General features: G+C 37.6%; 1 protein-coding gene across 1 annotated transcript; it reads right to left on the reverse strand.

Moving 5' to 3' along the window:
* Positions 1-77,665: 77,665 nt before the first annotated feature.
* suclg2 (succinate-CoA ligase GDP-forming subunit beta) lies at positions 77,666-235,103 on the reverse strand. Its single transcript, XM_039673341.2, has 11 exons — positions 234,963-235,103; positions 201,927-202,068; positions 173,093-173,192; positions 170,315-170,405; positions 164,820-164,972; positions 163,307-163,396; positions 159,764-159,860; positions 157,051-157,212; positions 153,476-153,618; positions 86,721-86,841; positions 77,666-78,535 (listed from the first exon to the last, which is right to left on the reverse strand). The coding sequence occupies exons 1-11, from the start codon at positions 235,047-235,049 to the stop codon at positions 78,420-78,422; spliced, it is 1,302 nt and encodes a 433-aa protein (XP_039529275.2). The 5' UTR covers positions 235,050-235,103; the 3' UTR covers positions 77,666-78,419.
* Positions 235,104-282,009: the final 46,906 nt, after the last annotated feature.

The raw sequence follows: 282,009 nt of genomic DNA on the forward strand, positions 1-282,009 counted from the left end.
CCGTCCCCGAAGTTACAGAGTGCCAGTAAAAGCGATACAGACACCGTCGGGCTACGGCAGGCCGTCATTCAACCTACTGTAAGTCGATGTACCATATCAAGGGTTTTGGAAAAACATTATATATAAAGGTTATATATATAATTTTTATTTATAACTTTATATATAAAGGTTAAAAAACTACATAGTCCTGCTTTAACATAGAGCACAAGTCAGCGTCCAAATCCTTAACTTGAAAATGATCAGTTCTTAAAGACACCCAGAGAGCAACAAAGTGTCGGCCCAGGGGTGCGTTTCCCGAAAGCATCGTTAGCCAACTATGGTCGCAAGTTAGTCGCAATTTCCATTGAACTCTATTGGAAAATGACGGAACTTGCGACCATAGTTGGCTAACGATCCTTTCGGGAAACGCACCCCAGATCAGGCCCACATCTGGTACGTTTGGAATCCACATGTACCAGATGTGGGCTGACACTATATTGCTCTCTGGGTGCTCTCTGGGATGATAGCAAATGACAAATATTACATACAGTATATAATACACCCTGACAAGGTTTCTAAGTGTCTATTAGCAGAAGCACACAGGAAGAATATATAAAATAGAGAGAGAGAGAGAGAGAGAGAGAGGGGGGGGGGGGGGGGGGAAATGAGTACGAGACCCAGCGGTCCCATGTGTAATAGCAAAGGCAGAGGGCTTCATCATACTGCCCTTGGCTTCACTTTCCCCAATGTCACCCTATAATGCAGTGGAAGAAAGACAGCAGGAATACATCAGACACGCTTCCATTGCTTCTCTTCCACACACACAAAACAAATGCTCCCAGCTGGAGCTCCATCATAAGCTCACCTGAGCAGCTTTGACTTTGGCAGTCGGGCTATTGAAAATGTAATGGAAGAGAGACCTCCGATACCAGAGGAAACCCCACTTCCCTGAATCGAGGTACATGCAAAGCTGTTATTTCTTTTGTTTAGAAATGGACAAAATCCATTATGATGGAGTCTATCAGAAAGCAAGGACAGCCTGAATGCCTCCAGATCACGTGAAATGAAAGAATTTTTCTATGCTTTCATTTTCATCCGTGTTTTTTTTTTTCTTTCTTCGAGCCGTAAGGATTCCTGTCTGGTGTTTATTCATGAGGATGTGAGGCATCCTACGTAATTTATAGCCAAACCCAATCACAGACGCTTTTCAAGGTTGTAAGCATTCGCAATGAAGGATAATCGCACCGTTGTCAGCTGGTAACTGTAATCTTTGAAAATGATCCATGTCTCATAAACATGTAATCTTCCATGTGTTTATGAGAGATGCTGAATTATGAGAGGCTGCACATTTTGTAAGCCTGGAAAGACGAGCGTGTAGTAATCACCTTTGTGTGGAAGCTTCTTTTGATTGATGTTTTCTATTGTTCCTTCACTGTGACATCGTAAGGTGGATGAAATATGATTGATATTCTGTCTCGGGTGAAACAAGAATTCAGAAATGTTTTGATTACTGAGTCATTCAAGAAAAAAGAAAGATGAAAAGTGTACAATAAATGTGTTTGTGTTTTCCAATTCATTTCCAAACCTGCCCTCACAAAGCTTTGAAAGGATCAGTCAAATGAATTATTGTTGATACGAGTTAGTATTAACTTTTGTTTAGCAACTTTTTCTTAGAAGACATCCTGCAACTGAAAAGGCCTGAGGTGACCTTAATATAGAGACTTACAGGGAAAAGGGCTGTAAGTATAATATTATTAATTAATAATGCCCAAAACATAATATATTAATTCTACCATCATCTAATCTTTATATTCATTGTATCAATTAGTATATGTTTAATGTATAATACCTGGTTGGACCCCTTTTGCCTCCAGAACGGCCTTTATTCTTCATGGCATTCGACAAGGTGCTGAAACATTTCTTAGAGATTTGTCCATAGTGACTTTTTGTCAGCTGCACATCCATGATGCGAATCTCCCGTTCCACCACATCCTAAAGTTGCTCTAGTCTATTGGGTAGAGGCGAACAGAGAACACAGCTTTATTACTTGAGTAAAAGTACAGATACCCTTTGCTAAATTTTACTCAAGTACAAGTACTACAGTCAGATGTCTACTTAAGTAAAAGTACTGAAGTACTTGTTTTTAAAAGTACTTGAGTATCAAGAGTACAAGACTACATTTTCTAAATATCGCATTACTACTGCCACAGTGCTTCCATTTAAGTACAGAAACATCCTACATGGAGTTATGAAAAATGTTAATGTAAAGAAAATTTCAGAAAATTCAGAAACTTGAAAATAGTTTGGCGAGGTGGGCCCGGGATGGACCAGCTACATCTCCATCCATTGTTTCGTGCATGGTTTGGTCTCTTATCTAAATCTGACCATGGAGTTGACTTTGGCGGAAAGCTGAAGGTGATTGCTGATAGGCTGTCCCAATCAGTGGCGACTGCAGAATCCAATCACGTTGAGAGGAAAACAACAAATTGAAGGTTTCCGAGATTTTTGTGTGTGTTTTTTTAGAAGTAGTAACGGGTTCTCACTAGCCTGGATGCCAGCCCGAACTCCCCCCACAACATTTTTTTTGGTCGGGAAGTTCGGTCTGGACTTGATCCATTGAGGAGTAATTATGATCAGGCAAAAAATGTTTGCGCTTTATACGATGATGGACAGATGACCTTCAGGGACGTAATCATCTTGTATCAAAAGGCGCTTAACAGTGGCTCTGGTTTCCCTCAAAGATGACTGCAGCTGGAGAATTGAGATGTATAGATTCCGCTGTCACGTCTGTTTTTAAAATGAATCGACAGTGAATTAAGTTTAATAGACAAAAAGAAAACTGCAATCAAGGCATTTGTCGATCGGAAAGATATCTTTGCCGTCCTTCCTACATGATTCGGCAAAAGTGTAACTTATCAGCTGGCTCTGACGGTCGCTAAGAAGATGGGACGTAATGAAAAGCCTTTGGTCGTTGTGGTCTCTCCTTTGGTCACACTCGTTATTTTACTTCTAAAATAAGTAAGTTCTGTTGACAACTGTGGAATGCAAAGTAGTTGCCTTACTGCGTTGCTCTGATTGGTTGTAGGTCTACCGACTATCCAATTGAGACCCTTCAAACCCCAATGAAGCAGTTTCAGACTCATATTCTCACTAGAATATGAGTATGACGAAGTCAGGCTCTCACGGTTATGGATAGAAATGTAGTGGAGTAAAGAGTACAAAATTTCCCTCTCAAATGTACTTGAGTAAAGTCATGAGTACTCCCCAAAAATAATACTCGAGTAAAGTACAGATCCCTCAAAATTGTACTTAAGTACTGTACTCAAGTAAATGTACTCATCTCGCAAGTTATTTTGGTGAAAACGACGTAACCAAATTCAAGGTTATTTTGGCTAGAAGTGGGTTAAAGGGATACTACACTTTTTTTGGAAAAAGGCTAATTTTACAACTCCCTCGTTTTTGAATCCATTCAGCCGATTTTTCGATTTTCAGAATATCAGTAACCAGTCAGTTTCAGAAACTGTCTAGTTACTGATAATCTTCTAAATATCAGAAAATCGTCTGAATACATTCGAAAACGGTAAAAACCCAACTGTTTAACTCTGGAGGAGTGGTAAAATGAGCCTATGTCCCCAACAAAAAAAAAAGTATCCCTTTAAGTATCCCTTTAACACATAAAGCCAGACTATTTCGAGTCTATAGTAAACCTAGATGGTGAAATGACGGCTATTGCCTGCTAGGACCACATTAATTACATTTCAGACCAAATTCGCCAATCAAAATTAAGAACTGTGACTGTGACAGTTGAATAAATGATGACATATACTTTATGCATATAACCCTGGCTATAAAAATGAAAGCAACAAAAACGAATATTAGCAGACAGATGCATCAAGTTTTCCTTGCTTGGGGTTGTTTTCCTCAATACAAAACGTGACTGTGATCTAATAGGTGTCATCATAAATGTTTTTTATTACAGTTGGAGAGGATACGAGATGAACTGAGAAGCAATCTTGCAGGTGACCGATATTTGAAAGTTTATGGGCGTAATGGTACAGAGCAAATCTTTCTCATCAAAATGCTTTTCTTTCGCTCACTCTATTTCCCTCTCTGGTCACGTGAGTAGTAATGAATCGCTATATGAGCAGGCAGGTGCTCATCGTTGCTGGAGGGATGTGAGGTGTTGCTATGGAATTCACACAAGTCATCAGTCTGATACTTTGAAATGGGAGCTGTAAATTCCCATTACTTATTAATTAAGCAATGTCACACAAGCAAGAGAGCTTTTGAGTGCTGCTTTTCAAACCCATCATATATGATTGTGACTGTGATATTCCTTGTATCTATTTAACGAACGGTTCAATAATCAAGTTGATTAACTTACACTTTAGACACACCTATTGAACAGCTAGGAGCTGTTCACACTTCATTCCACTTCACTGATTTTCTTTCGATGCATACATGTGCTAGACAGACCTTTGGGAGAATTTCATCTTTTGTATCACTCAAACAGCAACATGACTACACCCGTGTTGGGTAAGTTACTCTAAAAAAGTAATAAATTAATTACTATTTACTAATTACCTCTTCAACAGATTACTGTACTAATTACTCTCTTTAAAAAGTATTTAATTACTAATTAAATCCCATATCAATCTCAACCAGCTGAATAGTACAAGGATAGACATGAATCAGTTTTAATTCTTTCAAATAAATACTGTAAAATTGCATGAATTATCCTTTAAACAGACCAAGGTGGAGAAGGTTACATTATAAAAAACATACTTTTAACATCAGACAATACATTTGTTAAACCCATGATGTTAAACCCACTATTGTTTTATGTCTGATCTCATGACATTTCACACTTTTTTCATACATATTTTACAATAATTCATACGAATTTGTACGAGTGCGGTCGTACAATTGAGACACCTCATAAAATGCACACGAATCGCTGTGAGATCGGATTGATCTATACACAGTATTTACCTCAATTACATCAGAAGTAACTGTAATTAAATTACAGATAAATGAAGAGTAATTAAAGTAATTAAATTACAGTAACTAATTACTTAGTAATTAGTTACACCCAACACTGCTACACACTAAAGAAAGTTGAAAATGTTAAAAAGCATAATAAAACCCATTTAAAGGTCACATAGCACATTTTTTAACCTACTAAACAGTTGTGATTGATTTTTGAACGAATCAGTGTTTTGAATTAATCGATTGGGTGAATGAATCGCTGGCTCACTCCTAATAGTCGCCACCTACTGGCATGCAGAGACTGACACCAGTTTGTCCAACTTACAGAGAAACATGTTTTGGTTGATATCGCCAGAGGGTAAGTGAGCACTCTTGAGTATATGTCATTGGGCTTTATTTAGCAAAAGCCAGATTTCCAGTTGTTTCTCATTAGTTAGGCCTTTGTTTCTCTGTAAACTCCCAAAACACATCTCCACGGATCATGATAGTTCCATTGTCCCTCCCCGGGGGGCTGAGGATGCATGCTCTGGCAAAAGATCATGGCCATGTCTTGTTCTCTTTCTCTTGTTTTCACTCTCTGAATGTAATTACATCTGTGCCATTTTGCCCCGGGAGAGGAGTGCAGTGCGTGTTAGCCCTGAAGGACTGCCCAGTGAGCCTCATTATCCTACCACAACCTGCCACAGAGGATATGAGTATAGATAAAGAAGGAATTAGTGGCCTCTGTGGCCACATGTCATCCCAAAGCATTGACTGTAAAGATTTAGTCCAAACATGTAACTTAACACTACTAACACTACAAACCACAACATATTTGAATGGTGCATGCTAAGTTATGATAATAACCTCATCTGCAAATTGTAATTTGTAATAAATATCTAAAACTAGGTTGGTTTATTAGTGGTGTTTACTAAGGCAAGCATCACTGACTCTATACAGTAGCTCAAACTCAGAGTTAAAGGGATAGTTAACCCAAAAAATGAAAAATCTGTCATTAATTACTTACACTAATTGAACTATGGCTTGCGCGATGAGCCAATCACAGTGTGCAGCTAACCCAATACACTCGGACATTCTCTGCTTCCACGTCCATTGAAATGCATTGCAGTTAGTCAGTTTTCATTTGTTTTTTTTGTTTTTCTTGTCATTTTAAGTTTAAAATAGTCAAACGGTGCGCACGGGGTACATGCAAATCCAACACTAGTTCCCGAGAGGTTGGGCAACGGTGTGTATTTTTTAACTTTTCCCAAGCCACATCTCAACCGAGATAAGTGTCTTCTCTGGATTAAATTATGCGATTAAGTTATGCGGTAGACCACAACACCAACTAAACGTGGATAAATTAAACAATGTCTACATCTGTTCTAAGTTAAGTCAACAACGTATTTGAACGTTATCTTTAAAATCTCTAACGTAACGTTAAGCTAAAGTTAGCCTAACATTAGAAAACGTTAACGTTAGCTTCTGGCTGCGTTGTACATCATGTCACTTAGCTTCATTAACGTATCAGTAAATAACCGAGATAACAAATGTTAAAAATGTTGTGCTGAATGATTGTAAATATGTAAATACTGTAGCATCAAACGGTGATGGCAACGATATGCGGTGTATCACGTTAAACTGTGACCTGTACATTTTTGCCTGGAGCTGAAGTTCCATTTTTGCTTGCATATTTTTGATGAAATCTGAGAGCTGGATCACTCCTGCATACTAGTCCATAGACTTCTTGAGGAATTGAAATTTGCCGGCCTCGAAAAGTTATTAAAGACATCGTTAAAATAGTTCAAGTGACTACAGTAGCTCAATCTTAACTTTATCAAGCGACGAGAATACTTTTTGTGCGCAAAAACAAACAAAAATAACGACTTTATTTCAGCTATTCACTTCCTTCTCTATGAGCCTCTAGTCAGTTAACGTAGTGTGATAGCATAGATCTACGTCACACGTAGGCTCACTATTGGCTGACACTGGTCATGTGTGTGATGCGTGTGACATACAATAACAGAAGCTTACGTTATTAAACTAGTAACCTGGGTCGAGCAGAGAGAGAAGTAAATGAATAGTTGAAATAAAGTCGTTATTTTTTGTTATTTTTTTGCGCACTCAAAGTATTCTGGTCGTTTGATAAACTTAAGATTGAGCCACTGTAGTCACTTGGACTATTTTAACGATGTGTTTAATAACTTTTCGAGGCCAGCAAGTTTCAATCGCTCGTCCTAGCCTATGGACTAGTATGGAGGAGTGATCCAGCTCTCAGATTTAATCAAAAATACCTTAATTTGTGTTCTGAAGATGAATGAAGGTCTTACAGGGCTGGAACAACATGAGTTGTTACTGACAGAATTTTCATTTTTGGGTGAACTAACCCTTTAAGTGCCTTCTGCTTAGCTTCAGTGTTAGATGCTTTCCATCTTTTATCCATATTTCTGACATACACACATTGCCTCTCTGTTCTTTTAAGTTGTGATATAAGCAAGAGATATTATCCTCCATAATATGATGTACATCTAATGGGGTTGTGATGGCGCAGTGGATAAGACACATGCCTTTGGTGTGAGAGACCCAGGTTCGAATCCAATGTGTTGCTCCAGAGGCGTGCGACCTCTGACATATATAGCAATTGTAAGTCACTTTGGATAAAAGCGTCAGCTAAATGAATAAATGTAAATGTAATGGAAATTAATTATTGGAAAATAAAAAAATGTAAGGTAAAGACTTGGTTCTACCCATTGGTTGTTGATTGATGGGGACAATTCTTAATGTGAGCTTACAGATGACTGTAAGAAAAGGAAACAGCATGGACTAAATGATTGGAGAAGAATAACATGCATCACCAGACAGATGTTGACATTTCATCAGAACATTGAGTTTCAACATTTTGATTTTTTTCCCAGATAAATCATTTACAAAAAGACCAACAACATGCATTTAGAAAATATGCCTGAAATAAATTTTCAACTGCTGTTTTTCAGCATCTGTCTATTCGGTCATTTCTATGCGCAATCATGAATTCCAACTCCCATCTCTCAGGTTTATAACTAAATGGCATGAAGTGATGGAATCAACTGCTCTAGAACTGTGTGATTGACCCTAACTCTTGACTTTGCAGTGCTCAAACCATTCATTACTGCTTGTTTCCACATAGAATCAAACTTTTCTGGAACAGTTATAACTTCTGAACTGCCAATTTAAAAACGGGTCCTGTTCACAGATGACTTCTAAATATAAAAATCCAGTAACCTTTACAAAAAATAAATAAATAAAATAAAATAAAAAATGCTGAATGTGCGAAGGCACCCTCTCTCAGTAGTGTCACCCTCTCTCCTTCAAAATCTTCAGAAACTCATCCATATAGTGTAAGTTGAGAAATGCTGACTAGCTCCTTCTGACAAGAAAGTTGTCACTTCATGAAAGTCTCAACCTCTTTCACACATGCACCATGCTGACATCAGTAAAAGATAGTCTCTGATGTCTTAATGCCTGTAATGCCCTAAATTCTTGCTCCTTGAATGTGGTGTCATATGGTCTCAAATTATCTCTAAATGAACAACACAGAGCACATCAATCCAAATGAAAAACTTCAGTGGTTATCAAGACAGAAAGACTTATATTCAAGAGTGCAGACATCATTGTTCAGCAAAAAAAAAAAAAAAAAAATCTGAATTGAGAAACCTCTCTCTCCCTTTACCTATATCTCTCTCTAGGTGAAGATGAGTGTGATGCTCATTTGGAAGATGAAGCAGCGATAAATTGGATTTTTTTTGGTGAAGGAGGCAGCGTTCGGTGAATTGTCCAGAGTCTCTAATTTATTACCATTTAAATGGAGGAATCATTTCTGAAATTATTTCAGCTTCCGTTAATGAGTTTTTAGTTGCCAATGTGAAATGAGATGGAACCCTAATGTTCACAGAGCAGGAATGGTCTTAATTTAATCACAGACCACACCACATTTAGGAATGGCCACAGCCACACTAGCCTCAGAAATGGAACTCATTTGGTAGCAATCTTTATTTTTCACAGGCTTTGGGCTTTCCTTCAACCTTCCCTGACAATTACTGGGATGCATTTCCAAGCCAGGAGGCCCCTAGCAGATGGTTTTGCTGCCATGGCAGGAAGTCCAGTCTTCATCTGAGCTTTGGCTCCTCTAAATCAGCAATGTTTTATCCGTTATTCTTTATCTTGGTCGACCGAACAAATCTGAGAGTTTTCAATACGTATTATGGCTATACGTAATGTTGAGTGATACTTAGGATTGATTTTCTTTTGCCCATAACTAGGTTTTCATTATTTTTCATTGTCATCTCTACTTTTTGTCAACTGAACCCACGATTGAATGTTATGTTTTGAAAAGCACAAATTGATATTTAATGAACTCTTTTGATATGACAGACTGTGTTAGCCCATTATGAAGCACACTATAGTAAAAATGATTTATCAAACATGACTTTTAAAAATGCATTATCAATATTATCACTTTATCTTGCAGCACATATAGATTTTTAGAGCAGCGCAAACAGCTTAGTGTAGCTTTTACAAAAGACCATTTGTGACAGCCTGCAAATTTAGTTTGATTTTCTCTTATTTGGTAAACTGGCTGCGTGCTCAACATCATCCACTGTGCCCCATCGACCAAACGCTGTGAAATTAATTAATGCTCACCATCATTTAGATATTCTTGCCATTGTAGACATGATTGCCAGGCCTGGAACAAGTGCATTGGCCAGTACCAAATGGATTCAGACTCGAATGTACCATTTGTTTTATCAACCCTAACAATGGCACCTTGTGGCATATCTAGACTTTTTTGGCATTGCATTCATCATAGTTGTTGCTTTTTTTGGCGAGTTGTTGAATGGTCCTACTAAAGAACTTCTCGTATATGGCAGAAAAGGATATCTGTCTGCTGAGATTTCTTTGATTCTGGTAAGTTGGAGTAGAACCTTTAAAGGTTCAGTAAACGATTTTTGATCCCATAGACAGTAAAAAAAATGGATAGAGCGACCAATCGTTACCCTATTTTTCACAAAAACGGCATTTACGGGGCCATAACGTAAGATACAAAGTAACGGAGCATTTTATACATTGTCGTGTTTCTTTAGAAATAAATAATGGACAAGTTAAGTCTTTGGATGTAAAGTTATTCGCTGTCAAAGTGACGCCAAAATGAATGGGAGTCAATGGGATGCTAACAGCAGCTGAAGTTCTGCTACAATGGCGGCTCCCGCGAGGCTTCAATTTCTGGCTGATGGATTACCCCCTTGATTGGACCAAGCAACACAGTACACTTTTAGCCAATCAGCAGTAGGGGGCGTGTCCACACATGATACGGGAGGAGCAGCGTTGGGAAAGTTCACTTTCTACATGAACTAGTTCAAAGTTCAGTTCTCACATTTTAAAATGAACTAATTCAAGTTCATACTTCAAAAAATGAACTAGTTAATAGTTCTTTTTTTCCATTTGTTGTGAGTATTATTATTATTATTGCCACAGCCCATATACAACCACAAACAATTATTTTATCGATGGGCAAAGTTTGCACAGAAATGTGTGATTTTTCCCATCCTCACCGACCGCGTCATAACCCGCTTAAATGATCATACGACGCCTCCTCGCTCGCTGCTTTGTCGATGGCGGCTGCGGTGCGACCCTGGTGTCGTGTGTTGCCAGATTGGGTGTTTTTTTAGCTACATTAAGGCCTGTTTACATTTGTTTTAGCCGGGTTTTCACCTGGAGGCTCTATAAAAATCTGGCACCCTATTTTACAAAGTTAAACTGAGAGAGCGTGCGTTCACAGACACCAGAATGAACGAGTTCACAGTATCGTTAATCAGGCAGTACGTTCAGTTCACGTTCGCCCAAAATATGAACGCATTCATGAACTATCTTTCATTGAACACGTTCAGGCACAACACTGGGGAGGAGAGAGAGTGAGCAAGAAGGAGATTTGAAGATAGACTAGAAAGAAAGATGGCTGAGAAACATTACAAAAGAGAAAAAAAAAAGAGTTATGATCAGGCAAGGACTCACATTAATGTTAAAAAAGCTTCCCAGTGCTGGAGAGATCTAAGCGGGAAGGCCTGAAAACAGACACAGAGGTTTGTTGTGGTACCATAGGTTTGGATGTCATGTCTGGAGGTGGTGTGCTGTTTAATAACAACAAACTCTTGTTTGTATATACTCTTGTGTACTCTGTTTATTTTTATTTTTTTGTGCACCCTTGTCGGTCATCATCTTTGCTTTATTTTTCGCGAAAGTTTTTCCCTTCTGCTAGGATAAAAGAGACGCTCTTGCATCGCGTGTTCATGCATTTTGGAGGAAGAGCAATTGATTTCAAATATCAACATTGTTCAACAATAGAACTTGCATACTGCACCTTTAATATTTAAATATACAATTGGCATATATAAATGACACGTATAAATATAAATGCACAGCCATTCAAAAGTTTGGGGTTTTATTATATTTATATATAACTGTATATGATTTAATGTTAAAATATTTAGCCATTATTAATTGTTTGGAAAATATAATTTAAGGACAATGACCAAGATATTGTGTAAGCCATTGTTTTTCTCCCATTTCACCCAGAAGTTAAAAGAGCCTCAAAGCTTTTGTCATCTGACTTTCAACCATAAACTGAATCAACCATAATATTTCCCATCCCCTGCTTCGCCATAGGTATTAAGCGCTGGTCTCATACCAGGACAATGACATTTACCGTGGCTTTCCAGTTCTTCACTTTCCCTCACTTTTCTCTCAAAGGAAAAGGTCACGCTTGAAGCTTAATAAAGTAGCAGAAAGAGAACAGAACAAAACAAACAAAATCAGAGCCGAGCCAAAAACCTTTTTTCCTCTCTCTGTCTCTCTCTAGGCCTGCCTGGCTAATGCGAGTACATAGAGGTGGTGTGGTAATGCTTTCCAGGGTGTCATTATTGTAAGACATTCCAGCAGAATTGGATTATGGTCGGCGAGTGAGATTTCGCAGTGAGCTCAGGGAGGGAAAGAAAGGCAGTAATTGGTCACGCTTATTTACTGCTGTGAATCAAGTCGTCCCGCTTTGAGTTGCGGTGCACGCCCGCTTGAGGATTTGGCTCTGTGCACAAATTACGGAACGTTTTCCGAGTATAAGTAGCTGGAGGCGTAATGAAGTCTCCTTTCGCCTCACACTCGCTGATTTCACCGCTGTCCCTATCGGCCAACGATAAACGCCCATGAACTGCCCAACGGACCCTAGACTGCTGACCAAGGCTTCTGTGTGTGTTAACACCACATTAGATCATGCTCCATATGGGCAGCCATCATTGAGGACTTTTATGCATTGAGAAATGTGTTTCTAAATAACTTTTTTGTACTGTGTAAATCCAAATAAGGGGCAAAAGACGTCCTAATTTTGGTTTATTTGAACATAGTGACCTACAATAGTGGTCTAAACTAGATGGACCTACTTACTTGATCCAGTGTTTTGGAGATAAGCAAAAATGGTTGAACTTTTGAAGTGTGTTTTCATACTTTCCTTTACTTTCTTAACAAGTTTCTGGATATAAACACTGGATATTTACGCACAGCTGTTTCAAAGCATATGAACCCAAGGCTGTAGATATCAATTGTCAGAAAAAGGCTTACTCATGTTGGAGCTAAGTTTTGATTAAAAAAAGGGTTGGTTTTGGTGGCACAGGAAAATAGGCAGTATTGACCTGTATTTGGACAGGAAGTGGCAACCTCAACAGATATATTCTCGTGTTTTTATGACAAATAGGATTTTTTTTAGGCCTGTATACTAGTTATGCGGCATGACCCCCTTTTTCAATGTTTAATGGTGTAAATAAGCACGTCCACATGCACAGCCACACAAACACACTTTTAGCTCTCTCGTTCCGAGAGGGCAGAGTCATTACGTTCCCTCTTTACGTCCCACCTCCTTGTTATGACCGGAATCCTTACCCCACTGCCAAAACCCGCAGGTCAAACTAATGAGGAAAAAGACAGGAAATTGCTGTAATTACCCTTTTGCTTTTCTGTGTTCTTAATGAACCTCAGATCAGACCTTCACTCATTAAATGTTTTACCTGAGTTATAATTAACCAATGAATACATTAGAAAACAAAAAAGAAAAAAAAAATTAGGGGTGACCACCAGATGGAGACTCATTACCGGTGCACCAATCAGGCACAGGCCCTAATGAGGGCCCTGGTCATCGGCATACACCCCGAAACGCAGATTGTGATCAATCAAACTCTGGCGGTCGGTTGTTTGGTTTGACTCAGAGCGAAGGGCAAAAAGAACGCCCTCATCATCATCATCTGCAAAGCGATAAAACTCATTAGCTCACGGTTTTTAATTGCAGCCCCAATGCATTCAAAATTGTTTTTATAATATGTCAGAGCTTTTCTGTGCACAATAAGAGAGATTCCTACAGCATGCCTGATCTGTTAGAAATCGCTTCACAGGGGATGATTGGTTAAATATATATATATATATATATATATATATATATATATATATATGAAGAGTTCAGATGCAAAAGCCTCTAAATGCCATTTGAAATTTTCTTCTTTAATGATGATTTTTATCAAACTTGTATATTTAAGTTCAGTAATTTCACTTAAATAACAATTAATAGGTAATTATCATTGCCATTTAAGTGAAATCACTGAACTTAAATATACAAGCTTGATAAAAATTATCATTCTAGAAGAAAATTTCAAATGGCACTTAGAGGCTTTTGCATCTGAACTCTTCATATATATATATGTATATATATATATATATATATATATATATATATACACACACACACACAGTGCTTAGCATAAGAGAACACACCCCTGCTTAAGTTGACTAAAAAGAGTAATAAAAAATCTTTGGAAATTGATCCATTTGATTTCCAAAAGCACTGTGTGCGTGTATATGCAGTTGTGATCGAAATTATTCAAACCCCATTGCAAATTCGGTTTATTGGCAGAATTTACAGACTTCCAGCTGTTTGCAATGAAGAAATCAAACAAAAGTAATCGAAACAGCTCAACACAATTAATGTTTCAAGTGGTTTCCCCAAAATGATCCAACCCCCTGAATAGAATCCCTCACAACAGCACAAATCTGCAAAAGAGGTGTTGTCTTAACACACAAGAAACAACTAATCACAGGCTTCATTAGTTGCACCAGGTTTGCTTGAGCTAGAACACATGAAATACCTGAACTGGCTAGGTTTCTTGCGTGTTACGTTTGACTGCATGTTAGAATTATGGATAAGTAAATAGAATGGTCCAAAAAGTTAAGAGAAGATATCATCGCCCTTCACAAACAAGGAACAGGAAACAAAAAGATAGAAAAGGCACTAAATGATCCTGGATACACACCATTGGAAGCATAGTTTGCGAGTTCAACCAGAACCAGAACAGGACATTTCCAGTACATAAGTGCTCAAAATCATATGTAAGCCACAGAAGTTTTGGGATTCGGTTCTGTGGAGCGATGAAAAAAAACTAGACCTTTTCGGCCCTATGGATCAGCATTATGTCTGGAGGAAGAAGAATGAAGCATATGCTGAAAATAACACTTCTGCCTATAGATTTAAGCATGGTGGGGCTTGCTGATCCTCTGACACTAGAAACCTGTGTGGAAGACAAGATGGATTCATTGAAGTATCAGGAAATCCTAGGAGGAAACGTCATGTTGTCAGTGAGGAAGCTGAAGCTTGGGAGTCATTGGACCCTCCAATAGGACAATGATCGCAAGAATACCTCATCTTCCACCAAGGCTTGGAAGATTCTACAGTGACCATCATCACATTCATATGACTTGAACCCCATAGAAAATCTCTGGTGGGATTTGAATAAGGCGGTTGCAGCACGCAAACCCAAGAATATTATTGAACTGGAGGCCATTGCTCATGAGGAATGGGCTAAGATTAATCAGAAATGCTGCCAGAAGCTGATGTCTGGTAATACAGCTCGTTTGCAGCAGGTCATAACAGCAACAGGGTGTTCTACTATAAGTACTAAAGATGCTTGCCATGAATGGGTTCAATAATTCTGAGACTGCAGAAGTCATTAAAAGTGGCCTTTTCAGTTTAATTTGGGAAAACCACTTGAAACGTTTATTGTGTTGAGCTTTTTCAATTACTTTTGTTTGATTAGATCATTGCAAACATCTGAAAGTCTGAAAATGTTGCCAATAAACCTGATTTGCAGTGTGGGTTGACAATTGTGTGTGTGTGTATATGAAACCCTCGCCACTCCTACCAGGAATCATGGTAGACAGGTTTGACGACTGGAACATGTATGACGTGTTTTTCTCACTGCAGATTATTTCTTGTTCACTGTGAACCTCCCACCTTAACGGACAGGGAGAGGCAGAGAGAAAAAGTGAGCAAAGACCAAAGGTCAAAAAAACAGAACACACACACTGGCTGCATTAAAAAAAACTGGAAGACAACACAGAATGACATTAAAATTGCAAAACCATTTCCTTTTTTTAATTAATGAACTGTATTTTAACAAATATGTAATTTGTTTCTTAAAAGACTCCCTTTCGCATTTGTTAAAAAAGACATACCTAATATATTTATTTCTGTATTGAACAAGTCCCCTGCTAATTTGATTTTATTCTGTTTTAAATTTCATTTTTAATGTTGTTCGTTCCAAATCACAAGTTCAAGAAAATATTGTGCCTGAAAATACTTCAGTATTACTTAGATTCAGAATCTCAAGTAGGCTAAACAATGATTTTTATTTTTAAAAGTCACTTGATGACTTGCATTTGACCATTTTCTTTGTCGTTTTAACCTTTTGTCAAACAGTGAAATATAATATTTTGAATGTTTGGAAAATGTGATAATGACCACAGAATGGCAAACCATAATGAAAGAGGCAAAAAAACTCTCCCAAGGACAACAACATGTTGTCAGATCAGGATTTACTATGTAGTCATGACTGTTTGGAGCTTTGCTCAATTTTTCATGCCAATTAGAAAGCTGGGTAACAAGTTTTGAAATGTCATAGCTAAAGGCGTGACTAGCTAATGAAGCGAGCCCCGGATGTTCTGAACCAGTGGCTTGGAGCTGAAAACTCTCTCTCTCTCTCTCTCTCTCTCTCTCTCTCTCTCTCTGTGTGTGTATTTTTCTTTTTCTCTCTCTCCACACACACTTTCTCTCACATTCAGCAAATTGCCAAGCCAATAAATTAAGCAGGCCCTGTTCAAGGTCTGGGGACAAGGCAAAGGACACAGAAGAAAGCCCTTGAGAGAGAGAGAGGCTTGCGCGCTAGCTGAGTGTGGTTGTCTCTGCTTGATTCCCGACCCCTTCACACCCTTTGTATTTTTCTGTCTTTTACGTCCCCCACCCTCGTCATCCATCCCCTAGTGCTTTGGTTTGTAAGTGTTGTCCTTCATGGTCTGGCTTTTACAGAGCTTTCCCTTTTTTATGAGTCTGTGTGTCCAAAGGTTATGAAATGACCCATACCAGAACACATTAATATGCACTATGACCAAAAAAAAACCCAAAAACCTTATCCCAGATCAACTCCACCATTTATAACACTGATGAGAATAATGTGGGTTCAGAGCTCATGTATAATGTTCAAACGTCTTCTGTGCTCTATGATCCGTTTAGACCAGTGGTTTTTAGAGTGGAAATAACTGGGTTGCGGAAAGTGGGAAAATCAGGCATAACTTTCAGGCATAACTTGTTTGCAGGCATAACTTGTACTTGCATATTTCTCACATGACAATCGTGTCGGTGATCATAACGTTGCTTTTCAGCTGCGAGAACCGCATGAGCTGCAGCAAAACAGATAAATACGTTTCCTTTTATGTAAAAAATACTTCTTGAGGTTCTTGTTTTCAATCAAATTACTCAAAACTCAGCAGTTGGCTGTTTGATTCAGTCAATTAATGAACTCACAGAATCGTTCTGGGGTGCGTTTCCCGTACAACGACGTAGTTCGCTGCATCACTACCATAGTACGATGCATCGTTGGAGAAATCAACCAGCTAGTCACGACTGTTTCGTGTTTTCAAAGTATCGTTCAACCATGTTGGTTTCGCACGTAGTGGAGTAATTACTACTTTTAATGAAACTGTTTGAGATCCAATTAACGATAGATTTTTAATATAATTTACAAACATGTCATCTGAGGACTATTTCTAAATATTGTCAGTTATTTTGCTTTATTACCAGACTCAATATTAGCTCGTTCTTACATAGTAGAGCTCGTTCGCACATGCGCACTCTTCAAACACGGTACTTTAAATCTTTTGACAAACTAAAAGACGTAAATTACATTTGTATGTATTCTAAATAAAAGGCACTGGTTGTACTGAATGTCAACTTGCGTATTTTGCTCAACATAAGGATTTATTACGTCCAAATCTGTTGCAATATAGAAACGATGCCTCTAACCACAGGTCGAAAGCTGTCGTTCAAACCACACAGCTTTGCAATGCTGTTTGCGAATGTTCGTTTGAACGATTGTTTCGGGAAACACCGACTCGTTGAACTATGCTGATAACAACGGAACTTGCGACCATAGTTGGCTAACGATGCTTTCGGGAAACGCACACCAGAGCTGCTGCTTTTGATGTGCTGTTGCTTATATTAAACACTAGGGGCCTCATTTATAAAATGTTGCATACAAACTGTCCTACAATTGATCTTACGATAATTTCTCAGATGTGCGTTTGTGTGATTTACAGAACAAACGTACACACAAAAAAACGTGAGTACACCTCTCTTCTAAGTGAAACTTAGAAATCGTAAATCTTGAAAATGTACGCAGCTGAATGGTTTGATTTTTGCTTCGTAAAAGCCACCTAATAAATGTCATTAACGTATAAGAGAGCAGTTAACGTCTAAATCTTTTACTTGAGAACGACTTGCGGCAATAATTGTTTTAGATTTTCAAATACCTGCAGTTCTCAGACTCTCTGCCACAAGAAAAAAAAGTGCATATGTCTACTCAGACCCTCATGTTGCACTAAGCATGTTTCCATGTCAAAACTGTTTCTATAAATATGAATGAAGGTCGGACAGGGCGTTGTTAAATGGGACAGTCCAGCCTACTGTGGTCTCAGCTGTCATGCCCAAGAACCCCTGGCTGAACGTCTGATGCATATGGCATTCAATGAACGCTTATCAGGATCAACTAAACGCTGGATTTTCAAAAAGTGTGTGAAGTTGTAAAGTTTGCGACGTAGACTTTAAAATATGTCCAAGAGTTTTAGACACGGTCTGTTATTTCAGGGACATCAGTGTTACATTTTCATGCCCCTTAAAAAATGTTTCGGAACAAAACAAACTGATTAGTTAGGTTACATGTCAGTCAGACGGCCTGAACCCGACTGTTACACTCTCATACCAAGGGGGTAATCCATCAGCCAGAAGTTGAAGCCTCGCGGGAGCCGCGATTGTAACAGAACTTCACCTGCTGTTAGCATCCCATTGACTCCCATTCATTTTGGCTTCACTTTGACAGCGAATAACTTTACATCCAAAGACTTAACTTGTCCATTATTTATTTCTAAAGAAACACGACAATGTATAAAATGCTCCATTACTTTGTATCTTACGTTACGGCCCCGTAGAAGCCGTTTTTGTAAAAATAGGCTAACGATAGCATCATAACCACGGGACTTTCTGTCGCACAATAGAGATATTACCGTATAGACAGGAGGAGAAGCTCATGGCAATCTTTTACTGTCTATGAGGCAATCAGGGGGACATGGAAGCACAAAGTCAAGGTAGAAGTCCATAAAAGCAACGGGAAAAAATATTTCAATGACGTTTTTTGAGGAATTAGGTGATTCAGATTTGTCTTGGCACAGCTACTAGAAGATTTTCAACTGTCAGACAGTCGTCAAGCTCAGTTTGAACCTGCGTAGTCGCTCAGACATCAGACAGGAAGTGCAATAATCATCCATTTCTTTTACTGTGGATGTCTCATACTCGTCGATGTCTTCAGTGTCACATGATCAGAAATAATTCTAATATGCTGGTTTGATGCTGAACTACAGTAGCCTCCATTTTGTTTGAAAATACTTTAAACGTCAACAAGAAGTCACGTCACCCGACATCGCTTAGAGCACCTTTAAGAAACTTTTATTATTTTCAGTGTTGGTAAGTTAATGTTACTGCTTAATGTTTTTTTTTTGTTTTGTTTTGTTTTTTGTGGAAACCATACTACATTTTTTACTACATTTTTTTGTACCATACTACAGGATTTTTTCATGAATGGAATTTTCAAATGAACAGGATTTTGTTACAAGTGATAAAGATTGCAGAGGTTTTGATGGACTCCTCCAAATTGAGTTGTCACTGATGGAGTTGCAGGAAAAAAGTTGCTACAGAGACATTTCCCTATGAGACTGCCATGCCGAGATCAGCATTTAGACCTACTGAAGTCTTCAAACACCCCTGCGGAACGATAAAAGATCACAAATAAAATAAACACCATTCAGCAAAGATCTTTTTTTAAAGCTGAAAAAGAGGTAGAGAGCAGCAAAAAGGACAAGAAGCACAATTTTCCCTGTGTGTATGTGTGTGTGCCTGTTCAGCTCGCGTGTTGCTAAGGGAGGTATTGAAATACTGCTTCATCAGTCACCACACTGTGTGTGTCCCTTCTCTGGAAAAGGGGAGGAGATGAAAGTAATTTAATGTACATCTATAATTAATTCCCTCTGTGTGTGCATGTGAGTGTGTGTGTGTGTGTGTGTGTGGCGGTCGGCCTGGGCCGTGGTGAGGCCGCTGTGATGGAGTGTATTTATTATGTGCTTTTGAAGGAGGTGGCATGATGGGGCGCGGCCCAGTGACATCGCAGCACAAGACTCATCAGTCCTGCAACGGGCTATGGCACAAATGTGGGGCACGACAGAACTGCAGTGGCACTTTCTTTCTCTATAATTCTCTTTCTTTCTTCTGTCCTTTCCAATATCTTGGCACGTAGGCTAAGCATTTTTTGTCACAATCTCCTCTGCTTGATGATTCTTCATTAGATTCTTGGCGTCACTCAGAAAGCGATTAAAGCCAAGTTCACACTACAGGATTTTAAGCCCGATTTATGGCCGATTTGCTAATCACTGACAGGTCAGGGTGTTATCGCGTGCAAATTGCGGGGGATTAGCGGACCATAAACGCTTGCAAATCTGTTAGTATGAAAGAGCCAACAACGCAGCGAAAACACTCGCAGACGCCTCGCAGACACCTCGCAGACACGTCGCAGACGCGTCGCTAAGCTCAGAAAAATATCTAGCATGCTTGATGTCCAGTGCCGTCGCGCGACTCAACCTCAGTGATGTCATGAGTACAGCCAATCATAGCAACGCATGGGTTGAGGATACCAGGTAAATCTTATTTTTTTGTTGTTTTTTTTTGCATTGTTTTTCTCAGAGCAGATCGTCACGCAAACAGTGTGCAGCACTAGTTTCTGTCTGACGTCCATATTCGCGTGTTGTGTTCCCTTCTTCGCTTGGTATAGTTTCTGCTTCCAGGCCTGTAGATGGCGATGCCACTTTGTAAAGAAACACTAAGCGCCTATAGATTGAACATGTAATAGAGGCAGGTAGATATCCATAATAAATGCTGGCATAGATATCCATAATAAAGGCTAGATGTCTCGTCCGCGCTGTTGGCCAATGGAGGTCGACGTCTGCACCTTACAACCATCTTATCACAGGCAGCTCGCTCACTCGTAACATTGTATTTTAATGGCGCATGTAATTTTTAAATTACCACAACTTGCTCAATTTTGTACCGATTTTCAAACGGTTTGCTTTGTTGTAAACGCTGTTATGACACTGCATACTTATGAATAATAAGTGTATAAACAAATAATCATCCAGAATTATAGCCACGTTAATAACGTTTGTAAGAAACCAAACCGTTTGTAAATCCGTCATGATTTCAACGAGAGAAGAGTATTTGCTGATCACTCATCTTATAACAGGTACCACAGAGCCTGCCAGAAAGCTTGCCTGTGTCAAGATGGCCGCCGGTGATGACGATAGAGACTCCGCCCTAAGACATCTAGCCTTTATTGTGGATATCTATGGGTGCAGGTATCACGTTGTTGGCCAATTGACAGTTAGCATTACACTAGTTACCGGAAACCAAATTGGATTTTCTCATTGGCTTTTGGATTATTACTGTGATCAACAAAGGTTTTTTTCTCCAGAACATTTTCTCCATAAAGATAATTTCACAGATTAACACAAATTTTATGATTTTTGTAGTAAAAAGCTAAAGTTACGGGCTATAAACAAACTTTTGATGTCCCCGGCTACATCCCATTTAGCCAGAGACGCAGATGACAATGGTTTAGTTTTCAAAAACTTGCACTTTGAAACCCATTTCCAAAGCTTTGCATTTTCAGGCCCCCAAAACACTTCTGTCATGTAAATGAATGAATGGCCAAAAAGCCTAAAGTTTTATATTTTTAGTTGAAAACGGTGTTGTGTAAACGGCCTCTAACCTATCAGTTCAAATGCTCTTAAAGAAGCATTAGTCTCTCCTGACATCAGTAATTAATGAATGGTAAACAGATGTTGAAAGAGGTCAGCTGGCATTAGACAGGTGTGAAAACAGGTGATTGTAATGGGCGGCATATGGAGGTGTGATGGATGAATGTCTTTCCCCCTGTGGCAGCTGGTGACACGCGCTGTCTTTTGACCCACCACGAAGAGCCAGCCAACATTTTGGCCAGTGCTCTCTGTCCCCTCCTTCTTTTACTCTCACACTTCATATTTACTCACAGTTTCTTAATTTAAATGGTTTATCGACCAATATATTGGCATGGTCAGTTTTGTCATATTCACATATTTGGCTTTTTTTCATCAACATTGACCAAAAACCTTTTCTGTTTGGCCGATAAGTGTTGGAAACAAGACTATTTTTTTTTGTTTGTTATTTTGATTTGATTGTACTAATTGAATAATTGATAAATTGTACTTTTTTTGGCAAAATGTACTTTTTTTTTCATATACCGTCGACACTCAGAAAAATTATTTTAATCAATTCTTTATATGTCCGATAAACATTTATTACAATACACCTTCGCAAACTTTGGCATATCCAGCTGTTAGAATGTGTGTAGCTATATACAGTAGGTGTGTAGCATATAACTATATATAAATATATATGTAATTTACAAAGTTAAAAAGTTGTAATGATTTTTGTACAAATAGCATGTAAATATTATGTAAAATAAGTGTAAATTGATTTGCAGAAATCATTATACATGTGTTATTTACTATCTATACATTAAATAGTGTGTGCCCCCTTTTTTAAATTGTCATGGGCATCAAAAAATCCATGTTTTTCTCCAAGTTACAAGAAAAACTCAACCTAAAATGGAAATGCTGTCAACTTCATTCATTCTCATGTCATTCCAAACCCATGTGACTTACTTCTATTGGATCATATATTACAAATCCGTCCCTAGTTTCATCGGAAAAGAGCGGCGTTGAAATTCTTCAAATCATCTCCTTTTGTTCTCCACAGAAGAATATAATACAGATTTAGAATGACAGGGTGAGTAAATGATGACATAATTTTTGGGTGAAGCAACCCTTTAAATCTAATCTGAACAAATGCAAATTTTCATACAAATGCATTTTAAAGAATATCTGCTTTTCCATTAATCTCAGTCAGAGCACCAAGATCAAGACTGCATGGTGTGATAAATTTGATATCCAGCTGTAATTACCTCATCATTGTCTTGAGAAAATGACCTCATTGCCATCAAGCTGTTGATTACTGACAGCTACAAGCACTTCTTATATTACATGTCTATGTCTCAGCAACTTCCTTACACTCATACAAACACACACATACACAATAATGCTGTAGGTATTCTGTGTCACTTGGCGAAATCTCAGCAGAGCTTGTCTTTACGGTAGAGATTATTCCATGTAATTGGGCCCTCTGTGGTAATGACCTTGCATCTTTTTTCCCCTTCTCTCTGTAAATTGGAGAAGGGAAATCTAGTTTGACATGGAGCCCAGAAGATGTATTAGGATTCTATGGTAACTGCCTGGCACAATAAGGTCGTGGCGTAAGTGTTTAATTAGAGTAAGTGCAGCCGTCCCGAAGGAGAGACATTTTATTACCTCAATATGTCATAGAAAAGATTCACCGACAGGGAGAGAGAGGGCACTGTAAAATATAAAAATGAGTTATTTTTCAGGTATGCAGTAATTACAACACATAATATGGTTAGTTCGGTCTAAAAACGTTTAAGATTATCGGATATACAGTAAGGCCGCTTAATCCAGTTGCACCAAACCACATGTCTTTAAATTTAGCTATAAACTATTTCTGAAGCATGCACCAAATATTGTTTCCAAACAGGTCTCCCGAACACTATACAGGCCTAATTTTTGTGCCATGTGTTCCCCAGGCTATTTCTTATGGGTGTTTTTGATTAAGGCATATTCGATTTGTGGGTAACATTATTACTACCTGAAGCATTCTCCGGAAAAATATACACATGTGTACTTCAAAAAAAAAAAAAAAAAGGACTACAAGTAGGCTACCACAAGGATGTGAGTTATGTGTTTGAGGAATCTGATGAATTCCTTATAACGAATCTTAAAAAAAAACCCCATAATTGTCTATAACTATAATTATAATAATTGTCTATAATTATTATATAATTATCATAATTATCTATTCAAGTAGCTGTGTATGTATGTAGCCTAAGTTATGTTGTAGAACAAAAGCTCTCTTCGAGTAGGCCTATGTTAACCAGATTTTATTTGATTAATAATTACCCTATTTTAAAAACACATTAGAAATTCAGAAAAACTCATTCAATCTATTGTTTGGTTAAACAGATAGACCCGCCCACAAACGTACACCGTTGGCTTTCTGAGTTTTCTGATTGGTTATCACTTCCTGGCTGGCAGAGTCATCTGAACAAAGGCGAGTGTTCCAGTGTTCTATTATTATTTTAATAAAATCAGTCAGTTAGGTCATTTTCTGCCAGGTATAATTTACAACAGAAGACTAGTAATCTTAGAGCGTTTTGTGCTTATACAAACTCGTTTTGTGAAAGTTCTAACTCGACGCTGACTTGTTGAAGCTGAATTGTCCATACATTCACTAAGGTCTGAACTCAAATATGGACGCGTCAGACACTAGAGGTCAGTATTGCTCCATCAATCAGATAAATAGGGCTGAAATAGTTTTAAAGGCAAATTTCTGTGCGAATTGGTCACAGGTGTTTTCTCTGTTAGACTATTTAGGGGAAACAGTTTTAGTGAGCTGCTGAGAAAGAACATCATCAGTGAAATGTCAGAGTAATCTCACTCACCGCAATACAAGAAACACTAGTTGTGATTTAAAGCTGTGATCTTTAATACGATAACAAACAACACATTCCAAAAATGGTAACAGTGTGGAAAATAAAAACCAATCACAAATTGAAAAATTTAAATGACCTTCTATGAGAAGATTTGATAGTTTTGAACAACAGCGTTTTGCCGAAAAGTTATTTCGGTAACTCTTTACATTAATTACTTTAGTATTAAAAGTTCATTAACTAAGTGTTAAATAAGTGTTACCATTTCCTCTCTGATTGATTTAAGAAAACTTTTAAATGTATTTATTTATTATTATTTTTTTGTAATTCAAGCTTGTTCTATTTATTTAAAATCTCATCATTTTCTAACACATTCATGAAATCAAAACTCGCATCTGTTCATACTGGACCTGAGCTAAAATGTATTTTTTATGTATAAAATTGTATTTTTTATTAACTAACTTTAAGTTAATATCAATTAATAAAAATCCAACTTTTGATAGTCAACAATGAGCAATACATTTGTTACATTTAATCTTTGTTATTGTCAAGTGTTACTAAAATGAAATTTGGACATTTTAGGTCAGTCGAGGTAAATATAAATACAGAAACATTGACAGTAATTTGTTGGTTTGACTGGGTTGGCCTAACCATTACATTGCAAAATAATAACAGTCTTGGACTTCATGCCACTGTTATTAACATTAGAAAAACATTCTCTCTCAATATAGGTACCCAGGGTGGTCAGAGAGATGGATAATTAAAATTCAGAGGGGAAAACATGACCATTTCTCCCCCTGCAATTGATTGGCGAGGTGTTGTTGTCAACATTAAGATTTGATTACTGCTGACACGATGGCCTGAGTGGAAAACAAAGTCGCGTAATGCCAGTGATGCAGTGTGCATATTAAATATAGCACGGATCCTGTCGCTGTAATTAATATGCTGCTGTGGTTTATGAACTTCCTGTCAAAAACAGAGGACCGCAGCAGCATGGACAAACATATGTGTATTCATTCACTGTTATATGCTTAATGGGTGGAAAAAGAGTTTAGCATCCCATCATTTCTGACATGTTAACTGACTCCATAAGGTTCCCATATTGAAAAGCACATCCATGTACTTCTCTGCGCACTATTCCTGTTGAATTGGATCAGTGGCGAGGCCAGACATCTTCAAGTGGATGGACTTTAGTGAAATCAAATGGATCTTATTTCATTGTGAATAGTATAAAGTGTTCCACATTTCTTTATGAGACCATATTTGATCTTTTTACACAGCACAAATGTATAGTTGCACAACAGCTTATTAAATATAAATAACATGAAAATATTTTAAATAACTAAATATATATATTTATACATTTTTTAAAATCTTGAATACAGAATAAATACATTTGAATAAAAAACAAATATAATTTATTATTTATATAAAGATATATAGAGCAGAAATACTACTATTCAAAACTATTACTATAATATTAGATAGATAATAATATTATAATAGATAATATTATAGATTTGATTTTTTCTATTTATTTGATCAAAAATACAGATTTAAATATATTACAATTTAAAATACCTGCTTTTTATTTTAATATATTTTAAATTGAATTTTATTCCTGTGATGCTGTGAGTTTTCAGCATCATTACATTACAGTCTTCAGTGTCACATGATAGAAACCATTCTAAAATGCTGATTTGCTGCTCAAGAAACATTTCGTATTATCAATGTTGAAAATCAAGTTGTGCTGCTTAATATTTTTGTGGAAACCATGATACATTTTTTTCCCAGGAGTGTTCAAAAGAACAGCAATTTATTCAAAATTGAAACGTTTTGTAACATTATAAACATTTTTAATGTTCCTTTTAATACATTTAATGCATTTATTATGAACAAAACTGATCCCCAAACCTTCAACCATAATGTATGAAAACCTAATACTTTTGAATATAATATAATGCATTTTCAGTCACACTTCTTACCATTAACTATTAACTAGGATTTTTACCCCAATAAACTCATAATTACTGCTTATTAATAATTAGTAGGGTAGTTTTTAAAGGGACAGTTCACTATGAAATTAATTTTTGGTATGTTTTAGCTTGCCTCAAGTGCATCCAAGAAGTAGGTGTCTTTGTTTCTGCAGTATTTTCAATGTTGATATTTTTAGTTCAAACCGTTTGTGTATCAGTCATACAATGGAGGTCTATGGGGTTCACCTCAAAGAGCGTGCACAGAGAAGTCCAAATTAAACATGATTTAATAACTCCTAAATGTAAGTACAACATTGATGTCCTAAGACACGAAACGAGTGGTTTGTGTAAGAAAACGAACAGTATTTATACCGTTTTTACCTCTTGTAACCACAGCCACGTCCAACTGATCTGAGGGCGCTGGCGCTTTGTGGCTGTGGTAACAAGAGGTAAAAACTATATAAATTCTGTTAGTTTTCTCACACAAACCACTTGTTTCATGTCTTAGGCCATCAATGTGTACTTACATTTACGCATCATTGAATCATGTTTAATTTTGACTTCTCTGTGCATGCTCTTTAAGGTGGACCCCATAGACCTCCATTATATGACTGATAGACACGAATGGTTTGACCTAAAGATTTTAAAATTGAAAAAAGTGCGGAAACAAAGACGCCTACATCTTGGATGCACTTGAGGCAAGCTAAAACATATCAAAAATTAATTTCAAAGTGAACTATCCCTTTAAGTTCAGGTATTGGGTAGGATTAGGGATGTAGAATATGATCACGCAGAATAAGGCATTAATACGTTCTTTATGAAAATAAAAAATAAACAATATCCTATTAATATACTATGCTAAGCAACTTGAGAATTGGACCCTAAACTAAAGTGTTACCGCAGGTTCTTATTATTTGCAAATAAATATTCCACCAACTTTTGGATCAATCTGGATGGATGGACCAGTGCGATCCTGTCTTTATGTGACCTCACCGTTGAATTGCATTATTTGGGCTCACCAGCCTCTGACTGAGTTCTCTTTCACAGATACCCCCATTCAAAAGGTCCCTGTATATAAAGCACATATTTCAGTGCACATCTCAGGTCAAAAGCACTGCTCCTGAGATTGTTTGAAAATAGAAAAGTTCTTTCATGCATTAGCCCTACAGAGCAGTTTTGTCCTTTTCCCCCTCCTACTGAGGAGAAAATGAGTGATTCGGCTGTATCTGGGCTCCTTCCTCACTTTCTGTCATTTTCAGGCCAGCGCTCCCCAGAGAGTCCTCCAGCCGTAGGCGTGACATATATAACGCATGGACTCTGTCACGCTGCCTTATTTTAGAGTGCCCCGCTTGGCTACGGGAACTTTAACTTTATGTAAATCATATTAATAAATTTGCACCAAAGTTGCTCAAAGGATTTTCACCCACGTTACTGGAGGGTGACAAAGGGGGGCACCGTAATCCCTTTTGTTCAGTTCCGGCTCGCTGCGAATACTCTGTGTACTTTTGTATAAACGATTGTAGTATGTATGTGCGCAGGCAATCCTTTGCCACCTAATGTCATCTTTCCATTCATTACTCATTAGGACAACACACAATACAGTCTCACCATAATAATTACAGATGTGCCAAAACAACAGTGAAGGCATATTATGAATAATTGATTCCGTTTTCCTCTTTTAAGACCCAATTTACCACCTGAGCACCGTTTGCATTCAACTTAAAACAATTATTTCAGCATTGCTTACTGGGTTAAAAGCATTAAAAGGGTTCCCTTGGTAATGCAGGAGTGGAGTTAAGAGTGATAGATGGATTCAAACTGCTGACACGAATGCTAATCACATATGCAAATGTGGTTGCTCTAAGTGGTTGGTGTCTTTTTTGCTGTAAAGAGAGATTTGTTGATTGGTCGGTTAGTTAGACGGTTGACTTACTGGTTGAGGGATTTTTTTTTTTTTTTTTTTTTCAGTGCTCCTGCCACTGTCAGATTGGCCATTATAGTCCACACACACACATACACTCAATTATCAGAGCTGTTAAAATATGGAAGTTAATTAGCTCCCTGCAGGGGGGTTTAAGTTTAGAACTGTTAAAACTAAAAACTGTCTTTTTTTTGCATGAACTCAGACTTACTGATTATACACACTCATACAAACATTGACGTAAGGGATAATGTAGACTGTCATTATCATAATTATTATGACAAAATAAAGCCTGACGGGGGTCTTGTGTCACCTTGACGAGGTTTTTGTGAGAATTGACTGTGCATTATTCCACTTATTACATATAGCTACTCACTAAATAAACACGTAAATTAAATGTTGATTTAAGATTAAATTATTACTTGTAGTGATCGTTGAGAGACATAACACAGGGACAGGATGAGAATCAGCCCTGGACAAAGGTCTTTATTTAGAACGAACTGACCAATCAATGAAAATGACTTTTTCAAACAGGAAAACAGGTCTCATTGCATCCGCTTGTCGGAGAGAGTGAAATATATTTTTATTTTGCACTGTGGATTTGATTTGATAACCAACAGTGAAAACAAGGTAGCCTATACCAGAATGTATGTTGTAGAAAGTAATATTTTGGATGATTTCTGTACTGCAAATATACTTAAAAATAGATGATGAATTTGGATATGCTTCTAAATGTCTGCTTAATTTGTATTTAAAAGTATGAAATCATAGTATATAGTATAAAATCCAAAGAGTGTGATAAATTGTTCTTCATTTAAATCATTCATTAACAATATTTTCTTTATAAAGCAAACAGTCTATATCTGTGTAGCAAGGAAGTTTTTTTTTTTTTTTATCTATGTAGTTTAACTATCCTGCCTCAAAAAGCACATTAGGAAATATCAGGTTGCAACTGGGGACGTACAGTCTTCAAAAGCAAGTGACATTGAATCTAATATTCAAATAGTCCCTCAAGGCTGATTTTTTCTTTCCATTTTAGATTCTTTTTAGACCATTATTTCAAGTAGGACAGTGATCCAATTCACCATGGACCAAAGACTGGACAGAGGGCGTTTCCAAAACCTCTGCAAATTCACATGCTATCCTAGAAAATATGCTGTATGAGAACTGTATGTATGGATGGATATATGTTTGTATGGATTTATGTATGTACGTATGTATAGATGTATGGATGGACGTATATACATATGGACAGATGTATGTACGTAAGGATGTATGTATCTGAATGTATGTATGGATGTACGTATGTTCGTACTTCTTAAATTAGCCGCTGTTTATGCAACAGTTTAGTCTGGTTGATCTTTAATGATAGTTTTTTAATTGCTACCTGACTGATTCATAAATACAGTAAATTACTCACTAAGAGTATTTATAAATCATTTTCTGCATGCTGTGTGTGTAAACCTGTCAGTCAAACATATTGATTTACATTATGAATATGCATATTTAAATATATAAATATGCATATTTAACTAAATGCAACTTTAACCACAATATATAATTTTTTCATAGTTCTGAAGAAATGTGTAACCATGGTTCCATAAGAAGGGAAACAAAACACTACGGGCCCTATCTTGCACCCGGCACAAATGACTTTGTACATCAACGCATGTATCATTCCTGTTTTGCACCTACTTTTCCCTCGACAGATGCACGTTGGTAAACTAGGAAATGAACTTGCGCTCCCTGGGCGGGTCGGCGCATAAAGGAGCCGTGTTTTAGTGCAAACAATCCCTGGTGCTATTTTGCAGTTGCAGAAATAATTGCACCCAAGACCAGAAAAAAACTAGTCTAAAGTTACTGGCACATTGCGCATTCATTCCGATGCTATTTTAAGCATGCATGCTTGGCCATAACACATACACTGTAGATGAATCTCTCATCTACACAGATGCGCCGTTAAAATAGATTTGCGCCATGGAACAAGTGCACCTCGTTCATCATACTCTTAAAGGGAACGTGATATGACGCTCTTATTGGTTTGTTTCCGTTACGCCCAAAGCACACCTATGAATAATGAATCTACTTCAGACAAACCCCTTTTAAACTTGCGTCGGGCGCAAGAGTCATTTATCCCGCCGGTAAAATAGTAACAGCGCCCAAGATCCGCCCACAAAGTTACTTTGCGTTTCGCGCTTGATACTTGCATTTCAGATCATTAAAATAGGGCCCCATGTCTTGAATGGGTACGCCATTAGCATGTCCGATGTCTGAAGCACATGTGCCAACACAACAATTCCACTGGCTGACAGCAGTCCATAATGTCACTACTGAAGTACCCGCGAGTATAAGATGGCGCCTGCAGTGTACACCATCAGCTTTTTTGTCTTCAGGAGCTGTTTGTTTGTGTTCGCATGTGTGAAGGCATCTATCATGGATAAGTACTCGAACAAGCTCAGGAAGTGTATGCTTCTGTGCCCAGGTTTTTGACATATGACGACATATGATTGGTGCTTTTGTGTCTGGGTGAGGAGCACGTGCGTTCAGTTCTCGGGAGATCTGAATAGGCACATTATGAGCCATTCACTCCGTTCATGCTTGGCTCTATTCTCGAGGGTTGATGGACAAGTGTCTGCGCCCCTTTGCTCAAGCCCAGTGGTACCTGAAGCACAGCGGAGACTGAAGTCATGTGGAACATAGGTCGATCTGGCTAAGGAGTTCAAGAAAGGTTTGTCTCTCAAGTGTTCACAAGTCACTGGCTTGAGCGATCTGCTGGATCAAGATGTACTCTCTCTTGAGTCTTCAGATCCAGGATAAGGTGGATGTGGTTGAAGAGGGTTAAGATAATGCTTGTAAAGAGCCCTCTAATCTTGCCACCCCCACATATGAGGAGTTGCTGAAGGTAATGGCCCATGCCACGACTAGATTTGATGAGTGATGTGCGATACCTATTGGGCTAACCCGCTCCAACGTCTGCCTAACAGCAAAAGTGCAAACAGTTTGTGGCCGGGCTGAGAAGGCTCTGTGATGATGCTACCTGTCCGTTTCTTCACTCTTGTGTTGTCCCGAAGTTCCGAAGGTTGGGTAGGTGCATACGAATTATCATTTCAGCGGTCCTAACAAGCCTACTTATAACTGATTTGTTTGGTGACCCAAACCAGATAACAGACTCAATAACAGCTGAATAAAACTGTGCCATTTGAGCCTGAGGCAAGTTTAATTTTTTTCAGTTGACGAAGAAAGTACAACCTCTATTGGGCCTATTTCACAATGAAATGAATGTGATTGTCCCTCTTAAGGTCCTGAGAGATAGTGGTGACTCCACTTCTGCCCACTTCTTCCCTCTGTTCATGATGCTGACTGAGTGGGGCTGAGTTTCTCCTAATAGTCAGGGAGCCAAAGTCTCAAAAGCTCTATAAAATGGGTTGAACCTGACATGGTCTGCCATACTTTTTATTTGTGTTTTTTCTGTTAACTTTGACCCTAAGAACAAATAATTGGAGGGTCTGCTCTGCCGGAAATATCGCGAAAAAAAATTGTGGCCATTCTAGTGTACGCACCCTTTATTTTTTATCAGAAAAATGTGAAAAATTATTTTTTTCATCAAATCCTTAGTGGGTTGGGTAGGTTCTCAATAAATGCATTCCAGATACACAGAACACATGTGCGGACAACATACACTGAAAAAATAATTCTTAAAACACATTTCTACATGATTTTGCATCAATTTAATGCAAAAAACAGGCGTTTTTTCACTTTTTTTCCACTATTTTCATCTTTACTTCATTGGCAATCAACTATTCCATTAAGTTATGACATCAGGCAATATGCCATTCTTTTCACCAAACACTATACTCATTCCACATAAAAAATGATAAAAATCCAAACAAAATCAATGGATCTGTGATGATTTCACTACTAGTTGGCGATCAACAGGCTCAGAATTTCAATAGAATTTTAGACTACTCTCAAAATTCTTAAAAACATGCTGGATATTTAGCATCATGGCTCACTTACAAACACACAAACACACACACACACGTGATCTTAGTAATTTTTATGAGTTTGGAACAACCAACCAACGGTTACCAACGGTTACCAACAGACTTAGACCGGTAGGTCTGCCCAAGTTTTGGGAAAAGAATGGTAATATGGATATTGTAATGGTAATTAACTGAAATGACCACACCAGTCTTCAAACAATAATATTTCTTATGATTCTTCATCCCAAACGTATCCCTGCAGCAGCAGCATTCATTCTCTACTAGTTTACTTAGCTAGCTTTAGCCGTTTTAGCTAATTTCGGTGGTTTCTTTAAACGGCATTACTCCTCACAGGTATGGGGTAGAGAGTAGAGACTTACTTTTTTTTAAATGATCAGAATATTATGCTCTAAGAGAGGTATGTGTCCTATATGTTCAATAAGCTTCGACCGTAATTTGAGAAATTGCCAAAATTTCAACTGGACTTGTTAGGTAAAGAAATAGATATGAGAATAAATGCTGCTACAGGGATACTTTTGGAGCGAGGAATCATGGGAAATAAACTTGTATGAAGCCTTGGGTGGTCCTTGAAGTGTTTTCATGTCAGACAGATAGTAGGCTAGTAAGGATAGCTAAAGGCTACACCAAACGTTAACTGCCATTAGCAATTAGCTACATGGCTAGTTGTTACATTCAGGTTTAGAAAGTTTAGCTAGTTAGCTTGTGACATGAATGGCCACACAGACAAAAAAAAAATATATATATAGCTATATTGGATATCAGACTGTACACAATACTGAGCAATTCAAATGTTCTGTAAAATGTAAACATACTATATATTATGCATAGTTTGTTTTTGTATATAGTACTGTACAGTATATGGAGTGAGTGATTTGTCAAAAGCTGGTTACCTAGTAGTGTCAAACATCTACATTTCTTTCACCTGAATGCACAATATTTTCCATTGGCAGATTTGGTTCTGATCTTATTGGGTTTGCTGTGGAGGAAAAGGTAATGAGAAGAGAAGGCATCAGACGATTGGAAAGGACTGTAGAGGAGTGGAGGATTGAACAGAAGGGAAGAGTAGAATGAGGAGAGTAGAGTGAAGAGGACAGGGGTGGACTGAACAAGAGAGAAGAATAGTAGATGAAAAAAGAGGATATGTAGTTATTAAGGTGTGGTGTTCTGGGTGGTTTCTAGGGTGTTTCTATGTAGTTGTTAATGTGTTCTGGGTGGTTTCTAGGCTGTTTCTATGTAGTTGTTAAGGTGTTCTGGGTGGTTTCTAGGGTGTTTCTATGTAGTTGTTAAGGTGTTCTGGGTGGTTTCTAGGCTGTTTCTATGTAGTTTTTAAGGTGCTCTGGGTGGTTTCTAGGCTGTTTCTATGTAGTTGTTAATGTGTTCTGGGTGGTTTCTAGGGTGTTTCTATGTAGTTGTTAAGGTGTTCTATGTGGTTTCTAGGGTGATTCTTTGTTGTTGTTAAGGTGTTCTGGGTGGTTTTCTATCTGGGATGGTAAATGCTTGGAATGAACTTCCATTCAGTGTTCGTCCATCCTTTGTGTACTCTGGGAAGTCAAGGTTATCAAACTGTGTGAATCGCCCAACCTTCAGGTTCGTTGGTATGAAGGCACCATCCCTAGTTGTCTGCTCTTCAACTGCCATTGCCATTGTTTTAAAATATATATATACATATGTACTTCTGTGTAGCTGATGCTGTTCCTAAATCTATTTAGGAGTGACAGTTGACTTGCTTCTGGTTTCTTTAACGGCTGTCCCAACGTGTTTCAGGGATCTTGGCAACTGCTTGGCAGACATCCTGGGCAAGGTTGAGAACTTGTTCTTGCTGCTTAGGACTAACTTTCACCCGGCCGTCTTCACCTAACTCTGGAGATGCATCTGTTATCATCCATTCCAGGTGGTTATACAGGTTAGAGCTCAATTTTTGGGATGCCCGCAGGTATGATATCTTGCTGCAGTGTCGGGTCTTCAGTCATACTACCAGCGATCTGGTGACTCCCTCTGGCTTGAGCTGTTCTGGCTTGTCTTGCTTCCTTCAGGGCCTGCTTATGTTGGTCCTGGAGTTCCTAACGTATTCTAGTTGCTGTGTTGTAGGAAGAGACTATGGTGTCAACTCACTTTCTTCTTCATATTCTGCAAGACGTATGCAGAGTATTAGGGTGGTGATGGCGCAGTGGATAAGACACATGCCTTTGGTGTGAGATACCCGGGTTTGAATCCACTGCGAGATACCAATGTGTACCTGAGCAAGACACTTAACCCCTCGTTGCTCCAGAGGCGTGAGACTTCTGACATATATAGCAATTGTAAGTCGCTTTTGAAAGCGTCAGATAACTGTAAATGAATACTCTGCCTCTTCCGTTTTCTCCTTAAGTTCCTTCAACTTTGAAAGCATGCAGCCAACATTCATTTATGCTGAGCAAATAAAACATAATTTCTGTGGCACAACCATTATTTTAAAAATACCACCTACTTCATAGTCAGTGGTGTAGTCTAGTTTTTTGTAGTGATACTGTGATATACCAGCAACCCCCCCCCCCCCGCCCGCCGCCACCACCACCACCCATTTGCGAAAAATTTTCAAAACTTGTGTAATATTCCTTTAAAGTTCTGTCTTAATAGATTTGATTATTATTATTTTATAAATTACATTTTACTATGCAATTTCTTTCATAATTCCATTGAGTTACTTTATTTATCACTATAAACTGTTTTAAATTAAAGACATTTGAGCTTCTGTGTGTTTTAATAAACTATTATTAATAGCATTAGGCCTACTTGAAGTAGGCCTATACTCTACTGTGCAATAGTATTATATTTCTTTTAAACTAGATTTTGACAGGTTGCATGAAGCAGGGGCGTCACTAAGGTTTTTGATCATCACTTAGGATTTTTTCTAAAAAAAAAAAAAAAAAAAAAGGTGACACTTTAGTTTAGGATCTAATGCTCACTATTAACCAGTTTCATTACATGCAAAGACAGGATTTTATAATCACTGTTGTCCCAAATGTGAGGTAGGTTAGTTAGGGGAGTTCAGGGTTTTCCTGAGAAACATTTTATTTCTCTGATCTACATATGTGCATTTTAGGATGTTTTGAAGGCCAAAAAAAATTAGATAACAGCTTTAAAACCATGTCAGTGGGCAGCTGAGCAGCTGATTATTTTTCTCTCCCCATCAGCATCACCCTCTTTTTCTCTTTGATTTTCTCTTGCCCTGTCTCTTCCCCTCCTAAAGATGAGCTGTGACTGATATAGGCTTTTCATTTTTGTCTGTCAGTGAAGAAAGTAAACATGGGGTCAACTGATAAGTGGATTTTCCCTATGAATAATTTTTCTCGGACACGTTTATTCACTGAAAGCTACTAAAGCTAGGTAATTAGTTTATTAAATACATTCAAAACATATACACATTCATTATTGATCTTATGACTAATACAGGGCCGTAGACAGGGCTTTATAATCACAGATGTCCTAAATTTGAGGTTGGTGCTTCAATTTTTTTGATTTCTCTGATGTGCATTTCAAGACGTTTTAAGACCAAAAAAAGAATAAGAAATAGCTTTAAAACCATGTCAGTGGGCAGTAAATTCTCTCCCCCTTCGAAGGCTGAGCTTTTTTTAATGTAATAGCCTAAAGGCTACAATTTTTATTATATTCTCAATATGTACACATTCGTTACTTGTGGCTAAAATGATGAAAAGGTCTTTGTTAATGTTTCTTGTCCCCTCGCAATGACAGTAAACTATTAAATTGCATGAGTCACGTTACAGGCCTATTTATTTCACTTCAAAATGGCGAAATTAGACAAAACTATAGCCTATTAGTTTGCCTGATTATTTTTTGTCATTCGTTTAACATTTATGTCCTAAAAAATGTAAATATGAAATGTTAAGTTTAGCCACTTACATCTTTTCTCGCACTTGCCCGTAAACTGAAGCGTCGAGTTGCTCTGCTGAAATTCGTGCTCAGCGTCTTTGAAATAAAGCCCGCCTACTTTGATTTGATTTGTCATCTCAAATATTCTGACATTGACGAGCAGTGACAGACCAATGAGCTCAGATGAACACGAACACACACACACACACACACTACACACACCCTGTCCTCTGTTTTTGACGTGCTCTCTGCTCGCGCGCTGAATCTGATTATAACAGAACTTAAGGGAACACGAAATTCTGTCGCCTTACTTTTAGGGGGGCTGATGTCGTAGGAAATTTATTTCACAAAACGATGTTGTTACGAATCCTCACGCTTTTTAAAGTGGGCATACGGAGATCTTTGACATTCCCTAGTGGGTATACGGCGTATACCTGCGTATCACGTAGACTACACTACTGTTCATAGTGCCTTCTAAGGTGGGCAATCAAGGACTAATATCTGTATGAGGTAACATTGTGAACTCCATGGCTTTCCAAGTATTTATGGAATTCATCCCTCAAAGCTGTAACGAAGAATATGGCATTCAGGTCTGGATGCTGGTGCCATAGGGTGCTCACTGGGGGAAACGCATACTTGCGTAGGTCCGGGGACCAGCTGTGTGCCAGAGCATCCGTGCCGAGAGTGCCCTCGGTCAGAGAATAGAACAACCTGAATAGATCACCCTGCTCATGCACAGAAGTAGGTTTATTTTGAGGTCCAAAATAAAAGCTAGATCGGGACATAGGCGAGGGGACTGCACCTCCCTTGAGGTAAGCAAGTCTCAATCTCAGCACAGTCATAGTCATATTCCCGCAATGAAAACATGAACTATTCACAAAAGTTGCCTCAGCGTTGGGCAGCCCAACACGAAAAGGAACTATTGTGACCATCTGCTGGCGCCAGGGAATGACTGCATCCATAAACGCACGAGCGGAAAGACATCCTGAAAAGAATGCAGGGTCACGCTTGTGTTACTCTTTTAGTGAAAACAAAAAAATTGAAATTCTTTCAGTGCCAAAGTACCCAAGCATAGCCGCGGTATAATCGGGGTACACTCTCAAAGAGGAACGCCCACCAAGACCGACACACACACACACACACACACAAGCAATGCTGTGAAAACAGCAGTTGTGAGCTGTAAAATCCTTGAGGCCACCACTGATCGCACAGTCACACCAGCACTGGATACAGAGTCTTGCTTTTCTTGAATCTTAAACATTGCAGCAGTCTGCAGAACTCAGTCAGATGAAAGCTTGGCTCCTAAGTGAAAGACAATGTGTGCGTGCGCCCGCTTCCTGTTTATACCCACGCTGCGGAGCGGGGCACGTAATGCGATCCCTGAAGTGGTCCCGATTACGTTGTCACGTCGATGTTACGCCGCATGTGATCGACTGAAAGGGAACTAAAATTTTACTAGTAGGTACTAAATCAAAACTGCGGAATTGTGGAAGTTTTAAACTTACTATCGCCGACTCTGTTATCTTTCTTTCTTCTCAGGTTAAGAGTCTGAGTGTCATCCTGTATTCATAAACTTCAGATGGTTCAGAATTCAGCAGCTCGGATCATTACACAAACACTGTTGAATGAGCATATTTCTCCAGTTTTAGGGAACCTTCATTGGTTTACTTATTGCTTATTGTAAGGTGTTCTTGAGTGTCTTGAAAGACGCCCACAAATAAAATGAATTATTATTATTACTACTAGCTTTTGACAAATCACTCACTCTATATACTGTACAAACAAAACAAACGATGCATAATTTATAGTATGTTTACATTTTACAGAACATTTGTATTGTTCAGTATTGTGTACAGTCTGATATCCAATATAGCTATATATATATATTTTTTTTTTGTCTGTGTGGCCATTCATGTCACAAGCTAACTAGCTAAACTTTCTAAACCTGAATGTAACAACTAGCCATGTAGCTAATTGCTAATGGCAGTTAACGTTTGGTGTAGCCTTTAGCTATCCTTACTAGCCTACTATCTGTCTGACATGAAAACACTTCAAGGACCACACCAGGCTTCATACAAGTTTATTTCCAATGATTCCTCGCTCCAAACGTATCCCTGTAGCAGCATTTATTCTCATATCTATTTCTTTACCTAACAAGTCCAGTTGAAATTTTGGCAATTTTTCAACTTCTGGTCGAAGCTTATTGAACATATAGGACACATACCTCTCTTAGAGCATAATATTCTGATCATTTAAAAAAAGTAAGTCTCTACTCTCTACCCCATACCTGTGAGGAGTAATGCCGTTTAAAGAAACCACCGAAATTAGCTAAAACGGCTAAAGCTAGCTAAGTAAACTAGTAGAGAATGAATGCTGCTGCTGCAGGGATACGTTTGGGATGAAGAATCATAAGAAATATTATTGTTTGAAGACTGGTGTGGTCATTTCAGGTATACCATTACAATATCCATATTACCATTCTTTTCCCAAAACTTGGGCAGACCTACCGGTCTAAGTCTGTTGGTAACCGTTGGTAACCGTTGGTTGGTTGTTCCAAACTCATAAAAATTACTAAGATCACGCGTGTGTGTGTGTTTGTGTGTTTGTAAGTGAGCCATGATGCTAAATATCCAGCATGTTTTTAAGAATTTTGAGAGTAGTCTAAAATTCTATTGAAATTCTGAGCCTGTTGATCGCCAACTAGTAGTGAAATCATCACAGATCCATTGATTTTGTTTGGATTTTTATCATTTTTTATGTGGAATGAGTATAGTGTTTGGTGAAAAGAATGGCATATTGCCTGATGTCATAACTTAATGGAATAGTTGATTGCCAATGAAGTAAAGATGAAAATAGTGGGAAAAAAGTGAAAAAACGCCTGTTTTTTTGCATTAAATTGATGCAAAATCATGTAGAAATGTGTTTTAAGAATTATTTTTTCAGTGTATGTTGTCCGCACATGTGTTCTGTGTATCTGGAATGCATTTATTGAGAACCTACCCAACCCACTAAGGATTTGATGAAAAAAATAATTTTTCACATTTTTCTGATAAAAAATAAAGGGTGCGTACACTAAAATGGCCACAATTTTTTTTCGCGATATTTCCGGCAGAGCAGACCCTCCAATTATTTGTTCTTAGGGTCAAAGTTAACAGAAAAAACACAAATAAAAAGTATGGCAGACCATGTCAGGTTCAACCCATTTTTGAGACTTTGGCTCCCTGACTATAAAGTCCACAATCATCTCCAAAGTTTTGAGTGTGTTCAGCTCCAGGTTGTGACTGCATCAGACAGACAGTTGCTCAACCTCTTGTCTGTAAGCAGACTCGTCAAAGTCTTGGATAAGGCCAATGACTGTGATGCTGTCTGCAAACTTCAGGAGCTTGACAGAGGAGTATTTGGAAGTGCAATCATTTGTGTAGATGGAGAACAGCAGTAGGGAGAGAACACAACCCTGAGGAGTGCCAGTGCTGATAGTGAGGGTCATAGATGTGAGTTTTCTTAGCCTCACTATAGCTGTTGCCTGTCTGTCAGGAAGTTAATGATCCACTGACTGATGGGTACAGAGAGCTGTGTCAAGTTTATTTAGGAGGGTAAACGGGATGATGATGTTGAAAGTGGAGTCCACTTTCAACATCATCCACAAACAAGATCCTTGCTTAAGTCCCAAGTTTGCTTGACAAGCAAAATGTAGGGGGTCCAAAAAGTGTCCAGTGATGTCCTTCAGGTGGGCCATCACCAGTCTCTCAAATGACTTCATGACCACATACACTGCATCATTTAGTCCTGTCATTTTTGGTTTCTTGGGTACAAGGCTGATGGTAGAGCATTTGAAGCAGGAGGAGACTTCACACAGCTCTAGTGATCTTTTGGAGATCAGTGTGAAGATGGATGAGCCACAGGCTTTGAGACAGGGTAGTGAGCAGTCTGGGCCTTTTGCTTTACATATCTTCTGTTTCCCGAGGACCCGGCGTACATCCTCCTCACAAATCTTAAGTGCAGGCTGAAAGGCAGGAGGGGGTGTTGATGGTTGTGTGGGGTGTGAGACCAGACTTTTTAAATCTCCAGTTGTTGATTCTCCACAGTGCTGGGGGATGGTGTCTTGTGGCTGGTGATGGCTTTTCACAGTAGCTTCTCTTAGCTACTGTTATCTCCTTATTCAGTGTGATTTTGGCCTGTTTGTATAAGGCTTTGTCCCCACTCCTGCAGGCATCCTCTTTGGCCTGGCGAAGCTGTATGAGTTTTGCGGTGAGCCATGGCTTATTGTAGTTATATGTTAAATAAGTCCTGGTGGGAACACACGTCCTCACAGAAGCTGACATAGGATATCACAGTGTCTGAGAGCTCATCCAGATCAGTGGCTGTAGCCTCAAAACACTCCAATCAGTCGCAACAGGTTTGTAAATCCCGCTCTTTTTCATTGGTCCATCTCTTTACAGTTCTTACTTCAGGCTTAGCAGATTTAAGTTTCTGCTTAGGCTGGGAGAAGATGAACCAACAGTGATTAGAGAGTCCCAGAGCCGCTCAGGGGACAGAGTGATATGCATCCTTTAACATACTGGACAATTGCTACACTGTTTTACTGTGCCTGGTGGGGAATGTGATGTGATGTGATGTGCTGTATGTAGAAAGCTCATGGCTGATATTAGATTTCTTTTAAATCACAGAGAATAATGAAAGAGTCCAGGTAAGAGTTGCTCCGTGTGTGTGATCTGATCAGCCAGCTGTTGCAAAGCCACGCTCACACATGCGTCAGGAGGGATGTACACACTCACGAGAATAAACTAGGAAAACTCCTGCGGCAAATAAAAAGGCATACAGTTACTGAAGAGTGCTACCAAATTAGGGCTGCACACCAGCTTTCGTCGATACAAAAACATAATCCACCGCCTCTCATTTTCCCAGATAACTTCGCTCTAAACCACTTGAAGCCTGTTAGATGTAACATGGCCCATCAGCCATGTTTCCGTGAAGCAAAGAGCAGTAGAGTTTAAAAAGCCCTTGTTTGTGCGGGTGAGGAGGAATAGTTTGTCTGTTTTATTTGGTAGAGAGTGGATAATCACCAGGTGATTGATGAGTCCTGAATCCACGCTGTCAGAATTTCACAAGCACACCAACTCGTTTCCCTCATTTACATCTCTTTGAGCACTTATCCGGGATTGTAGCTTTGCCAACTAGAATGTCCATTAAATGTCTGAATGCTCAAAAGTCGGCAAAAAGTTTTTGGTCTCCTGTTCCTGATGTCTAGGAGTTAAAATGGATGTGCTGTGGTCCTCGAGTTTGGCAGTCCAGCCCAGTAGTATCAACCAAATAACTCCGCCTATAACTTTCTTGCCCGTCACTCCAGCTCCCGACCAGTTGGCTCTCCTTAGATCCTCGGCCCTTTGGCTCCACCTGGGACCGTCATCCCTATGACTCCACCAGGCTCCCTTGTCTCTCCGGCTCCACCTTGATCAGTCCTCATGGTCAGTTCTATGCCATGGACTTAAAATAAATTTTGTTTTTATGAAAAATGTATCAAAATTAAGTGAGATAATGCCTAAAACAAGAATAAATAACTAAACGAATTAATAATTTAATTTTATTAATTAACAATTTTCCTTAATTGACAAGGAAAACAAGTTTAATTTTTTCTTACCCCATTGGCAGATATTTGTTCTTGTTTTAAGCATAAACTCACTTACTTTTGATATTGTTTTTGCAAAAAAACAAACAAAAAAACAACGCTTAATTTCTAGTGAAATTTCACTTCTTGAGTAAATGTGTCTATTTAAGAATGTTTAGATATTTTACTAAAAATGGGGTATTTTTTTTCAGGAGAAAACCTCATAAGAAGGATAAAGTCTCCATTTGACTTCCATTTAACTTCATTGCTGTCTAGAAGAAGCATTTGTGATTTTTCTCTCCTGTTGTCAATTAACTTTGAGGTGTCAAGTGTTCTCTACTGTTTACAGCCGTGTACAGCCAGTGTTATACTGTAAAGGTAACGTGGGCTCATGGATATAGAGAAATCTCTGGTTGGATCAAATCCTCTAATAGAAAATGGGTAGCTGACTTTGTTTAGTGGATATGATGAAGAAATAGAAATAAAAAGAGATACAGAGTGGGGAAGAGAACCCCCTGCAGCGTGCCCTTCATGTGCTCCTGAGAGCTTTTAATGGGAGTAAATTTTGCCCTGTCTGACTTCCACCCTAAACACACTCACCCCCCTCAACGACCCCTGCTGTCCTGTCAGAGAGAGTGTGTGTATGTGTGTGTTTGTGTAAGTGAGCAAATTGCTCTAAGGGCAATGTGAGAGGCTAGGGGGGGTCAGTCATGACCATTGGATGCTGAGACTGAGTTTGTGACCACCTGCGGGGCCGAAAGTCTTCCACTCTGCTGAATCAAAGCTTGTAAATTTGTTTAAGTTGCATGATTCATAAAGAGTGACATGTATTGGCACAGCATGAGGAACTGTCTGCTTGTGAAATGATGTGTGTGTGTGTGTGTGTGTGTGTGTGGGTTGAAGAGAGACGGTTAAGGGTGAAGGTGACATTGCTATTGTAAATTAAATAAATAATTTTATAATTAATATTGATACAAATTATCAAATTGATTATATGCTGTTTTATTTAATTAATCACAATTACTTTGTTATTAATTGCATAATACTGATTAATTGCATAATACTGAATAAATAATTAATTAAATAAAAACTACATAAATATTGTGGCAGAGATATTAAATAGTTCATTCTTTTGTTGTAGCTGTCCAAGAGCTTGTGCAAAAATTGCACAGCGAGATTTTAAAATTACGGAAGCCCTGAACCGCAACCTAAAAAAAAAAAAGTCAGTAAAAAAAAAAAAATCTGTAAAAAAAAAAAAAATCTGTAAAAAATAAAAAAAATAAAATCTAGCATTTCGAGATTAAAGTCGAAATGTTTCGAGATTAAAGTCGAAATGTTTCGAGATTAAAGTCGGAATGTTTCGAGATTAAAGTTGAAATGTTTCGAGATTAAAGTCGAAATGTTTCGAGATTAAAGTCGAAACATTGTGCATTCATAACAGTGCGCGTCCACTGGCTCAGAGCGCGCGCGCGCGCGCGTGTGTGTGTGAAGTCGAACTGCCATGGATAAACACAAAATAGTAGCTTTTTACTTTTATCTGAATTACTTATCTTACTTTATTGTTATAAAATATAATGCGCCGGAATAGACTTTAGCCTATAGGAAAACCAACACGGAAAACACTTTTCAGACTGGATGGAGAAATCCAGCTTTATGAATGAATGAATGAATGAATGAATGAATAGGGCATTTATATAGCGCTTTCATATATGCCTACACTCAAAGTGCTTTACAATCATATCAGAGAATCTCTCCTCAACCATAAGTGGTTATTAAATCTTAGGAAATCACAGGATCCGGCCAAATGATTGGATACAGAATGATGCACTTAAAATGTATCCAGAGCGTATTTACGGTGAAGAGGGACACCGAAAAGTTCCTGTTGTGTTCTCGACCCAGATAGTGTTGACTAGACGAGCACGAAAACACCTCAGAAACACTGCCACTAGCACGTGTGACGTGTGTAGATTTTTTTGAAAGCCCAGATAAAAGTAAAAAGCTACTATTTTGTGTTTATCCATGGCAGTTCGACTTCACACACACACACGCGCGCTCTGAGCCAGTGGACGCGCACTGTTATGAATGCACAATGTTTCGACTTTAATCTCGAAACATTTCGACTTTAATCTCGAAACATTTCGACTTTAATCTCGAAACATTCCGACTTTAATCTCGAAACATTCCGACTTTAATCTCGAAACATTTCGACTTTAATCTCGAAACATTCCGACTTTAATCTCGAAACATTTCGACTTTAATCTCGAAACATTTCGACTTTAATCGCGAAACATTCCGACTTTAATCTCGAAACATTTCGACTTTAATCTCGAAACATTCCGACTTTAATCTCGAAACATTTCGACTTTAATCTCGAAACATTTCGACTTTAATCTCGAAACATTCCGACTTTAATCTCGAAACATTCCGACTTTAATCTCGAAACATTTCGACTTTAATCTCGAAACATTCCGACTTTAATCTCGAAACATTTCGACTTTAATCTCGAAACATTTCGACTTTAATCTCGAAATGCTATATTTTTTTTTTTTTTTAGGTTGCGGTTCAGGGCTTCCGTATAAAATACACCGCAAGACTGTTTTGACTAATGTAATCAGATGTGAGATGGTAAAGACCAAAATCTCCCCAGAGAACATCAAAGAGATATTAAATGCACAGACGCAAACACAGACTCTTACAAACAATAGGTTACTGTTGTAACCCTGGTTCTCTGAAACATTGAGTAGAGAGATCCACCTAGGGGAAGGGCATCCGTATCTGACCTCTGCAGAACCGGGGTTATAACAGTTACCTATTATTCTATCTCTTGTTCGAGATCCACCTATGGCAGACTGATCTCATGAAATGGCGTATGTATGATACGCCAATTCGTATTTCCATTTTTGGAGTGCAATCAACATGCATAATCACTTTTCAGTGATTATGAACGCTGTTGACTTAACGTTAGATTACTGTATATAAATATATGACCTACCCCAACCCCGTCCCTAAACCTACCCATCACTGGGGTTAATAAGATGACCCCACCTCCAAAACAGAATGTGCTACCTAGGTTCTAGTGACATCCGGACAGTAGTAACACACAAACGTATGGGGAAAAAGCTCAGGTGGCATCAGAGCAGATGTCCTGCAGTGATACTCCCTGAACAGGGCCCAAGAGGCAGCTAAGCCCCTCGTGGAATGAGCTCTGATGTCCCCTGGGGGCTGCACTACTTTCGATTCACATGCCAAAATTATAGCATCCACAAGCCAATGTGAGAGGTTTTGCTTAGATGGGATTCCCCTTGCGAGAGGGTGCCCATGAAATAAAGAGCTGGTCACTCTTCCGGAAAGCACTGGTCCTAGCCAATATGTCTGTAAGGCACGGACAGGACACAGGGCATTCATGCTTTGATCCTCCGCAGAGGTGAAGGGTGGATGGTGAAAAGCGGACATCTCTAACATGAAGGCATGAAGGCCAGATTACGCTTAAGGAAAACCTTCTCTCCACCAAGAGAGAATTTAGTGCACGAGGAATGGACCGAGAGTGCATGTAACTCACTAACACGTTTAGCTGATGCCAAGGCCAAGAGCAAAGCTGTCTTGAAAGACAGCAGCATTAAGGAAATATTTCCCTGGGGCTCAAAAGGGAATTGAGACAGAGCCTCCAGCACCATGGAGAGGTCCCATTCAGGGACCGTTCTTCTGATGACTGGAAAAGAGTGACCGGCACCCTTCATAAATCTGCGGATTAGAGGATACTGCCCAACTGTTGAGCCCTCAAAACCCACATGACAAGCAGAAATCGCTTCCAGGTAGACCTTAATGGTGGAAAAAGGCCTGCCTTTATCAATAAGGTCCTGAAGGAAACGCAAAATATCAGGAACAGCACACTGATATGATGTAAGAGTGTGCCCATCACACCACCCTTCGAACACTTGACACTTTTTAGCACAGCCATATACGGACCATGTAGAAACGACCCTGGCATTCTGTATAGTAGCAACCACATACGGGGAAGCCCTAGTGCACTTAGGTTTGTCCTCTCATGGGGGAAATTGTATTTCCTTAAATGTTTGTTCAACACACAGAGGTCCAAGATTGGGCAGAGAGAGCCGTCCTTCTTTGGGACCAGCAAATAACAAGAATAAATCCCTGATTGATCAGATTGGGCAGCACCACCTGAATCGCTCCCTTGTTTAGAAGGGAAGATATTTCCCTAACCACCCATGCGAAGAGCTGCCATATCCTTCACCTCAAGGCACATGAGACCGTGCTTGAGATCAAGCAGGTCGCTCCAGTTGTGCCTCGTGCACCTAAAAAAGTATACAGTCAAGAAAACATCCCCCACACCATTACACCACCACCAGCAGCCTGCACAGTGGTAACAAGGCATGATGGATCCATGTTCTCATTCTGTTTACACCAAATTCTAACTCTACCATCTGAATGTCTCAACAGAAATCGAGACTCATAAGACCAGGCAACATTTTTCGAGTCTTTAACTGTCCAATTTTCCTGAGCTCTTGCAAAATGTAGCCTTTTCCCTATTTGTAGTGGAGTTGAGTGGTAATTGGTGGGATCTTCTGCTTCTATCAGGTTGAATCAGTCGGCCCATTCTCCTTTGACCTCTAGCATCTACAAGGCATTTTTGCCCACAGGACGTACTGGATGTTTTTCCTTTTTCACACCATTCTTTGTAAACCCTAGAAATGGTTGTGCGTGAAACATGTTTGAAGGCTAACTAGAGGTATTTTATGCCTTGGTTCAATGAAGGGGCAACTATCACATCATCTGCATAAAGGTGTAGTTTAGCAGTTTGCACACCCTTTCCAATATTAATTGTGAATATAGAAAATAAAATAGGGGCTAAAATCAAACCTTGAGGAAACCTTCATTCTGTAAGATTTTGAAGTTTTTGAACCAATTAATGGCTGTGTTTCCTATTCCAATGTTCCTAAATCTATTTGGCAATAGATCAAGGTCAACAGAGTCAAATGGACAGATCCACAAGTAAAGCAGCACAATTTTGCTTTTGTCTAAGGCATTTATTATGTCATTTAATAGCAACAAAGTTGATTTAACTGTGCTGTGTCCAGCTCTAAAATCTGATCAGTTAAAATATTGTGTTCTACCAAGTTTTCTTTTAATCGATAGTTTACTTGAGCTTCCAATTTTTGCCAGAATAAAGAATTTGTAAATTGGCCTATAATTGTGAAGATATGAAGGTTTACCACCCTTTAGCAAAGGAACTGGAAGCACCTAGGGTGCCTTCCATAATTTGGGAAAATTCAATAAAAAGGGGTTCTAGGTTGTCTGGTCCTGTTGATTTTTTGGGGTCAAGAGCAATACAGACATCCTCTTTTAAAATGGTCTAAAAACAAAGGTTTCCGATGGTGCTTCAATGTTGGAGTCAGAACAATGACAACTTAATTTGGACTCATTAAGAATAAAGGCAGCTGATACAAAGTGATAGTTAAAACGTCCAATTATGTCAGATTTGTTTTTAATTTCAATTGAATTTACAAAAATATGTTGTGAGAGACCTAAAAAATAATTAGAGCCAGACATAGACTTAATTTGCTTCCAGAATTTAGAGGGGTTATTACGATTTTCAGACACATTTTTTAGATAGTAATCTGATTTTGCTTTTCTGGTCATGCTTGTGTATTTAAGTTCTAAAAACAGTCCAGTCAGCAGTAGAATTTGTAGCTTGAGCTTTGCCCCATGCAACATTACTTTCTCTGATCATAAAGCTTAACTCCTAGGTAAACCATGGATTATTCCTCCCGCTAATCTTAAATTTCTTTACAGGAGCATGCTTATTACAAATAGTTGAAAAGGCATTGTGAAAATATTCCCAAGCATGTTCCACATCAGGTATCAGACAGACAGTCTCCAGTCATACAGATCATGAAAAAATGCCTGTTCATTAAAAAACCTTTTAAAAGCATAACAAGGTTCAAGTTAGGGTAGTTTTGTATATACAAGCAATCACATGGTGATCACTGACATCATTGCAAAAAATAGCAGTCGGTGTGTATTTACGTGGCATGTTAGTAAAAATGACATCCAACATGATTTGCTATGATCTCTTGGATTTATACGAGTTGAAATGTCAATAAATTATGTAATATTCAGAGAGTCAGCATATTCTAAGTCAATATGCATTCCAGGCTTAAAAAAGGTTGCTGTATTTAACAAATAAATCAAACCTTTCCAATGTTGATGAAATCTCTTGTTCTTCCACAACTAGTCTGCAAATTAGATGCATCATCTAAAGTGGGCAAATATGTGCAAGGCAGACTGATGACTCTAACAGTTCATTTGTTTGTCACAGATTAACTGCTGTCTCTACACACAAACAAGACTAAACACACACACCCACTTGCACAAACAAAAAGCTGCACTAATCCTCTAAGCAAACTCCTACTTAAACATGTCCACTCTCATTGCCTGGTTAGGAGATCCAGCCGAGCCATAATGATTCATTCTCAGTCTGACAAGCTGAGTTTACACCATCAGAAAGGCCAGAGCAAACAGTCCCAACATTTGTAATACAGCAAGCATTTTGGACAACCAGAGAAGGAGCCATGGAGAAGGAAATGGTAAGGTTATCAAATAATATTTGGAAGGAGAGAAGCAGGAAAAAGAATGGCAGCCAAACACGGTTGCATTAACCATGGCACGAGTCCCAGTAACCTGCTCTGTGGAGGCCAATCAAATATTCTATTACATTACACCCCAATTTTTACCCTGTGCTCCATCCTGTGCCAATTTGAAGGGACTCAGTGGACCAAGAGTGTTTTGTATATTATGCCTCGTGGAGGAAGTGTTTACTCTCTCGCCATCTGTCTGCATAGTTGGACATATTGGAAATCAAAGTGGGGGGACAGAAGGGGCTGGTCCAGGGTGCTAAAGGCTCTGGCTCGGGCCGGCACCGTTAACCAGCTCATGAGTCTAGACGTACTGTACACATGGAGCCAGTGGATACAGAGTCTAACAGGAAAAGAGAACACATGGGTCAAACACTTAACAAATGCCCAAAGTCTGAAGACAAACAGAAAAGTACAGAAGAGTTCTTAGCAGCAAGATATTTGGATGTAACCCCAGACACATATGTGTTGATGAAAAAGTTATGTATCCAAAAATTGGAAGGCCACCCTCAATGAATATTTGACCAAAATTCGATCTGGATGAAGAAGAAAAACATATTCTCTTTCAGGCTATTCTAAATCTTGTTATCAGTAATGGGAAGTTTAGTTTTGTAAGATTGGAAAAACTAGTTGAAGAACGACCACTCCTCGAGTGGACAAAGGCCATGTATCCACCAAAGCGTTTTTCCACGCCCCTGGCGTATGTTTTCAATTTTTTTCAATGGGAGCGGCGCATTTTTTAAACGCCATGAGCGTGACGAGGCGCTGAGCGTTTTTTTCACGCTGAAGCGCCGAGCGGCCAGCGTTTTTACTGGTCGCTGGGAGTTGAAAAATGTTCAACTTTGGATAAAACGCAGCGCTCATCACTGTCACATTTTACCCAGCCGTCCATTCACAGTGGAGGGGGGGCGGGACTAAACCACACCGACCAACTGTCACAACATTCAAACTGCTGCATATATTCTGTATCATAGCAACAAAACATCTCAACAGAAAAAACGCTGCGCTGCCAAAACGCTCTCAAGCGCCCAAAGCACGGCGTCTTCAGTAGAGCGTCTAGCGTTTTCAGCTAAAAACGCTTTGGTGGACACACGGCCAAAGGACCATGCTGCAAATTAACATTTGAACTCCCCTTACAGCATCGAGACTAAGGTCTCACCTCCCTCATCCTAATCTACATTTCTTCTCCTCATCCCCCACTCTGGTTTAATGTGAATAATTATCATTGAGTATTATACAATGTTTAGTATCATTTGAAATGTCTCAGGACGACTGGTATAAATGTGGCATTTCCAAATAGTTTGATAAAAGAGTTTCCAAAGAGTTTAAGTTTTTAAGATTTTTTAGTTTTCCAGACTGAGCATGTGATGTTTTGTATTGATAATCTTTGAATTGATTATGAAATTCACATGATACATTTACCTGAAATAATAAATTGTAAATTTTATTCTAATCGTCTCTGTCATTATTTCCAGTAAAGAGTCAAAAGAATAGTCAAACAATCGCTCATTTAATGATCACAGATATGATTAAAACCTTTTCATTTATGGAGTCAGATGAATATACAAGTTAATACATGAGACAATGTATTGCCTTCAATCACAATCCCTTTGCCATGCGGAAAGACGCGCAGAGACATTCCCCGCTGATTGGATAAGCCTATATTGGGCCGATTTTCCTGGGCTTTAAAGTTTGAAGTCACTGAGTGCAATGGAAATATTTCATCAAGCCATCTGAATTTTTACCGACATTTTGGACAACACAAAACTTGAAGTCAACAACACAAAAAACGCATTAGATTTATGACACATAAACAGTCGGGTACATAGACATATATTTCAACCAACCCGATCTCACGACCAAGTCGTACGAATTCGACGAATGATTAAAAAGTGGCTAATTCGTAACAATTCATACGACCTCACTCGTACGAATTAATACGATTTTGCTAAATCGTACATATTTTACGAATTGGCCAATTCGTATGAATTCGTACGAATGACCTACCCCTTACCCCGCCCCTAAACCTAACCATCACGTGGGTTTAGACAAATCGTACGAATTAGTACGAGTGAGGTCGTACGAATTAGTACGAATTAGCCACTTTTTAATCATGCGTCGAATTCGTACGAATTGGTCGTGAGATAGTGTTGATTTCAACGCATTCTCATCCCAAGGCTTCATACTGACGCTTTTGCCAATGCGTATAAAACCAACGCACATGGCATCCATTAGCGTCAATATAACACGCTTTGGGTCTGGGGTAGGGTTAGATGTGCCTTCTGGCCCATATATATCTGCGTCTCATATTGATGCTAAAGGGTGCCATGTGCTTTGGATGTATACGCATTGGCAAAAGCGTCAGTATATGACACCTCGGGATGAGAACTGGATGAGAACTTTGGTTGACAGACAGATAGATGTGTGTTACCAAACTACGCAAGCCCACTGGCGGAGTTAAAATTATTATGAAACATTTGCTGAAAAATGTTCTTCAGTCAAAAAATTTACTTCAGTGAAAGGCACTTATCTGAGTAGGTGAGAGCATGTTATATCAGCATATCAGTCTTTCTCTCATAGATGGCAGGCTAACGTTCATATAACAGTGACTGTGTAACCCTCAAAAAAATCTGAAATGCCCTCCCCATAAATACGATTAAAAATATGAAACTATATGAAGTGAGCCACATGAAACTATTTCTCTGCTCGTTTCCATCACCTGCTCCCTCCTCCTGGCACAGACAGGTGTCCGAGCAAACATCTATCAGGGCTAGATGACATCAGGGCTTCAAACTGATTTAGATACGGGTAAAATGCTAAGCCCATATCCCAAGTGGAAAGTACTAATTGCTCAGTGCTGGTCTGAATCCACCAGGCAGGCTGCCAGGGGAGGTCGAGAGCAGTATGGAAAAGAAAAAAAAGAGGAAAACTAGACACATCCACAGAGCCCTGGAAGCTGGGACTGGGGAATGAAACTTGATGATTCCTCAAATTACAATTTCTTACTTAAGACCCATTTCCCTTTCCTCCTCTAACAGTTGGGGTGGCTAATTAAGCACGCCCCGTGCCCAATGCAGAGGGCTCATACTGTTATTGACTGGCATATGCTCCAGTGACTATGGGCAGATTGCACGTGGAGGGGTCCATTAGAGAAGCCGAGCTGCAGGAGCGACTGCAGAGCCCACTGAAGATGGAGAGGAGATAATTGGGGAGGTAAGTCATAGAGCCGGCCATCCCATGAAGACCCTTAAGGCAGCAGCCAATGAGCAATGAGCTTCCAAACAGGCCACTCTGTGGTGCCTCTAAAAACCTCTATAGTGTCATTCAACCACAGGCCTACTAGAAAATAATGTTGGAAAACTATTAAATTACAATTAATCTCCAAAGTGAGAGCTTTAAACTCAGAGATGTTTCTGCTTTGCAAGTGAACGTTATTGGTTACTCTGTTCATTTGTTATAGACCCTTTTACAGTTGGTAAACATGGTGACATTTTTTTGTGGGCGGAGCTTAGGTGGAGGCAGAAAGATCCCTCTGGCCGCTTCACTAACGCTAGTTAGCAAGGATTGTTAGCTTGTTTTTTAACAATGACTGGAGAAAATCTGATATTATGTTAATGTGTAAGGTCACTCAGTGTCCAGGACCGCGATTGTTATTTCCAAAAGTTATTTTTAACGGACGGAACCAGATTGGCCGACCCGTAGCCGCCTACTCAATGCACTCAATGCATGGATGATCTGACAGGATTAACGTACGTTACCTCGGTTGAGTGGCCTGACTTCTACACCTACCTTATAGAGAAACCGATCGTAAAGAGAAACTGAGGGCATATAAATCTTTAGATCTTCCTGTAAAAGACTTGTGTGCACGATCCACAGTTCTGCCGAGCCAGCGCCGAGACCACGACAATGTAAAGAGTGACATTACAGTGCGATTTTAATGATGTGAATATTTTCTAGAAATAATGCTACGTTCACACCGGACGCGAATAGGGCGTCAGGCGCGAATGATTTCAATGTTAAGTCAATGCAAAGACGCTTTACACGCGTGAAAAACTCCTGCGGCGCGAATGAGGCGTGGAGCGCGGCGCGGAAGACGCGAATACGCCTCATTCGCGCGTCAAGTTGGCGCGAATTGAGCATTGTGCATTCACGCGTTTGACGCGAATTCGCGTCTGCCGCCCGAGTTAAAAAATCTGAACTTTGGCGTGAATTCGCGCCGCGTTAACCAATCAGGAGCCTAGCTGCTTGCTCACGTGGTGAAGTGTCTGGATGCTTCAATAAATTATTTTGTATATGACTAAATGCATGGTGGGATTATGCACAACAAAGCAAATGTTTCATCACTTAAAACATTATTTCTATATACGAGACATGTTCATTTTGTATTGAATGTTATTCATTCCATATCTATAAATAGTATTATGTTGTAAAGACTATCAACATATATGTGCATAAATTCGTGTCTGGACGTGAGAGAGAAAAAAAATCACAGGACAGGTTAATAACTTTTGAAAGCTGGCTCTATTTATCATCAAAACAAAAATAAATGACAGCTAGATTAGATGGATGAGGGCGAGGGTGATCCTCGCTCAGATGCGGGACAACAGGTCATCAAACTGGGCGCGTGACAGGCGGAAGTACCGCTGACAGCAGCCGTCATCCAGTGCAGCTCCTGGAGCGAGCAAATGGTGAAACTCGCCAAACGGTTCGACTCTGAAGGATCCGGTGGACACAAATATACGGCGACGATGATCCCCACGCCGCTGTTCTGCTCTCCAGAGTAAATACAGAGCGGTAACTCTCTTGATGAATGCTCGGTCGACATAAAAACAATGGCCGTCAACGGATTTTGATTCTGACGCGCGTAAATTTCGCTTCAAACTTTACGCGCGGCAGTTTCGCTCTTGACACGCGAATTAACACTAGTGGTCAAGCGTCAAACTAGACGCGTCAGGCGCGAATTTGACGCGCGATTCGCGTCCGGTGTGAACGTAGCATAAAAGTTCCAGATACAGCATATTCATTTTTCATCAATTCTTGCACCAAACAACACAACAAGATGACATTTAATAATAGTAACAATTATTTAAGCTCCACATTATGTAGCCGAATCTGTGCTGTTTTGTATTGGCCGCCTCCAGTTTTCACTTTGTTTTGCCTCCAGCTAGCGCCGTGACGTAACTGTGATGTCGGCGCAAAAGGGGTCTATATGTTAGTTTGTATAGTATTTTATTTTATTAAAAAATATTAGTATTTTCATGGTTTATATGGGTTTAATTATGAATAGTTTTATTGTTTTATTTTAGTCAGATCCAGATCCTTCACCACGTGAGCAAGCAGCAGGCTCCTGATTGGTTCCGCACGAATTGATGCCAAAGCACTAACTAAATCGTTCGCGCTTAACGCGCCAGACGCTCAATTACCCCTGAGCGTCCTACCCCTACCCCAGACCGTGCGAACTTGACGCATGAATGAGGCGTATTCACGTCTACCACGCCACAGGATTTTTTTTACGCGCATAATGCGTCTTTGCATTGACATTGAAATCATTCGCACCTGACGGGTTATTCGCGTCTGGTGTGAACGCACCATAAGATTGAGGCCAAAACTGTTACTGCAATCACTCACAAATTACTGTAGAGCGGTGCATCCCCTCTCCCTCCCCCATAACTCCAGGTTGCCAGATAGGCTGCAGGATCCAACACGTTGGATTTTTTTTATCCACACGTTGCAGCGTTGGCAACCCGGATGCTACAACACCACTGACTTCATGATTGGTAGATTGGTGGAGGGTGGAGCATCAAACCAAAAAACAACATGACAACATCAACATCAGTTGAGGGCTGCAACTTCACTTTTCAAATGACAATATCCTGGCTGGACTACTGTTTTCAGTGATATAATTATTTGAAATGAACATGATTCTTAATGTCTAGTGACATATCAGGGCCATTTTATGATTATTTAAAATAAAGTGCTTACATACAGCTCCCTTAACTTATGTTCTAAGTGCATCTTATTCACTAAGTGAGAGACATTGAGATTTGTTTTTTCAGGCAGATGGAAGGTGTCAGTGCAAGCCATCAGTCATCTGCTCAGGACCACCACACACGAGGTTCAGACCTGATCCTGTCACCACTGGGCCCGACATGTTTGTGCAAATGTGAGCGACAGAAAACAGAGATACTCTCGCATCTGACAGCAAGAAAAATGAGCCTGTCTTGCTTACAGACAGGGATATCTCCGCTCCACGCAATAAGAAACATTTCATTTACACAGCACAATACCGAACCAGTATTATAATGTTCCTCATATTGCAATAAAATACATAAAGATGCAGTTAAAGATGTCCATTTTAGTGATTTCTTTTATGATCCAAAATTGTGAATGAAGCCATAAATATACCGTTCAACATTTTAAAATGTTCTTAAATAATAATAGCAAGCAAAGTTCTTTTATTATGAGGTGTAATACTTAAGCGATATGAAGCATTTCCATGGGTGGCGTTTTTGTAAACGAGCAAAGTCTTTTCATTACCATACAATATTTTAACAAATGTGGGCTGTGAATGAGGCAGTCGGGAAGTCAGCAGACTGAAGATGATTTATGCCATCACGCATAAGAAGTGAAATACAACAGTAAAACCATCCGCAGGGACAGAGAGATCTCTGCTTCAGGGGTTTGGATACTTTCCTCTCCCCTCCATGAGAGTGTTTACCACTTCCTCTTCCTCCATCTCTCTCTCATGAGAGTCACCCCTTTCCTTCTCTCTCACTCTCAATCTCCCAAGAAACACTGGTGACCCACCCTAGAGAAGAGCCCTGCTGGACTAATATTTATTCAGTTATTCATTCTATCTCTCACCATTCGTTTCCGTATCTCTTTCACTCTGAGAAAATGAGAGTTGATACTTGTAATGAGCTTAAAATACAGAGCCGACCGACAGGCTCCTCAATAACCTCAAAGCTGCTTCAACCTACCATGTCGACTCCAATTTAGCGCAGCATCAACCACCAGATATTTTAAAACCATAGAAGTTGATGAGCATGACAGTGTATGAAATAAGACACTGCGCAGAGCCACACACACAAGCTTGCGATCAGTAAGATGGGAAATGAACACTGTAACACATGGTTCTTAGATCAAGTATACAGTGCAGAAAAACAACCAGAGATTTATTTTAGTTTTTACAGTAGTTTTTTTTAATGTTCTACTGTATTCGTAACACAAATAAAGCATCTCAGGGCAGCCTTTAAATTACGATATACTATAGCCTATAACTGTTTGTTTTTTTGCAGTATAAAATATAAAATTAAAATACGAATTAATTATTAAAATATAGTTTATTATTGCAATGGCAAAGCTGAATTTTCAGCATCACAACTCCAGTCTTCAGTGTCACATGATCCTTCTAACACAGTCTCATCCCAAGACGTCATATAACTGACGTCTTGGGGCGTATTTTGACCATACGTCAATATCCGCCTTTTTAGGGCCCCCTTAAACGTCGGTAGATGGCGATCCCGGGCCGTCATACAACTGACGCTTTACCTTTAACGTCAGTTAGGTGACGGGTTAGGTTTAGGGTTAGGTTTTAGGTATGGGGTAGAGTTAGGATCCCATAACCTCATCTACCGACGTTTAAGGGGGCCCTAAAAAGGCGAATATTGACGTATGGTCAAAAGACGTCCCAAAACGTCAGTTATATGACGTCTTGGGATGAGACCGGGTTGATCCTTCAGAAATCAATCTAATATGCTGATTTGTTCCTCAAGAAACATAGTATTATCAATGTTGAAAACAATTATGCCGCTTAATATTGTTGTTGAAACCATGATTTGAACTTTCACCTTTCATCAAATAATAATCAGGATCATTTGATAAAAGATTAAAGTTCAAATAATTATTTGTTTATCATTAGAAATGCCTTAACTGTTGCTTTTGATCAATTTAATGCATCCTTGTTGAAGTACTAATTTATTTCACACACACGTGCACAAAAATAAGTTCAGGCCCAACATTTATAATGTAAATTAATTAAACTAAAAAAAGGCATGCAAACTGTCTTATCCAATTTCTTAAGTTCTTTCTCTCTCTCTTTTTTTTTAACAGTGAAGTGTAAGACAAAAGATCGATAGTTGTGTGTGTGTGAAGCATCCCGAGAGGTGCGGGTCGAGAAACACTTCTAGAAGGCCAAGGTCCCCCATATTTTTCTGTCACTGCTCTCTCATTTCCAATACGCTTACTCCTGAATGAGGGTTAAATCCACAGCAAAAGCACAAAAGAAGAAAAAAAAAACTGTTCTTCAGACTGTTCTGGGTTTTAACACAGAGTGGATAACATCTTTAATGTGAATCTTGTCATGTCCAAGCTGCCAGTAAAGTTGAAATCATGTCATGAATAGGCTACTAAATGACACTCTCAGCCCAAAAACTTTTTATGTTTCTGTGATGATGAACCAGGTCAAGGACATCATCACTAGTGTGCCAACCTGGTGCTATTTTTATGAATGGACAATTTCAACATTGAGTGTTTAAGGTGTAAATGTTTCAAATGATAACCGAGTCAACTATTTCTTTATTGATAGACATTTGCATATTATAGTACATGTTAGAGCAACCTGTCTGAGCCAGTGTTTTGGACTTGGGGTTCTGGCAGTGCGCATAGCCAGGACATACCATGTTCCAATATGGAGGGAGACATGAGTGCTGTGTGAGGTGTTAAATGTTTGAGTTTGTCATTTGTATGTTATGCAGGTTTTATTATGATTTATCGATTTATGTTTGTAGTATGATCAATGAGTTTGTGAACATTAGTTGTAGTTGTATGAAAATGAGTTGCTGTGAAATTCAGTGAGGGTCATGGGGAAAGGTTCCACCCCGTGACAATGGTACGGCCCACTAGTGTTTGGCGGGAAACTTGAGTATTTAAACCATTGTTTAACCATTGATCTTGTTTGAGGAAGTTGCCTCCTGTGAGTACGGTGCAAAAAGTTTGATCATGTTTGAAGTGAGACATGCTGATGATTCGGTGGATGTGCCACTGGGCATTGTTTAGTGCCAGTTTTTGCTGCTCACAGCATTTTTCTTTTTGTTTTAGCACCAGTATATGTTACATTAAGTTTTTTATTGTTTCTTTTTGTTTCTTTGTTTTTCTTTTACTTCATGTGGACGGCACTGTGTGAGCTCCTGCTGCTGAAAATAAATCACCACTGGCATGTTGAAAAATCTATTACACTGTACTGAGTCTTCCTAACTTCTCTCTGGCCTCTCGACAACACGACTACACGACTAAATGACTCTTTTCATAACCCCAATGTCAATAGTCTTATTGTTTTTAAAATACTTTTCTGCATGGAATCAAAAAATGTTGTGATTTATCTGCAAGCAAATTGGTTTAAGGCTTAAAGTGAGACTGAAATTTCTTTTCTTTTTTCTTTTTTTTTTTTTTCGTAAAACCCCTTGGCTATATGAGATAGATCCTAAATTAAAAAAAGGCTGTTATACTGTAGACCTTCATGGAGCGAAAAAACTATCACCCATGCACTGATACACTGTCCGAAAGCTATATAACCTGGCATCATTTCCTTGATTCCAGTGAATATAGCTATGTAACCTGGTTCTGAAAGCTATATAACCTGGAATCAAAAAAATAAATAAATAAATAAATAAAATTTTTTCACTCAATTTGGCATGGTTGCTGGTGCCAGACTGTTGTCTGTTGTGGCTTCACAAATGCTTTGCTGCATACCTCGGTTGTAATGAGTTACACAACGCAAGTATTTTCTGCTAGTTTCAGCCCGATGCAGTTATCATTTTCACATATTGCGCCATGTTGTTTAAATAGTAAATGTATTTGGGGCCATTTGTACGCTCATGGGCATGCTGGTCTGAACATGAGGTGTGTTCAGGCACATTGTTGGTGCGTTGCTATTTTGAGACAATTGAAATAGACAGCGCCATTGACCAACAGAAACCTGCTCTACAGACAGTGGCATAATATTATTTTTGTTATTTAAAGAGAGCATTAGTAACATGTGCCTAGACGGTTGCACAACGTTTGTACACTTTGTTTCATAGATGATCTGCTTGTGCGCTTTAATCTCGGCACATGCAGATCTGTTTCCTCTCTGGAATGTGTTCAGTTTGTGTCCGCCAAGCAAATAGAGAGTCTGCCATGGTGCGAGCACAACTGGCTTCAAAATGAATGGGAGATGAGACTCTGGTTGGTTTATAGCACATTAAATAGGGATAAACCTTGCAGACCATCAGCGCCAATCATTTTTCCTGTCGTTAAACTCACTGTATCACATAAAATACGTTCTGAGGAAACTATTTCGCAATTATGTTACATGCCAACATATAAGCAGTGCTATTACGTTGGTCCTTAACCTAATATAACAGCCTGGTCTCATTGTTAATACGTAGGTATTAATACGTTATTTTCAAAGATATACAACATACGTTTTTGTACGTTTGGATGGATGCTAAAACGTATCGTATTTGCAACATTTAAACGTAACATAATTACATTTTTACAGCTACAAAATGTTAACTATTTACGTATATTTCATATCATAACGATATCTGTATACTTTCACTTTTAAAGATACATGTAACAAGATCCCTTAATTCTACTCCCAAAACCCAAATATATCCATTTTATACATAATATAAAAAGGATAAAACGTAAAGGACTGAGATGTGTAGGTAAATGAGTTTTAGAGTTACAATATATTTTGAGCCACTAATCTTACTCCTATCCCTAAACCTACCCATAAACATTCCTTAAAACTACGTAGGCTAACACAATTATGAAGAAAAAAAACATAACAGACAGACAAGTATACATTTCACAATAATTTATTTATTTATTGTGAAAATGTCAAAACCGGTTACCAAAAGTCGTTCACATGATTGCAGTCGCAGTCCTATGGCACTATTATAGTAGTTGTGCATGAGGTACAGATCAGAATTAAAGTTATTAACGTTAATCCATGAAAATGTTAATCTGATTTCGGTTCGCTCTCTGAAGGCGCGCACTCTTCTCCATTTCAAATGTACTACACCGACTGAAACACGGCATGTCGCATATCTGTGACGAAGCAGGCGAGAGCCAATGAACGTTTGATATCACTGCCGTAAAACATGTCGTAACGCTTCTTGAAGGCACATTTTTTGAATTTGAACTCATCACCAGCGCGGATTTGACGTTTGCGGTCGCTGCTGAGAAATGAAGATGAAGATCACTGGATAAAAGACTGAATTTGGATCTGTTTCTTGCAAACAACGTATGGATTCTAGGATTTGGTTTACGTCAAGCTAATAAAATGTAAATATAGTGCGGAAAATACCAATGCATTCTCATCCCAAAGCGCCATATAGGACGCTTTTGCAAAAGCGTAAATATCCAACGCACATGGCAACCTTTAACGTGAAATGAGACGCAGATATATTTGGGCAGAAGGCTAGTGGTCTAACCCTTACCCTAGACCATACCTAAACTTAACCATAACCGAAGCGTCTCATTAGACGTTAACCCTCAGGTGCTCTTCGTTTCGGAGTCACACTTGTTATCTTCCCGGTCAAAAGTGACCGGACACCTAAAAATGAAACTTTCTCCATCCCAGTAAAACCAATGCAATTTATTTTTGTTCTATAATATTTATTCTTTTTAATTTAGTATTTTGAGACAGTTTGATTGAATTTATTAATATTTATGCAATATTTATGGTTTATTTTTGCCATGGAAAAGTATATATATTTTTCTAAATATATATAATTTTTTAAAAAAAAATTATGAATGCAGTATTTTAGTATACTATAGAGTCTTGGCCTTCAGAAAAAAAATATTTTTTGAAGAAAATTAGCACCATCTAGTTACAGTATAGAGAAAAAGCGTAGAATCATGGTGTAATCACTAGCCTTCGTTTCGGAGTCACACTTGTTATCTTCCCGGTCAAAAGTGACCGGACACCTAAAAATGAAACTTTCTCCATCCCAGTAAAACCAATGCAATTTATTTTTGTTCAGTTATATTTTTTCTTTTTAATTTTGTATTTTGAGCCAATTTGATGTTACTTATTAATATTTATGCAATATTTATGGTCCATTTTTGCCATTGAAAATAATACAAACTTTTTTTATATATAAATTTTTTATTTTATTTTTTTTTAGCAGTATTTTAGGTTAAAATAGAGACTAGGCCTTCCAAAAAAAAATTTTGAAGGCAGATTAGCGCCATCTGGTAAGAGTATGGAGAGAAAGCGTAGAACCATGTTGTAACCACTAGATGAAATGTACAGTTCTCTATGGAGAGGCATGTGAATTCCCCAGCTGTTCATGGACACGTTTACTTATTTTTTTTGTTATAGGTGGATTTCAACATATATTTAAACAATCTCAAAGACTATTTCTTATCAAGTTTTAGATTTTTAGTGATTTAAAGTTTTAGATTTAATAGTGATTTAAAGTGTTAGTTTTTGCATTATGATTACAGTCAAACCTAAACATTGTGTTAGAAAGAGAATGCTAGGAAGCAAATTTTATACACATTTTTTTTTTATTATTCTGAATTTGTACAAAAAACAAACAAAAAAAACAATGCAATTCATTCAATTATAACACTTTATGTAAAATAATATTTAATGAGCATGTCTATTTGTGTCACTGAACCGTAACAAATATATAGGTGTGTGTTTATTTGTGCGTGTGTGCGTCTGTTTGTGAGTGTGGGTGAGTGTCAATATCACAATCTTGATGTTTTAGAGTGTCACCCCTTCATTGTTGAGCACTTTTTTCTGCATCATGGCCAATTTGTAGATTGCAAATTGTAGTTTGAAGTTGTAGATTGTTGTTTTTGTCAATTTCCCATTCATTTCCTATGGTCGGTCATGTTTGACAGAAGAGCAGAAGTGTATCTCATTTTTTTACGACCACTTCAAGTGCTCGAATCATGACCTCAATTTTTTTGTGTGTTCACATACATGTTGCCATAAAAGTCACGAAGTTTCGTAATTTTCTGATGAAGCAGTGATTTTTTAGAAATTCAAAACAGATTTTTTAATCACAATTTATTGGTGTTTTTGTGTATAAAAGTGTGTGTGTGTGTGTGGGTGGGTATGTCTGTTTTGCACTCTTGATGTTTTAGAGTGTCACCCCTTCAATGCTGAGCACTTTTTTTCTGCATCGTGGCCGATTTGTAGATTGTACACACAAAAATTCACACAAAAAGTTTTTGTGTTTTTGTCAATTTCCCATTCATTTCCTATGGTCGGTCATTTTTGACCGAAGAGCACAAGTGTGACTATTTTTTTTACGACCACTTAGCATGCTCGGATCATGAACTCAATTTTTTTGTGTGTTCACATACCCAATGGAATAAAAGTCACCAAGTTTCGTAACATTCCGATGAAGCTGTGATTTTTAACATTTCAAAACATAATTTTTTTCGGTCAGAAATGACCGAAGAGCACCTGAGGGTTAAAGGGTGCCATGTGCGTTGGATATTTACGCTTTTGCAAAAGCGTTGTATATGGCGCTTTGGGATGAGAATGCGTTGGTATTTTCTGCACTATAAGGCGCACTTAAAAGCCTTTAATTTTCTCAAAAAACGACAGTGCGCCTTATAATCTGGAGCGCCTTATATATAGATCAAATGGTTCACACCGGTCCGCGTTAATAAATTCGCCCGCAAACTCGCGCTCGTGTCCATCTTACGCCCACTTTGTCACACGGCCAGTTCCTCGTATAAATCAGGTTATGTGTGTAAATAACATGCCCACTCACGAGCGCTCACTCTTAACAGACACACTGTCCCCGGCGCTGCTCGCGCGTCACAGAATGTTCATAAAGTGCTCCCCGTTCACAGTAACGGGGTCGTCTCATTCAAAACAGCCAGCCGTTGCTGTCAGCGAGCCGCCGCACATTGAATACTCATAGCACATAACGTTAGTGGATGCATATAACGGAAACCCGTTGATGGCTAATTATCTCGACCACAACCACTGAATGTTTATTAGCTTAGAATCATTTGAATAATTTATGCTAGTCTATTATTGTGATATTTACCTTGATTTACCTGACAGAACATTTCCTGTCACACCAGCCCTAATCATCCCATTACATTCATCTGACGAAAACCAACTTGGTGTAACGGCAATTTAGCTTAAACAAAACAAAACAATCTTAGTACAAACTCTTTGTCTCAGCAGATGCATACTTTGCAGTCGAACGCTCACAGTTTTAATTAAACTGACCAAGTTCAGTTAAAGAAGGCTACATGAACATATGCAAAATGCTGCCCAATGCGACTCGATCCAGCAGGCTGCTAATATGCTGGGTGATTAGCGCGCAACAGGTGTGCTAGCTAGCTGAGGGGAAGCGTGCAGCGCTTTGGCTTCATTCTGCCCACTTATTACACTGTGCTAGTCAGGGCTGTTCATTCACTCCAGCAACATCCATCTGCTCTGACATTAGTGGCTAAATTAGTCACTTAATGTTGCGTATTATTTTAAGTAATTGGCTAGTAATTAATAACCCGATAACCCGAATCCTGCAGGCTAACAGTTTAAGAAGTTTTTGCTGCCTCTTCTGAGACCGTGCGATGGCGTTTTGATGTGATCGCATTAATAATTGTAAGAATTTGAACGTGTGGTGCTAGAACACATATTAGCATAAGCTTAACAGCATTTAAATGGCTGTTCATATTTTACGTCAAATTAATGTTAGGAACATTTTAATGTTTACAATAATTTAGCTACTGTCAAAACACACACACACACACACACTTTAAAGTCAGCATGAAACAAGTTTTGATAGTGTTTTCCTCACTATTTTGACGTATGTGAAAATGAAACGGCTTCTCGAACAGCAACAACAAAAAATGTTTGAAATTCCATTAAAAATTATTTAGATTTTATGGTGACCAAGTATAAATACAAATGAGATCACCTTAGCTGCTACACAGAGGTCCTTTTTAAGATAACTTGTTTACTTGTAAGTGCTAACTGTGAAGGGTTTAACATTTTACAGACTTAAAAAAAATAGGATAATTACATCAAACAGAATTGGCAGAAGGAAAGGGGGAGAAATCCAAGTGGTTCTTGCAAGGTACTGTAGGTTGTAGCATGCAATTTGTATGCTCTGCCCTCGGCAGTTAGGGTTTGGAAAGCAGAGCTCGCTGGCATACTTCCCTCTCCATCTCTGGAAAAAGCTGCCAGTGAGGTGGGAATTGCTGAATTAGTGCCACATTAAACCTTGACACTAATGACTGTGTTCAGAGGTTGTTTTTTATAAATATTTGATGGATCGTCATCTATGGAATAGCGGGGAATGACAAAGTGAGGGAATGAGCTAGAGGGAGGTTGAGGGGAGAGAGAGAGAGAGAGAGAGATAGAGAGATGACAGAGAAATAAAACACAGCATCGCACCAGAGTGAACGCTGCAGCTGCTTTAGGATGAGTATTGCTGGAATTTTTACAGTCTAGTCAAGTTTTTTTGGAAGTGACATATAATACTGAAAGACCATACTAATACTGTGTTTGACCCCCTTTCGCCTTCAGAACAGCCTTAATTCTACGTGGCATTGGTTCAACAAAGTGCTGAAAGCCTTCTTTAGAAATGTTGGCCAATATTGATAGGATAGCATCTTGCAGTTAATGGAGATTTGTCGGATGCACATCCAGGGCACGAAGCTCCCGTTACATCACATCCCAAAGATGCTCTATTGGGTTGAGATCTGGTGACTGTGGGGGCCATTTTAGTACAGTGAACTCAATGTCATATTCAAGAAACCAATTTGAAATGATTCGAGCTTTGTGATATGGTGCATGATTCTGCTGGAAGTAGCCATAAGAGGATGGGTACATGGTGTCCATAAAGGGATGGACATGGTCAGAAACAATGCTCAGGTAGGCTGTGACATTTAAACAATGCCCAATTGGCACTAAAGTGTGCCAAGAAAACACCCCCCACACCATTACACTACTACCACCAGCCTACACAGTGGTAACAAGGCATGATGGATCCATGTTCTCATTCTGTTTACGCCAAATTCTGACTCTACCATCCAATAAGTTTCTTATGCTCAATTTATTTGATGAAAAACACAGTTAAAACAGCAATATTGTGAAATATTATTGCAAAAAAACGGATTTCTATTTGAATATGTTTTAAAATATTGTGTACAGCATCATTACTCCAGTCTTCAGTGTCACATGATCCTTCAGAATCATTCTAATGCTGATTTGGTGCTAAAAAAACGTGTATTATTATAAATGTTGAAAACAGATTTACTGCTCACTATTTTTTGCGGAAACCATGATGCGTTTTTTTCAGGATTTTTTGATGAATAGAAACACACGCACATTTTATTTGAAATATACAGTAAATCAATGTGTAAAAGTAATATAAACATCTTTAGTTTCCAAGTCATGCAAAATGACAATCAACTGGGCTATGATTCAGACACAAGTAAAATCACCATATCGCATTACCCTTTCTATGAAGGAAATATGATGCCATAAAGAATCGCATGCGCAGGGTAAGATTTGTGAAAGTGTACATAAGATAAGAAAGTTAAGGTACATAAGAAGTGTAAATTAATTTTGCATGCGCAAGAGACGATTTGTAAAGGTGTAAATTGCCTTTCAAGTGTAAGATAAAAAAATACACATTTGCAGGATTTTACTGTTATTCAGTAGAAAAATATCTAGCAGGTTGTCAAAAACTCTTAAGGTTGTCTGTATAGTAAGGCATACATCTTTAGTCAAGCCAAAACTATTCACAGATGGAAAATAAGTGGTAAAAACTTTGGCACCTGTAGGTGTCCAGAGGCGTAACACATATGCAGTGTTCCTTGCTTAAACACATGCAGAGTGAAGGGATTAAGAAACCTGGGTTTTCCCAATACATCCATGAGAATTTCCTTTGACACTACTAAACTTGACTACTTTTTTATTAGAGTTTAAGTGACTCTATAGGTGGCGATTTTTTTTTCTCCCACAACTTTTCCAAACTGTCATTGAAAGACAAGACAACAGTGTACACCAGGATCTACATGAACAGAAAACAATAACCAGGTCACCTTTCCCTGCTCTTTGAACATGTCAGTTTGAATGGTAATACCCTAGAGTTGCGATGCTACTGCTATCTAATTTTAAATCTGACAAAAATACAATAAGCAAACATGCAGAGTGTAATGAATACCGCTCACGGAAAAATCATCCTCGCTGTAAATTACCGAGGGAGACATCTGATTCTGTGTGAAATTCTAATCCATATTGATCCAGTCAAGCTACTGATAAGAACGGAGATAAATATTCTTAGTTATTAAAGGAAAAGCCCCAGGCAATTACTAGCGTGATGGCTTAAACTATTAGTTGGAGTTGAGTTATCAATGGTCGGAAGTGGATGAGGGAATAATCAGTTCGTATAACCTTGCGAGCGTGACAGTGACCTGTGAATATTGATATAATACAGAGCAAACTGTGTGTATTTCACGAGCTGCTCCTCTGTGGCAGCAGTCCAGAGCAGCAGACTCATTAAAACAGAGAAACTCACAGAATGCAGCTTTAAATAGAAAAAACAGACATGACCCTCGGCTATCAAGACCAACTTGAAAGGACTTTTCCTCGCCCATTTTAAAAGAGAAGAAAGTGTCTTTTCATGATGGGTAGTTTGAACTGCATTAGCTTGCATAATTTAAGGTTAATGAGACAACAACCCAGCATGAATATATAATCTCATCTCATCTCTCATCTCAGCTACTCCGCGACTGTGGGTGTTCATTAAAAAGGGATCGGGCAGAATGTTTTAATGATTTGTGAAACCATTCGAATTTCAGAGCGCTATTACATCATATTCGCATCCATTCCCCAGCGTTTCCCTCTCAAAGAGAAGCTGCAGACTCATTTAACATCCTCACAAATGTTGGGGGAGATAATTTGCTGTAGAGTAACGGAATTATCACTGGCTCAGGATCAGTTGCTTGCGCTTGTAATTTGAACCTCGAATGAAGAGAATAATATTCATGTTAGTGGCTATACCGCTGATTTCACCAAGTGCAACATCAACCATTCCAATCAACCAATCATATTTGAGGGAGACATTTACAGTGTATGTCAAGTTGTGAGTTCTACATCTATTAATCTATCATTTCCCTCTTCAATCAATCTGTGGGCCCTATTTTAAGGATAAGCGCATGGTCTAAAGCGCACTATGCAAGTGCACTTAGGGCCAGTCTGAATCCACTTTGACTATGTTGGAAAAAATGGTCTGCGCCAGGCGCATGGTCTAAAACGGTTGTCCCTACTCTCTTAATAGGTGTGTTTTGGGCGTAACGTGCAATCATAGTCATCTCCCATTCCCTTTAAAAGTCAGTTGTGCTCGTGCCATGGTGGATTCACTATTTACATGGTGGAATTTGCAAGCAGAAAGACTGAAAGCTTCTCCAGAAAGCGAACGGATCTGCTCGTGCGTGAGGTTAAAGCGGGACAAGACAGATTCCACCATATCTTTATTAGGTCCACCATACCATTATAGTTCTGATCATGGCACCACCTTTAGTGTACATGGTCCTCCACTCTGGGCTCAAAATCACTCAAAAGTCTGGGGGCCAGATGTACTAACAATTTTGCGCCCACTTCAGGTGTATTTGTTTTGCAAAGTGCACATAAAACCATGGCGAGATATGTACGAATGGGACGCACCGAGATGAAAGCGCAGATTCCCTGTCGCAGGAACTGAAAATGGTAAAATGCGCTTTTCGTATCATTTATATGGGATGGTCAAGGGGAAAGTGGGAGTGTCACATAAAGAGATGTGAGGTGAAGCATAAACTGCACCTAATTATGTATTCCGTGTTATGTACAGAAAAATCCGGTGAAAGCGCGCCTCTATTTTGCGCTGAAAATAGTTTCCTGGTTTCCTGGCATATGCCTCCTGGTGAAACGGCTGCAGTAATCCGAGCAAGACAAAGACATATGCTAAGGAGAAGAGCTGAAAAGATTTTTGTCACAGGAATCACACTTTTTCAGTTGAGTGAAAGCGAAATCATTAAGCATTACTGATTAAGCAGCTGTGCAATATTAAAGTTACTGGAAGAAATCAAAGATGACATCAAATCACATTCCGTTCACATTCCATTCCAACAGTTGTTAAACTCCTCGCTACATTACAATTATTGACACCAGGATCATTTCAAACAGTCTTACCATCAGCAGTGAAAGGAGGAGGCCCATTCAATTGCGTGTTTATGTATGGGGTCTTCTCCACAGTGTATGTTGATTAATCAGAACCATACATGTTTCACATTGTTGTCTACAGCCCCAAGATTAGCACTGTTGGCACCAATGAAACCAACATTTGGCATTGGGCACAAGTGACCAAAGTTTTGCCTATAGTAGCCCGACCATGAATATTGACTCTGTGGAGCTCCTGACGAACAGTTTAGGTGGAAACAGGGTATTCAAGGTCTGCAATTAATTCTGCAGTCAGTTGGTTATTGTTTTTTTGGATACAATCTGGGTTAGTACCTGGACATCCATTTCAGACAGCTTCCACTTGCGTCGACAGTTACTCTTGTCGAATGTGGTTCTTCCTATTCGTGGTGGTGTGCCAACATTAGCCTGGATACCATAACTCTCGATACACCACAAAGACTTGCTGTCCTGGTTACAGATGAACCAGCGAGATGCGTACAAACAATTTGTCCTCTTTGAACTCTGATATGTTTCCCATTATCTTCTGTGGATTGCAATATTTTAATGTACAGCTGTGTTGCTCTGCTAATCCAAGCTTCACATTTTGCTCTTACTGATGGAATGTAAAATCAGTAAAGATTGGACACCAGCGCATATACACTCACCTAAAGGATTATTAGGAACACCCGTTTCAATTTCTCATTAACGCAATAATCTAATCAACCAATCACATGGCAGTTGCTTCAGTGCATTTAGGGGTGTGGTCCTGGTCAAGACAATCTCCTGAACTCCAAACAGTTTCTCAAAACCAAGAATGCAAAGAACGGACTTGTGTTCTTGGGAAGAAAGCTCTTGCTAGTTGTTCTTGGAAGAATGAACTTACGAGGTGGCGAGCACACAGAACGCTGCTGACAGTTTGAGACGATGTGTTCTTGCTGGTATTGCGCAATAGTACCCCCGCACAGATGCCGTCTGCAGTGCCGAAACATAACGAGAATTATTGACGATAACAGCCAGGCTTTATCGCCCAAGCCTACCCTCAGCTTAAGGGATTACTCTACATACACTGTAATGTAATGTATATTCATAACATTAAAGCAACACCTGTCTCATTTTAATTCTGCTTCTGTTGTTTGTTTGTTTACATCACTAGCCAACGGTGGGGAAAAAAACGCCGGTAATATTCAGGTAACTTAAAATTGATCTGCCTCTCTCTGCTTCCCGCTCCTTCCTCGAATGCCGAAATGAATGATGGGATATTTCTGCCGTTACCAACCGATGCATCCTCGGTAAAATGGGCGTGTCAAGAACACCTCCGGGATTTTAAACCGTTCTTGCCAAAATACAACTTGTCTATTGGGACAGTACTTGGGCCGCGACTGATGACGTTTCACAAGTCCACAAGAATACAAGTACAGACAACAAGGCATATTGAGAAACGGCCTGAATGGAAAGAAAGGTGATTTAAGCAATTTTGAGCGTGGCATGGTTGTTGGTGCACAATCAAGATTATTTCACAATCTGCTCAGTTACTGGGATTTTCACGCACAACCATTTCTAGTGTTTACAAAGAATGGTATGAAAAGGGAAAAACATCCAGTATGCAGCAGTCCTGTGGGCGAAAATGCCTTGTTGATGCTAGAGGTCAGAGGAGAATGGGCCGACTGATTCAAGCTGATAGAAGAGCAACTTTGACTGAAATAACCACTCGTTACAACCGAGGTATGCAGCAAAGCATTTGTGAAGCCTTGAGGCGGATGGGCTACAACAGCAGAGGATCCCACCGGGTACCACTCATCTCCACTACAAATAGGAAAAAAGAGGCTACAATTTGCAAGAGCTCACAAAAATTGGACAGTTGAAGACTGGAAAAATGTTGCCTGGTCTGATGAATCTCGATTACTGTTGAGACATTCAGATGGTAGAGTCAGAATTTGGCGTAAACAGAAGGAGAACATGGATCCATCATGCCTTGTTACCACTGTGCAGGCTGGTGGTGGTGGTGTAATAGTGTGGGGGATGTTTTCTTGGCACACTTTAGGTCCCTTAGTGCCAATTGGGCATTGTTTAAATGTCACGGCCTACCTGAGCATTGTTTCTGACCATGTCCATCCCTTTATTGCCACTATGTATCCTCTTATGGCTACTTCCAGCAGGATAATGCACCATGTCCCAAAGCTTGAATCATTTCAAATTGGTTTCTTGAACATGACAATGAGTTCACTGAACTAAAATGGCCTCCACAGTCACCAGATCGCAACCCAATAGAGCATCTTTGGGATGTGATGTAACAGGAGCTTCGTGCCCTGGATGTGCATCCCACAAATCTCCATCAACTGCAAGATGCAATCCTATCAACAGGCCAACATTTCTAAAGAATGCTTTCAGCACCTTGTTGAATCAATGGCATGTAGAATTAAGGCAGTTCTGAAGGTGAAAGGGGGTCAAACACAGTATTAGTATGGTGTTCCTAATAATCCTTTAGGTGAGTGCATAAGCTTGAATCCTCCAACACTATATTGGCCAGTCAGTTTTTCAGTTTAATTGTCCAACCCCTGTGTATCACTTACGCGTTTCTGTATTGCAATTATATGTCTCCAGTGACTTATGTGTGGATGTGTTTCCTGCTATACTCTTCATTAAATCTTGAGTGAAAGAGGATGTCATGGGCACAGACAGGATGGAAAACACAAAAATGATGGTCATGTAATTCTTCCACTCAGCCTCAGCAGATCCACATGTGTGTGAGAGGAAGGGCCTTCCGCTTTCTACTTAATAACATAGTTGTGCAGACGGGCCATCATCCCATGCTGCTGTAATTGGACCGGGGGGGGACAAAGTGTCCTAACCCCTACGCTGTTCCACCAGCCCAACACGACAACTAATCACCTAGCAATTTGCATGGAGAGCTTCGCAAATCAGCCTAAATAACGCCGCACCAGTCTGAGAGATGAGTTTTTAATCTCTGCGAGATGAGATACTGACCCGAGTGTTTTCTTCCCCCCTCCCTTTTTTTCCCCCTTCTTCTTTCAGGTTTTCATTTGCGCTCTCTTCTCATTTTTGCAATGGACTGCTGAATAAATGTGCAGAGGCAGGAGTCTCATCCTGGGGAAAAACAGGCCTCTTAAAAAAAAATGAAAACGAAGAAGCCGCACTTGTCCCTGTGAATAAGTCTCCTCTAAAATGCAATCAAAGTGATGACAGATATTTTAGCAGGAGGGAAATATTCTAGTTGAGCCTTTTCAGATGATCAGACAGTTATTCATCTCTCATTGCCCCTGCTTGACCCGTGTAATGGAGAATTTTACAACTAGAAGTGTCTGAAATATCTAGTGGATGTAAGTAATGAGAGCGTTTAGGGGGGATGGCTGCTGTGAGATCTATCTGAGGGCCATGGATCAGGACTAGACGGAAGGGTTATGAGACACACCTGTCTGACATGGCTGTTGGATTACAGTGGGAAAGTTTTCAACGGAAAGTTTTTGGAAGAGTTCTTGAGACACTTTATTTACTTTATTATCAGGACAGCAATATGCAAGTGCAAGCCCACATTCATCTGCAATGTAGTCTGAGAACACTTTTAAAATGCCTGTTTGGCATTTTTCTGATTGTATTAGAAATTAGCATAATGGAGTGAAGAGTAGAATAAAAAAAAAATAACATACATTGTATTGACTGTCTATGTTTTGAACATTCTTTAGAATAGAAACAAAAACACGTATTTATTTCATCCATCCATCTATGTATTTATCATGATTTTCCTGTTTTCTTATTTTATTAGATTTTGTAACTTGGGCTCTAGAATTGTACTAAACAAAACAATCATCTTTATTATTATTATTAATATTATTATTTTAGTAGGTTATCTATTATATACTATAAGTATACATAGATTTATTTATATGGTGCCTTTTTAGAAACTAGAGTAGAGGTAATTTTCTTTATGATAATTAATAATAATAACAATTATCATTATTATTAATGCAAAAAGATACATGGTTACCAGTAACTAGGGTTCTAGAAAGGAACTATATAAATTAAATACAACACTTTACAATAAGGTTTCATTTGTTAACATTTAACATGAACTATAGTAAAAGATTAATTCATTTTGATGAACGAGTTCGAACAGGAGAGTCACAAATGTGCATCACAGAACAGAGCAAGGCAAGCATTTGAGCTTATAAAACTTAAACTTTGTTATTTATTTATTAAATGAGCGATCGTTTCACTTGATAAGACCCTTATTCATCGTCTGGAATCGTTTAAAGCCCTTTGAACAGTTTGCAGTTTGTACTGAAACTGTCTTTTGGACCTTGAACTGTTTGGTTCCCAGTGACGTGCATTATATGGAGAAAAATCCTGGAATGTTTTCATCAAAAACCTTCATTTCTTTTCGACTGAAAAAAGAAAGACATGGATATCTTGTATGTCATGGGCACATTAATATTGTTTTCTTACAATATTAATGACAATTTTTTATTTAATTATAATACAAAATTTTAATTTCGACCCTAAAGAATCAAATTAACTTGTATGAAAATGACATTATACGACCCCTTTAAAAAATGAGACCAATATATTTTATTAATTTGATTGTTTCCGCTTCCTGCAAAGCACTGTTCAACTAACTTGTGTTTAGATGTTTTTGTTTGTCCAAACAGCATCCCTCATCACCAATGCAGCAATCCAGTTGTGCAGCAGGTGCAAGAGTAGCTTAAAACAACATTCATATTAGTGTAAACCCTCTAGAATAAACAAAACAAATTCCCAAATGCGTTCCTTCTCTTCACAGCGCACATACACCCACACATCAAAGAGCAAAGCAGCAGGGAGCTCTCGTCACGGGCGAGGATGTCAGCCCTCATCACCTTCAGAATTTGTGGAGAGGTGCCGCGCTGTATATGTAGCCTTCATCGTCTCATTACAAACCTGCTTCATCAGACGGTCCAAACCACTGCTGACAGCACACTCTCTTCCTCCGGTCGCACTCAACACACTCGCCACGCCATGCCACATGCTCAGAGCTGTTTTATCCCAATGACATTTGACATGCACAAGCTTTATATATTCCCCTTGAGCAGCAGGGCAGGGAAGAGGAGATTGGAGAAACAATGGGCAAAAAGTGAAAGTCACCTTTGTCCTTTTATTCCACATAAGTGTATTTGTGACATGACGTGATTAAATCTATGATTAGAGAAGTCAATTTGGAATTGTAAAAGCAGCAAGAATGTTTTTTTTTTTTTTTTGAGTGATCACATCAAAGATACGGATTTACATTTAAAAGTATATTTAAAGCATATGTACACAATCAGAAAATACTTATTAATAACCAGTACATTCACAGACATTGTTGAGATGTAAGACCAACGCATTCTCATCCTTTAGAACGCTATATGACAAAACGGCGCTATACCATGCACATGGCACCCGTTATCGTTAATATAACACGCGTATATATTTTTATATATATTTTTTTATACGTATATATTTTTTGATGTTCCTCTGTTCTGTTGTGACATTAAAAGAAACAAGTTTCTTTTTAAAATGCGTTATCATATTATTTTAGTTAAAACTCATAAATAACTACAAATAACTATGTTAGGGAAATCTGTTAATGTTTTGTTGTGCGTTTCTGAAAAAAAAAATAAAAATAAATATATATATATATATATATATATATATATATATATATATATATATATCGGAGTATCGGATTTTAAAACCAACAAATATTTGTATCGGTGTCGGCCTTCAAAATCCTTTATCGGTCGGGCTCTAGTTCTATGTGACGCTAAAGGATGAGAACGGGCTGGTAAGACTTAATACAATGTTATTTTGAAAAACCTGACACTATACAAAATCATGCTTACATGAAAAGAGTTTTTACCATTGTAAAAATACCGATTTATGAGCATTAGCGGAAGTGAAGATGTGAGAATCCGGCCAACCATGTTCGAAGCGCCGCATGAAGTCGAACACACCTACTGGCTCAAAAAATTAACCACAGAACTGAGTGCCTCAGGTATTCTTCTGGTATTATAAGCACAGTATAAACGAAAAACGAAAACTGTTCAATTAGTTAAACCACTGCATTTTAGTTGAATTCCTCTAGCCATCTGATCTGAATGCATCAGCGTGTCGGCTGTTTTTCCAGTGTGTTTTTGTGTCGGGTGTGTGTTTATGTCATCGCCGCACCTGCTCCAAAGTCCACCAGGACGCTACAACATCTCATTATCGGGCCGTTTTAAACCAAACGCTCCTGCTCTCACTTCTGTTTTAATTAGAGAGGCTTTTTCAGAGGTCACATGAAATGAGCTTTTAATTAGTGTCAGCCATCAGTTGATTTCCTCTTTATTGAAGCCGTCTCTCTGGATACCTCTTTGTAGTTAATTGGATCAGAGAAGCACTCACAAATACACATACAAATCACTGTCAAAAGTTTGCAGGAGAAGAAAGTTTGTCAAACAAAAAGAAACCAACAAATATTTGAAAAGACGGCACGGTTGACTGCCAGCAGTGTATTCAGTCAGCACCTTTGTTGCATCCCCGTTTAATTAATAAAGGGCCATTAAGCGCTCGTTGACAAAGGAGGATAATATACAGCCCCAGCTGGTAAGGGCGGAGGGAATAAATTGAGGGAAAGAGAAAGGAGAGACGACCATTTGGAAGTTTTGCAATACAAATGAGGGTATAGAACAAGTACAATCGTGATTGAAACGGTAAGAGCAGGAGTGGTTGAAAAGGCCGACTCTAACTCTGTAAGACATGGACAGAAAAAAGAGAGGACACATGACAAGCCTGGGAGGAGATGTTAGTAAAAGCCTCAATGTACATTACCCAAGGCTAAACTTATAGAATCCTTCATAAGCTGAATATTGCGCAGATAGAAGCGCCTTCGCCCTCAGATCACTTGGACGTGGCTGTGATTACAAGGGGTAAAATCTATATAAATACTGTTCGTTTTCTCACACAAACCGCTCATATTGTGTCTTAGGCCATCAATGTGTACTTACATTCACAAGTCGTTAAATCATGTTTAATTTGGACTTTTCTTTGCATGCTCTTTGAGGTGAACCAAGGGTGGACCCCATAAACTTCCATTATATGACTGACAGACAAGAACAGTTTGACCTAGAAATATCAAAATTGAAAATTCTCTGGAAACAAAGATACCTACATCATGGATGCCCTTGAGATAAGCTAAAACATCAAAAATTAATTTCAAAGTGAACTATCCCTTTAATGCCAGTGGACATTTGGAACTCTTCAGCTATGGAATCAGAAGAGCGTTGATGACTTTAGTCCATATGGTGTGTTTGGTCACATGATGCTTTAATCATAAGAAATCCAACATGACATCATGACTTTTGCGTAAACATACACGGCACTTTCGAGTCAAGTGGCGTGTTATCTCTACGCATTTTGAGCTATCCGCGTGTATGCGTGTATGTCTATGCCATTAACGTCCGAGTGATTCCGCATGTCTGTACACGCCGTCAAATGTCCGACCAAAACAAAGCAAAATGTAGATCTACATCTGGGGAGCGATCTCTTTTTTTTCTAGGATGGTAGGGAACACTCATAAATGCCATTAACCCCAGTGACGGTTAGGTTTAGGGATGGGGTTGAGGTAAGTCATATATTTATATATACAGTAATAACTTTAAGTCAACGGCGTTCATAAACACGCTGAAAAGCGATTATGCGTCTTGATAGCACGCCAAAAATGGAAATACGAATTGGCGTGTCATACACACGCTACTTCATGAGATCAGTCTGAGAAATCACTTTTAATTACAAGAAATCCCTCAAAACCCCAAATATGGACAATTAATCCTAAAACAATATGATTAATATGATCAATATCATCATTATATACACAATATATAATTTTATTCATTGTATTTTATATAATAATATGAATAATAAATAGAATAATAATGAATGAATAAAATGATCTATACTCCACTATCTAGCAACACTGCAAGTGAAGCTTCACTCTGAAGAGGTCAAGAGGTCAGACTGTAGCATTTGGAAGGGCTATTGGTAAAATGTTAATTTGCTATATTAATTTGTATTTCAGAGTTCATCAAATTTGAAGTAAAAGATCAAAACTTATAAAGGAGATGGAAAGATATTTACTCGCGGAGTATAGATAAAGACAACATGGATGACTTTTTTTCATCCAAGTTCTTTCCACCTAATATACTACAAAAAATGCATAGATTAGGACAATTTACATACTGTAAAAGTTTTGATAAGAGGAAGGCATGCCACACACGAGGAACAAAATAAAGCTGGAATAGAGAATGCAAAACAAAAAGTGAAATACATTTTTTATTCAAGGGATCAAGTCCGTCACTTTTGCAACTTTCCTTTTTCATCCTCCACTAAATCAACCCCTAGTTAAGGAGACAAAGAGTAATTTAAATCGATCTAAAAGTGCTGCAATTACAGAATCCCAGGCTGCAATTCTATAAGAGGGAAATGGATTTCTCTGCCCATCTGTGCTATATGGCCAAACCATGAGACCTGAATATAAAACGCAGACTAGATAACAAAACCAACCACCTGAGAGCGCTTTTCGGCCAACATTTTCCCTTCAGCTTTGTTGTAAAACATATCCAGGACTGTCTTTTATGGCTCGCCGCAATAATGCCGTGTAGAAATCCATAAGACGAGCCTTGTTGTGAAGTTTTACAGTGACAGAAGGCAATCCTCAGTGAAAGACGACAATACTTCCTAAAGCTGAAGGACAGCAAGAGGTCAGGAAACTAGCTGACTTATTCCTCAGGCAAGTTTTCTGGAAACTTCTACCTGACCTTGAGAAGTACCCAATGCAACTTCCGTATTAAACTCATACAGAAGAACTCAAGACGTCCCACCATAACGTACTGAACTGGCAGCACATAATGAGTGAATAGCCCATGTGTCTGACAAGCCAAATACAATAGCGACACGCCATCTACAAAGCACATTGCTGGTTTATGAACTAATAAATTTGTGGCATTACCTCTAAATGACACAATAAATAACCAATATTCCTGAACGGATGACTTGACCTTACTGTCCAGGAAGAAAATTGCGCTTTTTACGAAGAGGCTGGCGATCAGTTTCACGCTAAACTCAAAAGACAGATTCCCAAAGTGGCAATTACCGTTTTGACATCCATTCTGGAGAAAAAATAAAAAAAAGTGACCAAAATACTTTCAAAACTGAACAAAAGAAAGATGGCTCTTTAATGAGATCAGGATATGGAATAGCTTTCAAACCCCAATATGGCAGCTAGCTATTATTATCTGTTGTCTTCACAGTCAGTATCATTTCAAGGGTTGGCGATAGACGATCCTAGCGGTTTTCAGCTCATCTATATTTATATAGGAAAGCGGCACTAATTTTGGTCATTACATTTACCTTGCCCGACACACACACGCATTCAATGACCTCGGAATTACACAATGACGCAGCAAGAGCGTATTCTAACAAGACTCAAACTCCACAGTGTAATCCATCAACACACTCGTATTTGACACGCTGAAGGAAGAGCTTGAAATAGGCAATTATTGAACCATCTCCTCGATTTACACCCATCCGCACTTCACCTTCACATGTAACTTTGTGGATATGGACGCCATGTCAAGGCATCACTGGGTCAAAAATCAGTCTTTGCAGGCCGTGTGGTTTGGTTTCGCCATTCCCGCCATCAATTTGACTTGGAGACTGAAGGGTGAGAAGCGAGCGAATGAAAAAAGAGTAAGACGACGAGGAGAAAGTGAGACAGAGGTCTGTTGCTCGAGGCACTTGATCTGGTGCGGGTGTCCTCTCGGATCGCCTGACAGATAATCCATTAAATGTTTCAACCCGCTGACAAGGATGGATTTCAGAAAACGCCGGTGAACACACATTCTTGTATGTAATTATGGATAGTGGATTAAAAACACATTTTAGACAATTATTCTAATGGTCAAAGTAAAGAAAAGAGAGAAAAAAGTAGAATTTTTCATTGAAATATTTTATTTTCACTATTGTTGACTCATTTTAGATTTACATTAACTTTGAAAAGACATTCAGGATTAAAAAAAATAGCTATTTATATATTGATCATGGGTGTTTAACTTTTAAAACATCCTCATGATAGGCACAGTAGAAAAACCAAACCACTTTGTTTATTAAAAAAAAATCTAATTGAATATACAATATAATGCACCGATTTTTTTTTATTATTTTTTACATGTAATCAGGAAAACGTACTTCAATAACTTCAATATTGCATTTAATGTTGAATAACCATGTGACAGTACTAATAAGTCTTATCACACTCTTATAAACAAGACAAACCAAAAATCTGACTGGGACGGTGATATCATATGGAGATTAAGAAATCAATATCAGATTTGAGATGTATTTCACAGTTCAGTTGTATAAAAAAAGTGAGGCTATTCCACTACATGTATTGTTTCATGGTTTACTTAAGGCGATAAACATTAATATGGAATGCAATTAAGCAATTTTTTATCGTTAAATTTTAACTTAACAAAAAATAAATCCATACTCATAATCAATAAAATGCTTAAAGTAAGGCAATGAATGCTTTAGAGTTATTTATTTAACTATAGAAATGGCTGACAAAAATGCAGGAAAAGATGCCTCGCATTTTCCAAGAAAGTCCTGGATTTGAGAGTCAGATTTTAGGGGCTCCAAAACAGTTCTGTTCCTGGAAAAAAACTGGGCAGACTGGTGTGTAGCTGTGGTTCAGAAGGCGGGTGAGAGAAGAGGCTTCTTCTCAGGAATTGTGTGCCGTTTTCTCTGTGAATGAAGTGTGTAAGGCTGTTTTGATTGTGGCATAGGGAGGCAGGCCACAGCTCTGTTGGTGTATGTATAATAATGGTATGTTTGTTTTGAGAATGTGTGAATACATGTATGATTTTATTTCCTGGCAATGGCAGCAACAGCTTTCTTGGCCGCATCATCGAGGTCACTGGCAGAGGTGATGGGAAGCCCGCTCTCAGACAGGATACGCTTTGCCTCGTGAACATTGGTTCCTGAACATGGAGACATAACAATGGCAAAGACACTTTGGTTAATGGGGATTTTTAAGCCTTTACTTTTATTCTGACACACAGATTCTTATCATTAGATTCTATAATTGCCTATTCTTTATGTTTGTCTGTATATGCATATATATATATATATATATATATATATATGTACTGTATGTATGTTTATATCTCCACTGTTTCCAATAACAGTTTTTTGCTTGGACATAGCATTTTAAATGTAATATATATATATATATATATATATATATATATATATATATATATATATATACTGTATATGTGCATCTCAGTTTCACAAATATTTATAGTTGTAATATGCATATTATAATTATATATTATATAAATATCATATTTTAATTATTATTTATGGCTAATATGTATTATCCAATTGCTTAATACAAACAAACTTAACATTTCTGTAATACCAAACTTATACTTTAAATCTATTGATTATATTTAGTTTAATTATCTATCTATAAATATCAAATTAGTATAGGTCTAAAATATAAATGCAAATAAAATAAAAAAAATAATAATATAATTGTATTATATAATATTTTATGAATAGAAATATGAACAATAATACAACATAAATAATATAATATGTCATTTGAATACTGACAAACATATCATGAAAAACAATCATTCATATAGACCAACATATTATAAAGTAATATGTGCAGATATACATACTAATTATTTGTAGTTTTTAGACAAATTAGGTTAGGTCTATAATGTTGACGAAAACATAATGAAAACATAATATAATTTAATAATTAGTTTAAAAAAAATATATTCAGCCTAAATTTTAATGCATCCCTATCATGATGTACCATCCTTATAATAAGGCCTAACAAGGAAAATCTTTCTAGATTTAAAGAAAAAAAGTCTGCGTTTTCTCCAAAAACTGAGTTTGGGGAGTGCGTCTCTGCTGGTTTGAAGACTCAGTGGTTTCGAAAATGTGTTAGGATCGTTCCATTGGCTAAAAAGGACAGGAAATGTTCCATTGGCTGGAAATGCAAGTGCTCTGTTTGCTGGCCGGGGGGGACGTGTTGGTGCCAGCTGCAGAGGTCCCGAATGAGCACGCGCTGGATCATTTTGCATGGGCTGCCCTTGCGGCCTCCACAGTGACTCTGAATGTCACTGAACTATGGCCCCCTGACACAGGGCCAGGGCCCGGGGCCAACACAATAAAACAAATCAGAAATCTGAGGATGGATTGAGAAGGAAAGGAAGAAAGACAAGAAGGAAAAAGGAATGTCAGGTGTGAGATGAGAGGAATGACAGACAGAGCACATGTTGAGCAGCTGGTGATGACAGAGGTGATGATTTCACAGGTGAATGTGCAGCTCCAGGGGGAGAATATCACACGCTCAGAACGTGAAATGTGGATCTCTCTCTCTCTCTCTCTCTCTCTCTCCCTCTCTCTCTCTCTCTCTCTCTCTCTCTCTCTCTCTCTCTCTCTCTCTCTCTCGAACACTTTAATATCTTTTCAGAAATTTAAAAACAGATTTGAGCAAAAAGGTTGTCTAATTAATATTTTCCATTACATTTTTAAATTTGCTTTTAAAATTAATGTAAAACTTTTACAAACATTTTTTCCACTTTATTATGTATTTAATTTTGATTTATAATCTACATCATAATTTTAAACTTTATTGTATTTTATATTTTATTTGACTTTTCATATACTTATCATGAAAAGGTTTATTTTTCATTTAACTATTATATATTTTATTTACGTTTTATAAACTGTATTATAATATATCTAATGCTCTAATCATTCATTCATATAAAGATTTACTTTTATTTAACTATTATATTTAATTTGAAATGTATAAACTATTATATTGCAATATTTTATTTAATTATTCGTGTACTTATTTAAACATTTTTAACTATTATATTTTTTATTTTCATTTAATTTTACTTATTTAATGTTTTAATTTAACTTCTTTTAAGTACTGTATATTTAAATGTATTAACTTTTATATTTTGATGTTATTTAATTATTCAAATACTTATTTATTTATATTTTTATAACCAGTTTTATGTTGAAATGTAATGTTTTTCTTTTATTCACATACATATTTAAAATTGATTTTTTATATTATGCATTATATTTAATAATTTATTACTTTTAAATGTACTGTATCTTTAATTTTAAATGGAACTTTATTTATATATTTAAATGGTTAAATATACATTTTACTGTAGAGATTTACTAGAAAATAATAGAAGAAAAAGGGGAATGGGGGTGAGCCCAGCTTGAACCTGCATCACCCACATGCGCACCACAAATCTACATATATACATATACATATATGTATATAATGAATCTCTATAGCCATGTATAAGTATCTCTCCACGTACATGTCTGTCTGTGTGAGTGTGTTGTTGTTGTTCTGCAGTGTAATTATGATAATACTTGCTCTCTCAGGAGAGAGGATGTTCTAATCAATAGCAGTTTCATGAGGAATTCAATTACCAGCACCACTTAACTACTGATATTTCAGCGCTTTTGTCCGCTTGCACAATAACTCATTTCTAACACGTCTCCCACATTTGGCAGCACAAAACAATCAATTGTATAATTTCATTAGCAGAGGACGAGGGCGAGCAGGGCCGTGTGCTGGGAGGATAGAATATCAGCCGACTGACACAATGCTGAGTCGTCTAAGGGCAACGAGAGCAAACTTTAAAAAAAAAAGCCATGAAAAATACTGACACACACACTGAAGAGTTTTATGTTCAGACTGCTATGAGCTGCGGCACTTTGATGGCCTTGTGTGTTGTATGTTTTCTTTTTTTAAGTGTCAGTATACATACCGAATAAGTTGTGAATGTGGAGATGTGTACAGTATACTGATCTCAGCTTCCAAGAGCTGACATGACCACAGGTTTGTACTCATTTACTGCCACTAGGTGCTGCTAGAGACCAACTTAACACCAAAACCAAACAGAATGAATCCATATGGAATAGCCTATGAACGAGGCATACACTAGAATAAAGTAATCTTTAAAAATGCTTTTTAAAACCGTTATTCCAAACTGATATGATATGCCTTAAATTATTGTATGACTTCCAAAATGAGTGATACACATCCTATTTTAGGAGATTTTGATGTTATTTTTGGTACAAACAAGCAATTTACACTATTGATAAACACAAAAATATAAGAATTTTAAATCATATCTAACTACAACTATAGTTTATGACATACATAGCCCATTTGTTTACACAGACAGTGCAGAATCCGAATATACACTCACCTAAAGGATTATTAGGAACACAATACTAATACTGTGTTTGACCCCCTTTTGCCTCCAGAACTGCCTTAATTCTATGTGGCATTGATTCAACAAGGTGCTGAAAGCATTCTTTAGAAATGTTGGCCCATATTGATAGGATAGCATCTTGCAGTTGATGGAGATTTGTGAGTTGCACATCAAGGGCACGAAGCTCCCGTTCCATCACATCCCAAAGATGCTCTATTGGGTTGAGATCTGGTGACTGTGGAGGCCATTTTAGTTCAGTGAACTCATTGTCATATTCATTTGAAATGATTCGAGCTTTGTGACATGGTGCATTATCCTGCAGGAAGTAGCCATAAGAGGAGGGGTACATGGTGGCTATTAAGGTATGGACATGGTCAAAAACAATGCTCAGGTAGGCTGTGGCATTTAAATGATGCCCAATTGGCACTAAGGGGCCTAAAGTGTGCCAAGAAAACATCCCCCACACCATTACACCACCACCACCAGCCTACACAGTGGTAACAAAGCATGATGGATCCATGTTCTCATTCTGTTTATGCCAAATTCTGACTCTACCATCTGAATGTCTCAACAGAAATCGAACTCATCAGACCAGGCAACATTTTTCCAGTCTTCAACTGTCCAATTTTGGTGAGCTCTTGCAAATTGTAGCCTCTTTTTTCCTATTTGTAGTGGAGATGAGTGGTACCCAGTGGGGTCTTCTGCTGTTGTAGCTCATCCTCCTCAAGGTTGTCTGTGTTGTGGCTTCACAAATGCTTTGCTGCATATCTCGGTTGTAACGCGTGCTTATTTCAGTCAAAGTTGCTCTTCTATCAGCTTGAATCAGTCGGCCCATTCTCCTCTGACCTCTAGCATCAACAAGGCATTTTCGCCCACAATACAGCCGCATACTGGATGTTTTTCCCTTTTCATACCATTCTTTGTAAACCCAAGAAATGGTTGTGTGTAAAAATCCCAGTAACTGAGCAGATTGTGAAATACTCAGACCGGCCCGTCTGACACCAACAACCATGCCACGCTCAAAATTGCTTAAATCACCTTTCTTTCCCATTCTGAGATTCAGTTTGGTGTTCAGGAGATTGTCTTGACCAGGACCACACCCCTAAATGCATTGAAGCAACTGCCATGTGATTGGTTGATTAGATTTGCATTAATGAGAAATTGAACAGGTGTTCCTAATAATCCTTTAGATGAGTGTATAATATATGCAACGGCCTTTAGGGCAGCAATGCCTATCTATCTGTACAAGCAAACTGAGGGGATCCACAAAATGATTAACATTATTCTGCTTGCCCTTAAAGCTGAAAGAGAGGTCAGTTTATTTTGACAATCATGAAACCAGACGGAGCGGTTCAAGTGCTAATAAAAAGAAGGGAGAAGGAATATTGATATTAATCAAAATATTTAGATTTTTAAATTTGAAATCTGCCCAATGCATTTGAGTAAAGTAAACTTTGATGGCAACTGGTTGCACTGTTGGTTTGAACGGAGTAATACTACAGATCCAGCATGTTTAAGAACAAAATCCATAACAGGATGTTCATTATGTGTCATTGACGAGCTTAGGTGCCTATATAAAGGAGCTGATTGTAGAAAAGCTGGAAAAAGAGAGTACGATTTTCACGCACACATGTATAACTGTGGTCTTTCTTGGAAAGGTGGGACTTATGGAGAGGCTAGGGTAAGAGAAGGGGCTGAATCAATAGACAGCTAATACAAACTAAACTCCAAGCTGGGAACCATCTTATAGCGATCTGTCAGACATGATCAGCCACAGACAGAGAGACAGAATAGAGGATCGATCTGTAAGCAGCATGCTGCCTCTTACACCCATTACCAAGGGCTTTCAGGCCACTGTGCCTAATTCACTTTTCCAGAGACGGCAGGCGAATGTGAGCCAGTATTGCTTTAAGGCATTTTCATTTGGATGGAAAATGCTTAGTGAAAATTGTGTCTCAGTAATTACTTTTGCACTGTGTATGATAAGAAGGCTTTTAGCCATTTAATTTAAAGGGGTGGTTCACTCTCAAAAAAATAAATAAAAATAATATATATTAGGGATGTGGGAGACTATTGACGACTAGTTGATTAAACAATACTGCTGCAAGACTTGGAAATACTAGTCTTTTATTTATATATATGTATATGTACATTTTATATTTTGCTTTGTATTATTTTTTACAAAGGCTAGTAATGGGGACGAGGCCACCTATACCGAGACTTTGAAGGGTCGAGACCAAGTCCGTTGGTTTTCGAAATACAGTCGAGACCGAGTCTTTGAAGGGTCGAGTCCGAGTCGAGACCGAGTCTTTGAAGGGTCGAGTCTGAGTCCGTTGGTTTTCAAATACAGTCGAGTCTGAGTCAAGACTGAGTCTTTGAAGGGTCGAGTCCGAGTCGAGACTGAGTCTTTGAAGGGTCGAGTCTGAGTCGAGGCCGAGTCTTTGAAGGGTCGAGTCTGAGTCCGTTGGTTTTCAAATACAGTCGAGTCTGAGTCAAGACTGAGTCTTTGAAGGGTCGAGTCTGAGTCCGTTGGTTTTCAAATTCAGTCGAGTCTGAGTCAAGACTGAGTCTTTGAAGGGTCGAGTCCGAGTCAAGACTGAGTCTTTGAAGGGTCGAGTCTGAGTCCGTTGGTTTTCAAATACAGTCGAGTCTGAGTCAAGACTGAGTCTTTGAAGGGTCGAGTCCGAGTCGAGATCGAGTCCGTTGGTTTTCAAATACAGTCGAGTCCGAGTCAAGACAGAGTCTTTGATGGGTCGAGACCGAGTCCGTTGGTTTTCAAATACAGTCGAGTCCGAGTCAAGACCGAGTCTTTGAAGGGTCGAATCCGAGTCCGAGTCCGTTGGTTTTCAAATACAGTCGAGTCCGAGCCAAGACCGAGTCTTTGAAGGGTTGAGTCCGAGTCGAGACCAAATCTGTTGGTTTTCAAATACAGTCGAGTCCAAGTCAAGACCGAGTCTTTGAAGGGTCGAGTCTGAGTCGAGACCGAGTCTTTGAAGGGTCGAGTCTGAGTCCGTTGGTTTTTAAATACAGTCGAGTCTGAGTCAAGACTGAGTCTTTGAAGGGTCGAGTCCGAGTCGAGATCGAGTCCGTTGGTTTTCAAATACAGTCGAGTCCGAGTCAAGACCGAGTCTTTGATGGGTCGAGACCGAGTCCGTTGGTTTTCAAATACAGTCGAGTCCGAGTCAAGACCGAGTCTTTGAAGGGTCGAGTCCGAGTCCGAGTCCGTTGGTTTTCAAATACAGTCGAGTCCGAGCCAAGACCGAGTCTTTGAAGGGTCGAGTCCGAGTCAAGACCAAATCCGTTGGTTTTCAAATACAGTCGAGTCCAAGTCAAGACCGAGTCTTTGAAGGGTCGAGTCTGAGTCAAGACCGAGTCGAGTCCGAGTCAGAGTCTTTGAGGAAGCAAGTCCTAGTCGAGATTTTGTCCCGACATATCAGTTTTGATATTCATGATTTAATATCACCCCAGTTAATAATCAACAGTTAGGCCTACAGACTAAGCTAGATTGGGAATTGTTTAGAGTAGTTGTCTTAACGTCTTAAAGGGATAGTTTACTTTGAAATGAATTTTTGGTATGTTTTAGCTTACCCTCAATGTTTTACCTTTTAGGTTTATGGTTCTGAAAGGCGAATTTGATGATGGCAGACTCGTTGCTCATCTTGCCGCCGCTCACCCCAGGCAGCAAGCAACTGAAGACACTGATGGCTCTGACAGCAGTATCTTTGCATTGCACCATGGGATGTCATTTTCAAATAATGTTCGCAAACATTGCATTTTATTATTATTTTTGTTATGTGTTTTTTTTTTTATATATGAACATAAAAAAAATGCGCTGGAAAAATAATCTCGAGGACTCGGTCTGAAAATTACGAGTCCTTCTCCTCCCACTGTGGTCCGAGACCGAGTCAAGACCATGTCTTTGAAAGGTCGAGACCAAGTCAAGACCGAGTCTTTGAAGGTTCGAGACCGAGACGAGTCAGAGAAATCAGAAATTGGTCTCAAGACCGGTCTCGAGTCCAAGACCACGAGTACCACTCAAGACCACATGAGTACTACATCACTAACAAAGGCTACATTTAAATCACCCACATGTTTAAGGCAGGATAGGCGATTTGTTTAGGAAACACCTTTTGACATGCTGATTGAAAGACTTCACATCCTGATAGTAATCCGAGTGGTTTAAATTTATTTATTTGTGTATATATCTTCTGTGGAAGGGGTAGGACCATTAAATGGTCATTTCCAGAGGTAAATGTGCCAGCACCTTCAGACAGAAAGTCATACAGGTTTGAAATGACAGGAGTAAATGATGACAGAATAGGTGAACGGTTTCTTTAACCATTTAAACTGTGTTCAATGACGTATCAGGCAAAATCGCCATCAGGTTTGGCCCACATGTGCATTGAAAGTGCAAATATTATCAGAAAATTAAATATAATGCGTATTTAATTTAGCTAAATATCTTCATGCTGCTCTTGTCCTATATTTAAGCGATCCTCAGAAGGACAGGCTACGGCATGGACAAACGAGGGGCAGGAAACTAATGGAGTGGAGTATATGACTCTCTCTGGGCAAAACGACTCAGCTGTTTTCTGCCAATTATCCTAATGGCCAGATGGGATCAGGCCGGACCTGGTGTCACACGAGCAAGTAGCATTAGCATACACAGGTGAGAGGTCCCGCAATCAACGCCTGGCCCCTCTGCTACTCTCACAGCCATCAACAACTGCTGTGTCGTGACGCGCTTGCAAACCAACACCACCAACAAACTCTTCACGTGACAGACATGGCTTTTGTTAAAGGGTTTTACTGAGCACATTTGAAAAATTAAAAGGTAAATTGGAACCTTTGATTCCAAAAATGGCAAATACTGTTTGGCCACACCCACCTTCGAGTCTGACCACCAGGGGAACCTTGAGCTCCAGTTCTCGGCAGGCCTTGGTGATGCCGTTAGCAATGATGGCACAGTTAACAATCCCTCCGAAGATATTTACCAAGATGGCCTCTACCTGAATGGGGTAATAGAAGTGGAAAAAAATGCTTCATTTAGATAGAAATGTAACCAGAAGATAAAAAGGCAAGAAAGAAAAACCTTCAGGGTTCTTGCATATTTTAACCAGCAAATGTCTATTATTACTGAATAATGTAAAAATGAAAAAAAAATAAAATAAAATAAAAAATCAATAGATTCCAATGCAATTCAACATTTTAGAGTTTTCGATAGGAAAGTTCATATTCATGCTGAAAGACCATGGGAAATTCATGGCAATTTCTATTATTTATACAGTAAAATGATATAACATTTCCAATATTTCCAGGCTTTCCATGACTGGAGAAAACCCAAAGCTCACATGAATGAAGAACAGCTGCCAAATCGGCTATTAACACTAGTGTGCTAAAACCTTCATGGGGTTGGAAAAGAGATTTGGGGTGCTTAAGTCCTGAAATGAGCAGCCCACCTAAAGAGAAGCTGGATATTTGAGTCTCGCACGGTATCAGCTGTGCTAACAATGCTATATAATGACCATAATTCCTCAAAAGAAAATAAGCAGATTATACTTCAACACGATCTGACAATAATTTACATAAATGTATAGCAATCAAAGGGGTATTAAACTGTGCAAACACACAGACACAGTCATAGAAAAGCTCATGATTGTGTTATACTCTTACAAGGGAAGAATTGAAATAACTCAATGTTAATTCATTTCGGTCAAATTAGAATGTCAACAGATCAGATTAATTAGGCATGTTTACTCAATCTGTGTAATCTGTGGAAGTGACTGCTGGTAATGATGTTTACATGTCTGAGGATTAGAGAGATATTGGCAGATTTTATCGAAAAATGCTGTTACACGCCCTGTCGCCTATTTGAATATACCGCATATTCGGAATAATAATTTAGGCAATACCAATGTCTTCTGAACATTGGGATGCTAATAACTTAATCATCTGAGGTCACACATCACATATTGCTTGTACTTCGTAATTTCACACTATAACACCATTATGCAATGTCATTGTAGCTATTTTAAAAGAACTGTGACATTATTAACTTGTGTTCATCCTCCATTTTAAGCAGAAATTGTGAAATAATAATAATAATAATAATAATAATAATGACAAGAATAATATTACTACTACTACTACTACTAATAATAATGTGTAAAAAAAGGCCATGACACACTGTGTTGATCATGCATTACAAATGGTTATGGAATATAATAAAAATATTTTACTTTTTTTTTTTTTACAATACTTTTTTCAGTATAATGAATAATAATAATTGGATAAAATAAATTAAATGAAAAAGGAAACGTGCCATTGTGAACTATGTGTTTATCTTGCATTACAAGTGGTAATGGAATGTATTATTATTATTATTATTATTATTTATAATAATAATAAATACATAATAATGATAATGATGATAACAATAAAATGTAAAAAAAAAAATTGTAAAATTATAAATCATAATAATATTAATGCATAAAAAATAAATTATTTTTTGCCTACATGTAGAGTAAAATATTATTATAATTATGATAACTATCATTAAAAAAATAATAATCAAAATACATACATTGAAAACCTTGTTTTATATTAAATTGTTAACATTATGAACTGTTTATTCTGCATTAAGCACAAATTGTCAGTAAATGTAATAATAATAACAACAAAAAAGAGATTTAAGACAACATTTTCGATAATTAAATAGATTTTGCAGTGGATACAGCAAACGCAACAATTCTGACAGCCCTCAGAAAGGCTGATTCCCTGCACTTACTACTGAACTAGAGTGCAGACTGAGACCCAGACACACATACAGATAAAAAGCAAATCCAAATATGAAAAATAAATAAATAAAAATAAAATCAATGATCAACCCAAAGTCTGACAGAGAAGAGAGACCGAAATAGATAGAAGCCTAGACTGACAGACAGGCAAGACGCCTCCTCCTCCTCCTTCAACAGGTACAAGCCCACCCGAGCAACCAGATGGCACATCCACATCTTTACATCCTGAGATATCACATACAGCTAGTGTCTCATTGTCAACTTGAGTTAAAAATAAATTCAAACCAAAACAAAAGGAAAAGAAAATACACCTGGCTTGGGTGTTGCTGACACAATAAAGGGGCGCGCAGTGCCAGAGACTCCAGCATGTGACCCTGGAACGGCAGATTTCCACTCACACAGCAGATGAGTGTAGGGTCTGTTAGTGGATCTGACAGACTGCATGGAGAGACAGAGAGAGAAAGCGTCTGTAATGTCCAGCTGCTGATGCTGGGACTGCCAGGTATTTACCACGACTGCAGAATATCTACATCTGTTGCGCGTTCCCCATCAATCCCCAACTGAACTATTGCAGATTACACATTAATGTACAACTCTAGCAGGATGTGGAGAGGAAAAAGCATGATATGTATGTAACTCTCCCCTAATAGCCGACTTAACGTTAGTCGAAAAAGAGGCTTAGTCGAATGAAATCGTATTAGTCGGCATTGACGAACTCATCTTTGCAGCTGAAACTGACTCAGAAAACACTTGTTTATAATAAATAATGAAAATATCTTCTTGCTTTTTTCCCCGACATATTCAAAATTATTACTTTTGCTGGTGCACCTATTAACTCTTTCCTCACCATTGACGGAAATTTCCAGCTTTTGAGTTTTCTGTGTTATACGGTAGGTGGCCCTATTACACATCTTCTGAAAGATTACGGAATAAAACACATGCAAAGAAGCAGGAACAAGCGATAGCATATTAAATCATATGCATATGTAAAATATGGTGATCATCAACATGAAACAGCATATAAATCAAAACTGTCTAATGTTACTGAATGGAATTTCAACCTAGGAGGACTGTGAGGCTTGTTTATATATATGTATATATATATTTGGGCTGTCAAATGATTAATCACGATTAATCACATCTAAAATAAAAGTTTGTGTTTACATAATATATGTGGGTTTACTGTGCAAATTATTTTTTATATATATAAATACAAACACATGCATATACATTTAAGAAATATTTATAAATCTATATGCAGTTTATACATATATACAAGCATGTGTGTGTATTTATACATATAAAATAATTGAAGAGTTCAGATGCAAAAGCCTCTAAATGCCATTTGAAATTTTCTTCTAAAATGACCATTTTTATCAAGCTTGTATATTTAAGTTCAGTAATTTCACTTAAATGACAATTAATAGGTAATCTTTATTGCCATTTAAGTGAAATTACTGAACTTAAATATACAAGCTTGATAAAAATGATCATTTTAGAAGAAAATTTCAAATGGCACTTAGAGGTTTTGCATCTGAACTCTTCAATTATACACAGTGCACCCACATATATTATTTAAACAAAAACTTGTATTTTGGATGCGATTAATCACGTTAATCACTTGACAGCCCTAATATATATATATATATATATAAGGTGAAAACAAGATATGAATTACAATACATACATACAATATAAATTATGTGATAAATCTACAAGCAAATAACATTAAGATAAAACAAAATCTGATGTATTTTTTGTCAACTTAAGACTGAAATACAGGTAGATAATTAATGGTAATTTAATAGTAAAATGTTAAGATTTAAGATATATATATATGATTTGTGATGTCATTTCCTGTCACATTTGAGTGACATCTGGTCCATCATAAGCTCTGTGCTCTTCCTAGTAGCTTGAGGTTTACAAGCTGACATCAAGCTGGTTCTCTACAGTCCTCACACTGGCACTAGAGGGCAGCACAGATCCAAGAGCAACAGCACAGAGTCTCATCCTCCAAACAATAGCATATTTTTCAATTCAGCCTTTATTGTGCACAGTCATATATCTTCCAGTCATGCGTTTCCTATTGACATCTATGTTTATTAATGATACAGGAGGCATGATTTATGCTTTCTCGTACATGAGTAAATGCTGCTTCGTAAAAATATAGTGCACTTCGCTCAAACTGCCAGTGGGATTTAGAATGAAAAAGAACAAACGCGATAGAAACTGTCAGAGGTGCAGGATCTTGTTTTCTCACTCTCTCTCTTTTTTCTAAACAAACTCGTTTCGTTTCACCGTTGGAATGTCGGACTACACCTCCAGGCTTGCACATTCTGAAGCAAATTTCAAGCATATTGAATTAATGTTAAAGTGGAGCACACGCAACTCCGCTTAAATAAAAGCAGGCTTTGCTTATGACAGTGAGATGAAAAGGATGGATGAATGTGTTACAGGTAATGACGCCGCAGAACACAGAATATAGTGTATTGATCTAGAAAATAACTTTGTGTATATGCTAAACATGAACCTTCTTACTCTTGAGAGAGAGTTTATACTTTATATTACAGTTTATACTTTATATTACAATTCTGAGAAATACAAATTCTGAAATCTCACATTTCTGATACTTCTCCTTGCAATTTATTTGTTTATATTTCACAATTCTGATTAAGAAGAAATAAAGTCAGAATTGCAGTAGGCTACAAGTATAAACTCACAATTGCGAGGGAAAAAAAGTCAGGAGATAAAAAGTCTGATTTACCTTTTATTTAATATATCCCATTGTGGATACAAGCTACTGTAATGATAAGAGATACTGTAATGTTTGAGCCAAACAATCTGCATTTTGAAGAGTTTTCTGCGTCTAAATAAGCAGAAAGGTGGCTCAAACAGTATCAAGCTCTCTTAAAGGTGCCCTAGAATGTTTTTTTTTTAAAATTAATTTATATTTTCTGGGTTTCCCCAACCCGATCTCACGGGAATTCGTACGAATTTTACGAGGTGGCTAATTCGTAATAATTCGTACGACCTCACTCGTACGAATTAGTACGATTTAGCTAAATCGTACATATTTTACGAATTAGCCAATTCGTATGAATTCGTACGAATGACCTACCCCTGACCCCGCCCCTAAACATAACCGTCACGTGGGTTTAGACAAATCGTACAAATTTGTACGAGTGAGGTCGTATGAATTAGTACGAATTAGCCACTTTTGAATCACTCGTACGAATTCGTACGAATTGGTCGTGAGATAGGGTAGGTTTCCCTTATGGTGCGTTCACACCGGACGCGAATGATTTCAATGTTAAGTCAATGCAAAGATGCGTTACACGCGTAAAAAATTCCTGCGGTGAGAATGAGGCGTGGAGCGCGGCGCGGAAGATGCAAATACGCCTCGTTCGTGCGAATGCCGCGAATTGAGCGTCTGGCGCGTTAAGCACGTTACTTGACAGCGGCCGTCATCCAGTGCAGCTCCTGGAGCGAGCAAATGGTGAAACTCGCCAAACGGTACACCTCAGAAGGGTCCGGAGGACACAAATATACGGCGACGATGATCCCCACGCCACTGTTCTGCTATCCAGAGTAAATACAGAGCGGTGACTCTCTCTATGAATGCTCGGTCGACATAAAAACAATGGCCCCCAACGGATTTCGATTCTGACGCGCGTAAATTTCACTTCAAACTTTTGTTTTTTCACTCTTGACACGCGAATTAACACGTAGTCAAGCGTCAAACGCGAATTTGATGCGCTATTCGCGTCCGGCGTGAACACAGCATTATAATGTTAGTATGTTTTTTAGATTAAAAATAGTTATAATTTAGTAATAAAAGGCATTTTTCCTAACCCGATTTTAGCCTCTGCTTTGAACGCTATGTTTGAAGGGGCGTGTCTGCTGTGGGATTCAGTGTAACCGCCCACTGCTGTGATAGGCTGACATGCTTGCGTATGAACTAGCTACGTATTACATGTGAAACTCTCTCGAATAATTTGACTTTTTTAAGTTTTTACTATTACAGCTATCGAGATGAACAAATCGTGAGATGTTTTTGAAGTATTTAGATCTATTCCCATCACATACAATTTTGCTGTGATGAGCAAGCAGAGGACAGTCTGTTGATCACGAGGATGAAGATCGTATCATTGTAACGCAGTTTCTGCACTCTCTCTAATGCTTTCACCAATGCAGACACGATCATGTAAAATAAGAGCTTTGTTGTGCAGTGTAACGTGCTTCATTGAATTCATAACGAGTTTGGCAAGTGTCCAGATAAACTCGCACTGTGTGGAAAGATTGTTCTTTGATCGCTTTCTGTATTTAATTTATTCACAATTTAAATACGTTTTTTTTTTCATCCCACTAAAAGAAACGACGTGAAGTTGATATTTTAGTCACTGGCTTGACTTACTGATGCATAAACAGTATTGAACGATTTTGAGAGAAAGATTACCTGTCTGAACTGGAACAATTAGCTAACGTACACATCAGAAAGTGTTGCTTTGTAGCTCGATCCAAGGCCAGCTCTTGGCCCAAGTTGAGGAAACAGTCGTCGGTGATATGTTTGGAAATTTCCAGAGAAAAAAAAAATAAATAAATAAAAAATAAAAAATACTTTTGTGTTCATGTGTACAACCAAACACTGATCAACTGCCTTGCGGCTGCGCAGTTCCGCCTGTCATTGAACATGGGCTGGCATATGCAAATGTTTGGAGTCGTACATATCCCAACTGTTGCGTCACAGTCGGTGTTATGTGGAAATTCGCCTATTTTTCATTGGTGTTTTTCAAAAACGAGATTTAAGTAAGAAGGAGAAAACAATGCTGTTTGAGACTCACTGTATGTCATGTCCATGTGCTGAACTCTTATTATTTAACTATGCCAAAATAAATTCAATTTCACATTCTAGGGCATCTTTAAGCAAAGTATCCCATCTCAGCTTACTCTCAAAGTTGATGTTAGTCTGCAATACATTATCCGTGAGTGGGTCTAGCAGTGAGCAACTGCATCAGTACATTGTCTTTGTCTGTTTTCCCTTTTCAGTAAGCAACCTACTTTTGACTAGGCCTTTTCATCTTTATTTGCTTTGGAAAATCTTTTGTTTCAGGGAACGTTCTCTGTGAAACGAGACGGCTCTGGCGTTGGCAGCGGGTTTGCCAATAGCTTGTACGCTCACTGCACCCATTGGTCAGTCATTAGTTTCCCCAACATACAACTCTGTGATGTGTTTTATAGCCTTGGAACAATAATCCCAAAAACAAGATGAAACAAAAGCAGCTTGGTTTAAAAAAAAGGAGGCAAATTCTGATTAACACACCGCCCATTAGAAATACCGTTGTGCCACTATCAGGGCCAGGACGCCTGTGGTGTGGTCGGGCAACGCTGGCATTATCTTCCAACCGCACATTGGCAGCTGTGCTCCCAGAGAAAAGAGTGTCTACCCCTGTTGACCAGCGCTAATCAATCCACGCAAGTGCATCTGTCTTTTGTTAAGGCCTAACAGATTGTGCTAAAGGAGTGAAACGTTAATGTCTCTGTACCCTATTAGCGCAATTGTTCCAGTTTATCTGCGCGAAGCAGGCTTCGCACGCTAGCTTTTCAATGCTGTCTCACCTTAGTCTCATTTTTGATGTGGAATGCTTCAATAAGCCAGAGGTCAAGGGTTAAAACCCAACATTATCAAATAAAGAGGGGTGGATGACAGCCGTCATCAATTTGAAAAAAGGAGCGGAGGGCAATTGTTTGTTTTAGCACATTAAAGCACCACAATAATGACGTTTCTGTAGGTGTGTAGACCCTAATAGATGGATATCATGCAGATCACTTGCTTAGCTGTCCGAGCATGAATACAAAAGACTCCCGAGACTTTGTTTTTTAGGAAAAAAAGCACGTTATCAGAGCTGGGAATCACTTCTGATGGACAAAATGCTTTAACATGTGCCATTTAAACAGCTTGGGCTTCATATCTCCTCATATCAGTCACCCAAACTTGGCATAATCATACAGATATGACAATAATATTCAAATATTTTGGCAAAGTGTAAGCTTAGAGACAGAAAAGCCAGTCCCGTCGATAAGAAAGTTAAAATGCTTTTTTTTTTTCTTTTTTTTTTTTTTGATATCTCCGTCTTTTGGCTCTCCTCATTTGGCACAATCTTATCGAATCTAGAGGCTATTTTCCCTCTTCTGCTAATCCATTGCCAGTGGTTCTATCGTTCCTCTGGAGGAAAAAGAGAAAGGAAAAAAGGGACGGGAGGATAGGAAGATGTGGTTTGGTCCCAGGCTGTTATTGAGGGCTCAGATTGGGCCTGGCACAGGGGATAAGAGAGAAATAATTATCCAGCCTGCTGAAGCATGACAGCTTCTCTCTTCACCCAGAGTGAAGGAGATGAAGCATTATGTCAAAAAATCAGCTCGCAAAACATAGACAAATCTTGACACCGCCATTCCGGGTATCACTTCGTGTTAGGAGACACTTGAGAACTGCCGGTGGACTTCTCTTGATTGACAGCTTTTGACAGGATCTTTCTTCCGGCTTTTGGCTGGAGCTGAACGTATCGAATCCTTCTTGGTCAACAGAAGTTTCAGGATAAGTACAATGTTTGAATTTTGGGAATGTCCACGTTTCTCCAAAATAACAGCTCCATGAAGGTGGCATACACGGATCCCTTTATTAGGGCTCTATGATTTCCAAAGTGATGCAGAAAATGAAATAACGAAATAATGGAATTGAGTCATTCAAATATACAGAAAAATGCAAAATGGCATGAAATTCGAAAAATTTTGGGTGTATCAGTGAAATCTAGTGTTGTTCATTTATTCAAATTGAATATTCAATTTCAAAAGACAGCTATTTAACTAGGTCTCTGTGAATGAGTGGGTTAGTTGCATCTACTGAACATACTGAAGCAAGAGTGATGCTCATGGTTTCAGGATCTGACGTTTCATATGAGGACAATCCAAATGAATATCATCTCCAGAGCTGTTCTCATCTCATATTCAAACAAAAAATGGACTGGAAGGTCCAAAACCCAACAAAAACTTGAAAAAAACTTGTTGAACTTGAAGAAACTGTGATAGAAATATATTACTATCGTGCAGTAGAATGCAGATCTCAAAGTATTAATACAAATAAAAGTTTTAAAACTTTTTTTTTTTTTTTAAAAAAAAGGAATGTTAACTTTTTACTGTAAACCTCTGTTATGCAGCACTTTGTTTCCCAAAAATAAAAGGAACTAAATTTTCAATGTTAAAAGATGATTAAATTGCCAATGTTTTATTTTATTTTTAATAATAAATCCACAAAAACATTTTGTAAAAAATCCCTGTTTCTCTAAAAGTTATTAAATTGTTCTTTTTATATGAATTCAATTTATTCTTCATGCTTTTTTATTATTAAACTGTTCTGAAACCATTAAAACAGAAACCATTGAATTTTGGGATTTTTTTTATTTTTTTTTACGGATTTCATCGGGCTGTACGTTTCCCTGAAAGTCCCTCAATCTCCCTTATTCCAAGAATCTCTCTTCTCCGTAGAGACGCCACTGAACCGCTCTCTCGAAACACGTGCCATTTTCTCTCAAAGATCCAGCAAATCAACAGTGGCTACCCTACATTGCTAACGTCTTTTATCTGCCGTACCACGTGAAGTTGCAGTCAGACACGTGGCTGCTCTCTTCTTCTTTCCGAGAAAGAAAAGAAACCAATCAAAGCAGAAATAGATTTGTAGACATTGACTTGGAGAGGGGGGATTTGCAGTGTGTCCTGGAGAATTGAAACCTTGCATCGGCTGTATCCGCTTCAAGGTCTGCATCTCTTGTGCCTTAGTGTGTGGGGTTGTGAACTGTGATAACTACCGTTTCAGGTTGAAGCATATCAGAGATGAGCTAGACCATCCTTTCAGACGGCACGTCATTCAATTCTCTCTCAACAAACAGGACTCAATACTGTTAATACAGAGAAAGACAGACTGAGTTTCATGAGGACGTGAACACTCATATGTTACAGACAAACACATGCTCAAACTCTTTAGATGACATGTTTCAGCTGTTGGTAAAAAGTCGGATCATGGAAATTTGAATCATTTTGACTGGACGATCAATGAAATGGCCTTCAGTATTTTTAAGTTTTTAATAAATCACATATTTATCGTGAAATTGAGCATACATCATTTCTAGTCAAACACATTTATTTTGTCATCATTAGCTATATCCAGCAAATTAAACTCATTTCTGTGAGCTTTTTCTTAGGATAAATGTACAAAAAAGGGACACTTGGAAATTCCAAAAGAACACCTAATATCCAAATGATATAGACCCCTTTTGCGCCAACGTCACAGTTACGTCACGGCACTAGCTGGAGGCAAAACAAAGTGAAAACTGGAGGCGGCCAGTGCAAAACAGCACAGATTCGGCTACATAATAAGGAGCTTAAATAATTGTTACTACTATTATTAAATGTCATCTTGTTGTGTTTGGTGCAAGAATTGATGAAAAATGAATATGCTGTATCTGGAACTTTTATTTCTAGAAAATATTGACATCATTAAAATCGCACCGTAATGTCACTCTTTACATTGTCGTGGTCTCGGCGCTGGCTCGGCAGAACTGCGGATCATACACACAAGTCTTGTACAGGACCATATAGGCATCTAAAGATTTATATGCCCTCAGTTTCTCTTTACGATCGGTTTCTCTATAAGGTAGGTGTAGAAGTCAGGCCACTCAACCGAGGTAACGTATGTTAATCCTGTCAGATCATCCATTCATTGAGTGAGCGTGTAGGCGGCTACGGGTCGGCCAATCTGGTTCCATCCGTTAAAAATAACTTTTGGAAATAACAATCGCGGTCCTGGACACTGCACGCGATCCTAACACATTAAGATAATATCAGATTTTCTCCAGTCATAGTTAAAAAACAAGCTAACAATCCTTGCTAAGTAGCGTTAGTGAAGCGGCCTGAGGGATCTTTCTGCCTCCACCTAAGCTCCGCCCACAAAAACCGTCACCATGTTTACCAACTGTAAAAGGGTCTATAAGGAGTCCATTTAATTCATACATTTACACACACCAAAGCATACACGAAAACATTACTGAACAAAACTTTTCAGAATTTAGTGCACAGTATGTGTACATTTTAACAGCAAAAAGCTGGTTTAGGGCTTTTTAGAGGAACATTTGTAGAGCTGTCCAAACCATAGTGGACGTCACTGAATTCACTCATTTAATCCCACATGTACGCTCAACGGCTGTCTGAATTCGCTCAGTCGTTTTCATTCATTTCTTAAAGTGAACTGTATTAGTGGACTAACATAGGGAATAGTGATTGAGGGTTTAGTGAGTAGGGCTGTGAATCTTTGGGTAGACAGCGAATTGATTCGATTCACGATTCATAGGTTTTCGATTCGATTCATGAACGATTTGTGCAAATTCAGAACGATTCGATTCGATGCTATTCACATCCAAATTCGATGCGATTCGATTCTTATTTTTTTTATATGCATTATATAGTATTATTTCAATGCTTCACCCATCTTTGTCTGGGTTTGAATTAGCCTACAGCGGCCTTCGGGGATCAGATAGTGGGGATTTTGTCCATTGTTAATGTTAGTTCATGTTTGTTTTTAATTTTAATGAATATATTATTATTTAAAAATATTCAATGGCCTACAAATTTGCATTTGCAAGTAGCAAATATTTTGAAAAAGGCTTTTAAAGTATTGCATTAAATGACTACATGCACAAATTAATGGAGACGTTTTCATTAGTTTCATTTTGCGTCCTCTCAGTGCACTCGTTATCATCTTTTCACTGGATTTTGCTCGCGCTCGGTCCCATCTCTCATGCTTTCATAACGTTAACTACAGATTTTTGAGCAGTCCATGTTTGCCATGCCATTGCGTGGGCACTATGAAATAAAACGCTTTCATTCATTTATTACATGGACTCTCCGTACACACAAGGTGGTCTCTCGCTCGCTTTCCCTCTCTGCCGAGTGCGTGCAGCCGCGGTTTGGAGCACAACCTCTGTCTCGTATGCACGCTCGCTCTAGATTCTGGGAGATTTTAACTAATTTGCGGTAATACAAGCTGATCACGACATGAGTAGCTCAACAGGTAGAAAGATAAACTCATCTTTCAGGCATTTGACCGACCGGGCTTCAGCGTGAGAAATCAGGGGTGTGTGAGCGCCTGAAACCAATCAAATGCGGATATCGTATGACGGCCAATGCGTGAGGCAGCTTGTACCAGGAACACTTTAAGGTTGTGTTTATATATTTTAAAACACTGAATCGCTATAAAAACGATTCAAAATACATGTTTCAGGATCGATGCATATGCATCGCCAGGATTTATAATCGATGCATCGAGAAAACGAGTGAATCGTTACACCCCTATTAGTGAGCGATTTCAGATTCAGCCTATGTCTCACTTGTGGACGTTCTGCACGAGAGCTGCCTCCAGTGTGAATGAAAAAGTACCAGCCCGTTCTCATCCTTTAACGTCATATAGAACGCTATATGCAAAAACGGCGCTATACTATGCACATGGCACCCTTTATCGTTAATAAAACACGCGAACCCAAGACGTTATAAATCCTTTAGCCTGAATATGACACGCAGACCCTACCCCACACCTAAACTTAGCGCGTTATATTAACGATAACGGGTGACGTGTGCGTAGTATAGCGCCGTTTTTGCATATAGCGTTCTATATGACGCTAAAGCATGAGAATGCGTTGAAAGTACATGTGAGAGTTCAGCGTTCCATAATGTTCAAATTGCCAAAATACAACATTTTTATCCAAATAAGCAAACTTTTGGACTTAAAGAGCCTGAAGACTAACAAAACTGTTGATCGACAAGACTGTAGACTGTGGTAGACCAAAAAAACTCACATTCTGGCGAACTTGGAAAACCCAGACAACTTATGACAAATTTAGATTTGCTCTGAAAGTTAGTCTGGCAAAGAGCTCATTCAAGCCCATTTCCAATCCGTCGAAATCGAGGCACTAATCTGGGTTGCGTTTCCCGAAAGCATTGTTAGCCAACTATGGTCGTACGTTCCGTCCTTACCAATAGAGTTCAATGGAAATTGCGGCCAACATGCGACCATAGTTGGCTAACGATGCTTTCAGGAAACGCACCCCAGAAACGTTGGGGCGGGCTTTACTCGATAACGATAACGCTGGGATTTTGAAGCAGATTTTGTAGCCTACATTACAAAAATGGATGCCGCAGCTCTGTTTTAAGCGATTTGAACCTTTTCTTTTTGTTAAAAACAGAGCAAAGAACAACACTCGGAGATGTTTCTACGCCGCTCTGCATACGTCATCTCCATCGCTCTGATTGGTTTTAGGTCTACCCGCGACGTCCGTTGGTGAGGCACCTCTGGAAATGATTTGTCTATGACGCTTTTCCAGACCATAACTCAGTTACAACTGAGAATGGTTTGGTTTTAACCAGGCTATTTTTTGGAGTGTGGGTAGAGACAATATTAAAAGTATATTGATACTTGTCACGGTTATCGTCAATACTGGTATACTGGTTTTGAAATCTTATTGGTCTAAGATTCTGCTCAAATATATGCTGATGCTTTTCGCTTACAGCGTGTACAGAAAAAAGACTGGAGAACCTGTCATGTTATGCCTGGTTAGGATACCATGGCTTCTGCCGCCTGGCTTAAAGGGGCTATAAAATATACTGTACTGCCATCTCTATATGTTTGTGTGTGACCGTCAGACCGTCTTAAAAAAAAAATAAAAATGAAAAAAGATGCACGCGAATGCCCATCACAGCTCAATTTAATACCTGACGATGGATGCAGGCTCATTTATGAGAGAAATCTGAAGGTCTCAAAGGTCTCGGAAGACAATGTGCTGCAGATATAAAGAGGGAAATGGAGAAATGGAAAACTGATAAAAAGAAAGAAAAAACACACACACACACTACAGGCCCCAATATAGTCTTTTTTGTTCTTCGCTTAGGGGTAGAAAAAAATTCGACATACATGTGACCAGCAATGTACTGTTAGTACGCCGCCCACACTTCTGAGAGCGACATTTAGATGAATATGTAAATATGTGCTGTGCGCCTTTCTCAAAATAACAAAAAAATAAAGCATAAGAAAAGCATCTGATCATAACAACGTAAATATGTTTGCACGAGCTCTGCAATTCAGTCATGTCACGTTTATTTTCATAGCAATTTACACAACAGATTGTTTAAAATCAAGCAGATTTACTGCATCAAACATGAAAAACAGTGTCAGTGTCTCATTTAATCAGAAGTACAACTTCATTTTCTACTGTAAAGCAGCTCCTCCTGTGTGTTCATGTTTTCATGTTCACGAACAACGTCTTACCTCGACAGACTGAACAGGAGAAATGAATCAGAGAAGAGTTCAACGCGAAAAAAGGCGGAGCTTCCTCGCCGCCACGGACCAATGGTAGCACAAAGGTGTTTACCAACTTTTCCGGAAAGTTTGCTTCGGCAAGTTGTTTTGAACTCCCAAAACGTACTCCAAACAAACTTAGTTTCAGCCTGATTTTGTTCGAAATGACATCACATTAGTTCAATCTTCTTCTTCGCTTAAAGTACACTGCTGTGCAAAAGTCTTAGGCACGTCAGTATTTTGACCTCCCAAACAATGGTATCATTCACATCTTGTGCTGTAGTATGTCAGTAGGAAATTTCAATTAACATTTCCAAACAATAATTTTGCCATGAATTGTAATAATCCAGTAAGATTCTTGACACTCAAATACATGACGAATATGCAGAAATGATACAAAATTAAAAACAGGAAAAAAAAAAATGAGAGCAATCAAGCAAGCATGAGGAGAAATCTGACATGTCAGTCAAGACGGCAGATTTCATTTCCTCTCATAAAGCCTTTCGCTCATGCGTGTGTGCGCGCACACACACACACTTCTGCTGTGTTGAGTGGCTGACATCAACAGACAGCGAGCGGCAGGAACATTATTCATCCCAGAGAGAGACGTGTTGTCAGTGACAGACAGACATAAATATCCCATAAGACCCTCAGAGGGGTTAATGTGTGTCGATCAGAGAGCATTGAGACAGGGGAACAGAGATGTTCAACAGACAGCAGATGTATCACACATGCACAAGAGCACAGGAACACATGCAACACTCACAGGCCCGTCACTACACGCCGAATACAGGAGAGCAGAGAAGCACTTCGGAGTGGAAATCCTGCTAAATATAGGACGATACTCGACAGAGAATCAACTGACACAGTCACAAATGTATGAAGTGGGATCCTGCTAAATTTGAATTGACTTGAATTTCACTGAAACGGAACGGCTATGGTATCTGACTGACTCAGTGTCAATTCTTTAATATAAGAACTAGTTTTTTTTTTTTGTCTTAATGCACACTAGATGTTCATGGTACAACTATACAAGACTATACAAGGTATTATACCATATGAAGATGGTGAAGACAGGTACATTTTTGATACATTACTGACATTACTTTCCATCTTGACTGACATTTACCTAGATATCCAAATTGTAAAAAAAAAACAAAAAAAAAAACAGGTTTCCGATTCCTTAATGGTTACACAATGACGATTCTTTTAGTACTAGAATAGAAATTAAAGCTGTTTAATGACTTTTCATAAGTCTTTTAAAAGGCGGAATTAATGCAAACCAATAAGAGGCCTTAATTAACATAGTAAACAACAATACTAACAGAAAATGTAGTATTTTTTTGAACAACAAGACTCTTAATGTTTTTGAAAGAAGTCTCTTATGTTCACCAAGGCTACAGTTATTTAAGAAAAAAAAAATACAATACAAAAGTTAATATATATATATATATATATATATATATATATATATATATATATATATATATATATATAGTTTTAATATATTTTTCCCTGTGTTGCAAATGTGAATTTTTAGCAGCTATTACTTCAGTGTCACATGATCCACATTTGCATATAATTAGTGGAAACCTTAATTTGTGTTCTTTGTGGTCACCAAGGCTACAGTTATTTAATAAAAAGTAAATAAAAAATACAATACAAATGTAAAAATAATAATAATAATAATAATAATAATAATAATAATTTTAATATATTTTTACCCTGTGTTGCAAAGGTGCATTTTTAGCAGCCATTACTTCAGTGTCACATGATCCACATTTTCATATAATTAGTGGAAACCTTAATTTGTGTTCTTTGATGAATAGATAGTTGAAAAAAAAGATAAATTTTATGTATCCTTGCTGAATATACATATTAATTTATTTAAGATTTTTTTTCTTTATAATACTAATAAGAAATTCGTAATGTGAATTATTTAACTAATCTTTGGAATAAGGTTTCCAAGCCTAGTTTTAACCAACGTAACAGTGCGACCAGAATTTCAGGAGTGGAATAGAGAAGTTATGTAAAATACAACATATAAATATAAAACAATATTAAAGCTCTACAAACAAAGTCAACAAGTTGAATTTAACCATCCCTGTAATTGACTGCAAACGCTGGAATGAAAGTCAGCTTTTTACATTCCCGAAATGTACATTTGGAAATCAAGAAAAGTGATTTCCAAATGTTGTTTGATGATGACATGAACCCACAGACTGTTGCATTTGACTCACCAATACCTTCCTGAAGTGAAATATATCATCCAATACACCAAATAAAATCTTCACCTCCTCAATACAAGGCAGAATTTTCAGACAACCAAATTCAATGCCGACAGATCTAACCGAGGCCATCCAACCCTCGCACACACACACACACACACACACTGCTGGCCTCGAGATCCGCTAGCTGTACTCAAGCTGTGTGCGTTTACAGTTTTTTTCCCATGACAGGCCTGGGGTTGAAAAATTTATAGCAGTGCATTTTTGCACCGGACGTTCCCAACAGTTACTTCAATCACGGAGTCCTGCCACAAGTAAACTGCGGCACTGCGTTTTGCTTCTGTGAGCCAGAATTACTTTATTAAATTGAGAAAATGCATAATACACACAGAATGGCATGCATAATCACCTCTGAGACTCGTCGCAACAAACCAAAACCGCATATAAAAGGCCGACCCTCCTACTTTGTTCACGACGCTCCGTGGCCAATCAAAATTAATTTATTCTAATGTATTCGTGCAGAAGGTCAATTATCCAAATGATTCAGATTCCGATTGCTCCGGACCTTAGAAACCAATGAGGCATCTAAAGGGCATCTGTGTGTTTTTTGCAAGGCAAATCGTCCTCTTTTAGTTACAGTTTAGAGACACGTCTCAGCCTTTGTAAAAACGACACTTACTAATGGCAGCAGAAGCGGTCTTTAACAACAGCCGTAAATGCAAGCCTATTAAACATTAGCTGGCAGTGGAAGCTATTGCTGGACAAGGACAGGGACCGATGATCAGTTATGTTCCATTAAAAATGTGTGAAATGAGTTTGTTAAGTTGTAAATGGCTTAAAATACTTATTAAGTCTAAATAGTTTTTCTCATCTATTGTCACATGGACCATATATTTACAAGGTGCAATCAGTAATCTTTGCCACAAAGTTCCCACAATCAACTGCACGTTTAAGAAACATTTCTAATGGGACTAATGGGAGTCGACATATAGACCCTTTTACAGTTGGTAAACATGGTGACGTTTTTTTGTGGGCGGAGCTTAGGTGGAGGCAGGACGATCCCTCTGGCCGCTTCACTAACGCTAGTTAGCAAGGATTGTTAGCTTGTTTTTTAACAATGACTGGAGAAAATCCGATATTATCTTAATGTGTAAGGTCACTCAGTGTCCAGGACCGCGATTGTTATTTCCAAAAGTTATTTTTATCGGACGGAACCAGATTGGCCGACCTGTAGCCGCCTACACGCTCACTCAATGCATGGATGATCTGACAGGATTAACGTTACGTTACCTCGGTTGAGTGGCCTGACTTCTACACCTACCTTATAGAGAAACCGATCGTAAAGAGAAACTGAGGGCATATAAATTTTTAGATGCCTATATGCTCCTGTAGAAGACTTGAGTGTACGATCCGCAGTTCTGCCGAGCCAGCGCCGAGACCACGACAATGTAAAGAGTGACATTACGGTGCGATTTTAATGATGTGAATATTTTCTAGAAATAAACGTTCCAGATACAGCATATTCATTTTTCATCAATTCTTGCACCAAACAACACAACAAGATGACATTTAATAATAGTAACAATTATTTAAGCTCCTTATTATGTAGCTGAATCTGTGCTGGTTTGTATTGGCCGCCTCCAGTTTTCACTTTGTTTTGCCTCCAGCGAGCGCAGTGACGTAACTGTGACGTCGGCGCAAAAGGGGTCTATACTTAACCACATATCCAGCTGAATCCAATTGTCTTGTCCAATTGTCCAATTGTCTTCTAACAGTTTACAATAAGGTTTTATCTGTGTCAACATTATTTACATTAACTAACAATGAGCAATATATTTTTTACAGCATTTATAAACCTTTGATAATGTTAGTTAATTATAATGCCAAGTTAGTTCTCCCATACTGCGTAATATCTTACGCTAGGGGAAAACCTCTTTTCCACGAGATATTGAAGCCAAAAATGATCCTTCATTTTGAATTATTGCAAAATGCTTTGCGGCAGCATGCAGATATAGGCAAGACGGCTTGCGTGCCTATTGGCTCTCCTGCGGCAACTGCAGCAGCCTATTGAGAGAGGCCCTTGGTGACGTCAGATCCAATTTGGGGGGAGATGCTTCGCACCCACTATCACGTCCCGATGAGATAGGCATGGCCTGGGGCTATAAATACAGCTCGTTGGGCTAATGTAATCAGATTTTTCATCTCTTCAGAAAAAAAAAAAAAAACTTTCTGCAGGACGAGCCTTTGCTTCTGAAGCTGCTGGCATTCATCTTGCCGCCTTACGTCACCATACCTACTACGCTTTCCAGCGTTTATAATCTTTTACTCTGCCGAGTGTGTTCGCCGCTGCTAAAAGAGTTTGCTGTCTATCTAAAAGAGCAGCGTCTTTTTAAAGATGCCTCGTTCCCATGGCTTGTGCCGAGCCACACTCAGCGACGGAGACCGATGTAATCTGCGTTTCTTGCATGTATTGCATTTTCAGTAACCAATGTAACGTTAACCGAAACTAAACGGCGTCTACACAGTATATGCACAATGAAAGACTTTCACTCCGCGTGCATACTGTTATGACAACGGAGTCGGAGTTTGAGCGAGTCATTGAACCGTTCATTCAACGAACACGTTTAAAAAAGCTGATTCATTAAAAGAGATGTAAAGAAACAAGATGTTAATTATTTTTAACTTTGAGGTTCAACTTTTCAAGGCTCAGCTGAGCAGCAATGCGTCGCATGGACAACGCTGAAGCTGATGCTTCACTTATTAGAGACCAATATACTGTAGCATTGATTCAATGCGTGACTCACTGATTTTATTTCCCCGCGGCTTCCTTGTGCTGTGGGATGCTGACCAGCGCTGCTGCTGACGCGCATTTAAGGGAAAACACCCGTGAAGAGAACGTTAAAATGATGATGCGACAAATATTTCGCTTCCCTTTGACACCACAAGCTTTTCACGACTTCAAATACAGACGCAGGTAATTGCACGCGCTGTGCCGATCATTCACTGTCTGTGTGAAGCCTGTAGGCTACACATCACCATGATAAACAGTCTTGTTATCATTATGAACTTGTTTAACATTCAATACACATGCATTAAGTTCAAAACAAGAAGGGTATAGCCTTATAAAAAAAAAAAAACGTGAATATCGCGGTTGCTGCGGTTACGTGCAATCCTCTGCGGTTGACTTGTCAGAAGCGCGGTACTGCAGTATTGCGGTTACCGCGACAGCCCTAGCCCAGACCAGACCTGTCTCAGCAGGATGTGACGTGCCCCCATTGGATCTCACGTCACCAAGGACCTCTCTCGATAGGCTGCTGCAGCTGCACGCGAGCCGTCTTGCCTATGTCTGCATGCTGCTGCAAAGCGTTTTGCATTTATAGAAAATAAGGATAATTTTTGGCTTCAATATCTCATGGAAAAGAGGTTATCCTATAGCGTAAGATATTACACAGTACTCGTTCCCTCTTCTAGAGAGAACCAAAGTTACGTTTGTTACAGAGTACGTTCAGATAGCATTAACCCACTGTAAAAAGCAATTCGTTGAGTTTACTAAATAAACTAATAAAAAAATGTCTTAACATATTTGTCATCATTATTAAACATTTTCATAAAAATTATTTAATGTAAAAACTATTCCAGTGCGACATTAACACAAATACTGAAAAAATAACGAATATTATTAACATGCTGCATTTGGCATTGTAACACAAAATGTTTGCGTTTAAAAAGATTTCCCATTTTAAAATAAACTTACAGTAACAAAAAATAAATAAATAAATAAAAAAATAAAAAAATACTGAGCGTGTCCAAATGTAAATCAGTCATTCCCATATTATAATTTTGTGAGCTTAGAATTATAAGGTTCTATCTCCGTTTAGGGTAGTTCTGAGATATTGAGCATCAAAGTTTTTACATCCCAGCTGGCAAAACTGTTATGTAGTATAATCTTCTATTATAGCTTTATCTATTAATCTTTTCTTTTTTTTTTCTTCTTTTTTTTTTTTTTACAAAAATAACACCACACAGGCATTAATAAACACCTAATGGATCAGATTGTCAAAAACTTAATTTCGACCAAAAGTGGAGATAGAACCTTATAATTCTAAGCTCACGATTAGAGATTATATAAATTAACCTGAGAGAATCGTATCATATATTAACCCTCACATGTGTGCATATACTGTATTTATAGCCATGATGATAAAGAAAAAAATAAAAATTGAGCACAGGGACTGGATAATTCTCTTTTCTGCCACTGTTTAGCGTGCAAGGCAATTTGGCCAGGATGAAATAACCCCAGAGCGTTTTAATCCAGATAGATGGAACGCTATATTGATATGGCGCATTGGCCTTCCGCAGAGCCCACTCTAAAAATAGGGCCTTTTAAGACCACTAATTTGTTATTCATCTTTGTGAATCACTGTATCACTGCACTTATTGAAATGCAATGACTGGTTTCTGCTGCCTCTCCACCCAAACTAAAATGAGTAATTTAAAAATTGATAGAATTTCTCTTTCTCTCACCCTTCTCTCCTTCCTTCCTACCCTTTTCTTTATCGTTCCCTCATTCTCTGGTTCAGACTTCTCAAAGCCACCCTACAGAAATATCACAGACACAATATGTGGAACCAATCAACATCAACAAATTTGAGGAGATGTGGACACCCATTAGTGGCTCGAATGATGTCATGATGTTACCTCGGAAAAGAAAACATCTCCCTTCTGACATTTCTCCAAACCAATTGTAGAGAATTCAGTGAAACTTTAAAGGGATGGTTCACCCAAAAATGAAAATTAAGTAATTAATTACTCACCCCCATGCTGTAACAACCCTGTAAGACCTTCGTTCATCTTCGGAACAAAAATTACGATATTTTTGATTAAATTTGAGAGGTGGATCACCGCTACATAGGCTCCCTAAGGGATCGAAACTTGACGGCCCAGAAAGTCATTGAAGAAAATGTTTAAATGCGTCGTGGAAATCTATTGAACTCATCTTAGGCCCACAAGGAAGAAAAGGAATAGTGGAATAAAGTCATTATTTTTGTTTGTTTTTTCACACAAAAAGTATTCTCGTCGCTTGATAAACTTATACTTGAGCCACTCTAGTCACATGGAATATTTAAACATTTTCTTCAATGACTTTCTGGGCCGTCAAGTTTCAATCCCTTAGGCAGCCGATGTAGCAGTGATCCACCTCTCAAATTTAATCAAAAATATCTTCATTTGTGTCCTGAAGATGAACAAAGGTCTTACATGGTTGTTACAGCATGGGGTTGAGTAATTAATTAATTTTCATTTTTGGGTGAACTATCCCTTTAATGATCCCTGGACCTTGATTTGAAGACTTCGGTTAACTATGAATATCATTGATTTATACCACATTGCAATATGGTAATTTTAATAGTATGATCAGGTGTTTTTTGCACAAAATGAACATATCAGTTCATAGAAACAAGTAAATGGAGTCAGTTTTTGACTTGAAGACAAGAAAATCAAAACGGGAACACATTCAAGCTCTAATGAAGGCTATTATACTGTCAAGTTGCTGCTCTTCTACTTTTGCATTTCTCAATGGGGATGCTTTTGACCAGTACCTGCTCCTTGATCACCCTTTTACACCTGGTATTAAGATGCATTTTTGTCAATCCAGTCACAAGTGGATGACGCTAAATACAGGTATTAATGGGGTCTAACATTTAGAGCCTGTCCACTTTATTCAACTTTCAGAGGTAGTCGGAAACCAGTTTGACCGGATTGGTTTCTTGTATAGAAGCTTGTGTGGTCAAATGCATTCGAACAGCCACAACAGACCACCAACTATTCACCTACTGATCTAATGCATAAACTTTATAATAAACATGCCAGCCATGCGTGCTTTAAAGGGATACTCCAATTCTTTTTGGAAATAGGCTCATTTTACAACTCCCCTAGAGTTAAACAGTTGAGTTTTACTGTTTCCGAATCCATTCAGCCGATTTTCTGATATTTAAGAATATCAGTAACCAATCTGGTTACTGATATTCTTCTAAATATCAGGAAATCGGCTGAATGGATTCGATTGGAATGGAAGTCATATGGAAGCCATATGGAAGTCAATGAGACCAGAAACTGTCTGGTTACTGATATTCTTCTAAACATCAGAAAATCGGCTGAATGGATTCGAAAACGGTAAAACCCAACTGTTTAACTCTGGGGGAGTGGTAAAATAAGCCTATTTCCAAAAAAAGTGGAGTATCCCTTTAAACTTTGTCAGCTGAAGACCTCTTCTCAGGTTGATTTGAAGTCTGAAGCTCACCATTCCTGATTTCTAACACACACTCAGTGTTCGGCATGGTCTTGCGGCTGTCAGAGCAGAAACAAAAGCTGCCGTTTTCTGTATGTTTCCGTCATCTCCTTTCGCTTTCATATGTAAATTGTGCAAGCTTATTTCTCTCCATTAGATCACCAGATCTGAAAAAGCCAATGCATTTACCCACCCATAGCCCCTCCCCCTCAAAGAAATCAGTGTTTGAAATGGACAGAAGAGAGATTAAAACACATCCGACCGACTGACAAAACCAGGTGTAAACAGGGCCAAAGTTGGTCTGCAGTTCAATACGTTCAAGACTTCTTATGGTGGCATTTTTCAATTGATCCTGTATATTTTGTGAATGGAACTTTCTTTCTCTCCCCCCTAAATTCAGCTACATTTTATGTGGTTTTCTTTTTTCGGTTATAGAAGCTTTCACATTTCCCATTTTTCACCACTTCTGTCAGGACCTGTCTGCGCTCCAGCTCCTCTGTTTGGAAGTACAGAAGTGATTACATTGTCCATCAGGAGCGAGAGTGTCCGCATCAGCTGGTCGGATTGACGTTTGACAGAATAATTAGAAAACTGTCCACTCCCGTAATCGCTGAAGCTCATCTTTTAGGAAGGCTTTCAAAGGCCTGCATCAGAGGCTGACGGGAGGGTAATATTGAGAAGTAAGATGTGTTTTTTTGTTTTTTTAGATGGTAGGTAGATGGGAGTGAATGTGAATTTAAGGCAGGCCATCTTGGTAATGTAATGCCCCAGGGCAGCTATTCAAGTTCTGTTTCTGTTTACATTAATAAGTAAAGGCAGAAACTCAAACTGTTTACTCAGATGATTTCTATTCTGCATTTTTTTTTTATGTAATGCAAATGTCTTTTTTTATTACAAATTATTGGCGCTCTACAATATAACACAGTCGTTTTGTATAATGTACTCTGGTCCAGAAAAATGTATGCAATTAATCTTATGACTGTTTTATTATCATGATATTCATCTGGTGGATGTTTAGACAAACAATTGAAAATTGTTTCTCTCTCTCTCTCTCTCTCTCTCTCTCTCTCTCTCTCTCTCTCTCTCTCTCTCTCTCTCTCTATATATATATATATATATATATATATATATATACACACACACACATATATATACGCTGTTTTTTGCATTTTATATACAGTATAATGCAGTTGAGTTCTCAACATCTGTAGGCCTTTCGAAGCAAATGTTGATGTTTGATTGATTGCAATTAATTGCAATCAGCATATTACAATGAATTAGAACTCTTTCCCCACCATTGATGGAAGTTTTTGGCTTTTCACTGTTATACGGTTTAATGTGCTAAAAAAAGTCTAAATCTAAATCTCCTGATCAAAACACATGCGAAGAAGATGCAGGAACAAGAGATATCATATGCATTTGAAAAAACACAATTATCCACATTAAACAACATATAAATAAAAACTGTCTAATGTTCCTGAATGAAATGTCAACCCAGGACGAGTTATAGGACGGTGAAGCTTTGGGGGTGTTGATGGACTCGATCTACTCAATCATGTTTTGATCATCATTCTCAATCCAATCCAGACGTAGTCTTTGACAAATACTGATTTTTAAACAAATACTGATAGTGATTTTCTCAGGTTTTTTTTGCTCAAAATGTTGCTTTTTTTATGAAACTTACCCAAGGGTTCATAAAAACAGGAATACAACTAGAATAGAACGGTTATTTCACTCTAAAAAAATGCTGGTTTGTTTTAACCCAATTTTGGGTCAAATATGGACAAACTCAAACATTGGGTTAAAAATGTAACCCGATGGCTGGGTTTGTCCATATTTGATCCAAAATTGGGTTAAAACAACCCAACATTTTTTTTTTGTTTAAAAGCATGAGGCTCTGTTCTTTCTTTTGATATATTCATACAACAAAACATTCTGCGGGCCATTTTTGTGAAAATCATCAAGTGGCGGTGGCTGGCTTTTTTTAAAACACTGGCGAGGAAAGAGTTAAAAAAAATAGTTTGCATTGTTACTGATTGCAATTTCCCCCATTTGTTTTTTTTTTTCTAGCACAAGTCCTTTGTCCGTATTTGGTCTCTGTCTCACTTTTTTGTGTACCTCTATTTTTTTTATATTCTAGCTTTCACATTAACCTGGCCTTAGTTACATGAGCACTGGACGCACCACCTGTGTCCTCCATGCTGGACTTTAATGGCTGCTGGACAGGGAATTGGACTCAGTGTGAAGACTTCAGTGACTCATGAATCGAATACCTCAGTTCATCTGAGCCTGAGCTTGCGGATTTGATCCTTTTAATACCTGAGCAAAGCTGCAATGGCTAATTGATGGGCTTATAAGCCAAGCAGATTGAGGCTTCAGTCTGCATGTCTTACATGTCTGTCAAGGGGCATTGTGCCCTGCCATAGAGTCTCTTACCCATTTTAGTACATCTCTTTCTCCCTCTCTTTCCACATTCATTTTAAATGAACAAATGAAAACAGTCATGCATGTCTACAAGATCAGCCTAATATCTTAAGATAAACAAAGTACTGTTTGAATTACATAAGGTTGTCATTGAGGCTGCAAAAAAAGGACCATTTATTTTTATTTTTTATTATTATATGATGCGATCCCTTATATACTGTATATGTATATGTATATATATATATATATATATATATAATGATTGACTATTGTGATTACTGTGAATGATTATTCTCATTAAATATGCAGTTTTAGACCTAAAATGTCATATTATGGAAGTAACATGAGTTCTTAATGCATTTTTATGTTAATTTTAAAAGAGAAGCAGCAGAACTTAAAAAAAAAACAGGGTTAATGCCGAGCACATGGTTGTGTTTCATTGAAAATCTTCCCTGTTGAGTGCAAAACTGAGCATTGTGGCGGTCCAGAAAGTGAGGGCTTGACCTAAGTTACGAGAGACAGCGTGCTTCAGCAGCTACGTAATGAAAGAAACATTTCATGCGATTCTCATCATCTTTCCATTACAAGGCAAAAGAGGTGCGCTGATTAGACACAGGCCTGCTATCAATAAAGGCCACTGCTCTGCTAGCCAAATTACGCTGACAGTAATCTCTGTAAACATCTCCCAGAGAGAGAGAGAGAGAGACCGGGATATAAGTTAAAAGTATTCAAACGCACTCATAAAACTACACCAAATCCAATTAACATGGTTGCAAAACTTGAGTACAGAGCCGATCTGAGGTTTACAGTGATGCGGCTAAATGTGATGTGATGTAAAGATTGAGGAGCCTTGGGTGAGGGTGACGAGTCTGTCTGCTTGCATCAGTTTTTATCATACATCATTAGGTTAATTATGGCACAGGCTCACAGAGGGTCACTTCAGGACCAGGGTTTCCACATGGCCCCCTCCTAATAAAGAGAAGTACGAGAAACCGTAGCTTAAGTATCAGCCTACAGGCAAATCAAGCTCTAGACTGAGATGAAGATGCGATGAGAAAGAGGCTTGGAAGATTATGGTTTATTGATGTAAACAACTAAAAAAAAATCCATTGGCACGTCTAAGCAGATACTGGCAGGGAAACAAACCACCTAAATGGAACAGAAAGACGCTTGTGTGGAAGCTAGAGGCAGAAAAACACAGAAAGTCCAACTATTTCAACAAACGCTACCTTTTTGAATATTTGGATATGGGATTGATATGGACTGGCCAGAGGGAGGACGTTTCCCAGTGAGCTGGTCAACTTTGGGCCAGCTGTTGAAAACAAATGCATAAATAATATGTGAATATAGAAAGAATATTTTAGAAAGAATGAGTACTAGCAGGTAACTTTTCCCAAGCAGCAATGCTGTATTTCCCATGCCAAGACAGATGTTATGAAAAAAAAAAAAAAAAAAACTTGAACCAGAGTCTTTCGAAATTCCTTAAACAAAAAGAAAGAATCTAACATTACGTTGTTTTTTTTTTATGTTAAAGGCAAATAAAATACCAAATAAGTTTGGTTCAAATGAATTTGTCACTTGACAAAAATAAGAATATAAATGCATTTTAAAAAGTTCAATTTATGTATATCAATTTAAATTGCTCTGAATTTGCAAAAAAATAAAAAATAAATACTAATTAAAGGGATAGTTCACTTTGAAATACATTTTTGGTGTGTTTTAGCTTACCTCAAGGGCATCCAAGATGTTGTATCCAGTAGTTTCAATTTATATATTTTTAGGTCAAACCGTTCTTGTTTATCAGCCATATAATGCAAGTATATGGTCACCACCTCAAAGAGCATGCACAGAGAAGTTCAAATTAATCATGATTTAATGACTCGTAAATGTAAGTTTCGTAAAGGTAACTCGTAATGTAATAAATGTAACTCGTAAACGAACTGTATTTATATCGCTTTTACCTCTTGTAACAACAGCCACGTCCAAGTGATCTGAGGGTGTGGGCGCTTTGTGGGTGTGGTAACAAGAGGTAAAAGCTATATAAATACTGTTTGTTTTCTCACACAAACCGCTCGTTTCGTGTCTTAGGCCATCAATGTGTACTTACATTTACAAGTCATAAAATCATGTTTAATTTGGACTTCTCTGTGCATGCTCTTTGAGGTGGTGACCATAGACCTCCATTATATGACTGATAGACAAGAACGGTTTGACCTAAAATTATCCAAATTGAAACTACTGCGGAAACAAAGACACCTACATTTTGGATGCCCTTGAGGTGAGCTAAAACATACCAACAATTTATTTCAAAGTGAACTATCCCTTTAAAAAATTAATTTGCTAGGAAATCTAATGGAAAACGAGTTAAATAACTTGCAGAATTTAAAGATACCCATCCACCATATACAGGTAGGCACTGTGATATGCCCTCATCTGCAAAACATGAACACAATTTGTGAGGAGCAATTTTAAAATATCAGTCCTGAGGTGAAAAACTGAGAACTACTGCAGAAAGCAATAGTTTGTATTATGCATTTTTGTGATACATATAGCGTGGGATGATGTGATGGGACGGCTTTAATCTGAATCGATTAAAACAGTTCTCCTCTCCATTCGCAAACCATCTCTACTTCAGCGGCCGTACAAATAAACAACCAGATGATTGTTAAATTACTGAAGTGAAATTTACATTCCACTGCAGTGCATGACTCACACCTAACTTAAAGGCATTTTGCACACGTTTGTAGGTCGTAGCTGGAAGTGGAAAGCCTTTACTGGTGGAAGTTCAGATATAAGGCTTACTTGGTTCATTTTAAATACGCAATGGTTGTTTGTAAATGTGCACGCACGCCTGACGTGATGGGAGCTAACGCTTGTGGCTAGCGCACAATAGTGGGTCATTAGCTTAAAAGCTGTATTGGGAATTGAAGGACATCAGTCAACTTTCTGCTTCATAAAGCTCATCTGAACAGTATTAATGCCATTGATTGTAGCCACCAGCAAAGAAGGAGATCTCTTGAACATATTTATCAATGCAACCCTCATGCTGAGGGATTTGTGGTGATTGTGGCAACAAAAAACGCAAACATCTGCTTCATTGCTTCTGAACAAGTGATAAACTGTGAGTGTTCATGCCATAAGGTGGTATGGATGGATTGGACAAGCATATGACGATGCAACAATGGCCAAAGGCCAATGGTTGGTTGATGCCTTTATTAAGTGATCTAAGACCATAATCAATGAAAACGACTAAAAATAACAGATTCTGCAGAACAAACTTATTACAGTACATACACGTAAACAAAATACATACACACATGTTGGGTTTATTTTTTTTTTTATGGGGGACATTCCATATACATAATGATTTTTTAAACATGTATAAACTGTATTTTCTATTCCCAAACCCTAAACCTACCCATTACAGAAAACTCAGCATTATCTGAAAAAAAAAAGAAAGTTCATTCATTCTTTCTTCAGTCGAAAAGAAATTAAGGTTTTTCTCCATATAATGCACTTTACTGGGAACCAAACGGTTCAAGGTCCAAAAGACAGTTTCAGTGCAAACTGCAAACTGTTCAAAGGGCTTTAAACGATTCCAAACGAAGAATAAGAGTCTTATCTAGCGAAACAATCGCTCATTAAAAAAAAAGAAAAGTTTAAGTTTTATAAGCACAAATGGTCGCCTTTCTCTGTTCTGTGATGCATGTTCGTAACTCTCCTGTTCAAACTCGTTCATCAAAATGAACGAATCGTTTTCCGAGTCAATTCATTCATTTCGTTGGTTGAATGAACCAAATGACACGGAAAAAAGATTTTTTCATTTTGTTAAACGAGTTTGAACAGGAGAGTCACGAACGCGCTTCACAGAACAGAGCAAGGCGACCATTTGAGCTTATAAAACTTAAAATGTTTTATTTATTTTTTAAAATGAGCGATCGTTTCGCTTGATAAGACTCTTATTCATTGTCTGGAATCATTTAAAGCCCTTTGAACAGTTTGCTGTTTGCACTGAAACTGTCTTTTGGACCTTGAACCGTTTGGTTACCAGTGAAGTCCATTATATGGAGAAAAATCCTGAAATGTTTTCATCAAAAACCTTCATTTTCGACTGAAGAAAGAATGACATGGATATCTTGGTTGACATGGGGGTGAGTAAATTATCAGCAAAAGTTTTTTTTTTTTTTTTTTTTTCAAAAGTGTACTACTCCTTTTATTCAGTTTACTTTATATAGAAAACACTGAAATTATACTCCTTTAAAATGACTTGCTATTTTTGACACATTCATCATCATTACTTTTGCCGGTTCTTTGTGGCAAGCTTTAACCCTGTGGTCATGTGCTTGAGTACGGTTATATACGCTCATGATCTTTTATGGCCTAATGCCTATAATTTAAGTAATTAAAATTAAGGGGTGATTCCCTTTCAAGGGAACTTCGAGCTGCGTTGTCAAACGCGATGGGAACGCTCTGCGTGATTGCGTCGTGAAGCGTCTGTACAATCAGTCCAGTGAGAGAGTAGGACGTCAGGTGACGTCACTGACCAGGAAACTATAAAGCACCCTTGAGATCAGACCGCGACAGCTTCTGTAGCCTTCAGTAAGCGATCTCTGTGCTCTGTCCTTGTCTATTTATTGTTGTTTGTCAAAGCCAAGAAAAGAAATATATATCACTATCTATATTTATGGCAAGCAAGATTATAGACGCTGTGTGGTTCCCTGCCCTCGTTACATCACGGGTGGGGACACACATCAGCTATTTGTTTGGGAGTGGAGCATGCCAGCAATCAGTTCTCGAGGGAGCTGACTGTGGGCATTGCGAGAAGCTGTCCGCGAGGACGCTCCGCTCCCGCCGGGCGTTTTTCCGAGGAGGACGGTTCGCGTTTCCCGCGCGGGTCTCTCTGTTGCCGAGGCACGGAGACGACTCGCATTTCGGGGTTCGCGAATGGGTCTGACAGCGGGGGTTGGGACGAGCTCAGCTCTATCTCAGCTTTCACATGCCAGATCTAGTGGACTGCGATTTCCAGTTCAGAGGAATTGGTTAGTGTTAGTGTATTGGTTAGAAATATCGTTAGTGTTTTGTTTTAAAAAGAAACAGTACAAAATAAAAATGTTAAGAGAAAGGCAGATGTTTGACATTTAAATGAATGAATAAATAAGTCAGCTGAATATCTGCTGAATAAAGAGGAGCTTTTAAAAGGAGGTTTTATTTATGCTTTTGCCAGTTAAAATTTTACTGGCTAGCTGAATATTATGAGATTGAAAAATAAATAAGAGTTTTTAGATTAAATTTAGCTTAAAAACTAGAAAACTCTGTATCTCAGCCTCCTCGTCGGGGTTTATATTCTATGTGTTTAATCGCCAGACGTCTAAATAGCAATGTTTGGGTATTTCAGTGCCTCGGGTTAAAGAGAGCTTGCAAGCTTTCTCTCTCCCAAGTCAGTGTCATCGTTTTTAACCCCGACGTTACCCACCAGTCATCATAAATAATGAATACATTTTTATTAGGCAGCCCTGGTGGGTATGGAATGAGTGTGAGAAGCGACTCTCTGAGGAGGGTCGCAGCGCTACCAGTTCGGTTGTTCCCGCTGGTGGCCACAGAATTATATGTACATATGTTTTTCCGATATAAAGATAATGGGAAAATAAAGATATGAATGTTTGTTCTTCTGGATGCTCCGCTTTCAAGAAAACTATGAAATGATCGATTCAGCGGTGTTCCACCTGGTTTCTTCCTCACCAATGTTCCTGAGACTGCTGGACGAGAGCAGTCTCGGTCTATTAAGCTCCTCGCGGCACAAGGTGCAAAACAGAACAAAATCTAGCCAGTTAGAGATATGCAAGATCTGAGGACTGTTTTATCTCTAAAAAGAGCTTCAATAAAATTCCGAGGGTAGGCAAGATCTGAGGACTGCCATCTCTAAGAAAGCCCTCTGGGGGGCGATGCTATGAGGAGCATTGCAGCACTGCCACATCGGTTGTTCCCTGTCGGTTCGCCGTTTCAGGGCGCCGAGGTGTCAGTGTCCTCATACGGTCCTTTGAGGAGGGCCGTAGAATGGTCAGTTCGGTTGTTCCCGGTCGGTTCACCGTTTCTGGGCACCGAAATGTCCGTTCAACAAAATTATGAGGGTAGGCAAGATCTGAGGACTGCTATCTCTAAGAAAGCCCTCTGGGGGTCTATGCAATGAGGAGCATTGCAGCACTGCCACATCGGTTGTTCCCTGTCGCTTCGCCTAGGGCTGTCGCGGTTATGGAATTTCCCTTGCGGTAATGTTGAGTGGCTCAATAGCGCGATATGCGGTATTACCGCCATTTATTTATTTATTTATTTAATTTATAAGTATTTGTTGCTATATAAATAAAGTTTACGATGTGGACAAAAACGAGGTCATTTAACCAATAACCGAAACTAAACAGCGTCTATATGCACACTGAAAACATGATTGAAAGGCTTTCACTCAGCGCGCATATTGTTATGACAACGGACTTTGAACCGTTCATTCAACGAACACGTTCAAAGAAGCTGATTCGTTAAAAGAGATGTAATGAAACAAGATGTTAATTATTTTTAACTTTGAGTTCCACTTTTCAAGGCTCAGCTGATCAGCAATGCGTCGCATGGGTAACGTGGAAGCTGATGCTTCACTTATTAGAGACCTTATTAGAGGCATTGATTCACTGCGTGACTCTGTGATATTATTTTCTGCGGCTTCCTCGCGCTGTGGGATGCTGACCAGCGCTGCTGCTGACGCGCATTTGTGGAAAATACCCGTGATGTGAAGCTTAAAATGATGATACGACAAATATTTCGCTTTCCTTTGACACGGCAACCTTTTCACGACTTCAAAGACAGACGCAGGTAATCGCACGCGCTCTGCAGATCTCTCTCATTCACTGTGTGAAGCCTCTGTAGGCTACACATCACCAAGATAAACAGTCTTGTTGTTATCATTATGAACTTGTTTAACATTCAATACAAATGCATGAAGTTCAAAACAAGCCTTATAAAAAACCGTGAATATCGCGGTTGCTGCGGTTACGTGCAATCCTCTGCGGTTTACTTGTCAGAAGCGCGGTACTGCAATATTGCGGTTATCGCGACAGCCCTAGCTTCGCCGTTTCAGGGCACCGAGGTGTCCGTGTCCCCATACGGTCCTACGAGGAGGGCCGTAGAATGGTCATTTCGGTTGTTCCCGGTCGGTTCGCCGTTTCTGGGCACCGAAATGTCCGTTAAACAAAATCCCAAGGGTTGGCAAGATCTGAGTACTGTCATCTCTAGGAAAGCCCTCTGAGGGGTGATGCTATGAGGAACATCGCAGCACGGCCACATCGGTTGTTCCCTGTCGGCTCGCCGTTTCAGGGCGCCGAGGTGTCAGCGTCCTCATACGGTCTTACGAGGAGGTTCGTAGAGTGGTCAGTTCAGTTGTTCCCGGTCGGTTCGCCATTTCTGGGCACCGAAATGTCCGTTCAACAAAATCCCGAGGCCAGTCTCGAGAGACTGGTCCCCTTAGTGGAATTCATGGCATTCAGCGTGGAAACTACGGCCGGATATTTCTCAATGGGTCCTGCATGTGATAGAAAAGGGTTACAGAATTCAGTTAAAAGAAAAGAAACTGTTCTCGTTCACCCAGATTTCTAGGGGTCCTTTCCACCGTGGTGGTCCCCGAGCAGGCTCGGGTTATGGAACAGGAAGTGATGACGCTTTTGCAAAAAGGGGCTATGAAAGGGTTCCTCCTACCAGCACAGAGTCAGGGTTTTACAGCCGATACTTCATCGTTCCAAAGAAAGATGGTGGGTTACGTCCTATTCTAGATCTGTGTCAGCTAAACAGCAGAGTTCAAAAGCTCAAGTTCAGAATGCTTACACTCAAACAGATCGTGTCACTGTTTCAGTCTGAGGACTGGTTTGCCACGATGGACTTGAGGGATTCTTATTTTCACATATCCATCTATCCATCCATCACAGGAGGTGTCCTGAGGTTTGCTTTCGGGGGCATAGCTTACCAATATCACTCACTGTGAAACAGTTTCAGAGACTGTTGGGGCTCATGGCAGCTGCGTCCATCGTAATCACTTTTGGCCTTCTGTACATGAGACCCCTGCAGTGGTGGCTCAGGACCAAGGGGTTTTCTCCTATGGAACCAGGGGAAATTGTTGTCACTGAGGGCAATATTAATTCCAGGGTCGATATTCAGTTGAGGCAGGGGCTGAGGCCCGGGGAGTGGAGACTCCACCCCGAGGTGGTGAAGCTCCAATGGGAGAACTTTGGTCAGACCCAGGTCGATCTATTTGCAACTCAGGAGACAACTCACTGTCCGTTATGGTTCTCTCTCATGCATCCAGCTCCTCTCGGACTGAATGCGATGGTGCAGGTGTGGCCAAGGCCACACCTGTATGCATTTCCCCCGATATCAATGCTCCCGGGAGTTCTGGAAAGAGTTCGCCAGGAAAGGGCTCATGTTAGTAGCCCAGCACTGGTCGACCAGAATATGGTTTCCGGACCTGCTTTCACGGGCGGGGGGCACAATATTTCACCCCCGCCCCAAGTTGTGGAAACTATGGGCTTGGTCTGTGAGGGGGCCCAGTTTATAAATGCTGGTCTCTCGACTGAGGTCGTGGAGACCATTCTTCAATCCAGAGCTCCCTCCACAAGACAACTTTATTATTTCAAATGGAAATTGTTCTCTACATGGTGCAGAGAACGTGCTTTTAATCCTGTTGATTGCCCGGTTGGTACAGTTCTCGATTTCTTGCAAGACCGTTTCTCTGCTGGACTAACTCCCTCCACCTTGAAGGTGTATGTTGCGGCTATATCTGCCTTTAGATCCCCTGCGGGGGCTTCTTCTCTGGGGAGAGGTCCTTTAATAACTCGTTTTCTCCGTGGAACATTGAGGCTGAGGCCTGCCTTGCACTCCAGAGCACCGGCTTGGGACCTGGCCATTGTACTCGAGGGTCTGGCTTTGGCTCCCTTCAAGCCTATCAAAGAGTTTTCAGAAAAAATCCTCACTTTAAAAGCTTTGTTTCTTCTCGCAATTTCTTCTATTAAGAGAATTGGAGATCTGCAAGCTCTTTCGGTTGCTCCTTCATGTTTGGAATTCGCACCTGGTATGGTTAAAGCATTTCTATACCCTAGGCCGGGTTATATTCCTAAGGTCCCTACTAATGTGATGGGTCTTATTGTACTGCAGGCCTTCTGTCCTCCACCCTTCAAAACCCCAGATCAGGAAAGTCTCAATCTGTTATGTCCAATTCGGGCAGTGGATGCTTATGTTCACAACCCTGTGGCGTAAGTCAGAGCAATTATTCGTCTGCTTGGGTTTGACTAAGAAAGGTTGCCCGGCATCGAGACTAGTATGAGCAAGTGGATAGTTGACGCTATCTCTATTGCTTATAATGCGGTCGGACGTCCCTCACCTATGGAGGTCCGCGCCCATTCTACTAGGAGTATGGCTGCCTCTAAGGCTTTAATTTCGGGTGTTTCCCTTTATGACGTTTGTAATGCGGCAGGGTGGTCCTCACTGCATACATTTGTCAGGTTTTATGACCTAGACCTTTCCACTCCTGGGGCTAGGTTGCTCGCTTCTTAGTGTGCGCATTGGACTTCACACAGAACGGGCATTTTTCAGCATGGCATAGTGGGTATGGGGTTCCCATCGCGTTTGACAACGCAGCTGAAGTTCCCTTGAAAGGGAACGTCTCAGGTTACGTATGTAACCCTGGTTCCCTGAGAGGGAACGAGAGCTGCGTTCGCCTGCCATACTTTTCTGCATGCCCTGATCGACTTGCTTCAGGCCTTTCACAGAAGCTGTTGCGGTCTGATCTCAAGGGTGCTTTATAGTTTCCTGGTCAGTGATGTCACCTGACGTCCTACTCTCTCATTGGACTGATTGTACAGACGCTTCACGACGCAATCAGGCAGAGCGTTCCCATCGCGTTTGACTTCGCAGCTCTCGTTCCCTCTCAGGGAACCAGGGTTACATACGTAACCTGAGACGTTTTTCCACTAACTGCTTAAATAAACAACTAACCTACTAGTCGACAAGAAAAAAAAAAAAAAAAAAAAAAACTTTAATCATAGGCAACCCTTATTCAACATAGCTATTTTCAAACCAGCAGGCCATTCTGGAGTGAGCGAGCGACCCTGAGTGGAATACTCAGAAATGCTCTCTCTATTCACATGCTCTGAAAGAATGAATCATTAATGTATATCTTATACACTGCCCATCATTTCAATCCCATATCAAACAGTATGTTATGTCTATTTATTTCACTTTTTTAAGTACAATATTATGTTAGTCCACAGCCCCCGCCACACCCCCCTTCCCGCGTTACTGCTCTGTTGGTCAATTTTCCAAGATATCGGGTGTCCGAAATGTTTGTTTTAATGCTAAAACCACTTGAAAAGGTTTGTTTCCCAGCTAAAGACAGTCATGATGAAGCCTTTATAGAGTCAAAGTCATTATGATTAGTGTGATGATACAAAGGAAGCGATCAGAAATATCTAACTGGTCTCATTCTGTCTACCTCCATGGATTGCACTGGAATGCTAGCCTTGCACTGAACTCAATCAATGGGGTGCTAAATAGACAGTGCTGAATTTACCAGGATTAACAGGAAACTCTTTGAAATGGTGAGCTTCTAGGACTGCACATCATAACCTTCCTAATGTTCCATTTAGCAACTTGAGGCAATAATCGCCAACTAAATAGTCTGGGGTATCATGCTCGAAATTGTCAACCGTAGGTGTTCATATAATGACGGAGGTGCAATGTAAGGTGGTGGAATGAAAATTGAACAAATTGGATCTCATCTTTACACACCCCAGGATCCAAACTCCATCCATTGTTATTGTTATGTTAGCAGGGGAGGATTGGACACGATTCACACTAATGAGCAAAATGAAAAGCCAATCAATCCACTGCACAGTCTGAGTATATAATTCACTTATTAGTAGAAATCAGTAGCTACGTTCACATGCTACCCAATAATCTGCCTGACAGCTCACTCAGAAAATCATCAGACGGAGAGCAATCTAAATGTATTTCTGTCTAAACGAGAAAGGTGGTGCAGATGTTAAATAATCCATTTAATGGAAGCATAATTGTGAAGTATACTACCTTCATATCTGGATATCTTGAGAAAAAAATATCTTGTGTACATGCTAAAAGCAGTGCAAAATGACCAATTTCAGTCAGGAGGATTGGAGGTTTATTAAGTAAAATTGGCAACATGAGAAGAACGCTTGCTTAGCATATTTTTAGATATGTTCAAAAAGGCAAACAAAGCAATTATGCACTGCAGTGCCATGCCGAGTCATCTAATGTCTTTAGTCAGCGGATTGGGTGGACCACTAACAGGACTCACAAGCTTCTTTCTGTTGTGTTTAACATTGACAACACTTGCTGCTTTGCGCGCAGACAATCCACCAACAGAATATGCGGTGCAAAAGTAAACATTGCAGATGTCAGGGAACACATTCTCATCCTTTGGTGTCATAAAGGTGACGCCATGTGACATTTCGTCGAAATACTATACACATGGCACCCTTTAGCGTCAATATAACACGCACTGTTATAGCTAGGTTTAGAACTGGGGTAGGGTCTGCGTCTCATACTGACGCTAAAAGATGCCAGTCACCTGTATGGCGCCTTGGGTTCTGCGTCTCATATTGACGCTAAAGGGTGCTATGTGCGTAGTCCCCGCCCACTCTCCAGGTCAATGAGTTCAACTCCACCCCATTCGGCCATTTTTGTAGTTTGATTAGAGATATACGATTATATACTATAGCTTTATAGAACATTTTTATTCGCACATTAATAAAATGTCAACAAAGGAAGACGAGCGATTTGATGACGACGAACTTGCAGAACAACGTCTTCTATGGATGTATTGCAGTGGTATGTAACTGTATTGTGTTATAAGTGAAAGTCGATTATTTCTCTAGTTAAAACAAGCACACTGACAAGATAAATGACTACGGTCTAATTTTACCACTAAAACTATGTATTGATATTATGATACGTTTAGAAAAGCATCAGAAAACACAGCAGCTAAATGACCATTGATAAAACTCAAGAACAATAATACTTCAGACGTGATGCGTTACTTCAAAACAAAGACAAAGGTACTGCTAAACCATGGCCACCATGTGTTTTAAGAAAGTAAAGTACTTTATTTTATTAACGATATTTACAGCTTATCGAAATGCTCTGTTCGTTTACCCCTCGACCGGCAAACCCTTCTTTATACTGGCGGAGGTTGTTGAATTGGGAATCCTTGAAGTGCTTCAGGTCACTACATCCAACAACCGAACATTTTGACTTGACCTCTCTTAACTTCGGCATCATTGAGCTTGGACTACAAAATCGGAGCGATAAATAAAAATGGCGGATTGCTCGAAGTGTTGGGCAGGTAGTCAATGTCCTTATTTGTCAGTTCCACTGCAAATACTGTGACATAATTGTTCAAAAAACGTCATAGAGAACAGAAAAATCAGAACAGGTTGCAAAATATAACCAAAACAGAATATAAAGATATAAACAAAGCACCTGAAGAGAATAATTTAAACTTTTCTGTACTTATAAACACTCCAAATATACAACAAATGCATTTAAGGGCTAAAAAAGTGGATTTTGCATGACATGTCCCCTTTAAAGTGTTGCTATAAATGCATTATTATCGCATCACTAATGGGGCAAATATTCATGTTGATTATGTAGTGCAGGCAGTGCTGAAGGTCAGGTCACCCTCAGTAAAGGACACACTGATAAAACCGAAGCTTAGAATTCTTTATGAGACAGTCAAAGGCAGAGTTACTAATAGAGAGACATTTGAAGTGAGAGCAAATGTCACATAATTGAATTATGACACACTTAGTTGGGTTTTATCACAACAAAATTCAATAATTTGCCACAGGGGATCAGAGAAATGAGCAAATAAATCTTTAAAATGAAAATAATTAAAAAAACAAATCAATTCATTCATCGGTTCCTGTCTACAAATGATTAGGGTTGGTAAGATTGGGTCATTGTTTTTGAAAGTCGTATATTAACTCTTTCCCCGCCAGTGTTTCTGAAAAAGTTTCCAGACACAGTCAGCATGTTTGATCATTTTCACAAAAGTTTCATGGCCCCTAGAATATTTTGTTCTATGAATTTTTGGACATGCAATATATCAAAAGAAAGAATAGACCTGCTTTTAAACGAAACACTTTTATTGTAGCTGTATGCATTCTTTTTTTTGTATCAACACTTGAATGTGGTTTCATAAAAACAATCAACATTGAGCAAAAAGCTGAGAAACTCAAGTTAACTCAAAGACTACAATCATATTCAGCATATTGACCCCGTTCCAGTTGGTAAACATGGTGACGTTTTTTTGTGGGCGGAGCTTAGGTGGAGGCAGAACGATCCCTCTGGCCGCTTCACTAACGCTAGTTAGCAAGTATTGTTAGCTTGTTTTTTAACAATGACTGGAGAAAATACGATTTTATCTTAATGTGTAAGGTCACTCAGTGTCCAGGACCGCATTTGTTATTTCCAAAAGTTATTTTAACGGACGGAACCAGATTGGCCGACCCGTAGCCGCCTACACGCTCACTCAATGCATGGACGATCTAACAGGATTAACGTTACGTTACCTCGGTTGAGTGGCCTGACTTCTACTTGTGTGTACGATCCACAAATGTCTGAATGGTAGCTCATATATAGAATATACTCATTTAATATTACAATATATGATCATACGTTACCATAAAAAAGAGACGAAGAGACAAGAAAATAGGGAAGATGCAAAAGTAAAGACGTTTTTTCCCCCCTTCCTCACAAGCAAAATATGACCATCCCTTGTGAAACATCTGGCGATGAACTAAAAACTTTCTCCAGAAAATATGAAACTTTCAGCTCAACACACATGCCTACTTTTCAATTTTTAATGGCATTGTGTTTCTGAGTGGTATGGAGAAAAAAAAAAAAACACACACACAAAAACCCAGGCCTACTGAGAAGAAATGGTCTGCAGTTTTGCTAGTGGGAGCGAGAAGTGCTGGGCCTCGACAGACTCACTTCATTATGGACTTAACTCCCTTTGGTCCCTGTGAGGGAGAGCGGAAGATGAGACTGACTCAGAGAGAGAGAGAGAGAGAGCGAGAGAGAGAGGATGAAAAAAGGAGAGAGTACCGCTGTATCTGGGACAACCGTTGACATGACAAAACGGTTCTCTACGCAATAACAGTAAAAGAACGACTCAATTAGTGTGGCTCCTATCTCGGCTCCGTTATCGATCTTCTCCAGATGAAGAACAGCAGACGAGAGTTTTCAATCAACCGCTACTTTCTGAAGAAGGACAGAGACGAGGTTCACGCCGGGTGAAAATCCATGGCTGGAAATATAAATAAATATGCAAAGCATATATACAAACGATTGGTAGGCAGGGTGTGTAGGTTCGTCTGACCCGATATGTCACAATTGAAATGCCTCTTCTTTCATGGTTGTGTCCAATACAATTGCTGGGCCTGAGTCGGACACAAGCGGAAAGTGTCCCTGCGGATAGATCAATCGGACAACTCATCAGAGGCGGGGGGCACTCAGGACAATTCAATCCCTTTCAAAATTAACCTTCAGGATAAGAAGAAAAAACCTCGACTGCTGGATACAGCGCTGCGACGCCCCCAAAGGGAATGTTTTTCGGGTTTCATGCCGAGTTTAAATGCTACAGCAATCTCTTCAAACCAAGTGGAAAACAGCATGTAATGAACGTAACCGAATTTGTGACCGTTCTCGCGGCGTAATTTTCAACGTCATTTAAGTAACCGGTGGACAGATGGTTTTAGTCTCAGCGGTAATACGGACATTTTCATGCGTTTTTTTTTCAATTTGCGGGCTGCACGCGCTTCCCGTAATTCACGCCGCCCTCTTGGTTAAGGAAGTAATGAAGGTGCAAATTTTCAAAAGACGTGCATATGAGAATTTATGTTTCTATTGCTACAGATGTGTGTGAGCGAGTGTTGTTCTGGCATCGCCATCTGTCCCCGGCATTATGCGAGTGATTGCGTGTGTGTGTTTCTGGAAGACCTCCAGGCGAGGACTCATCTGCTTCATCAGGCCTCCATCAGTCCTTTGACATCGGAAAAGAACAGCGACAAGCGCCCGAAAGCCCAACTATGCTCCCTACAGCTGCGCACCTCGCAGACACCGTCTAGTGTGTGTGTGTGTGTGTGTGTGTGAGATGGACATGAGCTAAAGGAACATGTCTAACATCATTAGATAATATCTTGTACCTCTCTTAGGTATCTGAAGTCACATCCACACACAAACACACTCACACATTCGGCCACTATACGCACTCATACTCTCACACACACAAAACCACTCACTCGCACTCTCTTTCACGCATACTCGCACACTCTCTCTCTCTCTCTCTCACACGTGCTGAGGAGGACGATGACAGGAAATGACTAAACAAGACTAGGATATTTCATCATTCATAAAATCCATCGAAAAAACCCATAACTAAAGGCTTTCGAACTCATTCTTTTCTTACGACTTCTTCATCCACTCCACAATGCTCTCTCGGGCCCTGGAACGCCATTATCTGGCAGCCATTGATAAATGAAGTAAAGATAACGGAAAGAGAAGCTAATTAATATCGAGAGGAACTCCAGGTTGCTTATCGATAGAGTGCCTTAAAATATGGAGAAAGACAGGGACAGATAACGAAGAGCTCGGGCATAGCGGCCTTCCTTTGTGCCACGTGTGTAATGATCGCAGGAATAATTCGGAGATAGCAGGGAAATATCGGATGAACATTTTACTTTGCATCTCCTGTGCATTGTACGTGCTTGTGTACGATCAGATCAGATTTAGCATTTGTATTGGACAGCGATACACTGAGGAATACACAAACAGACCTTATCGGGCCGAGATTTGTGTCGGAAGGAAAAAATAAAGAGACCCAAAGGAAAAACTTCATACGCCGCGATCAATACCTAAACCAAATTAGACAAGGGTAAAAAACACCAGAATTGCACTTAATGAATAAAGTGTAATCTATGATAAAGGATAGAGTGATAGTAAGGTTCTCATTTCAGATGGTGAAGCAAGATAAATCCAGGATCCTTCATTATTTCTAAAGTTTAGTATACAGATAACAAGTTAGGTTTGGGACAGATCCTATATGTGTGATTATACATGGAGTTGTATAGGTGGAGTGGAGTTGAAACGATACCAAAAGTGTTAGTAGTTGACACCAATTTAAGTGAAGTTTCATTATAATTCTCTATACCAATTTTTATACAACGACATAACATTTGTAGAAGGAATTTGTTTAAGAAATTACCAATCTTTTTAATTGTAATATATTTAAGTGTATTTTTTATTTTTTTATTTGTTATGGCAAAGCTGATTTTTTTGCATCATTACACCAGTCTTCAGTGTCACATGATCCTTCAGAAATTATTCTAAAATGTTGATTTGCTGCTTAAGAAATAATTAGGGCCCAAGCCCTGAAAGGGCGAAGGCCCTATTGTTTTCCTTCCGATTATTTTTTAGGGCCCAAGCCCTGAAAGGGCGAAGGCCCTATTGTTTTCCTTGGGATTATTTTTCTTTACTATTATTATTATTATTATAATAATTATTATTTTACTACCTTTTGGGCACTTTTGGGGCCCTTAACATGCTCGAAAACTCTTGAAACTTTGCACACGGGTCAGAACCCGCGGCCATCAGAGCCGGGCTGAAGCTGGTACCCGGGCGTGGTAGGGCGGCTCGTCAGCGCCCCCTGGAACGGGGTCCGAACACTTGGTCCATAACTCAAACACGCTTGTATGTAATAATATGAAACTCGGTACACATGTTGATCTCATCGTTTCATCTATACCTCACACTCTTACTTTTTACCCCAGCCCAACAGGAAGTCGGCTATTGAGGTTTGTTTGTAAAACGCTCGCAATGGAATGTCATATACTCCTCCTAGAGCTTTGATCCAAATTCGACGAAACTCTGTCAGCGTGAAGTCAAGACATTGAGGATGAAAGTTTGCGAGGGGATTTTTTATATCTCGAACGGTTTGTCCGTGGCGAGGAAACGAAATCATGGCGAGAAACGTGAAACAGGAAGTGTGTTATAACTTCAGCATACATTAACTGATCTTGATGAAACTTCAGCAGTGTGTTCGCTGTAAGAGGACGATCACATGGATGTGACTATTGTGAGTCAAAGTTATAGCGCCACCAACTGGCAGCAGGAAGTGTGTCACTTTCAAAATGCTTTGATATCACCCTTTTATTTTTACCCGATTTGCTTCAAACTTCATATGTATAATGTAAACATACGGCAGATGTAGACCTGTGAATGGATTCTTAATATCTTTGAAACTGTTGCCGTGGCGACGCATCAAACTTTACCCTTCTTTTAGGATGCTTTTTGGATGCTTTTGAGACCCTTAGCATGCTTCAAAATGCATGAAACTCGACAGACACATCACATTTATTAGCCAGTAGACATGTGCAAAGTTTCAGAAACGGGCGTGGTGAGGGCTCAGTAGCGCCACCTTTTGACAAAAGTGGGGTTGTTAGTTTTAACTAGAGTTACAAAAATTGGTATGTATATTGTACTCCTCGAGCCGGACAACTTTCTAATTGACACTTATTAGCTAGGACCCACAGAAAGTCAGATATTTTTGTTTGAATATGGCCACTCTGAGCCTACATGTGTCTGTGTCTCTGTGTCTTTGGCTGGCTGGCTGACTGACTGGCTGGCTGTCTGTGTGTGTGTGTGTGTGTGTGTGCAGGGGGAGGGGGCTTAACCATTTCACTGCTGTGTGTATGACCTGCATAAAGAAAATACATTTCTCAAGCCTGGTATTTTTTAAATAAGTTTTTATTTTTATTTTTTATAAGTAAAGGCATATAACTAGTTTAATTGTAGTGAATTGACAATAGTTTTATATAATTAGTTTATTAATCAGATTAACTTGGTCAATAAACTTGGTCTGAAAATTTGGTCCATAAATCAAACACACTTGCATGTAATAATATGAAACTTGGTACACATATAGATCTCATCGTTTCATATATACTTCACACTCTTACTTTTTACCCCAGCCCAACAGGAAGTCGGCTATTTAGGGTTGTGTTTAAAACACATGCAATGGAATTTAAATTATTGCTCCTAGAGCACTGAACCAAATTCGACGAAACTCGATCAGCGTGAAGTCAAGACATTAAGGATGAAAAAGTGCCACAGGATTTTTGATACCTCGAACGGTTTGGCCGTGGCGAGGAAACGAAATCATGGCGAGAAACATGAAACAGGATGTGTGTTATAACTTCAGCATACATTAACTGATCTTGATGAAACTTCAGCAGTGTTTTCGCTGTAAGAGACCGATCACATGGATGTGACTATTGTGAGTCAAAGTTATAGCGCCACCAACTGGCAGCAGGAAGTGTGTCACTTTCAAAATGCTTTGAAATCACTCTCTTATTTTTAACCGATTTGCTTCAAACTTCATCTGTATAATGTAAATACACGGCAGATGTAGACCTGTGAATGAATTTTTGATATCTTTGATACTGTTGCCGTGGCAACGAAACAAACTTTAACATTCTTTTTTGATGCTTTTGGGACTCTTAGCATGCTTGAAATTGCTTGAAACTCAACAGATACATCACATTTATTAGCCAGTAGACATGTGCAACTATGGCAAAAGATTAAAGTAATGTGAAAAAAGTAAACACTAAAAGCCTCATATCTTCTAAAAATGTAATTATACATCATTTGTTTCTAAATTAAATTATACAAATATTATAACTTCCCCAATTTTTCCCTTTTTTCATTTAAGAATTATGTTTACGTTCAAAAACAGCCAGAATTGTTGTAAAATTCAGAAAAAAATAATAATCTGAGTCATACGTAGTGCTATACTGCCCTCTTGTGTTCAATATCAGGTAAGCCTATTGTGTATATTCCCACCGGTTAATCAACGTGTGACTCCGCTGGGACTTGGGAGCTTTTAAATCGCTTACTTAAAACCGAAAGTCAAAATACGGATGTCCGCACAAGACATTAATGGTGTGGAGTAGAGCGAGCATTTTAAATAAATTCCTATTAAGTAGGATTGAACTAAACAGAAAGAATGTTCACTCTGTTCTGCTGGTTCCTCGCTGGTGGATCATATGATTACTTTGTCATAATCTATGACAAAAATGCTATTATAAACTATATTAATAATAGATAATACACATTGCTCTTATTTTTAAAAAATACATTCATGAAAAACAAGATAACAAAAATCATAAAAAGATATAGCCATGGCTGCTATAAATGTTTGAAATGCATAGGACAGATGTTTAATGACGCAGCAACATATAATTGAAAGGCAATTAATAATCTGTCATTACGTCACTGCATTATGATATTACGGCTCTAATACGGTGCAGCACAAAGCACTTATGTGCATCCCGAGCGGAGAATGATGTGCTTGAAGCCACATGAAGTTACAGCGCATTGAGTCCGTATTGAAAAGTTCAAAGCACAAAGGAAATACATATTTATGAACAGTGTATTATACATTATATATCTATGCAATAGTTTATTGAGCCTTTTCTTTTAAAGGTTTTAAATTTCAGTTACTGTGTGCGTGAAGAACAATTATAGTGCTCTGACTCTAGTGTTGTGATCTAACCGACAGCGTCTGACACCCGGTAGAAAGTAACACGATTAAGTTACAGCAATAAAGTCCAGCAAGAAAAAGTTTCTTCATTCGAAAATATAGACCTTTAGACCTTTATCTTAAAGACCCAGTATAATAGGATTAACATTGAATCATCTTGAAGATCGTTTCATCATTGACTGTAACCGAATGCGACGTGCTGTTTGAATGCTGAATGGAGAATGACTGACAGGCGCAGAGAGGGAAAAGTTTACGTGTTCTTGAATTTAATGACTTAAATATTAATTTCTATATCACATAATAGCTTCAGAACACTTATAATACAGTACACAAAAACTTTATGGTACTTTAGAAAGTTTTTGTGCCTTTGTGCCTTACATAGAATAGTATATGCACAATATAGAATTTGAATCAGCCTCGTCAAAGATGGCAGTGTCAGAGCCGATACCGATCCTGAGTATCTAATCGGCGCACTTCTTTTCAACAGTCAAATTGAAATTGAAATTGCTTGAAACTCAACAGATACATCACATTTATTAGCCAGTAGACGTGCAAAGTTTCAGAAACGGGCATGGTGCAAGGACTAAATAGCGCCACCTTTTGACAAAAGTGGGGTTGTTAGTTTTATCTACAGTTACAAAAATCGGTATATACATTTTACTCCTCAAGCCGGACAACTTTCTATTACATAGTCATTAGCTCGGACCAAGAGGAAGTCAGATATTTTGGTTTGAATATGGTGAGCCTCTCTCTGAGCCTACATCCCTGTATGGCAAGCCCTTTTAACATTTAAAAGCTAAGTTTGCCTATCCGGAATTAACATTGTAGATATCAACAACGTCTTTCTGTCTATTCGTAATTACATTTTGGATAGTTTGTATTATCATTTAAGATATCTGTAACATAATTTTGACTAGTCGAAATGACAGAGTATGGCAAGCCGTTTTAACATTTAATCATGAAAGGGCCAAAGCCTTCGGCACCGCCACCCGGGTGCCTTTAGGTAACTAAAGGAACCGGGGTTGCGGTGCCACCGGCTTGGGCCCGCCATCGCTGCTCGCAGCTATTTATTATTTTGTAACCTTTTGGGCATTTTTGGGGCCCTTAACGTGCTCGAAAACTCTTGAAACTTTGCACATGGGTCAGAACCCGCGGCCATCAGAGCCGGGCTGAAGCTGGTACCCGGGCGTGGCAGGGCGGCTCGTCAGCGCCCCCTGGAACGGGGTACGAACACTTGGTCCATAACTCAAACACGTTTGTATGTAATAATATGAAACTCTGTGCACATGTTGATCTCATAGTTTCATCTATACCTCGCGCTTTTACTTTTTACCCCAGCCCAACAGGAAGTCGGCTATTGAGGTTTGTTTGTAAAACGCTCGCAATGGAATGTTAAATACTCCTCCTAGAGCTTTGATCCAAATTCGACAAAACTCGGTCAGCATGAAGTCAAGACATTGAGGATGAAAGTTTGCGAGGGGATTTTTGATATCTCGAACGGTTTGGCCGTGGCGAGGAAACAAAATCACGGCGAGAAACGTGAACCAGGAAGTGTGTTATAACTTCAGCATACATTAACTGATCTTGATGAAACTTCAGCAGTGTGTTCGTTGTAAGAGGACGATCACATGGATGTGACTATTGTGAGTCAAAGTTATAGCGCCACCAACTGGCAGCAGGAAGTGTGTCACTTTCAAAATGCTTTGATATCACCCTTTTATTTTTACCCGATTTGCTTCAAACGTCATCTGTATAATGTAAACATACAGCAGATGTAGACCTGTGAATGGATTCTTGATATCTTTGAAACTGTTGCCGTGGCGACGCATCAAACGTTACCATTCTTTTAGGATGCTTTTGAGACCCTTAGCATGCTTGAAATTGCATGAAACTCGACAGACACATCACATTTATTAGCCAGTAGACATGTGCAAAGTTTCAGAAACGGGCGTGGTGAGGGCTCAGTAGCGCCACCTTTTGACAAAAGTGGGGTTGTTAGTTTTATCTACAGTTACAAAAATCGGTATGTATATTGTACTCCTCGAGCCGGACAACTTTCTAATTGACACTCATTAGCTAGAACCCACAGAAAGTCAGATATGTTTGTTTGAATGTGGTCTTGCTCAATCTGAGCATGCTGTCTTTGCCTGTCTGTGTATGTGTGTGTGTTTGTAGGGGGAGGGGTCTTAACCATTTCACTCCTGTGTGTATGGCCTGCATAAAAAATAAATGCCTTAAGCCTGGTATTTTTTTAAATAAGTTTTTTATTTTTTATAAGTAAAGGCATATAACCAGTTTAATTGTAGTGCATTAATAGTTTTATATAATTAGTTTATTAATTAAATTAACTTGGTCCATAAACTTGATCTGAAAATTTGGTCCATAAATCAAACACACTTGCATGTAATAATATGACTTGAGTGTTAATCACATCATGTTTTCAGTTTGAATATAAAATATATAAATTATGTAAAAAAAAATAAAGTTGATCCAGCTGGAGCGCAGGCTGAGAATAGCGCTGTCATGACTGGATCAGAGATCATCAGTAATGCCTTCTCATACCTTACGCGCACACCACGCCCACTTACATCAGATCACATCAACATGTCAGCCGGAGGGATAACGAGGGTCGTCGTCGCTTTTGGATTCAAGAATTTCTTACAACAAGATGGCAAAAGAACAGCGCTTTGCAAGACATGCAACGTTAAGATCGCGGACAGTCAGATGACAACCTCCAATTTCGTCCGTCATTTGAAGAGCCATATTCTGCCCAGTAAGTGCTTGTCAATTTGTTAATGTTATCTGGTTAGCTCGTTCGTAGTTAGCTAGCTAATGTAAGTTAAAGGAGAACTCCGGCGCAAAATTACACATTTGTTACCTAGTCAACCGTTATCTGAGATTTGTTTTCATGACTGCCGAATGTAAATAGTTTTATCTATAAAAAACAGTTTAGCCTATAAGTGACGTCCGACATTCTGCATATTGTGTTATTTTGTTAAGCCCCACTAAAGGCATAAAAAACTGTAAAGCACAATCAAGTTTTCACACTATATTCCAACACTTCTAAAGTCATTCAATAGCTTAATGTGTGGTAAAATTAATATTTTAGTCTCTAAGTTAAAGTTAACGGAAAGTCATCTCGCCTCAGTCATTCTCCATGCATCAGCATTAGCGCGTCGCGTTCGGTTGCGACAGTAACACGACGACACTCTCTTCAAGATCAATGTTCCCAATATTATACTTTATTTGTAGATAAGGCATAAAGGTCTATGATTTGCATAAAATGACTATCTTGCAGGAGTGGAGTTTATTGCCCTTTATTAGTGCTGCACGATTAATATCGCAGTCGTAATAGCGATCTCAAACCTATGCAATTATATAACGCAAAATGCCGCGATTTTATATGAAATAAACAAAGTAGGGCTATTAGCGCAGCATCTCTTCTTTTTTGTCATCCTTTGACTAGTGTTACAAGATCCCCCTCTTATTGGTTCAAATGCCTTTTCGCATTTTGTACGACAAGAAGTGAAAAGCTGCCTGTGAGTGCCCTAGATTAGAATAGATGAGACTCGCATAATGCGCATGCACTGACCGTGTGCCAGCCCAGAATAAACAGTTCGAGCTTGAACGAACAATAGCACACACAATTATGCCAAAATGTGGTTTTGTCTAGTATCTTCATAACATAAGAAAAGTCTATGTATGGATGAAAAGAGTTGTGCTATGAGGCGCGTGTGAGATCCGCGTCTCGGCAACGGGTGCTCTTAAAGGGCCAGCAGCGAATAAAGCGTTCTTTCAGTAAAGTTAAAAGAACAAAGGGAAATTAGAAAATTACTCACTGATCTTGAGTAAAGAACTTTTGTAGCTTTAATAAGGATTATTATATATATAATTTATGATTCAGGCAGCGCAGACTGTTTGATAACTTTATTCAATTTCTGTACCTGTTAAGACAGGAAGGGCACAGGTAAATATGTTTTTTATTATGGGTTTATGTGGGGATTGTTTGAAGTTCACTTAATTTAAAAGCTGTTATATATTTTTTTTAAGCCTAATAATTTTTTAAAAAGTTGATGGCTTTCAATTGATGGAATCACTGTAATGTTGGTTTGGTTGATGGTTTATTGATCAGTGTTATCAATCATTTATTGTTGTTGTTGTTTTTAGTTTGAGTTGAGAAATAAACATTAATCTGTTTGTGCATTTTACTTTAGAACCAAGCAAGTTGGACTCATGAAACCATTTTATTATATCGGAGTCGCAAATCGCAATTGCAATATTGGCTCAATAATGGCAATATGACATTTTCCCAAATCGTGCAGCCCTACTAAGCATAGATTATAGATACCATCCCTTCGCTATGTTCTTTTCAATGTGAAGCGTTGCGTGCTGTGACTTGGTGTTGCTTCAAGTGCATCATTCTGCACACGGGATGCGCATGATTGCTTATAATACTTTGGGGAGACAAGGGGGCGTGGCCTAAGGGAATATCACTCGTGATGTTAAGTGATGTTACCCCGCCATCGCTGATACAACCTTTAGCAGTCATGTTTTTGCTTCTTGAGAGAGAGAGAAAGTGTGTGTGTGTGAGCAGTGGCGGTTCTAGGCGGGGGCCTGGGGGGGCCAGTGCCCCTGCGACAACAAGCTTGGACCCCCTTGTGGCCCCCCTAAATGTGGAGTCAGTGTGAAATATTTTTTTTATAGTGTGTCACGCATTGAGCATGACAGTCACTCGTTTCAGTCTTTTGTCTCACACTCCCGTCACACATTGTATTTCTCATGCGGAAAAACTATTAATAATATATTTAATATACGCAATTTCTCTGGCTGCGCCGCTCTCACGTGAGAATCAAGCGCGTCTCGCCTGGAGTTCAGCAGTCGACCCTGCTACGCATCAGCCAATCAAAAAAAGAGAAGTGCTACTTAATAGCCAATCAGAAAAGGGCACTATTGTATCTGGGTAAAATTTAACGCAACAACCAATGAAAAAAAGCATATCCTGGAATTGTTCATATGATTCTGTTACAACATCTTCCGAAAGTTTCTTCACCCGTCCCACAGATGAAACTAATCACTGGAGCTCCGAACATCACTTGGAGCACGGAGTAAGTCATGATCTCCTGTTTTAATGTTACAACAAATTCACAACTTGTTTGACAAAAACTATGACAACTTGACTGTTGTAAGATGAATCTTTCCCGTAGCGTAAGCTAGCTTACGCAATGCTCGTTCCCTCATCTAGAGAGAACCGAGGTTACGTTAGGTAATCGATTCGTTTCCCATTTAATTAGTATCAGTCTGTAACTTAGACAACAGTTTTACAGCCTGTTCACTGACAACACCTGCTCAGAACAAGTAGTCTAGGCCTAGTCATCTTATTACACGAATCACAATGACTGACATATTGTCACATTATAAACATCTCTCTCTCCAAATAGGCGTAAAAATTTTATTAGCACTAGATAAATTAAAATGTAATGCATAGTCGATTTTAAAACATCTCTCTCTCCAAATAGGCTTAATAATTTTATTAGCACTAGATAAATTAAAGTGTATTGCATAGTCGATTTTATAGGTCACTTTTAAAATCATGTCATATTTTATAATTATATCCTGGCCAAGGATGCATTAATTATTGCTTCTGTCTTTCAAAGATGTCAGGAAAAAAACAATTATAAAAAAGCTCATTCACCCTGAGAGGAAAGCCCCCTAAAAAGGCCAGTTTAGAGGATAATTTGCTGATCTTTTTGCAAAAAAAAAAAAAAAAAAAAACCCACAAAAATCGTAGATTAATTTGTAAAAATTATATATATATATATATATATATATATATATATATATATATATATATACATACATACTGTATATTCAATGTAAAAAAATAAAATGGAAATTCAAATACAGACTGATATATGTAATGCAAATGTAAAAATATAATGGAAATGCAAATTGTTGGATAATTATAAACATGGTATTTTGCTTATTTATGCATTCAGTGCAGTGCAGAAAATGATAAGGTCTAAATGTAACTGGCCCCTCTAACAGTACAACTGGCCCCAGCTTGGCCCCCCCAGTTGAAATGGTCTAGAACCGCCACTGTGTGTGAGAGAGAGAGAGAGAGAGAGAGAGAGAGAGAGAGAGAGAGAGAGGAGAAATGTAACAAAGTTTAATATTGTTTGTAAACTGTGTTTGAGAGAGAGGAAGGTGTTCAGAGAGTCTGTAGGATGTTAAGCTGTTATTTGTTTTATGGACTCAATGTTGAAAATTTAAAACATTTCAAACACACTGTTGGCAGAAGTGAAAAATAAATAATTTTATGAAGTTACAATTTTGTTTGATTCCATGGTGTATTTTACTGAACATGAGTATTTACAATGCAAATTATTGTAATTTACTGGCAAATACTTATCTTGTCTTTTCATTTTATTAAGATCAGATTATGCATGTAAAATTAAAATAATAAGGTGACTTGACTTGCACTTGACTTAACCTACTACAAGACTTGACTTGACTTGACATAGCCTGTGACTTGACTTGACTTGCCCCCCCCCAAAAAAAATACTTGGGACTTACTTGAGACTTGACGGTTAAGACTTGAGACTTACTTGAGACTTGCGTGACCTGCGCCCATCTCTGCTCTAAGTTTTAAGACAGTTCAAATGGAAGTTGGGAATTATGTGTTGTTTGAATAAATCTCCTAGGAGAAATACATCAAATTACAACGCATGTGTTTACCAATCACCACCATACTCGGTGTGCATGAAGTCAAGACATTGAGGATGCTCAATTCCGGACAGATTTTTGATATCTCGAACGGTTTGGCCGTGGCGAGGAAAATAATTTTATGACTAAAAAAGGACACATAAAATGTGTTAACTTTGCTCGTTTTACCTACAGTTACAAAACATGCCACGTATATTGTTCTTGTCAAGCCGATCAACTTTCTAATTAACAGTAAGAAGCTCAGACCAAAAGAAAGTCAGATATTGCAGTTTGGATGTGTATCTTGTCTCTATCAGTGTCTGTGTGGGGAAGAGGGAGGGGGGGGGGGTTGCTGGTGTCTGCGTTTATGTGTGTGTGTGTGTGTGTGTGTGTGTGTGTGGCTGACTGTAGATTTTTTCTTATCTTTTTGCATAACAATTTTGTATTTTTTTAAATGACAAAATATGCATATAACCCTAATCTTTTAAATGTATAGTTTGCTTTAAATAAAAGTAAGATAAATTGGTAAACTACAAATTGGTAATTGAAGCTGAATGAATTTAAAATTAATGTGCTATATTTCAATACATTTGCTTTCCTTAATATTGTAAAACACTAACCTCATTTATATGTGTGTGTGTGTGTGTTTGTATGTATATATATTTTGCAAAGCCCTCACTGATGCAAGCTCTTCTGCACACTTCTCTTCGACAGTCAATGCGGAGGTTAAGTTTTTGCACGTCGTGCAGAATAACCCTCTTTATATATATATATATATATATATATATATATATATATATACTTAAAAAAGCGGGGGTTAAGTTTTTGCACGTCGTGCAGAATAACACTAAAGGCACCATATATATACTTAAAAGTGGGGTTGTTAGTTTTATCTACAGTTACAAAAATCGGTATATACATTGTACTCCTCAAGCCGTACAACTTTCTAATACATAGTCATTAGCTCGGACCAAGAGGAAGTCAGATATTTTGGTCTGAATATGGTGAGCCTCTCTCTGAGCCTACGTCCCTGTATGGCAAGCCCTTTTAACATTTAAAAGCTAAGTTTGCCTATCCGGAATTAACATTGTAGATATCAACAACGTCTTTCTGTCTAGTCGTTACACTTTGGATAGTTTGTATTATCATTTAAGATATCTGTAACATAATTGTGACTAGTCGAAATGACAGAGTATGGCAAGCCGTTTTAACATTTAATCATGAAAGGGCCAAAGCCTTCGGCACCGCCACCCGGGTGCCTTTAGGTAACTAAAGGAACCGGGGTTGCGGTGCCTCCGGCTTGGGCCCGCCATCGCTGCTCGCAGCTATATTTTTTTTTTTTTTTCTTTTATTTTTCTAACGACTATTCGGGCACTTTTGGGGCCCTTAACATGCTCGAAAACTCTTGAAACTTTGCACACGGGTCAGAACCCGCGGCCATCAGGGCCGGGCTGAAGCTGGTACCCGGGCGTGGCAGGGGGGCTCGACAGCGCCCCCTGGAACGGGGTCCGAACACTTGGTCCATAAATCAAACACGCTTGCATGTAATAATATGAAACTCGGTGCACATGTTGATCTCATCGTTTCATCTATACCTCGCGCTTTTACTTTTTACCCCAGCCCAACAGGAAGTCGGCTATTTAGGGTTGTTCGTAAAACACTCGCAATGGAATTTTTAATACTCCTCCTAGAGCTTTGATCCAAATTCGACAAAACTCGGTCAGCGTGAAGTCAAGACATTGAGGATGAAAGTTTGCGAGGGGATTTTTGATATCTGGAATGGTTTGGCCGTGGCAAGGAAACGAAATCATGGCGAGAAACGTGAAACAGGAAGTGTGTTATAACTTCAGCACACATCAACCGATCTTGATGAAACTTCAGCAGTGTGTTCGCTGTAAGAGGACGATCACATGGATGTGACTATTGCGAGTCAAAGTTATAGCGCCACCAACTGGTAGCAGGAAGTGTGTCATTTTCAAAATGCTTTGATATCACCCTTTTATTTTTACCCGATTTGCTTCAAACTTCATCTGTATAATGTAAACATACGGCAGATGTAGACCTGTGAATGGATTCTTGATATCTTTGAAACTGTTGCCGTGGCAACGCATCAAACTTTACCATTCTTTTAGGATGCTTTTGAGACTCTTAGCATGCTTCAAATTGCATGAAACTCGACAGACACATCACATTTATTAGCCAGTAGACATGTGCAACGTTTCAGAAACGGGTGTGGTGAGGGCTCAGTAGCGCCACCTTTTGACAAAAGTGGGGTTGTTAGTTTTATCTACAGTTACAAAAATCAGCATGTATATTGTACTCCTCGAGCCGGACAACTTTCTAATTGACACTCATTAGCTAGGACCCACAGAAAGTCAGATATGTTTGTTTGAATGTAGAGAAAATCCTAGAATTTTGCCAGTCTCTCAGTGTCCCTCTGTGTGAGTGAGAGGAGGGGCGCCTGTCAGGTTAATTTTAACCCTTTATTTGCTGTGTGCAACTTCTCTGGCATTTTCGGGGGCCTTAACATCCTCTAAAACTCTTGAAACTTTGCACACGGGTCAGAACCCATGGCCATCAGGGCCGGGCTGAAGCTGGTAACCGGGCGTGGCAGGGCGGCTCGACAGCGCCCCCTGGACTGGGATTCGAAAATTTGTCCATAAATCAAACACACTTGCATGAATTAATATGAAACTCGGTACAATTAAAGATCACATCAGGCCAAACAACTTTCGTGCTCTAAGTTTTAAGATGGAAGTTGGGAATTATGGGTTGTTTGAATAATTCTCCTAGGAGAAATACATCAAATTACAACGCATGTGTTTACCAATCACAACCAAACTCGGTGTGCATGAAGTCAAGACATTGAGGATGCTCAATTCCGGACGGATTTTTGATATCTCGAACGGTCTGGCCGTGACGAGGAAATGAATTTTATGACTAAAAAAGGACACATAAAGTGTGTTATAACTTTGCTCATTTTACCTACAGTTACAAAACTTTCCACGTATATTGTTCTCGTCAAGCCGATCAACTTTCCAATTTAAAGTCATTCGCTCTGAGCAACAGAAAGTCAGATATTGTAGTTTGAATGGATTTATTTCCCCTGCGATTCACTCTCTCTCTCTCTCTCTCTCTCTCTCTCTCTCTCTCTCTCTCTCTCTCTCTCTCTCTCTCTCTCTCTCTGTGTGTGTGGGTGTGTGTGTCTGTGTGGGGAGGGGAGGGCTGTTGTCTGTGTTTGTGTGTGTGTGTGTGTGTGTGTGTGTGTGCATGTGTGTGTGGGGGGGGGGAGGGGAGGGCTGTTGTCTGTGTTTATGTATGTTTGAACCACACAGTGTGGCTGGCTGCGATTTTTCCTATAAGTCCTTGTCTCTAAGTCCTTGTCTTTTTGCATAACAATTTTGTATTTTTTTTAAATGACAAAATAGGCATATAACCCCCATCTTTTAAATGTATAGTTTGCTTTAAATAAAAGTAAGATTGTATTTGTAATTGAAGCTGAATGAATTTAAAATTCTTGTGCTATATTTCAATATATTTGTTTTCCTTAAGATTTTAAAACACTAACTTCATTCTTTTCTGAATTACAAATATTTGTTTCTGTATAAAATAATACTCTGACTAAAAACACATTTGATGTTTCTTTTTGTATTTTTATTTACATGTATTTATGTATGTGTGTGTGTGTGTGTGTGTGTGTGTATAAAGTGCAGGTTTTTTGAGATAAAGTAGAATTTCTATAACTATGTGTTGAACTGATAAATCACTCTTTTTTTTTTCCTTTTTTTTAACCTTTATTTATCCAGGTAAAATGTTTGAGAACCACTTCTCATTTACAAACATGACCTGGCCAAGAGGCTACAGGAAAAAATAAGAACATAATGTACAGCTGTACATAGTCAAACACATAACACTTAGAACAAGCAGCTAAATAAAAATAAAAAAGACAACAAAGAGGAAAAAGAAAACGAATAGAGTGCTTAAATAAGTGTGTAAATATGGTTCATGATTGTCAGCAGGAACAAGAGTCAACTATGTAATTTTCGAGGTTTTGCTTAAAGGTGGAGATTGGGATCAGAGATGTAAGTTTCAGGGTATTTTGTAGTATGTTCCAGTCGTGTACTGATGCAAAGCGGAAGGCATTATGTCCAAAGGTAGTAGAAGTAGGGGGGATACTAAATTTAATCAAATTACTTGATCTTGTGTGATAGGTGTTATGAGCGGCATGAAATAGGGATGACAAATAGAGAGGTGCCTTGCCCAGAATTGTCTTATATATGAAGAGAAACCAATGATGGAGCCGCCGGGTATGAAGGGAGGGCCAACCCACCAGTTTATACAGGTCGCAGTGATGAGTGTGATAGGGTGCATTAGTGGCAAAACGGATGGCTGAATGATGGATTGTGTCAAGTTTTTTTAGAGCTGTGTTTGGTTCCACTCTTGTATGTGTTAAACACAATCTACTTAATACAGACAACTTCATTATAAAGATAAATAACAAATCCAAAAAAATATATGATTATAATCTATGACAAAAAAAGCCATTACAAACTATATTAGTGGTAAATACACATTGCTCTTTGTATTGTTGTAAAATACATCCATGAAAAACAAGATAACAAAAATCAAAAAGATAAATTATTTTAGATAGAGCCATGGCTGCTATAAAATTGAGACAACATGTTTTAAATGTATAGCAGAGATGTTAAATGAGGCAGCAACATACAAACTTTCTAGAACAACATGGACCTGGATAGCTGGTTTTTATGGAGGACAGTGAAGAGGAAGAGGGTGCAAATCAAACAGCTCATTCTCAGACTACAGAGCAAACAGCTTAAGTTTTTAGTGCTTTGTTTGAGGTTTTTAGTGCTCTGTCCTATCTATTATCAACATATAATAGATGGAACAGAACAAGAAAGGCAATTAATAATCTGTCATTGCATTATGATATGAAAGGCTCAGTACAGTGTGGCACAAAACGCTTATGCGCATCCCGAGTGGAGAATGATGCGCTTAAAGCCACATGGAGTTACAGCGCACAGCGCATCGAGTCCGCATTGTTGCAAGCTCTACAATACACTTCTTTTCGACAGTCAAAGTGGGGGTTACGTTTTTGCACGTCATACAGAATAACCCTAAAGGCACCAAGGTGGCGGTGCCACCGGCTTTATATTAAATATAAATATAGCTGTGAGCAGCGATAAAGGGCCAAAGCCGGCGGTACCACCATCCCGGTGCCTTTAGGTAACTAAAGGCATCAGGGTTGCGGTGCCACCGGCTTGGGCCCGCAATCGCTGCTCGCAGCTATATTTTCTTATTATTTTCAATGTTGAAAACAGTTTTTGCTGCTTAATATTTTTGTTTTGTTTTCAGGATTTTATGAATAGAAAGTAAATACTGTACTGTGTATATATATATATATATATATATATATATATATATACACACACTATATATATGAAGAGTTCAGATGCAAAAGCCTCTAAATGCCATTTGAAATTTTCTTCTTTAATGATGATTTTTATCAAACTTGTATATTTAAGTTTAATAATTTCACTTAAATAACAATTAATAGGTAATTATCATTGCCATTTAAGTGAAATCACTGAACTTAAATATACAAGCTTGATAAAAATGATCATTAAAGAAGAAAATTTCAAATGGCATTTAGAGGCTTTTGCATCTGAACTCTTCATATATATATATATATATATATATATATATATATGTATATATACTCTATATGTGTATATATATATAAAATCTTTGGTAACATTATAATATCTTTACTGTCACTTTTCATCAATTTAATGTCCTCTAGCTGAAAGTTGCCAAAAGTGCAAAAAACAAAAAAAAAAAAAAAAAAACGTCTAAATGTCAGTGGACATCTTCCTGCACATGGACCTACACACATTATTTAAACCAGAACAAAAATGACGATGACTGTACAAGAGTGGCTGTACGGTAGCACATGATATCACACTGATCAAAGTAAAAGGTGAGATGAGACGGACAGCAACCTTTCTGACAAAATAAAATAAAAAAAACAACCCATTGTAGGCAGATCATCAAATGCATCTGTGGAAAGCCTCTTCATTGAGGACTTGCATTAGTCAATGACAGCCTGACCAATGGCGACTCTCAACCTAATTAGATATATAGTCCTCTATGAAGTTTCTGAGAAAAAGATCACAGGCCATGTTTAATAAAGTAATAGTCAAAAGCTAACATTTATGCAGAACACCCACTTTTATTAGACACTGTCTACACAACAAGCGTATTATTCTGCATGGGGGTCATTTATGTATTCATCTCTTGTTATAAATCAGGCTTTCTGACTAAAAGGCATATCCGGTGCCGCTAGATCTAATAGAGATCAAAGAGCACTGGATGATGTGTTTGGATCGTTTGGATGTCCATGTTCCAATGTTGCGAATTTAACTAATTGAAAATATCAAATAAAATATTCAATGAGTCGAAAAGAACAAAATCGTCACTTGCTGATAAACTGCGGAAATCGTGGAAATCCACCAGTACCACTAGAATCAAAAACATTATTACAAGCTTACCGCTTTGAATCGAACTACAGTAAGACAAGCAGCAAGTTTTGAACACTGGCAGTTTATGTATTTTCACAAATATGTATTTTGGATAATTTTTAACCCTAAAAAAAAGAAAAAAAAAAAGACTGCAGCTTTAAGGATAATTAAAGAACAAAAGAAAAGAGAGAAAACCACTCACTGCTCTTGACTGAATAACCTTTTTTAGCTTTAATAATGATTAATCTATGTTTAATTTATAATTGATGGAGCGAAGACTGTAAAGTTTAACTTTTCTGTATGTACATATCCTACCTGCTGTTAGACCTACATGAAAATCTTAAAGCACTGTTTACAAGTTTACATGGGTCAAAAAATGATGAAAACAATAAAACATTTTGTTCATTTTGACAGAGCAAGTAACAAATCAGAACCAGTCTGACTAGGCCAATAGAAAAAAAAATACCTTTAAAAAGCTTTGCTTCATTAACCCTGAATAAATCTGCACAAAAATATTAATTGGCAGAACTGTTTCCAACATTGAAGTTTCTTAAGCACTAAATTAGCATATTAAAAGGATCATGAGACACTGAAGACTGAAGTAATAACGCAATGTAATGCAATGACACACTTGAGGTGAATTAAGCAGTATAAAAATGCCAGGAGCCTTAACTTTTTAGTGTTAATGTTACCCAAATATAGTACAGAATAACAATACTTCCCTTAAGTTTTGTGCCAGTAACAGCAAAATGACAAGTCAACCTGAGCGAGTATTTGATGTTTAAAAGCGAGTAAGTGCTATTTATTGTGTCAGAAAGATGTGACTCTGCATTGTGACGTTTCTGGTTGTAATTCAAATCAAAGTTTATTCTCATCTTATAACTGGTTCAATATAGCAAAATGTGGACTTAAGAGAGAGGTTGTGATCTTACCACATTTCTTCCTCACAATATATCACTTTAATCTTCAGCCCTAAGACTCAAACCACTGCTTTGCAAAAAAAAAAAAGAAAAAAAAAAGACCCCAGAGCGAAACCGACTAATTAAATCATGAGTCAATTTACAGTTTGCATCCCCTCTAAATCTGCAAAAAAAGTTCTGCTGTAGAGATTAAATAATTACCTGGACTTAAAACAGAAAACCTATTTTGCTACTTCCAAGAGATCTTACTGAAAATCCAATAGATATTGCCTCATTCGAAAAAAAAGTAAGAAAGAAAATGCAGGATTTGCATTTCTGAGCAATTTTTTCCCTTCCGAATTTGCATAACAAGCTCTCAAACCCCTTTTTTGAGAAATGCCTTACGTGAAGAACATTTCCAAAACAAAACAAGCATACTCCAGAGGCCTTATGCACGCAAGGTAATACTGAAAGTAGCTTCTTTGCGGCTCGCTTCCTAGCATATCAGAACGAACAGTGCTGTTTTTTTATCGTTTTTTTGTAAAGCATCCTCCATCATTCTCATGGGTAGGAGAGAAAGTTTTGAAACAAATGTTGACATTATTTAAAAAGCGAGAAAGCTCCCGACCACTTAGGAGCCAACTTGTTTAACGTGTCTACCTAAACAGATGATTACCAGCGAGTGAGGAAATAATAAAAAATAAAAAAACACACGCTCCACGTGTACAGACTGGCAACCGATTGGCCCAAAATGATGCAGACGCCATTCAGCCCGTGTGTAAAGTTTAGTTATTGTTTGATTACGTATTCTCCGCTGTTCCTTGAGCTTCAGCGGCCCGGACATAAAATAAATGTGTCTCCTGCCAGCGAAACATCGTTCTATCAGTCAGCATTAATGGTCTGAGAGCAGGGGCCGAGGATCTGGCGAAGCGGGGCTCCGCTGAGCGCGGTCCGGGGCCAGACAGTCAGACGCGGGGGAAATGAGCTCCATTACTAAGGTGGCCATGTTGGGGCTGGGAGATTGGGCTGGCTCTTATTGCCTGTGTTTGGAACAAATGGGAAATGTGATTCCCCCGGGCCCCAGACAGCCAAGAAGGGACGACTGATCATTATACACTAACATCACCAGCACAATGGAGATGACAAGGGCATGGAGGCCCCAAAGGATACAAATGATGGAGTATGCGCAAGATGGGAGCGAGAGTATATTTGTGTGTTTGTACTCGTATTTATAAAGGCCAGAGTCGTGCCTAATGTTGAGCAGACAGTGGCGCGCACAGTAATGAGAAGAGCAGAAAGAGGGCTTCTCATCCCCCAACGCTCACCTTTCTCTCACTTTTACATTACCCTACCGCATCTTTCCATCCCATTTTCCTCTCATACTCGCATGCTGTCGCCATGCTCCTGTGAGAGTCCCCGAGCGTGAAGCAGGACAGAACGAGCCAATAGGATTTCTCAGCTCAGCCACTGAGGATGTTGAATAAGATATGAGTGATTCTGGAAACAGAGCAGGTAGCTGTTCAAGAACAATCAAAAGAATCAAATTCAGAATCAAAGAGGTGCAAAAGTATACATGAACACCTCAGGGTTCCCACACTGGCCACACATATGCTATTTTAATATTTCACACTTTTCCAGACTCAAAATGATCAGGCCATGCTTAACATAAATGTTTTAAAATCCAACTGTTAGAAACATGTTCTATATTTTGAGTATGTATGTACGTTATTTGTATATTATGTTGTCAAATAACGTAAGGAAGATTGTAGCTACTGACCAATCAATTAACACCAACCCCAAACAAGATCAATACACAGCATTTTATTAAAACTGCAAATTTTTTTTTAGCAAAATTTGGAGTTTATATGTGTATGTTTATATAATATATGTGTGTGTAGTGTGTATAATTATTTTATATATATATATATATATATATATATATATAAATACACAGACATGCATGTATATAATTAATAATAATGTGTTATTAATATATCAATATCATATAGTGTATATATATATATATATATATATATATATATACAATCATATAGTATATATATATATATATATATATATATATATATATATATATATATATAGTATATACATATATGTAAACATATATAAAGTATATATATATATATATATATATATATATATATATATATATATATATATATACATAAAATATTTCTTAAATATATACATGCATGTGTGTGTGTTTATACAGTACATACAAAATAATTATACACACTACACACACATATATTATGTAAACACAAACTTTTATTTTGGATGCCATTAATCGTTGCCCAGCCCTAAATTTAAAATAACCATTTTCTATTGTACATTTTAAGTGTATTTTTTTCTTGTGATGACAAAGCTACATTTTCTTTTTATTAACAATTGTTTTATTGTTATTTTAAATTGTAGCAATGTTTCACAATTTTAAACACGAAATAAACCTCTCAGAATAGCAGTATTTAAAATATAATTTGTAAATAACTGGCTATAAATTGTACTTCGATTTATATTTGTTTATATATATATTTATAGAACTATACAGGTTCTCCAACCAAGTAACACTTGTACATTCTGGCCACTTCTATCTAAAATAAAACTATTTACAAATATAATTTGTTAATTAACTGCTATTAATAATATTTGTTATCCTGTATATAAAGTGCAAATTCTCAAAAATCACAACTTGTATACTCCAGGCATTTTATTTTCTATGCACGTCTAAAATAAACGATTATAATTTACAAATCTAAAATACAAATTAAATCATATAAACATTTGATGTGTTTTGATGTGGTAGCATATACAAGCTGAATTAAACAATTTTGTATATTAAAATATGTTTTCAAAACTTTTATAGCACTTTTTCACTACACAGTACCAGCTCGACTTCACTCGACTCGACTCTGTTTGGTTTTCCACTGTGTAAAAGTTGTACCTGTACCTGCTTTCGGGTACTTTTTTTAGTATCACCTCCGGCGAGGTTCTGAGCGAGCTAAGGCGAGCTAAATACTAAAATGTGACGTGAAAACAATGCCGACTGCTGATTGGTCAGAGAGAATCATCACCATTCATTGCACGCGCCAGATGGAGAATAATCCAGAATAACTCTGCCATTTTTAAATAGTTTGGCCAGAGATAGTTACTAAACTTCCTACTATTATTATGGCAACTCGGAAGAATATGCCGTGGTCAAACGGGGAGGTGAAGACTTCCCTTTGTTTGGTTGCCAAAGAGAGAATCCAGCGAGAGCTTGATGGGGCAACGAGGAACAAAAGGCGTTGCTATGATGAACAGGTACTATTTGGGGCGGTACTGTCTGCAATGGAAAACGGAGCAAAAAAGCGAGGCGAGTAGAGGCGAGTCGAGCTGGTACTGGTAATGGAAAAGCACCATTAGTCTCATTTTGTTTGTCTGTGGAAACTTTATGCGGCAATACTGAAAGAGGCTGGCAGACTCCCGGGTCGAGCACCAGCAGCATTTTGGAGACATATTCAATTCCATGATGCCTTGAGAAAACATGTATCAGCTCCAGTATAGACGGATTGAGCCAAAGCTCCAAGATAACATATTAATGTGCAGTACGGGACATCCCGCATTCATGTACACAGTGTTTTGATCAACAGAACTGACAAGCAACAACTTATGTTTCAGATTTACCTTGCAGCAGCAAGCAAACAGTATCAAGCTCCAGTGCTGGCTCCTAGTTAACCTCAAATACACATCACACAACCCGGTGCTGCAGCCTTCTCTACCCGGGGCAGGTGAAATCCCCACCGGTCACAATTACCCAGCAAAGCACCTTCATCAAACATCCAGTGCCTGGGAGCACGTCTGATGTGCCACAGCCCTAATTCACTCCCACTCCAAACTACACTGACTGCATAGGGACCAAATAGCCATGAGCAAAAACATCTATCCATCCACGTCTCCCACATCTAACTTCGAAGGGAGGGAGTGGGATAATAGCGTTGTTTAGCCATTGCCATTTGGATTCAACTAGCAGGTGCTTTCGGCTTTTTCTAAAACCGTGGGAAACGTGAAATGTTTTATTCATGTTCTATGATAAAACTTTGCAAATGTACTGTGTGTGGTGCGTATTGACAAGGTTTAAATATAAAGAGCTCTCATCGCTCTTTTTCCACATTTCAGTGGCATAAAAAAAAAGATTATTAACAAAGACTGACTTATGTAACCCAAGTGTTACACACTTACATGATACTGCATTAATGTATCAACGTACCAATTACAAAGACAAATAAAGAAAATGCCCCATGTCCGATAAAAACAGGAGATAATCTAAGAAAGCAAGAGTGGGTGACCGTTCAAGAGTCCCAGTTGCCAGGGAAGGTAGCTTTAGTGAGGAAAAATAAAATAAATCTTGTTTATCAAAGGAATGCATACACACAGCCTCCCTGCAGACTCTAAAGAAAGGGTTTCACAGAAAGACAGTACATCAACTTAAACCCTCCATGCTTCAATTTTAAAGTCCACAATAGTACAACACAACAATTCTAGCAGTACTTAAAAGATTTCAAGTTGAATCTACAGCATTTTTTTTTTTTTTTTTTTGCGATATGTCAATTATCTCAGATGTAATTTTACTCATCCCTTAGCTGAAAACAATTGTCTGCGTCTAGAGGGTTTAAAGCAAAACAACTCATTTCTATTAACCCCCTAACCGTACAAGTGGGATGCTTGCCATTTTTTTTAAACAATAATATCTTAGAAAAGATCTTAAGTAATATTGACAAACTATATATCATTTGAAAGCTTACAATCTTTAGTTTCCATATTTGGTGACTGATTTTCAAAATAAATTAAAGAGGAGTCGTAATTTATCAATTTGCAACAAGAATATTTTCATACTCATAAGGCGTGTTCAGACCTTTATTTTGAAATAGTGATGAACATGAAAAATCATGAAAAAAAGGTAGAAATCTCAGTTTGTTTTCATGACAAGAGTTCAAAAGATAGCATCCATTCAATTATTTTAGGAAAAAAAGCTATGAAAATGTTTTAAATATAAAGAAAAAAGTAATAAATTCACCATGTGTGGCAGTGATCTAAGAAGCATATGCATGTTCTTTGTATGTGTTTCTTTGAGGTTGAATTCATTTCAAAATCTGCCAAACTTCCCATACTACTTCTGAATAGGATCTCTACTTCATAAATTGTATGAATTGAATTGTATGAAAATTGTGGAAATAATAGTTTAGATCACTCAAAACACATATGAAAATGGAGGTGCCCTTATATGGGCAGTAGTTGTGCCCTAGTGAAAAAGTTTGGTAGGCTACTGCGCCCAAACAAAATCAAATCAATCCAAACAAAAATGAAAGCTCTTTTTTTTAGATATCAACATAAGATTTTAAACTTATTCAGATTTTAGGCTTTTTCTGCAGTTTTAGAGTAGCCCAGGTTTTGAAAATATATATTTTATATAAAATATGAATAATTATTATTTTTTTACATTGTACATTTCCATAAACTCAAACTTCTATAACTTTTTTTGTTTCACTTTCTTTATTAATTTCACTTCTATATAAAAAAAATCAAATCTGCCAAATGTCTTCTTTAAAACAAGACCAATCATACATCTATATTCCAAAGCATTCTTGAATTACAACCATTTAAGTTCGAAATGTGCATTTCCATGTCTATTAAAAAGGGGGGGTGGGGGTAACAGTTAACAGGTTAAAGGTCTTACATTAAATAATATCCTCATAAGTGACTTAATGTACTTACATGTACAACTTACAATGTACACTGGTTAGTCGGTAATTCTTTCACAGTTGTCTCATGTTAACATATAATATTTATATATTTTCTATTTTCACTAATGGACATTATTTATTTTCTGTAGTAATCAGCATTATACATCAACTGTTGTAATCTAAGCTTACTTTGTATTGAACCTCAGAACATTCTTTAAACTACTACAATCCACTTAAAGAGCAGTGTAACTCAGGTTTCGGTTTTAGGGCCATTATGATTATTATTCTTTTAGTGTATTTCTCTATTTTTTTTTTTATTTTTTTTTTTATTTTTTTGACAGGTGGGTATCGGTTAAGTCCGAACACTAATCAATTAGTAAATTAATGGGAATGATTTGAAGGAAGCAAGGGAAAAAAACAAACAAACTAAGTACCAAAAACAAACAATGCAAACATTACCGATGGAAGATAGAAGGCAACTGCGTATTTCATCACGCCAGAGGATCCAATAATTAACATTCCCATTAATATTCCTTCCACAGAGCCCGGGTGGCTCTGAACGCTTCTGTGAAATGCAAATTGCTGTACACAGAGGCTTCAGAATGGGAACTGCGTGACTGCAGGGGAGGGCTGCCACTCTACAGCTCAAAAATGTTCAGGTACCTCATTGATGACAGGAGGGCAGGAGACACAGGAGGAAACTGGAACTTTGAGAAATACTCAACACAATTTTTCTGCATTATTTATCTAATCAAGTATAATTCAGTCAGCAAAAAATATTAAGGAGATCATAAGGACATACATCCTTATTTTCCTCAATGGTTTGGTACAATGATTGGTTGACTTTCTGGAAAGGGACGAGGACAAATACCTTTAAATAAATTGACCGTTGTGTTTCATAGTTTTCCTTTGCTGATCAATTCATCGAAAAACAAAAAAAGGTGTATCTTCTATCTGAGGAGACAACATATTCTCATCCCAAGGCGTCAAATACGAGGCTTTTGCCAATGCGTAGACATCCAACGCACATGGGTAGGTTTAGGTCTGGGCTAGGGATAGGGTTAGACCACCAGGAGGCGCCTTCTGCCCCATATATATGGGTATAAAAAATACACCCCATATATAAAGGGTGCCATGTGTGTTGGATGTCTACGCATAGGCAAAAGCGTCAGCCTTGGGATGAGAACGGGCTGGAAGAGAACAATATCACCTTTTGTGCTGCAAAACTCAAAAAAGCAAGGTGTGCTATTAAAACCCAGAACTCCAGTTTACTGATGCACAGTGAGCAAGATACTAGATTAATTCCATGTTTCACATTATTGTAAACAGAGTTCTGTTATGAAGACATCAGTGTGCATCCGGAATACAAACATACTGACTTGAAATCAAATCAGGTGCATATTGATGTGTGCTTACAACAAATGCAAGCAAATCATCAGCATCATGCCAAAAAACCCGGTCTGCTTCGGGAAAGGATCATTATCTGAAAAACAACCCCATAGCTCATAAAAGCTGCAAGCTAAAAGATCTTGTGCTCCGGAGCGAGTAATCAACAGGAGGAGGACATGAAGTGTGTCTGGGGGAGAAAAGGATTGGTGAAAAGATGAGTTATGAGATGTGTGTGTGTGTGTGTATGTGTGTCTTTGTGTGTTTACAATTCCAGAGCTGAAAAGTGTGACTGTAGCGAAGATATTGATCAGAGCACAAACTCGTAATGATGGTAAAAAGAACTGGGTTCGGCGGGAAGCCCAGTCTTTTGTGGTGCCTAAGGAGTCAACAAAATTTCAAATGGAGAAAACTTCAAAGAGTGGAAAAGTAGTACTAAGTTGAGAACTGTAATGAAGTTAAAAGGACAGAAACTTTGTTTTTAATTTCTTATCAAACTCTAAACACCCCTCTATGAACCTTTTATGGGGTATTTACATTTTTTGGTTTGGATCAACATACGGTTTAGTCGTTCATACCTTGGGATCGGCAGTGAGGAGCTTGAAGGCCGCGTACACCTGATTCTCCTTTACACCTCCACCCAGGTCCAGGAAGTTAGCAGGCTTCCCACCATGCAAGTCGATGATGTCACATGTTGCCATAGCAAGGCCAGCACCATTAACTGTGGATACAGATCATTGTTCAGACATTAAAAATTAAAATCGCATCATCATTTCCTCACCCTCATGTCGTTCCAAACCTGTACGACTTTATCTTCATTGGAACACAAAAGGAGAAATTCTTAAAGGGTCACGAAACCCTCTTTCAGCTCAAGTCTAGCTCACAATCTTAATGTGCCAGTCACTCTTTTGTACACAATTACAAAGAATGGAGACTGGAGCCTTCATGCTTCAAAAAGCACATTCTGTAAATGCATAAACTTGCACACTATATTGCAATTCTTCGAAAGCTATGTGATACATTTGCATTTTGAATAGATGGAAATGTAACTAGTTCTTACACTGATACCCAATGCGTTCAGTAAGTTCTATAAGTGAGATTTGTGAAAGAATCACAGGGACCAGTTTTGTGAATCGGATCAATTGATTCATCGAACAGACCAGACTCAAATAATGTGCCCATGATTCAGAAATTGCTAACTCCCTCTGTCAACATTTTTAGTGAGCAACAATCTGTTCTTTACACATCACTAATCTATGGAGTCATATGAACTGTTACAAAACGTTTAACATTTCACAGCCCTAAAATCAACCTCATTATATTAAAAAGATTTTTCACTAAATTGCTAATTCTAATTATTAATGCAGTGTGAGAGAGAGAGAGAGAGAGAGAGAGAGAGAGAGAGAGAGAGAGAGCGAGAACAAGCGTATGTGAATCAGTCTCTGCGTCTCTCAACAGTGTTCGACAGCAGCTTTTCGAATAATAGCGTAACTAAGTCTATCTGCTCCAAGAATAGCGCCGTTATTACCACGCTAGGGAGAAATGTCATGTAGCTTTTAAGTTGTTAAACTATTTTAGAGATAAAATCGTAATAGCAGTGCTGACAACACGTTTCTGTGTGAGTGTGTCCATTTGAGAGAGAGAGAGAGAGATAAGAAGAGAGCATGTTTCATGTATATAATAAAATGTAATTTGGTGGGAAAAAACAGAGAAATTGTTGTCTTTATCATGTTGTTTACTATATTTATTTGTGTGTTTAGTGTCATTGTGAGTTTTGGTTCTTTTGCTGTTGTAGGCTGAAAGGACCTTTGAAATAACTGAAAACATTTGGTGAAGTGATACGGAACTGTAATGCGGTCAAGACCTGCCAGGAACTACTTTTCACTGAAAATAATTGCACACTTTAGAACGTTTTTCAACCAATCAGATTCAAGCATTCAGCTGCCCCGTAGTATAGCATATAATAATATTCAACATTTATTCAATATATATACCAGAATTCTTTTAAAAATGATTTTCCATGGAAGAAAAAAGTAATTTTTTGATAAAGCTGATGGGCTTTAACCGCCTGGGGACCCAGGTGTATTTGGGGTCCTTGAGATGTTCTGACATGTCCTGACATTTGTGCTTTTTTCAGTTGCTTATACATATATTAATGGCAGAGGTAAAATTGCACTCTATTTTGCACAAACAGGGCTACCATAATATGTGAGCAACATGTATGTACATGTTTGTATTTTTGAGAGAATATTGTTTATGCATGGTTATTGAAAAAAACTAAAAATGAAAGATTCTGAAATAAAGCCATAAAACACATCCGAAATATGCATCCACGAGACTTTTGACTAATCGATGTTGTTGCCTAGAGTTTTTTTTCTTCACAATGATCTGAAAATTATCCTGCCTGATCTTTCACATATAAACTGTGAATTCGGTTATATTGTGAAAAAAAAAAAACCTTTTGCCAAGGCAATATGCGAATGGGCGTAAACAGGCCAGCCAGACAAAGACACACATAATAATGAGCCTTTCATTCAGGTGAGTCAGACAAGAAAAAAATTGAAAGGACAACATACATGCATACATATTAACATTATATATATATATATATATATATATATATATATATATATTAGGGCTGTCAGTTTAACGCGTTATTAACGGCGTTAACGCAAACCCATTTTAACGGCGTTAATTTTTTTATCGCGCGATTAATGGTCTTTTTGTCTTAGCAAACTTTGTCGTTTTTTCACATGCTTTTGCAACAGGACGCGGCATGTGTTAAGGATTCATTATTTTGATATGTGCATTGCATTAGCTTGCATTGTATAACAGCTGATTAGTTTATTTTTGACAAAACATACTATATATTTAACATATGAGCAGAAACTGTCTAACTAAAGCTTATTGGATGTCTATTGTATAGTAAAAACTTTATTATCTATTTCGTCTGTAACAGTAGGCTATGCATCTGTGCGTTTGTTCGTTCACACACCCGATTCATATTTAAACAGTATTTTGGTTTTACAGATCAGTATAGAACAAATCTCAGTAGTCTATATATAGTCTTACTAATGCAGGAGCGAAAGTGAATGAACGCACCCTCTATAGTTTATAATCATAAATTGATTTTATTTATATGACGATTAATGACGGAGTGTTTTAAGTCTATGTATCAAAACGGGGATGTGTTAAGTTGCTTCCAAATCATGGACTCAAGTAACTTATATACATAGTACAGCCTTAGCCCTACAGCACATTTACAAGAAAAGCACAGGCAAAAGCAAATAAAAAAAGTAATTTGAGTTCCAACCCCATTGAAAACACAACTTAGGCTCTAAATCTGCTGGCCATTGCTTTCCAAGGAAAGCAAATTGCGTCTGGCTAAAACTATACGGGGTGTCAAGAGTGGTTGAAGTATCTGTGTTAGCCGGCCTGGTAAGCCCTATCTCGTGCTTGTAGTTGAACGGCAGCCAACTGATTCAGCCATTTCCTGCTCATCTCACCTCTCCTGGCTTCACACATCTCCTCTTATTCTGCTCTTCAGTGCTGAGCTAACGTGCTGGCACAGGCTTTGACACTAGACTCAATAAAGTGAAATTCAGCTGAACAGCTGTCGCTTTGCCAGTTTACAAAGCTTTTAAGGTGTGAGCTAACTGTGCGTGAGTGTGTTTGTGTCTACACGACAAGGTCAGTTAGAGTCACTTCTGCGCTCGTCTTGTCTATACGGCTCTTTCTTGGTGCTTTACTCTGAGAGCGGCTTGATTTATAATGAGGGACCACTCAAATGTGTAGACTAACAATCATCTTGGTTGAGTCGTTTTCCGGAAGATTCCTGCTAATTAGAGCCCATCGGTTCAGACAGGTCCCTTACGGAGCTGTTAGAGAACTGCTGGAGATGATGACTGGATTGATGCCCATTTGGTAACACCTTCAACAAAATCCTGTTTCTCAAGACTAAAATAAAAGTGATTGAAACTACTAAGAAGAGCATGTCTAAAGCTGGATTTGAAATATCCCTTGAGACACGGGCGTGATGTGGAACAGGTTTCTGAAACCTTTGAAATTTGAATGTTTTGAAGAAGTTCATCTGGTATGTCTTTTATCATTTTATAATGACAAGCTAATGTATATAGGGAACATTAAAACAAACCAAAACAAGCTATGTTTCCGTCCAGTCCGATGTACTTGAGGTCATATTTGGCCGCCTCAGTCTCCGTGGGGTCGCTCTCCGCTGTGTCGTCCATGGCGAACACGGCTTTCTGTCGGAACTCAGCGTTGTCGTCAAAGTTGATTTTAGCATCGAAGCAAACGACTGTGGACAGACAGCAGAAATGTGCTTCCTTGATTATGTGGGAATATAGCAAGAAGATATCATATCACATTTTCTAAGTAACTGTGAGTGCTCTCCTGAATAATAATCATAATAATAAACAAACCATGCATCAAGACGATGTATCTTTCCAATGGCTTTTCAAAGCATCTGTTATTTTTTTCAAATATGGGGAGTTGATGCATACATGTAATCAAAGCCATATAGATCTAATTACAAATGCGTGTTATTTTGACACGATCTTCACTGACATCATATATACATCTATATATCTCATTTCATACAGCAGTACTATCTTATTCAACAAACACAGATGCTGTATAAGAAAAATAGCTTGTTTTGCGACTATCGTCACTGTGTGTGACCAGACCTAGCATCTCTCTCATTTGTAGTGTTGTGAATTCTCTCACTGTCTCCAGAGTCTGCAAGGACCCAGAACTCACTAACAGAGATAATCTCTGTAGGGAAGTACACTGGGTTCACTGACCTCCTATCAAACTCAACTGTACACTGTTACCAGGGGATTTTTGTTATTTACTTTTGCAGTCAAGCCAACCAGACAGTAACAAAGAACTAGATCAGTTTCACCATCGCACAAGCTGACAAAACAGTGTCACAGCTGTTTTTTAATGAAAGCATGCAGCTTGACGATATGTTTGAAAGTACTTTAAGTAGGGGAGACAGATTTTTTTGTCAGTTTTTGACAAATAAAAAAACCAAAAAGAGAACAAACAATGCATCTTAAGACAGCCAAAGCAATTTGAAGACTTTTGTTTTCAGGTTGCTGGAATGTCAGTGTCAGAGTGGTGTTTCCTAAAAAGCTCTATTATGATTTTACAGAAAGAAAAAAAAAAGAAAAAAAAACTAACAAACTTAAATTAGCAAAAAAGAAATGCTTGAAAAAGACACACACATACAAAGAAACAGAAATACAAAAGACTAAAGACCAATAGAGAAATGTGTAAAAAATAAAATATAACATAAAACAGTAACACCTTTTTTTTTAAATAATATTTATATGAAGGCATTTATTAATCCTTGTTAATGCAAATTAATAAACATTACACTACAAAAGAAAATGAAAGGAAATAAAAGAGAAGGACAAGACAGGACAGGACAAGAGAGGACAGGAAAGGAAAGAAAAGGAAAGGAAAGGAAAGGAAAGGAAAGGAAAGGAAAGGAAAATAAAAGAAAGGACAGGATAGAGCAGGAAAGGAAATGACAGGTAAGGAAAGGAAAGGAAAGGAAAGAGAAGAGAAGGACAGGACAGAGCAGGAAAGGAAAGGAAAGGAAAGGAAAGGAAAGGAAATGAAAGGAAAGGAAAGAGAAGGAAAGGACAGAGCAGGAAAGGAAAGAATAGGAAAGGAAAGGAAAGAGCAGGAAATGAAATGAAAGGAAAGGAAAGAGAAGGACAGGACAGAGCAGGAAAGGAAAGGAAAGAGCAGAGCAGGAAATGAAAGGAAATGAAGGAAAGGACAGGAAAGGAAAGGAAAAGATAAAAGGAAAAGAAAGGAAAGGACAGGACAGAGCAGGAAAGGAAATGACAGGAAAGGAAAGAGAAGGACAGGACAGAGCAGGAAAGGAAAGGAATGGAAAGGAAAGGAAAGAGAAGAGAAGGAAATAAAAGGAAAGGAAGAAAAGGACAGGAAAGGAAAGAGCAGGAAAGGAAAGGGAAAAAAGGAAAAGAAAGGAAAGGACAGGACAGAGCAGGAAAGGAAAGGGAAGGAAATGAAAGGAAAGGAAAGAGAAGGACAGGACAGAGCAGGAAAGGAAAGGAAAGGAAAGGAAGAGTAGGAAAGGAAAGGGAAAAAAGGAGAAGAAAGGAAAGGACAGGACAGAGCAGGAAAGGAAAGGAAAGGAAAGGAAAAGAAAAGGAAAGGAAAGGAAAGGAAAGGAAAGGAAAGCAAAGAGAAGGACAGGACAGAGCAGGAAAGGAAAGGAAAGAGCAGTGAAAGGAAAGGAAGGAAAGGACAGGAAAGGACAGGACAGGAAAGGAAAAGAAAGGACAGGAAGGAAAAGGAAAGGAGGAAAAGAAAAAGTACAGAGAAAGTGGCAGCACTTTTGTGACTGCCCCTATGAGGACTGAATCATTTTGCCATTATGATGTAGGGCCGGGATGATTTCTCTCCCCTTCTTTAATTTGACAGGCTAATACTGCAGGCATTACCCTCTCTGGACCTGCTGTATGTAATTTCATACCAATAAACGTTACAACATCCTACATCATTTCCTAACAGGTACCAATAAAAACAAAAAAACAAAAGTGGAAATGGTATTGGAAGTAGCATTTGGTCATATTATGAACATATTTGTGCCAGTGTTACGTTGGTAAAGTTTTGCTGAGGCAGCCCTCTACATATCCATGTGTTAAATATAACCATTAGAATGAAATGACATTTATCCTTGGAAGCTGCAAGGTCTTATTTGGATCTTTAAAGGAGCTCTTATGCAATCTGTGAGCAAGCGTTTCTGTCTGTCATTCATGCATGACTGCCCACACACACACACACACACACACACACACACGCCTTACCTTGTCCCTCAGGTGTTTCTCCGAGTGGATTGACTTCGACTTGAGTGGCGTCGACTTTGAGGAACAGATCATAGAGTCGTTTAATCTGATCTGCAGCCTGTGACAGAACCACAGAGAGAACGAATTACCCCAGATGCACATTTGCAGAAAAGCTCTGAGAGCTTATATAAGCCTTTTGGAATCTTGAAAGCGAAAAAAACCAACAACAAAACAAACATATTTCTACATCCTTCTTTGGGTCGTTTACTGTACACTGTGCAATAATGAGGATGCATCTTTCACCGAACCCTCACTCTGCTGGTCAGAACGTACTCTGGGTCACTGCCAAGACAGAGAAGTTGCCTTGGAAAACTTCAAATGTGACAGAAATTGATTTGGAGTCGGTAGAGCCAGCAGGGAGTTGAGTCGCAGTGGAAGTTAATGTCATCCGTGCCGAGACACACGACAATGTCCAGCGGCTTTCTCCAATTCTCTAAGTACATGAGGCTTACGACAATTGGGGACATTTTTAAAATGGCTATTGAGATTCCAGACTTTGGGAGCTGTATTAGATTCTGTAATACTTTAAATTTGTAGATGATTTCGTATTTTCTTCTTTCGTAACAATTTCACTCTACAATTTACCTTTTCCTCGTTTTTGTAATGTTTCCGTAAATTCTGTAACTTTCCGTACTTTTATAACACTTTCATGAAACGTTTCATAATATTTTTGCATTCTGTCATTTTGTGACACTTTCATAGATGATATTTCGTCCTTTAGTAAAAATAATTTTGATTTTGCAATGCCTTATTATCATATTTGATATGTTTGTGACTCAACATAATATTTCATACTTTTGTAACACTTTGTGATTTTACACACTTTGAAAGATTTTAAAACACTCTTGCAAAAAATTTTATAGATTTCATACATCCACAAAAAGATCAAACCGTTTCATTTGTCATAGATTTCTTAATATTTCATGTCTTTGTAACACTGTCATGGACAATTATGAAGTACTTCTGAATTTCATCTTTTTGTTGCAATTTTCATTTCTTAATACTTTAATAGTTTCTAATATCTCATACTTTTGCAACACTATCAAGAAGCATTTCATTATGCTTCCATACTCTCTTTGTAAGATACATTTTCAACATTTTTTTAATTCAAATTCAAATACTTCCATATATTTAGTATACTTCCATATACTTCTGTAACACTTCAGTGAAAATTGATTTAAAGTTTTCATATTCTGTACTCTTGCAGATCATTCATTCATTCATGACTTTATATCTCACAATTCTGACTTTACATCTCGCAATTCCGAGAAATAAAGTCAGAATTGCAAGATGTAAACTCACAATTGTGAGAAAAAAATTCAGAATTGTGAGATAAAAAGTCGCAATTACCTTTTTTATTTTTTCATTCTATGGCGGTAACAAGCTTCCATACAAATAGGCTTTCATGGTCTTCCAAAATTCCCCAAAAATCAAAAGAGTTAACCGTTATTACATGTAAAGTGTGTTTAAATCTATCTACAGTCAGTAATCTGTTTATTCTTTTCATGAATAAAAGCAGCCCCAATCATTCCACAACAGCTAAGGTTTGAAGAGAGGTTAAGACAGGAAAGATAACCAACTGCTTATCGCTCTACACTTTGCCATCTCATGTGCTTTCTTAAAGCACGTCAACCGAACAAATTCTCCTTTCAAAGCATTTAAGAGCTGAAATGACATATCCCTTTCCCACAGCCAAAGGAAGCTCTTTTGATAATGAGCGCATTCTGACAGAAAACACTGTAGCGCTGCTCTCATCAGCACGCACAGGCGAGCGCCGGCTCTTTGTCATATCACTGCACTTCAAAGTGGAGAAGCCAAGTCAACGTTATGCCGCATCCCAAACATTCTAATTAGCATCGACTCAAATGGATGCTCGCAAAAGACGCGCAGTAAAGGGCCGACTTTATGAGAAACAAACTGACAAGCTAGACATTTAGCAGTAATTTCCATACCGCCAACAAACTCAAATGTCTATGCGGAGAGAAATATACGCTTGTATTCACAATTATGACAAGAACTAAAGCAGATTCCTTTAAAGTGCTTAGCGTGAATGGACCTGAGTTACAATCTTTAGCTGGCAAATTTTGAAAGGAGGTGAGGTTTATTTAAAAAAACGTGCCCCTACAACATTAAACAGCTGTCCCCATAAAATTTTGTCAACACTAAAAATAAAAATATATGACCGTATTTCCATATTTCACCTGCTTTCAGTTCAACAATGTCTTACCATGGCTCTGGTGGGTTTTATAAAAAATATATTTAGAATTACACAAAAATTATACATTTATGTACAGTATATATGTATGTTTGTATACAGTCACAAAAATGGGTCATGGCTGTCCCAGTTCCCTTTCCTGAACCCTATAGAAAACTGAAGAGGAGAGTAACAACATGGACTTGCGAATTTTAAGAATCTGGAGATGTCTTTTCAGGTAGTCAAAAGGAGGTTGCAAAAAAGTATTGAATAAAAGGGTGCCATTAATGGTGGCCAACGTGTATTGGAGAAAAACATTTATTTCAAAAAGAGATTGAAGATTGAAGAGATTCTCTAAAAAAAGATTCTTGTGAATTTTTAGAATAAAAGATCAAAAAGATTAACAATTCAGATTTATTTTCCCAGGCTTCTTTGTTTATATTTACCAAGGGTGCCAATAATTCTGACTATGACTATATGTATGTATGTGTATGTATTACATAAATAAATACATACATACACAAATTATAACAGATTGACCCGAAAATCTTTGGATATACCTATATAGACACATATTTAGTATGTGTTTTGTGGCTTTATTTCAGAAACTTTCATTTTTAGTTTTTACAATAACCACAGATAAACAATATTCTCTCAAAAATACAAACATGTACATACAGTACATGTTGCTCATATATTATGGTAGCCCTGTTTCTGCTAAATATAGTGTGAATTCACCTGTGCCATTAATATGTTTACAAGCAACTGAAAAAAAGTACAAATGTCAGGGCATGTCAGAAGGACCCCAAAACACCCTGGTCCTCAGAGGGTTAAACCATCCTGCAATCTTAGTTTGTTCATTCAAGCGAATGCAAGATTCATCAATACATTTGCCTTTATTTTTGTATCTGAATAGTGAAAATATGGAAGACAATACATAATCTACTGTGCTAGAGTCACTCTGAGAGGCCTGAGGGTAAATGTCTTTAAATCTTCAACTTATCGTTGCCACAAAACTGGGCCCTTTTTATAAGTGGCGGTTTATGTGATCGATGTAACGACACAAATTGTTGATGACCGGTGATTTCTGCTCAGGCCTAAACACGTATAAGTAATGTTTAATGACTGTATTGGCAGAGTCATCATGTCCAGTACTCTCACTTTTTTTCCCCATGACAGAAATTGAGACATAGTGGACGGGGGGAAGGTGAGGTGAGGTGAGGTGAAGTGAGGGCCACTGTGCTTCTGTTCCGACACACACACTCTAATGGCACAATCTCTTCGGCAGCGATTCAGGCCAAACCCAATACCTGTCTCTCCAATGGTCCTTTGAATCCCAAATTAGCTGCCATACGTAGCGCCTGGTCGTCTCGAACCCCTTCGAATATATCTATGACTTCCTGAGGCAAGAGATGGGAGAGAGAAGGCAAGAGGAAAAACAACCATCAGCTATAATTTGACACAAAGAGGATGTTCATATTAAAATAAAGAGAACTGCAATTAAGCGCTGGCATGCAGCCAACCTCAAACGAGAAAAAGACGAGAGCTGGAGAACAATGGCTTACAATGGCTTTCCAATTATAAGGCCATCTCTAAAAGATCACTCATACACAGAGATAGACACACAAAAGAAAGATAACGCATGAGACCAGATGTCTCTAAGAGCTACAAGAATGAGACACAGCTTTTACATGTCTTAAATGATGAAGACGTCCATTAAAGGGGACATATCGAACATATTGCATCTCTTTTTTAATCATATTATTTTTATTTGTGGTTTACTTGTAAGGGTAGGCATGTTTTTTTTTTTTTAAGTATCCACTCTCTTGAGATTTAGAAATAAACCCTTTGTTTTGTTGAGGCTTTGCATTTAAGACTTGTGTGTGTAAACACAAGGGCATCCTTTTTGACAAATTAATTTCCATGACATTTTGATGGCTTTAGTTGTTAAATATTAAAAATGTAAAATAATACATCACTATTAATATATAATATATATATTAATATTGTAGTAATTTGTGATACTTCTACAGATTTTTTAATATTTCATAATTTGTAACACTTTAGTGAGTTTTAAAACACGTATATGCCATATGTTCATAAACCGCTTTATATTTTTACACTTTTGAAACCAGTTTTGAAGATTTTATTATACTTTCATATTTCCTACATTTATAATAAGTCCAGCTATTTAAAAATATGTCTAAATTTGGTAACACATTCATGAATCATTCCATAATGCTTTCATACACTGTAACATACAATTTTCATATTTTGATTTTATGTAACAGTTTTGTAGATTTTGTAGTACTATTGTATTTCATATATATATATATATATATATATATATATATATATGTGTGTGTGTGTGTGTGTGTGTACTCTTGCAAAACATTGCAGAATTTACATTTCATCCATTTTTCACAATATTTCATACTTTTGTAATATTTTCATGGTAGATTTCATAATACATTAATACATAAATATCTTTATAGAGATAAACTAAATTTGTAAGTGTATAAACAAAAAAGGCATTTTGTACTAAAGAGAAAAACAACATGTGATTTAAATGCACAGTGAAGATTTGAGGATTTTTGGCTTTATCCTATATATATATATATATATATATATATATATATATATAAAACATTCTTCTATCTTTATAAATCGATTTCTAAAAATATATTTGTGTGGCTTTTTTCTATAAGGAAGTTTCGTTCGAAACGTCAAGAAGAAAATACAACCCTTCAGTAAAAAAATCTCAAAGAAACTCAACTCCTACACCCTTGAAATCTTTTTCAGTCAAGTATATAAGTGAGATACCTTGAAGATGAGCTCTGGTGTGGTTGCAGCCACTTCCTCTATGTCCACACCACCCTGAGGGCTTCCGACCATCACTGGTCCATTACAGGAGCGGTCCATCAGGATGGCGAAATATGTTTCCCTGGAGATATCCAGAGCTTCTGCAACCATCACCTGCTCAGCACAAACACATCCACCGGGTGAGATGGCGATTCATCATTTTGTGTCATCTATTCATTGTGGTGTATCAACAGATACTGGTTTTTTGAAGCAGGGCACAAGTTTAGTGGCTGCAGGCCACTGCTGCTACCTCTAATGCAAGATAATCAGCCATCATTAAACTCAATGAGAGATGGCAAGTGGATAAGGAGAGAACCACCAATAACAGGGTTGAAATAACTAATAAAAATGGAGGAGTGATGGAAAGGAAGTGACACAAAAGAAAATGAGGGAAGGATGGATGAAGAAAAGCAAGGCAGAGGTGTGGTGTAGGTGTTTGCAGGCTTGATTTTCGCCCGCAACTCAGTACAATCCTATTTCCCCTTGGAAACATGCTTTCTCACCATTAGGTTTGTGTCGCCTCTACACTGTCAAATAAAAGGCGCAAAGACTAAAAACAAAAAAAACACACATAAAATTATTGATTAAATAAATTTAAGACACAGAATGAAAGTTTCGTCGCTAGAGGTCGCGTATTTAAAACAATAAACAAATAGCAAATGCTAATGAGAGAAACCTGCACAACACACCGGCCTCGAGTTCCATTGAGGATATAAGGAGGAAAGACGGCAGTGAAGGGTGCGAGAGAACCCGGCCTGGGACATTTTACGTTGCTGTATTTATTACACTTATATGTTGTAGTTGTCCGCTGCTGCTTCTTTCATTGTGTTGTTTATGTCTATAGTTAACGTTTGCTGGTTCCCGCCTCCTTTTCTGAACCTGAAATTTCATAAGTGACAGACTAGAGCCCGACCGATAAAGGATTTTGAAGGCCGATACCGATACAAATATTTATATTTTTTAAAATCCGATATTTCGGCCGATATTTTTTTTTCTTTCCCAGAAACATGCAACAATACATTAACAGATTTCCCTAACATTCGTTATTTGTAGTTATTTATGAGTTTTAAATAAAATAATATGACCATGCATTTTAAATTATTTTTGAAATATTCACTTATCGGCCATTATAACTGCCGATACCGATAGTTTGGAAAATGCCTAATATCGGCCGATAATATCGGCCTGCCGATGAATCGGTCTGGCTCTATAACAGACTACTTCAATCAATCAGTGGTGTTATCTGCCATTCATATTAATGATTACCCATGGAGAAACATGGTTTCTTACCATCAGGTTTCTGTCGCTTCTTCACTGTCAAATAAACATACAAAGGCTACAAGCAAAACAAAACAAAACCAAAACAAACAGGATGTTAGGGAGACTTTGCGTAATTGCAAAAATATTTGCCTTGAGTTTAAAGAGGTACTTCACCACTGATCATAGATATATTCAGAGATGATAAACAAGATGTTACAGAATAATAATTTATTGAAAACCCAAATTTGACAATAAACTGACATTCAATCTATTTTTAGACTTTACTGAAAATGTACAAGCGCAACATCCGATGGGTTTTCCCAGATCGCATCACTATAGATAGATGCATAGATAACATTTTCAGTGATAAACCTACTCTTAAAATAACTGTTTTAATAACCCTCTGTCGATCTGACTGTCTGTGGGTGAGGACACAAAAACACGTTTTATAACTAGTATAAACGGTACTTTTCACGAATGCACTGTAGCTGTCCAAAGTCTGAGGTGTGATGCATTCTGCACCATGGTCTGGACTTTTACTGAATTTCTCAGTCCAGGTAACACAGAGAACAAACGAACATTGTTCATTCAACATGACATCATGACTTCGAGTCAAGTGGCGTGTTATCTCTACACATTTTGATCTCTTCACATGTCTACGCTATTAATGTCTGAGTGATTCCGCATGTCTGTACACACCGTCAAATGTCCGAGCGAAACGAAGCAAAATGAAGATCTACATTGGGGAGCGACCTTTTTTTTTCCCCCTAGGATGGTAAGGGAACACTCATAAATGCCATTAACCCCAGTGAGGGGTAGGTTTAGGGTTGGGGTTGAGGTAAGTCATATATTTATATATACAGTAATAACGTTAAGTCAACGGCGTTCATAAAAACGCTGAAAAGCAATTATTACGCGTGTTGATAGCACGCCAAAAATGGAAATACGAATTGGCGTGTCATACACACGCTACTTCATGACATCAGTCTGGTTCATTTACTACCGACAATGAAATGTTGAAAATCTGTGAATTTACACTTTAAAGTCCCCGTGAACCGGAAGTTGCAAACGATTTTTCTCCAGTGCTGTGACGTATTTCCAAGTGAAACGGAATATTGAACAGAGGGCAGAGTTTTACTCTAGCGCTCCTCCTCTCCATCTCTCGCTCATAGCAAACTAACGGTTTGAGGGGAGTGGTTAAGCGTTTCCCCACCCAAACTGTGAAACCTACGTCATCAGAAAAAGAAACCGTTCCAGACCGGAAGTAACTTTTCAGATTTTGATTAAAGATTACTAAGGTAAAACATTTTTTTTAATATATATTCACTTGCACGGATTAATTGTTCACCACAAGACTAGTAATATGCGCTAACAAAGTAAATAGGTTCAATTTTGATTTCACAGGGACTTTAAATCATGGATGTAATCTGTCATTCATGTAAACGTTTAACCAACAGACTAGAAACAGAATTATAATGAAAACTTACATACTGGCATTAAACATTTGACACATGTTGAACATTTCACACCAAGTGAAAAAGAGGGAAAAAAAACAAACAAACAAACAAGAACTGTACTAGAGCATGTGTTGAAAGTGTCATGACTACCCTACATTCCAATCTCCAGCACTTATGTCCATTTTTATCCTTTTCAGCTTGTGAAGGAGGAAACAAGAGAGGCAAACATTTGCACTCTCTGTTCATTCTATTTCCTACATCATCCCTCCATATTTTTTTTTTATCTTTTGCTCTATTTCTATGCTTCTTAGTCTATTACAGCAGAAAAGACAGAGAAGGCCAACAAGACCCGAGTGAAACACGGCACACAAACACAGAGTCCTGATGGCACACTGCCTGAGATTGAAAACACAATGATATCCTTTCAACACAAGTCATATTCAAACTCTCATCCATATTCAACCCCCTATAGGGCTGAGAACTATAAAGGAAAACTGCTTTCTTTTTTTTTTTTTTCTTTTGCATGTTTTTGTGTTTGTGGGGTGCAATATAAATTTTTTTTTTTTTTTAAAGCCTTATTTTTCATAAATTTCACCTTTATTGTAAGCCGCTTTGTCCTGTCATTTGAAAGACCGGTTGACTTCCTGAGTCTATAAAAACCACTCCCTCAGAAACAGGCAATGGGCTCAGATTGGTCAGTTTGGGCTGGTGTGTTAAACTGCGTAGCGCACGTTGTTCGGAAACTTCACGCCCATTACCTTTACAGGCAGAAGTTGCATATGCTGCGGTCGATGTAAATAATGGCGTCGATACTGCTGTATCAGTATGAGCCAGAATCAGAAATAGCATAACTAAGTGGCTACTAAAGCCAGCGCAGACATTTGTTTACGTCCTTGATACCTACGACTTTGATAACTAAAACATTACGTCAGAAATTCTACACGCAAATACATTTAAAATGATTAAGTCTTACTTACAGGTTGTGGCCCAAAAACTGCTGCCTCTGCTTTTAAAGTTGGAAATGATTCATGCTTTAGTAACAGTTTCTTGTTGAATCCGGCATTGAATTCGTGGAGATTCTGGAAGCGGTCTTCAGTAAATGCGCAGGACAGAGGGCTAAATTACTTTTTTAACTTTCTGGAACATAATCAAACATGAATTTTAGCCATTGTTGACGAACTACGCGTCCGTAGGAGGCCCGAACACAGAAGACACGACAGCTGGGTGAAAATAACACACTCCACTAGAACTCTTCCTCTTCAACAAAGCAGCAGAAATATGGCCATAACCCCTTTTTTGCCTATTCCAGAGGGAGAGTCGATGTAAATTTATGGGTGGGTTACGTATAAAACCTGGGAAGTATCTCGTTGTAGTCCCATTCCAGTCGTTTTTGTAGGCATAAAACTTCCAGATTTTTAAAAGCCGATATATCTCTGCTAACGTCGAACTTTCAGCGCTGCAACTTTGCAGATACTGTTTATGCACCAGCAGCAACATTACACACTATTTAAAATGAAAAAGTGATATCGCAATCAACTACCCCTTTAATATTTATGTATGTATTTCCAATCTGAATTTGAAAACTTTTAAACGGTTGCATAATACATTGTACTTTGTTTACATACTGTATATACTAGCCTTTTTGATATTTGCAATGTGCAATTGTATCACAAGCAAACTTTTCACTCATATATTGCTACGATTAAGTAGAACAACAACTTCTGATGGCTTAGAGAAGGGCACAAATTTTACAAAACATATTTTCTTCTCAATAAACCGATACTGAATTCTGAATTCATGAGGAAAACCTCATTATACAATAACGCATCCATGTGAGAAGGAAACCAGAGGGCTCTTGAATAGCAAATGTGACACGCTCTCAAATGCAGTGAGAGAAGTTTGTGGGGGGATGCCGCACGCTCGAGCTGGCATTTTTAAAGCATTTGTTTATTTTTTGTTTGTATCCCACCTCTGTTCCTCCTCACCACCTCCCTTATGAATCTGTCCTACTCTTTCAGCCGTGCACTTCCACCCCCCATGGCAGTTTCTCAAGCAGGAAAACGCTAAAAATGTGATGGCGTCCTTGTGCAGAAAGTTTTTTGGCGGTCGCGTGAGAGAGGCTGACGGGAGTAAAAGCGAGTGATGAAGGGGAGCTCTAAGTTGTGTTTAAAGAAGAGAGGACAAACACATGCTAAGCGCAGGACCATCATTACCTCCTGAGGAGAGGGAGATAAACAGTGACAAACATACGGGGTGGTTGTAGGAGAACGCCATCTGTGTGGGTGTCAGGCATAGAGAGAAGCAGAGAAAGAGGGGAGAAAATTATATTTCTGCTCGTTAGAGGCACATGGAAATGCCTGTTTACCAACATCCCCTGCACACCGAGATCTGACTCAAATGGTTTATTCATCTCAATGACCTATGACACAAAACCTAAGCTAATTGTAAAAGAAGGCTTTTTAAAAATAGAGCATATTCAAATGGAACAAGAAGATACAGCTTTCCTGAAGTCAAGAAGTCAAAGGAGAGTAGAGAGAGAGAGAGAGAGAGAGAGAGAGAGAGAGAGAGAGAGAGAGAGAGAGAGAGAGAGAGAGAGAGAGAGAGAGAGAGAGAGAGAAAGAGAGAGAGAAAGAGAGAGAGAATTTCACTTCCAAGTTCAAAAGCGATTATTTATTCAGTGGAAACAACATTAAAAAGAAAAAATTATCCCTGAGATAAACAAGGTGCTCTCCTCCGTACCGTTTTTACTTTCACTCCTTCCTTAGGGGTTTGTTTGGTGGTCAGATTAAAGCCGAGCATCTTACCAGCCAACTCTCCAACAACAGCAGGACTGAAACAGAGATATGTTTATCATTTTAATTTACTACAGTACAACTGTTTCATGCAACTTTCAAATGACAAATTCTTCTAATATATGTATCTGTAGACATTAGTGTTGGACCATCATTTATAGCACGCATAACATCAAATAAGTGCAATAAGCTTTGCGATTAGTTACTTTTGGTAGGAAACGAAGTCTTTCAAATTCTGTCAATTTTATAATGAAATTCAAACAATAAATATGATTTTGCGATCTTTAGATGTGGCATGATAGATCGATGTTGAACGTGGGTCTTTCATTTCTTCCCATGTATACTAGTTAAACATGAATGAACATCAGAAGGTACGTTGAAAGATAAAGTATAACTTATTGAAATGTTTCATGCCTCATATAAGCGCTGAGTTTTTTGTTTTTTTTAAGTTTCAAACTTGGGGAGCATTTCGCTAAATATATGCACTATTAAATATTCACAATATATTTTTTTATAATTATCTAAGATAATGAGATTTATATTATCTTCATGTTAATTATAATTATATCATTAAAAAGTTGATATAATTTTTAAATATTATATACAACTTAGTTTTTACTTGAGTGTTCATTATTAAAAACATGATTAATTGATTATTTCATACTGTAAAGTATTTTTGGTTTCAGTTTTCATGCTAAAAGTCCCTGCAAAGTCAAAATTAAGTATGTGTTCTGAGTTTGTCACACCACAGAAAAATGTGTTATCAGCCACCCAGCCAAATTTGAATCATAAAAAAGTTTATCGGCAAGTACTTAAAATAAGCTATCAAAATCTTGGAGAAAATAAGCATTATTCTCTGCTCTTAAAAACTGGGGGCACAACTGAGCGCCAAACTGATGCGAATTTACTGTATTATTAGGGCAGGGGCCAGCCTCAGTGGCTTCGGTGTGTCATCAAGTAGGGGCGTTTCCACAAGCTCAGGGGCTCCAGTGCATCATCAAGCCCTGTTTTAGTCCAGCCAAAAAAATCCGGAAAGTAGCAATCGTGAAAAACTGTTTAACGGTCTAACTCCACAATTCAGTACTTCACAGTCTTTGTAATATGTTTTAGCAATACATTTCTAACATTTATAATGTGTTTAGATTTTTTTTTAGAATTGCCTTTACAGGGACTTTAACTTTAATTTTGATTTCAGTGTTTCAGTAAAAAGAAAAAAAAAACTGTTGCATCATTAATAAATATAACTCTGTTTTCTAATGGTGCGTTCACACCGGATGCAAATAGTGCATCAGGCGCGAGTGATTTCAATGTTAAGTCAATGCAAAGACACGTTACGCGCGAATGGCGCTAATGATTTAGTTAGTGCTATTTATGCATTTAGCGTTTAATGCAAATTCGCGCCTGCCGCCCGAGTTGAAAAATCTGAACTTTGGCGTCAATTTGCGCCGCGTTAACCAAAATAATAAAAGTTAAAGTTTTAACTAAAATAATATGATGATGCATTTTAAAAAGAAACTCGTTTCTTTTATTGTCACAACAGAACAAAGTTGCATCAAAATATATTAAAGCAATTCGCGTCTGGTGTGAACGCACAGTAGGAATACTTCTCACTGTTTGGGGTGGGGGAAAAATATGTTTATTTATTTTGGCTCTCACAAAAACTACAAAATAAACAATCACTTTTTTGTAGAGAGTACATTTGAAACTTTTTAGAATAGCATTATTAATAAAAGAGTTCTGTTAATTTATACATCAAACTAATTTTTTACAGAGTGAATATGTATTTTTAATTACACGTCATTTGAACAAGCAGTCAGTAACAGACTGATGTAAGTCTCTCAAACCTAAAATATACATCACACAAACTAATCTTGATTAATTTTGAATCAGAAATGACTTGCGGTTCAGTGAGGGAGTCACTCAGAACACAGTTTGATTCAAACTACTGATTCATAAACAATCCTGAATGTTCAGTGAATCTTTTTTCCCTCACGGATCTAATTTTCGCAGATCAGACATTGCAGCTGAGCACACGCTGTGTTCATTGTTGCGAACAGTACTCTAGCAAGATGATATTGGATGAAACTGCATGTGGATGGTTTCTAGACTATTTTATATTTCATATATCTGTCTCAAGGCATTCTGATACCGTTGTCCTATCTCTCTCCTCATGAATTTCAGTCATATTTTTAGTGTACAACTACTAATAACAATGATATAGGCCAAAAAAAAAAAAAGTTTCACTTGTATAAGAAACACATACTAGCAAACCCGGGACGATTTCTCAGGGATACATAAAGCGATGTGCTCATTTGCTAGATAAAACAAATCAGGCAGCGTTTCAGAGCGTTTTCTCTGGACGATTCACTTACACTATGTGACAGTGATACACGATGCAGGCATTCAGTCATAAATCAGTCCCTACTTGAAGAAAACTCGTGGCTTTCTGGTAAAGTTTTAAGAGATTGCCATATTTCACATGTCTCCTTCATTCTCAAGGGTTTTTCACAACATTTTTATAGTTTCTATCGCACTTATAATCCATCATTCCACATTACAACAGAGCTTAAATAACACCCCAAATGCTGAGAGCAGCGTGATATTCTGTGCTATTTTCTTGGTGAAAAATACAGGATGTCAAGCAATGGCATGAGTTTTAAGAGGAATGAAAGACTGGAAAGCAGGTCTATTCTTTCTCAGAAAATGGGTCTGGGCAGGTACTCACTCTTTTGTTAAATGCACCCCTCCTTTCAGGCCGCTGTCGAACAATCCTTTGCCTCTTCCTCCAGCTAAAATCTGAGCTTTCAGGACAATCTCCTTCGCTTCTAAATTATCAAAAGGGATAAAAAGGGTTAGAGCTCCAAAATGCCAAGAAAAAAAAAAAAAACTTGCTCCAGACACACTGTGGTGCTTATGTGGCTGATGCAGGATCAAATCTCACCTGCAACAGTCCTAATTCTCCTTTATGTTTTATAGTATCTATTCATAACACCACAACACAATCTCAGCAAACATAAAGATAAACATGCGAGCGAAAAAAAGATATGAGATCGGAAAGAGGTGTTTTCAGATGTAATTTGATTTTAAATATTATGATGATCTCCACAGGCTTGTTTTGATGTGGTATCTTCCAGAGCGGTTAGCAATTTTTTATTATTTCTTTCATCACGGTAACATCACTGAGATGGAAGCACACGGATGAGGAAATAATAGCTTGTCATGAGACAAACATTTGATCAATATTGTGGCATATGAATTATTTTACACAATTTTTTGAAAAGGACCATATACCGTTGAGCGACAGCCGAGTGACTGAGATTAAAAGGACCTTTGAGAATTTTCTTTTTCATTACTCTATCAAGGTGAGTGATGTATTTATTGTGCTTTATTTATTGTGTTCTATAATCCAAATTGTACTTACTTTTTCCAAATGTATAGCTGGAAAAACTATGTCAAATAATATACCAGAATACATCTGCAATATTTATTAACTAAAAACAAATAAATAAATAAATATTTAAATAATAAAGGAATTATTGTGTTCAATAATCCACATTTTACTTACTTTTTCCAAATGTATAAGCTGGAAAAACTAAGTCAAATAATATACCAGAATACATCTGCAATATTTATTAACTAAAAACAAACAAATAAATAAATATTTAAATAATAAAGGAATTATTGTGTTCTATAATCCACATTTTACTTACTTTTTCCAAATGTATAAGCTGGAAAAGTAAGTCAAATAATATACCAGAACAAATCTGCAATATTTATGAACTAAAACCAAATAAATAAATGAATATTTAAATAATAAAAGAAAATTGTTTACTTATTTCTAGTGTTTCAACAATTATTAAATTTTATTGACATTTTACTGCAGTAAAATTTCATATTTCATTCAATGTGTTACTTAGAATTTGCAATTTCTGAGTGAAAATTGTTTCTACACCAAATACGTTTCAGTGTAGTGATTCAACTTTAATACAAAAACAATCAATAAAAAACCAACAAAAGCAAGCAAACAAATAATAAAAAAGGTGTACTGTATGCTCTGGAATTGTCAAAATATTTTAGTGTCAGAAAACGTACAAGCTTTTCTAGTGTCAAACTTATAAGCAAACATTTTTTGCAAGTTTGCAATTTAGGCTGAGGAGGAGGTTTAAATCTTGTCACATTCCCACAGCATCAAGCAAGACTCATCACCTCAGACAAAAAGAAAAAGAAAGACAAACCAGAGGAATAGATATTTGACAGGTGCTGTAAACCAATAGGGGCACCTGCAAGATGAAAAAGTAGGAGCACTGTGAAAAAGTGTACAGTATTATGAATATAGCCTACTTAAATTCAGACTTGAAAAAAGTATGATAACAGCAGTTCAGTCAGTGTAAAAGTACTTTATTTTGATGGTCCCCTTTAGACATTCTGTGTAATGTAAGTAACTCTGCTCATATGTATATGTCAACTACTATCTTTAGAGTATTGATTCAGTCAATCATTGAGTCTGATTAATATCTGCTAACACATTATTTTGATGCTCCCCAACAGACATTCCTGTATACATTTAATTTGTAATATTTTTGACATTTTAATAATAAAAACATTTGCAACAAGGCAGGGAATGATAAAGATAATAGAGAGGAATGATATTCAGGTTTAAATCCACAACAGCACCGTAGCTCAACATGATGGAGCATGTACGCAAAACGCAAGGCCATGGATCCCACATAAGTCATTCTTAAAGAGCCACGCTGCTCTTCATGACCCTCGGGGTGGACATTAAGAGTTCTCACACTTTAGGAGCTGATTAAGACTCACTATCACCACTGGGACTCACACAAACCACAACTCAGCCACTGACTGGAGCGCATGCATAATTTATCACTGCCACACAGAGCTGATAGCATTGATCATGTGTGTGACCGTGAGGGATAAGAGCACAGAAGCGGCATAAACAGAGATACAGAACACGCTGGATCACTTCATCTAAACTAAGGGAGATATACCAAAACAACTGAGGAGAGGGCTGCCGAGGGTGAAGATTTAGCAAAAACAGCTCCTGTCCTGATCTGATAGTGTTAGACAAATGTGATGAGCACGGTAGAAAGACAGAGATGAGAGTGATATGGAGTGAGTGAGAGAGAGACATTGAGTTGTACATGGACTGAGTGTTCAAAAAAAAAAAAAAAAGTGGCCAATAGGACTTAAAGGGTTAGTTCACCCAAAAATGAAAATTCGGTCAGTAATTACTCACCCTCATGTTGTTCCAACCTCGTAAGACCTTCGTTCATCTTCAGAACACAAATATTTCTGATGAAATCTGAGAGCTGGATCACTCCTGCATACTAGTCCATAGGCTTCTTGAGGAATTGAAACTTGCCGGCCTCGAAAAGTTATTAAAGTCATCGTTAAAATAGTTCAAGTGACTACAGTGGCTCAATTTTAACTTTATCAAGCCACAAGAATACTTTTTGTGCGCAAAAACGAACAAAAATAACGACTTTATTTCAACTATTCAATTCCTCCTCTTTGCGCCTCTAGTTAGTTAACGTAGTCTAAATTGCGTAGAGCTACGTCACACGTAGGCTCACTATTGGCTGACGCTGGTCATGATGCGTGTGACGTACAATAACAGATCATACGCTGTTAAACTAGTAACCTGAGTCGAGGCAGAGAGAGAAGTAAATGAATAGTTGAAATAAAGTCGTTATTTTTGTTGTTTTTTGCGCGACGAGAAAAAGTTCTTGTCGTTTGATAAACTTAAGATTGAGCCCCTGTAGTTACTTGGACTATTTTAACGATGTGTTTAATAACTTTTCAAGGCCGGCAAGTTTCAATTCCTCAAGAAAGAGAAGTGATCCAGCTCTCAGATTTAATCAAAAATATCTTAATGAACGAAGGTCTTACGGGGTTGGAACAACATGAGGGTGAGTAAATACTGACAGAATTTTCATTTTTGGGTGAACTATCCCTTTAAGATGCATTTACGGCATTTACGACACCTGTACCGAGCTGTAGTGCAACGTACATCCTATGACAAGAAAAAACAGGTATGCTTGAGCATTCTGTCCTTTTTAGGTCACATTTTATGCCATTGTAGCCTGGCTGCACCCTCCTACGCACTTCCGCTCAATTTCATTTTCCTTCAGTACTACGTCTGGGACTGCTGTGTATCCTTAGGTTTCCAGAAATCTATTTTTTGTGGGACCAATCAGCGAATAGAGGGGAGTGGCTGAGAACGATGACGTTGATGTACGGTAGCACGTCAGTTTGAGTTCAGTAATGGCAGCGGAGAAAGACGTGAGAAAAGCTATTCGGTCCGTTGTTGGAAACGAAACTGCCGAATATACAGAAATTAAAGCCGTATTGTTATCGTCTCATCTCTTGTTGCACAACGGAAGACCACGTGAAGGAGGCAGAAAGGTTGGAAGTTTGTGCTGGGCAGCTCGACCTGAACGATGACCGTGACATTTTGGACGGACGGTTTAGCCTGGTGTTCGGAAGCCCCGAGTCCTGGCTGCCAAACTATTGTTGAAAATCCGCTCAGGAGTCATTCCCAACAGTAAATTTATTGATTCTTGTGATGAATAGAACATTTTGAGCCCCTTTGTGTACTCGTGCAGGAGGTTTTACATGTTGTAATTATACAAATTGCTAGTGATTTAAAAAAAAATAATTGTCAGAAATAAAAATGTGAAAACCCATACTTTGAAGACTATATTTGATTTTCAGTTTTAGATGGCAATGGTTAATTTGTATTGATAAAAAAAAAAACTAAATGCCATATAAAAATGTACAAACACATACTTTGAAGACCATAATTAAGGTAATTAAGAAACAATAAGACGTAATATGAAAAATTGTTGTTTATTACACATCTGCAGATAGAGACAGACTGATCATTCACTGCACAGCATTTGCGGCAGATCAGAAAACGACCACAGAGGGGTATTTGTAATGATTAGACACAGCTTCCACCGTTGAATGAATATATCACTGTCCTTCGTGTCAAATATACATTTCGAATTAATAATTGTTCCTAGATTAACAAAACCTGCAGCTCTCGTTGACTAAAATCCTATTGTAAACATAATCCTCTGATCATTCGGACTTGTTGTTTCCAGCCGTTTCGGCGCGTGACATACGTCACTCTCGACCACACGTTAGCGTTTGACTATGGGAGATCGTGAGTGACTTTGGGCAGATCCAATAGTTTTGAACTTTAATAGTGAACCCGCCTACAAGGAAGTAAACGTTTCTCAATGGAGAGAGGCCAGACTCTGTGTACAAATGAAATGTACTAGAGTCTGGTTGAACCAGGCTAATGACATTGCATCCGGCTTTTGGTTTCATTTAGATGTCTTTAGTCTCTGTTGCATTCATATTTCGGTCAATCAGTTTGTTTGGAAGAGGACCGAGACCCAACTTTTTAGCAGTCTCGGTTAGCTTTTTGGTGCTCGGATGACAGCGTTCACACTTATTCAAATGACCTTTACTATGAGAGGACCAGAATTTCTTTTAAAGTTTCACTGTAGTCAATCATGTTGTCCCTAAAACTCACCTTTGATAACCATTAGGTTTGCTTCCTTTAATAGAAGCAAGTGTGAACACCCTTAAAGTCGACATGAAAGGAAGTCTTTTCTTTCCTATTGTGATGTATATCCAAGTGAAACGGCTTCTTAAAGACAAAAACAAATCAATACTGCAACTCCATAAACAAACAAGAATTGTCCATTTTGATTTCACTGTTACTTTAATGTTGGATTAAAGAGATACACCTACAAATGAACATTCTGTCATAATTTATTCACCATCTCATTCCAAACCTATATGACATACTTTTTCTATTTCTATATAACAAAGGAAGTTATTTTGAGAAATTACTTTTTTTTCTCCAATAGAAGTCAAAAGTAGCTCAAACTGTTTGATCATAAGAACGTAATTCAGGGTTTTGAACGAACTACAGCATGCCTTTAAGGAGGTGCAGAATTGCCAGAAAAGTAATTGATGTCCTAAGTCTTAACATACAAAGATACAAGGTTAGGACAACAATGCTATTCAAAAAATCTGCTGAAAGATATTGAGAAATTAAAATGCTCTATAAATGAGATTAAAATTAGTATAATCACTATATCTTAGGCATTTGTGATTTAAATAACAAATATAAATACAGTTGTATTAGAAAAATTCAGCAATCCTAAACACATGGATTTTAGCTGCTAAGCTACTAGGTTAAGCTGCTAACTGCAAACTCTTTTTGCGGTGAGATGTGATTTCCATCAATATAAATAAACACACACAAACAAAAATCTGTTGTTTGTGTGAAAAGATGTGCTTTAACCGAAAGGTTTATCCAGCCATTTTACATCAGAAAATAGCATTAAGAAAATAGCTCATTAAAATTTTCACCATTACAACACAAGCTAAAAATACTAACACATTTTGTACGAGAAAAGCACTGTACTGCTCAAATGATTTATTTTATGGTTTTGATTTTACTTCACTCACCTAATTACAAAGTAATCAACATTATAAAGTTAAACATCCATTCGAAAAGTGGAGGTCAGTATAAGATTGTTTTAATGTTTATGAAAAAAGTATTTAACACTCAACCAAGGCTGCATTTATTGATTCGCCATTACTCCAGTCTTCGGTGTCACATGATCCTTCAGAAATCATTCTAATATGCTGATTTGCTGCTCAAGAAACATTTCATATTATTATCAATGTTAAAAAAGGGTTGTGCTGTTTAAGTGGCTTTAAGTACTATGTAATTACATTGAAATTAATAATTTGATACAATGGACTTATTGTGTACATGCATGTTTTTACATTGTACTTAGATTTTAAAATTCCAGCATGTAATTACAGCTATAATTAATTTATGTAATTACATTTGTAATTACACAGTTGATCCTCCCCTCACACCTTAACCAACCCATACCACCACGCCTGTCCCTAACCTTTCCCATATCACATCTCAATAGCAGCAAAAGTGTTTTACAACACAACAGGGACACAATAATACATTGTACTTATTGTTCAATGTAAGTACCTAGTACTTAAAGCCACTTAATATAAAGTGGGACCAAACTTAATATTAAACTTTTCTTAGAGGGCAGCATTTATCTTTTGTAGCCTTGTAAATGTTATCTACTGATAATTTTAAATCAATTTAACGCAAGTATTAATTTCATAAGAAAATTTCTCTGAGCCCAAGCTTTTGAATAATACCTGTATTACAATTGTGAATTGGAAGTACAAAAACAGATATAGCAGTGCAGAAACAGCAGTACATCTGCATGCATATCCATAGAAATAATTGTATATCATAATTACCAAATGAAGTACTGCATGGTATCCAGAATTCCAGTACATTATGTGCCATCCATCACTTCACGTCAATTATCTCTATTTAGCGAGAGCAGGAGTAATGCCCATGCCAAATGGTGCACTTTAACTCACAACATCCACTTATTTCTCATAGATTAATGATGTGAGCTGCAAATTAAAAAGTGGAGGAAGTACATGGCCCATGGCTTTATGGTTTTAAAATGAGTTTATACATCACACACACTTTTTTTTTTTAAACTAACCTTGTTATGCTTAGCAGTTTCGACATACTCATGTTGACGATTTCATTCACCCATCACCAGAGTGACACTTCAAATGCCTTCAAGAAAGAAAACTACCTTTTTGATTGTTTAACCTGAAGCTACACATCAAATCACGACTTAAAATGATATATGAAGTTAATACAGACATTTTTTTCTCCAGGAAAAGCCTGAAGCTCCAAGATGTACATGTTCTTCTCAAGATCAACAGACCACAAAAGCCTCAAATGGGAGTTTGTTTCAACAGCAGTATTTATGCACAGGTCGTGTCTGCCTGCTTTTGCCGCATTTGTGTACAATGCAATATACATCAGGCTGTTTGTGAACATTGTGTGGGCTGTGTCTGAGGCTGAGATGGGCCAAGTAATAACTAAGAGAAAACACATTTTGTCACCTTATACTAAAATGTATTTTTAGGTAGTGTGGGTTGGTATATTCACACTTTGTAGCAAAAATAAGACGTAGTTGGCAAAGTGTTCTGTTTTGCACTGCAGTGCCATTCTCATGTTTGAACAAATATAAGCATAACAGCTATAAGAGCTGCACATCATTTTGTTCTTATTTTTTGACAAAGAACACACATTGGAAGCTAAAATAGCCAGTGTTATTTTAGCATCACTGATGAAAGAAATATATACATTTTTTTTAATTTTTTCACATTACAGAATGAGAACATGTATACATCATGCCTTGTTACCCTTGTGCAGGCTGGTGGTGGTGGTGTAATGGTGTGGGGGATGTTTTCTTGGCACACTTTAGGCCCCTTAGTGCCAATTGGGCATTGTTTAAAAGCCACAGCCAACCTGAGCATTGTTTCTAACCATGTCCATCCCTTTATGGCCACCATGTACTCATCCTCTGATGGCTACTTCCAGCAGGATAATGCACCATGTCACAAAGCTTGAATCATTTCAAATTGTTTTTTTTTTTTTGAACATGAGTCATGACAATGAGTTCACTGAACTAAAATGGCCCCCATAGTCACCAGATCTCAACCCAATAGAGTATCTTTGGGATGTGGTGGAACGGGAGCTTCGTGTCCTGGATGTGCATCCCACAAATCTCCATCAACTGTAAGATCCTATCCTATCAATATTGGCCAACATTTCTAAAGAAAGCTTTCAGCACCTTGTTGAATCAATGCCACATAGATTTAAGGCAGTTCTGAAGGCGAAAAAGGGTCAAACACAGTTGTATGGTGTTCACAATAATCCTTTAGGTGAGTGGATATATACAATAATCTGTATTCAGAGTCAATATTATATTAAAATATATAACACATCTTGTACCTTATATTACTAATGTGGCATTACGTCAGACATTTAAACATGAAAATCTGTTTTCTTGCCAGCTAGCATTAAATCTAAGTGTGCCAACTCAACAAAGGTCGACTTCACAAACAAATTGTCCAACATAGTGTTTGTTCACTACACTGTTTGATTATCTCGTTAATTAGCTGAATGCTAAATTAAACATACTCTGTTAATTCAGGGTATAATTTGCATTACTGTCATTTCATCATTTAAAATGCATCCAAAAATTAAGTATTAAAAATGTCGCCCCATAGCCAGAGTTTAAAATAAACAAATAAACTACTGCTTACTGAAGTGAAAAGCTAATATTTTCTTGCCCTAACATACTGTTCGCCCCATCACATGTAGGAAAAAAAAAAAACAAATATGTTTGTACAGTTCGTATGGCATCAGAAGTAATTGCAGTAATACAGACACATCCCACCCCCCAGCCCTGGAATTCATCATTAATGAGTTCAAAGGGACTTAAAGCTTATATAGCAATGACAACAGTCAGCAGTTGAGCGCCGGGCTGCTGTTTCTGCTTCATGGTTTTCTATGTCTTCAGTCCCTAATGTCTAACTGTAGCCATGACTGCAGGGTAAGAAGCACAGAGGTGTCCTGTTGTTTGATATTCAGTGAGAGCAATGGGGCTGCGGTAATGGGGTGTGGAGCGGGGTTCAGGGAAGACCGTACGGTTTCAGACAGCTGAGAGAAAACAAAGGGAAGTCAAGATCCCTCATGTGTGTTTAAGACTGTAAAATGGGTCAAGGCAAAGAGAAACGTACTAAACAGGAGGACCGAGTTAGAGAAGTACTGTTTACTGAAGATTATGTGTTGCTATAGGGCAAATATTAGAAAATGAAACATCCTATCATACAATAACATGGTCATCGGATGTACTTATGTGCATAACAGTCACTGCAATTACAGCTAATTACTATAATATTTTTACTCAAGCAATGAAAAACATGACTATTTGCTATAGGAAAACCATTATCAATTACAATAGTTCACATCAGACATTTGTGATTTCACAGATTGATTTAGATGGGATTGGGATCTCTGTATTTATTTAGTCTATTGTTTGGATGTGGTTGTTACATAAGGTTACATTAAACAAACGTTATGCATACATAATCACACATAATACTACAGCAGTCATCCCAAGATTGTACCATCCATGGATAAAACAATAAAGATATACGTGAACCGAAATGCTGCCAAAAATGCTGGTAATAAGTTCATTTTGAGTGTGCTGGACGGACAGATGGATGGCCTATTACCGACATGTTATTCACAAAATAATCAATAAATGTTTTACTATATACACTACTCTTCAAAAGTTAGGGGTGAGGAAGACTTATTCTTCTTTGAAATAAATTATTTTATTCAGCAAGGACGGATTCATTTATTGAAAAGTGAAAAGACTTTTACACTGTAATAAAAAACATATTTCAAAATTGTTTTGTTATTCTAAACGTTCACTTCATTTAAAGTATCCTAATAAAAATGTTTCACGGTTTCTACATAATTAAGAAGCACAACTGTTTTCAACACTGATGATATGGATGCACCGATATGAATATTTTGGCCGATACGATGATCAATAATTGTTTTATTTGAAAGCAGATAACCAATAAATTGTCCGATAAATCTAAATCCAAGTTTTTAAATATATTTTTGAGAGCCTGAAAACAAAAACAAAAGTCTCACCATTAAAAGTCATGTCCCATGCACACAATTATAATGTTCTCATTATAATTGTATGTAGCCTATATGACAGACTTGTGCTGGACATGTTGCACTTTACTGTATTTTCCTTTTTTGAAGTGATTTCAATTGGCCTGGATGTCAGCCCGATTCCCGCCCACAACATTTTGGGGTCGAGAAGTTTGGTCTGGACTCGGTTCAGAAATCGTCAGGCCAATCAAATTGCCAGGGCGGGCTTTATGCGATGACGTACAGATAATCATCACTTTATCAAAGATTGCTTGGTACAAAACAAAACTGTTTTTTTTTTTTTTTTTTTTTTTTAACAGAAATGGTGATGCGTTGAACACACTGCTCTGATGACGCAAGAGTTGCAACTATGGCAGGCCATTTTTTGTGAAGAATATTCGGAGCTTGATGAAGTATAAATGTAAAGGTCTAAATGTGTGTTTAATACTACAAAATATGCCTGATGTTACAGTTACTGCACTTGCCACCCAGACCAGAACACAAGAGAACATCCCAATCGAGTGAAGGGATTTGTGGAAACTGAAATGAAAGCACACATCTTACCTAATTCAGACAAAAACACATCTTTTTAACCTCACATACTGCCTTTATTTGTAGTTCATACTGTTTATACCTACCCTATCTCACGACCAATTCGTACGAATTCGTACGAGTGATTAAAAAGTGGCTAATTCGTACTAATTCGTACGACCTCACTCGTGCGAATTCATACGATTTGTCTAAACCCACGTGACGGTTATGTTTAGGGGCGGGGTCAGGGGTAGGTCATTCGTACGAATTCATACGAATTGGCCAATTCGTAAAATATGTACGATTTAGCAAAAATCGTACTAATTTGTACGACTGAGGTCGTATGAATTGTTACGAATTAGCCACCTCGTAAAATTCGTACGAATTCCCGTGAGATCGGGTTGTTTATACCCTGTATTTTCTTTCTCATTTTTTTAGGAAAAGCACTTAATTACCATTGTCAACTTCTATACCAAATGTCATACACTCACAATGAAGCTAAACATATAACTACATCATTATGTTGATATCCTATATTTTTACAATAAAACTTACGACAAACATGTCTTCTAATATCCTCAGTTGTTGCGTATACCGAGCTGCATCGACACATTTGTAAATTACTTTCCTTAAACCCATTGTGCGAGTTCACTTTAATACTGCTTTATATTCATGTTGCTGCTGATTGGACTAAATTTCTGACACACCCACCAAACAAGAGAAAACGTATCTCAAACGTTACACACTGGGAACATGACGTTCAACCTGTAAACCGTAGCAAAACGTTAGCACCGTTTTGAACTTGCCCCTAGTTTGATGATGGACCCTGAGTCTGACAATAAATTTGAACTAAACTGAATAACATTATGGCCGATATATTGTGCATCCCTAATTGATAAGAATAATTAAGTTTCTTTAGCTCCATATTGGCATATTCAAATGATTTCTGAAGAATCATCTGACACTGAAGACTATTCAAATAGAAATAGAAAACTTATCTTAAACTGTAAACATTTCACCATTTTACTTTTTTATTGATGTTTAAACAAGGGCTGTCAGTTAAACGTGTTATTAACGGCATTAACGCAAACCAATTTTAACGGCGTACATTTTTTTATCGCGCGATTAATGGTCTTTAATTTTTTAATAAAATTTTTTAATAAAATGTAGATTTTTTATATCGGCGCTATGAAACGCATTCATTTCAATGGTTTTCGCCGCGCAAGGATGTTTTGTTGCTTCGTCGATCAAAGCGCAAAAAAATCTAGCTAGACCGTAAACAAATCAACAGGCACGCCGTACACACTTGTTTGGGCTTGCGAGCCGGCCAAATAGTTGGCTAACGTTACGTTTTGAGTGGATGACGAGCGCGATACGCCGAAATGGATGCCAATAAGATTCTGAATGGAAAGTTTGCTAAATGGTTCCAATGACAAGACCAAAGTGATCTGTGTGTTTTGTCGTTGTGAACTGAGCTATCATCATCGCAGTACGTCCAGTCTGAAATACCGCTTGATGATGGCCAAGCGCACACACACACACACACACAGCTGATGCGAATTCTCCGCCCCCTCGTCAATGTCAGGACATTGATGGACAGCGTTACAGTGTGAGTTTATTTGCTCCAAGTGAGAATTCTAGTGTGAATTTGAACACAGCCAATGCTGTTTTCCATAAAACACATTTGCACAAAGAAAGCCGATGTACTTTTCCATGTTGATAAGAGCATTAAAATGAGAGAAAAAAAAATAATGGGACAAAAAGAAATCAAGAGAAATTAAGAAAAGACAAAAATGTGTGATTGCGATTAATCACAAGCTAACTATGACATTAATGCGATTAATCGCGATTAAATATTTTAATCGTTTGACCGCAATAGTTTAACACTAGAAGTGCCAGAATTCCAAAACTACTAGAACGGCCACAAACGGTCATTTTGACCGTTAGATTCAAAACAGTGTTTATTTCTTTGACGAATAATTTTCGTAATTATTTTCGTCAACCACATTTTTTCAAAGACGGAAACGAGACGATAACTAAATAAAAACTAGGTTTGAATGACAAAAACTATGACGAAAATGTTAGATAGTGACGATATGCGAAGCGGTCAATAGGCTAATAATAATAATAGGACTCGCAGAACTAGTGAACAGCCCATGCAGCAAAACAAACAGCGCAGGACAGGGCAGCAGAGCTCACCAGGATCATCCGATATGAATTGAACATCTGGATCCACCGTGTCTGATGATAGCAGCCGTCTCTTTTTCCTTGATGTGAACTCTGACTCTGAATCACTCTCTGATGATATATAGCCTATAACGCAAGTATTGATAACTGTAGTCTGGTTTTGTTTGCTTATTTCTGATCAACAACTAATGTAGAAATTATTATAAAGCAAACACCACTACAGAGGTGACCGGACGGACCTTTCTGTTGACAGTTGAGAGAGAACACGATCAACCGCGGGATATTTAACAAAAAAAATATCGCGAAATTCAGTGCGGTCAATATGACCGTCTATGGCCGAAATAGGTAAATATGTATATATATGTAAATATATATATCTTAATTTATATGAAAATCATTTTAAATGAAAATACAGACAATTTTAGGAAAAGTCAGGTACCAGCAGGATTCTATTATTTTTTTCAACAAAGTTATTGTAGATATAAAATTCAAAACGGTCAAAATGACCGTTGTGGCCGTTCTAGTGTTAAACATAACAGTTATGACAACACATATAATCTGAATCGAATCCTTGAAAATAAGAATCAGTACTTAGTCCTAATAGGCAAACGGCTAAAAAAACAACAACAACAACAAAAAAACGTATAAACGTTGTCTTTCTGTGTCCTAAATCCAACTAATTTGTGGCCAGACCACAGACCACAGCTCAGACTCAAGTGCTTGACCTGTGTGAGCCGTCGTGCCGCAGTGTTTTCCACCTCTAGACATCAGCGTCTGCTCCTGCCTACACAGAAACAAGTCAAAGTGGAACAATGATCCGGCTCTAACTCCGGTTTAATGATGTCTGTCTGCTTGGAAACAAAGGAGAGGTTGATAGGAGAGGGACACTTCTTCGGTCTCAAGTTCCATGCGTGTTATTTCAACTTCAGCTGTCACCATTAGTCAGCTTAGTTCTTGTTAAATTCATCCACCTGCTTCTCATCACAATGCTTCATCTTCATCTCCCACCTCCATTAGAGTGTTGCCATGTGCGGCAAAGTGAAGGACTCGCCGTGTATTCAAACTACATTTCACAAGATCACAATCCAGAGTTCAAAACACACAAAAAAACCCGAACATTGTATGCAAGCGTATATCTTGCTTTATTGTTATCTCACGTACAGTAAGTGGATCCTTAATTTGCAGTTTTCTAAAGCAAACCGTAAAGAGTAAAAATGAGTACTGTATGCAAACTATGTATAATAAGACCCTAAATTCTTATCTGCCCTACTTTTTGTATTCTTGAGCTACAACGTCAAGTAAGAAATGAAATGTGCTTTTAAAATATACCACATTAAAGCTTCTTTTCCTGAAGGAAGTAGTGATTGGAACGCAGAAATAGACTAATATTAAAAGTTTAAGGTGAGGTTTGAGGCTTTGATTCTGTTGTCAAAAAACACAGCATTGTGTTTGTGTGGTAAAGTAAAAAAAAAAAAAAGAAAAAGTGAGAAACTGAAAATATACAGTGGTATGAATAAGTTTTGGCACCCATGCTAAAGTTGCCTAAAAAGATGAATAAAAATTCATCTTTTGGATATTGATCTTAATGCCTTAATTAGAAAAATGAGGAAAACTCCAACCTTTAAGGACACACATTTTCTTTGTGAATGAATAATGTATCATAAATAAATAAATGTTTTTCCTTAAAATACAGGGTGCATAAGTCAGGGCACCCCTATGTTAAATTCCCATAGAGTCAGGCAGATTTTTATTTTTAAAAACCAGTTATTTCATGGATCCAGGATAATATGCATCCTGATGAAGTTCCCTTGGCCTTTGGAATTAAAATATCCCCACATCACACCTAGAGATTGGCATGGGGTACTTTCCATAAGATCATCTTTCAATGCAAATCAAACCAGCTATTAGGCTAACTGAAGTAAAACCATGCCAATCTCTAGGTGTGGTGGAAGGTGTGTGATGATGTGGGGATATTTTAATTCCAAAGGCCAAGGGAACTTTATCAGGATGCATATTATCCTGGATCCATGAAATAACTGGTTTTTAAAAATAAAAATCTGCCTGACTCTATGGGAATTTAACATAGGGGTGTCCTGACTTATGCACCCTGTATTTTAAGGAAAAACATTTATTTATTTATGATACATTATTCATTCACAAAGAAAATGTGTGTCCTTAAAGGTCGGAGTTTTCCTCATTTTTTCAAATTAAGGCATTAAGATCAATATCCAAAAGATGATTTTTTATTCCTCTTTTTAGGCAACTTTAGCATGGGTGCCAAAACTTATTCATACCACTGTAAATTTAAAAGAATTCCAAATTTCTATCAAAAAGTCAGTACAGTGCAGGATGAGTCATCAGTAATTTTGGTATTTTTTTCTTCTTTTAAGAAGAAAAACAATAAAAATTGTGTGCATACATCTGCTAAAGTCAATAGAGTGCTTCCTTGCAATCACTACAATAAATATCTCAAAATAATGTAAATATTTCAAAATAATCTAGATGAGAAGAAACAAAAAAAGTTTGTGACTAAAGTTATGCAAGATATTCTTCTTAAACAGTAAACATCCATCGGTGAGGAGAGAACCGCAAATCTGCTTTCACGATTATCTCCGTCTCGCACATCTATACTTAGCATTCCAGACTCCGTCTGTAAGCATTTCTTCATACATTTTCATCATCGTCTCTCTTCCTATAGCCAGCTCGTCCTCCATTCTCCACCTGTCCGCTTCAACATCTGGCGACAAGAACATTCTGCTGCTTCAGGAAACGGCAAATCTGTTCACAGTACCCTTGAACGTGGCACATTAACCTTACCTCAAATCTCACCCACTCTCACATCAGCCACCATAAATGGAAACACACCGGTTGTATTTCCGGAAATACAGGCATAATAAAGCTTTTATGAGTGATTTCGGTGAGAAAAAAAGGTGAAACTTATATGTGACTATGGTGAAAAATGCAAAAGAATGGTTGTTTTCTCAGGGTTCCAGGTAGGTAATGAAGATGGTAAGAACATTCTACGCATCATCCATCTTTCCTGAATGACAGCATTGTATGCTGAAATCCTGTCAGTCCTGATGCATTCTGGGAATTTATGCAGTGGTATAGCTTCATAGAATGATTTCGCTGACTTGTCAAAATGTCACAGACTTTCCTGAAGCTCATTCACTCATATAACTTTAGTTGACTGGCATGTTACTTCCAAAGTAGTTACCTACAAGCCTTAGGTGATTTTTCAATGTCTAGACGATCAAACAGAGGCCTAATTAGTTAAAGGAGTAGATCACTTTAAAAAAAAAAATGGAAATTTATTCCTCATTTACTGACCACCAACACTGTAAAAAAAATATAGTTGGTTTAACTTAAAAAATAAGTAAACTGGTTGCCTTAAAATTTTAAGTTGATTGAACTGGAAAAGGTGAGTTAATACAATGACAGAGATAGATTTAATCATCAGAAACTCAAAATAATAAGTTATCTGAACTAAATAAATTATTAAGTTGATTTGACAAAATAAAAAATGTTGTGACAACAAATCTGGAAAATATTTTTTTTGTTTCAAACCTGTATGAAAACTTTTGCTGATAATTTACACATCCCCATGTCATCCAAGATATCCATGTCATTCTTTCTTCAGTTGAAAAGAAATTAAGGTTTTTGAAGAACACATTCCAGGATTTTTGCTCCATATAATGCACTTTACTGGTAACCAAACGGTTCAAGGTCCAAAAGACAGTTTCAGTGCAAACTGCAAACTGTTCAAATGGCTTTAAAAATTTCCAGACGATGAATAAGGGTCTTATCAAGCGAAACGATCGCTCATTTAAGCTCATTAAGCTCAAAGGTCGCCTTGCTCTGCTCTGTTCTGTGATGCGCGTTCGTGACTCTTCTGTTCGAACTCGTTTATTAAAATGAACAAATCTTTTTTTTTTTTTACGTTTTTAAAAAATATTGGAATGTTTTCATCAAAGCCCTTAATTTCTTTTCGACTGAAGAAAGAAAGATATGGACATCTTGGATGACATGGGGGTGAGTAAATTACATGGGGGTGAGTAAAAAAAGTTTTTTGTTTTTTTTAAAGTGAACTACTCCTTTAAATACATAAACACCAGGCAAACAAATTGGTCTGTGTTGCACTGAAACGGTTTACAAATTCTTCAACGTGCCTTGCCTCAAATGTAATGTTTTCGAGGTAATTCTACAAATGATCAACTGTCCGTTTCACAAGATACAGATTGGTTATACTCGGTTTGCTTGCACGGTAAACATCAATTTTGTAAAGACGTTAATCCAAGAGAGGTTGCGCTGGCTCCCAAAAAGCATATTTCAAGCTCACCAGAGGAGGCTGAAGTAATTAAGTGAGTGAAGTTTCCTCAGGGAAGCTGAGAGGCTTTCATTTCCCTTTCTGATTCATTGTCCAAACACAATATCAAACAGAGGAGAAGAAGAGAGCGGAAGAGAACTCCGCCTTCGTTCTGAGGCAGGCCGGCTGTGATTGAGTCGGAGTGAGTGTGTAAATCTGGGTTAGGTATCTGACCTCTGGCTGGCTCGCCACTTTATTCCACTCTCTGGAACACTCCACAAGCTGTCAACATCCATGTCCACGTCAATCAACATCGCCGTCTTGTCCCTGGTCTCCCTTCAGTTCCCTGTGAAGAGCAGGGCTACTGCTCAGATTTAACTGCTTCACATAGCAGGAGATGTTGGAAAAACTGGGTAGATGATTAATCAGTCTAGACAAAATGAGAAATCTTTATATTTTTTTCATTGCACTATAGAAACTAAGGGTAATTGGGAATGCTGGGTCGCGAAGACTGACTAATCATCCAGTCTTCCAAAAACTGACTATAGATGAATAATTTTCCCCTCTGTGTTTGTATAGATATTTTAGGTGGCAGTGCTTTAATTAGCATGCTAATTAAAATATTTAATTACTGTGCAAACTACAATCTAAAGCGCGGGATGCTAATTAAAAGACAGCTGCAAAAAGAAGAAAGACAAAACTAAAGAAAAAAATAAATCAACTTCACAAATCAACTAGCTGGTTGCTGGATAACGGTCTAAGGTTTCTACAACATTTTAACGCCAAGAAATCCTAAAATAAAAAAGACAGCTAAAGATTGAATACGGTCACTTATACTGAGTGCAAAAAGCATGATATTCTGAGTTGGGTCATCTTGAATAATTGGCTTTTGTATGTTGTTATAGTACAAAGCCTAAACAAATTATTAAAATATTTAAAATATCTGGAAAAATCTATAACGTTACATGTGTAAACTTGAAGAGAAACATTTTTAATTCAATTTATATTTATTTGTATAGCACTTCTCACAATAAATCCTATATCAAAATCAACCACAAATACTAAATGAGGCAAGGGAGTAGAGTTGCATTCAAGATATTTTAAGGAATGAAGGTTTTTATTCCAAGTAAAAAAAAAAAATGTTTAAATATGATTTGATGATCAAAGATGAGTTTTAAGTGATATACAATTATTGATTACTGGGGTTACATATTTTAAGCATGTAAGCATACCAAAAGTACAATTTCTGGGTATGTATATTAAATATTATATTTATATTTATATTTATATTTATATTATAGGCTAGCCTTCCAAACCAGTTTGACAGTCCTAAATTTTTTTGTATTTTTGTATTTTTTTTTTTTTTTTTTTGCAAAACCATTTATCTACCTTTAAAATTTCCTACAAACCCCCTAGAAGCCCATCATGCAGTACTCAGTTTAAAAAGCTCTAGACTAGCTGACCATCATGTCATTCAGCTTTCAAACATTTTGACAATAACTCTTTTGTGTTACAAGGGGGAAAAAAATGTCATAAAAGTATGACTTCAAGTGTGTTTTTTCAAAAGAGATGTCTTCACACTACTACACTTATTTCAAAGGGTAACTAAACCCCTGGTCAGAGCCTGACTCCACCCACTGGAAATATTTGAAAATGCTGAAAAAGTGGGCTGACCCCAGCGGAGATAGAGGGGACGAAATAGAAACTAAAACACTATCCTGGTCGATTTCAATACTCACAATTCCAATTCCTGACTCCCTACAGTGGTTTTGACGACACAAGATGGTTTTTATACTGCCAAGGGCATAGCTCGCATGGTGAGCTGAAACCTGCGTACGTCACGAAGTGCAGAACATCCAATAGGAAAATTCAACTGCAGTAGCCACCGTTCAACCTGAAGAGGGCAGCACTAAGACGTTTTTGCACCATATATTGTAGACATAGAACACTTTATAAACAAATGTCAAAAAAGTTACTCGAATCAATGACTGGTATTAATGAAGATCCTTTCTTACAGATCATTAACTAAAAAAAAAGTTGGTTTAGTGTTTAGTTACTCTTTAAAGAGCAGTCAAAGGATTAGTTGACATCAAAATGAAAATTTCCTGATAATTTACTCACCCAAATGGCATCCAAGATGTTCATGTCTTTCTTTCTTTAGTGGAAGAAAGAAATTAAGTTTTTTGAGGAAAAAACTTTCAGGATTTTTCTCCACAAAATGGACTTCAATTGCAACCAACATGTTGAAGTCCAAATCAATGCAGTTTTAAAGGGCTAAGAAGTGCTTCAAATGCCTGGCGCGCCGCAGACCAGCACAAGACGAACAATTGTTTAAAAAGTATATAAACGTTTATTTTTTTTTAGAATTTTTTTAGAATTTTTTTTAGAATTTAAATTTATTTTATTTTAGAAAATGGTCAATCGTTTCGCTAGATAAGACCCTATTCCCTATAACCCTCAGCTGGGATCGTGCAGAGCCGTTTGATAGCCATTTGAATCTGCATTGATTTGGACTTCAACATGTTGGTTGAAATTGAAGTCCATTGTGTGAATGTTTTCCTCAAAAAACTTAATTTATTTTCCACTGTAGAAAGAAAGACATGAACATCTTAGATGGCATTGGGGTGATTAAATTATCAGGAAATGTTCATTTTGAGGTCAACTAATCCTTTAACTTACCCATCACCTCTATTTACACATTATAAGCTGCAATTAAATCGGTTTATAAATACTGGATAGAAAGCACCCGTTTTCAACGTTATATAGCATACGGAAAACTGAAAGAAAATGAAACCTGCGGAATAAACTCAGTACATGAAGGGAACAAAAAAACGCTACATTTCATCTTCAAAATTTGGTGCTAAATGGACCATAGAATACCTCTAATAAAACATGCAATTTAGAGCCACATCACCAAAATAATGGTGTGGCAGCTTCTGCGAGTAGAACGCTGTGAGGTCTGCAGGCGTGAGGTATGATAATGTGCCATGTGTAATATCAACGCAGCCGAGCCGTCAACAAACTGAAATTACATTTTGATTTGTGAGCTCCCTCAAATGCAGCTTGTATTCCCTTTGTGTGTATTTGTACAATCATTTAAAGGCATTTCTTACAACCACTGCACAAATCATTTCTCCAATTATGATTCTTTATGATCCATAATTGTGGAGCTTTCTGTGTTACTGTAAAAATGTTTTGTTGTATTTTTAGAGCCAAATTTCATTAGTCAGTGATTGATATAGATTTTCTTGGAAAACGGTGCAAAAAAGTGCATTTTCGTTTTTAAGAATAATATGTTATACATACATGCATGCATGCATGCACACATGGATACATACACAGTCATACAGTCGTGTTGCTATTATTGGACAGGCAACAGGCACAGATGCCATTGGCACTGTCCTTTTGTTTTTAAGGGGGGAAAAAACACAAATCTCTTTTATCTCAGATCAGAGAATACAAGAAGACCAGCCAACCAACAGCTCTATGCAAGTCAGAGCTTTTCAAAGTGAATGACAGAATGAGGAAAAACTGAAATAAAAAAGCTATCATACATAATGAATAGAAAACATGAGTCATTAAGTATTTTTTAAAAAGCTAGACCAATCAAACGCATATACAACATAACAAGCAGGGACTATAAAGTACTACAACATATGATAATACAACTATTACAATTAAAGCTAAGTAAATAATTAAATGATAAAGTACCTTTCCAAAGTGTGGGGTCGAAAATACTGTAAAAACAGCAATATTGTAATATATTTTAAAATGTATATTTTTAAATATAATAAATGTATCTGATATCAAAGCTGAAATTTCAGACTTCAGTGTCACACAATCCTTCAAAAATCTTTCTAATATGCTGATCTGATGCTCAAGAAACATTTCTTATTTTTTATCAATGATGAAAACAGTTGTGCCGCTTAAAGTGATAGTTCACCCAAAAATGAAAATGTTGTTAGTAATTAATCACCCTCATGTTGTTCAAAGCCCGTACGAATTTTGTTTATCTTCGGAACACAAATTAAGATATTTCTGATTAAATCTGAGAGCTGGATCACTCCTCCATAGGCTTCTTAAGGGTATATAAGATATTGTTAAAATAGTCCAAGTGACTACAATGGCTCAATCTTAAGTTTATCAAGCGACGAGAATACTTTTAGTGCGCAAAAAAAAAAAAAAAAAAAAAATAACAACTTTATTCAACTATTAGTTCCCTTCTCTGTGGGCCTTGAGTGAGTTCACGTAGTGTAACAGCGTTTTCCGAAAATGAACGAAAAGAGTGATTACCGACATAATTTTCATTTTGGGGTTAACTAACCCTTTTATATTTGGGGGAAACACTGACACATTATTTTTTCTATGGAAGCCCTGAATCGCAACATAAAAAAATCTAGCATTTCAAGATTAAAGTCGAAAAGTTTCGAGATTAAAGTCGAAAAGTTTCGAGATTAAAGTCGAAAAGTTTCGCGATTAAAGTCGAAAAGTTTCGCGATTAAAGTCGAAAAGTTTTGCGATTAAAGTCGAAACGTTTCGAGATTAAAGTCAAAAAGTTTCGAGATTAAAGTCGAAAAGTTTCCAGATTAAAGTCGAAAAGTTTCCAGATTAAAGTCGAAATGTTTCCAGATTAAAGTCGAAAAGTGTCCAGATTAAAGTCAAAATGTTTCCAGATTAAAGTCGAAAAGTTTCCAGATTAAAGTCGAAACTTTGAGATTAAAGTCGAAACTTTTCGAGAGTAAAGTCGAAAATTTTTGAGAGTAAAGTGGAAACTTTTTGAGAGTAAAGTCGAAACGTTTCAAGAGTAAAGTCGAAACGTTTCGAGAATAAAGTCAAAACATAGAAGTGTGTGCATTCATAACAGTGCGTGTCCACTAGCTGAGAGTGCACTTTGTGTGTGTGTGTGTGTGTGTGTAAAGAAAAGCACTTGTGAAGTCGAACTGCCATGGATCAACACAAAATAGTAGCTTACTTTTATCTGAGCTTTCAACAAAATTCTACACAGGTGCTAGTGGCAGTGTTTCTGATGTGTTTTCGTGCTCGTCTAGGCAACACTGTCTGGGTCGAGAACACAACAGTAACCGTTCTGTCTCCCTCTTCACTGTAAATACGTCCTGGATACATTTTAAGTGCATTCTGTATCCAATCATTCGGCCGGATCCTGTGATTTCCTCAGATTTAATAACCACTAGACAAGTGGTTGAGGAGAGATTCTCTGATATGATTGTAAAGCGCTTTGAGTGTAGGCCTAGTAGACGTATGAAAGTGCTATATAAATGCCTCATTCATTCATTCATAAAGCTGGATATCTCCATCCAGTCTGAAGAGTGTTTTCTGGGTTAGTTTTCCCGGCCCAGTATATTTTATAACGTCCTATAATGGCAGCCTAATACTGGTAGATTGGCACCTGTTGAATTTCCTTTTGTTGAAACCAAACACACACACACACACAGTGTGAAACACACCTATGTGTGAAGCAATGTGTGACAATGGCAAGGCAGCTTCAACAGAAGACTATTCTTGTTCTCTCGAAATATTTCGAATTTAATCTCGATTTTTTTTTTTTAATCCCGAAATGTTTCGACTTTAATCTCGAAATGTTAGATTTTATTTTTTTATATATTATTTTTTTTATTTATAAATGCATAGATGTACCCTGTCATTTTTAAAAAACCTATACAATATGTATTAATAATAATAATAATAATAATAATTATTTACAATTTTATTATTAAAATTAATTATTATTAAAAATTGTAAAATTATTATATTTATTACAATTAATTATTTAATTACAATATGTATTGATACACAATTGCTACAAAAAGGTACGCAGTGAATATTCGCGCTAAATTGCTCTCAAATGTAAGATTGTTGTATCTTAATAGTAGAATAAGTACCCCTTACTTCTATAATACTTAGAGTATAAATATATTTTTAAATTCTCCTGGTTGTTTATTCCCCAAATTGTACATATTGTTCCCTTATACTTACATGTAAGTACTTTATAGGTACACTATAATTATAGTAAGTTACACTGTAAATTCCTCTTAATTACACAGTATTTTACGGCCTGTAATCTAAAGCGTTACCTTTTTTTAATACAAGTTTACCAGAAGGAGCAATAAACATGCAACACCACCACACATACACACACACACACACACACACACACACACACACACACACACACACACACACACACACACACACACACACACACACACAAAGCCATTATATGAACAACAAATACCAAAATATAAGGCATTATGGAATGCTATTCAGTTTCTAGTGAACACAAGGTGTGAGTGAGAAGGCTTTCGGAACGAGGGAAGACTCGGCAGATGGCGCGTATGCAGTGGGTCTGCGGGAAGACATATGGTGTGATGCACTGATGAAAAGCCTGGAGAAGAGAAGTGTGAAAGCATCGATGCTTTGAGGCCCTCAGAGAGCCAAAGCTACCAGTTTCACCACAACTGGACACAACTGATGCGTATTAAAAAGTAGAATTAATATATATTGATAACCATTTCATAATTTGTAATAATGAATCTAAAAATGCAAATAATATCTAAAATAATGAGAAATATTATATAGCATGTGATGATAGAAAATGGGGCATGGGTGCAACATCCTTGAGCCTCCATTTCTTAAAAACGGCTACCTTCTTATTATTCTCCACTAAGATCAAAAGCAGTGGCTGTGATTGATAACGGTCTCAATCCAGATGATGTAAAAAGCTGTTAAGAAAATATAATCAGCTGCGAGTAGAGCGGTGAGACTCTTGATCTCGCCCTTAGAAGTGAATAGCTTGACAGTAACTTCATCAAATGTTTCAATGGAGCTACAATCAGAATCTTTTCTCGAAGTTGTCTTAATGTAAAACCGCTCCTCATATGTATCTATTCTCAGGCTTGTTGAATGTCAGAGTAATTCAGCATTCCGTTGTAGGTTGACATATGAAAGTCGCTGGCTCTTTAATAAGGACACATGAGGTTTGACTGCCATGCATAAACCATTGCGGTTTATTTTGAATATTCATACCTCTCAGAAGTGTTTTAACACATCCCTCTCCTGTTAATTGTCAGTCTAACTCTCTCCGTCATTTAAAACAGGTTCTAATTCCTGAATAAATAAGAAAGTTAAGAAAGTTAGTGCGAGAAAAGGAACAGTGGGATATGTCTGACTGAATTTCTTAAGGGTTAAATATTTCTCCATCTATGCTTCTCGCCGCACAGTCCTGGTTAGTCTGAATAATGCAGACAGTGAGAAAACCATTCTGGAACATTCTAGTGGACAAATCCATCAATATTTACCCAGCAGATGCCTCTGTCAACAGGACCTGCGGTGGAAACAAAGCAAGCCAACATGATTCAGCGGTCTCATTGGCTGGGAAATATCTGTTTGCGAGTACCAGGATGGAAAGGCGGCGAAAGTAATGATTAACATTTATTTTCCTTTCATGTCAGAAGACGGTGTGTTCTGGGAATGGGGGTTATACTGGAACTTGCGTCGTATTTAAAGAGCCCCTCTCTGAGGCGAATTCACTTTTGATTACGGGTGTTGAAATCTTCTTGTTTTCTAGCCAAAAAGGAGGAACCTCTCCAATTCCCCAACCCTTCAATCTTGGGTGGATCTCTTCCTCTTAAATAGGACAAGAGAACGGTGGAGATAGTGCGAGACAGTCTTTCTATGGTTGAGCTACGCAACCGTTCTCGCTTTGATTTATTGTTCCGTCTCTTTAAAAGTTCCCACCTTATCGTCCAATCAGAAGTCAGCGGCAGCATATTTTAGCTATGCTGTGTGACCCCACTTTCAGTCTCTCTATCTACTCCTACTCTATCTTTCTTGCCCTCTTTCACACTCACTTTATCTTTCGTCTTCTCGCTCATTGTTCCTGTGTGTGTGTGTGTGTGTGTGTGTGTGTGTGTGTGTTGGCAGCAAGCAGAGCTGCATAATCGAGTGGCGGTTGGTGACTGATGAAGGCAGCATCAGACTTGCCCCTTTGACAGTCAGATTACTTAACGGCACAGGGGGTTGTTTAAAATGGGCAGCCCCCCCGCCATCAGTGCCAAACACAGGCCCAACTTTAGGACCAGGTGTGGGATCATTAGTGTCACAGCCTGCAGTCAGTCAACAAGTAAAACATAGCATCAACAAAGAGACTCACCACCCCCTTTTAAATTCACCCAGTCACTTGTCTTTTCATCGCTTTTCCCTTTAACATTGCTGGATGAAAAATTGTTTCTCCACTATTCTTCCAAAGAAAAACAAAGCTACAAGCTAGTACAATGAATTCCTCCTACTATCCTAAAGTGTCCTTAAAATGTGACAGTGCAATCTTTATTTCCACACTTGAAACCTGTATGACTTTCTGTCTTGTGGAACACAAAAGGAGATGTTCAGCACAGTGTCCTGGTTGATCTTTTCCATACAGTGGAAGTTAATGGTGACCATGACTGTCGAGCAATATTTTAATAATTCCTGAATGACGACTTTGTTTCTCAAAACAATCTATCAAATTTGTAAGACTCTGAATACAGCGAATGGGTCATGCAGCTTTAATAATACCTTTTATGATAAGCTTTATGGACTTGAAAGCACTTGGTCCCCATTCACTTACATTGTATGGAAGAAAGCAGGGTCACCATTCTGCAGAACATCTACTTCTGTGTTGAAAGGATGGAAGAAAGTCATCCGTTTTTGAACAACAAGAAGTTGAAAAAATTAGTAAATGAGTGAACTGAATACATTTTTTTGGGGTGAACTATAATTTAAGACAGACATGGCCATTGGTGATGTTGTTAACTAAAAATATAAAAACAATTGTTTTTAATAAAATAAAATTAAATTAAATTAAATTAAAAATGCTGCCTTAGTAATGAACTTTTTTAAGCAAATTACTAAAACTGAAATAAAATAAATTAAAGTTAAATATGTATATTAAGAAAAAAACAATAAAGATGACAAAAGCACATAAAAAAGGGCTAAACCTTGAAATAAAATTCAAATGAAATGTCAAAATAAGAATAACAGCATATAAATACTAACACGGCACAAAACACATTGCATTGAAACTTAAAATTAATATAGAATAGTCAAATGTTTAAATAAATGTATAAATTAAAAAAAAAAAACATTTATTCTTATTAAACTCACTAATAAAAGTCAAAAAGGACAATAATGATAATAAAGCATGACGGCAAACAAGGCAAAACAGGACGAGCATAAATATACAGCATCTTTTCAACACTTTTGGCATATTGCAAGAAACTCAAAAAACAACAACAACAACAACACAAATAAAAACCTTTAAAAGCATCTTTACTGTGGGTGAGGAGCACTAAACCCCAGAGCTTAAATTGAGCTGTCAGCTGAATTGCCGCATGGGTAAGTGGGCCCAACTGTGAGGTGGCATCTCTGCACTGGGGAGAACAGCTCACTGCACTATTGAAGTCACAGAAATCCTTCACGTCTCACTTGGTCGCTTCGTACATGTCACCTGGGCCCGGGCCCTGCCCTATCCCACAGGAACCAGGCTGAAACACTCAAAGTGCAGGGGTTGGAAATGCCATCGAAGCGTGTTCCAAATCAAGTCGGAAAAAACAGATGTCATTGTCTCACTCGGAACATTTAATATGAGACGGCACCTAGTTCGGATTCAAACTCTTATGAACAGCTTACCCTATTTGAATGTAAATATTTAATCACAGACATTAAAGGCCAAAGAGCTAGACATGGAACACTAAAGCCTGTTGTGTACAGTGAGATAAGCTGGAGATTACAGCTGTGAGCCTCTGGAAAGCATCCAGCTTCTCTCCCACATGAAACTGAAAGTGGTTTAGAAAGACTGGGGCTAACAGAGCACCTCTTGGATTTAGCACCGGTACATAGGGCCCTATCATACACCCGGCGCAATGCAGCGCGCAGGCGCAACAAGTGTTTTTTGCTAGCTTCAGCCCGACGCAGTTATCATTTTCATGTCTTGCGCCACGTTGTTTAAATAGAGTGCCAATATTCACGAATGATCATGCGCGTGAACTCGACAATCATCTACTGTGGGCTTCGACAGAAAACAGGAAGCAAATAGAGGTATGTGAGCTGGCTGAATTAACATCATTTTTATTCATATCTTTCACATCTACTGCAGTCAGATTGACCGTGGTCACTCTTAATAACACGACTCACATGGCTGTGCACTCGTAATGACAAAAAGAGGCTAAATGTAGGTTTAGAACATGCCCTATTGAAGTCAACAGGGTGCGAATTTTAAAAAGACGATAACATGGTGCAGGAAACACCGATTTTTGTCTTTTTTGTCTGTACTGACAGCACTCCAAATATACCAAAAAAATTAGCTTAAAGGGATAGTTCACTTTTTAAAAATAATTTTTGATATGTTTTAGCTTACCTCAAGGGCATCCAAGATGTAGGTGTCTTTGTTTCCACAGTATTTTCAATTTTGACATTTTTCTGTCAAACCGTTGTTGTCTATCAGTCATACACTGAAGGTTAAGGGGGTCCACCAAAAAGCATGCACAGAGAAGTCAAAATTAAACATGATTTAATGACTCGTAAATGTAAGTACACATTGATGGCCTAAGACACGAAACGAGCGGTTTTTGTGAGAAAACGAACAGTATTTATATCGTTTTTACCTTGTGTAATCACAGTGACGTCCAAGTGACCTGAATCAGTTGTTCAATGTCCAACTGAACCGAACTGAATCAGTTCAATGTTACGCCGGAAGTGATCGATTGCGTGTGACGTCACTCAATACTTACACGGAGATTTCGGAAGTTTTACCTTTTACTAAACATATTTAGATATGCCGAAATCGTCTTCCATTGTGGTATCCCGTATATCTAAATATGTTTAGTGAAAGGTAAAACTTCCGAAATCTCTGTATAAACAAAGAGTGACGTCAGCGCGTAAGCGATCACTTCCGGCGCATGCGCAGACCGAAGCGCCCGTGCCGTCAGATCATTTTGTCATGGCTGTGATTACAAGAGGTATAAACGATATAAATACTGTTAGTTTTCTCATACAAACCGCTCGTTTCGTGTCTTAGGCCATCAATGTGTACTTACACTTACGAGTCATTAAATCATGTTTAATTTTGACTTCTCTGTGCATGCTCTTTGGTGGACCCCCTTAACCTCCAGTGTATGACTGATAGACAACAACGGTTTGACTGAAAAATGTCAAAATTGAAAATACTGTGGAAACAAAGACACCTACATCTTGGATGCCCTTGAGGTAAGCTAAAACATATCAAAAATTAATTTCAAAGTGAACTATCCCTTTAATGTTAAAATTGACCGGAGTTCTAGAATAGAATAGAAACATCCCTTTTAGACCACACCGACCATTTTTCCCCTCGTTAAACTAGCAAAAGTGGATTTAAACTAGAAAAAGTGCACTTAGAATTAGATCGTTAAAATAGGGCCCATTGCAGTCATCAACTGATATGCCACATACAAAATGTGCTTGTCTCTTGAAACAGAAGCTCACAATAAAAAGGCATGAACGAAAACAAACATGAGCATGGATGACACACAGTGGGAGCAGCAAACCATGTAAAACAAAAGAGAAGGAAAATAAATAAGAGACCTTCTGTTTTGCTGACCCTTGAAGGCATGTCCACCAAAATAAAAGCATAAACAATTTGTACTGTTTGTTCTCATTGGTTGATTCTAACCCTCATGCCCGAGCTCAATGCGTAGGAGGCGAGATCTTGCATTCAACCACAGATCGAGTTAACAAATAAACATTACCTCATTAGCATGTTATCAATGAAGTGTTACTCATGCAATCACATTGCTGACACTGAAATCTATTAGAGGGACAACAGCACTACATCTAGACACTTAATAGCGAGTTGTTTGTAATGAGGAGGACACTTACTGAGTCTCTTGGCAGCCTCCAGGGCTTCAGAGGCAGTGTCCGCCACAAAGAACCGCTGTACGGTTACGCCACTGTCCTGCATCAGCTTCTTGCTCTGGTACTCCTGCAGGTTCAGCCATCTTCTGGGGCACAGCCTCACTAGCTAAAAACACACAGAGTATATTTTCATTTACAGGGCTGTCGTCAATAAAATACATGATATGATTTTTTTTTTTTTTTTTTTTTTTACATGAATTAGATGAGTTGACCAACATAATGCCGCTTGGTTTGAATGTGACTTTTTTGTGAGCGGTGTTTCATGCATCACTACACTACTAATAGTGGACTGGATCTTTTTTCTAGGCATGCGAATGTGACCACACCTTTCGACTGATTAAATAAAATATATGACATCAACCTTTTCATCAAAGGAACGTCTGTTCTGTCATATGAAGTAATGACGATACACGACAATTTAGTAATCAAAGTCCAACAGAGAATGTTTTTTTTTTTTTTTTTTAAAGTGGGGCTGTCAAACGATTAATCGCGATTAAAAGTTTGTGTTTACATAATATATGTGGGTGGAATGTGTATAATTATTTATATATATATATATATATATATATATATATATATACACACACGTTTGTATATATTTAAGAATTATTTTATACTGTATATTTAAATATAATTTATACTATAAATATAAATATTTTATATATAAATAATATTATTTTTCTTAAATATACATGCATGTGTGTGTATATTTATATATACAAAATAATTATACACAGTGCACCCACACATATATTATGTAAACACTAATTTTTATTTTGGATGCGATTAATCGCGATTAATCGTTTCACAGCCCTTTTTTAATATATAATATTATTGTGTAGATTCTATTAAATACCAGCTGTATATTTTGTCTCTCATTTTATTTTATTTTTATTATATAGCAATATTTTTACAATTTAATTTAAATTTTGCTTGTTTGTTTTTGGAGTTTTGGGAATTTTTACAATTTTACGATTTAGTTATCACAGTTCAACAAAGAAATGTTTTTTTTTTTTGATTTATGACATAATTGTGTAGCTTCTATTCAAGAATAAAATGTATTACATTTTACTACAATATTTTAATAACTCATTTTGCTTGTTTATTTATTTGTTTACAACTTTACGATTAAGTTATCAAAGTTAATTTTTTTTTTAATATATTACGTAACTGTGTAGATTCTTTTTGAGAATGTCATTATTACATTTTAATTTCACTTATTATACAGTAACATTTTTTTTTTAAATTTCATTTGATTTTGCTTGTTTGTTTGTGGAATTTTTACAATTTATTTAAAGTTAAACAAATAAATGTTTTTAATATAGGCCTATTACATAATTGTGTATATTATATTAGAGAATATAATTTTCATTACACATTAATATTAATATTATATAGTAATATTTGTATTGCTTGTTTGTTTTTGGAATTTGATGGATATAAACCAAGTCTAAGGGTACGTTTACACAACATCTAAAAGCTTAAACGTTTTTGCCTATATGAACACATAATACACGTGCATGTTTGGCAATTATGGCTTCGTTTTCAAAAATGTGCATTTTGAATACCAATTTTAAAAGTTTGCACTTTCAGGCTCCCAAAACCTCATTGTCATGTAAACGAATGGCCGAACCCGCCTAAAAAGTTTGCAGTATATTAGTTCAAAACGATATTGTGTAAACAGCCCCTTAAAGTGCAGTCACAATTATATCATTCCCCAGCAAAATACATGGACACGATATAGCGTCATTCTGTTCTGCCATTACCATGACTACACATCAAATAGGTTTATTGATTTTTTTTTTTTCAAGCACATCTTTGAAGTTATTTCACAACAGACATCCTCCGTAATAAAGCGGCTTCAAGTCTCGTCTCTTCATTCGTGTCTTGGCTTCCATTCAGTCTAAGATTTCTAATCATAGCAGCTCAGCACTAGGTTAATATTCACACATATTCAAGACCATGTCCTTTGATGAGTATTCAATGTGTATAGTTAACAACCCATAAGACACTCATTAAATAGACAATTCCACATTATTCACAACTGTAGAATGAGTAAAACAGGTTATCAGAGCAGCACAGTGTTAAATCCACTCAAGTACATTATTAAGTCATGATTTGGAACAACTCTATGGCTTCTACTAATTGAGTGTCTACGTGTCTCCAAGGAGAATAATGAAGGTGGCCACCAAAGTTGGCATGCTGTGGAAGAACACCAGGGAAGCGTGCACTCGGAAGTACTTATTCAAACATAATGAGACATCATCACTAACAAGTAACAATACAAGGAAAATGTAATGTAGTGCACTTACAGTACACAGCAAAATGTGGACTTCCGCTCTAGAGTTATATAGATATGGGCATAGGTATAAATGTGACATTACTGTACGTGGCATATTGTTTACGAGCTGTTTTGTAAGCTTTGTAAAAAGTTTGCAAGCCTCCAACCACTCACTAACTTGATCACTTGCTCTCTGATAAGCGTCGGATGATGGACTACTCTCATTCTCGGCAGTGTTCTTCTCAATGTCTGCATTTCATCATTTCACTGAAATACATAACAGTATGCTTTGACTGCTGTATGGGTTACACTGAATTATATGATTCATCATATCATTGCATTTGGTGCTCAGCACATTTGTCATTAAAGAAAACAGATCGCAAAAGCATTCATTTGGTAAGTCAAAATTGTAATACTGCGATGACAATCCAGATGTATGGAATGTACAATAAATGTTCACTCTCACAACAAGCACAGAATAAGGCATCTGTAATAGACTTTGGGTTGTGGAACCAATTTCTTGTTTTGCTATAAAAAAATAACAATAAATCACTAAAGGAAAAAAAAAAAATTCTGGCAAGTTTCGACACCATGAATGGTTGTGGTGATATTGTATTATTTGAAATACCTTGAAAAGTGTGTGTGAGAGAGAAAGAGTGAGAGTGGGCTGTGAAACGATTAATCGCGATTAATCGCATCTAAAATAAAAGTTTGTGTTTACATAATATATGTGTGTGTAGTGTGTATAATCATTTTATATATACATATATGAAGAGTTCAGATGCAAAAGCCTCTAAATGCCATTTGAAATTTTCTTCTTTAATGATGATTTTTATCAAACTTGTATATTTAAGTTCAGTAATTTCACTTAAATAACAATTAATAGGTAATTATCATTGCCATTTAAGTGAAATTACTGAACTGAAATATATAAATTTGATAAAAATCATCATTAAAGAAGAAAATTTCAAATGGCATTTAGAGGCTTTTGCATCTGAACTCTTCATATATATATATTTAAGAAAAAATTGTTAACAAAATATCAAATATTTACATTTATGTATAATATTAATTTTGTATAAATATATATAAAGAATATACATGCAAATATTTCTTAAACATACATGCATGTGTGTGTATTTATATATACAAAATAATTATACACACTACACACACATATATTATGTAAACACAAACTTTTATTTTGGATGCGATTAATCGTGATTAATCGTTTCACAGCCCTATATATACTGTATATTGTAAATGAAATAATAAACAGATTGTCATGATCATTATGGTGATATTGTACTCTTTTAAATACCTTGAAAAATGAAATAAAGCAGTGACATGTATAATAATGGCAAAAATATATGTAAATAAATAAACATGAAAACTGTTATGACGGGTACAATCACCTTTGGCAATATCATAATCTGTTACATGTATAATAGTGGCAACAAATAATAAATACTAATTATTTATTAATAAGAAAGAAGTAAATACTTTTTAAATTATATTAATGATTAATTATTATTATTTATTTAATTTTTAATGGTTTGGAAAACAAGATTTTTGTTATATACCTGTACCTGTACATTTTTAGCTCTGGTAAAACAACAATGTGACATATAATCCACGTGATAAATTAACATTTCCATAATTAGCACGAAAATGTAGGATAAAGCAACTCTGATAACACTTTACAATAAAATTAAATTCGATGCAAACATATCTTTCCACAAGACTTGGACTAAATCGTTTCAATTCGTGCATATTCATTTTAAGACACCTGTATGATCTTGTGGATGTTTGGGTTATATTTCCAAGAAATATAATTTATTTAGCATCTTCTTAGTCCTTTGAGGGTCATTCCTAAAGGCCGTGGTGTAGCATTCAATGCATATTGGGGTGGATGGCCACATTTAAAACTGGAAATCGCTAGCTGTTGATAACATAGCTACCTACGCACAAAGAGTTCAGTGGAAGGACATTGGGTAAGCTGCCTTACACATGAATCTAAGCATACCTTGTGCTTTAATGCTAGTGATCTGTTGTGTGTGATGCCACAAATATGGTGACTTTGTAATATAGTTTGACTTTGTATATAAAACACAAAGTTGTGGATCTCCTGAAAAGTTTGATTCCCCACACAGTTGCAGGTTTTTATAGACTTCTCAGACGAGGGTTTATTTTCTGAATGTTCAGAACACAATGGGTTTTTACGGTTCACTGCTGTTTATTAATACATATGGGAAATAAGTGCTGTTTTCTCAACAGATTATGCTTTATTGCATCAACAATATATAAGGTGTGCTATACATAAAAAAAAATATTAAATATTAATAAAGAGACATGAGAGATGGTGACAGAGACAATTCTGAAAGGGTGGGTTCTTTCAGAAAAAGAAAACAGGGCAGTGATAATATGGACGATACCTTCTATTTTTTTTTTTCTTTTATATATATATATATATACACTCTAAAAAATGCTGGGTCGTTTTAACCCAATTTTGGGTCAAATATGGACAAACCCGAAATGTTGGGTTAAAAATGTAATGTAAAGATTTAACCCAACGGCTGGGTTAGTCCATATTTGACCCAAAGTTGGGTTAAAACCAGCATTTTTTAGAGTATATATATATATATATATATATATGTTAAGCTAATAGGCTAAGCTGTTAATGTGTTAACTGAAAACACAAAGAATGGGAAATGTTTAGTTTGACATTTTTAGTTTTAGTAATACAGTATAAAATTATATATAATCCAAGTCACACACAATGGTAGCACTTTACAATAAATTAGTTCAATCCCGTTACTAATAACATTAACTGTTCAACGTTAAGCAAACATATCTCTCCACAAGATTTGGACTAAATCGTTTGAGTCTTATGGGTTTGTTATACGCAACGCATTATGATCTTCTAAGTTTAGGTTAGAAGTATATTGATTTGTGTTTTAAAGATTAATCAATGTTTTTAGAACGACAAATATTCATTTTAGGGTGAAATATCCCTTTAAATAGGTCCTAGTTTTCTAATACGGCCTTACATTGGCCTTTGAATGCAGCAATTTTTCCATGTTCTGACATACTCAGCTTGTATAATTAAACATTTTTGACAAATATTTGTTTGCAATTCACTAAAATGACTGTTTACTGCCATCAATTTAAAGACTTTTCTGTTTCATTGTTTTTCCACTCTTTTTTTAAAAAAAATATTATATTTCTGGAAAATGACTGGTTAAGTCTCTAATTGCATATGTTTAGTTTCTATAAATTATTTGAGTTATTGTACATGGTTTCACTTCCATATCGATGGCTCCTTTAACACATTCTGTTGACTAACTTTGCACCTACATGTCTGCTAACATGTCTACTCATTAGAAGACTGGTTAGGTTAAGAGTGAGTTGACATTTAGTTGCAGAATTACTTCTAGTCAGTAGAATGTCTGTTGGGGGACCATCAAAATAAAGAGTTCACAGATATTAAGCAGACAGTGTACAAACCCAAATCAGAAAAAGTTGGGACATTTTATAAAATGCAATAGTACAAAGCAAATAGTTTTAAAATGCAAAAGTACAAAGAAATGTTTTCAAATATTTGCATTTTGTAAATATGAACAAATTTTAATTTTGATGGCAGCAACACACCCCAAAAAAGTTGTGACAGAGACATGTTCACCACTGTGTCACATCACCTTTCCTTTTAATTACACTTTTTAATCATTTAGGAGTTGAGGATACTAATTGTTGGAGTTTTCCTAGTGGATTCAAGACAGCCGCTCAACAGTCTGTGGTCATCATTGCCTGATTCTCCTTTTCATGGCGGGTCATTTTCCATAAGAGACATATCTGGACTATAATAAACAGGCACATCCCTTCAATGGTGCAGAGTGTTTAGAAACCACTCAAGTCAAAATGTAAAGATGTAATCTTGATGGCAGTTTATGTCTCTGTACAATCCAAATATATGCATCCATGTCAATGGTACAGTACCTTCACAATAATGCAAGTCACACATACCATTTGCAATTATGCACCTCAATACCAGGACAGATGTTTGCTTTTGGACCCGTCGCTGGTGAAAGTCTGGTTGGTCCCTTTCATCTTTGGGACTGAGAACTCGATTCCATTTTCTCCCAAAAACAAGCTGAAACATGGATTCATCTGACCACAGCAGACATTTCCACTTTCTTCTAGACCATCTGAGATGAGCTCAGGCCCAGAGAACCTCGCCCGTATCTCCAAATAGAACTGATTTAAAGCTTTCTCCTTGCGTTACAGAGATTCAAGTGGCATTTCTTGATACGGCGTCAGCCTGTGTTCAGTGAAAATGGTTTTCCAAATTACTTCTGAGCACATGTGGCTGTATTTGACAGAGTAGCGTGATGGTCTCTTATGCAATGCCATCTGAGGAGTCAAAGGTCACGCACATTCAACAGAGGTCTACTGCCTTACCCACACAGACTGAGATTTCTCTGGATTCCCTGAATCTTGTGACAATATTATGTATAGAAGATGATGAGAGGCAGAAATGCTTTGCAATCTGGCATTGAGAAATGTGATTTTTTAAATTGTTTGACAATTCTCTCAAGATATTTGGCACAAAGTGATGAGCCATGACCCATCTTTGCTTAAAAAGACTGAAAAGCACTTTTACACCCAAACATGAAACCCTCAACTATTACCAAATCACCCGCTCATTGTGGACTGTTTCAAAATAGTTGGATAATCTAATTTGGATAATCTTATCACTTTTATTTGGTCTCTGTCCCAACTTTCTTGGGGTGTGTTGCAGCCATCAAAATCAAAATTTGTTCATATTTACAGAATACAATTATGTTGGTCAGTGAAAACATTGGAAAACGTTCCTTTGTACTTTTGTCAGCAGATAAAAGGTTAAATAGAATTAACAAATAACATATTCTTGATTTTATTGCATTTCACAAAATGTCCCAACTTTTTCTGATTTGGGGTTGCTCCATTTTTGTCATCTGCTCCTTTAAATGCTCAATCTCTTTAAGGTCGAGTGGACTCTGATTGGCTGTTAATGTTTGTATTGTTTATCAGATGGAATGAGTTTCAGTCGTTTCTATTCAAAGAGCACCCATAAAAAGCTGTCTCTCAAACTATCCTCAGATTCACAACCTTGTGTCAGTCAAAGAGCAGGAAAGCAAAATCTGGCATCAGATTCCAGGTGTCAGGTGTATGAAGTTATGAACATCTAAATCTGGATTCTAATGAGAAAAATTATAAGTTTGAAAATATCAACTTGAAAGTCTGGATCTGAGGCCATGATATTTGCCTACCAGTAATACGTGTTGTGTTTCTGTCTGTCAGGTGTTATTGGTGTTCCCGCTTCTGGCCCAGCTTGATTACCCGGACTGTGGAAGTGCCAAAAGAGCAACCTATTTGCAAATGTTAGTGGTAATTGTTTTCTCCCCCCCCATGCTATATTTAGACGGAGCCCATTTTTGTAGCTTTACAGGTTATTAGTTCACTCAAGGGCAAAGGGAGGTTGAGGTGCATTGGGGCCGAGAGGTGGTCGTGAACGCCGAGCTCCGGGAAGAGGACGGCAGGTGTCTGATCTCCCCTGAGACTCTGCCTCAACAGTAATTATCTTCATCAGCACTCTGGAGACACCACCAGTTAAATACCAACACACACACACAAGCACAGGTTTCTACACCAACACTAACACAAACAACACAAACACTACGCAGTTGAAGGCTCCAAAATACAATAACACAGGCTTAAAAAAAAGCATGTTTAATAGCACAAATACACACACACACACACAACTACACACAGTGTATATATACAGTATATATATATATATATATATATATATAAACAGAATATATAGAAACAGAATAGATGCACTCATATAGAAAAACAATACATAAATGCTAAATGGCATGTCATTACTATTATTTACCAAAGAATCATTTATTTTCTTATGTGGTGGAATTGGGCTTTCATAATACACTTTAGTATTATGTGGCTGACTTATATGCGTGACATTCAAAATATTGTCCCTAAATAATAAGCTAAATCTCCTTCGACATACCAACTGATAGTTAAATCTAAATCAAATTTACTCTCATGAAGTCACAGCAAAGCAACAAAAGCTCACCACAATAAAAGCCAAGACCAAAATAAAACCCCCTTTTTTTTACTTTCTCCATGAATAATCAAGCCAATATTTTTAAATTCAAAGAATAATAAAAAAAAAAGTCATTCTGCATTGGATTTTTGCAATAAAAATATCCAAAAATCACTAGGCCATGTTTCCAAATATTTAGAAATCATGAGAAAATTGCGATTTTTAACCAAGGAAACCAACGCATTCTCATCCTTTAACATCATATAGAACGCTATATGCAAAAACGGCGCTATATTACACACATGGCACCCGTTATCGTTAATATAACACGCGCTGTGAGGGCTAAGTTTAGGTGTGGGGTAGGGTCTGCGTGTCATATTCACGCTAAAGGATGTATGACGTCTTGGGTTCGCGTGTTATATTAACGATAAAGGGTGCCATGTGCGTAGTATAGCGCTGTTTTTGCATATAGCGTTCTATATGACGTTAAAGGATGAGAACGGGCTGAGGAAACGGGACGTATGAGAATGTGTGTCGCCAATCAATGTTCGTCATATCCGTGTTACCCTCGGTTTCCACCAGGTTTGACCTCGTACTGCAATAGTAACCATGGCGACAGACATGGACAACTAGGTTGATTTATGCCCGTCATGCGTGCTCAACAGCGTAAGCGTCCCTAGCAGGGTTTTGTTCAAACATTATGGACCATGGAAAGCAGACTTTGAGACAAAAAGAGAACTAAAAACGAAAATCAACATCTTTCGAGATGCCGAGAGCTCCACGTCCGCGAATAACTTCGACTTGACAGAGACGCGAGTGTTGCATGTTACTCAGTCTCATTCAGCCAACAAACAACCTAACATTCTCAACACACTCAAATGCAGTTTAGTGTGATATTGTTACTGTTAGATCACGTGAAGCAGCCCTGCGTTACCTCAAGTTTAATATCTCGCACTTGCATAGAATGAAATGTCCTTATTCCTTTATATCCGCGATACGTCTAGCAATCGTGCCCTGCTTCACACCACAGTCATGTTAAAAACATCAATGTATTAACTCATCCATAAAAGATCCATCAGCTTGACAACAAGATCCATTATTCCGCTTAATACGGAATATACGTCATCAATATATGCCTTTGTTATTGTAAGAGGTTAGCGACCCCTGGTGGCGAAACAATCTTGCATATTGTACCTTTAATGTCAATCAAAATTGTTGAAATCTTTTAACAGTTCAAAGCAGACCTACAATTTTAGCATCTCGTTAATCGTCAGTTATAATAATTAAAGTTTGACACATTTTTGAAGGGGGGGATCTCCTCAACCACCAACAGTGCAGCATCCACCTAGATAATTATATACTGTGTATATATATATGTATATATATATATATATATATATATTAGGGCTGGGTAACAAATATCGATCTCTCAATATTAATCGATTCTCATTTTTACGAACTGATATCGATTCTTAAGTCTCAAGAATCGATTAGTCATCCTGTTTCATTTGAATGAATGGGACATTGTATCACGGCTGCGCGCATTCAAAAAATCGCAATAATCTTTGTCTTTTGTTACTATTGATATGAAACAAAGTCTCAATTTTCAAATTACGTCCATTTTCTTTAGAAATTCAAAAACATAAATAGAGTTTTGGCGCTGTGGCGTGAGATCGCTCTGGCGCAGCTCAAGAAAAGCAGCGGCGCTGATCTCACTTCCAGGTTAATAATTAGGGCTGGGTAAAAATATCGATTCATCAATGCATTGCAAGTTTTTGCTTCTCAATGGGCTATATGCACGCATAAGTTCCGCATTTGACATAAGGATGCTCGTCCATTTCCGGTTGTGTAGATTAAAGCGGAGGAAAACCGGAGAATACGGGATTATGGCAGAGTCTTCAATATTTACTGTCCTCTCGTCTTTGAAACGAAACGTACATACGTTTAGATGTAATTTTATATATAGTTATGTTTATTTAATATAATTTTAAAAAGAAGCATAAACACAACGAGGTGTCTGTTTTATCTGTTTTTGTGACTAACGTTTTATTAGTATAACCATGGAGTATAAAATTCAATATAAATTGTCGGTATTGCATTGGACTCTATGATCGGCGGAAGTTATCGAGCATCCTTAATCCTTCACCGGAAATAATGCCGTGCAGCCCATTCAATATCGATTCATCAAATCCTATGAATCGATTCAGCCATCCAGGCCAGTGGCGGCGCTGTGGGCTACACTCTAGTGAGAGCGTTCAGCGTTGTACAAGTCGCGCTTTAGCCCTTAGCAAAACAGCGCGATGACGGACAGCAGATGCACTCCGTTCAAGCCTGATTCAAGCCTGCACCGCCAACATTAAAAGCCGACGTTTGGGCTCATTTTGGATTCCAGTTTAAGCCGGGAACTATGGAAGCTTGTTTCCGCCACAGAATGGAAAATAAAAAAGGTAATTGCGACTTTTTATCTCACAATTCTCTTCACAATTGTTTTTCTCAAAATTGGGAGTTTAACGTTACCTCTCGCAATTCTGACTTTATTTCTCAGAATTGCAAGATATAAAGTCACAATTGCGTGATATAAAGTCGCAATTGGGTGTTATAAAGTCAGAAATGCATGATATAAAGTCAGAATTGCGTGATATAAAGTCAGAAATGCATGATATAAAGTCTATGAGATATAAACTTCTGAGAGGGAAAAAGGTTAGTATTTTTTTTTCCCCCTTAGAATTGGCCTGATAACTCGCAATTGCTGTTAAGTGTGATCAGCTATTAAGTGTTATTGTTTACAAAATTATAATTAGAATATTGCACTTTTTTGAGTATGCACATTTTGTGCTTCTGTTTACATTTCTTTTATAACTTAAATGTATAGGAAGAAAGAAATATACTTTCTACTACTTAGTTACTTGCACAGGGTTCGTATGGGTGCTTGAAATCCTTGAAAATGCTTGAATTTTGATGTTGTGTTTTCAAGGTTTGAAAAGTGCTTAAATTTTGGATAAAAAATGTAACTGTTTCTTTCACAAAAAATACCTATCTGACTGAATATTTTGTTTATTAAATGGCGAAATAAATCATTTGCTGCGGCCCGAGCACGTTTGTTACCGGCGCCCCCCGCAGCGTTGGCCTGGTTTCACACTCAACTTGAGTCTATCAAATCCTGGAGCGTTTGCGTGCATCTTACGTCATCACAAACGTGCACGACGCATGACAGAAAACGGAACACGGGTCAATCAATATATTGTGTTGTTATTATGCGCAGCTGAGTGAACAACAGGTTTACTGTGTATCGCATTTGGCTCTCTGCTGCTTGCAAACGCAGGAGACAGTGGACTTCTAATAATTTGTTTGCCTGAGTCCACGCGCTATATGTGTGTGCACTGTAGAGTTACTCTCGCTCGTATCCAAGGTAAATCATCAACACTATCATCCTTATACATGTGTTTTTATTTTACATCATAATCAGCTAAAAGTAAAACGCATGCACAGGTCACTTTACTAAGTGCGCACCCGAGTCCTCTCCGTGATTCTTTCACATTCACGCGAACCGCGGCATGGTTCGGGAGCAGCCGAACTCGGAGCACCTCCTCCAGGTAGTCTCGGATTCGGTACCTGAGGCAAAATTACTAAATATGCAGCGCGAATTATAAATTTCTAACTCTAAACGATTGGTCTCTGAACCAGCTGATAAAATCTTCATTTGATTCGATCCGTGATACAACCTGACGCTCAAATGAACCGATCGCATTTTACTGATGCAAAGGACGCGCGCACACACACACTGAGAGGGATCTCGGTGTTTCAGTGTTTACCCCGGCTGTGGTAACATATTAAATAATGACGCAGTTACAAGGTGTGTATAATATAGGTGTGTATAACTGCTTAGTCAACATTAACAGTAGCTGCTGTACGGTTTTCATACTGCTGTTGTTTTCCTTCTAGTCACTTCTGAACTTGACACAACTGATTCTGAACGTCTCTTGAAAGCTCCAGGTGACGGGTTGCCAGATATCACAAAAAGAGCAGAACAAGGCCCTTAAAAAACGAAGTATAATAAGCAGACATGGCAAAAAATGTACCGGGGAACACATTTAAACATAATAGTATTGCTAATATTATCCTACCAAATTAAAAGGAAGTTACTAAATTATTATAAATAGAATAGTTCAAAATAAAATATTTAGATAATATAAACTGATTGATAAGGTAAAGCAATAACATGAGATTAAAAATGATTCAGCAACACTTCATTTAAAGTTTAATTGCACCTATGAGTTGTATATTGAGTGCCTATGAGCACCTATGAGTGTTGTAATATCAGTCAGTTGGGGGAAGTTCTTCTAAAAGTTAATGTTTTTTCACTATATTTAGCTATCAAAATAGTTTGCCAAATAAATGTCAAACAAGGAAAATAACTTTTCATTTCTGAAGTATTTGGGTTTATTTAGTATACAAAGCCCTTTATGATGATTTTTGGAGAATAACTACATGTATAAATAACTATAACGTGAAATATATCGTTACCGTGAAATAAAATTAGTCATACCGTGAAACAGAATTTTGGTCATACCGCCCACCCCTACTGCATGTCTTTGGATCAAATCCTCTAACAACATTTTGAAAAATAAAACCTGTGTTTTGCTTCAATATCTGATCCTTCTGCTATTACGAAACACAATTTTGCCTGTTTATTTCATACTATCTCTTTTAATGTGGAAAAACCGCAAAATAATATTTTTTTACTATGTATTGGTTTGTAATTTACGGTGAATAAGGTCCTGGAAAAAACTTTAAAATGGACCTTGAAAGTGCTTGAAAAGTGCTTGAATTTGACCTTGGAAAAGGTGTACGAACCCTGCTTGCACTTTAGAGGTGTTGTTAAAGCACTGTACAGTGCTTGTCACAGTTGTGTTTGAATTCAACACATACAATATTGTACATTTTTATTCTGCTAAATAAACCATGACAGGAAACAAACATGCTGGGGTCAATTTGTTCTTTAACATCGGTAAAACTGCGCACATTACTTAAAAATATACTCAGGCACTTAATTACTTGTGTATTTACTTATTATTGAATCGATATCGAAGCTAATAAGTCAATGTTGAATAGAAATCGAATTGAATCGAAGCCTCAAGAATTGAAATCGAATCGAATTGTGAAATACCTAACAATACCCAGCCCTATTAATAATACCAGTCACAGCGTGAAATAAACATGTATGAGCATCTGAAAGTGTGTTAAAAGATAGAGTACAACTTATCGAAATCCGTATCATGTCACATTGATTCGCTCAATCAGCGTTTCAATCGTGGAAAGACGTCAGTTAAACAGCTTGTAATCAATGTCTTGTCATGTTGTCATATTTACCTCAGAAAACCCACATCAACTCGTTAGTCAGCTAGAAAAAAATAACTCAAGAGAGGAACATTTTGCTAAATATATACACTATATTACATATGCATTATAATCTTAAAGTTCTTCAATATTTAATGCATATTTTAATAAATCTGGCAAGTTTTTATGACAGCCACAATTTAAATGTTTATATTTCATATAATCTTCTTATTATAAAAATAAACAAAAGTGTAATTTAAGTGATTCATTCATTATTAGCTTCATATTTGAATAAATCTGGCAAGTTTTTATGACAGCCACCATTTAAATGTTTATATTTTATATAAACTCCCATAGTCCCCCATAGTTTACAGCATTAGTTAAGAGATTTAATTCCCTTGAGAAAAATTTCCATTTATTGTAACTGATATCCAAAATAATCGATATTGAATCAAATCATAATCGAAATCAAATCGAATTGAAAGCTTGTGAATCAAAATTGTGAAATTTGTCTCATATACAATATATATATATATATTAGGAGGCCAAGAAGATGATGGACAGAGGCCAATGTGCAAATTTGGCCAGGATCCCAGGGTTAAACCAACTCTTTTTCGAAGGACATCCTGGGATTTCTAATGACCACAGAGAGTTAGGACCTCTGTTTAACGGCCTCACTAACACCTCCTCCAGCAGATACCTATAGTTTAGTTTCCGACAAGTACTACTGACCTAGCTCAACCCTGCTTAGCTTCAGTGGGCAACCAGTCGTTTGGCTAAAGGGTGGCAGCTGATGAAATTCAACATGGCACTATAAATAATCCTAAAATGAACTTACTCACTTTACTGACCTAAACAGAAACATTTGTTTTTCTACTTCAGATGGTGTCCCTTATTAGGATTGAAAGACATAGCTTCTCTGGATCCTCTGGGAGTCCAGATGTCTCTTAAGGACATGGTGGCCCACATCAGATCTTGACTTATCGGTTGTCCTCACACAAAGGTGAGAGGACGAAGGAAAGCTGTGGCAGCAGGATAGCAGATGCTCCGCAAGGACCCCACACCAACTTTAGAAAGTCGGGGAAAAAGTTAAGGTTGCCTTCCTTCACATGAGCCTTTGTCTTCCTCGATAACATTATCGTTTGATAAAAGAAATGAAATGTATGGTAGGTCTGCACAATGAATCGAAATAAAACAGAAATTCTGATATGGCTTAGTGCTCGTTCGTGGTGTGCATGTATTGTGCACGAGGGTTAGAGATCTTTAGATTTGAGAGTACAAAACTCCATTGGAAAGAAAGGGCCACTGCAGTGCAGTAATGATGAAGTCTATGCTAATCCAGCAGGATATATGAAAGTAACACACAAACACTTCAGACGAAGGGGGGAAAAAACACTCCAAAGTGCAGGAGAGGGTCTGTCGCTCTTGAATGTAATAGACTCCTGGATCAGTCATTGCTCTTATAACCCTATTCTGATACCAGCACTGTTGCTCATTAACAGTGACAGATAAGAAAAACAGCATTTCGAATTGTGTTTGGGTGGTGTGTGTACTAAACGTGGTGGAGTGGCATGGGGAGCAAGTAAACACTGAATTTTAAACATCACCAACATATTATGTTAAAGACAACGTATTGTAAACAACATTTAGTATCAATAATATTACATTTCTAAGACAGGATTATTAGTGAGAGGGGAAGTAGGACAGGGCGTTATGTATCGGGATGTAAATAAGAGATTAATTACAACAATGTAGACATTTTTGGTTGATACCAACAAAAACATTTTGTTTTACCAAAAAAAACTATAAAAAAAATAAATAAATAAAAAAAACAGAAGAAGAAGTAGAGAACATAAATGTGAGTCTTTTTTCATTCGATTTCAGTGTGGCGCCTCGTTGCTAGGAAACTTTGTTTTGTATATGTATTTAGGGATGCATATAATGTATATTATAATTACTAACCCATTACTGTCAATAACCAACAAATGACCGATATTAAAATCTAAACAAACCGATATAAAAAGACCAAAATAAATTAAAAACAAAACACTAAAAAGTAAAATCAATCATCAAGAGACATTAAAGGAGTAGTAGTAGCACTTTAAAAAAAAACTTTTGCCTAATAATTTACTCACCCCCATGTAATCCAAGATATCCACGTCTTTCTTTCTTCAGTCGAAAAGATTAAGGTTTTTGATGAAAACATTCCAGCATTTTTCACCATATAATGCACTTCAGTGGGAACCAAATGATTCAAGGTCCAAAAGACACTTTCAGTACAAACTGCAAACTGTTCAAAGGGAAGGGAAAAAGATTTGTTCATTTTGATGAACAGGAGAGTCACAAACATGCGTCACAGAACAGAGCAAGGCGAGCATTTGAGCTTATATAAATTAAACTTTGTTATTTATTTATTAAATGAGTTTTCATCGTCTGGAATCGTTTAAAGCCCTTTGAACTGTTTGCAGTTTTGCACTGAAACATGCTGGAATGTTTTCATCAAAAACCTTCATCTCTTTTCGACTGAAGAAAGAATGACATGGACATCGTGGATGACATAGGGGTGAGTAAATTATCACCAAAAGTTTTTTTTTTCAAAAGTGAACTACTCCTTTAAGAGGCATCACATTATTATTATAAGGAAGTGCCACATGGATAGAATAGAATAGAAGAATAGCGTGCACTCATGAATCATACAGAAGACTGAATTTGGATTTTGAACGTTAATATAACCGGTTTTGATTCCATGTCATCTTTTACTAACATTAATAGTCTGCCTGACCATATGCACCATTACCAATGCACAACAAACTGAAAGCAAGCAGCTGCTTAGAGATCCAACCTCATATCTTCTCGCCAGGATGCTTAAGCATACCTGACAGATGAGGGGGAGTGGGGGTCCTCTTTTGGGGTTTTTAAAAAACCCACAAAAGAGGAATCGCATGCAATTACTCATCCACTAAACATGAAATCTGCTGGGGTTTTCACAGAGTTTACAAACAGACAAAAAAATATTACAGAATTGCTCAATGTGCAAAAAACCCAGACAGCGCAGGCGAATCAATGTAGACTACATTCAGCCCTTCAGTGCAACATTAGTCTGCTCTCCGCATTAGCATGACTTAGACATTAGGCCGCTTCATCAGCAAGACAGAGAGTGGAAATCTCAAGTCGATGAAGGATTGATTCCTAAAAGACTTCTTGCGGGAAGACAAAAAGAAAAGAGTAGTAAGCAACACAACTGCTTTCCTCACTGGGGAAAATTAGTTCTACATTCGCATATTCATGAGGGGATATTTACAAATCTGTATTGACCAATCCAATTCTTTTTGGAAGAAGGAAGAAGAGCTTAGGAGCTCAAACAAGGAGATTTTCTGAGGACAGGATTATGAGAGCTTTTCTTGAGGTCTTTCAGAGGGCAATGCCGTTTCATTATGCATAATAAAAAAAAAAAAACATTAAATCAGACATAGAATTTATCATGCGTTTCCATGGCATAAAATTTTTAAAATGCATATATATATTTTGTATAAATCACCGCATAATACATTCAAGGCCATACTGTAATTGCCAAATCCAAAACTTTTTTTCCCTGGGTTAAAAATGAGCAAATAAAACAGTAAATAGCAGTGTTATTTAAAACTAAAACGTAAACTATTTAAACATTTTAAGTTGGAAGTACAAGAATTACTCCTATTTAGGGTACGTTTACACATCAATGATGTACTAAAAACAATGTTTTCATGTACAGATGATGTCAGACGTTGTCAAAACAATCCCCGTTCATAAGAATCCACAAAAACGCTGTATTATGCTGCTAGGCCAGTAGTGGGCGATGTCACTTTATAAAGAAGCACTTCGTACCTATCTGCGAATAACATGTTTTCACAAATTTGCGTTTTTGCAGTTTACATGGAGACTATACACATTGAAATCAGTTTCACCCGCTTTGTGTTTTCAGGGCCCAAAAATACTGTCATGTAAATGAACGACAAAAATGCATACAAAGTTTTCCGCATTTTTTTTTTTTTTAACAATGCTCTGTAAACTCATTAAGGTGAGACACGGCAGGCAAAAACATTGATTTTATCATGCAGTGATCAGTTTTGAGATTGTGGTCTAGTTTACTCCTTCGATATGTGTTCTTTCAAGATGCTATAAAGAAAATATTAAAAATATACATTAACATTTTTATTTTATTACATTTAGTTTACTTGCGGCAGTAATTTTCTCCCGAGTTTACCAAGAAGTTAGCATTCCAGCGCGTCATGACGCGCTCCGTCTGTTTACTGAAGTCTGTCATGACAGGTATCGTTGTAAAGCTCTGAATCTCCCACACAACACTGCCTTTCTACCAGTAACCAATCGTGAATACACAAAGGGTGATTTAAACCTAATGACGAAGTCTCATTTGCTACTGCTGGTTTCTGCTAACGTGATTCGCTTAAATGCATCATGTGGTGTCCTCTGCCAATGTTAATTCATTGAGTTACTGCAGTTGTAGGCCTTATATGCCTGCCATGTTATTAAATAATCAGTTTTCATGAGCTTGAAATATTCTATATTATTACTGAGGGCCTGAGAATTTATTCTGTTTTTGAGCATTTTTTCCGATGGAAATGTATTAAATTCCCTACTTAAATCTTTAAATGCTTTTTTCTCAAAATGTCATTCTCCAGTACAAATATCTATGTACTGTAGCACCTATGTACACCAAACTTGTCAGTATTCTGAAGATATTTTCAGAGGGATTTGTTAATAAATTATTCCTGGCCTGATTTATGTGACATTTTAGTAAAAAAAATATATATATATATATGGCGAAAATCTTTTTTTTAAGGGTATGGACAGTATATTTTGATTTCCTAAGTAATGAAAGCATATCCTGAAATGTAAACAAAATGAAAAAAGAATTTTGCACCTGGCTTTATCATGTTATCATATTATGAGATAATGCCTAATTTGCATAATTAGACATACAAATTTCAAAAACTTATAATACATTTGTTTATATACTTCTGTAAGCAATCAACTGAGGAAGTTTCATGGTGATGTCTATTATTAAAAAAATTTGCGCTATTCACCTGTAGTGTCTCGCCTTAAATATATCAGTAATTTTCCTGAAATTTCACTCCAAATATTTCATTTATATCACATCAATAATATCTTTAAACGATAATTTAGTGACTTTAAAATATAAAGTGTTTTTGTTATTTTTTTTACTTGATGGATTAGAAAAAATGTTAATTATAATCAGTACATACAGTAATCTGTACAAAAAGTACAAATACATAATTAAAAGCTGTGTTAATATAAGACTCAAAACATTAGGGGGATGGGGCCAATAAATCTGACCACAACTATGGAATTTCTACCTGTTGCTCAATTAGTTGCACAGGAAACCAACCACCTGGACCTACTCTGCATTATATGTTAATTCTTTCCCTAATTATCAGCATCTGATGCTTCGACAAACAGTATTTACGGAGTGGCCCAGTCGACTGTATCGGATCCTTCACAGTGCAGTCACAGGCCAGCAGTCTCCAGGGGTTAAAACCCTCATTACTAGTCATAGCTCTGCCCTAAACCCTTTGAAATGACTCTTCATAATTAGCACCTCCAAATGGCCTCACATTTAATTAACTTGTGGAATCCTTGAGGGGAGTTTTGATTTAAGAAATGAACACATTTTCCCATTCCTGATAGTAAATGGTTTACTTTATTCAGAAACGATAGCTGCCATTAATCGTGAATAATACAATACGGTAGGGGTGTAACGGTACATGTATTCGTATTGAACCGTTTCGGTTCGAGGCTTCCGGTTCGGTACGCATACAAACCGAACGATTGCTTGGACCATTTTTCCTGCCGGCAAAATTCGTGCTGACGCGGCCAACACAACGTTGCGCAACATCAAATGGCAAGCGTAATGAAAGCAGAACGAAACTGCGCTACTCGTTAGTGCTTCACGGATCGTTTATCAGTTCGGACCAGCAACATCTGTGCAGCGCGAGCCGATCTCGATCAAGCAACACTGTTACCACACCGCGCTAAGAGATGCGGTAAAGAAAACATTTGAATTCACCACTGAGGTAATAACATCGCTGCGAGATCTAGTGAGAAGCGTTCACATTTCTCCGTTATTAACCGTAGATCTCTATTAGATCAAACAGCGCTGTCATGGAAACCAGGAGAAACATTGAGCCGTGAATGAACTAGTAATACTTTCGTCCACAGACCAGCAACATTCACCATGGATTTAATATAGTAACACTAACTGGAACCAGTTTGGCTGGAATGGTGAAATGCTTTCAAGTACTTCACACATCTTTTTCCAGCACTTCAAAATTCAAATATTATATAAATATATATTTAAATGTTATTTTTAATGTGATGACCAAAACATTATTTGTTCATTCTTCAAAGATGACCCCCATTTATAAACCTGAAAGTTTCAAGATCTAGGAAAACTCACACTTATTTAAAAATATTTTTTCTTTAAACAAATATTTCTCTGGCATTTCTTTCTTTTTGCTGTATCGAAAACGTACCGAACCGTGACTTTAAAACCGAGGTACGTACCGAACCGTGATTTTTGTGTACCGTTACACCCCTACAATACGGGTATTAAAATGGTCCCAATCAACGAAACAGATGCAGATAAAGTTGTAGATAAATCAGAATTAATAAGGTCGTGAAAATACATCGTGAAAATATTTTAAAGCAACACCAAGTAAGTTTTCCTCTGCGGTCACCCTACAGGTTGGAAGCGGAATTGTCCATTTGCGCAGTCGTAAATAATTTAACGTATATGGCACGCACGCTCGTTCTTTACCGGCTTTGGAATGAAAAATTACCACAGAAAAGGTAGAGTATGTTGCATGATTTCATAAAAGTATGATGTATTGCAATATTAGAAACGAAGAAGAAAAACGAAGAAGAAAAAAATAATGACTATTGTAACGCTTGGCGTAAACAAGTCAAATTTGTAGTTTTCTTATTTCTATTTAGAACTACAGAAACGCGACCCGATCTGGCAATCTTACATAGCGTGGTTATAGCGGATATAGGACCGCAAAGCGAATCCAGAAGTGCCTTTCACCCTGTTACGACTTAATGAACCACTGAAACGATTTTGGAAACATTGTTTTAATGTAAAGAAATCGAAAGTAGTGTTGCTTTAATTTAGAACGTAAATATTCTTTTAGAGTCACAATATTGCATAACGAAGAAATGATTTAATTAGGTTGTGATGGGGGGGGGGGGTCTAAGTAAATCTCTGAATGCTTCCTGCTCTAGTTGGGTTTTACCGTTTGACATTGTTCAACAAGGTCAGGTGAGCACTGGATGAGGAGAAGCCTTTGACAAGTCGACAAGAGAACTCCGTTAGGCCGTGACGTGTGTGTGTTAGCAAAGCCGAGTTAGGGGGAGCCAGCAGAGCATGCCAAAGGATTTAGATCGCAGAGATTTGCATCATGGGATACTCTTTTTGCTTAATCTCCTGAAGACAGACACAGGCTGAAGGTGAAGGCAACTCTCTGCAGATATGAATTTAGCAATTAGCATAGTTAATAAGGAACATCCTTCAGAAGAGAGAAGTCTGGAAGTGTGAGGTCAAGTCTGTGGGCAAACAGAAGTGGGCGAAGACAGTGACTGAATCGTTAACAACATAAAAATAAGAATTCACACATTTACTCATACATGTACCCATCTAACTTTCTTTCTTTCAAGCACAATGTTTTTGCAAAATGAAAATTAAAAGTTCTATAAAAGTGGTCTGTGACTCAAGAGCTACAGTACCGGTCATGAGTCATGTTTTCGAAAGAAGATTCTTAGGCTCATCACAGCTGTATTTAAAAACACAATAATACAGTAATAATATTGTGAAATATTATTACAACTGTTTTCCACTTTTAATTTATTTTAAAATGTAATTTATTCCTCGATGGCAAAGCTGAGTTTTCAGCATCATTACTCCAGTCTAATGTCACATGATCCTTCAGAAATCGTAAGAATATGCTGATTTGCTGCTCAAAAAAAAAAACTTTTCTGATTATTATCATGTTGAAAACTGTTGTGCTCCTTAATATTTGTGGAAACTACAGTAGTCAACATTTGAAGTGGATCAAAACCTTTCATCAAAGTTATACATGAGTTTTGAACAATACCCATTCTTCTCTTATTTGATTAACTTTTTTGATGCACTTAAATATTTGGGTTTATTTGGGATAATTATGTAACAAAATATTTTTATTCAGCAAGGACGCATTCAATTGATAAAACATGACACTAAAGACCTTTATAATTTTACAAAAGATTTAATTATCAAATAAATACTGTTTATTCATAAAAGAATATTCATCAAAGTATCCTGAAAAGGTGGTTTCCACAAAAATATTTTGAAAATTTTCAACATTGATAACAATAAGAACCATTATTAATAATTGAGCAGTGAACCAGCATATTAGAATAAGTGTTCCAAGTCTACTGAAGCCATAGCATCATTTAATGTGAGAAACAAGCTGAAATTAGAAAAGATTTACTGATAAATCTTGAGATTTATTATCCATATCCATAATTCTTTGACTTCTTTTCAATGAATCTGCTGATGTGATGCACTAAACCGGTCTGAATGGTTCGTTCATACATCAGATTGATATGATTTTCAGGTTCAACCAAGCCTGCCGCGCAAGCTCCGAAAAGTGAAGCCAAAACGTCTCGATTTCCCCCGGTGGCCGGTCCAGGTCATAAACCCCGCCTCCCCATGTTATTCAACGGCACGTTGAGAGAGTGGAGACCAACCAAACAATTAAATTACACTTCAAATATCGTTTTTCCAAATATGTTTTCTGTCATTTACGGTAGTTTTTATCACACTGATGTAATTTCAAGTGTTTGTTTTTAAAATAAAATTGCTTTTAGTTAGTTATTGGAGATGGTGTGAGGTCATGATTGACAGCTGCAATTCACAAGTTCTCTGAGTGAAGTAGTCACTGAAGCACCAACAGACTTTTTTGGGGGGGATCTTCGGAGGACTGAGGAGTTTGGAGCTTTAAATTTAATATCTAAATTTCTATAATTAATTTTAAAAAGTGCCGGAGCGCGTGCTTGCGATTGATTCTGCGAGAGTGAGGGCGAGGCCTTGATTTCCCGGCTTTACTTCCTGCTCACTAAAGCGCATGTCTGGTCCCGAAATCACTTCTGCGCAGACTCAAGTTCCAAGATGTCAGCGCCATATCGGGACACTAGCGGCTTCACTTCTGACCAATGGAAGCGAGCGAAGGGGTGTCGTCCATCTTTTTTTACAGTCTATAGGCCTGTTCACACCGGGACAAATTTCGCGCACGTCATTCGCCGACATTTAACGCCTCGTGACTAAACAAAGGGCGCCAATGTGCGTGTGCACACCGACGCGTAAAACGATGCGAGTAAAATCGTCATTTAAAAAAATACCATTTTCGAATCCATTCAGCCGAAATTCTGATATATTTAGAAGAAAATCAATAACCAGAATGATTTCTGGTCCCATTGACTTCCATAGTAGAAAAAAATATATATACTATGGAAGTCAATGGGACCAGAAACTGTCTCGTTACTGATATTCTTCTAAATCAGAATCTTCTAAATCAGAATATCGGCAGAATGGATTCGAAAACGGTAAAACCCAACAGTTTAACTCTGGGGGAGTTGTAAAATGAACCTATTTCCAAAAAAAAAGTGGAGTATCCCTATAAGTAACCTTTCTGTTCAATGGAAGAAGGAAAGTCGAGAGTTATGAGTAACAATGACAGAATTTGAAAAACGAGTAAATAAACAACATTTAACCTGTTCTTCATCGTTCTGCCTTAAAATGAGCCTTTGAACATCCATGGGAACACAAACCAAGTGAATACATATAAAGAGAAAGACTTTCAAAGTTTTTCCACAACTGTCATTGAAACAGCAGGGCCAACATATTGTATAACAACTTTTAATTTCCTGTAACACTAAATACCGCCTCATTATAATCATCATTACAGAAGAATTATCCCAAATGGACCGGAATACAAGTCCCATAGGATCTCAAAAGAGACACATCTCCTTCAAAAGACAGCTGAAAAGAACTCTAAATTATTGCTGCCTTCCTAAATTATTGAAAAGGCCTAAACAGCCCTCATGAGCAACAGAAATGGCTATTAACCTTGGCGGAATGATATTCAAATCCGGTTACAGCAAACTTGCTCTACTGTATCCCTGGCGGCCAGGAAATGTAAATGTGTTCTCGCTTTGGACAGATGGGAGAAACGCATGCTGTTTGAAGTTCTTGCACCAGAGGAGTCGCACCCACCCACCCCTCGTTTCAAATATTCAGCATGCGGGCTCATCCAGCAGACTCCCCTGGTCCTGTTTCGACACTCCAGTCGAGCTTTTCAAGCTGCCGCAAGCATTGTGAGGCGAATGAACTTTGACGTCTTCAATCTTTGCGTAAAGATTTTTCTCCGCCCCAGCGAATGAACGTAGAGGCAAACGTTCCTTTAAGTTTGGAGATGCAGCAGTGGCGCGGTGAGGGTTGTGCTGGGGAAAACAGCTCTGGGATTATCTCTACGTCCAGACAGGAATTTCTAAGGCAGCGTTGGTGTTATCAGCCATCACCTGTCTTAAATTGTCTCTCTCTTTTTTTTTTTTTTGGCATTGTCATCATTGACAAGCCATCTCTAATTTTCGAGCTGTCATAAAAGATGGGAGTGAATTGCCGTGATACCTACCTGCCAGTCACGGGTCCCGAGCTCCACTAGAGCGGACTGGCAGCTGGCTAATCACAGCCTCTTATCTCTGTGGTAAAAGTCCAAAAAAACAGATTCTGTAAAACCTCAAGGCACTCTGTTCAAAGAAACCTGAGAGCGCAGTTTTGGGCACTTAGTGAGGGCTCATACAACCTTGGACCAATTGTATTTACATTTTACAAATTTATATTTATTCATTTAGCTGACGCTTTTATCCAAGGCGACTTACAATTGCTATATATGTCAGAAGTCGCACGCCTCTGGAGCAACTAGGGGTTAAGGGTCTTGGGTGTCTCGCAGTGGATTCGAACCCGATATCTAAAATATTAAAGTATACATCAAATACGATATAGTGTATTCGAACCCGATATCGATATCTCACACCAAAGGCATGTGCCCCATCCACTGTGCCATCACCACCCACATTTGACTCTGATTTACAGTTCTAATCTGATTCAATTGGTTATATTTAGGTATTTCTCTTAATTATACAAGGAACCTTTAAATATTGTACATTATGAAAATTCTGAACCATTATTAATATTTTAACAAACAATAATTGACAGTAACGGAAGACCCAATCACCATATTCAATAGATTTCTGAAGGATCTGAATGTGAAATTAAAGACTGGAGTAATGGCTGCTGAAAATTAATTTTTTTTATAAGCATTACTGTCTTACATTATTTTAATTAAATAAATGATAAATGCAGCCTTGAGAATTCTTTCAAAAACATTTTTAAAAATATTGATTGGTAGTGGGTTTTTAATTAGCGCTAAATTATTAAAACACTTCCATTATGACTTTCATGGCCGTTAAAATGAAGATCCGATTAATCAAAAATGTATATTTTTACCCACGCGTAGTGCAAAATTCGAAGCATGCAAGTCACTGATTAATAAAAACAGCTCATTGATCGCTGTCAGGAACTGGCCGACAGCCAGACTCCTAAGGAGATGGTGAAACATGGATTTGATCCAAACCTGAGAAGTCCAAACTGAGAGAAAAATGGAAAAAGCTGCTCTAATCTACATCTCATTAGTGTCTGAATCACATCTTGACATCTGTGCTTTAAATTGTGCTTTTTGAATTACTTCTGACCTTCACACCCACAATTTAGAGGACCTTTTCATCTCTACAAATAGTTGAGATAAACCTATGCATTAAAGATCTATTACCATAAAGATGTCACTATTCATTGATACCAAAAAAAAGAGACTTAAATAAGTCATTTCAATAAAGATAATATAAGTGCACTTGGCACTATGTACTTTCTCATTAGAGCAGGTCCTCTCTCTCAGATGGATGAGGCTTGTGTCCTGTTTCAGCGGGTTGCATCTCATTATACGACTGAAATGAAAATATATGCTAGCTAAGCACTCTGCATGCACTACTAAACCACATCTTATGGCAGCAGAGTGGACTGCACGAAGTAATGAAGTGACGCCTTATCCACTAAATTGGTGTTGATCCAATGTCATTTTCCAGCATAAAACCTCTCTATATAACTTTTGAAACTCCAGCTCAGGGACAAAATTAATAATAATAATAAGGTCAGAAAGTAACAGATAGTAGCAATTGCATTTAGTTAAGAAAATTATTTAAACAGACTCTCCTTATCACATCAATGCTACGTGTGCCGCATTCTGGGAGCTGGGTCAATAAATTGACTGAATCCAGTCGCAAAATCAGGTTACTCAGTGCTTCGACTAGCTGTGTGTGCAGCTGGAAAGATGCTTTTTAAGGCAATCCTTGTTCTGTGAACAAACTGGTGTAGAGATTTATGAGATGGCGTGCATTCACAGAGGTATATTGAGTGACTTCAAAGAGGTAAATTCTGAAGCCAATAATGTGTAAACAGAATTTATTCACAGTTTTGAATTAGCGTTGTCACTGTACCAAAATTGTAGTAGTCAGTACCAATACCAGCACGATTTCCAATTTTGGTACCAGAGCAAAAACAAAGTAGGCTACGCTACTTTAAAAAAGTTGGTCCCGTTTTGTCTCGTCCGTTGGTGCACGGTCAATCACAGCAGTTTCCGATTCAATCGTGCAATTTTATATAAGGTTGTCGATCCAGAAACTTTGCAGTCAAACTTGTATTCAGATTGTGAATAAACAAAGCAAGAGATAAGCCATCCATCATAAGGCTCTTGTGTCAATCTCTAATGCACAAGCTCACTGAATACTGCGACAACTCCCGTTAAAATAAAAAAGCTGTCTTGATTGTACAACGAATCTCTTATTTACTTTGTGTTTATACTGTATTATAATGAAAAAATTCACAAGAGTGTGGGGCCGCTTTGAACAAAACCTTGTGCGTTTTCAGTGGTTTTAAAGGGATGGTTCATCCAAAAAGGAAAAGTCTGTCATGACATCATTTGCCCACCATCTATTTATTTCTTTAGCTGAAGAACAACTTGTGGAAGAGAAATGACAGAATTAAACATTTTTAGAGGAACTATACCTTTAAGATTCTGACTAATAGATCTGATAGGCCACTGGTTCACGCACTCAACAGATACTATTGTGATTGGCTAGCTACAATGATCAATGCTTGCAAAAACATGCCATAAATAAATAATGCTCAGAGAGCGCTCGTCAAACACGAACAAGAGTGTTTGAAAGCAGTGTCTATATCAACCAAATACATCCGTACTGATGGTATTGTTACAGATATGCTGGTACCGTGACCATCAACATTTTTCACTACTGGTAAATTTGACAACTCTAGCCTAAACTGAATCCAAAAATTCAGGATGCACTTGGTCAAAAACCAAAAATAAATAAATAATTATTTAAATTAAATAAATCAAAAGCGTATTTAATAATCTACTCTCAACAAGCTAACAAACATTTAAAAAGCACATTAGGCTGTTTTTTTATCAACGTTTTAATTACAGAATTTTTACTCCAGTTTGTTTGTGTAATATAAACATTTAAAGGGATACTCCACTTTTTTTGGAAATAGGCTCATTTTACCACTCCCCCTGAGTTAAACAGTTGGGTTTTACCGTTTTTGAATCCATTCAGACGATTTTCTGATATTTAGAAGAATATCAGTAACTAGACTAAAATATACTATGGAAGTCAGTAAATGATAATACATTAAAATATGAACGAATATGAATACAGTGCATATATTTTGCAAAATGCTCAGTTATTTGTCTAGCTAACTAATGAGTTTATGGATGTTGAATAGCTTAGGTTTCATTTGTAATATTAAGTGAAGGTGTATAGCCTAAAGACGGTTTTATTTACATCTTTCCCCAGTTAAAACAGTAATTGATTACAGAATCCAATTTGGTTAGTTGTAATGTGTCTTTCAACATACTGATCTGATCTGTCACATTAAAGAGCACCCAATGACATTTATTGTCTCAATTTCGTAATAAAATGAACACAATTTTGAAAGTAAAAGTTTGCTACTTATTAAAAGTTTAAAAGAGTTTTAAAAGCTTTTTGCGATTTTTGGATGACAGGCGTGCCACAAATGTTCAGTGATGTTTTGCTCATGGATCATCACAGACTAATAGATTTTAAATTTAAGAAACCATATCCTTACCGATTACAAACTGTTTTAGCTTATGCATGTTGTGTGCATTAAATAGGTGCTGAACACAGTCAAAATTTGCTTTCGGTCATGATTCTGGCCCATCAAAACCATTTCGACCTGGAAACATAACCGAAATTTCAGTGCATCCCAAGTGTAAAAAAACAAAAAACAAAAAAAAAAGTATGTCTACTAGAATATATAACATTTTATATATATATATATATATATATATATATATATAATGATAATTTATCTACTATTAATATGCAGTAGATAGAATGTTTTTATTCATTTATATTTTAGTTTTCTTTTTAGTGCAATTAGTTAAAATGATAAATGTTTTCTTTGGCAACTAGCTAAAATAAACAAGTTTAAGAATTTGAATATATATAGGGCTGGGTAAAAATATCGATTCATCAATGCATTGCAATTTTTTGCTTCTCAATTCAATATCGATTCATCAAATCCTATGAATCGATTCAGCCATCCAGGCCAGTGGCGGCGCTGTGGGCTACACTCTAGTGAGAGCGTTCAGCGTTGTACAAGTCGCGCTTTAGCCCTTAGCAAAACAGCGCGATGACGGACAGCAGCTGCACTCCGTTCAAGCCTGATTCAAGCCTGCACCGCCAACATTAAAAGCCGACGTTTGGGCTCATTTTGGATTCCAGTGTAAGCCGGGAACTATGGAAGCTTGTTTCCGCCACAGAATGGAAAATAAAAAAGGTAATTGCGACTTTTTATCTCACAATTCTGACTTTTTTTTTTCTCACAATTGGGAGTTTACCTCTCGCAATTCTGACTTTATTTCTCAGAATTGCAAGATATAAAGTCAGAATTGCGAGATATAAAGTCACAATTGCGTGATATAAAGTCGCAATTGAGTGTTATAAAGTCAGGAATGCATGATATAAAGTCAGAAATGCATGATATAAAGTCTATGAGATGTAAACTTCTGAGAGGGAAAAAGGTTAGTATTTTTCCCCCCTTAGAATTGGCCTGATAACTCGCAATTGCTGTTAAGTGTGATCAGCTATTAAGTGTTATTGTTTACAAAATTATAATTAGACAGGGTTCGTATGGGTGCTTGAAATCCTTGAAAATGCTTGAATTTTGATGTTGTGTTTTCAAGGTTTGAAAAGTGCTTAAATTTTGGATAAAATGCTTGAAAGTGCTTGAAATTGTAACTGTTTGTTTCACAACAAATACCTATCTGACTGAATATTTTGTTTATTAAATGGCGAAATAAATCATTTGCTGCGGCCCGAGCACGTTTGTTACCGGCGCCCCCCCCCCCGCAGCGTTGGTTTCACACTCAACTTGATTCTATCAAATCCTGGTGCGTTTGCGTGCATCTTACGTCATCACAAACGTGCACGACGCATGATAGAAAACAGAACACGGGTCAATATATTGTGTTGTTATTATGCGCAGCTGAGTGAACAACAGATTTACTGTGTATCGCATTTGGCTCTCTGCTGCTTGCAAACGCAGGAGACAGTGGACTTCTAATAATTTGTTAGCCTGAGTCCACGCGCTATATGTGTATGCTCTGTAGACTTACTCTCGCTCGTATCCAAGGTAAATCATCAACACTATCATCCTTATGTGTTTTTATTTTACATCATAATCAGCTAAAAGTAAAACGCATGCACAGGTCACTTTACTAAGTGCGCACCCGAGTCCTGTCCGTGATTCTTTTGCATTCACGCGAACCGCGGCATGGTTCGGGAGCAGCCGAACTCGGAGCACCTCCTCCAGGTAGTCTCGGATTCGGTACCTGAGGCAAAATTACTAAATATGTATAATATAGGTGTGTATAACTGCTTAGTCAACATTAACAGTAGCTGCTGTACGGTTTTCATACTGCTGTTCTCCTTCTAGTCACTTCTGAACTTGACACAACTGATTCTGAACGTCTCTTGAAAGCTCCAGGTGACGGGTTGCCATATATCACAAAAAGAGCAGAACAAGGCCCTTAAAAAACGAAGTATAATAAGCAGACATGGCAAAAAATGTACCGGGGAACACATTTAAACATAATAGTATTGCTAATATTATCCTACCAAATTAAAAGGAAGTTACTAAATTATTGTGAATAGAATAGTTCAAAATAAAATATTTGGATATTATAAACTGATTGATAAGGTAAAGCAATAACATGAGATTGAAAAATGATTCAGCAACACTTCATTTAAAGTTTAATTGCACCTATGAGTTGTATATTGAGTGCCTATGAGCACCTATGAGTGTTGTAATATCAGTCAGTTGGGGGAAGTTCTTCTAAAAGTTAATGTTTTTTCACTATGTTTAGCTATCAAAATAGTTTGCCAAATAAATGTCAAACAAGGAAAATAACTTTTCATTTCTGAAGTATTTGGGTTTATTTAGTATACAAAGCCCTTTATGATGATTTTTGGAGAATAACTACATGTATAAATAACTATAACGTGAAATATATCGTTACCGTGAAATAAAATTAGTCATACCGTGAAACAGAATTTTGGTCATACCGCCCACCCCTACTGCATGTCATTTGGATCAAATCCTCTAACAACATTTTGAAAAATAAAACCTGTGTTTTGCTTCAATATCTGATCCTTCTGCTATTACGAAACACAATTTTGCCTGTTTATATCATACTATCTCTTTTAATGTGGAAAAACCGCAAAATAATATTTTTTTACTATGTATTGGTTTGTAATTTACGGTGAATAAGGTCCTGGAAAAAACTTTAAAATGGACCTTGAAAGTGCTTGAATTTGACCTTGGAAAAGGTGTACGAACCCTGATTAAAATATAATATTGCACATTTTTTTGAGTATGCACATTTTGTGCTTCTGTTTACATTTCTTTTATAACTTGAATGTATAGGAAGGAAGAAAGAAATATACTTTCTACTACTTAGTTACTTGCACTTTAGAGGTGTTGTTAAAGCACTGTACAGTGCTTGTCACAGTTGTGTTTGAATTCAACACATACAATATTGTACATTTTTATTCTGCTAAATAAACAATGACAGGAAACAAACATGCTGGGGTCAATTTGTTCTTTAACATCGGTAAAACTGCGCACATTATTCAAAAATATACTCAGGCACTTAATTACTTGTGTATTTACTTATTATTGAATCGATATCGAAGCTAATAAGTCAATGTTGAATCGAATCGAAATCAATTGAATCGAAGCCTCAAGAATTGAAATCGAATCGAATTGTGAAATACCTAACAATGGGCTCTATGCACGGCGTTATTTCCGGTGAAGGATTAAGGATGCTCGATAACTTCCGCTGATCATAGAGTCCAATGCAATACCGAGAATTTATATTGAATTTTATACTCCATGATTATACTAATTAAACGTTAGTCACAAAAACAGATAAAACAGACACCCCTCGTTGTGTTTATGCTTCTTTTTAACATTATATTAAATAAACATAACTATATATAAAATGACATCTAAACGTATGTACGTTTCGTTTCAAAGACGGGAGGACAGTAAATATTGAAGACTCTGCCATAATCCCGTTTTCTCCGGTTTTCCTCCGCTTTAATCTACACAACCGGAAATGGACGAGCATCCTTACGTCAAATGCGGAACTTATGCGTGCATATAGCCCATACCCAGCCCTAAATATATATATACAGTATATAAGCCAGGTAAATTATATTGAGGGCAAGCCTCTGTCCTCTGACAAGCAAAATTTGTGCCAAAAGTCCCAGAACTATTTAGGGATATCAGTCAGGATTAAAACAGAATAGAACACGCAGCTCAGATCTATTCAATGACCTACTTGAAACTTTTCTTCTGAGTTTTGTTCTATAATGTCAAAATATAGCCACCGACTTTCCATTTGACTGAATTTCCATTGAAACTGCACTGTTGATCTACTTTGTCCTGGTTTGCAGTCTGTATGCACACAAGAAACTTTCAGAACAAACAAAAGCACAAGGTACACAACAAGTTAGGTGACACCCAAAATGAAGAAACATTGAAAATCTGTCCATGTTGCAAGACCAAAAGAAGAACAAGATGATCTGCAAAAAATACTTAATATAGCAAAATATATAAGGGTTATAACATCAGGAAAATCTGTGTACAGCTAAGATAAGCATACAAATTGACCTTTAAACCTTGCCTTAGACTGACAGCAAATTGTTATTGGCCAGCTCAGCAAAAAGTGTTTCATCACTGATGGGTCAAAGGCTGAAAGATTGACATGTTTCTGGCCTACTTCTCATTGACTGAATGAATAGAGGACAAACCTGAAGGTGAATCAATCATTCCTAGTGAAGACTTGTGGCAAAAAGATCAAAAAGCTACCCAAAATATTCACATGCATCACCTTTCAAATCAGTGTTCCAGGAATTATGTAGGCTTCAAATGATTCAAATTTGATTCAAATTATTGGTCACACTATTTAAAAGTGAATATTTTAAATAGAATCATGTCAGAAACTCCAATATAGTTCGTTTAGATCATATCTAGAACAGAATCATTAGATTTGAAAGTTCAGAATAGATACTTTCACAGAAAAATCAGAATAGAATCTTTATAGAATATTCTCTGTCTAAATTAACGTTACTTGAAAAACACTAATCAGGCTGCATTGAAGGTCATCTAGTGTTTTATAAACATAAACGTTTGCTGACATCAGTTATCAAATATCTTAAAGTTCAGAAGTAAGACACAATTATGAATCATTCTCCAAAGAATCCCAGATGGACCATCTAATGTGTCATTATACTAAAGCATGTATTCAGACCGCAAGTTCTTAAAAAATTAAATCGTTAAGCAATTTAATTCGTTAAGCAATATGTATGTTTATATATGTGCAGAATAAATCATCATGTCTGGCGCTATAAACGAACAGACAGCAGCTGCATCACGCAGTACTCAGTTCTTCTTCAGGTCACATCACGCACTGGAGGATAAACGTACAGATCAGCGATCTGTTACCTGGTTGTTTCTGCTGAAAAGCAGTTGTTTAGTGCTCGCAGCCCGGAGTCCTCGCACAGCCGCCTGACATGCCATGGATGCCGCCATGTTGAACCGGAAGTAAGTCCTGCAGCGCTGACACGGGTGTGAGAATGACAGTGAGCGTTGGCTGACTTTTGCAATGTTGTATTCATACTCAGAAACCCGTGATTCAACCATAGAACAGGGTTGTGGATTATTTACACAACATCTCCTTAACCTCCATGTAGCCGATAGGACTACTTATAGGACAAAAGTTAATTTGCACACATAAATATGCATGTAAATGTGCCATATGCTATTAATCTATTAAATAAAATATTTATATGAATAAAATATTACTAAATAAATAAAAGAAAAAAACATATAAAGTCTATATATAACATACTTTTCAATTTATTTTGGTTTTTCATTTATTTTTGTTCAGTATTGGTAAAAAGTGATCTTGTTAAAAGCTTTTTGCATTGCCAAAAAGTATTGCCAACAAAAGTGTGAATCTTGATTTGTTAATAATTGTTGCCAAAAAAAATGCTTTTTAAATACATCAAAATATTCATATATTATGTAATGTAATATTATAATTTGCATTAACATTGTTATGGGATAAAATGTGTGTGTGTTTATATATTTTTCATTTTAGAATTATTGCCAAAAAGTGTGTGCTCTTTAATGTATTCGTTCTGTCATTATTATTTTATTATAAATAATAATACAGATAAAATATAGACATATATGTATATAGAAATGTAAGACACACACACACACACACACATATATGTATATATATATATATATATATATATATATATATATATATATATATATAGACATTTAAGAATTAAGTTTGTGTCTGATTTTATTTGTTTAATCTTGTTTGAATACTATTCAATCTAGTGTCTGTTTGTGTCTTTAGGCCATTTGAATACCATGCCAAATCCTTACATCATGTCTCCACTGATCAAATGGCAAACAACACAACAGATAAAGGAATCAACACACAAAAGGATCTTTTGGGGGATTCCAAGATGGGTTGGATTGGCTCCAAAGCCATTCCCAAAACATTGTGGTGTGTTTCCTTGGCATTGATCAAAGTGAGGAGGTTGGATTCTCTCTCACAAATACACACAATCTATCTATCTATCTTTTCTACTCTCTTCTCTAAAAGCACTCATTACTCTCTGACACTGTGAAAGGGCAGGAAGGGCAAAATGATCATAAAAAGCTGTGATTATGACAGAGAGACATTTGCTTCAAACTGATGTGTGCAGCAGAAACCCATTCAGAGAGGATGATGAACTACTCCTGAAGAACATGAAAGCATCTCTCCCTCCCTCCCTTATTTATTTTTCATTTTTTTAAATAAGCCTCTGCCCCTTCAATACATTCAAACCAAAACATGCAGCTCAGGATATATTGACATTTTGCAATGGCAGAAAAGACATTTTTTTAAAAAAAAGCGTGCATTTATTTTCAAACAAAGAATTTAACAAGGAAAAAAAACATGCTGTGGTGACATAGCTGGGAAAAAGTTGATTTTTGCATGTCTCATGACACTTTCAAAGTGAAATGAGCAGTTTTAACTCGAAACAGATGAACGTGAATCCGGCTATGTTTTATTTTTGTTGGTTGTTGTATGTATTTTGAAATGTCCAGTGAGTGGCAAAAAAAAGTTTAATGCTCTATCGTGTTTGAATATAATGTACACCGCCAATATTACACCTTATTCTAAACCTAACCAAAAAGCAAACATTAGATAAAAAAAATAAATAAAAAAAAAACATTGGCTGGAGCAACCATGCCATTTTAGATTGCTTTTACAAGTCTTTGAGCTGTTTATTGTGATACGTGTTTGTTGGAGGAGAAACGGTTACAAGGCCATTTTACTTGGGAAATTTTGTGGAGAATATAGTAACAAGAAGAAATGTTTAACTTGGAAAAAGATTGCTACGACAGTTAACAGCATTAATCCGACCATTGAGCGAAGCATTAAAGACGCACAGAAAAGATACAAAAACATCACTGTAAAAAAAAATATATATTTTCATGATTTGTAATCACAACATTATTTCTTTTGTCAAATCAACTTAAATAATTTATGTAGTTCAGAGAACATAATATTTTAAGTTTCTGGTGATTAAATCAATCACCTTTGTATTAACTAAATTTTTTCATTTTCCATTTTCAAGCTGAACTTAAATTTTTAAGGCAGCCTGGTTACTTCTTTTTTTTTTAAGTTAAACCATATGTTTTTTTACAGTGTAGTACAAGATGCCAAAAAATAAATATCCAAAAACGGGAGGAGGACACCAAGAGAAACTTAAAGACACCACTGAAATGGTGATGAATATATATGGTAAGGGCCATTTTCACTTTTCTTTTGGCTGTTTGTAATGTAACTGATTGTTACTGCTGGATGCCAAGGTAACATAGAGTCTAAGTATAGCCTGGGGGTAAGGTGTCTAATTTTTTTGCTCAAAATTAAATCAAGTTTTTATTTTTGTGAAACAGTTTAACTTGCATTAGACTAGTCCATGAGAAAATATTGTCTAACACTATAGACCTGATGCAAACCTGAAAATGTAGTAGTTAACAAAGCATGTAAGTGTTTTAAGGTCATACAATACAGTAGTATGTGCAAAGAACTGTGTGAGTATAACTCTTAAACGAAACTAATGACAATTTTTATATTAAAAGGAATAAAGGTTGTTGGTGTTTTACTGCATATTGTGTTCATTTCAGCTGGAAACTGCATTGATTTACTTCCCCAACTACCTATATTTCATTCTTAGACTTTGTGCTTGCCCATCTACATTTCCAGCTACTTTTTAATGGGAATAGATCCATATTTTCTTTGTCTTGAATATCCTTTACATTTCACCTTTTTAAAATCCAGCCGTTGTACACAAACAAAACTTGCACACAAGGCACAAAATCCCAATCTGTCGACCAAGCTGTCTTTTTGAGGAAGGATGTTTGTTTCATGGTATAAGAGCGCTGTATTATGATAATGAAGCTGACCTGAACTTAGATGTTTAATAAAGGACGAGGATTCTCCTCAGCCCACCGAACAAAGCTTTTTGCTTCTCACGCCGCATTGATAATCAGGGCTTATACAAACATTTATGCTGCGGTCACATTTTCCACAGACGCGTGTTGTATTTAAATTCGAAAGCGTTCAGAACGCAAACTTTTCCAGTACAGCGGTCGGACCTCACGATTGCCATTGTTTCGGGCTACTGTTCCAGATCCAGTGTCATTCTAAGACTGCAGCCTTGCAGCACAGGCTCTGTTTCAAATGTTTCTTTGGTCTTTTTCTGATGCCGTCCGAGAATCTTCCAGCTACGTTCTTTTTGTAGGGAATGTATTTCATGTCCAACTTCCCTCGAGACGTGAAAGCCCCAGATGTTGTGATGCAGTGATAACACCTCCTTTGCTTTCAACTCGAGTGAGGGGTGCAAGGGCTTGTGAATTCTTTCATAAGTAGTAGTTTCTGAATGCAGTTCCTCCTCATCTGGACCTAAAAGCGTCAAATATTCAAAGCCAATACCTGCCTGAGGACGACTGGGCCTGTTCCATCTTTTCTTATACAAGCAGCCCAGTTGGAGCCAACAAAGCTTTCCTGCATGAGCCTCTCTCTATGATCAATGTGTGTAACCCAGGTAGATGCATGCATACGCACTGCGAAAGCGGAACATCTGGCCCCCTCATTGGACATCAGTGTGACACTCTGACAGCTATAGGAACTATTGGCCTCATTAGCTAAAGGAGAAAGAGGGAAAGAGAGCGAGTGATGCCTAATTTCCCTTCCTTTCACAGTCTGGTTCTCCAAACACCGAAGCCCCGAAGCACGCTAAGCCTCTTACCTCTCTCTGTCTCTCTCTTTTTCCTCCACAAACCAGTTCTGAAGTCTTTTCTGCTCCCCTTCACCCTAACCCACTTTAAAAGCTATTCTCCTCCAGCTCAATGCAAATAAGGCCATTTCATTTTACTATGCTGGCAGTACGTCTCCCACTAAAAGGAATGGGAAGCGGTGGCACTCTCCATCTGTGCGCGGGATGTGGTTCCTTTTTAATGCTGTGGTGATTTTTCTTTTAGAGTATCACCAGAGTTAGCACCTAGGGCTGTGAATATTTCTGAGGTACTGCGTGTATATAAAATGCAGTGATAATCTGCAAACGGCCTTGAGTTCACATTCAATTTCATGACATGTTTGCTCACCAGTTTTTGTGGCATTAGACGGCTGTAAGAAAGCCTTGCTTTTTATTCATGAAAACGCATGCAAAGAGCTGAATGAATGCATGCAACTGCTGAGTCAACAGCTCAGACCTGTTAGAAAGCATAAAGCAAAAAAATAAATCACACCCCTCTCATTGCCAATTTTGCGCATTTTTACTTATATATTTTTTTTTTTTTACTTTGAACAACATGTCCTTTAAAATTGTTTGGTCTATCATATATTAATTTTAGTAATATAATATTTTCATTATTATATGATGATGAAGATAATCTCAACAATGATAACCATTAAAAACGAATCTTTCTGCAATGCATTCTAGGTACTAGCATTATACAAAACTTATCCATGGCTCTCAGCATGAATAATTTTTTAATGGTCACCATTGTTGAGATTCATATGATGATTCTTGATGTCTGTGTAAACAGCATGATACCATAAAGCAGTGGTTCCCAACGTGGGTGCCGTGACAACTGGCTAGGGGTGCCGCAGAATCACAGCTTTATTTTCCAATGTAAACAGCCTAAAATAACTATCGTACCATATAATAACTTTTTCAGCATATTTTGAAATAATATCAAAACACCAACATATGCATGTCCAAACTAAAATGAATAAGCGAAAAAAAAATCCTATTATTTCACACATTTAAAGTTGAAATGTTTATTTACCTCTAATTGGACTTGTCGGGAGGGAATCATCCCGCTCGCTCAGCCCTTTGTAATGGTCTCAATTTTATATTTCAGACAGATTGACAGAACAGGACAAATGGATAAATTTATACTGTAGGTTTAAAAAAAAGAAAAGCAGAAATGTCACAGCCCAGAAGACCAACGGTCTTTTTTATAAAAAATAAAAATAATGACAGTCTCTCTTTACTTCATTTAAAATAAATACTTGGTTTTTTTTTTCTAAAACATAAAACATTGGCTTCCCTTAACATGTGTTTATCTAAAACATAAAACAAAAGTTTTTCTTGACCTGACTCGCGATCACTTCAGTAGTGAATGCGCCAGAGAGAAATGCACATGTCATACGGATTACATAAGCAGAAAATAGTTTGTTTTCTTTCTTTTTTAATTGTTCTGTTTAAAAGTACACAAGTACTTTAGACTAGGTTTTTTCTGGTCCGTGGTAGAATTGTTTTCTGGAAGTGCAAAATACATAGACAGTATAAGAAGTGGACAGATTGGATCTCCATTGAGACAAGTGAAACCCGTTTTTGGTGATTTCTTTGCACTTCCGTCCCTGACGTGCTGACTCAAACTGACTCAAACAGAGCTTGACGACGTAGATGTGACGTGGCAAACCCGTCTGTCTTCTAGTGGCTGTGGCATGAGAAATCTGAATCAAAACCCTTCCGAAACTCGCAGAGGCCGAGAGTGTGAGTAGGAGCTTTCCATGAGCTAGGAGCAGGAGAAACTTTTGCTAGGTATTCTGATTAATTATTTTGTCATTTTGCTTCCACGTTTCCCCGATTTTCCGCAAGCTTCTCCTCCTGTCCATACGGTAATCTCTCTACTGTGCGACAGAGAGTCACTTGGTTATGACGCAATCGTTAGCCTATTTTTACAAAAAAACTGCTTCTACGTGGCCATAACATAAGCTGCAATTTAATGGAGCATTTTATACATTGTCGTGTTTCTTTAGAAATAAATTAAGGACAAAAGGGGTCTTCAAACGCCTCAGATGTAAAGTTATTCGCTGTCAAAGTGACGCCAAAATGAATGGGAGTCAATGGAAATGCTAACGCAAGTGAAGTTCTGCTACAAGATGGCAGCTCCCGCGAGGCTTTAACTACCGGTCGATGGATTACCCCCTTGGCAAAATAGCACTAGGGAATGTTTGCGCCGAAACAAGCCTCCTTTTCGCGTCGACCCGCCCAGGGAGCGCAAGTTCGTTTCCGAGTTTATCGACATGTGTCTTTGGAAGAAAAAGCCCGCTTTGCGCGGGCGCAAAATAGGAATGATACATCTATCAGTGTACAAAGTAATTTGCGCCGGGTGCAAGATAGGGCCCAAAGAGTGAAACTTGCACTCGCCATAATATATAAGATATGCTTATGACAAACAACATCAAATAAGACAGTTCAGACAGAGAGCGCTTACTGAACAGAACAGACAGCTAACACTGTTGTGTGCCGGCGTCTCTTTGTAGCTTCCACTTATGCCGTCACACATGACATCATCATGACGCAACACCAATCGGGATTGGTCTAGTTTCATTCATGCTTCAGAGGCGCTACACTGAGGGGCGTTCCCCAAATGGTCATTTGACGAAAGGGAACACAGGTGTAAATGGGGCCTTTGTCAATTTTAATCAGTACAATCATTAATGAGATCAACACTGATTTGAGATTCCAAGCATGGATAACAGTCCTTTCATGCATCCGTTTCTGAGTGACAGGAGATGCACATTCTGAAATGACAAAACGAATACGATCGACTGATGTTCAATGCATTGACGATGTCACACGATCATTCATCTCCGTTGCCAGATCTTTCAGAAGAGCACGTTAACTCACTTTCATTGCAGCCAGGGCATTGATTTCAAACTCATGTTCAGCCTCTAGATGTGGTTTAATACGGCAATGTATTGTATGCAAGAGCAGCGTGCATTTATATTCACCACCAATGGTTCAACCAGCTACATATAAGTATTATAGGCCTGCCAATCATGTATACAAATTCAATCTGTACCATGGCAGAGCTGCTAAACACATACCCACAGGAGAATTCAAAAGGCACAATGTGCAGAATGGGTATATTGCTTTTTGTTGATGTGACTCAGACGGGCTGTTCAACATCCAATTTCTTGGTTTCCATTTAGTCATACAGTGCCTTTTGACAAAAAACTAAAAAATCGTACTGACCCCTAGATTTGATAGTAAGATTCAATTATATTTGCACATCCTTCTTGGATGGATCGTCACACTTTTAAAAACTTAATTAAGTCAAATGAATGGCATTAACATCTCTGTAGCTTTTTTTTTTCTTCTATTATTGACTTCTGTGCAGTAAACATAATTATTGCATTCATTGAAACAATATTCAAATCACAGACTGCTTAAGAGTCTTGCACATTCCGGGTTAAAGCACAAAGAAGTGCATATGAGGATCCAACAATAAAACTTAAGCTCAAGCTTTGCACAATTACCTGCCTTTATCACACTTTCAAATGCTGACCATTTCTGCACCACTCAACAAAGCATCTCTCCATCTTACCATCACCCTCCCAAATCTGTTGAAGTTCTACTAAACTAGTTTGCACAAAAGCAATAATCTATATTGCAACGCATTCTCACCCCAAGGCGTCACCTTTGACCATGCTTCAATATTTGACGTTTTAGGCGCCCTTTAGCGTCACTTACTTGACGCGATCCTACGGCGTCATCTAACTGAAGCTAAAGGAAAGCGTCTGTTAGAGGACGCGGTTAGGTTTAGGTGTGGGGTGGGGGTAGGGTACACGCGATCCTAGGGCGTCATCTAACTGACGCTAAAGGGCGCCTAAAGCGTCAGATATTGAAGCATGTCCAAATGCTTCCCAAGGCGTCAGTTAAGTGACGCCTTGGGGGTGAGAATGGGCTGTATATTAAGAACTTACTATCACCCTCACAAATTCTTAATGTATATTATTGCTTTGTGCAAACTAGTTTAGTAGTTATGAGTTTAGTAATCCTAGCCGAACAACAGAATATAACAGTGAATGACTCAGTGATTTTATGTAGCACCCAGAAGCTTTGGTAGAATTCAAACACTGATCTGGAATTTTAAAGAGGAAAAGGGAGTATCTGGGGATGTTTACTCTAGGCCCCTGTGTGTGTGTGTGTGGTATACATACATAATAAACTCGCCGAAGGGCTAACATCTCTCACATGCTTCAGGTTCTCAGTTTAATCATTGGGATAATTTACTCTCATTCATGTACTCCTCTGCCAGAGATGAAGAATAGAAGAATACTCTGACCCTGATGTTTGAAGGATAGAAGAAACCTTTAATAAAGGTGTTAAAGCAGTCAAAAAAGGCGAGTTTACATGGCACAGTTTTCAACTAAAAACATTAAACTTGTTATGCATTTTTATTTTATTTATCCGTTCATTTACACGACCACAGTGTTTTGGTTACCTGAAAACGCAAACTTTTAAAAAAAACGGGCCAGAAGGGCACGTCTATGTGAAAACAACAAAAAATGTGAATCTCTGAAAATGATGACATCACATATGACGCGTTCAACCTATAGTGTTTCATCTAATGGTCTGGGAGCAAAATACAAGATTTTCAGTCATTTTAGTCGATTCAGATATAACACTAGGAGCATGTTTTTCGCTTTTGTTTTCAATCATATATTCTCTTATATTTGCTATCTATTTATATATTATATAGTATACTGTATGTATGTATATATATATATATATATATATATATATATATATATGTCCAGCACGCCTCCTAGTGGTTTAACACTAACCCTACACCAGAACTAAACCTACCTATAACCGAACAAAGCTCTGTGCTTGTTATATTGACGCTAAAGGGTGCCATGTTCGTTGGATTTAGACAAAATTCCACAATAGGACGGAATTCTAGGATGGGAACGCATCTACATGTCACATCTCATATATATATATATATATATATATATATATATAGAGAGAGAGAGAGAGAGAGAGAGAGAGAGAGAGAGAGAGAGAGAGAGAGAGAGAGAGAGAGAGAGAGAGAGAGAGAGAGAGAGAGAGAGAGAGAGAGAGAGAGAGAGAGAGAGAGAGAGAGAGAGAGAGAGAGAGAGAGAGAGAGAGAGAGAGAGAGAGAGACATAAGAAATATTTAGCTTTAATTTGAAATGCCAATGTTATAATGTTAAAAACTGCAGTATCTGGTTACCTGTTTTCTTCTCAATAATGTCATTATTTTACTGATGTCTTTTTTCCTCGTATGAGGCTGTCAGGTGAGTTGTATCATCCTGACATGTTTGATACCCCACAAAATTATCAAAATGAATCAACATAGAAGATGGCTATTCAAGTACCTGTAGGCCTATATATGTCTCCAAAATGTAAAAAGGATCACATTGACCCAAATATGTAATCTTCAGTTTCCTTTTATGCGCATCTTCCTTTCTGTTTTTTGAGTAAGTTATTCACCTTGTTTAAATGAGGAACAGCTGTTCGCGGAACAGACTGCACATTGAGTTAAAGAATGTTGAGAAAATCATCTGTTTCAAAAACAGATGTTGCTCTTGCTATAGAGCACAGAACCTGCTGCTTTAGTGTTAAGGAACTAGACAAAAAAGCATGCTTATTTATGATTGTACATCTCAAAGTAGCTTAATGGCTGGTGTAGCATTGGGGGGGAAAAACTGATTATTTATAATACCATGTTCCCAGGCTCAGCATGTGGACAAAGTGGGCAGTAGTGCAGGTGGCATGGATGAAACATATAAGAGACCCATTAACCTTGTTATGTCGCTATGAGCCGAGGAACCTCTTTCACTATCTTAAGCTCTCATCACTTATGGGCCCTCAGGGGACCTGCAACTAATTAACCTTGTGGAGACAGGCTCTGTTGTAGTGGGCTGAGGAGAGAATATTAAGAAACCTTTCAGAGGGCCATTAGCAATGAGATTAACATATCCAACTTTCAAGTGGATTCTTGACACAAAACCAATATTTGTTCGAACACACACCACAAGTGACCCTCTGAATTCAAAGTGACACCCTGGGTGTCACGTTATGTCTCAGCTTGAATTTTGTTTTCATGGACTTTAAGTTGGTGTATATGTGTTTTTGGTTTTCATGTTTGTATGAGTTTGGTGATTCTTTGATTAATTTGCTACACCGGTTTCTTGTTTCCTCCCTTTTGATTATCCAAACTCAACTGAATATTTAGACTCCTGAACAAAATCATAAGACCGGGGGAAACCAGTATTCGCATTTTGTTAACGGGTTGTAAGTACTGCTTCAAAATGCCAAAAGAAGAACATGAGCAAGAGACAAAAAAAATATAGAGTCGGCAATTTATTGAAAAATGTATTTAAACCAAAACAGGCTGTTCATCAGCTGATCAAAAGTTTAAGTTCAAGCCTTAAAAAGGTCAAATCTGCACAAAAATATGGCTTTCATGTCATTGTCCTGAGTACCTGAGTAGTACGATACCCGAGTTCTCAAACTGAAGCATTGAGAACGTTATAAGTGTACAAACTGTTTAATAAGAAAATAGTAGGAGCACGAAATAATAGGAAATAATAGGAGCCATCTTTGGAAAACAGTCTCAAACAGTCGAACCACGAACGCCGAGCCAAGTGCGCTGGTGAGATGTGAACGAGCCAGAACTTGGCTCGGCGTTCGTGGTTCGACTGCTCGAGACTGTTCCTGCCTGTATTCGCAAAGTGGACTGTCTTTAAAACTTCTTCTTATTAAATGGTCTGTACACTTACAACATTCTCAATGCTTCGGTTTGCAGTGTTAGTGTTGGGCTATTTTGAGCCTTGTTAGTGATATTAACTAGCGATTTTTATATTCATTACTCTATGCCCCATATACTAGAGTTACAAGCTAAACAGTTTTTAGAGATAAAATTCTTTACATTCGACAATCATGAAAACAAATCTCAGAGAACGGTTGACTATGTACCAATGTGTAATTAGACCAAAGGTTCATTTTGCGCCGGAGTAATCCTTTAAGTAAGTTTTACTTATTTTTTTTATTTTTTTCAGTGCAGCACTCATGAAATCATTTATGTAATCATTTATGTCATTTCTGTCAATCATTTATGTCATTTCTGGTTAAAATGAGGTAACTACATGGGTTAAAGTTAAGTTTAGAAGTAGGTTTGGGAAAAGTACCTAGTTTTTACCCAGTTGTTGTAATTACTATATTAAGTACATCGTATGCACATGGAGAACAGGACTGTGAAATAAATAAATATGATGATTATATGTCTCATTGGTTCCAACTTGACATTAAGTATTTCATTCTAGAAACCAATGTGTGATTCTTTTTAAGTGATGAATTTCTCAAGGCAGTGTTAAATATTTTGAATATATTAAAAATTTGAAGGCTTGCCAGTTAGTGAATAAAACTGTGAATCTTGTGATGACTGCTCAGTGTAAAATCTGAGACAAAAGCGTGGGGGAATGAAAGTTTAGTTTCTGCCTGCAACCTTTGTGAGAATTTTATTTTAACAAACCAAATACATTTTTTAATACGTTACATATATAAAAAATGTATTTGGTTTGTTAAAATAAAATTCTCACAAAGGTTGCAGGCAGAAACTAAACTTTCATTCCCCCATGCTTTTGTCTCAGATTTTACACTGAGCAGTCATCACAAGATTCACAGTATATATATATATAAGAAAATTTTGTAACAATTTATATTTACATGCTATTGATCACAAATTAAGCATTAGTAACCAGTTAATTCATCATGTATAAAGCATTACTAGACATTAATAGCCAGTTTATAAATACAGCTACAAATACTTCATTCTTAAATGTCTATGTTCTGTATCACTGTGTTGAGTTTATTTCCTTTTCGGTTTAGACGATGAATGAGCCTTTCAAGGGATACTTCACCCAAAAATGAAAATTCTGTCATCATTTACTTACCCAAGTTGTTGCAAACCTGTGTGAGTTTCTTTCTTCTGCTAAACACAAAGGAAGATTTTTTTAAGAACGAAAAGTATTTTTGGGACATACAAATGTAATGACTTTTTATGTACAATAGAAAATAGTAATATCATGGTCTGTTAAACATCAGAAATACTGTTTTATGACTGTAATTTTTTTTTTTTTTTTTTTTCAAAGTTGGAAATAAAATAAAATACTATTCCAGTCTATGCTAAAAATCTAGGCCGGTCACATGCTAAAAATGCCATATTTCCATTAACCCTAACAATTTTCACTCAGAAACTGCTAAATAATAATTACAATAACAAAACAAAACAAACAAATATTTGTTTATATATATATATGTAATATTACTGAGACCATGATAGTGCCACAGTAAAGTTGTTCATACAATGCAATATGTTTTTCTATCATTTGACATGAAAATGTAATTGAGATTCTTATGGTAAGTGAACCCAGTAAATTGCCTGGCTATGGTGTGAATGGTAGGAATGGACTGTTGTTGTTTTTTTAAAGGATGCCTATGACATTGTGTGAAGGTTGGGCAGAGGGGTGGCAGGATGGAGCTTGTTCAGAGACCTTCTGGGGCTCATGCATAATGCTCTTTGTGTTTAAAGCACAGGTTGGCCAGGCGGAGGAGGGCGGCGGAAAGATGGAGGTGATGGCAGGGACTACTCCTCCAGAATCTCAAGCAGCTTCCTCTTCCCCCTCCTTTTATTTGGAAACAGCCAAGTTTGTTAATGCAGAACAGAGAAGAACGAACGTCTCCCCTGGGTGCTATTTTAGCTCATGTTCATTTCGCTGTCTTTTCCCTCCACTCTGTTGTTGAGTCTGATGTATTAACTTGCAATCTTATGAAAGAGAGGCTAAAAAAATGACTGTTTTGACACAATCTTAATAGTCATTTTCACGCAAGATTACATTCTCTGCCTATCGTGAGTTGCTGTGTCAAAAGAGCAGCCTATGAAACAGGAAAACTAATAAATCTGGGTACGATTCAGCAAATTCTAATTCACTTGTGCCCATCTAGACCCAAAAACAATTATATTCTAATTACGGTTTTGTAAAGTACATTTTCGGCAATGATTATATAGAGCAAGGACAGACGGAAATAAAGAAATTCATGGTCTGCAATAATTCTGAAATTCATCATCGGTTTCCGGCATACATAATGAACTATGAAATATTCTTAAAACATAATTATAGTATTTTATTATATAATGCCACATAGGCCATTAGCCCATGCTCCAACATTTATAACCACATGAATAATTAATTATAAGCCCTTTTATCGCAGCTGAAGTTGTTTTTCCCCGGTGTGCAAATTACACTGGATTTTGACAAAAGGACCCAAACAGAAGTCACGTTGATCTTACATGTCTAGAGCACATGTAAATGACCTAAACTGAATCTTATGCAAGGGATGCAGTTGACAGACACGCCTACAGGTGGGCCTACAGGTGCACCCCAGGCTGAGAGCTCATATTACGGGCAGAGAGAATGGACATGCCCAGGGCTGTGTTGTGAAGGATTCATCTTAGGAGGTAAGTATCGAGCATTGCAGTCCAGCCATGACCCATGAATGCGTGATGAGCATTCTCCAAGAGAGTGGAGGAAGATAAATTAAAGGAATATGAGACTATGCAGTTCATGATGTAAATCAGAGACCATTAGGAATTCATTAAACACTCTCCAGAATATAGAGCTGAAATATGACTTCATGCATGAGAGGGTATTAAAAGAAAGTTCATGGGTAGTATAAAAGATAGCAGTAGGTAAAAGGTCGAGCTGAATTAGAGGAATAGATGGAAGGATGGACTGATGGATAGATGGGAATAATATGATTAAAGTGTAAATACTGTCTATATTCAAATATTAGTTTCCTGAACACTGTTTTTTTTCTTTTTTTTCTTTCTGTTTTTTTCTTTCTGTTTTTTCTTTCAATATATGAAGAGTTCAGATGCAAAAGCCTCTAAATGCCATTTGAAATTTTCTTGATGATTTAATGATGATTTTTATCAAGCTTGTATATTTAAGTTCAGTGATTTCACTTAAATGGCAATGATAATTACCTAATTGTTATTGAAGTGAAATTATTACTTAAATATATAAAAATCATCATTAAAGAAGCAAGTTTCAAATGGCATTTAGAGGCTTTTTCATCTGAACTCTTCATATATATATATATATATATATATATATATATGTATGAAGAGTTCAGATGCAAAAGCCTCTAAATGCCATTTGAAATTTTCTTCTTTAATGATGATTTTTATCAAACTTGTATATTTAAGTTCAGTAATTTCACTTAAATAACAATTACTAGGTAATTATCATTGCCATTTAAGTGAAATTACTGAACTTAAATATACAAGCTTGATAAAAATGATCATTCTAGAAGAAAATTTCAAATGGCACTTAGAGGCTTTTGCATCTGAACTCTTCATATATATATATATATATATGTGTGTGTGTAGAACGCCCTTTTAGTGATCCTTTCAGCAGGTTATTCAACTTATTCGTTCAAGAACACTAATACATTCGTAAACGAAACAAGCAGCTTAATGAGTCACTGAATCATTAAGTCAACTGATTTGTTCAAGCACAGGAATGAAAGAAGCGACTTGTTAATAAGTGAGTCACTGAATCATTCACTCAACTGATTCAACACAAAACAACTGTGCTGCTCGTTTGCCACTCAACAGTTCTGTTTCTGTTCTGTGGTTTCGTTTGTGTCACCACTCCATCCAATCATGAATACGTTATAGGTAACCGATACATTTTAGGGCACGTTTACACGACAACGATTTGCTTAAAACGGAGAAGTTTTTCCTTTGAGTTTTCCGCATACAGGCGACACTATTGTCAAAACGATCCCCAGATCCGCGAAAACGACTGGACAAGATTAGGTGGAGTCTAACATAAATATCAGGTAACTATCAGGTAAATAAGATTCGGTAAATATCTAACAGTTAGAGATTAGGAGGAAACTTTTGGATGTTTTGATGATTAGAAAAGTTCTATAATAGCTCCACTATATCAAACAAGAGAGAATAAAGCCACTGCAACGTTCTTGGCCGAGGGGTCCGTTGCTTTCTGAAGAAAACCACAGAGGTGATTGTGAATGAGCCTATTGTTTTTAAAATGAAAGAGGACACATCCAAAGCTCTGCTACTCGGGCAAAACAAGCCCTCTTCACCTTCGACTCTCCCCCTCAGATGTGTGGCAGCGTATGTCCCTCACATCCTTTCACCTAAGAAAAAACAGAGAGATGTCATAACCTGAAAAGAATAAGAAGGAAGAGAGAAGGAGAGAGAGAAAAGGCCTTGATAATTAAGACACCAGCTGTCACGGTATATTCTGGAACCCACCAAGAAGGTGGTGTTTAATGTGACAAAGGATTGACATGAGGCTGTGGTGAGCAACACAGCAGCCGCTGTGCATCGAGTGGGTGTAGTGTGTGTTAAGATCCAGCAAAGTATGTTCTTGATGCTATCATTATATGACCAAAGAACATTCTTGGAGGTGTTGCTGAAAAAAAATCATTTTTTTTTTATCTTTGAGTTAACAAGCGCATTAGTAGAGGACCATTGCACCTCTCAGACAAATTCCCATATGTATAATTTCTTGAAATATAGCATCTGCATTTCTCCCGAGTAGATTTTCCACATTGAAATTCTTCATGTGTCACAAAGCATTTAATGGGAGTCTTGATGATTACAGATCGGAGGCTGGGAGTTCCCCAGGTGTGTAATTGCACTTCTTCTGTTCTTTGCTCTTCTGTGGAGGAGTTTGAATTAAAACAGAATCCATTAAAAAATAAGAATGAAATCCTCTTTGTTTAATCATTTTTTATTATATCTTAGCCTGCTCCTATAGAGCCCTCTCTGACTATGTTTTATTTTTTTTCTCCTTTTTTTTTTCTTTGTTTATATATTTGTCGATTTAAGGGATTTGGCTGAACGGGTCTAAAGAATATGGTGCTGTTCCCTCCCACTGTTTATGACAGGTATTCCCAGAGGACTGCAACTCATTTCTGGAAGCATGTAGTGTAGAGATGGGGCCATCTCATCTCAGTCCGCTGAAACCCCTCTGGGGCTAAAGACACTGTCAGGTACCCTCCATCTGACCTTCCTCAGGTCTATGTTCACGGCACTACTCTCCTCCTTTAGCGCGGCAAGCGTGAACTACCATCGGGAATCCTAAGTGCGGCCTAGAAAAATCAGTCAGGCTCTGACCTCTCTGCCAAAAAAAAAAAAAAACACTATAGTTTACAAAACAAATGCTTCATGACAAAAATGATTTAATATTTCTTAAATAATTATTGATATTAATTATTTAATAAATATTACCTCATAATTGAGATCTCCAACTAAGGGGAAGGTTTTGGGATGATAACATCTGTGTGAAGCTGGCTCCTCATCGATTGGAAGGGCCCGTTCAAACGTAAACTATAAAGATAACTATAGTTCTTAAAATCGTTCTCAGTATTAAAGAATAGCAGAGTCCACCTCATAACTATTGTAACAGTTCTGAAAGAATGTTACATTTCTTGTGCTGTAATTCAACTCCCCGCCTCAAGGGGGAGCTATAGAGGTTTCTTTGGGTAGGGCTATCCTTTTAAGAGAGACAAGTAAGAGTGTTTAGACAGGTATTGGCATGGCTTTGAGTGTTTGCTCAACTGAGCCGTATGCAAGAAACCCTATTTTGAGGAATCTTTTTGGTTCAACAGCTCAATGTAAGTTGTATATATTTTGTAATTTGATTGTTTATTATCAATGTTTTTTTTTTTTTTTTGCATATTTTGATTTGTATTTGCCTGTTTGTTTAGAGGGTTCTCTGTTGACTTCATTCAATATGGACAATTCATCTGGACTATGTTGTGCTCTGGTTCTACACCTTTGTTGTTTACGAGGATTGATGCTTTATGATTTAAATCACTTTCTGTTGGACTTCTACTGAACTTTTGGAATATTGGAACACTCACTTCTAACAAGAACTACTTGTGATGTGCTGATTTGCTGACAATTTTGATGTTGTGTTTATCTATACTGTTTGGGTTTTTCACAAAACCATAAATATACTTAACTCTGCTCTTGGATGAACGGATCCCCTTCATTTAAGTATGTGACCAAACAGGAGAGCGTTACACTATAAAAATAATAATAATGGCACATAGAAACAATTTCATTGGAATCACTTTAAGAACGATTTTATCCAGCGATTGCATCCGCTGATATGGACGTTTTTATTGTGTACCTTTCCTACTGAAAGATCAAGTTATGGATGAATCACACTAACATCGATAACAAGCATTTAGAAAATATACTAGAAAAAAAAATATAATATTTTATTATAGTATACATAATATAAATATAAAGTTTTTTTTTATTATTATTATTATTATTGTTCATTCCAACTTTAAGTGTGGCTTAAGTGTCCAAATAATAGTGGATGTGTTGTAAATCAAGTATAAGGGGGATAAGGCTGGAGATAATTTTAAGAAAGGCTTACTATACTTACTCCGAGCATTATAGAAATGGAAAAATTGTAGAAATATGTAGAGGCATTATTTTAGATGTGTGACTACAAACTTAGCTTGGTCTAACATTCCCACAATAAGGGTTGAGGTTAGGACTTGTTTTGCTAAAATCAATGTCTTGTTTAGTCTTAACTGACAGGGTCTCTGATTGGGTTCAAAGCTAACGCAACTGTTGGAAAAAAAAAAAAAAAAACCTCTTTTCAGTGCGACCACCAAAGAAAACTCTTTTTGTTGTTTCTATCAAAGCTTTTTCACTGCAGTGCAACCTTGTATTTATTATATATATAAAAAAGTTGCTTGCTTAAAGCAACACCAAGTAACTTTTCCTCTGCGGTCGCCCTACAGGTTGGAAGCGGAATTTCCATTACCACTGTCGTAAATAATTTAGCCTTACCACAGCCTACTGTCGCATGCACACTCGTTATTTATCCAGCACTGGCTTTGGAATTAACGATGTCCACAGACAAGGAAGAGTATGTTGCATGATTTCATGAAAGTATATGATGTATTGCGACATCAGAAACAAGGAAAAACAAAATAATGACTATTGGAACATGTCAACTTTGTTGTTGTTTCCTTATGTCTCATTAGAACTACAGAAACTGGAAATCTTACATAGTGTGGTTATAACGGATATAGGACCGCAAAGCGAATCCAGAAGTGCCTTTCACCCTGTTATGACTTGATGAACCACTGAAACTATTTTGTAAACATTATTTAAAGGTAAAAAATCTTGATGGTGATGGTTCTCCAACAAACATTCTATTGACTATAAGTAACTTTGCAAGTACATTTCAACCCTAACTATATCACCGCACCGGTTCATACTAATACATCTCTAATAACACTAGAGTTAGAGTTAGTAGACATGTTGGTGCAACATTACTTATAGTCAACAGAAAGTGTTAAGAATGTGGACCATCAAAATAAATTGAAACCATTAATATAGATAGAGGTATAGAAAATACAATAGTATTGCTGTGTTGAACAGTGATATTGCAGCTCTTCTTCTATGTAATCCACATAATTGATGTTTGTTTATTTATTTATATATTTCTCCATTACACAAGTACCAAAGAAAAGAGTTTTGCTTTTATTTTCAGATTCTTGAAGCTATGTACATTCTGTGCCCTGGTGATATTCCAACTCCTTTCGTTTTTCACACACTCTTTTCCCACAGACAAGGCAAAGGAGTGTCTAATCTGCAATCCGTTTGCAGCGGAGGACTCAGGTGCATGAACATTACCCTATAGATTTTCGTCATCTTTGTAGGCAGACCTCAGGCTGTGCCCATTTAAAGGGCATCTGGTGGGCAGACATTCTGGAAGGAACTAGTAGCAACATGTCACAAAAAAGTGAAAGGCATTTCCAGTGTGACAAATGATGTTACAGGAGGGAATTTACCTCTATTTTGATTTAATTGGTTTGTAAAAAGTTAAACAAGAAATGCAACATTTTCTATTATACCTTTTTTTTCTACTGTCCATATTTCGAATAATCAAAAAAAGGGTTACACTTTATTTCCAAGGTCCACTTTAGATATTCTACTAACTGTAAGTAACTTTGCTACATGTCAACTAACTCTCATTAGAGTATTGGTAGACTGCCTGCTGAATATCTGCTAACACTTTATTTTGATGGTCCCCAACAGACATTCTACTGACTATATGTAACTCACACGTCAACTTATTTGACTAACCAAAACCCTAACAGTCTACTTATAATCTAATGATAGTTAGATGATACAGTATACAATAGTTGCCAAGTTTCTTATTGTTAGATGTCAAAAGTTGACCCTTAAAACAAAGTAAGCGAACAAAGGATACTTCCATGAAGGGAAAAGGATGACCACTTCAGGATTGACCTCATCTCATATCACTGGGATTAGCACAGTAGCAAGCACCAGGAATACTTTAGTTCAGGGATTAGTCAAGTCCTAACTGTCAGGTTTTAACATTGTATATGGAAGATAAAAAAGATTTGTCATTTGGAATACACGAGGAGATCTATGTGGAAGCATATGCAATACTAAGACCTGTAAGCTGCAAAGCTAAGTGAGATAAGCAAGCAGTAGCTTATTGAAGATAATTAAATTTCTAGCATATTGCCTGATTTGTTACTTTCTCTCTCTTGTCTTTGATGAAAGTAGTTTGCCGTTGATTTAGTCATAACGACCGTGTGTGAATATGCTTTTGGAATATTACAAACTACATAAAGAATCACTAAATATCACTAAGTATGTTGCTACTTTAAATTTCCCATGTAACAATGAAGACAAAGCTGTTTTTAAAGAAGCTCCTAGCATGAAAAGTATTTTACTTGAAACTGTATGACTTCCTTCTGTGGAACACAAATCGAGTTATTTGTAGCAGTCCAAGCTGCTCTTTTGAATACAATTAAAGTAAATGGTTTACCGGGACTGTCAAGCGAGATTTACAGTAATTGATTACATTTCAGGCTGTTCCTCAAACAAAAAGCATCATATGGCATAATGAAACTTGGAATATACAAAAAAGTCACATCCCAGCAAACACAGAACGTTTTCCTAATGTTCCCGAATGGTCCCATGAGGTTATTTTTTATTTTTGTTTTGGAACCAGACAAGAACGTTATAGGAACGTTCCATGTAGGTTATTTTTAGGTTCCATATTTATAACGTAAGGAGAATGTTCTGGGAACGTTCCCTTAACCTTAAGGGAAAGTTCTAGCAACGTTCTGGGAACCAAAAACTAACGTTGCCAGAACGTTCCCAAAACCTAAATTGGATGGATTATTTTTACGATTTTTTTTTTCACCCATCGGGGCTCATTTTCAGTCTATGGAAAAGAGCAGCTTGAACTTCAAAACATCTCATTTTTTTTGTACCACAGATAAAAGCAAGTCATACATGGAACAACGTGAATGAGTAAATGACGACAGAATATTAATTTGAGAGAACGGCTGTCTGTGACGACCATTAAGAGAATTATATCGCAGCATATCCCTACTAAGAAGAAAAAAAGATTGCCTATGCTGGTTTGCTGGTCTTAGTTGGTCTCCCAGTCGTTTCATACTGGTCTTTCTACGCTATCTCACGACCAATTCGTACGAATTCGTACGAGTGATTCAAAAGTGGCTAATACTACTAATTCATACGACCTCACTCGTACGAATTTGTACGATTTGTCTAAACCCACGTGACGGTTATGTTTAGGGGCGGGGTCAGGGGTAGGTTATTCATACGAATTGGCTAATCTGGAAAATATGTACGACTTAGCAAAATCGTACTAATTCGTACGAGTGAGGTCGTACGAATTGTTACGAATTAGCCACCTCGTAAAATTCGTACGAATTCCCGTGAGATCGGGTTGGGTCTTTTCTGCTGGTTTTAGAAGGGGTTTGGGCAATTCCCAGCAAACAAAATTAGGTTCTGGGAACGTTAGTTTTTGGTTCCCAGAACGTTTCTAGAACTTTCCCTAAAGGTTAAGGGAACGTTCCCAGAACATTCTCCTTACGTTATAAAAATGGAACCTACATGGAAAGTTCCTATAACGTTCTTGTTTGGTCAAAAAAAAAAAAAAAAAACCCTCATGTGACCATTCGGGAACGTTAGGGAACGTTCTGTGTTTGCTGGGTTGTCTGCTGGCCATGCTAGAATCCAACTTAGACTGGTTCAAGCATTCTTTCCTCAAGCAGGGATACAAACTATTTGTAATGTTTAACCTCATTAAATGCGATTGCATTAACATTAAAACCTATTTGCAATCTCCTCAGGTCTGCTTTTGTGCATAACACAAACTACTGTACCTCCATTTCTCAGATTGATTACCCTTGCAGGCAGAAAAGCGGTTATATAAAGAACAGTCACTCTCCTGACTCCAATAAAAAGCTTCTGATATATGCATAATCAGACTTACATACCGTACTCTAGTGAATCTGTAGGTTTTCAAGGAGATTTAAAGGCGATTTTCAGTAATGTAAAAGCCACTGATCCGACAGGCATTGTGCTTGTGTGTTTGGAGTTCTATAACACATCCAGACACAGTGTTGATGGTCACTGAGGGAAAGTGCTAAATGAATTTGGAGTCGATGGCAGATGCTCCATAATTCTGGCCAAATGTGAGCTTGGCCGTTGGGAGACTGGCCGCTCATGTGTGGATGCTACAGTATAGCTGTTCACTTCCAGTCTACTTTTGCCGGAGACGGCACTTCGTCTGACCTGGTAAAGGGGAAAAGTGCGAGTCAATCTTTGCAAATAGCTGTAACGGTGAAGAGAACCACGTCTCTTTTTTTTGGCTAACCTGATTATACTGTTTCCCCACTTCAACAGACGCTCGGTGTAATCTAAAAGCAACACCTGTGCCTCGCTGCAATGCAAATAAATGGAGCACTAAAGAGCTGGAGACAGACCAATAGGATTTGAGGCTACTTGCTCAAAAGTGACCTCTAGGGATTCCAGAACACAGCCAACAATGGCTTCAAAGGCTCTTTCGTCACCCTATCCTCATGGAATGTTGACTTTGTCTTAATCTGTGTGCTGTGAAGGTGATGAAGACAAGGATGAGTTTTGTAGACACAAAAACAAGAACAACAAAGCAAAACATCACACGGGCACAATGATCAGTACTCAGAGTCTTCCTACGCATCTGAGAAACCCGTTGTTGAGCGAGAGGCGCCTACTTCTTCCAGAGAGACTCAGATCATGTACCGGGAGTCCCAGTCATGGCCATTTGATCTAGTCTATGTCTAGGCTAATTTCTGGCTCTACATTACCAACCAACTAGCCCTGGGTAGAAAGACAAAGATCTATGGCAGTCATGGTGAGTTTAAAGAGCCTTGCCGTACCTGATCATAGTCCACTGAGCTGTCTGAGCACAAGATTAACACTCTGTCAAGGGTAAGTGCACTTTGTCACAATGCTGAAAAGAGGAAAAGGAAGGCAGCCAGCAGTACGCCATAAACATGTTTTATTGCATCGCAATGGGGCACATGATTTTAATTAATGGCCACTGAGATGGTGCCCATACCAAGCATTGGAAGTAAGACTGTTGCATTGTGGGCCAGTTTGTTCAGTAGAAATAAATGCAAGATTTTTATTTTTATATTTGTGTTGGTTAAGATTATTTATGATTTTGAAGTGTCTGATCACCAAAGCTGCATTTATCTGATAGAAAATCTGAAATATTGTAAAATATTTTTACAATTTAAAATAGCTGTTTTCAATGTTATTATATATTTTGAAATGTAATTTTTTCCTATAATGGCAAAGCTGCATTTTCAAACATAATTTCTCAAGTTTTCCTTCAGAAATCATTCTAATATGTTGATTTGGTGCTTTAGAAACATTTCTTTTGATTATCAGTGTTGAAAAGAGTTGTGCTGTGTGCGTGCAAGATGGTGATCTCGATTCGTACACCCGTGCAATCTTATTGCTTGATTGAAAAGACAATGATTCAGGCGTCTATTAAACTTGTGACAAGTAAGATCGCAGTGGAACATTAAAATCTGAATGAATCATTAAATTCATTCTAACCATTTTTAAAAAAACAATTAATTCAAATTAATTATTTTTTTAATAAACTGCAACAATTAACAGATTGTCAGAATATCTCTCAATTTGTCCTAATTGAACTAAGGCCTAATCCTGGTTTATTTTCTAAGTATTTCATAGTGCACCTAAACACAGGCTCTACTGTTCACCATAATGGTAACCCCATGTAAAACTGCACCACAACGGAAACTCCTAAATCCCAAATAACAGAAGATTAAACACCAACACATCTCTCCCTATATTAATGTGCAAAAATGACACTTAATTTCAACATTTAATCTTTTTAAATGTCTGACGCAAAGCATGCAGGGAATTACAACTCAGCTGAATTCAGTTTAAGTGCAGCTTAGTGTAATCACTTATTGAGTTCACTTAACTTTTCTCTGTTAAGTACAAATAACTTTCAGTCATATTTGAGTGAAATAAAATGATTTCATTTGGTTAATTTTACTGTTTGGGTTTACAAACTGCGACAGAAAACAGTAACATTTATTGGACGCAATGAATGGCTGTAGCAGAGGGCAGGAAAGACTGTGATGATGTAATGGAAAAGCATTTATAAAAGTCTGGGTTTAGGATACAATGAAAAATACATACGAGTCAGGTAGAGGATACACTTCAAAGTCTCCTCAAAGACAGGCGGATGGCAGCACATAAAACTTTCATAAGCACTTTAAAATTTAGATTATAAAAAAGTCTGGCAAAACAAAAAAGATGCTCTTAGATGGATAACTTGTCATATGTAACTTAAAACATATTTTTTTCCAGCAAATCCCTGAAATATGTATAGTTGGATCAGAGTCCGAGGCCACCCCATGTCCATCTCTTTCTGAGGTTGGCACATTTCGATAGCATCTCATGAATTATAAAACAGTGGAACGATGAAATTGAAAGGCAATAGTTTTTCTTGGTGTTTTATTAATTCTCAAATCTCCGACCGTGTTCAATAACCCAGGATCAATTTTGTAGATGCGACTTTGACAGAGAAGTGTGGGTAAAAGAAGAAAAGCTCTTGAATCCTGCCTGAGGGGTGCAGGAATACATTGGGGATATTTTTGTGGCTGTGTTCTGTCAAAGCCAATAGATTTGCACCTGTAACTGCTGCTACAAGAGCCTCTGGAACAATTAGAGCACAGCAACATTGATTGAGACTGAGGGAGCCTGGGAGTCTGTTGATCACACCTGTAATTGCTGCAAGGGGGCTTTTATTAAACTGTTCAGACATTTTGGTGCCAAGAGTCAAAACCGTTAGTTTGCAATGAAACTTACACTGTTCCCCAAGGCCCAAGCACCAAAGGCTTCACGGCTGTGTGGCTAAATGTGAATACTCTGGGAAAATGTGCTTAATAATAACAAACATAATAATACATATTAATTTATATTTCTATTTGTGTGTATTTTTTGTTACTTAGATCTTTTCAGAATGCTCTTCAACAGATCTTTTCAGCATGTATTAATATTCATTGTTAATCTCTTTTAAAACATAATACACGTTTTTACTCTGCAAGTAAATGACAAAAAAAAATATTTTAATCTAAATGCATCTCTAGTTGGAAATCTTTGTGCATATTTGAAGTCTGAATCATGAATGTTTCCGATGCACATTTTATCCACTTGCAAATTGAGCCTCTGATTGAAAAATTGAAAGTCTGAGCATAATAAATATCCAATTAGAGTGGGTTTGTGTAAAAAATGTCCAGTATCTTATGTATATGCAAATCCTGTCTGTGGAAAGCTTACTTCTGTTGATGACAGCAAATTTTTATTTCTTTGTGAGAAACCGAAAAAACAGAAAGGGTCAGCTCTATAAAACTCTAAAGCCCATCATATCATGCATTTTTAATGGGTTAGTGAGATGATTAGAATTTCACAGGACTGAACATCTTGTGCATGTTTAATTTTGATTGACAACCACAAATGCACCAAACAACTGATTCAGGTGGTGAGGACAACAAACTTGAAACCATACTCTCTGTTGCTACAGTGTAATAGTAGAAGTGTATCTGTCAGAATTTTTTTTTTTTTTAAATCAAGAAGCGATATTAGCTGCCTGCAATAGATTTTCAGGGGTATTTTTTTTTTCTTTTTACCTTTATGAATCATAAAACAATCAATTTAAAGAAGCAGCGAGTGATTTCTGAGAAACTGTTGATATCTGAAATCAACCCAAACAAATACTCTACAATACGTCATTGCTCTTCCCCCCAAAAGCAAGATGTCTCATTTCATAAATTTTTTAAGCAAAGCAAAATAATGGTTTACGAAAAATAAAGACGAAGTTTACATATTGCGCCTTTCCACTTGGGTCTCTCCACCACGGGTTAGCTTTTCCAATATTAATGCAATATATTTTAGAGTTTGCATCCCTTTTTGCAATGTGGTGTTTGGGGCCGATCCACTTTCAACAGCATTTCTCAGAGAAATAGCTTACTGCGCCTTTAAATCAAATATTTCAATTTAATCAATTAACTGAAATAATGTTATGAACAACTATAGCTGTTAAGTTGTTTAAATCAAATAATAATTGAAAACATTGGCAAATAGTGAATTTAAATATACATTACATTTTATTTAAGTTTACTGGACAAAAATAACTTACCACAAACCATCTCTCTGTAATCTATAATATTCACTCTAATGGAAGATCCCAATCAGTTTTAGATTAAGTTCACATTTTGTGTCTTTGAGAAAGAAAGCGATCTGTCAGCAGCAGTATAGCACCGTGGGCAAACATGGATAGTTTCGTCTGCCAGAACATTGGAGAAAGATTTTGAATTAGCCTGGAGGAGGATAAAAGGGAAAAGCTCTACACAATTAGTTTGCTATATAGTAGCTGTCACTAACTTCGCTCCCATCTCATTGTTTTATTGCAGGTTATGCAGAAGAGTGATTTGCTTGCTTCCTTCTTGGAAGTCTGCCAAATCTCTGTCTCTTTATCTTTCTCTCAAACCCTTTTTCCTTTAACTTCAAAACAATGAAACTTTCCCCAACTAGATTCTCTATCCATGAAGGCAAATAAAATAAAATAAAAATAAAAACCTTCTGTACTTCCTCTCTCGTGACCTTTTAAAATGTTTTTTTTTATATACTAGATTTGTGATTGTGTGTTCTTCTGGATGCCTCGCTACAGTAATTAAACATTCATTTGCGGCTGAATCCAAGTTTCTACTTGTGAAACATTTCAGCCAACCTTAAAATTTACAATGTAACTGTATATATATATTTGTATATTTTTCAATGTATATTTTTCCAGTCTTCAACTGTCCAATTGCTGCATACCTCGGTTGTAAGTGGTTATTTCAGTCAAAGTTTTTTTTTTTTTTTTTTTTTACTGGACTGTCAGGTGTGGGGATGGTGAAAAGAGCGAGGACTCAGGTGCAGATGTAATGGGCTTTATTTTAATAAAATAAAAAATAGAAATAAAAACTACGAACCAGCACAGGATAAGGGGAATAAATAGTGAGGTAACGAGGGAGGACAGGTGGGGCAAAATAACTAATAATCAGGAAACAAGACGGAAGTCGACACAATCGAACGAAAACGCATGACAAGCCATGTGCTCACACCGAACATGACAAAAACACTAGTAAAATCTGCAATGAGACTGAGCTCAAAATCTCAAATAGCTTCTTCTTCTCTTAGTTAATGGTGGATTGCAAACAACTTAAAGTGCATACTGCCACCTACTGCACTGGAGTGTGTGTAACATCATTTCGCTCGACTGTAAACCCTATTAAGTATCTTATTAAGGTACTCTCATATTCTGTTCACCAACCCAGTGTCTTTAAGAAATTTAAATAATGCTTTCCTGGTGATTCTTATCCCCTTTCCTTTTCCGTCTGTTCCCAATAACCCCATCAGATTCCATTCTCGCGCTGCCCCTTGTACCCTATCATGAAATATCTTTCCAACTCAAACAATATACAATACAAAATTACATGTTCATCATTTTCTTTAATACCACAGTTTTCACACTTTTCACTATTCCTTTCTGCAATAAAAACAAGGTGCTATTCAGACCTGTATGGTCTACTCTCAGTCTTGTCATTATTATTTCCTTCCGCCTGGTTCTTTGCCTATAATTTTTGGCTGACTTTTGTGTATTATAATAACTCCTTCCTTTCCAGTCTTCCTCCCACCATTTCTGCCATATTTCAATATGTTCTTAATGAATCACTTTATTCTTAATGAGTACTTTTCCTTCTCCGTTTCCTAGTGGTATTTGTATTTGTAATGCCTCTTTTGCTAGTTTGTCTGCAATCTCATTTCCATTTACTCCCTCATCTGGCACCCAACAAAACTCAATCCATCCCTCCCCGATGTAACCTAAATAAGCTGTGAAACATTTCAATCAACAGGTCTTCTCTGACAGATGTCACTGACTAAATACTTTTAATAGCTGCTAATGAGTCTGTGCATGAAATCACCCTATCCGGTCTGACCTCTTCAACCCACTGTAATGCTATGATGATTGCCACTATTTCTGCAGTATACGGATGGATAACATATCTGATAATCATTTTGAGATATTTATTTTAAATTCTGGTATATGTATTCTGATTCCCACACATTCCAGTTTATTTTTAGATCCGTCTGTATAGATTTTTAGATAATTATAGTAACTGTTTCTCAGATAGCTGCTTGTCGGTATCCCTACTTCCTCAATTTCCCATCCTATTTTCTTTTATACTAAAATCTGTTTTTACTTCTGGATAAAGACAAGGTGGAATAATACTGACTGTACTGGGTGTGGTGAAATCTATTGCTTCCATTCCATATTTCCTTTCTTTTCCCCTGTCCATCCAAATCCATGCCCCCAAAACTTGAAATACTCCCAACAATTCACTGTGATCGTCTTTGCCATTAATCATGATGTTGAATAACCTTTACTCTAATTTTTCTGTCAGTTAGAAAGTCTAATATCTATTATAAATCCTTCCTCCAAAACTCATTCTATTTAGTTTAATAAGTAATCCTTCCCTCCACATATTATCATATGCCTTCTCAATGTCAAAATACACTATTATCATCAGCTTTTTTTCATTTCCAATGCTTTTCTATCTCATTACTTACTCTAACCAGAGCATCTGTTGTGGAGCGTCCTTTCCGAAATCCATTTTGAATATTGCTCAGTAGGCCTCTTTGTTCCATTACACGTGATAGCCTATGAACTATTATCCTCTCCATCCATTTACATAAGTGAGATAGAGCTATGGGTCTATAATTACGTAGGGTCTTTACCAGGTTTGCTAAATGGTAGTATAACTGCACTTTTCCAACTTCTCTGTATCATTCCATCCTTCCATATTTTATTGAACATTCTTAGCACTAGCTTAATTGACTCAACTGGCAACTGTAGGAACATGGCATAACATAGCTGATCTTTTCCTGGGGCTGTATATCCTGTGCCAAGTGGAGCTATATTGAGCTCTGATATTGTAAAATCCAAATCTAAAGTTGATGTACCATCCTCCCTCTTCAGCTTCACATCCTAATTTTCTCTGAGTGCCAATTCTTATACATATCCATAAGGTGATCACCACTATGCACAGTCACAAAAGCCAGCCCCAACATCTCTGCCTTTTCTTTATCCATCACTCCCGCCGTTCCTCCATCAATCAAAGCTGGGATTTTAGTCACTTTACTTTTCCCACTAATTCTTTTAGACATAGACCAAATATCCCCTAACTCTATAATCAAAAAATGTGTGCAAGACTTAATTGGCTTTAATTAACTTTATGTCAACAGGTTCCATAAATTAACTTTTTATGTCAACAGTTTGCACATAACTGGGTTACGTTAAACATAATTTGTTCATATAACTTCAACACATTCAAATAAACATGTTGGCTTTAATTAACTGTTTTATGTCAACAGGTTCTTATATGTTGGCTTTAAATAACTTTTTATGTCAACAGGCAGCACATAAGTGGGTGTTATGTTGAAGCAGTGTTAAAGTTAATAAGATAATTAAGTGAATAATCGAGTGATGATTGAGCATTATTGAAGACAGAATCTGATGTTAACAAACAGATTTACTGAAGGAGAAAACCAGAATTTAGTGTTACCATTATGATGATCAATGTGTCTTTTAGTTGGGCTCTTGACCCTCACATCATTAACTTTAGATTTTGTACATGTGTGATAACAGCCAGGTGTCATTGTAGAGAATAAAATTTTTTAACCTTTTCAATGAAATCCAAATGATCAAATCAATAAAAAGGAACTCCTTTAAAAAAATAGTTTTTGTAGACATTAAGAACATCATACACAACATCAATACAATCTCAACAATGTCATACACAAATCTCAACAATGGTGACAAATATAAAGCATGTTGCAGTGCATTCTGGGTGCCACCAATCAAAACTCATTCATGGCTCCCATCATGCACTGCTGCATGAATAAATAATGAGCTTTTGTTCTACCAGAAAGACTCGGGAGATAAAATGATGTAACAAAGCATCCATTTATTGACAGCCCAGCAAGCAATTATTTTCAAAGTTCTTTGGCGTAGGCCCCGTCCATAGATCGTAATCCGAGGGTAGCGGATCAGCATTTCCTGCCTAAAGACGAAGGCAGGGGCGCAGCCGATCCCCCAGGAAGTGTAGACGGGACCAACCTGGTGGTGGTGGGGAGGGTGGAGGTTGTTGTCACGTCGGCATCTGCGAACTCAAACATGTGTAAGTACCGATCTTTTATACCACAATAATAAGAACATGATTGGATAACCTGAAGGTAACACTTGACGCAGTAATTAAGTCTTCCTGGCAGAAGTTATGCTAAAGCTTTCATTTCTGAGGTGACCGGTTTGTCACCATTGCTGAGATTCATACATGTCTGTCTCTGCATATAAATGTTTTTTTAGATGTTCCTTTTTTGTTTTTGTTTGAAGTTATATGAACAAATTATGATTGTTAAACGTAACCCAGTTATGTGGAACCTGTTTACAAAAAAAAGTTAATTAAAGTCAACTTACCATTTTTTTTAGTGTACTCCTCTAGTGGAACAAAACTCTCTCCAATTTCCTTTTTTGGCTAACATAATTGTCCTACGAGGCACTGCCCTTTTCCTTTGAAAATCCAAAACATTCTTGTGACAAATATTCTTTAATGTTTTAAAAGCTTTCTTTCTTTCTTTTATGGTTCTGCAACATTCCTCATTCCACAAGGGTACTATATTCTTCTTGCCCTTTGTTGATCTTTTTGGAATATCTAAATTCGCTGCATTTATAATGTGTTCTGTAATTTGCTTTGTGCATTCCTCTACATCACCTTCTAATGTCACAAGGTTTGCTGACTTCATACAACACATCTTAAAATGTTCCCATTCTGCTTTCTCAAAGCACCATGTGTTAATGGTACTTCCTTCTTGAAAACATACATTCGTGTTGATTGTTGTGAGAACTAGAAAATGGTCACTTCCTATGGTAGAATAATTCATGATAAACCATTGGCACGCATTTGCCATGCATACGGTACCTGCCATTTCACTAAGTTTGTTAATATCCAAACTTTTGCATGTATTATAGAAATTAATAAATTCAATATTTCCCTCTTTCCTTGGACTATAAATTTAATCTAATATACATTATAAACCTTTTGAGCAAGTTACCTCCCTATGGCCAACCCATCCTTTATAAAGGTGATACACTCTCCTCATGGTTGTTAGGTGTATCATACCTTATAGAGCTAAAGACTGGAATCACAAATTCTTGTCTGTCTTGTAGCCATGTTTCTTGTACACATTTTACATCTGGAACAACATCTAATTCATAGATGTACTTTTTAAATTCTTGACCATTAGCTGTAAGACTTCTCGTGTTCCACTGTAGTGTGTGAAGAACCATTATATGTGTCCTAATCCTCAGGTTATGTATTTCCAGTTTTCAGTTTCGGTCAACAGCTCATGTGATCTGCTTTGATATCTTTCATCTCAAGGAATTTCCCTGCTGCTTCTTCAATAGACTTAATTCTGTCACTTTTCTTTTTCAACTTGTATGCAACGTTGATGGTATGACATATGAAACCCACAAAGTTCACTTTTTTCACTATCAAAGTATCATCGTCAACTTTGCATTTATGCTCGCAGCTATTCTTTGTGGGAGCTGGAACATTCTGTCTGATTAACTAATGTCATGCTTCTTTGGATAGTACCACTGGTGATTTTGTTGTTTGATACGGTTTCTCTTACTTTCTTTAGAGCTTCTGCATATGATACTTTGTTCAACACTTTCACCTTTTGGGCTTCTCTAGCTTCTCTTTGTACTTCACATCCACCAAATGCAGCGATATGCTCTCCTCCACAGTTACAACATTTAATGTCTGCATCCTTTTCACATGTTCCATATTCGTGCTGTCCCCCACATCTAGCACACCTTAGTTTCCCTTATCACTGCTGAGCTGTGTGCCCCATTCTTTGACATTTATAACATCTGATAGGGGGAGGGATGCATTCTCTCACGCTGTAATTCAGGTATCCCATTTGAACTGCCTTAGGAAGGGTTCTCTCAAATAGCACAAGCACAGATAGTGTGTCTTTTAATGATCCATCTCGTTTACTTTTTAATCTAGTAGCTTCAAGTACTTCCCTGAATCTCATTCTTCCCTGAACATCTTCCATTGACATGTTCAGTGGGACTCCTGAGAAAACTCCTCTAACCTTTGCCATTGCTCCTGGGATATGTGCCTTCATTCTTTCCCCTTAAAGTGTGGATTTAGTAAGAATCTTTACTTGTTGCTGTTTGTAGCTTGCATGGATCAGTATTCGTTTATTGTTCAAGAATTTAGCAAAGTTGATTTTGCCAATCTCCTTCTCAATCGCCTTGGTAATTTTAATTAGGTGATAGTGTCCACCATGCTGGTTGAATTCAATTATAACTTTGTTTCTCGCACTGACTAGCTCTCAGTTTCTTGCTATTACTTCCCTCGCTGGTCTCGCTATGATCCGACCAACTTTTTCCTTCTATCTCTTTCTCTCAAATCCCTTTTCAATTTCACAGATTTGGGCAACGTCCACTCCATCTCATCCCCATCTTTTTCCTTCTATCTCTTTCTCTCAAATCCCTTTTCAATTTCACAGATTTGGGCAACGTCCACTCCATCTCATCCCCATCTGAACTATTTGACATGATGTTACATTCACAATGCAATTTATGCAGATCCACCAAACAAAAAGTACGATCTACTATGGTTCCCGAACACCGTTCGTTCATTCTCTCTCTACGTAGTTCCAGCCTATTGGCTCGCCCCACATTCGGCAGCAATCAGCCAATCCTGGAGTCAGCGGAACGATCCACAGCCAACTGATCTGACGGCACGGGCGCTTCGGTCTGCGCATGCGCCGGAAGTGATCTCTCGCGCGTGTACGTCCCTCATTGTTTGCATAGAGATTTCGGAAGTTTTACCTTTCACTGTGAAGATCTAAACATAGATATACAGGAAATAGCAATGGAAGACAATTTCGATATATCTAAATATGTTTAGTGAAAAGTAAAACATCCGAAATCTCTGTGTAAACAATGAGTGACGTACACATGCAAGAGATCACTTCCGGCGCATGTGCAGACCGAAGCACCTGTGCCTTCAGATCAGTTGGACATGGCTGTGTTACACGAGGTAAAAACGATATAAATACTGTTCGTTTTCTGTCACAAAAATGTAATTACATTTACGAGTCATTAAATCATGTTCAATTTTGACTTCTCTGTGCATGCTCTTTGAGGTGAACCGAGGGTGGACCCCCTAAACCTGCATTAAATGACTGATAGACAACAACGGTTTGACCGAAAAATGTCATGGAGATGAGTGGTACCCGGTGGGGTCTTCTGCTGTTGTAGCTCATCCGCCTCAAGGTTGTGCATGTTGTGGCTTCACAAATGCTTTGCTGCATACCTCGGTTGTAACGAGTGGTTATTTCAGTCAAAGTTGCTCTTCTATCAGCTTGAATCAGTCGGCCCATTCTCCTCTGACCTCTAGCATCAACAAGGCATTTTCGCCCACAGGACTGACACATACTGGATGTTTTTCCCTTTTAACACCACGCTTTGTAAACCCTAGAAATGGTTGTGCGTGAAAATCCCAGTATCTAAGCAGATTGTGAAACACTCGGACCAGCCCACCTGGCACCAATAACCATGCCACGCTCAAAATTGCTTAAATCAGGAGATTGTCTTGTTGTCTTGACCAGGACCACACCCCTAAATGCATTGAAGCAACTGTATTGTGATTGGTTGATTAAATAATTGCATTAGTGAGAAATGTAACATGTGTTCCTAATAATCCATTAAGTGAGTGTATATCACACTGTACAAGTGATTTTTGGATATTTTATTACAAAATTCTCGCATATTATATATTTAACTGATCAATGTAGTAATTTATCGGTTATTGACCATACGATTAAAATAATTAAAGGCTTAATGACATCGGTTAGAATTTTAATATCAATGCATCCTTCAAATGTGTGATTTTGTTAGAGAAAGTGAGAAAAAGATGGGCTGTTGTTCTTGGCTTTTGGGTGGGGGTTAATGTGCCGGGGCATGTGCCCGCATGGCCCGTCAGTAACCCTGTCCTGCATTACCTTGGTTTTGATGATTGCTTCTTGGGCAAGAAAACAATAATTGTCCAAGGTACCCAGGGATGATAAGTGAGAGGCTGAGATCAAAGCTGGATGGGCGGCATGTGTTTTGGGTAGCTGTGAGTCACTGATGGAGATGTTGAGTGTTGTCCATTTCGATGAGATTTATGTAAAGCAATATGTCTAATAGGCTGCTCCTTACTCGTCCTCTCTCTGAAACTCCCTTTCATCTTGGTCTATGATTAATCAAACAATGTTTGTATAGTGTGCGGCCCCTCAAATGGAGTGAGGGTCATTTCATGTGGTGTGTTGCATTTTCTCTAAACACATTGATAAAGACACTGTACACATCTATGTGTGTGTGTGCGTGTGTGTATGCCCATGTGTTTCTCAGTAAGGGGTGACTATAACAAGCATCCAACAGTCTTTCCACTCTTGTGAAGCCAAGATCAGAGATGTGTGTGTAGCCACTGGTGGCCCCTTAATCCAAGAGAGTCTCTGCAGATGGGCCTGAAAACAATGTTTACCTGTGTTCTATGTCTTTCTCTCTCACGTCCCTCAGGTCCGAGAAGCATCTCATTGTGTGTATTTATAGAGCATTTAAAAAGGACATATGGAAAACAGTATTTGCTTGCACTTAGTCTATGGTTTCCTCCCCGGTTCATGTAGCCTGGTTAAAACCAGACCATTCTCAGTTGTAACCGAGTTATGGTCTGGTGAAGCTTCGCAAATAACAAATAATGTACAAAGCGGTGTCACCAACGGATGCAGCTCAAATGCCTCTGGGAGCATTTGGATAGACCTAAAACCAATCAAGCGATGAAGGAGATGACGTATGCAGAGCAACATTTGACTGTTATGGACAGTTATAGAACAACTTGAATAAACGAGCAGACACTGGTTAGCTACTTGCTCTACGTTAATTTAAAATTAACAGCAAGACAACTAGAAGTGAATGTGCTTTCCTTTAAATAAATCACGTACAGTAAACAAAACCTTAACAAAAAAAACCTTTGCAATTTAGACGCGCAAACTGTGTGCCGATGCGGTGAGACATGCTCGGGCAGATTCGGCTTGAACGCACAGCCAAGCGAAATGGGGTCTTGTTGGCCTTGCGCATCGAACGCGTCATTTTTGCCGCACACACCTTCGTGCTTGTGCGGACGCATTGAGTATAAACAAGGCTTTACTTTCTGTCAGTGCGCGCTCTGATCGGTAAAGGGGCACAGACCTCTCCGGAATCATCTCCAGCAGAGTCAGTTCTACAAAATCAAATCTACAAAATCTGTCAAATCTAGTCAAATCTACAAAATCTGCTTCACCGTCGCTGTGCTGTCCTCATCGTATAAATGCCGCCCCAACATTTCTGATTTATGCTGCGATTTCGAAGGATTAGAAATGGGCTTGAATGAGCTCTTTGCCAGACTAACTTGCAAAACAAATCTAAATTTGCCAGAAGTTGCCTGGGTTTTCCCAGGCTACAGTTCATGCATATAATTAATGAAAGTTGACATGCAAAAAATCGTTAATTCAAAAATCATCATGGTATATACAGTGTATATAGGCTGCAGTTTTATGTCAGAACAATGATGTCTCACTCTGGTTATATTCCAAATCGTAGTTTATTAAATGTGCATGGATGTGTGGTTCTGTAAATACAAAATACAAAATACAATTATAAGCACAGATATAGAGATATACAGATATAGTTATAACAAATATAACTTTTATGACATCAATATACATGGAATGGCAGTAATGTCACAGCAGTAGAATATAATTAAGTAAACAACTTTAATCTTAAATTTAAACTAGGATTAGTGTTCGCTGAGAACAATTATGTAACTACAGTGTGATGCACACACACCGATTTGGGCTATAACAAACTTTTGTGGTGGAAATTTTGGAATAGTCCATTTTTCGCTGAAGGAAAAAGGGGTGACTGGGAGAGTCCATGTGCCAAAGGGGAGCACTTTCTACAATTACAGAAATCAAAATTCTTTCTTACCTGTTTTATGTATGTATGACTGACAAATATGTATCACAGTTTATTAGTTTGTTAAAACTGTGTAATCCAAAAGGATGACAATTTTGAGAATGACTGAATGAACGAACGAACAAGCAAATGAGCAAAAGAGACATCGGCAATATGTTGCTTGCAAATTAATTTTAATAGCGTTTCATTGAGGAAGATTCTTACTCAAGATTACAAGATAGTAATGGCAGCAAGGGTTAAATGCTAACCAACCAAACTCTGACCATTTTAGATAATGGTTAGAATCACACCATGCAGTGTTAGCCAAATAGGAAATTTTCAAAATCTTCAAACAATTTTCAAAGTCAATAAGTTAGTTTAAAAAATGGCCCGTTTAATTCTAATGGACGAAAATGGTCTCGTAAAACTAAATTACGACAATATTCTAAGAGCTAAAACACAGTAGAATTTGGCCCAACTAATTTTACATTCTCAAACAAATGCATATGTTATCATTCATTACACAGTCCTGCTTTGGTATGAATGGGTCCATTTTTCGTAGTGTGCATGGGATATTAATCTTGTGTAAAATCTAATCTGCATATAACATGCATATAAAAACAATTAAAAGAAATGCATGCAGTCAAACCCGTGTTACTCAATACTAGACACAACTATTAATAATTCCTGAATGTCCTCAATACACTATAGCTCTGACAATGAGCAATTCAAAGACAATGTCAAGAGGAATGAAGTACACCAGACAAACTCGCAATGCTCCAGGCAACAGCTGTGAAATTAATTGGGTTTAATTCATTGTTCACTCAATAGAGGGAAAGGGAGCAGAACTCTGTTTTGAAGCAACTGAGTAAAACGAACACACTGACATGCTCTTTGACAGGCAGGTTTGCTGTGACTGATCGCAAGTTCCTGATGCCCGCAAAATACATTTACACTTCAAAGAGTGCAGAATATTTGTTTAAGATATTCGTATTTTTCTTCCTCTTTTGTGTGTATTTCTGGCAAGGTGACAACAAGATAGAAATTCTAATCATTGAAGACAGAGAAATGCGTTGAGACGAATGTAAACCAAGAAACAGACAAGTGTAAAAAACACTTCTCTTCTCAGACCGAACCTTTACAAAGCCTTTCACACTTGGCATTTTCAAAATAACGCGACTTGGATCTTCAGATAGATTGAAGATTGAATCCATTTCACTCAACAAATCCACACAATCCTTTTCATGGTTCTTTCTAATCCTTAACCATTAGAGACAATTCAACACGCTACTTTAGAGGAAAAAGACTCAAATCCCAAGGACCAGAGTTGGGGAAAGTGATATCTGTCCGGGGTAATATAACGAGCACATGTTACAGGAGTAGCAATGTCATAATGTTTATTCTTCACTTCAACAAATTAGACTTCCTGTTAAAAATAGTTCCAACACAATTTTACTTATGTACACAACAGTTACTTTTAAAAGTAATGCGTTGCAATATTGCGTTACTCCCTAAAAGTAACTATGCCTTTTATGGGAATTAATGCGATACATTACTTTTTTCAGCTGGGCTGGCTTGTTTGTTTTTTAATAATAACAAAAAAGTTATATTTTTGGCAAGCCTAAAGGCCTTTCACACCAAAGTAAAATAAATAAGCCTCAGGCTGAAGAAAATGTTCATTTTACGGCTGTACAAAGGGCACAGCTCAAACAAAAGAAAATGATGTGGAAGAGATTCAACAATCTTCAGCAGTAAAAAAAAAAATAATGAAATACACACTCACCTACAGGATTATAAGGAACACCTTTTTAATTTCTCATTAATGCAATTATCTAATCAACCAATCACATGGCAGTTGCTTCAATGTATTTAGGGGTGTGATCCTGGTCAAGACAATCTCCTGAACTCCAAACTAAATGTCAGAATGGGAAAAAAGGTGATTTAAGCAATTTTAAGCATGAGATTATTGCTGCCAGACGGGCTGGTCTGAGTATTTCACAATCTGCTCAGTTACTGGGATTTTCATGCACAACCATTTCTAGAGTTTACAAAGAATGGTGTGAAAAGGGAAAAACATCCAGTATGCGGCTGTATTATGGGCAAAAATGCCTTGTTGATGCTAGAGGTCAGAAGAGAATGGACCGACTGATTCAAGCTGATAGAAGAGCAACTTTGTCTGAAATAACCACTCGTTACAACCAAGGTATGCAGCAAAGCATTTGTGAAGCCACAACACACACAACCTTGAAGGAGATGGGCTACAACAGCAGAAGACCCTACCAGGTACCACTCATCTCCACAACTATAGGAAAAAGAGCCTACAATTTGCAAGAGCTCACCAAAGTTTGACAGTTGAAGACTGGAAAAATGTTGCCTCATCTGATGAGTCTCGATTTCTGTTGAGACATTCAGAAAGAGTCAGAATTTGGCGTAAACAGAATGAGAACATGGATCCATCATGCCTTGTTACCACTGTGCAGGCTGGTGGTGGTGGTGTAATGCTGTGGGGGATGTTTTCTTGGCACACTTTAGGCCCCTTTGTGCCAATTGGGCATTGTTTAAATGCCACAGCCTACCTGAGCATTGTTTCTGACCATGTCCATCCCTTTATGGCCACCATCCTCTGATGGCTACTTCCAGCAGGATAATGCACCATGTCACAAAGCTTCAATCATTTCAAATTGGTTTCTTGAACATGACAATGAGTTCACTGTACTAAAATGGCCCCCACAGTCACCAGATCTCAACCCAATAGAGTGTCTTTGGGATGTGGTGGAACGGGAGCTTCATGGCCTGGATGTTGAAATCTCCATCAACTGCAAGATGCTATCCTATCAATATGGGCCAACATTTCTAAAGAATGCTTTCAGCACCTTGTTGAATTAATGCCATGTAGAATTAAGGCAGTTCTGAAGGTGAAAGGGGGTGAGTGTATGTGATGTTTATGTAAAGTCATTTTAGCTTATTAGTGTGGTTGAATTGGATCATAGAAGGTCAGCAGCAAAGACATTGGTTTATAAAGTAAGATCAAATACATAAAGTATTTTGTCTCTGGATGCACATACTCTCGATTTTATCTTAACAAGAGAGCTGTCAGTCAATATTTGGGAAAACAAAGTAACTTGGGTTGCTTATTTAAAAAATAACTCTGATATTTATATGTAAATTTAAAACTTATGCATTAAATCTGATTATGGAACTTGCGTTACCCCAACAATGCTAAAGACCAAACATGCCTATGAAAAATTTGCGCCCAAATAAACATATTGGCTCACCTGAACATCCACAAAAGCTTCTCTATCTACTATGGGATGTCTTTACTGTGGCAGTCAGCAACAGAAGAGCCAATGTCATTTCTGACGTCCATCTTTCTGCAGTCTTCACCGCAGCCTCGTAAAAACAGCACCAGGACAGACGTTATACGACATCCCATAATACCCTAGTCATGCATCGATAGGTTGTGTAAGACGGGTAAAATCGTTATGATTAACTACTTATTTCTTCAAGTTATTTATGCATGCCCATTACAGGAAAACATGCCTAGAGAGACACATTGATCCCATCCTTCCGGAGTAAAAATGTCTTTATTGTATTTCAGCTAAGCAGCTCCTTTATCTTGCTTACAGTATCGACATCAAAGAGGGGTTGTTTACAGACTAGAGCCGGTCCACATTGATGACTTTGATGGGACATGGAGCGGTGAGGGCTTTCTTGTGATCTGCATGCGTGTCCTGGCTATCGGAATATCTTTCTTTTTTCTTAAGAAAATAAAGAATTTGAATAAATAAATGAAACGTATAACATAAAACCAAAATTAACTCACTAGACATTGTTAGAGGAAACCAAAAGTTGATAAATTTGAAAATTAATTTAAAATTTTTTTTTTTTAATTTTATCAAATATATTATATTTCTCGAGGATATAACAGTGATGGTAACGAATTGGCTTTTTATCCATCATTTTTATTGTTAGATTGTAAAGTGAACCAATGTGTTTTGTTGCAGACGGAGCTGCTTGCGCCCAAACTGTCATGCAGTATGAAATATGTGGAAAAAACATATAGCATGCATGTAAAGTAGGACTGCCTGGTTTGGTATGTAATTTCTAATCAGCTTAAATCAGTTAAGATAACTTTGTATTGTTTAGTGTAAGTAAAATACTCTGTATTTTACCTTAGTGTAACTAATAATCAGTTTACATTGTATTTTAAAGGTTATTATAAAAAAAGAGAATGGAAATGCTAAGTGTTATCTACAGTGTGATTAACTGTTTTCAGTTAACTAAGAGCCAGAGCTCTGTACAGCTCAATGAAAATTAAATTTCTGTTTATTGACGCAATTGAGGAGGTCTATAATAACCCTAGAGAACAGTATTTATTAGAAAAACATGGGTACATTTTAATGGATGTCAATGGAGAAAGATGCTTTCTGGTGGTGTACCAGTGAGGGCTGATAGGGCCATGCTAACCAGTATAAAATATTATGTGTCCAAGGTTGCAGTCCAAGTTTGCTGTATGTACTCGCCAAAGCCAATTTTATTTGCAGTTTTTATTTGTGAGTGTTAATTTCGGACCCTGGAATGGACAGAAAGAGGGGTAGAGAATTAACACACTATGGCTATTCCACTCCCACAAAATAGAATCAAAATCAGTCTTTGCTTTGCCAAACAAGAGGACTTATTTACATTCGTGTGGGTTTGCGCTTCCTACTTACAGGTGGAACGACTAGGATCTGCATGTCTAAAAAAGCTTTCATACTGCAATCAGCCATCCGACACGCTCTACCAAACAAAGCCTTCAATATACACACTTATTTCACCTGGTTAGTGCAGAATACTTTGACACGCACTTTACGTGAACACCATTTTATCACTCTGCTCTTTCATGTGGATATCTCGCCATGTGGCTAACTGGACTTATTTCTCGACAATTCTCGACTCATAGCAGGAGAAAACAGCTAATAGGATCTTCGGGATGGTTTACGGCACATCCGAAATGTTGTGTGATAAAGGGAGTTTAATATCACTGGTGATCCATCTTCAGATTTGGGATGTAGTGGTGCAACATTTAGGGGGGTTCACAACTGTGATGATAGCACGTAGATAATACAGTATCATGGTATGATTTCACTGGAACAGATTAAATTGTACTGTATCTTAGTGAGACTTTGAGGGAATCTCAAACCAAATACAATTCACATCATTCGGCTTTATATTTTGCTGATGACAGATACTGGATAACAGGAATTGCAGTGTTAAAATTGGAGTTTTGCATTGGCTGACATCATTCTATTCAAATATCCTGTATCTTTTTAGGTTATCAATTTTATGTCTATGTTGGCCCAAAACTTAAACTTGATCCAGAAAGAGACCATATAGGCAACTGAAAATATCTGAAATAGAGAGGATCTGGGAGTCGACATCACAGCAGTTCTTCCACAAAACTTTATTGTCAGTATGACATACTACAACTATCTGCTCTGCTACATAAAGCAGCCACTAACTGAGATTGATGTAGATGAGTCCTCAGAGCTGGTCCGATTCTGCCACTTATATTTGGGAAATCAGTATGCACTCTGAATTTCTTAAACAGCGGGTGATGTTAATGATATTACATCAGTCAAATGAATGGTGCTAAATGTAGGGATATGATATATGGCAACGGATATATGGCCTATGGTGATACCAATTTCTAGAGAACAGTGTGGCTGATACCAATATAATAGTGATTTAAACATAAAAAAAAAATAATGTAGAACATGTTTTTGATAGGAGTCTCTTAAGCTCATCAAAGCTGCATTTTTTATTCACATGTGTCACATGATCATTCATAAACCATTATAATATTCTGATTTAATGCTCAATAAACATTTCTTATTATCATCAATGTTGAAAACAGTTGCTGCTTAAAATTTTTAAGGAAATTGTGAATCTGGTCCATGCACTTCTGGTTGGTCACTACAAGGTCACCCACTCACAACATGGACTTCACTACACTACAATCCCCATCATTCTTTGCAGTGACGACACACTCAGCTGATTCCACTAATCACGCTCACACCTGAGAACTATCTCACACTCTTTATAAGCCTTGGACTTTCTCTCCTTAGGGCCAAATATTGCGTTATGTTTAGCACTACCCTAGTGTTAGCTTCGCTACAGAGCTCATCCAGTGATTTTAGTCCTGCCTTGTCCTTTGTGTTTTCCGATTCTTGCCCATGTTTCCTGGATTCACCCTGAGTCTAGCCATTTCTACTCTGTACCTCGTTTGGATTATTGCTGTTTACCTGGATTATCTCTCTTTGCCTTGCCCCCTGTTGGATATTGTTCACTGATTGTCTACCCACGCTTACCCTAAGGAGTACTCTGTGTCATGCCTCGGCCATACCTGTTTGCTGTTTATTGACCTTGCCTGAATTATGACCATGTTTTGGAATAAAGCCTTGCATATGGAGCCGCACGTCTCTCATCTTGTTTGGCCCGTTAAAGAATACCCGGCCCCAGGGATCCAGCAGCTTTCCCTCTGGATATTGGCCAGGTATGGATATCAACGTATGGAATGTTATTAAACCTCGAGTTGGGCATTTATTATATACAAGAGTGTTTAGATCTCGACTATTTTTCTGATATGCTGGAGTGCCTGCTCATAAATTTCTTTTGTGAGGGCATTAATGAACTGCTCAAAGTATGTTTAATCCGTGAGGGACCCCGTTCATCTGTCTTTTTATGGACTATGCTTTGACTGTTGCTTCAGCATTCACTGCAGATGCCTCAAAGGGTACCGTCATAGCTACCAATCATGAGTCAAGCCAAGGCACAGTTGATGGTCATGAGGCAAGCCAAGGCACAGTTGATGGTCATGAGGCAAGCCAAGGCACAGTTGATGGTCATGAGACAAGCCAAGGCACAGTTGATGGTCAAGAGGCAAGCCAAGGCACAGTTGATGGTCATGAGGCAAGCCAAGGCACAGTTGATGGTCATGAGGCAAGCCAAGGCACAGTTGATGGTCAAGAGGCAAGCCAAGGCACAGTTGATGGTCATGAGGCAAGCCAAGGCACAGTTGATGGTCATGAGACAAGCCATGGCACAGTTGATGGTCAAGAGGCAAGCCAAGGCACAGTTGATGGTCATGAGGCAAGCCAAGGCACAGTTGATGGTCAAGAGGCAAGCCAAGGCACAGTTGATGGTCATGAGGCAAGCCAAGGCACAGTTGATGGTCATGAGACAAGCCATGGCACAGTTGATGGTCAAGAGGCAAGCCAAGGCACAGTTGATGGTCATGAGACAAGCCAAGGCACAGTTGATGGTCATGAGGCAAGCCAAGGCACAGTTGATGGTCATGTGTCAAGCCAAGGCACAGTTGATGGTCATGAGGCAAGCCAAGGCACAGTTGATGGTCATGAGACAAGCCATGGCACAGTTGATGGTCAAGAGGCAAGCCAAGGCACAGTTGATGGTCATGAGACAAGCCAAGGCACAGTTGATGGTCATGAGACAAGCCAAGGCACAGTTGATGGTCATGAGACAAGCCAAGGCACAGTTGATGGTCATGTGTCAAGCCAAGGCACAGTTGATGGTCATGAGGCAAGCCAAGGCACAGTTGATTGTCATGAGTCAAGCCCAGTCTCGGTTAATCATCACAAGGCAAGTCATGTCTCAACTCATCGTCACAAGTCTCTTCACATCTCAGCGGATTCTCCAGAGTCTCATCATGTCACAGCTGACCAGCCAGAGTCTTCTCACATCCTGTCTGCCACACCCAGATATTCAAGGTCAGTGCATCGATGTCCAAATTGTAGCCTCTTTTTCCTATTTGTAGTGGAGATGAGTGGTACCTGGTGGGTTCTTCTGCTGTTGTAGCCCATCCGCCTCAAGGTTGTTCGGGTTGTGGCTTCACAAATACTTTGCTGCATACATCGGTTGTAACGAGTGGTTATTTCAGACAAAGTTGCTCTTCTATCAGCTTAAATCAGTCAGCCTATTGTCCTCTGACCTCTAGCATCAGCAAAGCATTTTCGCCCACATGATTGCCACATACTCATACAATGTCTGAAATACTCAGACCGGCCCACCTGGCACCAACAACCATGCCACGCTCAAAATTGCTTAAATCACCTTTCTTTCCAATTCTGAAATTCAGTTTGGTGTTCAGGAGATTGTCTTGACCAGGACCACACCCATAAATACATTGAAGCAACTGCCATGTGATTGGTTGATTAGATAATGAGAAATTGAATAGGTGTTCCTAATAATTCTTTAGATGAGTATGTATGTGTGTATATGTTTACGTATCATTGTATGTGTATATATATATATATATATATTAATGCACATTTATCTTTGCTAACAATTATTGGCTATAGACATGCTGTAATTCTGCCATGTTCCTTGGTATGTGAAAAACCAAGATCCAGCTGAGATGAGTTTGAATGCATTCTATTGATTCACCACGTCAAAAGGTCAAAACAAGAAGTCCAATGTCTTTTCACATGGTGAGAGAGCTGAGAAACCCCGCTGTGAGATTTGGCTCTGGGTTTGTGGCATTGTGTACGCAAGACCAAACAAGCCCTTACAAATGTCATCTCTCCTTTATTCCCTAAAAAAAAGACCAAATGCACCCGCACAAGAGGGTCACCACGGAAAGCCACACACATTTTGTAATTGATAAAAGAAAATTATGACAACTTTATCTCTTGCCATTCACACATATTAATTAATCACCTTATAATGCACATCCACAAACCCACACTGGATTTTTCTTTTTCACAAATTTGCAAGTATTGCTATTGTATTACAATGTTGCTTCTCGCACATAACATCTAGATCAGGGGTGTCTAACCTGGAGATCTACCAACCCGCATACAACAGTTCAGATATAACCCTGATCCAAGTTTATAGGATGTTCGGTTGAATATCTGTGTTATGAATTAACACATGATTGTGAGTTTATTGTTTATTGTGAGTAACTATATTTTGTAGTTTAGAGTTTATATTATTATTATTGTATGTTATTATTCAGGCCAGACTTTTTTCCTCAAAATTCTCAAAATCTGACTTTACAACACGCAATTTCGACTTTATATCACGCAATTCTGATAAAGTCAGAATTGCGAGATGTAAACTCGCAATAGTGAGAAAAAAAGTCGGAATTGTGAAAAAGTCTCAATTACCCTTTTTATTTTTTATTCTGTGGCTGAAACAAGCTTCCATACTGATTAGCTACTCGCTCTGTTTATTTAAAATGAACAGCAAGACAACTAGAAGTGAATGAGTTTTCCATTAAATGAATCGCACACAGTAATCAAATCCTTAACAAAAACAAATGTTGTAATGAACAAGCTTCGTTTTAAATAAATCACATAGTAAACAAAATCTTAACGGTGAGACGTACATGCTCAGGCAGATTCGGCTTTAAGTCGTTCATCCTTGTTACAAAAAAAGGCGTGCACTCCATGTTAGACCGCAATGGGAACATGAATCGTCCACAAAAGCTGCTTCAGAGTGCTGTTAGCCCAAACACGTGATGCAACAATTGTGACCATCAGAGAGGAACAGGGAATGGCCGTATCAAGAAACACACAGGTGGAATGCCATCTTGAAAAAGATGCAAACGCACCCATGTTGCTCTTTCAGGAAATAGGACTCATTACCAGTGCCGGAGCACACAGGAGAACGACCGCGGCAACACTGAACAGTGAAGTCACATCTTTCCGCCCTATAACCAGCCGTCAACAAACACAAACATTTAGAAATCTGTTTCTGTTAAAACAGCAGTTGAGAGCTCAAAGCTTGCGATCACCGCTGTGCTGTAGAAACGACCAGCACTGGGCGTGATCCCATTTAGTCGACGTCAACCTTGCCGAACGTCAACAAGACTTTATAAGAAATAATATAAAGTTCACATGATTCTAATGAAGAATGAGCTTTTAGTTTATATGACAGAGTAATCAATTAATTTGGCCAGTGGAACCAAGACAACACAAGCCTCAAGGAAGGCTGAAGAGAGTCTGTCAGTGGACTGTTCTCTGCATTACCAAGAAACTGCACATAATCTGCAACTGCAGACACAATCTTTTTGAAAACACAACCTCGTAGTCCACACACATCATAAACTGTTGAAATCAGTGGATAAATGTAAACTTTTTTTCCGCTTTCTGTTCAGAAAAGCCACGGGTCCCCATTTTTATTATTATTAGTCCAACCGTTCAAAGTAGCCAATGAGGCATCTATTTATTGTATGTCCATGCTACTAAAGATCTTAGGCCCCGTCCACACTACTGCGTTTTCGTTTAAAAACGGAGACCTTTTGCTACGTTTGCACCTCCCGTCCAGACTAAAACGGGAAAAACGAAGACCTAAAACAGAGAAGTTTAGAAACGCTGACGCAGGGGCTGACGCTTGGCTCTATGATTGGGTGTTATCAGTCATGACGCATCCTTCCCTGATTCGTCAATCACTGTTTACACTGGCAAGCGCATGCCCAGTGTTGGTGAATGGTCTCGTGATCCGCTTTTCAGTCGTTTTAATGTGGATGGAGATCATTGGAGATGGAGATCATCTAATACGCAGATAAAACGCTGGTGTGGACGGAGATCGTATTCGTTTTAATTCTCTGTTTTTAAGCGAAAAACAGAGAAGTGCATTAGTGTGGACGGGGCCTTAGTTAGCTGGTTTAGTAGTGTTTGATCAGGGTTGGGTCTAAACTTTGAAATAAGGTAGATCTCCAGGAATCACAAATATTATTATTTTTATTTTCATCCACCTATCATACAAAATCATTAATGACATTTTTAATGCTAATTTCAATCAAGGTTTAACATTCAGACCTTTGACGGCTGAATATGTAAACGCATATCAATCCTTCATTAGGATAAAGTGCAAAACCGTTAATTGCAGGGAAATACACACATTGCCCATGTGCATAAATTTAGAGTTAAACAAATGGTGAAATGTTAAAGCTGCATAACTGCTAAAATGCATATATAATAAGCAATCATTTACATACATACAATAGCAAGTAATGGTACAAAATGTATGCATTATGGAGGCAAGAGTCAACATCTTGACTGAGGTATTGTCCTTTAAAAAAATAAAATAAATAAATAAATTTAATCGTGGACAGGGGTTCAATGTGACTGAAACCCAAAAACCCAATAGAGTCAACCATTCAACAATTAACTTGAATGGTTTTAGTTTAACATAAATGGTTTTCATTTCAATTGAATTATTCTAATAATCCAACAGTAGGAATTGAGGGCGAACCAAACACAGATGAATCTTCCAGGTGATTCATTCAAACATAGGGTAAACTTAGGCTACCTATTAAGCTCCAAGTACCCATTAAGCACACTGCCATCTTTGAGCTCAGATTTTAAAAAGAAAAAGCAATGTATTTTCCTATTTGATGTTTTAACCAATTTTGTAATTTTAAACAAATCAGACCATTGCACACTGAGATATGTGTATCTATGTGTTCACGCTGTCTGGCGGCCATTTCGAAAGCTGTCTGAAAACTTTCACCAGAAGAGGAGCCCCTAAAAAATGTGCA

This window comes from Pimephales promelas, chromosome 21, assembly GCF_988280905.1.
Source record: "Pimephales promelas chromosome 21, fPimPro1.hap1.1, whole genome shotgun sequence".
In the NCBI taxonomy this organism is placed as follows: Eukaryota; Metazoa; Chordata; class Actinopteri; order Cypriniformes; family Leuciscidae; genus Pimephales; species Pimephales promelas.

Coding starts and splice junctions, on each gene's coding strand:
- suclg2 (XM_039673341.2), bottom strand. CDS start 235,049: ATGGCGGCATCCATGGCATGTCAGGCGGCTGTGCGAGGACTCCGGGCT. Junction 202,069..234,962: donor TTTTCAGCAGAAACAACCAG/GTAACAGATCGC, acceptor GTGTGTTTTTAG/CTAGTGAGGCTGTGCCCCAG. Junction 163,397..164,819: donor CACCAGAGCTCATCTTCAAG/GTATCTCACTTA, acceptor CTCTTGCCTCAG/GAAGTCATAGATATATTCGA.